The 288,358-nt window shown below is 36.5% G+C and overlaps 3 protein-coding genes across 4 annotated transcripts; 2 read left to right on the top strand and 1 right to left on the bottom strand.

Moving 5' to 3' along the window:
- Positions 1-73,744: 73,744 nt before the first annotated feature.
- Positions 73,745-158,209, bottom strand: DTWD2 (DTW motif tRNA-uridine aminocarboxypropyltransferase 2). Its single transcript, XM_026673552.2, has 6 exons — positions 157,818-158,209; positions 122,852-122,942; positions 116,537-116,631; positions 111,099-111,288; positions 80,803-80,931; positions 73,745-74,691 (listed from the first exon to the last, which is right to left on the bottom strand). The coding sequence occupies exons 1-6, from the start codon at positions 157,985-157,987 to the stop codon at positions 74,521-74,523; spliced, it is 846 nt and encodes a 281-aa protein (XP_026529337.1). The 5' UTR covers positions 157,988-158,209; the 3' UTR covers positions 73,745-74,520.
- A 2,620-nt stretch (positions 158,210-160,829) lies between these two features.
- On the top strand, positions 160,830-244,462 carry DMXL1 (Dmx like 1). Its single transcript, XM_026673533.2, has 44 exons — positions 160,830-161,159; positions 169,325-169,450; positions 170,809-170,886; positions 172,458-172,536; positions 173,301-173,427; positions 175,423-175,489; positions 176,083-176,258; positions 178,443-178,629; positions 178,846-179,011; positions 179,853-180,065; positions 181,467-181,720; positions 181,823-182,477; positions 182,719-182,840; positions 184,635-184,724; positions 184,938-185,040; positions 185,915-186,031; positions 186,634-186,855; positions 187,166-188,815; positions 189,647-189,757; positions 190,248-190,417; positions 192,263-192,360; positions 193,384-193,549; positions 194,512-194,764; positions 195,318-196,387; positions 196,996-197,187; positions 197,423-197,499; positions 202,229-202,356; positions 203,957-204,205; positions 211,412-211,587; positions 211,997-212,136; positions 212,879-212,964; positions 214,019-214,220; positions 216,686-216,803; positions 217,603-217,665; positions 218,950-219,036; positions 221,261-221,382; positions 221,934-222,075; positions 224,164-224,224; positions 224,643-224,770; positions 226,280-226,372; positions 227,327-227,418; positions 228,067-228,119; positions 240,880-241,097; positions 241,690-244,462. The coding sequence occupies exons 1-44, from the start codon at positions 161,073-161,075 to the stop codon at positions 241,912-241,914; spliced, it is 9,039 nt and encodes a 3,012-aa protein (XP_026529318.1). The 5' UTR covers positions 160,830-161,072; the 3' UTR covers positions 241,915-244,462.
- A 9,364-nt stretch (positions 244,463-253,826) lies between these two features.
- Positions 253,827-281,665, top strand: TNFAIP8 (TNF alpha induced protein 8). Of its 2 annotated transcripts, none has more exons than XM_026673571.2 (2): positions 253,827-253,944; positions 279,346-281,665. In XM_026673571.2, coding segments are annotated over exons 1-2 (567 nt in total). In that variant the 5' UTR covers positions 253,827-253,943; the 3' UTR covers positions 279,912-281,665. The 2 variants fall into 2 exon arrangements, with proteins under 2 accessions (XP_026529356.1, XP_026529347.1); XM_026673562.2 differs by lacking the exon at positions 253,827-253,944 and adding an exon at positions 267,486-267,604.
- The last annotated feature ends 6,693 nt before the right edge of the window (positions 281,666-288,358 follow it).

Genomic DNA, 288,358 nt, shown 5'->3' with positions numbered 1-288,358 from the left:
TTTCACAAAGATCTGTGGGTTCTTGATCTTGTTGTCTGCCCCTTCTAAGAATTGGATGCTCTATTTTGAGAAAACTACTCTCTATTCCTTGGTTTGGGTCTGAGGGACCAAGTCTGAAGATAAAAGGATAAGATGATCTTCCTCTCTCCAAGAGACATTTTCAAAATTTCTCTTTAAATAGTCTTTTCACTAATCCTAACCCAAACCTGGGACATTTCTGAAAAATGGTCCTCTCAAATGTCCCTTGCCTTCTTCAAATTCATTTATCTCTAACTCATAATTTGTAGATATGTAGATTTATGTGCTGAGATATGAGCTTTCATTATTCAGATTGCGTCAACCTCTCTGCCTTATTGCTTTGCGCCCAGTTATGAATGTCAGCAAACAGAATGCTAAACAATTTTCTAGCAAAACTAATTTGGCCAGTTGCTCTGATATAAAAATTTATACATCAGAGAACTACCTTCTGCTTGACTGTCACTTTCAATATGCCACACCATTCTCCTTCTCTTGATTCCTCTGTAATATTTAGTATACTTAAAATTGCTATATTTTATCTTCTGGTATTGACTAGCCTCTTGGAATGATAATAACTGCTTCCTAGACAAGACAAGCCAAACATAAGGTTAATATCAGGGCTTTTTTGACAATTTCCAGCCAGCTGCCAATTCCACTCTTTCAAAGTTATTAATAAAAAGCTTCAGGGTCATCTTCAGGTTTCATCTTATAGATCCAGCCAGCCAGTTTCCCCCTCCTTCTAAGCCATATGTTGAACACAAGAGGATCCATTTGCTTTCTCTAATCACATTGAGACTCTTGTTAATTACTGCAGAATTTTCTGTCTTGTCTGCTAATCATCCAGCTGTTGGACTGCAACTGCTGTATTTGTTGTTTTTGCCATTCCATAACGATGCTAACTATTAGGAGGAACAGACATTCCAGCTTCACATACTATTTAATAAAATATTATTGGAAAGGAAAGCAGAAGAACTCCTAACTCTCCTGTGCATTAGCTTGGTTGCTCCTGTGGTACATTTTTCCTTTCTTTAACTTTCCCAGCACAAGGCTTATTTTCCTAACTGATTGTTGCTACCTGACACAATGTTATTTTTGCCTCCCATATTATCCTTTAATCATGATCCAAATTGCACCTCTTGGATCATCCAAGCACAATCATCATGAATTCCTAGTCATCAATCTAGCAGCAAGTTCTATTTTCAGTGCTGCTGTCTTTCTCTTTCTCTCTCACAGAAGGCTTATCAGTTAATTGTCTGGATGTCATTTTGAAGAAGTCATGCTAAGAAAGTCCAGATAGTATTTTGTCTCCCTTCATGTTATCTTCTCACAACAGTCCTGTGAATTGGGCTGAGACTTCCTTTGTATTACCTAGTGATTCCATGTAGAGTGAAGACATGGACTTGTTAGTCCCATGCCAAACAGAGTTAGACCTCTTCTTCAGTCATGAATGCAAGATTCATTCTACTCGTATTGAAAATTCACAAAGCAAGTACAGGGTCATTTTGTGTAACATCTAGATAGAATAATAAGAGACATTATGTGGAAAAATGTTCTAGTATTGTTAAGGCAGTTTTAGGGGAATCAGAAATCCACATTAGCACAAAGTTTACAAACATACAGTTATACAGATATTTGGACACATAATCTATACCTGTCACTTGGACAGTACATCACTGAATTACATTTACCTGCTGGCCATTAGATATGTCACCAATTCAAACCTAAGAAATTAAGAGTCAGAGTAATTGTTGTGAGAAAAGCTAATGTATCATAGCTCTGGACAATGATTAAAACTTCCCCAAATATAACGGGCAGCCTCGTGTCAGGCAGAAGGAATAAAAATCACCTTAACTAATTATCAAGAGACAAATTTGTTGGTGATATAGTTGCCTGGGATGGAATACCATTGCAAACAGTGCTTTATAGATCTTCCAATGTCTTTGAAAGCCATATTTTGTGATGGGTTTGCCATCAATGTTTGCATAGATAAGAGAATGAATGAAGTATTGCTTTTTAATACTTAGTAACTTGAATAGAGGGGTTCGGTGATCTACAACTCATCAGCTGTCTCCGGGAAATTTACTCTAAAGTGTTAACTAGTTCTATAGTTATCAAAGAGGAATCAGGAGACAGAGAAAGTTATTTTCAACTGGTAATACATTAATATAGTTTACATAGTATTTGCTGCATGGGAATAAGAGCTTGTTTATTTGTATGGAGCTTTATAGAATATGACTTTAGACTAGAGTATCAATGGTAATTCTAGGGATATCTAAAGGGAAAATTAAAAAGATCAAGATGGTAGTTGTAGTTGCATGACTGAAACCTGCTCCTTTTTTATATGAGCCAATGTCACATGTGTGTATTAATAAATGAGACTTCAACTACTTGTGTCATGCTCCTGGTGGAGACTGATTCTGAGGAAGAAGAGGAACAGCCAACAGGGAATGCGAGTATGGCTCCAGAGGTGGTGGAGAAGGCTGGGGAAGGGCAGATAACAATAACGCCAAGTTTTGCTGTCAGTTTCAAGCCATGTTTGAGGACCCTGTTCGAAGCCAAACAGCAAACAGACGTTTGAGAGAGTTGAAGCAGGGGCGTGGCTCACTCATGGATTATATTGCTAGTTTTCGGGTGGTTGCTCAGGATGTCGAATGGAATGAGGCAGCACTATTAGACCAGTTCCAGGAGGGTTTGTCATCGGAGCTCCTGGATGAGTTGGTGCACACTAAATGCCCTCACACCCTTCAGGAGCTCATGCATCTGTGTCTTTGTATCATGCTAGACTTCAGCAGTGATGGGTGCGATGACGGACAGAGACCGTATCTGTTTCCAGCAAGACGGCGCCCTTGGTGGAAATGCCTTTGGGTTCTGGGTTATTTTGAGAGACTACGGGTCATCACAACTTGGTTGCAGACACATCTTGACTTTTTACCTTCTCCACCACCACCTGAGCCCCCCAAGGGATTATTGTGCATCTCTAAGAAAGGTTGTGAAATAACTAGAGACAAATTACAGTAATGACATGGCACAGAACTGGTCTACTTTTTAAATTTATGCTGGAACATAGGGGGCACTACCTGAGAATTTAGTCCCCCGCCAAGACCCAAGAATCTTTTAAGTATAACTTTTATCCTGAAAGGAGGCAGAAATATGGAATACATGAGGAATATTTATAGAAACTATAGTTAATTAATGTTAAGTCAATTTAAATTTCAAGCCAATTCGGCTAATTTGTTATTCAGCCCTGGCCCAAACAATCCACAATATCTTTGAACTGCTTTATTCAAAGCCATCATAGGAAACATGATCCAATGTTGACATATATTCATTCCCCTTAATGTAGGTTGGCATATTTGAGGGTTTTTTTCTGTGGTGTCCCTTGTGGCTTTAAACTTCCAATTAACTGCCTTGCAGAAAAATAGAGTTTGTAGTATTAAATAAGCTAATCTAATTGAGAAGCCCAGAAACCAAATACAGTTCTCTTGTTGGTGGGTTTTCAGTCTGATACCTCATGCTTTGGAATCCTGCCACTCTGCATGTTTTTTCGTGGCAAGAGTCATCATGGACCAGGCATCTGTTATGTGGTGTCCCAGATCTGCCTGCAGTTTCCTATCTTCTAAGACAATTATAACCTTTCATCAAAAGACAGTGAATCATGTGTAACAAAAATAACCATAATATCTTATAGAGCATGGAATGTTTAGAGCTTTAGAGAATTCACAACCTGGCTTCTTAGACCTTCTTCATTTATTTGTGAAGAGAACGGCCTTCTTACCAATGTATGCCAAGGCGATTAGTGAAAAACTGAAAACATATCTGCCTTAACTAGTTGAGGAATAGCTAATTAATAAATAAGGTTTTAAAATAAAAGCATTTCAGATGCTGAGAGGTTGATTACCTTATCCTGTTTTCCTTCAGTAAATCTTGGTAAATGAAACTTTGGGAAAACTAGCTTTGAAAGCAGGCTGCTAAGCACTTCACAGATACTTTTACAATTTCCATTTATTATTGGATTTATTTACTGCTTTAGTCCATTAGCACTCTAAGTGGTGTATCAAATTCAGATAGCCTAGCTTCTTCAGGTAGAGCCATTCCATCTGGTGTACCCATCCCTAATCTCGAAGGTTGGAGTGGTAAAAGGGGTCATGATTCATGCTTTTTTGTTTATTCTTCAACCCTTGACAAAGCAGTAAAAACTATGTTATTTTGTAGGGCATGGGTGTCAAACTTGAGGCATCATGTTGCCATCACGTGATGTATCATGATGTTTTTCCCCTTTGCAGACTGGGGTGGGCGTGGCCTGCATGTGATGCATCCAGTCCATGGGCCACCAGTTTGACACCCCTGTTGTAGGGCTTTAAGGACCTAAGGTCACTCATTTTTATAGTAGTTACAGTTGATGTGATTGGATAGGATACTGTTTATACTAAATTACTTCTATTTATGGATTGTTACATTTTATCTGTTTGATTTTACCAGGCAGTGATGGTATTTTATTACTGTAAATTTCCAGGAGGCATATGATTTGACAGTCAGGCATTTAAAAAATAAATAATAAAGCAATAAAATATTTCAGCATTTAGAGGTAGATACTAACCCATTCAAGATTTGTGGGAAAGTAAAGATGTTTTAAGATAGGACTGAAGTTTGTGACCCATTTCATCTGATCAATTTATACCCTATACTTTTGTCCTTTGTATCTATCTTTTAAGTCCACCCATTGCTGCTTTCAAGTCCTGCCCATTTCTCTGTGGTCACTCAGTCAGTGTTATAGTAGAAAAATTTCCTCTCATAAGGTGTTTATTTACACCTGGAGACCAGGGTACACTAACCCAGAAGCACATATTGATTTATTGACAATTATAATTAATCAGAGAAAGGAAAAACTAATAAGAGAGATGGAGTTCTAAGAACTCTTATTGGCATATGCAAATTAAGCTTTTCATTGAATTGGTTACTTAGTTACATTGGATCAGCAAATAAATTGATGTATTCCCTTTAGCAATTACACTGCTCAAAAAAATAAAGGGAACACTTAAACAACACAATGTAACTCCAAGTCAATCACACTTCTGTGAAATCAAACTGTCCACTTAGGTAGCAACACTGATTGACAATCAATTTCACATGCTGTTGTGCAAATGGAATAGACAACAGGTGGAAAGCATAGGCAGGTAGCAAGACATCCCCAATAAAAGAGTGGTTCTGCAGGTGGTGACCACAGATGACTTCTCAGTTCCTATGCTTTCTGGCTGATGGTTTGGTCACTTTTGAATGCTGGTGGTGCTTTCTCTCTAGTGGTAGCATGAGACGGAGTCTACAACTCACACAAGTGGCTCAGGTAGTGCAGCTCATCCAGGATGGCACATCAATGTGAGCTGTGGCAAGAAGGTTTGCTGTGTCTGTCAGCGTAGTGTCCAGAGCATGGAGGTGCTACCAGGAGACAGGCCAGTACATCAGGAGATGTGGAGGAGGCTGTAGGAGGGCAACAACCCAGCATCAGGACCGCTACCTCCACCTTTGTGCAAGGAGTGACAGGAGGAGCACTGCCAGAGCCCTGCAAAATGACCTCCAGCAGGCCACAAATGTGCATGTGGCTGCTCAAACGGTCAGAAACAGACTCCATGAGGGTGGTATGAGGGCCCGACGTCCACAGGTGGGGGTTGTGCTTACAGCCCAACACCATGCAGGACGTTTGGCATTTGCCAGAGAACACCAAGATTGGCAAATTCGCCACTGGCGCCCTGTGCTCTTCACAGATGAAAGCGGGTTCACACTGAGCACATGTGACAGACGTGACAGGGTCTGGAGACGCCATGGAGAATGTTCTGCTGTCTGCAACATCCTCCAGCATGACCGGTTTGGCAGTGGGTCAGTAATGGTGTTGGGTGGCATTTCTTTAGGGGGCTGCACAGCCCTCCATGTGCTTGCCAGAGGTAGCCTGACTGCCATAGATCTGAGATGAGATCCTCAGACCCCTTGTGAGACCATATGCTGGTGCGATTGGCCCTGGGTTCTTCCTAATGCAAGACAATGCTAAACCTCATGTGGCTGGAGTGTGTCAGCAGTTCCTGCAAGATGAAGGCATTGATGCTATGGACTGGCCCGCCCGTTCCCCAGACCTGAATCCAATTGAGCACATCTGGGACATCATGTCTCGCTCCATCCACCAACGCCACGTTGCACCACAGACTGTCCAGGGAGTTGGGGGATGCTTTAGTCCAGGTGTGGGAGGAGATCCCTCAAGAGACCATCCGCCACCTCATCAGGAGCATGCCCAGGCATTGTAGGGAGGTCATACAGGCACGTGGAAGCCAAACACACTACTGAGCCTCATTTTGACCTGTTTTAAGGACATTACCTCAAAGTTGGATCAGCCTGTAGTGTTTTTTTCCACTTTAATTTTGAGCGTAACTCCAAATCCAGACCTCCATGGGTTGCTAAATTTGATTTCCATTGATAATTTTTGTGTGATTTTGTTGTCAGCATATTCAACTATGTAATGAACAAAGTATTTAATAAGAATATTTCATTCTTTCAGATCTAGGATGTCTTATTTTTGTGTTCCCTTTATTTTTTTGAGCAGTGTACTATCACTGATGAGTTCTGATTGTATATATTGACATATTGTGTAAAATACAAGTTACAAATAGTTACTGTTATTAAATAACAAGGCTTTTCTTTCAGAATAATGATCCTCTAACCACATTCCTAAATTGTTTTTATTTCTTTGACTGTTTTCCTAAAATATCTTCATTCCCAGAGTTAGCCACTAAAATTCTCAGCCCAGAAATAAACTCCCTCTGCCTGTTTTGCATTCTTGCAGTTAACACCTTCTCTGATTTTGTTAGCACCTCCTTACTTTGAGCAGGATAAGAGTTCAAATGTCTCCTGGCTTTGCTGACTGTACAATAAGGCTTGCCAAATCCTCTCTGAATTATGGCAGCAAGATTACTATTGTGATAGTGGTTCTATCAAACATCCTTTTTTAAATTCTTTCTTCAGTCCAGTAGTAAATCTAATTGGATTCCTATTAGCCATTAAATCTTCCCCCACTTGCCTTTTGAAGCACCTAAGAAATTATTTCAGTTCAGCAGAGTTACTGTGTCTTTCCAATCTATTCCTCAAAAAAAAAAAAAACACCACAGTTTAAATATGTAATTCCTAATGCACATTAAGATCTCATTTACCCATAAGGAAATTACAAATAGGCCTTCATCTAGCCTTTTGTTAATGGGCCAGCTGTTTGGGGATTTCTGCTGAGCATCCTTGCTAATCTGTAAAATGGATTTGGAGTCAGTTAAGTGGTTCCTACTACTAACACAATTCACCAACCAATGTGCAGGGTAGATAAGCAGATTAGGACAGGATTCAGCCATTTTGCTTCAGGCTGCCACTTTCTTCTTTTCCCCCTCAGGTCTCCTTTGCACTCAGCACTTAAAACAAATGCTCACAAAAATAAATAAAATTCAGGATTTGCAAATACGAAAACAAACTCTTGACTTAACAAGAATATTTAGTGGAATATTCCTTGCAATCACCACTGGTTTGAACTGGATTCATAGATTGTGACTTTATTCTTTATTATTCCTGAATCATTTGTCTCCCATCAGCAATCTGACAGGAAACCCAGCAAAAAGTGAATCAAAGAAAACAAGCAGTTGGGGAACACCATCTAGGATTGCCTTTGCTGTTTGCGTCCCTCCAGTTCTTCTTGTCTCAAATGTTTTAAACATATTTATAAGAAATTATGTTTTTATAAGCCTTGAAAGAAAATATTTCTAAAAGAAACAGCTGATGTTATATCAGACATTTTCTTTGTGTTTATTAAATTGTCTCCTAATGTTAATACAAGCTGATTTAGATATTGAAATATTGATATTGAAAACTATACATTTGGACAACTCAAAAGAAACTTGACAAACTTTGCAATTTTATTTTTGATAGGTGTATAACTTATCTGGATTTCCATGCTGTTCTGAAAAGGGGACTAACGGAGAAAGAAATTCAGTCATGAATGGGAAGCTATATTCAACATGTTGAACAGAGCTTACGTTTAGGAAAATGTATACTGTATAAAACTGTAGTCTTCATTCCTCTCCATCCATTCTGCCCTGACTAAATGAAAAATATTTTGCTAAATTGTTCTCATAGACAGGAACTGATTACTCAACAGGGAACCAAAGGAAAGAGATAGGATTTTTCCCATCTATTTGCATAGTGTTCTACATGCAATTGTCTTCTTTGATCAAAGTCAAAATAGCATAGCAAATAATTGTGTAAAAAATTGGTTGAACTAATCTTTGGGACATTTGTACACACTGATATAGTTATTAATCTAATTTGTAAACCTATACACTGCTTCCATTCCAATCTATCATTTCCTCACCAAAGTAAAATTGCTAAAATAGATACAATGAAGAACTGCAGCTTGCAGGTGGGCCTTCCACGAGATAGTACCCATGCTGTGGATTGTTCTGCCTCTTGAAATTCAGAGGTATCTAATTTAAACTCTATAGACAGAAGTGTGCAAGGAGAAGATGCCATGGCTCTGTACTCTTGATAGTACTGCAGTCAAAGGCAAGATCAGGTGGAATTTATTCATGCAAACAATGACTTCCTGAAACTCTAGATTTTACTCTGACTTTAAAAAGAAAGAAGTCCAAACTTGTATAGCACATCTTATTAGAATGAGCATCTTGCTGCCTGACTCTGCATATAATGACGCTATGTGGGATTCTACATTATTGATCCTGTAAAAACACCAAATGTTTCATCCTTGGCATAATCCTTTTTAGTGCAAGCCACCAAAGAAACATATTAAATAATCATGCATCATAGTTACACATAGATCATTAAGCATTTTTCTTCTTTAATTTACTGCCATTTATCTTTTCATTATCCTTTTAAAAAGTACTTCTCAACCTTGGCCACTTTAAGATGAATGGACTTCAATTTGCTGGCTGGGAAATTCTGGGAGTTGAAGTCCACACATTTAAAGTTGCCAAGGTTGAAAAACACAGCTTAAAACAACAGAAATGCAATATCTGAATTTTATTTTATGCATTCATTACAGCTTATATCTAATACTTATAGTTGTAATATCTATACTCCAACTAAATATGGAAGTAAAAGACCAAAACTCAACTTTACATTTAATTTAATGCTCTTTCCTTTGGCATTCCCCCATCTTTCCATTAATTTCTCCTTCTGGTTTTGTAAGCAAGGAAGGGAAATCTTTTGAAAGTGAGGCCAAGTGTGTGTGAGTAGATGTCTACCTTAACATAGTAAGAAACAATATAATCTGAGAACCAAAATTGAATCGAGCTCTTCTCCATTTCTACGCCAGTGCTAGCTTTTTAGCCTTAGAAAGAAACTTGAGGTTTCTAAATGGCAGCCCTTTTATAGGAGTGTCCCACAGCATGCTTTCCAAAAGTGCCTGCTGACTGAAGGTTTAGGATTCCAAGCCTAAACAATACTCTCTGTGACTCAGAGAATACTACCAATCTTTATGGGAGTTACTTATTTGTCTAATATATATGCCATAAAATATTGGCAAGGAGGCAGAAGGCAGTTATCAGATTAAGAATTCAACAATTCCATTTTTAAATCATAATGATTCTTACAGTCTGATGCTTACAAAGCTTTGGATGAATGGCAAGATTGTTGAAAAAGGGGTAGATATTATACTTCACTGTCACCAAGTCTCCCTTTTGTTTGGAAGTTAATAGTCTGTTTGCCTCAATGACTCTGTTTTGCCAACTGAGATTATATGGCAAGAGTTGATAAGAGGAATTTGACCTTCTCAATTTGACCTACTCAGTAATTAAAAGAGTTTCTGTAATTAAAAGTAAAAAAGGGAGAGAAAATGTTTTTCTCTTTCGGTTCCTCTCTGTACTTTTAGATAGAAGTGACACTTTGTGTTTTCATGTATTTTTTACATGAAATATAAATTTCTCCGAATGATATCTATATCATATCTCAGTTCCAAAAGTCCAGATGAACAGTAGGTAGCAAAGAAATAAATCTGTAAATACCATCATGTTCTGACAAATAAAATAAATAAAAAGGATATGTAGTGGCATTGTTAGGCCTTTTGCTTTTCTTGTACATAATGAAGGGAGGACAGGGTTCAGTTTTACCTTTATCATGTTACATAACGGACTGACTTTTAAATAGTACAGCTTAAGTTGGAGATATTTTTGCAACTGAGGGCCTGCACAAGAGGGGGTATTCTATGTTGTACCCCATGCTAGTAAAGATAAGTTATGGTTTGGATTAATAAATCCAAATTATTAATAAATAAATCTTAGTACCACAACAGGGATATCCAGAAATGCCAAAACCTGAAAAATGGTATCTAGAAAGATATTTGTTGTAACTTCATGAAGAAGCTGTTCCCTTATATTAAGATGCTGACTTTTTAGTTAGCAAACAAAAGTTAGTGTAAAGGTTAAGTTATCTTTGTACGTAATGAATTTGTTCCACAGAGAAAGTAGAGAGGGGAATTGTGTATGGATAGTAATGTTGTTACTTCATACATCCAAATCAGCACATGTTGTCACTTTGGATACAGTATAGGACCTATATTTTTTTTATGTCTCCAGAAATAAATTGAAAATACCACTTGTTTGAATGGGAGATTTTTATGAACAAAGCACTAGCTTAGTTTATCCACATTGGGACAACATGTAGGCAGAAAATTCCAGGTGTGTTTTATATAACACACCAAAGAACACTAGCTTTTTAATTTTTATAGGGGCTATTACATTTAAAGTACCTTCACAATATGCTTAAAATATTTCACACTTTTCAATATTTCTTTATTTGGGTATTTTTATATGTATGTGCTGCCTAACTTCCATGTAAGCATGTTTTCACGAGAAAACAATTGCTAGAACTGTTTTACAGAATAGCTAACTGGCCATTTATATGTATATGTGTATATGTGTGTGTGTCTGTGTCTGTGTCTGTGTGTGTGTGTGTGTGTGTGTGTATGTATATATATATATATATATATATATATATATATATATATATATATATATATATATATATATATATATATATTCTCCAAAATATCATAATCTGACATATTTATTTCTCAGTATTAGGAGAATCTCTTTACTAGTGTCATTAAAATAACTTGTTAATTTTCTAAAAAGTTAATACAGCTCAAGAAATTATTTTTGAACGTATTTTAACTTTTTTTCTCGCAATGTAATTTTTCAGTGCAATACAAAGTGCAACGAAGTATCATATGACCCACAGCAGAGTGTACACAACCTGTGTTCTCAGTACACAGAAATAGACACTCAAGGACAACTTGAAGGTAGAGGCCAAAAATGCACATAGAACCAGATGTCATCATTTTGTTACATAGAATGAAATGCAGACATGTTGTTTGGCTACAACTGGAAAGGGGACGGGAGACTTCTAGAAATTATATTCTGCAGCCTGTGAAATTTTGGTGAAATTTTGAAAAGAACTTGAATAAAGAATTTTTGGTCTTCCCATCCAGTTAACATAAAGGATCAAAAACATAAAGGATCAAAATTGGCAAAGGGAGAGAAACTGGAAAAAGAAAGGTTTACTTTGAAACAAGTCAGCTGTGGAAGTTTCTATTAGGGCCAGGGTTATATAAAGCAACTTTATATAACCTTTCTTTTTCTGGGATTATTCTGGCAAATGTACACATTTCAGTGAATACTGAATAATTCAGGTGAACTAGAAGAAATAGAATGTCTATAGTTCTATACATGCATTCAGCTTTAGAGAATATCAGTGCCTTGTATATATACCTTTATGGAGAAAATTATGGCAATTTCTGTTGTACCCTTGAAAATTTCAATAAACCTTTGAATTTCTATAAAACCTTGAAAGTTTTCATTGGCATGTGTGAAAACATCATCATTTCATCTGGTTTTCCACATTGAAGGGCAGTTATACATATTGCATTCTCATCATTTCATTAAGCAAATCATTTGAAATTTAATCTACTCCATACCTGTGCATAAAAACTAATGCATGGAGCCACTTCTGAGTCTTGTCAATCTTTGTGGAGTGATTCAAAGCAAGTCAGAGAGCAAAACAATTATGCAGCACTTCTGACCTAAAACTTGGATCAATAAACATCCCAGCTCTGTAATAGATGCAAGGGTGATTTTTTTTTCTGGTCACATTACTTTTATTTACTGCTGAGACTATTAAATCTAAAAGTGCCCCTAGGCACCAGCCTTCTGTGAGCTGTTTAATTGCTCTCATAAAGAGAAGAAAAAGTCCTTCTGTATTAGTAATGTAGCACTATATAACTCATGGATGGATGGATGCATGGATGGATGGATAGGTAGGTAGGTATGTAGGTGGGTAGATAGATAGATAGATAGATAGATAGATAGATAGATAGATAGATAGATAGATAGATAGATGAAACCTAGAGCATCCTCTTTGCAGAACACTTTTGCAGAGAGTTTCTTGGATCAGAAGCGAAACATCTTCAAGGAAAAACCAGAACGTCCAGTTGCCTCTTGAAAAAAATACCTTTGGGACAACCATGACCTGGATGACTGAGAATGTCCATAGACTTTTGTAGAAAAAACTTCTTTCAAGCACTCTTATTTGGCAACACAGTTGCTGCTCCATAGCATAGAATCCTTTGCAAGTTTTTACATGAACTTTTTTTTTTACCAAGCAAGCCTCTGCATGCAATTTCTAGTCTACATTTGCAATCAGGGTGAGATGTACTAAATCTGTCAGTGTCTATCTCTGATTTAGCTATAACAGCTGTCAACCAACAAATGTTGACATCCCTATGCTTATACCTCAATGGAAGTACAGTAGGCACTTGTCTGTTCCAGCCAGTTCAGATTTCATGCATTTATGAGATATCTAACAGATTATCCAAGAATAATAACAATTACTGCATTGCTAGTGCAGAAATTTCAGCTCCACACAACTGTTCTATAGGAAAAGAAAATTGTTTTTGGCCCATAAATAAAATTCCTTACCCATTTCCAACAAATATTGAGGTGACTACAAAGAATCACATATCTTTTTACAAAGAATGAAAACAAAGACAAAGGAACCCATTTTGAAATAATTTTGCTGTGACTTGTATCTTCCTTTTAAAAAAATAGTCAATTAAAATAGGTCACCAATAATTTATATTGTGATTGTTGCTAGATGTATACCTCTTTCCAAATATCAAATATGATTTTTTTTCCTGTTCTTTTTGAAGTTATTTGTGTTGTTGAGAAAAAGTAATAGTTTATTTCACAGGTGTCAAACTCGATTGCATCATAGGACATATCACAATGTATCGTGATGTATCATGATGTTTTTTGCCTTTGAGGAGTTGGGGTGGGCATGTGCTGCGCATGACACATCGGTCCGTGGGTTGCTAGTTTGACATCCCTGGTTTATTTGAAGCTACCAAAGCTTATTCACAGTACTTCATTGTCCTTCATAGATTTTGTGCTCAATCAGTAATGTTAGATAATGTTAAAAATTAGAAAGGGAAGGCATAAAAACAGAAGATTGCCTTTTATTTTTGGTAGCTCCAGATATCTTCCTCCCCAGGAGTTTCACATCTTAATTCAGTAGCTTTCATAAGAAGTTAGTATTTCCAAGACAGCTACCATGTTTTCCCAAAAATACGACCTGCCCTGAAAGTAAATCCTAGCTTGATTTTTACACCCAATATAAGCCTTACCTCCAAAATAAGCCCTAATTAAGACCCTGTCCACTCCAGGTGGATGGGTAAAAATTAAGCTAAGGTGGGGATGGTGGGATGGAGCTTCCTTACTACTTATCTTCAGACAGTTGCAGCCAGGCCTCGCAGACCCTGACACTTACCTTGCCAATTCTTCTGCAGCCAGGATTTCCTGAAGGCCTCTGCAGCCGATAACAGAGCTCTGGATCAATCCAGAGCTCTGTTATCAGCTTCAGAGGCCTTCAGGAAAGTCTTGCTGGCTTTGCCCACCACAGAAGAAGTTCCTGAAGACCTCTGACAGTGAATAAGAGGCCAGAAGTGACACACACAAGTGAGGTGAGTCAGTGAAGAACACCCCCGCCCAAAAAAAAAACCTGGTACCTTTTTGGTGGAAAAAAATATAGGACAGGGTCTTATTATTGGGAAAACATGACATACTTTAAGATAAGAATATAATTCACATAAGAAACATTTTCATAGTTTTGTTTCCTAGAATACCTAATTTCTGAAAATAGAGGATAATGTAATAATGAAACATGTTATTAAAACAAATGAGAGGAGGTAACTGGAGCAGCTGAGCACTGTTGATTTTTGGTTCCAAAGAATTGTTGCCAGATCAATTTTAATGAGAAATGAGGAAAGACCTCATTTACCAAATGTAATAGAAATTGATATCTCATCTAGATCAGTTTAAACTTGACTGTTACCACCAGTATCTTGAATTTTCGTAATGATCTATTCAGCAATTTTTAGATAGCAGTTGTCAGAGTTGTGAGATGATATCAAAGATGGCAAGATGGCAGCAACACACAAAACTGAACTGTTTTGAATCTCCCACTGTTTGTGTCTGTTTCACTTGAGAGTTGCTATATTATCTATTCCTTTCAAAAAAGAATTTCAAGGTAAATTGTTCTAGGAACCTTGACTTTTAACTGAGTTGGAAAGAAATATTTTTCATTACTTCCTAATTAAGCATTCAGGAAGTTGCACAGACTTAAAGTCACAGCTTGTCAGTCTAATTAATACCTCATTGGATCATATATCCCAAAGGAAAACCCTCACTCATCTCTGAGATTGACATATTTATGACCTAAAGTGTGAAGCGACTTAATTACAAAATACTTATATTCAACTGTAGAAGTACACTATGGTCCTAAGAGGGATGAGGAAAGTATTATTCTTTCCTTCAGTATCATCATTCTCAATAAGCACTATTTCATTTGCACATATTTCATGAAAGTGAAATCAGCAGATGCACTTCTGCAGGAGCAATTCTTGAGCTTCACCTTATTTTCCTGTTAGCCCAATGGCTGATTCACAATAATGTAAGATTCAAATAACCAAGGACAGCACTTTGACTCTATTACAATTTGGAATACAAACAGGATATGATCAATATACTATACCAAGCACAATCTGGGGATTCTCTTGGACTCACAACTCCTGTTCAATGAGCAGGTGGCAGTATGGTTAGGAGCCTTTTCACAACTTTGTGTTGTATGCTAGTTTCGCCCTTTTCTGTATTGGAAGTCCCTGCACTCAGTCACTCAAGCCCTGTTCATGTCATGCTTGGACCACTGTAATGTGCTCTACATTGCCTACCCTTGAAGATTATACTGAAGCTTCACCTGGCACAGAACACAGCTGTATAGGCAGTTCCTAAGGCCCTAGGTCCATGTTACACTGCTGTTCTGCAAGCCCCATTAGTTGCCAGTTTGCTTCAGGGTTCAATTCAAGATGTTGGTTATCACTTTAAAGCCTTTCATTACATGGTTCAGGCTACCTAAGGAACTAGCTCACCACAATGGGACTAGCCTACCACACCTGTGCCAATTGAAGGAACATGCTTCAGATCCCATCAATCAAGAAATTTCAGCTGGTGCAGTCCAGAAAAAGAGCCTTTTTTGCCATGGTTCCCACCCTCTGGAATGAGATCTGCACCCACCCTTTTAGCTTTCCAAAAGGGCTTGAAGTGATACCTCTGCCAACTTCCCTAGGATATAAATAGGGTGGCATAACACCCCGCCTCCTTCCTCCTTTTTAACCCTGGTCAAATTTATTTTAACTAAATTTTAATGTCCATGTTTATTGTTTTGTATTGCATTTTACTCTGGTAAGATGGGTAGAATATATTTTTAATAATTAATTAATTAGTCTCAATTGTGCTTTTGAAATCATGTCAGATTCTATGTTTACAATATATAGCCAATACTTTCCACATATTCTTTTTCTAGTGTCCAAGTGTAGTGAGAAACTTTCTTTTCAATGAGTGGTATCATTTCTTCTACCTATTCCCTTTTTGATTTTTGTTCAATATGACATGAATTTTTAGTGTATCCAAAAGCAGAATGTCTGTTGGGATGGATAAAAGCATTTGGGATGGATAAAAGAAATTGTCTCACAAGGAGGAAGTTTAATTTAGAGCGCCTAATGTGGTGTCTGTTGAATCAGATTCCTCAGAGCTATGTGTTCCATTTCATATGCTCTCCAAAACTGTCTCCCCAGTTGAAGAATATATTGCCACTTCAAAACTCACCTAATACTTGAAATTAAACACTGAACACAGCTGGACTAAAACAGAGCAGGAACAAGTGAATAAAAAATAAATGGCTTTGTGTCTGGCTACTTCACACAAAATTTAATATATTATACTACCTTAAGTCAGTGATAAGTCCAGAGCTTCAAGGACAGTTTCATGAATGTATAATCACTGAATGCAAGTGGGATCCATGAGTACTTCTAGAGTAACTTTCCACGTTTTATTTTTTCCCAAGAAAACAACTCTAATTCTTTATTTAGCAAATGTGGAACATAAACGCCCAAACTGGCAAAAACATTGTTCACCTGATTTGATATGTTAGTATAATATGTTGACTGATTCCAAAACCTGATGCTAAAACACAGCAGATTAGGAATATAAAATAGGAAGATTCCTGGAAAAACTACCTTAAGATGTTGCCATATTATTTCCAGTGTTATATATTGATACAGTATAGGGTTGAGTGCTACATGTATAAGTACAGGCACACACAAGTAAATCCAAAGGTCAATTGAATCAAAATGTGTTATTTGTGTCCCTTTAAATCATTTATTGTATGTCATTACACAATTTATATTATTTGTGTCATTACACAATTTATATTAATGGCCTAATAGAACATGCCTATCCAGTGAAATCTTGGAGGGAAGGTTTGTTTGTTATGCCATGGAATTGTTATCATCAGGAACCCAAGGACAGCCTTTCTCGGTGGTAGCTGCTGTGAAATAGTCTACTCTCCAAGAATGGAAAATCTCTGTCCCTGGTGCTGATCTGGAAAGCTGTGGAGATTTCAAAAGACTATGGAGATGGAATGCTTGTTGTTTCTAAGATAGATTGTTTCTAAGGAAACGTGGGTAAACATAAATAAGTGACTTGATTTGGTTTATACTTGTTATTAAAAGTCTAATACTGTACAGATAAATCTATGCTATTCCAAGTAATTTTGACTGGAGTGACATAGAACTCTCATTAGAAATATAAATAAAATAAACAAAAACACTAATTCTGAAAGAACAAAAAAGGAATGAGGAATGAAAAGAAAAACTCTTTATTTTCTCCTTCTCAGTGTTTACTCATATTTACTAGTTTTCCAAGAGATCCTTAGAAACACATACATAAAATCACACTGCAGAATGAAGACACTTTCCCCAGAATGTTCAGAAAATACTATGAATATTATTGAATTAACCAATGCTATATCAATGTCTGGGACACTTTTTTGGATCTGCAAAGTACCAGTTTGTCAGTTCATAAGCATATCGTGATATTATTAAGTCCTCTTGATTGTGCTCCTTGAGTTCCTTGAATCCTCAAGCTTTGGGAAACTTGAAATATGGCAAGCTCCTTCCTAGAAGCTGGGAAGATTCCATGAGATTTGCAGAACACACATTACTAATGAAATTTAACTCCTAGTAACTCAAAATAAGCCATTATTCCTTAGTGGTATTAGTATTAGTAGGATGAAATGATTCAACTACAGCAGTACATAAATATTAGCCCTCCTTTTAACTATATAAGAACTTTTCAATTGCAATAATATTTTACATAGAATTAATTCAAAATAGCCCATCAGCCTTGTCTTTAATAACGTGGGCTGAAATGCTACCTTCTCGTCTTAGTAAAATTCTTTCATCCTTTCATTATTTGTGTCAACTGGATATTGTTTGTATTCATTTATTTAACTGGAATACATCTGTATTATTTTTGGGTGTCAAAAGACTTAGAACTTTTGTATTTATCCCCTCCTGTTGCCTTATGCTGATAGCATACTGGAGTACAATAAGTACGTCCAGATATATTCTCATTCATATAGATGCTTTCTATCCCATTTCCACAAAATATTAAATGCATCGCATTCCTTCTTGTTTTTGTGTAAGTCAGAAGACTCTCTTGTTTTCTTTTCAAAAATAGGATAGAAATAATAATTCCTGCAAAATGCAACTGATCATTGTTTTGTTATCAGTCATAATTTATCTCTAACTGATTGTTACTGAGAATCCACTTGGCTTTGCTACAGTGCCACAATATTTGGAGTGTTTTAGCTAGAAACAAAAGTGAAAAAAAGTTGTCAGAATGGGAGGAGGTAGAAACACCAAGTCTGCAAGTATCAAATCCTGAAGAACCAAATGTTTTTTTACCTCTCAAGTGGGTTTTTAAAAGGGGGGAGGGGCTCAGTTCCATTTTGGTTTTGGCCTTTTTTCCTTTAGAGTTCTTTGCTAGAATTGGTTCAAGCCCAATTAGAAAAGAATCCTGTGAAACTCTGAGTTAGAGATCAGAAATTATGCAGGATACAAGGAACAGCAGAGCCAGATGCACTGTAAATGTTGTTTTATTTTATGGATTGTGATCTGAGCTGTGTGTGAGAGAGAGATAGCAGTTCTATGCAGAGATCAGTCTCTTCAGAAACAATTGTTTGTGTCTTTCCTTTTTTCATTTTTCCTTCTTGCCTTTTAAATTGTTTTTGTTTTTAGTGTTTTGACTGTGATATATAATAAAGAGTTACATTTTCATGATGGTTGTTCTTGGGACACATTTTGTCAAGATTATGAAGGAGGAAGGATCATCAGTTGCCTCTTTTGGAATAAGTTAAGATAGAGAAGAATTTGGTAACAGAATTATCAAGTCGATGCTTCCTAGCACCTTTAGGAAATGTGCAGTAGGATTGTATATGGAGAATTTAATGAACCCTTCCCAGCTTCCAGGCCCAATCCATGCATATATGTCCTATTACAGAAGCATTTGGAAATTTTATAAACTTCTGAGGTAACCCTGGGTACTTTCTGCTGGGATAATAACTGACTCTCAACATTTCTTGAGTAAGGCACAAATGACATCTTTCTCTCACTCACAGACTGTTGAAGATACTGCCCATATCTGTGTTTTCCAACATCAATTCAGAACTGCTGTTTTCCAATACAAATCATTTTAATCCTGGAAAAGTGAATGACCTGCAGCTCTTTTGCTGTTCTAGTAATTGTCCCAGCATTAATTGGGGGCATAACCCCTCGTCTCTATGCCAATCATGACTGCCATGGGCAGACATTTAATGCTGGGCTCTGGGCTGCTATGTTCACCTCTGTTTTGGCAGTTGCTATTTATTTATAATCTTGTGGTTGATCCATTAAGCTCATTAAGTCAGAAGACTATCTTCAACCCTAAAAGCTCATGCTCTACTGAACACTGACAATTCCAGTGGGTACCCTTGGGCTTCTCTCAAGGCTGAGTAAAGAATCCTTTCCCATCCCTGACCCACTATACAGGTAGGTTCTCGACTTACAACCATTCATTTAGCGACTGTTCAAAATTACAATGGCAATGAAAAAAGTGACTTACAACTGCTCTTCATGGCATCCCCAGAGTCTTTGCATTCTAGGCTATGCTCATTGACTACAAGTGTACTCCAGAGTTCTCCGTTTGCAGCTACAGTCTTTGCATCCTTCTATTGAAGGTTGATGTTTTTCAGATCTTCCTGAAATGTTTAGTGCAAGGTTTTCCCCAGCCTTCCTTTTTTACTCCAACCATCTGGTGGTATCCAGTTGATTGTGATCTGTGCTGGATGTCGCCCCAAACTCACTTAATCAAAAATTGAGTGCTTGGCAAATGGCAAGTAATTATAACAACTTCTAGAGTCACATGATTGTCTCGGAAACATTTCCAGCCAGATTCAAACAAGCAATGAGGGGGAACCAGATTTGCTTAATGACTGCAATGATTCACTTAACCACCATGGCAAAAGAAATTATAAAATTGGACCTGACTTACTTAAGCAATTGGCTTGCTTAGTAATGGAAATTCTGTTTCCAACTGTGGTTATAAGACAAGGACTACCTTTACAGCAAAGGTTTCCAACCTCTTCTTTCCTCTTCTGTATTCTACTCTATTCTATTCTACTCTACTCTACTCATTGTTGCCTCATTTTTCTGAAGCTAAATTAACAGCTATGAAGTTTTTGTATAGAGGAATATATAGAGAAATATGTAAGCAAATGAACAACTGATTCCATGTTGTTTTTATTATTATTAGCATCATTACAACATGGAACCATAAGAGAGAGAAAAAAAAGAACTTATGTGTTAGTGACAAATAAAAGAATTTGAGAGGGTGTGGGTATGTGAAAATATCCATGTGTGCAAATATCTGAGAAGGGAAATGGAAGGCACAGAGACTAGTGAGAAGGAAACAATTACTGAAACAAAAGGACAGCCCTACAATGAACAGAAAAAGACAGTAGGTTACTGGCCACAGAATCAGTACACAGAAGCTAATCAGTTAATCTTGCTTCTTTGCACAGATAAAAGGACAAGGCAGCAGAATGACCAATTAGGTCTTTCAGTGGTTATAATCTTGACTGAGTACCAGTCTAGCCCCAGTACCAACCCATCACAATCTGCATTGTAATTTCTGAAGGCGGTTTAGGAAACAGCTAGTAGGAAAGATGCAGCTTAAACTGTAGTGGAGAATTGTCCTGAGAGGGTAGACATATCCTTTATGATATACATGTGCGATTTAAGGGCAGATCGTACCCATATAGCCTTCTAGCAATAAAGCTCATGTGAAGGCATTTTTTAGCTTAGTGTTTCATAACCTCATGCCTGGGAATTCTTGGAATTGTAGTCAACTGGTCTAGTGGGGAAACCCCATTTTGAAAAAGCAGAGATTTTCAAGTGGCTGATCAATGGTTTATGATTGATTATATGCCATCAAGTTGAAAAGACAGATGGGATACTAAGCAGGAAATACCATTATATAGAAATAGCAGTTCACTTGTAATTCATATATGTGACTTGCTGCATTTTTGTTTGATACTATTTCAACCACACGGGTCTTTTTATTACATATACATTAGATACTTCATTTTCTATTGCAAAGTGACCTCTGGAATCTGAAAAGTGGTTTGAGTCAATTTAAATCCTTGATAAATTACTCTTCTTAGAAACTCGTATACCTTTTAGATTTTAAGGCTAAGCATAGTTACTACTCTGACAAAGATAAATTGAATTGGAGGGCCTGCTTAGTGTCTCTACATCCTGTCTACAGTCACAGATGTGACCTGAAATCTCAAGGGCATGAGATTTAAGTTGTGTTTACTTTGGAAACAATTATACTTATCATGTAATGTCCAGATTGTATAAACTATTGTCATCTTGCTTATTTATGTCCCAGCTAATTTAAAAGCCATTATGACAAACAAGCAAAAAAGTGTATGTATGTATAGTATGTATGTAAGCGCCTGTTTGTATGTGAAGGAAAGTATTTATGCAAAATAATTTTACAAAACATTATTTTAAAAAAACTGATAGTCCTGCATTATTCATACATATTGTACAGATAAATCCACAAGGTTATATCAAGCAGATGATTTAATTATACATTATCTTTCTGGCAGCTGTTTCTCTGTGTTTGAATACCTAGAACAGTGGTGGGGCTCCCGTGCCGATAATTGTGTGCACGCTTGTCTGCTCATGCTCGTATGCCATCACCCAGAAGGCAGTGCACGCGGGGGGGCATGCCTCCTGCGCATGCATGTACAACCCATGCTGCACACTTCTGTGCATGCACGTGCAACCCATGCTGCACACTTCTGCACATGTGCATGCAACCTGCACAGCCCACACTGTGTGCTTCTGCGCATGCACGCGTGACCCCTGGTGCATGCCACATGCTTTTGTGCATGCGCGAATGTTTCCTGTGCACTACCGCACTGCCGCGCATGCACACCAAATACCTGACAATCAGCTGTTGGACAGGTGGCGTACACGCACATGCAGTAGACCTTTTCTAGCTGAGGGCTCACGTGCCAGCAGTAATGGCTCTGCGTGCCACTGCATGCCATAGGTTCACTACCACAGACCTAGAATATATGTAATGAGGACCAGTGTGGTCTTGTGCTTAATACAGTTCAGATCCATGCTCTTTTGCCTCTATTTGGTCAAATACTTCCATCTCTCCCTCCACCCTCTTTTGTCTTTAAGTCAGTTTTGAGCCTGGTGCTTCATGGAGAAGCCCATTTTCTTGGCAACATTTTGGAAGCGAATTGTCATTTTCTCCTGAGATATTTTTTTAATTTCACAGTCTAGGCCGCAGAGAGAATGACTGACTCAAAGTCACCCAAATGGTTTTAAGACCTAAGGGGAAGACTAGAACTAGGGTTCTCCCTGCTCCTGGTACATCATTTTAATCATTACCACAGGACACTTGTCTTGAAGGAGTGCTATTGTGGGATAGCTTTGAAAACAATACAATCATTCCAAGAAGATTTATGAGTGAAGTAAAAAAAAGGGATGATATTAGTTCCAAATAAAAAGTGTTAAATTACCCCATATATGTTCTGTTCTGAAATACATATATCTCTTTAACTAGGTCAGTGGTGTCAAACTTGTGGTGTCATGGCAGCATCATATGACGTATTGGGATTTTTTCCCCCTTTGCTAAACTGGGCAGGACAGGGCCAGCACATGACACATCTGGCCCGTGGGCCACAGGTTTGACATCCCTGATCTAGGTCTATGACATGTCTACTTAGAAGAAAGTCTAAATTAAATTCAATGCAATATATCATTATAACTGTATATCAGATTAAACCATTAATGTAGTGAATAATAAAATCCATCTTAATTTTAAGAAAAGTGGGCATTAATTTAATATAGACAGTCCTCATTTAGCAACCATAATTGGGAATCACATTTTGGTTGTTAAGCAAAGTGTGAGTTGTTAAGCTAAGTGAAAATGAAACTGCGCTTATGGTCTTATTTGGTCTTTTCTTGTTTGCACACCTGAAAAAGTGGTAAATATGAGGATTAGTCATAAGGTTACCTTTTCATCACCATCATAACTCAAACAATTACTAAAAAAGACAGCAAATGAAGACTACCTGTATAACATTCCAGAAAAGTTGCAATACAATTAAAGAAGCTGAAAGCAATTTAATGTGTTTCAGACCTTCTTGTTAATGTTCCATAAATTAATATTAAAATTAACAAATGTATGGAGAATAACTATGAATATACATGAAATATGAACTTAAAAGAAAATATTATTCATTTTTATGAGACTTATACATTACAGAACCTACATCTATTTTAGATATCAGTTAAAGAATCGTGTTTTTATAAAGGTGGAAGTCCCATACTGTGATCTTTTATGTCTACCAAGAGTTTTTTGGTGGAACTCCAAGTTGTATTTATTAATGAGACAAAACAAAGTTCTATTATATGAAAGAAGAACCTTTGTCAAAAAGAACTGCAAATCTGTTGGCACACTCACTATTTCTTGAAGCTGGTGTCACTTGTTGTTTTTCTTCTTGAAACTAGTTGAACTTCACCTGTCCCAGTTTTAAAATAGCATGAAATTGTCCTTCTTTTTCAGATAGAGGCCCATCTGGTAGCAACTGTTCCTAAAGTCAGCCGAAAGTCTTAGAAGCCTTCAGTGTCATTCATGGTTGAACAGATGTCCTGCTATTGCTGATCAAAAAAACCCCAGAGATTTCTACATGAACTAAGAGTTGCTTGTTTTGTTTCTTCTGCTTAATTAGCATTCCTAAGATGGTTCCTATCTTTAAGTAGCATTTCACTTCTATCATCATCAAGATCATCATCATCAAGATCATCATCATCATCATCATCAAGGATAACACTTTTCACTTAAAAACATACTAATAGAAGAATGCCTTGATATCTCAGATGCTAACAAAGTATATTATAAACATCTATTAAGCTAAAAAACAAAGGCATGGTTTTACTGGAGGCAGAGAAATATAATAACAGAATAATACTTTTTTTCTCATTCCAGTAATTAGTGATTAAATTGATTTGGGAGTTTTCTAAGCTGTTTCTGACTGTCCCAATTTGCCTGGCAGCATTACTAAATTTCATTTTAAAGAAAATGAACTTATTTTTTTAATAAGGCAAAATATGACTTCTAAAATTTTAGGCTACATTCATTTATACTTATAGTCCCAGACCATTAACATACAAATACAGAATTTAAAATAGAGACACATCAGTAAAATTCAAATATAAAATTTAAAATACATGGGGGGGGGGCGCTAAACCCGAGGTGATAATAATAAGATGCAACCCAGCTTTTGCAGGCTGTAGGTAGTAAAAGAAATGTGGCAATCTTTATAGTGGTTGTTGAAGTTAGGACTTGCAAAAAAAGGAAGGTTGTCATTTCTTGATAATAAAGACAACTAATTTTCTGATAATAGCTTAAGATAAGTATAGCAATATATGGATGATTGATTCTCCTTCTGTATCTGTGCAGAAACATATGATTGTTATTCAGGAGATGTTTGTCCATAATATCCATAAAAGTTAATGCACCAATCTGGGCCAAAATAAAATATCTCCTGTGTGAAATATTCAGGGAGGTATAGAAGTAGCTAGAAAACATTCATGAAAATCTGCAACTGCACCATAATAAAGATTGATTATTTTCATTCTGCAATTTTGTGAAATTAAATCCCTAATCCTTGTTTTGAGTCAATTAAGGCTTTGTCTGGCCTAAAAGACAATATTGCTTCAAGTGAGATGTCATGAGATGCTTGATTAAAATCTATTTGCTTCCTCAATGATGAGGTCAACCTATCCAGTATGATTTCTTTCAGCCAAAGTTTGAGACAGCTGTAGGCTAAAATTACTATAGTTTTGGTTTGAACACAATCCTTATCAGGGTTTAGAGAGCTTTTTAGAATGATAATGGGTTGGAGATGAATTAGCCTTTAAAAGTTCTGAATTATATCATTATTATTTTTTTTTAAAAAAGGGCAAGTATTGAATGTCACTGGTTGTACCAATAATTTGTCTCAAAATAGTTGTCCTGTGAAGTTTCAAGAAATTGGATTGCAGCAGCTAACATTTTGCACACTGGCCAAAGGTATCTATCAGATAAAGATCAACTTTAATCTGGGGAGGTGGATTTCACTCTGTAGGGTTGAATTAAAAGGAACCTAATGGTAAATTAATCCAGTCAAAGTAGAAATTAACACTGTTTTAAGAATTTTAGGGAACTTTTCGTTTATAGGTTTTTCTTGAAAAAGCAACTGAGATCTTTAAAATACACTTAGCAACAATAGATGTGAGACAAACAGTCTTACATGATGGACGAGGGTCAAACCCATATTTTGCCTTCCTCATTAAACAATGACTCTAGTCACAACCTAGCACCATTGTGAGTTTGGTTTGGTTTGGTTTTACTTGAAGCAATCTTAAACTGCCTTCTAGGATTTATGTCAGTTCATGAAAAACTGTAGAAACTTAGTTTACTTTTTGTTTCATTCACACAAATATATACTGTAATGTAAATATCAATGACCCAGGGCAGTAAAGTTAAATGAAGATGCTCTGAAGCTTCATGTGCCACATGCTGCAATTAGCCAGCTAAAGAAAGTTGAGACTAGATTTCACCCCATTTTTGTACCATAGCAATGATGCCCACCAGGAATTCTGTCCAGACATTGGGTCCTATTGTTAGAGTATCCTGGTTATGCTCTCTCTCTCTCTCACACCAGTGCTGAGAAGGCAAATACCAATTGCTTTCATACACAAGGATGGGTGATTTTTCCCAGATGTATGCAAAATCTTTTAAAACTAATTTTCTCTGTCCTCCCTGCATTCCTGCCACCCAAGGAAAGAACCTTGAAATACAGTTTCCTTTAAGAGCAACAAGCCAACCTCCTCCAAATTCTTCTGAGAAATTATAACTCAGCTTTCATGTATGTATGTGTTTACATAAAACAAAAGTGCAATAACTTTTTGATACTAAATCTTACAACTTTTCAACCAGAAAAACAGTTTAAACATGATTACCATACTCCTAGATACTTAGATAAAGAGAAGTTACTTTCTTACCAACTTTCATAGAGGTTGCTCTCCATAATCTTACATACAAAATAAATCTTGAGCAGTCTGCAGCAAGAATATGCTGAAGTTCATTATTACAGAAATTTATGTTTTGACATGCCCTGGTTCTATGTCTACAATGGGCTTCTTTTCTAATCTGTGAAAGAAAAACCCTGCTATATCACACTAAAGTCCTACCTTCAATCCAATATATCTGGAAAGCTCAACAGACCAAGATGAGAACATTAGCCTGCTTCGATAGTTGCTTCCATTCGCCTTTGACTTCATTTATTTTGTGGCCCACATTGGTTGACAATTAAATTAAATTAATCACATTAAAAGAAAATGGAGCCAATGGCCAGATGTTGTTGGCAAGATCACTGATAAAGCACAGTCTGCATAATGAGTTCCATGCCCAGCTCACTGGGAAATAATTATTATAACATTAGCTTTACACTGTTTAAACAACCATTTCATTACATTTCTTTCCTATGCTGATCACATTTTCTCAGAGTTTATAATGCATCATTACATCTCTTTTATGAATGGATACTGCACAACATAACTATTTATTAAAAATGTTCAGTTCTCGTTCTCTGTTTTAATCATCATAATTATTTATTAAAAATGTTCAGTTCTCATTCTCTGTTTTAATCATTCTAATTTGATTAAAATTGCATAATATCTTCAAATGCACACATGGGTCTTTTTATTAGTCTGAGTCCCTCCTAAGACAAAAACTCTTATTTATCTTTGCCTCCTTGGGAATGTAGGCATGTGCTGCAGATAATTAAGTGCAAATATTTGCCATAAGCCATTGTGTGCAAAATCCTCACATTCCACTCCAGCAGGAAGACTTGGCAAGAACTAAAACCATCTGGTTTCCAATTGTTAGGTTAACCTGCATAGCTCAAGGAAAGGGGAAGGTACCTTGGGTCCAATTAGCATGATTAGATATCATCAAGCACATGTTGGATATTTAGAAAATATGTTCTAAATGGTTGGACAGTGCTTAAAGATCAGAGGCTTGTGTGCAATTTTTTCTCAGACTACCGTACAAATATATTGGCTAAAGAATGAGACAAATAAAAGGTAGCAGAGTAAAAAGCATCAAATTGTGCTCCAGTGGGAATGTCTATGAAGATTCTCAATCACCCAGGTCTTGGTTGTCCCAAAGGTGCTTTATCCAAAAGGCACCTGAGTTTTCTTGAGGGTTTTTTCTTTTTCTTTTTGGATCTCTGAGGATGTCTCGGAACAGTCAGGTGAAACATTTTAAGAAAGGCCAAAGAAGCTTTGACACTACAAAGAGTCCACCAATACTATGAAAATGTGCTATTTCTTAAATGTGAAACAAAGGGATTCTTTAGCCTCTTCAAACATTTTTAAAATACATCTGCGCCACTCCCCAGCTTTGATTTTTTTTATTTTTAAAATTGATTGGTATTTAAAAATTGACTAGAGGAGAAAACTGGTCCCCAAAGTTGACATTTCTTTGGAACTGATTTTCCTTCATTTGTTAATCCTTATTCCTAATATCTGTTCTCTAAATTGCATCATCAGAATGTCCATTTCTAGAATATTGAGTAGGATATTTGTGAGAGGATCCAGATAAGAGCCAAGCCAGCAGAGGCAACTGGGAAAGTTTTTGGAGGTCATTGAAATTCTACATACATTGCTTTTCCATGAAGCCACTTTCTCAAGATGGTAGTCCACATCTCCAGAAAAATGAAAAGGAGCTACAGGTAATGCTTGACTTTCAACAGTTCGCTTAGTAGCCATTTGAAGTTACAATGGCACTGAAAAGTGACTTTTGACCATTTTTCACACTTATGATCATTGCAGCATCCACATGATCACGTGATTTACATTTGGATGCTTGACAACTGGTTCATATTTATGATGGTTGCGGTATCCTGGGGTCATGAGATCACCTTTTACGATCTTTTATCAAGCAGTCAATGAGGAATCCAGATTCAGTTAACAACTGTGTTGCTAACTCAACAACTGCAGTGATTCACTTAACAAATGTGGCAAGAAAAATCATAAAATGGGTCAAAGCTCACTTAACAAATTTCTCATAGCAACCAAAAATTTGGGGCTCAATTGTGGTCATGGGTTGAGGACTACTTGTACTTGAATTTATTGTTGCTTGCCTCTATTCTCTAGTTAACCTTTGCCTTTTTCTTTACTGCCTGCCCATCTCCACAATATGGAAAGATAGATACATTTCCTTTTTGACCTGGCTTAGCCAAGGTATTTTTCAGCAAATTTAGAAAGTGGGTCTGTCTGCCTTACTCTCTCCTGACGTCTTTCATATGAAATATATAAATTACAGAAAAACAAAATCTAGGGCAGGCAAAGCTGCGCTTGCTTGCAGCAAGGATATTCATTTCTTTCTGAAGAATAAGTGTAATCTTTCAAGATCTCCTCACAACAGCAAATGTGTCATCCCCGTACTTTCTTGTATTTAAGTGGAAAGGATCAGAGGGAGATTTGTAGGAGCCTACAAGCTAGCAGTGACTTCTCTATTTTAGTTTTCATGTGAATAATAATAAAAGAAAAAGTTTAACAAGCTTTAGAGACAAAAAGAGAACGAAAGAAAGAAAGAAAATAGATCAGTCTGCAGTTTAAAAAAAAGAACCTTGAAACTTGGCAAGAAATGTTCAGAGTGCTAAGGCATAGATGCACCCTTTGTGCAGAAGTACTGAAGAAGGCAGGGTTAGGGAAAGATATATTATGAGCCGTGATGGTGCAGGATTTAGAATGCAGTATTGCAGGTTAATTCTGCTGATTGCCAGAAGTTTGATTTTCACTGGCTCAAGATTAACGTAACCTTCCATCCTTCAGAGGTTGGTAAAATGACGATCCAGATTGTTTTATAATTAATAAAATAAAATATTTTGGATTAGCTTCAGCATATATTTGGATACAATTCTAATGATCTGACATACACAGTATCATGGCTATTTTTTCCTGAACATCAGAAAATGCATATGAACAGATTTAACCATAGTTTTAATTGGGAAACTGTGACCATCCTAGACCAAGCCAAGTCCAAAAATGCTAGGGAATTTCTAGAAGACTGGAACTCTAGCAAATGCCCATTAATACAGGGATCCCCAACCTTTTCACGCCGCGGCCGGTTCCGGCGTCAGCTGGCGCCGCGCCCGGTTCCGGCGTCAGCTGGGCGCCGCCATTTTTTTACGAAAAATCACTTCCGGTGATGTCACGGGCGATTTTCGTCAAAAATAGGCGCCAGCGCTCGGTGAGCTTTTTGGGTAGAAATGGCTTTCTACCGGAAAAGCTCACAGCGCTAAGCCGCCATCTTTTTGATGAAAAATTGCTTTTTACCAAAAAGATGGCGGCACCCAGCAAACAGCGGCCCGGTAAGGCTTGTTCCGCGGCCCGGTACCGGTCCGCGGACCGGCGGTTGGGGACCCCTGCATTAATAGACACATAGACATAAACAATATCTGAAGACTATGCAAAAGAGACAAACAACAAGACAAAGGGGGAACAAAAAGACCAAAGCTCCTCTTGACCAGCAATCAGCACCTAGATGAGCACATATTCACTCCAAGACTAACATCAGACCAATAATCAAGTAAACAATACCACAATAAAAAAAGACCCATTACAACATGCAGATGTCTGTGCTGGCAAGTGTATTCAAAAATATTTAGAAAATTATTTCCCTGCATAAGATTCTGAGCCATCTTTGACAAGTAAATCTGTTCTGGTGGCTTCTGTGGAACACTAGCTGTTATGACTTTCAGCTTCATTGTTCCAAGGCAAGAACATACACCAGGTTGGAATTAATCTATTCCTGAAGTTTCAGAGAGAAATGTTCGCATTTATTTTCTGGTAAATGATGTTCTGTGGCTGTCTAGATCAGAAGTCTCCAAACTTGGCAACTTTAAGACTTGTGGACTTAACTCCCTGGGAGTTGAAGTCCACAAGTCTTAAAGTTGCCAGGTTTGGGGACGCCTGGTCTGGATCAACATTGGTGAAAAATGTTCAGCTGTTTTGATAATCTGTAGTTTTAACTGCAGTTTTTTTTTTTTAAATATTACGCAAGTAGAATCTCAGAATCATGACTTGTTCAGTGAAGAAACTCAAATACAAGCATCCTAATAGATCTTTTTTCTAGCCTCTGCTTGAACACATCCAATGGAACATGATCTATCAGGATTACTGGTTTTATTGTTGAAATTCTGTAGGAAGGTCATTAGAAATATCCATGATATGGTCTCAAAACTCTAAATGTGCTTGCCTGACCACTAATCCACTTCCTATGCCTCACATTACTGCTTCCTGCCCCTCATTGTAGTGGCTAAATCTCTCAAATGGTGATTCTTTACTCACTCCTTGCTTGATAATCCCTATGTACTTTACCTAACTTTAGACATTTTCACTAATACTGTAACTGTGAAACTATTCTCAGTCTGGAGACTTATAATGAGGGCATAATTGGATGAGGTATTAATACAGGTTTTTCTAATACTTCAAAATGAAAAACAGGATTCTGCTCTGAGGTAGAAAAAGAAGGCATGACAATAGTACTGGTGAGAAGGGTCTAGGTTTCCTGGTAGGTTATGTGTTAAGTCTGTCCCAGCATCATGAGTTTCAGCTGATCCTGATTCAAAATAGTTTCCCTAGTAAAACATTGAGGGCATAAATGGACAGAGTTTCTGGCAAGCACTCTAAAATAAAACCTCCTTTGGGTTGCAAACACTCAAAAATGGGAATGCCTTTGCTCCACGAAGAGCAATTTATACCTCCTCTTTCTGCCCATCACTCAGCACTTTCCCTGAAGTCTTCTGAAGTGGCTTCTTTCTCAGACCCCTTGTTGGAGTTGAAGCTGGCCTTGATACAAAGAAAGTGAAGGTGGAAGCTAAATACCATGAAGAAGTTAAAAGATTATTCCTGACTTGAAGACATTCCAATACTTGAAAGGCTGTCACATCTGTGAATTTATTCTCCTTAATGCCAAAAGTAGGAGAAAAACCAGTGGAAGGTGAACCAGTGGAAGATTTGAAACTTGAAATGAGGAAGAAATTCTGACCATGCTACTAAGCAGTGGAACTATCTCCTTAAGTCATAAATGCCCCCATCACTGGAAGTTTTCAAGAAAAGATTGGACATCCATTTGTCTGGAGTGGTCTGAGGATTCCTGCATTGGGCAGGGGGGGTGAACTAGATGACCTTCAAGTTACCTTCCACAACTCTATGAGTCTGTTTCTAAAACTGTGGTCCTAAGAGACAATGTGATAAAAAGAATCAAATATATTTGCTATTGTGAAATCACCTAATATCTGAGTTAAACAGAGGCGGGGATCCCTTTTCCTTGGATTACTATTAATATGGTTCATCACACAGTCAGCCACATATTTGGACACTTTTTTATCCACCTATCATCCTTCCAGAGATCTGGCATAGGCAGAAGTTGTTTGATGGTGTTAAAAAGTATCTTTGCAGGATGCAAGCTGATCCAAGTAAAGCTGCCTTTTGTAATGTAGTGATGGTGATTATTATGGTGTTTTGCACAATAAACCAGATGTTTGGACTGGATTTCACATTTTTGTCACCTATCCAGTCCTTCCCAAGGATTTAGGCTTTGAGGCTGTTGATTTTGCTTTATGGTGTTAAATAAACTGTTCCTGCAGCATGTAAGCTGTTCCAAGTAAAGCTGTTGGTTTTTTTTTGCAATTGCTAATGGTGACTTTTTCAAGTCGATAGCATTCAAATAGTGCTTCAGATGTTTATTATTATTATTATTATTATTATTATTATTATTATTATTATTATTATTATTATTATTATTACCACTACTATTTATATTCATCTGGATTCTTGATCAATAGTTGGATGTACAGAACACTTCAGTCTACAGCCTTAGAACGTTTATTTGGACATAGTGGGAAGAACTAAAACTGGTAGGGCAGCATGACCTTACAAGATGCCATGTTTACTTATTGTTCTTTACATTATTATAATCAGTCTTTTATGTACATCTTGTTTCTGGAAACAACCTCCGCAATAGTATTAGATTTATCAATTGTTGAATTGATCCAAAATGACTTTATGTTGGTGAGAGGAAAGAGTTTAATCAATGAATAAAAGAGTGACCATCCACCCAGCAAATTCCATTTAGATCCATGTTAATAGTAAACATATCTAGAAAAAGAAAATGATGGGATTTTAGCTTATTTTGAGGAATAAAGAGAATGAAATATTTTCTTTGGCAGCAATTGAGAAATGTAAGGGTTGTGTGGAACTGCAACCAGAATTCTAAAAGAATTGGCTCACAGATCAAAAGGCACTTACTTTAAACAGGAAGCAACCCAGGAAGCAAAGCTTGCTTTATTAACTTCCTTTTGTGGCTTTCCCACTCAGTCACACAGATCATTAAAGGATAAGCAAAATCAGAGCAGTACAGGAAAGTCATGATAAACGGCCCTTGTAGGGCAGGGGGCAAAGCGGCAACTTCTACAGAAATAGAATCTCCAGTGATAAATCTCCAAAAACAAATAGAATTAATCTTGTATAAATGGTTACAACACAGTGTCCAAATGATGGAAGAGCATCGCTCATGGGAGGGAGAGACTCTTCTATCACAGCCTGGAGGAGTTTGGCAGCAAAGGAGGTTAACCTGGTGCATAGGGAGGGTTTGTTTTATGTGAGGTAGTTTGACATTGAATTATATTTGGATGATAAATTGGTCTGAAATTATGCAAATCAGAATAATTGGCCAACCTAAAACTGGCACACAAGAGCGTATCAGTTACTCCAGGACCAAACATTTTCAGAATTTTATAATGAAGGTCATAGGTATATTTAAAGAAAGATAAAACAAACAAATGCACAATAGGAAGGAAAAACATAGCTCTAAGGCCTTGTCGGCTACCAGATAGTGGTGTAATCTAGTGCCAAGCCTGGACCTAAGGCTTAGCTATAAGCTAAAATGTGTTTATTTCTGTGTGTGTCTATGAGGTGGGGAGGGAAGAGAGATTTCTGTTCATCGGCTGCAGGAATTTTAGAAGTGGAAAACTACAATCTAAGATGTATACTATTTCTCTCTCTCTCCCCTCCCCCACTGTCTCTGTAAAAGCTGCTAGAACTGCACATAAGAAGTCATAAATCACATTTAAACATTGGTTGGACAGTGAATTGCTAGTGCTTCCATTACCTTAACGGGTGCTTAGTGGAAAAACAAGTGAATCATTTTAACTAATTAAAAAGAGAGACAGGACAACCTTGAAGAATGATGGGGGGTGGGGGAAACCTGTCTGTAGGCAGTCCAATTCCTCTACATTTTTTTAAATAAATACATGTTGTGTTTTGAATGACAGTAAGCCTAGGGGCTTATGTACACTGTCCTGTCACCAGAACAGTAGACTACAACTGGATAATTTTCCCTCTATTAATCCCTACAAGCAAACCAAGGACTGCTTTCTCTGCTCGTGCTGCTTTCTCTGTTATGTCATGTCCAGTGGCCCAGCCCATTTTGGAAACAGCACTTTAATAGGTTTCAGACTGACCTCAGCAATTTACTGGCTACTTCAACTGAGTCAGTGCTTGTTGTGCATCACTAAACTGCAGATCTTTTCTCCCTGAGGTAACTGGAAAAATTGAGAAATGGTGCACTCCTAGGATGTTTCTTTAACAATAAAACACAGGAAGAAAACTAGTTCCTTGAAGAAAAATGTAATAATAATTTAAAAGAGCACACTTTTTTGCTGGTTGTAAGCTAAGAAGTATTGAGCTGTGCTAAAAGTCCAATATATTTTGCACATGTTTTGTGACATTAAATCAATGATGTAGCTCAATGAATACATGGATGTTCCTTACCAGACTAGATGTTATCTCAGTTGTTGTCTGCTCTGCTAATGTATGATCCTGGGAATATTTTGAATGTTCTTAACATAAAGCACTGTCAGACAACATACCTGTGTATTTCATTACAAGACACCCCATGTTACAGTTATGGAGATGGATTTGTGTAATCAAATAGCAAACAATTTTTATAATTTTTTTTTCTGTTATTTTCACCTTTCTCTTTCCTGGGCTATGACAATCCAACAATCAGGAATGTTTCCCAATGAAAATGGATGAAACAGGAGATTAAAACATAGTCAAAAAATGGCATGTTGTATTTTCAACTTACACCTTTTTCCTTAATAAAAAGGCATATTCAGGAAATATATTCTGGATGGATTCTTCCTTTTGATCCATGATAGTGGGGAAGGTCCATACCAAAATTATGGGTACCAAAAAAACCAGCTCTGCATTTGAATGTCTATGCAGATTCTCAGCCATCCAGGTCATGGCTGTCCCAAGAGTGCTTTTTCAAGAGGCAACTGAAGCTTTTTAAAGAAGCTTCTTAGATGAGAAGTGAAATGTCTTCAAAGGAAAAACCAGAAAGTCCAGTTGCCTCTTGAAAAAACATCTTTGGGACTCTGCATTTAAGCTGAAATGTTTTCTCCACAAAGAAAGATAAGACAGGCCAAAACAAAAACAAAAAACCCCCACTCTAAATGGTACTCCATTTAAAGGTATATTATTTAGGAAACATTTGGTTCTCCTTTCAGGAACATCCACTGTGTGGTTATTTAGTATCAGTGAGAAAAATGGAAACTGCATTGATATCATTTTAAAAAAAACAGCCCATAAAGAAAAACTGCAGCCAGTAACCTCAACAGAAATAATATTGCTCTCAAAAGACAAACCTGAATGTTTGGGTTTAATAAATAAACTGCCTAGTTAAAACAAAATGAAACAAAAAAAGACAGATGTGGCCGCAGGTAAGCTTTTCCACAAGATATTGCAATTGTTAATCTTTAAAGGCTTAAAAGAAAGCCACTATAAAGCAGGCACCACATTTCAAACAAGGAAAACTAGCTTACCTTTAAATTAATTATGAATAGTATAACCGCATTATGGAGCCAGTGCTTCTGGTTTGTTCTGTATTCTGTACAGTGGTTGATTTGCAAGCTGTCCAGATGCAGATAGATAAACTCAACAAGACGTCCATAACAAAGTACATTTATTGGTTCATCAGGTATCCTCATAACTCACATTTGTGATGAAGTTCTTCTTTAATGACCAATCCTCTGTATATCTGTCTTGTCAAATATCTATCAAAGATTATTTATCTTCTATCCTTTTTCCCTCATGTTGTAGTAATAGAAGTAAAACAGTTACCACGAGTCCATGAGTTCAGCCAAGAGTGAGGAAAACCTCCCCCAACCCCTCGAGGGTCAATTTAGTGACCAGGATTGCAGATGTGGTCACGTGACAGGATACCTTAACTACATTTACCATGATGCATTCCCTTAAGGGGACAGCTCACAATTGCTACCTAACTATCCAATTCCCATACACTGGCTGGACAGCACATGGTTGCTTGAGTAAAAGTGTGAATCCATTAAGTCATATACACTCAACCAACTAATGAGACATTACATTTTCACTTCTGTAACAAAAATCAGAAATGAGAAAAAGAGATAGCAAAGGTAATACTGTAGTTTCAAGTTTTTATGAAGCTCTGGAATTTGTTTTAATCACATGTTTAATGCACATGTGAAGATCTACCTAAATCTAATTTGCAATAGTTTTACAGGTTTCACATATTATTCCACTCGGAATTATTGGTGTTGAGGTTAAAAAAACTACACAATTTGGATTAATCAGAAAATCAAGCCAAATTACACAGCAGGCTTCTAATTATTATAAAACATTTCTATGTTTCAAATTAAGATATGTAGCAGGGCTACAACATTTAGAAAAAATAGAGTGAAATGCAGATTTATGAGATTGGATTGAGATGTATCCTTCCTTTGCTACACTCTGCAATGAGCCCTTCCCCAAACTGTCTCCTTTGGGTCAAGACAAGGGTAATACTCATTATTAATTTCACATAATCTCCTCTTTCAGCTGAAAACAGTAGGATGATTGGTCTACTTAACTTCCTTATTAAATAGTATTACATAATATAGAAAATGTACCATGGAGTTTTGGTACATTAGTGCAACTTTTCAAATATAATTCTAAACTCAGTTTGAATTGAAAGTTCCCTATCTAGCTAACTTCAGCCATTGTTTTAAATTCTTTTAGGTACTTGTGCTGGGCCCTCACTATTATAACAGGCAACCAAGAATTGCTTTGTCATTTTAGACTTGCATTAGATAAAGCTTGCAGATATGGATTGTAGTCTTGACAAAGAAAGGTGGAAAGTTCGGGAATAAGAAGTAACAACCCAGTTGGAATGTTATATATGGATAACTATTTGCTTAAATATCTTTCCTGATTCCATCTTTCAATTAACACTTTGGGGCATTAATCTCCCACCACTGGAAGAACTCAATTTCAAGCAGTATCAAGGTTTGAAAGGATGTCTTCACAAATGCAGTTCCCAAACTTAAACACTTATCTGACTAAAACTCACTGTTCATCAAAATGCACAGGAGAAAAAATTTAAGCATAGAAACTTCCATTTTGTTATTTTTGCCCACTAAGGTCAAATAGAAGATGAATTATAAGTAATATAATTAAATAGTATTCCACTGGAATTGATGTATGAAGGGCAAAACTGGTTCTGTTCATTAATTCCATATAGCATCTTAGAACCAATAAAAAGTTGGGATTAGGAAGATTTTTCCCCTCTAAGTTTATTTTAAGAATAATACTTTATTAATCTTTATGTTCTTTATTTCTCCTTTCTCATTAGATAACACAAAGTATAGCATTAAACCTTTATTTTCATTAAAATCTGTAAACCACCTAGTCACTTGGACACTGAGATAGGCAATGTCTAAATAGATAGATAGATAGATAGATAGATAGATAGATAGATAGATAGATAGATAACATGCATTCTGAATAAAGAAGTACATGAGTTGTTAATTAAGTAAGCTGATGATGAGCATTAAAAGATAAAAATATAGAGTCCTTCTGCTCTTTGAGCTTGCAGATGTTTCACTACCCAACTAGTTAACATCATCAGTGCTACTGAGTGTGGGGTGTGCTTACTGCATATATAGAATAGCTTGTCCTGTCTGTATTGGTGGGGATGTGGTTTTCTCCTTGATAATCCCTTGATTATGGTTCTGTTTTCTGTTTGATGCTTTGTTTGGTGTTAATCCCTGCTTATTGGGTGTAGGCTGCTGGAAAGCATATATTCCAGTCTTTTTGTTTTTTTCTTAGTTTTTTTATTGTACCTTTTGAATGGTATGTAAATGTGGTTTATCTCTATATGTTTACTGATGGCTAATTCCAGATGGTCAACCTTCCAGAAATTCCCTAGCATTTTTGGAGTTAGCTTGTTCTAAGATGTTCACAATTTCCCAGTTGAAACTATGGTTAAGCTTCATTTCAAACCAAAAGAAAACAAAATATATTAAACTCTATACTGTGCTGTCTGAACCTTAGTGCCACTAGTTTAAAAGATTCAGGGATCTTTTAAAGACTTAAGCAGCAAAGTATAAATTTGAATGTACTATACTTTTGGTTTAGAATATGTGATTCCAGATTACCTGGTTGATAATTTAGCATGGGCCACGATCTAATAAAGCTTGTTGTGGAAGAGAACTTTCTTAAAAACATGACTTCCTATCCCATTCTGCTCCTTTGACTTCTCTTCCATTGTCTTCTGCTAGAATATTCCAAAATTTGAGAATATTAGAATATACCAAATAACAGTGAGAATAATTACTAAATTTACACTTATCAATGAAACAACCTTATAGCCAACTTAAACCAAATATAAAGGATACAATAAGTGCTTGAATAAAATGATATACTGGGCTCCACATTCAAGTAAATCACACTGTTTTAAAATGGGAAATTTCAACAATAAAATGATATAAATGCTGACATTGAGCATTTTAGTAGTTTTCAGCATATCCCATTAAATAGCTTACCATTTGATCACTTACCTCATCTTAAACCAAGTATAAGAATTGATGAGAATATTGTCCACTCTGGCTTTTTCTATGCATCATGGTAGAAACAAGATTTGACTTAGTTCAAGCAAAGTGAACTGTTAGTAGCTAAAATAATTAAAGTCCCTTAACTTTTCATAACAAAGAACATTCTCAGCTTGATTGCTTTAATAAAAACTAGATTAATTATATGATCTTCTATGGTACATCAATGTTTTAAAAACCTCTTGCAGACCAGGTTTTTTTTTCTTTTGAGTGGTGTTGTTTCAGCAAACGGATGAATTCTGTAACTGGCATCTCCAAAACCCTTAGGAGAATTGAAAAGTTGTACAATGTTGTGAAACATATTTTAAATGAACCAGTGGCAGGAATCCTGATATTCTCCAGATGTTGTATCCTCCCCAGTCCAGCCAATTTAGGAAATGATTTCTCATACATGAGTCCAATAGGGGAAGAAACTATGTTCAAGGTATAGGGGTGTCAATAACACAGGCAATGTATCATTCATGGTACTTAGATGATACGAAGAGGAAATGTGTTGAACCAGTTCCCAGTCTGCACAGGAAAAGTGGTTATCAGAAATCCATCTTTGATTAAGATTGTCATGAGAACAGTGGGATGTAGCTGTCAAAGGTGTGATAATGTCACTTTTAAAACTTTAAAATAGCATTTAAAATATTAAATTGCCAGATTTCCCTGTATTAATTCAGAAGCAGTAAACAAACATTGTTCAAGCTCACTTTATATTTGCTGAACAGAAAATTTAAATGGTATGTTTGTGTTTAGGTAACCAAACTTAAAAAAATGGCATTTATTATAACAGAAAACCACTAAAAAAAGATGTTGCCTGAGGAAGATCTTATTTTCCTACTCTGAAGTTTTGTTATTTGATGAAAGCAAAACAGGGAAATGCAAAAAAATTTCCCCTTTCCTGAAATCAGCATAGCACACAAAATAATTTCTGCTGGAACATTATCCCTTTAATCCACTTAATAAGAGTCAGCAGCTTTGGATGATACAAGAAAAAGTCAGAGGTGCTTGCTCCTTCCATCATTTCACGGCTTTACATCTTCAGCCTTTTAGCTCTTGGCTTTTCTCCCACAAGGGCCTTCATTTCCAAGTGACAGAACAAATATCATTAACTACAAATCCTATGACTCTAGGGGTGAGTGAGCACAGTGTTAGTTCCTTGACGTCTTTGGTTAACACACTAATACCAAAACCAGAAAAGATATTTAAGATTATACAACATTATTTTCTACCTGGAACTATTTCCATAAAGGCATGTTAGCTTATATAAGCCCAATTAAAATAATAATAGGAGAAAGGCAAACATACATCTCCCTATCATCTCCTGTTATCTTGCCTCAGGTTGTTTGTTCTTATTTACAGGACATAAAAATAAGACTTTTTGCTCCTCGGCTAGGATTATCTTGCCTGGCAGTGTAATATGGATGCAGGAAGTCCTAGAAAATGATCTTGATCCAAGCCATTTACATTATGGTTAGGAAATCAATGAGTCCCAAGAAGTTGTGGGGCACTGATCATTTTGCAAAAATACAGGTTCTCTATATCCAGTCTATGTCGGCCAAATGATCAACTAGAATGTAGTAGTTTCATGAGAATAATTCAAATATCTTACAAAAGAAAAGAAAAAAGAAAAGAAAGACACACATTTTTTTCACCTCTTATATCCTGATGCATCTTCAAGCAGAATCTTAGCTTGCTGGGTTAACAGACAACAGATAATCAGAGTTGGAAGGGACCTTTTAGGTCATCTAATCCAACCCCCCCCCCCAAGCGGGAGACCCTACACCATTTCTGACAGATGGCAGTCCAATCTCTTCTTGAAAGTCTCAAGTGATGGTGCTCCCACAACTTCTTTTTTTTTTTTAACAAATTTTATTCAGTTTTTCACATTAAAAACAAAAATCTCTTTTTAGTGGACAACATATTTCCGGGTCATCACCTTTACATACAAATATGACAGCAATTATACATTCATATATGCATACTTAATTCTATTATTACCTTTTCCATTCCAAATTTTCAGTAAGGAGAGAAACAAACACATTAATTCTAGCCTCTTTCATTAATCTCAGTCGAAACATCTTTTTGTTTCATTTCAATTATTTCAAATATAATCCTTTAATCTTTATTTTAAAAATAAAGATAAACAATATGTGTTTGCCTAATAATAATAAAGATAATAATAATAAAAAGTTACCAATGTCTCTCCTTGGTTTTAATAGTCTTTATTAACTTATTAATTTAGTTGGTTCTTTAGTCTGTCATATTCCCTTTCCATTACACATTCTTTTTATAAATTCTAGATTAATACAAATTTTAACACTAAAAAAACAACAACAAGTATAGGTTTCCCCCTTTTACTGTTTTGAGTGTGACACCTCAATGATTAAAATATACCTTTATTCCCTCATCTTGATTCCCAATAAACCATTATTTTTAAGAAGTTACAATAATAATCATTACATCTTTTCATTTGGATTCCGTAGCGTATTTTCCCCTCTTGATTTTTAATAAGAGTTATTAGTATCCATATTACCCTATTTTCTAAATATTTTTAATTGCAGAAATATTCTTATTACCCCTTGTCACCCTGCAGAATCCCCTTTTTAATTCATCAACCATTATCTCTGAAAAAAAAATTTTTTTCAACATTTTACTATTTCCGTATTTCTTTATTTCATGCACCTGTTTCTTACTGCTTCTCCTCCCCCTCTTTTCCCCATATCTTTTCTCATTCCAGTTTATATCCCTCTCTTTCTTAATATCTTCCTTTCCCCTTTTCTGCTGGGTCTTTCTGCCTTTCCTGACTTCACAGGTATTCCCCCTTTTGATTGCCTTCTTAAATTTCAACTTTTTAACCTTCCTTCTTTCCCCACTTCTTTGTGGTGTTCTTTGTGTTAATTGTCTATTTAAAATGTCTTCTTGAATTGACTCCTCCTCCTCTGAAGCTCTTTCTTCTTGTTCTTCAATCACCATTTCCATTTTTTCTAACACAGAGCAAAGTGATTCGCCTCTTTCCTGTAGTAATTCTCTCATATTTTTAAGTTCCATTTTTACTTCCCAAAGAGATATCATCATTACATACTCTTATATTTTATGATTGTTAAAGTCCACACACAAAAAAAAAACACTTTTACTTTCCTTCTTTCTTCTTTCAATTTTCTAAAGTTCTCAGTTTTTCCAGCTGAGGGTCTATACCAAAAACATCAATCAATCCCACAGTCAGTCTTTCCTTGCTTTTTTCTTTATTCTGGTTCTGCTTTCACTTTCTAAGATTCTTACTTTGTTTCAATATTTCTTTAGTGTTATATCCACACAAGTTCATTCAGAAACAAGATGCTTTCCCTTTTGTTTGAGCTCAAGTTTTTGTCAAAAGGTGGCACTCTCCATTATACAAAGTCTTCACCTTTTCCCCCTATTTTTTTATTTAGGGTTTTTCGAACCTCAATATTCCAGCACAGTCCAGTCTCCAATTTGTAAACTTTATTATTATTATTTTTTGACAATCTTAAATCCAGCTTTATTTTATGCCTGTTTATTCCCAAAATATTTTAGTCCGATTTAGTTAAATCTTTAGTTCCAGCTTCTTCCTTTCCCGGTTCAAAGCCCCGCTTAGCTGTCAAAAATATTTCCTTTAGTTAGATAGAATGTACCAAGCAAAATCAGATTGGGTATTGGATATTATTTTAAAGATTAATTTGACTAACTTAGGGGGGAGATAGAAAGGCATCATACTCTGATTAATGATTTCAGGAGAAACTTATTTTCTTCTTTTTTATAAGGAATGAGACAAAGGGATGATAAAAAATGGACAAAAGATACAAATATAATGATTCAAAGTAAGATGATTAATTAAGATAGAATTAAGAAGGGTGAAATATGTGGAGAAGTTAATATAGAAGGCTTAGAATGGTAAATAAAATAAGTAATGATATGTAAGATGAGCATGAATATAATTGAAGTCCATGAAGAGAGAGACACCTGGGTCCAAGTTACTTTCCAAAAAGATTTTTTTATGTTTTGTGTGTTGTGTGTATATGTTTTTTTGGGGGGGAGAATTAGTAAAAACTTGTAGAAATATAGAATGAGAATAATGGTAACTAAGTCAGAAAGAAATAGATGAAATAATAATAATGATATTGAATAAGAGTAAAGAGAAGTAAAGAGAAATTGAATAAGAGGTTTTGGTATGTTATATGGAAATGGTTTAAAACAGAATCATAATTTATCTGACTTGTTAAATTTACAATGAAAAAAGGTTTAAACATGTAATGAATAATGATAATTTGTGTGTTTTAAAAATTAATAAAACTTGTTTAAAAAAATATATATATATTTCCTTTTTTCCCCCTGTCCCTTTGTAATTTTGCCGCTCACTTTTCTTTTCTTAAAAATTCCATGTTACCTTAATCCCGGGGTACTTTTGTTTAGTTGTATTGCCCAGTTGTCCTGGTTCAGATGTAATCCACCTCTTCCTTCCCTTCTGCACAAATCTTAATCCAGCTGAGTCTTCCTCTTTGGAGTGGCCATTTTAAACCACCGCTGTAGTCGTCTTCGGGGGGGGGAGACCAAGCACAGGGGGGGAGATGCAGCTCCCCTCAACCTGGCTTGCGGCTTCCCCTTACTCCACCGCCCCTCCAAGGCAGCTTTAGCCCCTAATCGTAATGATCGGGGCTCTCCAATGAAAGAGCACGGACCATAGCCACAGAGAGTCACGATCTACGGTCCATCAGCGAGGAGGCTCTGCCTTCTTCAAGCGCTCCCACAACTTCTGAGGGCAAGCTGTTCCATTGGTTGATTGTTCTCACTGTCAGAAAGTTTCTCCTTATTTCCAGGTTAAATCTCTCCTTGTTCAGTTTCCATCCATTATTCCTTGTCTGGCCTACAGGCGCTTTAGAAAATAGCTTGATTCCTTCCTCTCTGTGGCAGCCCCTCAAATATTGGAAGACTGCTATCATGTCTCCCCTGGTCCTTCCCTTTACTAGACTAGCCAAGCCCAGTTCCTGTAACCGTTCTTCATCTGTTTTAGTCTCCAGTCCCCTAATCATCCTGGTTGCTCTTCTCTGTACTTTTTCTAGTCTCAACATCTTTTTTGTAATGTGGTGAACAGAACTGGCTGCAGTACTCTAGGTGTGGTCTTACTAAGGCTTAATAGAGTGGTATTAGAGTGGTATTAATTATTGATCTTGATTGTATCCCTCTGTTAATGCAACTTAGGATTGCATTAGCTTTTTTGGCTGCTGCTGCACACTGCTGGCTCATATTTAGCTGGTTGTCCACTAGACTCCAAGATCCCTCTCACAGTTACTGCTATTGAGCCTGGTTTCACCCAATCTATATGTGTACTTTTGATTTTTCTTGCCTAAGTGTAGGACTTTACTTTTCTCTACATTGAATTTCATTTTGTTAGATATGGCCCAGTGTTCTGGTCTGTCAAGATCCATCTGGATCTTGAGCCTATCTTCTTGGGTGTTAACTATTCCTGCCAGCTTAGTATCATCTGGAAATTTGATAAGTTCCCCTTCTATTCCCTCATCTAAGTCATTAATGAAGATATTGAACAGTACTGGGCCTAAGACAGAACCTTGTGGCACCCCACTGCTTACTTCCCTCCATGTAGATTTAGACCCATTAAGGACTACTTGTTGAGTACGGTTTGTCAGCCAATTGCGAGTCCATCTAGTGGTGGTGCTATCTATTCCACTTTTTTATAGCCTCCTAAGAAGTAGGCTGTGGTCTACTTTGTTGAATGCTTTGCTGAAATCTAAATATATTATGTCCACAGTATTTTGCTGGTCTACTAATTTAGTCACTATGTTAAAGAATGAAGTAAGATTGGTTTGGCATGATCTGTTCTTAACAAACCCGTGCTGACTGCTAGTTATTACTTTACTTGCTTCTAGATGTTGGCAGATCTGTTTTTTTATTATCTTTTCCAGTATCTTCCCGGATATTGATGTTAGGCTGATTGGTCTAATTTTTTTTTTCAAATCAGAACTGTTCACCAGAATTTATAAATAAAGCTTATTGTGGGTTTAAACTCCAAATGATGTCTTTCTGGATTGAAAAAAATCTAATAAATTTAAAAGTCACACACGAAGAGGAGTAAAAGAAAGACATGGTTCTTCAGGAAGACATTTGGAAGTGAATCCAGAAAAACAGTGATGAATCAAGTAGATTAGATTTATAATTAGCAGTTTTATTTTTAAATCTTTCTTACTGATAGTTCATAAGCTTCTTAGAGTCTTTCAAAATTCAGCAGTGTGAAAGTTGAAAAGTTGAGTTTTCATCTTGTTAATAAAGCTCTTTTGGTCTTAGTCATCCTGAAAACAGAGCCCTTAGTATTAATGCAATGAAATGCTTCAAGACAGCATTTTCTTATTGTTCAGCATTTCTCTATTATTTATGTAGGGATTTTATTTTATTTTATTTTAAATGTGATTGGTCTGGAGGTTTAAGAAGCCAATAGAGGATTGGCAACCAAGACTATTAGAAATCTATTCATTTGAGCTACATTTCTAAACAGCCTGAAAACAAAAATGTATTAGTATATTATGAAAAGCAATTTTCTGGAACAAGGAAACCATTAAATCAACTGCAGCTAATTCGTTCTATGGGACACTTTTGCAACTCAGCACTTTTGGCCAAAATACTAGTACCTGTTATAGTTTTTCTAAAATGATGATGTTTCTTGGCTAGAAATGATGTTAGTTATAGAAGTTTTGAAAACAAGAACAATGTCTTTGACTTTCTTCTGATTTTGTAATTTGAGTAGGCTCTTGTTTTTAATACTCAGAAAAAAAGTTCATCAAGAATTGTTTCTGCATAAATTCAGTTGTTAAACGTGCCCATTTTCTACACATTTTCCAGCCAGGCTAGTGAAAATTACAGACAGTAAAAGTTATGACATGTTTCACACCAGCCTGATATGTGACTTTCATCTTTGTTCCCGCTATAGATATTAAGTCCATGTATCAAAAATGGTAACATGCAATTATGGCTTTAATAACTAATTCTATGTTCACTATTTAATTTAGCAAATGACAGGCAGATACAGTTCTCCTTTGACCTTGGTAGCATGGACATTTAACTAAAAACATAATCCAAGGTAAGAAATAACAGACAGTACAATAAATTAATGAGGGTCAATAGAACAGATGACAGCAGTTAATCAATTACAAGAATTCAACTAAACTTCTGCTAAAGTAACTAGTCCTGTTTTTTCTCAGTGTAATCAACTGAGTCTAGTAGCCTGATAAAATTGATTGGATTTCCATAACCTTGAGGTGTCTCTGAATTTAAAACTTAATATCTTCTCTCCAAAAGACAGGCATCTAATTAGCCTGTCTCCAAACCTAATGGATATTCAGGAAAGTGAAATTCCATCCAGTTATTACATACCTTTTTGCTTTGAAGAAGGCATTTACAAGGTTTTGCAGCAACTCTGCTGGGTGTGAGAAAGTCATGGAAGAGTTTTCCATTTGTGAGTAGGAAGAACTAAATTACAATATAATCCCAGAAGAGTTCATTATTTATGACTCTCTTTCTTCTCCCCTCCCATAAAAAATAAACTCCTGGCAATTTTACTTTTCATCCTGTAGCAAGATAAACTGTCTTGGTTATTCTCTTTTTTTAAAAAAAATAGAACAGAAAAATGCTGCCCATTAGTCTTTAAAAGACAGTATGAAGTAGGTAATTGGAGACCAAAAGCATTATTCTCTTTAATATTCTCCAAGGCTATTTGATAGGATGAGAAGAATGTGGAAGGGAATGATATGCTCTATAAAATTATGATAAACTTTTGAAAAGGGATCATCTTAAATGAGAAAGAGACATTCAATATCCCATTCTTTTAACAGGTTATACCGTAAGCCATGTTCTTGTGTGTGATTAAAGTTTAGAATCTACAGATATCATTATTAAATATAATAATTCAAGCTGTAATGAAAAATCATATTAGTTAATTATTGTTTTAAAAAAATTAACCAAACTAATCTTAAAATAAAAAAGAAAGAAAAGGAGAGACACAACAGAACACAGGATCTGGCTTGTACCTCAATGGTGAGCTGCCAAGAAATGAGTCTGAAGACAACTCAGTCAACTCTGACCTCAACTAAGAACCTTATCTTGAAAATGTGTATGTCTATGTTCCACTAACTATAATTGGAAATCAATAAAATATTTTTATTGTTTAAACAAAGCATGTACCATTTTTAGAAACAGCTATGTCTAGAGGGGAATAGAATGTATGAAATATGAAAAAAAAATATGAACAGAGGGTTGTTGTTTTTTGCTAGGTCTCTTTATATTTAGGATTTAAACAAAAGAAAAGAAATTGTAGATGTTTTATTTAGACAGAATTCTGAAATTATCAAGCCTAGCTGGTTTCATACGAATGGATGCAGTGTTTTTTAAGGCAAGACCTGCTCTATAGAGCATTCATTTATTTTTTTCTTGTATAGTTAAAATACTTGTTTCTTACATTTTGAGAAACCATTGTTATGACAATAGTTGTACACAGAGGTAGGGCTAATTAAAAAGAAGGTAGACTAAAGCATTTGGTCAAGTCTTAAGCTGCAGTCTTAAATTCACAAACTTGGAAATAAGTCTGAATATGAGCTTTTCTTTGGATTCATTCTTATTCACCTTTAGAACTTCAGAGAGAGAGATTTGTTACCAAATTGTTGTTGTTTTTTTCTTCTTTGAAGGAATTCAATCATGCATCAGGATGATGGAGGAAAAATAAATATCTTCCAATGCATATGCTAACTTTATGTTAAAAATGGAAATGAGTCTGAGCTAAAAATGGAACACAGATCAATAACCATCACTTGTACTTTTCCTGAGAGCTCCAGCTAGCTATGGAGCAGTGGTGGGATTCAAAAACTTTTACTACCGGTTCTGTGGGTGTGGCTTGGTGGGCATGGTCATGTGACTGGGTGGGCATGGCTTTTTTGCAGCCCCCACCCGTTTTTGTGAGCTTCCTAGCCCCAGAGGAGCCTCTGGGAGGGTCATTTTTGCTCCCCTAAAGCTCCTCTGGGGCTCTGGAAGAAAAGGAACAGAGCATGGAAGGGGCAAGCAGCACCCCTCCAAGCTCTGTTTTGGGAGCTTCCTAGCCTCAGAGAAGCCTCTGGTGAGGCACTTTTGCTCCCCTAAGGCTCCTCTGGGGCTCTGGAAGGCAAAAAATGGAGCGAGAGGCTGAGCTCCTCCCTCCATTTTTTGCCTTCCTGGGCCTTAGCAAGGGAAATCCTGGCATAGCTGATCTTATCTACAGCTGATTGTCGGGAAGGGAAAAAAAAGAAATAGGCAAATGTCAGGCAGGCAGATGGGGTGAGCGAGCATTGGGTGGGAGGGCAACAGGGTGGGGTGCATGGCCAGCCAGAACTTACTACCAGTTCAGCGACCCACACCAAATTCTTGTTACCGGTTTGCCCAATCCGGTGCGAACTGGCTGAATACCGCCACTGCTATGGAGAGAAATAAAAAGCTGAAGTAGATGATCTGCTCCAGCAGGGTATTATTTCTTTGTAGGCTCAAAATTTGGAAAGAAAAGAAGTCCTCCATCCCTCATAGCAGTTTAGCATCAACTTTCCCTGAAGGTAGTGTGTTGTTAAATTGAGGAACCCATTAATACCGAAGGCCCAGAAAAGGAAGAGAAAGTGAATGACACAAGAAACAATCAACTCCTCCAAAAGGAAAACAAAATGAATTAAGTAGTTAAACTTCTGCCTACTTTCCTGAACTCTACATCATTGCATATAAATGGGTAAAAAAAATGTAAGCTATTCCTGCAGTTGTTGAACTAAATATATTAACATCAACAAATATCACTGATTCTTCTGTCTCAAGTTTCTCTTCAATAATTTTGAAAGAGATAAGCCATGAGACCATAGCTTGGATTCCAGAACTTTTTTAAAAAAGATACTTAGATCCAAAGGGCTGGCAGCACTATTAATATAAATATTTTCCAATGCCATTTATCATGCAACAGTTGTAAATTATACTGGGTCTTATTTTCAATATTTATGGAACCAAACGCCAATAAAATACAGAGTATTTCTTTCTGAAATGGAGGTTAAACCCAGAGAAATTGAACAATGCAAATCAATCCATTAAGTGGACTCCTTCTATATCTATGATAATTATTGCTATTTTTAATCTGATCTTAAATTAAAGCTTTAATATGAGCTTAATATGCAGGCATATAATGCAGAAGACTGTGTATTATTAGCTGATTTCATAAGTTTTCCTTTTTTAAAAAGATATGTACATTTAGGATTTCATTATGTAAGGGTCTTTTAATCAGGGAATTACTCTGGGTTCGGGGAAAAAACTAGCTCATTCAGAAATCTTCCCATCAAGATCCTTCTAGCTTCTACCCAAGCCATTCAAGAAAAAAATAAATGCAGCTAAATCTTCAAGCAGTATTTACCTGTCAGGTGGAATTCCCCCCCTTCCTCCTGGAGCATCCAATTAAAAAAAAATCTGGTCTCTAGTTTTCAAAAGGCAAAAACATTTTTATTACTTGTATTAGAAAAACAGCAGACATGCAAATATACAGAAAGTATCATACACAAGAAAACATTAAACAACAGTAAACTATTGGCTGGCTTGGGATGACTATTCTTACATCTTGAAGAGAAATTTTGTGCACAACAGATTTAGCTATCTCCTTAAGGTACTATATATTTCAAAAGCAAAGTACTTATTTAATACAAACCATTGCCTCTCCCACCATTTCTCTTACACTGTGCAACAGCTGTTTCAGTAAAAGTTGCATGGAAAGTTTACTTTGCTCTTCTCCTGGCTGCTCAATTTCTTTTTATAGACTGGACATCCTCCATTCTGGCAAGTCTGAATCCAGTTCTCTCTTGATACTTAGAGTTTTGATATTCTCCCAGGCATCTCACTTTTTCAGGGATGAAACTTGTCTGTCTGTCTGTCTGTCTGTCTGTCTGTCTGTCTGTCTGTCTGTCTGTCTGTCCTTTGCTGAGCTATCATTCATACTCTGGCTACCTCCAACCCTCTCATCCTAACTAGTTGATGGTGGAAAACTAACTGGGCAAAATGGTGCAAGGAGAAAATACTTTCTTCCTTCTGTCCTTCTCTTACTTAAAAGTGGTCTTTCTGCCTTTCTTTAGACTTTGTTTCTAGCACTGTAAACTGAAAATGATTAATCCAAATGAACAGTGATTTCATTACAGTACACCCAGATCATAAAAGTATAAGACCAGATCATAAAAGTAAAAAACTACAACAACAATCAATTACAGTATAGTTAATCCAAAGGCTAGGAATTTCAGGAAGTATTCAACAAATGAGAAACATATATAGGCAAATTAAAGTGGCAAGATTCTTGTACTTTTATGTGTGCTTTTTCAGTGCAAAAGTGAAGCTGCTAATCTCCTCCTCTGTGCCTAATGATTGTTTTGGAAATGATTACAGGCAGTCCTTACTTACAGTCTTGTTTAATGACCATTTGAAGTTACAATGGTGGAATAAAATCATAAGACATAATCATTGATGTTTTGTTTCATGTTCAAAAACTGTGCTTTCCGGAGGGCGGAGCTGGCGTCGCGATGATACGGCATGCGATCTTGGAGGTCTGAGATAGCTGCCGATATCTTTGCTCCTGGACGGTCCAATCGGATCTAAACCATCCCGAAGAGACAGTGAAAGTGAAGAGCACATCCTGTCGATCCCAGGGATACCGCAAAGTCCCTGGTAGATCCAGGAGAAGCTCTTCTTGCCGGCGGCAAAGAGGCAGCCATTAAAGCTGCTGAAGTTGGGACAGCTCCGAAACGAAAGAGAACGAAAGAGAAAGTGTGCCGGTTTGGTGAGAACTTTTTCTTTATTCTAAGATCTGAAAGGACATCTTAAGGAAAAGAAAGAATCTGTAAAAGTTTTTGACAGAAGTGATTAAACGGCGATTTTAAACAGGAATGTCGAAGTAATGTTTTTTTCTCATTGCTGGATTTTCTATACATGATCTTATATTTTGAAACTGGACTGGTTTTTTCTTTTCCATCTATTTTTTTCTCCTTTTTGATTTTGTAACATTTTAGGCTAGAGACTCCCTTTTAGTTATTTCTTTTTTAAAAAATAACTTTTTCTTTCTTTTTTAATTAATTCTTATTATATTTTGCTTGGAAAAGGAGGGGGAAAGTGAAAGCAAAGAAACTTTGTAACACTGCCAACTAGAGGCTTGGAAATATTCTATTTCTCTTGTGACCAGACAAAGCTGAGAAAGAAAGAACTGAGACTTTTTTTCAAGGACATTGCTATTTGATAAGATAGAGGGAAGAGCATGGGAGAGTATTATTGCAGGTGCTCTTCTGGGTTTCTATCAACAGCTGGAGTCTGGTGTTAAAGTTTATAGGAAAAGAAAAGGTGATAAGTTTCTGGAGAAGAGTGTTATAACAAGAGCCTTGGATAACTAAACAAAGTGCAGTGTGTTCTCTTGATTTTTCCTAAGCTGTGCTACCCCTCCTCAACAGTTTACTTTTTGAAATAGCTATTTGGATTTTTAGTTCTTTGGAACTTGTCTTTGCTTTTTTTTTTTTGTCTTTGGAAGTTAAATTTTTACGTTTGCTTTTTATCATGGTCCAGAATAGATATGATATGGATGTCAACAGAATTGTTAACTAATATTCAAGAAATAAATATTGAAACAAGTACTTGGGCAGATCACAATCCAATGACAATTAAATGGAAAGTACCTACAGAATGCTAAGTTACCCCAGATACCTAAAGAGATTGAAACAATGTTAGAAAGCAATATAACGATGATGGAGTTAACTGAAGCACTCAAGAAGCAAAATAATGGAAAGGCACCAGGCCCAGATGGACTTCCAGCAGAATTTTACAAAACATTACAAGACTCGTGGAATCTTCCATTGCTAGAAGTCATGAATGAAGTTATGTTAAAGAAGAAGATACCCAAATCATGGTCAGAAGCTTATATGTCCCAAAAGAGGAGGCCGGTCCATTACAAATCAAGAACTATAGACCTATTTCCCTACTAAACACAGATTATAAAATTTTTGCTTCAATATTGGCAGAAAGACTTAAAAAATACTTAAATAATTTTATCCATCCTGATCAAAATGGATTTCTGCCAAAGAGACAAATTAAAGACAATATGAGAGTAATCTTGGACACTTTGGAATACTACGAGGCACATCCTGAAAAACAAATGGCTTTGATAATTCTAGATGCACAAAAGGCATTTGATAATGTGAATTGGCTATTCATGTTATTACTGCTGGAACAGATGGGCTTTGCTAGAAAATTTATTCAAGCAATAGAAGCTATATGTTATAAGCAAACGGCAAAGGTAATGATAGAGGGAGAACTGACAGACTCTATTGATATAAGAAAAGGAACAAGACAAGGGTGCCCACTATCACCTCTGTTGTTTGTGTTAACTTTGGAAGTGCTAAATACAAATATTAGAGATGAAAAGAATATAAAAGGGATGAAAATTAAAAAGGAAGAATTTAAGTTGCAAGCATTTGCAGATGATCTGGTTTTTATCTTAGAAGACCCACTAGAAACAGCATCAAAATTGATAGAAAAGATAGAGACATATGGAAAGGTGGCTGGTTTGAAAATAAATAAAGATAAGACAAAGATATTGACAAAGAATATGCTATCAAGACAAAAGGAAGAACTGGCAGACCTATTGAAAATTCAGGTCACAAATAAGATCAAGTACTTGGGGATATACTTGACAGCAAGATGTAGTACACTAAAAGAGAATAGTTATATCAAACTTAAACAGCAGATAGCGCTGGATCTGGCGAAATGGGAAAATTTACAACTGTCATTAATAGGGAGAATATCAACAATCAAGATGAATATATTACCCAGAATTTTATATTTGTTTCAAACAATTCCAATTAGGCTTGGAAAAGACTATTTTGAAGATTTAAATAAAATTGTGTTGAAATATATATGGCAAGGTAAGAAAGCGAGAATAAAGTTAAAACTTTTGCAAGATGCTAGAATTAGAGGAGGATTTGGTTTGCCTAATTGGGAGTTGTAATACCAAGCTACAAATCTGATGTGGGTTAAGGAATGGATAACATTAAGAAATACTAGATTGTTGACATTAGAAGGACATGACCTGTTGTTGGGGTGGCATGCTTTTTTATGGTATAAAGGAACTAAAGCACAGGGGTACTTTAGAAGACATTATATACGGGAGTCTCTGTGGTTAAATTGGGAGAAGATTAAAAGACAATGTTATTTGAAAATTCCAGTCTGGCTATCGACTATTGAAGCATTTTCTTATCCTATAATATACAAAAAGGAACAAACAGTTAGATATGGTGAAATATTGAATGAAAAGGGTGAATTTAAATCTATACAAAAATTAGAGGAACAAGGTATAAAGATGAATTGGTTTTCATATGCGCAAATACATTCAAGGTATGATAAAGATTCTAAAAAAGAAGGTTTCTATGATAAACTGACTGGTTTAGATAAGATTTTGACAGGTACTGATGAAAAGGTGATTAAAAAATTGTATGGATATTTATTAGAAATTAAACTAGAAGAAGAACAAGTTAAAGAAACTATGATTGCTTGGGGGTAGAATTTTGGATATGGGATTGATCTAGAGAAATGACAAAAATTGTGGTCTCAAAATTATAAAATGACAATGTCAACAGCATATAAAGAAAATTTGTATAAGATGTTTTACAGGTGGCATTTTCCCCCGACAAGAATAGCAAGAATGTTCAAGAATAAATCCGAAAATTTTTTGAAATGTCATCAGACACCTGGCTCATATTACCATATGTGGTGGACTTGTGCAGATGCTAAAAAATATTGGACTAAAATCCACACATGGTTGGAAAAAATGACAAAAAACATATAGATTTGAAACCAGAGATATTTTTATTGGGAATTTTACCTGAAATATATAGTAAAGACTTGAAATACCTGATTGTAAATGTATTAACAGCGGCTAGGATTGTATCTGCTAAAAACTGGAAAATTGAGAAAACACCATCACAGGAAGAAATCATTAAGAAAATATTGGAATGTGCTGAAATGAGCAGATTGACATTTGAAATTAGAGAACAGGATGATAAACAATTTTATAAAGTTTGGGATCTATTCTATCAATGGTTAGACAATAAAGTATAGTAACGAAATATGTAGACTTTTAGAAAATACTAAATATATAAAGATGTATTATTTCCTTATTATATCTACAAAATGATTTTAGGATAGATTTGGGATGATAATATGAATTGTCACAAACCAATTAAGTAAAATATGATTATTTCCTAAAGCATGAATGAATAAAAGTATAGTCAAATGATTGATTAATAATGATACCAATGTATTTAATATTGGATTGAAAATACGAGATCATATACAATGTAATTTTAATTGAAGACTACGAAATGGAAGCACAAAACAATTTGTAAACCAACCGGCACACTGTATGTACATATATGGAAGATGGCCTGATGTTTTTATGTTTTGTTTGTTTATGTTTGTTTTAAAAACCAATAACAATTAAAAATAAATAAATAAATCAGAAATAAAAAAGAATAAAAAAACAAAAACAAAAACTGTGCTTTCCCTCAGTGATTCCAAGCTAACAAGAATCTTTTTATTACTTCATTTAATCTCTTTCTCTAATTAACTTAGCATTTCTAAAGACCTTATTTCCTTTGCTGCGGAGTTCTTATATCATAGATCTGTGCAACCAGAACCTTAGCATGCTAGTTAACTATCCTATTTTTCCATGGCAAACTCCTGTCAGTCTGTACTAACTTCAATATCTACTTATTTCTTAGCTAATTGGATTACATTTGTAATGTTTCTTCTGGACAAAGCAATTGTGGTTAATTACTGAAGACATATTCTGGAATTGAAGGGATTAATAATGCATCTGAGAACTATACATTGGAAATCATAACTATTAAAGACAGGTTTCAATATCATCATGAATTTTAGAAAGGTTTGCAGTCCCTATTTTTGTCAACAGAAAGCTAGATAGGATTATAGTTATAACTGATAGACTTGATGCTATGTTGTGTACAGTGGTGGGATTCAAATAATTTAACAACTGGTTCTCTGCCCTAATGATTTCTTCCAACAACCAGTTCACCAAACTGTACAGAAAGTTAACAACCGGTTTTCCTGAAGTGGTACGAACTGGCTGAATTCTACCACTGATTGTGTATATGTAATAAAAGAGCAATGGAAAGGATAAGTAGTATGACTGTGATTACACTGCAATTGCAGACCTTGGTGTCTACTGAGTCCGAATGGATCCATTTTGAATGTCACATAATTCAGCATCAGATTACTCTGAGCTTTATGAGGAAAGAAGAATACCATTGTCTGTACATCACATCTGATTTTATATATTTCAGTAATGTTATCTAAAAAGATAAAGGTTTTCCTATCCAGTCTTGTCTGACTCTAGGGCACAGTGCTTATCTCCATTTCTTGGCTAGTGTTGTCTGAAGACATTTTCCATGGTCATGTGACCAGCATGGCTATACACCAAAGATGCATGGAATGCTGTTACCTTCTCACCAATACCTTCTCTCTTAGTGAGAAGGTATTACTAATTGAGAAGGTATTATTAATCTACTCACATTTGCATGAACATTCCAAACTTTAGGTGGGCAAGAGCTGGGGCAAGGAACGGGAGCTCACCCTGTTGAGTAGTGCTCGAGTCTCAAACCCAGGCTGTCAGCTTTCCAGCTGACAAGCTCAGCATCTTAAAATGCTGAGCCATTACACCCCTTGTTATCTACTCCTTATTAAAGTCAAATTATGGCTTTTCTTTTGAAGGAGTTGCTTTGAACCCTGAAAAACTATGGATACTTTGTTGTGCACTTTTGAAAGTCCAATATCTCCTGTCCTAGAACGATCCCCCCCCCCCCAAAAAAAAGATGGTCAAGATAATTTATTTCTATTTATGTCTACTCTTTTTACTCTTCTTTTCTACTTTTCCTAACCCTAGTCCTAATATAACTAATCTGTAACTATTCTTCACTATTATTTCATTGCCGGAAAAAAAATATCTATGGCCCTTCAGACTTCTGGTCAAGATGGAATTATAAAAGGGATTGAAGCATTTCTTTCAATATTGCTACCTGTTGCTATAACTAAAACATGAAAAAGTTGACTAACTTGCCTTTGGCTTTTAGAAAGGGCTTGTTTTTAACTGTTTGGATGGTAGCTAAGAAAAAAGTCTATATTATCTCAACATTACCAAAAGAACCAGTGCAGCAGAAACTACGCAATTTTTGTTCCTGTGGAGATGAGGTGGATATGAAAACCATCAAAACTATTGTGTCAGATTTCTTGCAGCTGAGAAGAAAATATCTCACTTGAAGGTTTCTATTGATACATCTATAATTATTAAATGCTAGTAATATCCATCAGGGTCTGGGGAGAATCTTCTCAACAATCCAATTTACATGACATTGAAAGTTCAGAACAAATGGAAATAATCATTCTGCTCTCTTTGTGGAAAGAAATGCATGAAATACTCTCTTTGACAAAACATCAAGCAGATATCGAGAAAGCTCATTGTATTACAGCCTCTCTTTTTGTATAGCTTATATGCCTCTGCCATTTATTGTGAGGTGTCTCAGACTTACAGCGAGAAGTTCTTTACTGGAGAAAGTATGCTGTTCCCTTCACTGAACAATGGGAATGAAAAGTCTCACATTATGTTGCTTTGGTTTAAACCACAGAAGTCCAACATTTAAGGAAGTGTCTTCAGTGGCAGGAAATATGGCCTATGAGAAAAAAATTCAATATTTTATTGACTCCTTGTCTGCAAATTGGCAGACCATGGATAGGCTTCCTTGTATATCTATCAAAGTTGAGTTTGTTTTATTCCTTCATCTTTTAGCTAAAACTTGACTGGCACTTAGAGTTTTAGCTAAAGATAACTAAAAAGTTCCAAGTTTTATTTGTAGTTCCTAATTACATATTTACTCAATCTGTTTAGTAAAATAATTAGAACTAGATTATAAAAATATAATGACATAGGTTATTTTTAAATATTATACTTTTTTCTCTTCCTTTTTTCTTTTTAAATTTAAGATAAATGTATTTAAATTAGTCAATCACATTAAAAAAAAACTTACTTTATAATAGATAATCAGAGTTGGAAGGGACTTTGTAGGTCATCTAGTCCAACCCCCCGCCCAAGCGGGAGACCCTACACAATTTCTGACAAATGGCAGTCCAATATCTTCTTGAAAGTCTCAAGTGATGGCACTCCCACAACTTCTGAGGGCAAGTTGTTCCATTGGTTGATTGTTCTCACTGTCAGAAAGTTTCTCCTTATTTCCAGGTTAAATCTCTCCTTGTTCAGTTTCCATCCATTATTCCTTGTCTGGCCTACAGGTGCTTTAGAAAATAGCTTGAACCCTTGCTCTCTGTGGCAGTCCCCAGATATTGGAAGACTGCTATCATGTCTCCCCTGGTCCTTCTCTTTACTAGACTAGCCAAGCCCAGTTCTTGTAACCGTTCATCTGTTTTAGTCTCCAGTCCCCTAATCATCCTGGTTGCTCTTCTCTGTACTTTTTCTAGTCTCAACATCTTTTTTTTAATGTGGTGAACAGAACTGGATGCAGTACTGTAGGTGTGGTCTTACTAAGGCTTAATAGAGTGGTATTAGGACCTCCCTTGATCTTTTTTTTTTATTTAAGTTTTTATTGGTTTTTAAAAACAAACATAAACAAACAAAACATAAAAACATCAAGCCATCTTCCATATGTATACATACAGTGTGCCGGTCAGTCTTTCCTTGCTTTTTTCTTTATTCTGGTTCTGCTTTCACTTTCTAAGATTCTTACTTTGTTTCAATATTTCTTTAGTGTTATATCCACACAAGTTCATTCAGAAACAGGATGCTTTCCCTTTTGTTTGAGCTCAACTTTTTGTCAAAAGGTGGTACTCTCCATTATACTTCACCTTTTCCCCCTATTTTTTTATTTAAGGTTTTTCGAACCTCAATATTCCAGCATAGTCCAGTCTCCAATTTGTAAACTTTATTATTATTATTTTTTGACAATCTTAAATCCAGCTTTATTTTATGCCTGTTTATTCCCAAAATATTTTAGTCCAATTTGGTTAAATCTTTAGTTCCAGCTTCTTCCTTTCCCGGTTCAAAGCCCCGCTTAGCTGTCAAAAATATTTTCTTTTTTTTCCCCCTGTCCCTTTGTAATTTCGCCGCTCACTTTTCTTTTCTTAAAAATTCCATGTTACCTTAATCCCGGGGTACTTTCGTTTAGTTGTTATTGCCCAGTTGTCCCGGTTCAGATGTTATCCACCACTTTCTTCCCTCCTGCACAAATCTTAATCCAGCTGAGTCTTCCTCTTCGGGGTGGCCATTTTAAACCACCACTGCAGTCATCTTCGGGGGGAAAAAGACCAAGCCCAGGGGGGGAGATGAGGCTCTCCTCAACCTGGCTTGCGGTTTCCTCTTACTCTGTCACCCCTCCATGGCAGCTTCAGCCCCTAATCGTAATAATTGGGGCTCTCCAACGAAAGAGCACGGATCATAGCCACAGAGAGTCGTGATCTACGGTCCGTCAGCGAGGAGGCTCCGCCTTCTTCTGCAGATAGATAGATTTCTGAATGAATATGTGTTTCTGTGAGCAACTCAATCTGCCTGCCTGCTTTGCCTGATTTTGGATAAAAGTTGCTCTTTTTTATAAAAAAAATCAATATTTATATAAATATTTATAATATTTACATACAAGCCATGCCCAGCCAGTCATATGACTACCAAGTAACACCCACAAATTAGGCCACTCCCACAAAACCGGTTAGTGGTCCCTGGGATCTAAAATTATGAATTTGATGGTCTCTGAGGTCCAAAAGGTTGGCAACCCCTGTTCTAGTCTGTCAAGATCCATCTGGATTTTGAGCTTATCTTCTTGGGTGTTAACTATTCCTGCCAGTTTAGTATCATCTGCAAATTTGGTAAGTTCCCCTTCTATTCCCTCATCTAAGTCGTTAATGAAGATATTGAAGAGTACTGGGCATGTCGGAACCTTGTGGCACCCCAGTGCTTACTTCCCTCCATGTAGACTTAGACCCATTAAGGACTACTCATTGAGTACGGTTTGTCAGCCAGTTGCGAGTCCATCTAGTGGTGGTGTTATCTATCCCACTTTTTTCTAGCTTCCTAAGAAGTAGGTTGTGCTCTAGTTTGTCGAATGCCTTGCTGAAATCTAAATATATTATGTCCACAGTATTTTGCTGGCCTACTAATTTAGTCACTGTGTTGACGAATGAAATAAGATTGGTTTGGCATGATCTGTTCTTAACAAACCTGTGCTGACTGCTAGTTATTACTTTACTTGTTTCTAGATGTTGGCAGATCTGTTTTTTATTATCTTTTCCAGTATCTTCCTGGGTATTGATGTTAGGCTGATTGGTCTGTAGTTTCCTGAGTCTGTTTTGTTTCCTTTTTTGAAGATGGAAACCACATCAGCTCTTTTCCAGTCTTCCGGTAGTTCTCCAGTACTCCAGGGTTTTTGAAAGATATGGTGCAGTGGTTCTGAGATGACCTCTGCCAGCTCCTTTAAAACTCAGGGATGTAATCCATCAGGCCCTCGTGATTTGTGTTCATCAAGATCAGACAGGTGTTCTCTTACTATTTTTTTTGCTTATTTTAACTTTTATTTCTGGTCTGTCTTTTACAGTTATGCTTTTGGTAAGTTGAGCTATAGTTTCTTTTTGCGTGAAGACTGATGCAAAGAAAGAGTTAAGCAGTTCTGCTTTCTCTCTGTTGCCTTTTACTTCCTTGCCGTCTTCTCTCTTTAGTGGACTGACTGTTTCCTTGATTTTTTTCTTGTTATTTATATGTTGGAAGAAACTTTTTTTTATTATCTTTGACTTTTGTTGCAAGTCTTTGTTCGTTCTGAGCCTTTGCTCTCCTGACTTCGTCTTTGCAGATTCTGGCTATGTGTTGATATTCTGCCTTAGCTGTATGTCCTTCTTTCCATTTTTTGTACTTGTCCTTTTTTTCTTTCAATTTGCCGAAGAGATCTTTGTGTAGCCATGCTGGTTTCTTCTTGGATTTCTTGTTTTTCTTTTTCATTGGTATTGTGCTGGTCTGGGCTTCTATGATCATACTTTTCAGAGTTTCCCAAGATTCTTGAGTTGTTTTCCCCTTTAGGATTTTCATCCATGGAATCTTTCCCAAGTTCTCTCTGAGTTTATTAAAACCAGCTCTTTTAAAATCCAAGACTCTGGTGTCATTATATTCTATTGCTTGTGTTTGTGCTATGTTGAATTATAGTATGACATGGTCACTCTCACCCAAGGTTCCTGCAGTTTCAATTCCCTCTATCACTTCTTCTCTGTTTGTAAGAAACCTGACTTTCAGTCAGGAATTGGAATGTTGATCCATATGGCTTTACTTGTCTTATTATTGCTACATGATTATTAAAATAAAAACACTTATTGCTGGATAACAGTAATGTAATGACCCAGGGCATGACACAAAAATAACACAGTCATACAAGTAGAATAAATTCCCTTTAATGCCTCCAACTTGGACCCCAATGTCCAATTAACCTCGACTTGATATCAAACTCTTCTAAAAACAGTCTACGAAGAGAGTAAATGCAGTCCGAACCAAAAATAAAGATAATTAGAAATTAAAAAACTCAACACAAACCACACTGGAGTCATTAGCACGGCAGGCCAGGATGATAAATTGCAGACTTCCACAAGATAACACAGCAACCACATGTCAAAACCCAGACAAGCCTCAACCAAGATAAAGTATGCTTTGCTTCCAGCAAAGAGCTATTTAAAATGTCCCACTTATCCTGTTCTCTCAGCTGCAACTAATGAAAGGGGTCAGGGCCTTTTCCTCTCCCGTAAGCCACATTACTCCCTTCTCCATTCCTCCCTGCATGTCCTAGTGTAGAGTTGTAATTGCAGGAATGTTCCAATTTCGGATGGCAAACCTCAGATGAAGAATGTTTCCAAGCAAATACAACTCAGGTAAACAAAGTCACTAATCTAAAGGAGGATTAGAGAGAGGAAGTAAACATATGCTAGACTTTAACTAGAGATAATTAATTGTATGGATTACTGTGCTAAACAGTAACAAAAGTTAAGCAGTAACCAAAGTTAACCAGTGATGGAGGATAACTAAAAATGTGTATAAATGCAAGACTAGACTCCAATAAAGATCATCATGATTCAGTTGTTCATGATCAAACAACTCGACTGCCTCGTCATTACAACACCCTAGGATGAAGAGGGGGCGGGCCTGGGTCTTCCTCTGAATGCCCAGCCGGACTGTGCTCTTCCCCCATTTCTTCCGCAGCCATTGGAGCCACACTCCCACTCCCTGTCAGCTTCTTAATCGTCTCAATCGTCAGATTCCAATAAGGGAATGACAGGTACATATATATATTTGTTTGGTATTTTGAACTTACTAAGATTTGTGGAAGTTATGCATATGGGCAAAATAATTATTATAAGACAATGAAATGATAAATCAATACCTGATTTGCTGTAGTAGTTTACTGTTGTATGTTCAGCAAAAAAACCCAACCAACCAATGTCAAATTAGAGCAATTTATTCAAATATATTGTGATATTTACAAGGCTTTTTAAAAACATCATGACCATTGTGACAAAACACATTGTGTGTCTATGTGTGTCATTCATCTTTGTTCATACATCTATGTGTGTCATTCATAAAGATGTGGTTGATGGTTGTAATAATAAGCTGAATTATTATTATTAGGTACCTGATAGGCCTAAAATCAAATACTTTAGAGGTTTCTTTAAGATATACATGATGTGACATGGGATCAAAGCAATCTAAGATTTTATTAAAGATAAAACTTAAAAGACATGCCCAACTGTATGGAAACATTTTAATGATTGCTACATTTTAATTATCAGCTTGAGGTTAGAGTCCTTATTTAACTGGTATGTAGCTTGCAAATTGATTATGTGCCATCAAGCTGGTATTGACTATTAGTGACCACATAGATGGATTTTCTTCCATGGTTGCAAACTGATGGGGCTATAAATTATTGTAAAAGGCTAAAAAAAGTTACTATTTGTCTAAGAGACTTGGTCTCTTCAGACTCAGCCTGATTTCTTTTCATTTTTCTCCACAGTTTTTTAAGTAAAATTTTGCTTGCTTCAAACACAAAAATAGTTATAATGTGCCTCGTTTCTGCTCTTGGACAGCTTGTGAATCAAACCATTGTTTCATTAACAGTGATTCCATTATTATAGCTTATAGTACAAATACATAGGAAATAATTTGCAAAGTATTTAAATATTTTAACAGAATAACAGATTTGCAAGAGACCTTGGAGATATTCTAGTCCACATTTTGTTATATTGCTACAATATAGTAGTGCATTTTAACTTCCCCAAACATTTTCTCAGGTACTGCCACACCCTTGCAACCCTAAGAAGCCAAAAGAAGAAAGAAGATTTCCTTGACAGCAAAAAGATAAATGGTCCCCGGCTTATGGCTTAGTAATGTGTGTAATACCATGCTATGAATCCAGCTCTGAGTGTGGCTTTTTTTTTTTTTAAGCAGTTACTCTTTGCCACAAAACTTCACTTGCTTCAATATCTCAGGTGTTTAAATGTATCTGCCAAATCTTAAAGTAGGCAGGAAGTCTGTCTATATTTTGTCCTCTCCCTCACTGAAAGGAACAGCAGTTTTCCTAAACCTTTAAGTAGTATTCCTCAGTAGTTAAATGTGGAGAGAGAGAGAGAGTAGACCTTCACTTCTCAGTTATGCCTTCAATTTTACAAACACTCCGGACTGCTTTGATGTATTTGCCATGTTGGAAAAGTGATTGCTCCTTTGTAAATATCAGCATTCCCTGCTAAGGTCAATAGATGAAGCCAGTATTGAATGGGTGGAGAAAAATATCTAAAGGAAGCAAAAGCAAAAAAATAATAATCTGATCTTAAATTCTTCGCTTTTAAAAAATTTCTCCTATCCTCTATTGGTCTTATTATTACAGATGATGGTTAACAGAATTCTTTGGCAAGAAGAGCCAAACAATGTGTCAGCAATGCTGAAATTTAATACTGGTGTGGAGAGTTTAAAGCTGGATTCATAAGGCAAATTGTTACATCACATCCTTGATTTTAGCTTAGAATGTTGCTTGAAGGTGTTACAGTTTGCAACTCATATTTTATGAAAGGACTTTTCAGGGATGACACCATATTTGAGGGAAATTCCAAGGCGTAAAACTAACAAAGTAGATGGGCTAGAACAGGGGTGTCAAACTGGCAGTCAGCAGGCCAAGCCCACCCCATCTACACATAGGGAAAAAATGTCATAAAAGGGAAAATGCTGTCATGTGAAAGCAACATAATGTGAGTTTGACACCCATGGGCTAGAAGAAGTAGGAAAAAAAGGAGTCCTTATATTTGAATGAAATGTTAATATTTAGATTTTAGGTTTTTTTCCCCTGCCTTTATTATTTTTATAAATAGCTCAAGGTGGCAAACATATTTATAACCTTTCTTCTATTTTCCTTAGAACTTCCCTGTGAAATGGGCTGAGAGAGTGACTGGCCTAAAGTCACCCAGTCAGCTTTCATGCCTAAAGTGGGACTAGAACTCACAGGCTCCTGGTTTCTAGCTTGGTGCTTTAACCACTATTTGTTTAACAATTATTCAAAGTTACAACAGCTTCAGAAAAAGTGACTTATGAGCATACTCAAAGTTACGACCACCACCCCACCCCTGCGGATTGAAATTCTGAAACTTGACAACCGGTTTGCATTTACAATACTTGCAGCATCATGCCGTCACCTGATTGTGATTTGTGATCTACCCAGATGGCTTCCACAGGCAAAGTCAATTAGGGAAGGTGGTGTCACTTAACAATCCCAATTTACTTAATACTTGTGGTGATTAGCTTAATAATCACAGTGAAAATTGTGGTAAAATTGGATCTGGTCATATGACTTGCATAATGACATTGCTTAGCAACCAAAATTCTGATCCCAATTGTGGTCATAAGCAGTGGTGGTATTCTACCAGTTCAGTCGAACTGGTAACTTCAAGGATCATCTGTGAGTGAACCGGTTCGCTCTGACGATCAGTTCCTGGGCCCTCCCACCTGCCCCAGCTCTATACTGACCTTTATTTCCTCCTTTTCAACCTCAGCTGCTTCGCGCAGAACAGCCAATTGCTGTGCGTCAGCTGTTTTACACACAGGGCTTGCAGCAGATTAGTTGCAAATGCTGTGCACGTGCAAAGTGTGTGTGCACATGCAAAGCGCACGCTCACACCAAACCGATAGGAAATTTTATTGAAACCCACCACTGGTCATAAGTCGAGGACTACCTATAGAGCAAACTGATATTGTTCCTCCTCAGAAAACAGTAAATCTTCTCTTTGTTTCCTGAAAAATAAATTTGGTAGCAAAATTTTGAGGTGCTGTTTGCTGCTTCCAAAGCCTTGGATTGGGCACATCTGGTTTATGACTTAATGTAGTATGCATGGTAAGGTTTTCATGGTTCAACCATCAAGCCTAAACTAGCCATTGTGTGAATGTTCTCTTCTCTTAGACAGCTTAAGATTCAGATACTTATTTTGAGGGGTCCTTGGTGCTCTCTCAGCTTATTTTCTTGCAGATGTTTCATTATCCTGACTAGGTAACATCACCTGTGCTAATTACCTGGTTAGGATAACCAAACAAGCAAGCTCAGAGAGCACGAAGGATCACTCATTGCAACCCTGACTTACAAATATTTTTCTTTATAAATACTTATTTTTGCCTCCCTATCTTCAAACCATTATTTTATGCCTATTGCAGGATTGCCGATTACATTTGTGTCCGAATAGTAAAGAATATAAACACAGGGGAAAAAATTGGACTGCTGACTTCTTGCTAATAAAGAAAACTATCTTTTTATCCAAATGCTTATTGCTAAACCTGAATTATTCATTTACCAAACTTGTGTATCCTGCAATGCTCAGTAGCTCTTGTACATGCCTTTTTCTGATATGTCAAATATGCCTTTTCACTGATTATTTCATCTGGTAACTCATAACACAGAGTCTTTCTTTTAAATAGTGGATATTTAAAAAAAGAAATGTGATATTTGTCAAAATGATATAGTTTGAAATATATGAAACAGTTATAATCTGTATACAAAGGATATCATGTAAAATTATCTAAAATTTTATTAACATTTTCAGGAAATATGCAGGTGCTTTTAGTGTCTAATTTATTCATATGGGGCAAGACTTGTAAACATTTTAGTGGCAGATAAGGAACAATGTAAGACAAATAGTCTCTAAATTTTGGATTGAGGAAAGCTGGAATTTCTAATGACCCTAATTAAACTTTCAGCTTTGTGCTGGTACAGGTGAGATGTTTTAATGAACGAAAAAGATAAGTTTCTTTGACCTGAACTCCGATTTAATTCTTTAATGCCAACTTTTGACGGGCATTATATAATAGCCAGTGGACAGAGTCTCTTCTTAAATACTCCCAAGACCAAGCCGTCACTAATGGGGAAAAAAATCAGCAAACATTAGAAGCCAAGCCATTGAGGTTGCAGCAATGCTAAGGATTCCGCATTCAGACATATATTCTCAGCAGACACAGTGATCAATGATAATGTCAGGATTGTTTCAATTGCAGACAGAATTTCTTGATATTAAGGTTTAGATTCAAGAGACGTATAATTTCTATTTTTAAAAAGGCAATTTCATCTACAGTATTATAAAAACTGATGAAACATATTTCCCTTTGGTATAGATTTTATTACATTTTACAATAGCTGAATATTTTCATTTATTTTTTTAAAACAACTTTAAAATATTAATGTTTATTGGATACATGATATCTAAAGGTGGTTTGCAATCCCCAAAAGTTATAAACAACTTTTTTTTCAGTTTACTATTATTTTTACATAGAATTGTATATTTTTAAAATGTTTTTCCATGTTTATGTAAGCTTTTATAAACCATTTGTATGTGCATCTGTATGTGTCTACATAAAAAGACGTGATTAAATAGAATGTTGGAATTCAAAATATGTGTAACACTCAATTAAACACATTAAAATATGTGTTTCTCAAAACAGAAACTATCAAGTTGTCTTTGTTAGATGGATTTTTAAAAGACCATTAAAACAAAAAACAAGCAGAAAACTTTTTCTTGGCTAAGTGCAACTTTATTCTTTTCCAAACAGGGCATGTGGCAGTGTTGGTATCAGATACAGCATGACTGACATTTTCATTCTATTCTTATATTCCAGATTTCTGAATGTTTAGAAAGGTTGATTCTCAGTGATAGATATCAATTCCCAACCCTACTTGGGATATACCAGAAATTGGACTGGTAATCTTTCTTAAGTAAAATTTCTTTTCTGCTTGATTGTTTCCCATAGCAGAATCATCCAATCCCTGTTCTTTAGAAAAATAAAGAAGCAATTGGATAGTCCAAGCATGAGGTAAAGAGGTTTTTCTTAAACACCACCACTGATTGCCAAATGTGGAAATCACCCTTAACTATATAAAGATTTGCTTTCTTCCTCTCTATTCATGTCAAGTTACCACTTCTACCACTACATGTTAAGTAAGTGCACTCCCCTGAATTCCTTTTTAGAGCAAGTTACTTAAAATAGCTCTAATAGGTAGCATGCCAAAGTGCTTTTCAAGAATGTACGCCAACTGTGCCTCCGCTTTTCTTTTGAGACCAAACCAATTAAAATTTAAAATTGAGCATTAGTTCTTATCATGCATTTTATATAGTTTTGATTCCAACATAAATTTACTTGGAATTCCTGGGTCATTCAGCATTTGCTCCTGCCTTTTCTGAATAATGCATTAGATATTTTTCAGGTAGAAATCAGTAATGTTAACAAGAGCTATCCTGCATAAAAAAAATTGCAAACATATCTTGTGCCCTAAACTCTTTAATTAAGCATTCTTGTTCGAGGAAATGACAATAACTTTCTTCTGTTTCAGCCACCCATATCACGCAAGAGGCATTTATTTATATCTATTATTTGCTACAAATTAGAAGTTGTTTTTTTCAAATGTTCCTGACAGAACAGTTCTGCTAGAATAAGAGGCTAATATGGTTTTTATTAGATGAGGTTCAATTTTAACTTAATGTTTAATATTTTGAACTCTAATTCTTGTTGTTATATGAACTGGGCAGTGCTGCAGCAGGGATTTAATAAAACAGACTGGCACACAAGACCAATTTTATTACAGGAAAAGTGCAGAAGATTCTTCTGATCCCTTGTACATAAACTTCTTCATCAAATTCCTAAAAACATATAACCATTCCTTAAAATATACATAATCACACACACACACACACACACATAAATCTTGAATGGAATTTAATGACATACACTATGATTTATCAAGATGGAGATAATATTAGTAACTTTTCCAAAAACTATTTGGGGCTCTAAAGGTTTAAAAACAAAGTGTAATAATATGCAACCTGGAAATCACAAAATCAATGCAAATTGTATAATTTTACCTATATTAACTTCAATTCTGAATTTGCTTTAATGGCAGCTCAATATAGAAAGTATCACAGCCTGTCTTCCATGTATTAATAGTATGCTAAACATACTATTAAAAAATTATTTTAAAAATCCAATATCTTCAACACGATCAGCTGGTCTAACTATTTTTCTGCTTAATATTCTTCTGTATAAACCAAAACTTTCAGACAGAATGCATGCAAATCTATTCACTGATTTTTGAAATATTAAAAAGTATGATCAATTTCATTGATCAGTCCCTACAGTATTAGGGTTTCTAATATTTTGAAAGCAGTAAATACATTTCAACTTCTGAAAACATTCTGTGATTTTTCTTAAAAATGGTTTGTTATAAAACATAACTAGCAGACAGCAATCTGATGAGGCCATTCCATGCCATGCTTACTTTTTCCAACAGATTATTTCCATTACTCAGCATGCCTCTCTCCCACCCACCAGGATAGATAAGCAAACTTGCAAGCACTGGATTGCAGCTACCACAAATGTTTAATTTCATGCAATGCCTTATCATTTATTGGAACCAGCAATATTATTGGAAATAAATTTGAAGCTAAAAATTGGTATTTTGAAGCAGCCCATATTTGCATTTAAGTCAAAAAAGTATAAATCAAAATCAGTTAAAATTAAGACTTTACAGGTGCCAATGGAGGCATCTGTGAGGATGGGGTGACCTGGTGACCTAGAGTTTCAACTGCAGAAACTGCGGAAATATTTAATATAACATAAATATTTACTTCAATTATAACCTTGTGGATAGACTGCTGGGAGTTTTATTAGTGGTGCCAATCATTCATCTACTGTGAGAGAGCTTGCGGTTACATTTTACAAGCCTGAAGAAAAATGTTGACAGGCTAAATCTTACAAAGCTCTGATGTTCCAAGATGCTTATTAGTTGGCTCACTTCTAAAGTAAAAAAAAATTCTTTACTTTTAAGAAACTTAGATATTCTTACAAAAAAAGTAGTCTTCATGATAATGAAGACAAATGTCAGGATAAAATAATGCATGTGGTATTGAGTCTGAAATAAAGCAAAAGAAAGGGGCGTTGGTAGACTTATCAGTGAACGCCCTTTCTAGACACGCTGCGATAGAGTCCAGAATTGGGTATAACTCCACCCTCTTATGACTTGAGCTGAGTCTGCCACTATAAAAGGTTCGCCTCTGCTGAGAGCCCCAGCTTTTCTGGTGAAGTATCTTGACAGACTAGGATTGTCTCTGGAATATAAACAAATAGAATAAGCATACAACCGCCCCCTACCCGAGAATACTAGACCAGACGGCCACAGGGTGGGGCTGGACTCTATCGCATGTCTAGAAAGGACGTTCACTGGTAAGTCTACCAATCCCCCTTCTCCATCACGCTGCTCTAGAGTCCAGCATTGGGACATACCAAAGCCTTCATGCCCAAGGGAGGGACTCGGCTGGTCCTCTTAATCTGACCCAGGAAACACCCGCTGGAGTACCCTTTATCTAAATGCAGCTTGTGCAGATGCAAAGGACTCCAGCCAGTAATGTGGGACGAACAGGGAAGGCGAGGTCCATGTAGCAGCTCTACAAATTTCTTCGATCGGAGCCTATGTGGCCCAAGCTGCTGAAGTCGCTGCGCTCCAAGTAGAGTGTGTAGTCAGTTTCTTGGGAGCTGGCAAGCCAAGAGTTTCATATGCAATAGAAATGCATGCTTTAATCCACCTACTCAACATGGAAGATGAGGCCTTAGACCCCAAGGAGACAGGCTGAAAAGACCCAAACATTGACTCAGTTTTGCAAAAAGGTGCAGTTCGTTTGATATAAATCCTGAGTGCCCTTTTCATGTCCAATGTGTGCCACTGACGTTCCAATACATGTTGGGGTTTGGAACAAAAGTCAGGGAGAACAATGTCTTGAGCTCTGTGAAACCAAGAGTTAATTTTTGGTACAAATGAAGGGTTCAGGCGCAAAACCACCTGCTTGTCATGAAACATACACAAATCTGGCTTTACCAAAAGGGCAGCTAATTCAGACACCTGCCTGGCTGACGTAATAGCCACCAAGAAGGGTACCTTCAGAGTTAAACTACGGAGGCCTACCATTCGTAAAGGCTCAAAAGGAGGGCCCAAGAGAGCTTGGAGAACCTTAGGCAAGTCCCAAGTGGGATACCTATGCACAATGGGTGGTCGCAGATTTGAGGCTCCCCTCAGAAATCTGCAGATTGAAGGGTGGTGGGAGAGGGGTGTGTACCTGTCCCATGAAATTACCGAAGCTAAGGCCGCCACCTGCCTGCGGAGGGTGTTAGGCGCAAGGCCCTTGTCCAGCCCGTCCTGGAGAAACTGAAGGATCTCTGGAACAGATGCTGAAGAGGTGTTCTGGGCTCTCTCTGAGCACCAGTCACTGAATTTCCTCCAGGTGGCATCATAAAGTCGGGTTATAGACTTTTTACGTGAAGCATGTATTGTGTTAATTGCACTATCTGAAAGGTTGGCCTCCTTCAACAACTTCCACTCAACCACCAAGCGGCCAACTTGAACCATTGGGGTTCCGGATGCAGAAGGGTGCCTTGACTAAGAGAGATCCGAGAGGCCGGGATTTTCCAAGGCCTCTGAACAGACAGGTTCACCAGGTCCGCAAACCAGGGTCTCCTGGGCCAATATGGGTCCAGCAGAATCAGCTCTGCCTTTTCCTCCAACATCTTCCAGATGATTGTCGGGATGATTGGAAGGGGGGAAAGGCGTAGAGGAGACCTGGGGGGCATCTGCTCCAAAGTGCATTGGTCCCCTCCACTCCCTGGGTTGGGAACCTGGAAAAAAACCTGTGAGTTCTGGGGAGTGGTGAAGAGATCCACCTCTGGAGTACAAAAAATGTGGGACAATTCTATGAACAGGGGAGGATGGAGTCTCCATTCTGAGTGGTCGACTTGAGATCGACTCAACCAGTCTGCCTGGGAGTTGTCGATCCCCGAAATATGGTCTGCCCTGAGAGACAGGAGGTTCCTCTCCGCCCATCTCCCCAAACGTTCTGCCTCCCGCATCAAACCCCTGGATCTGGTCCCTCCTTGCCTGTTGACATGAGCCCTGGCTGTTATATATCTGACATCCATATCTGTCATGACTAGCACATGGGACCCTGACACTAGGTTCCGGAAACTTCTCAAGGCGAGAAAAATAGCCCTGAGCTCCAGGAGATTGATGGGAAGGGACCTGTCTGAAGACGGCCAGTGTGCTTGAGCCATCTGTTCCTGGGGATGTGTTCCCCAGCCGAGAAGGCTGGCATCCGTGATCACTACAATTCTGTCTCTCACCATAAAGGGATGACCCTTTGTGATGGCCTGGGACTGCCACCATCGAAAGGACCAAAGCACCTGTGGAGAAAGCAGCACCCTGGAGGCAGAATGACTGATCCCCTCTCTTTGGAAGGGGAGGAGGAACCACTGCAAGGTGCATGCACGTAGGCGTGCCCATGGCACAACTTTGATGCAGATCATCTTTCCAAGCAACTGGGACAGGAGGGAGAGTGGAATGGAGTGACTTAGTTGAATTCTGTTGATCAACTCTTTGATGCTGTCCTGTCGGTCCTGTGAAAGGAAGACTTCGCAGCTGACTGTGTCGATGATGACCCCGAGGTGCAACAGTCAGGGCATTGGAGAAAGATGGCTCTTGATCAGGTTGATGGAGAAACCATGTTCCTGCAACACCTGCATCGTGATTTGAAGATCTCGTTTGACAGAGGTAGGTTGAATCAGAATATCATCCAGGTAGCATTGGACCCTCACAGGTAAGGCTCGGAGGAGGGCTGCCAATGCTGCCTGGACCTTAGTAAAAACCCTTGGTGCCGATGAAAGGCCAAATGGTAGGGCCCGGTATTGGTAGTGCTCATTGCAATACGAAGAACGGAGGAACTAGCGATGGGGAGGCCAAATTGGGATATGGAGGTAAGCCTCCGTGAGGTCTATGAAAGAGAGGAGATCGCCCTCTCGGACGCTCTGAAGAATGGAATGTAGGGTCTGCATCTTAAAATGCCTGTATGGGATGAATTTGTTCAGGAGCTTAAGATCAAGGATTGCTCTCCACCTCCCCAAGGCCTTCGGGATAACAAAGAGGCGGGAGTAGAAGTCCGACCTCCGCTGATCCCATGGAACTCTTTCTATGGCTCTGATGTCCATCAGGTGATGGATAGCTGAGTCCATCAGGGCCCGTTTAGATGTGTCACGAGAAGTAGGACAGCTGACAAAAAACAATGGAGGGGGGGAAAGAAATTCGAGTCAAAGGCCCAATGATATTGAACTGATGACCCAGGCGTCGTTAGTTGATTCCTCCCATCTGGATTTAAAAAAGGTCAAACGACCTCCGATGGGAGTGGATGCAGTTACTTAGAGCGCCTGAATGAACGACCTCCCCCTCGAAAGGGCCACTTACCCAAGAATTGTTGTTTGGGTTGGCGGTCCTGCTATTCTCGATGAGGGGGATATATTGTCTGGTTGCAACTGAAGCAAGGGGTGTTGACTGGCCTGAAGGTTTGCGTTCTGGGGTACATGGTGAGTCAAAAATCTGACCCCTTGGAGGAAGTAGACAGCACCTTTCTCTTGTCTCACTTCCTCAGGTACCCCTACGGAACCCCTACCACCACGTATGGCTCTAAGTCTGCTCCAAAGAGGTTTTCTCCTGGGCAAGGGGCTACTGTCAACTTCCACTTACGCTTGGAGTCGGTCTGCCAGTTGTGCATCCACAGCAGGCGCCTGGCAGACACGGAAGAGGCCATTGCCTTTGTGGCGAATTTGGTGGAGCTTAAAGTGGCATCGATGGTGAACTCGGCTGCTGCTATTATTTTGTTGGGGTCCTGGTGGGACCTAACATCAGAAATGGGAACTCTGTCCTGAAGTTGACGCAACCAGCAAATAGACGACCTGGTAAAAAATGAGGCTGCGGTGGAAGCTTTCAAGGCCCAAGCTGCGGCCTGGTGTGTGCGCTTCAGAGTTTGTTCCGACTTTTTGTCCTCCGGTCATAAAACATCCTCCAGTTCCATAGGGGTACCTGAGGAAGCGAAGATGGCTACCACCGGGGAATCTACTGCGGGGAGAGCTAATGCATTAGCCAAGGCGGGACCTACATTAAAAAACCTCTTGTCCTGGGAAGAAAGGCAAGGCCCTGACAGGATGTTCTCACATGGGTCCTTTACTACATTCAAGAACAAGGGAGATGGGAGAACCTCATTTCGGACCACTGGTTTGGAGAATAGTGTATCTCCCTGGCTTAAGGGGCCAGCCTGTGGTACCGGGGCCACCTCTTCTGGGCTTAACTGGGCTGTAACCAGAGCCTTCTGTAGTAAGGGCCGAAACAAGGAGGGCTTAAAGACAGCAGTTGTGGACGGTTGTTCTGGTTTGGTTTCCTCTTTGTCGGAGAGGAAGGGGTCTTTAATTTCCCCCTCTTCCTCCTCTGAGGAACTACCCTGTTCAGAGTGGTAAGAGGATCCCGTCATCCTGTCCCTTCCAGCTATAAAAATGATGAGGGGTATACATGGGTTCCGAAGTGGGAACCTCCCATCGTGGGGGAGGGTTACCCTGACAGAAGGGATACCCGAGCCTCTGCCCGGGGCGTGGAGGTGTTTGTGACCTTCAGCAATGCCCTGTCTGACTGCCACTGAAACTACTTCCTGGATGTCTTGGTGCCTGTTCTCCTGGGGAAGAACTATCATCTGGGGCCCAGTCACAGAAGGGATAAGGTTAGCTTGCTCCCTAAACCTGTAAACCCCTAGGGGCAAAGCCTGCTGAGGGTTAGGTGTAGCTGTGTTCCAAGTAGGTGGCCTGTAAGAAGGGCCTGACAAACTCAGGTCCTGGGGGAGGGCCTCATCCTGCCTTTCAGGTGACCAGTTCCGTAGATGGCAAGCCGGATTTTCATCTGCCCTCTCTGTGCCTGCAGCTTGTTCTTGTAATTGTTTAGCATTTTTTGTGAATTGTTTCTCTAAAGCCTCATGTCTTCTCTTTTCTGCCCTAAGTTCAGACTTGGAGGCCTTTTTGGGGGCTAGGGCCCTGGCCTTGATCTTTGCTGCGGCCTCCCTGTTGGCTGAACGGCCTCGTGGTCATTTTCTTTTCATAACCCTTTTGGGGGCTTGAAGGGTCTGAATGCTCTGTATGCCTGATGGTCCTGGCTGGGCCCAATTTATTTCCATTGCTCAAGGAAGAAACACCGGAGGTGCTGTCAGCTCCTCCTGATGATGTTTTCTTAGCTAAATGGCCAAGAGAGAGATAGGATCACTGCCTTGGGGCCCACTAAAAAATGGCGCCCGGAGGAACTCGATCACAAAATAGTCACCAGCCACGAGGTGAAGGGCCTTGAGGCCTTCGATGATCCCTGTTGCACCTTTGAATCCCTGGGGCTTCGTGCTGTGGCCATTGTTTGGCAATTTATAATGGCTGGATAAATATCTTCACAGAAGAAAGATTGCCCCTCCAATCGATGCAGCAGTAGAAGGGAGGTTGGTTGGGATCGGGCCTAACGCTACAGAGACCACGAGGGCAGCTATTGTAAAACTTTGATAGTTTATGGCCTAATAAATCTTCTGGAAGACTTGTGCAGCCTTGGGAGGTTTTTACAAGCCGTGCGGCCCAAGGAAAAGCTGCATGGGAGGCTGTTGTGATGTTAACTAGCCTCTGGCAAGTCTGAGGGAGGTTCTGCGGCATTTTGGCCGATTGCACTTACTGTCTGCGTGTCAGTACCTTGCTGAGGTAGCTGCAACTGGAGGAGAGTGGATCCCCGCTCTCCTCGTGAGTGAAGCTCTACCAGAGCCCTGAGAACGCCTCTCGATCTTGATTATTCTTTTTTTCTTTTTTTTCAATGCTTTTGTTTTGAGGAATGCTAATTAACTCAGATCCGGAGACAATAGCTCATATGTACAAGAGCTGAGTCAAAAAGCTGGGGCTCTCAGCAGAGGTGAACCTTTTATAGTGGCAGACTCAGCTCACGTCATAAGAGGGCGGAGTTATACCCAATGCTGGAATCTAGAGCAGCGTGATGGAGAATGGTACCATTCTCATCAATACAAACAATGCCTAATTTCTAGTAATTTTCCAGTTATTGGTGTTTTGTCTATACAACGGCAATGTTCTTTGTCCAAATTAGCAGTTTTTAGTTGCAATTTATAATTTCAGAAATATTGATTTTATTTTTGACTAGACTCTAGACAAACTGCATGGATAGATACATAATATTGACTCAAGGTATTATTTTACATCTTCTTAATCATTAATTTATGTTACAATAGTTCTTAAATTGGATAAAAATGCACTATTCATATAAAAATATAATCTTTTGACATAAACGCAACAATACCACTAAGAAAAATAGAATGTAATCACCATAATAAAATTTGTGCTTTCATGCCATGGTCTGTTTGCAACGTCATAGAAAAAAGAGAATGACTCATACTCTTTGTTTGCTGGTTGTTTTAAGATTGGAATGTCTACTTTTTTTGCCAGGCTTTAATGATATAGGAAAATCTAGGCCCCAATATACATTTATTTCAAAACAGGTTTGTTAACTAATTCTGGATTCTTATGTCTACTAGGATTTCCATCATTTACAGTACCAATATCCACCTGACATATCAATATTTATATTACATGTCCACTTTAGTAAGAAATTAAGAGAAAAATATTCAAATTATGGTTTAATTTAAGTCAAAATGAAACACATATGAAAAAGTATATTCCTTCTTGCTTCATCTTCATCATTATCATGAAAAATTCAGGCAGAAATTTGAAAAGCTTCAGGCATTTTTGCTTTTGTATCACTCTTAAATTCTGGGCAGGGAGCCACGTAAATCTGTTTCATCTTATGGATTTGGATCAAATCCATACTCAACTCCACTTCATTAGCTAAAAGGAATAAAAATCTTTAATAATAAATCTATATGATACCCCTAAATTTTAACATTATTCACTAAAAGTTCCATTCTCCTGAGCTTGCGTTTATTTTTTGGCATTGGTTTGTCATATAAACCATTTTTAAGAAGATGCTCCTTGCTGTGATGGACTTGGGCACCATGCTGGATCTGGAAAGCACAAAGAGCTTGAAGAGGACGAAGTACAGTCTGTTTAGAAAAAAAGAAGACAAAAGACAACTTAAAGCTAGACATAAATTACCTAGGCCTGTAGTTGTATGAAGTTAAATAAATATCTTGCTTCTGAGCATATTTACTTGGAAGTGATATTAATCTATGAATTAATTTTCTTGAAGATGTGGAATATATTCCTGTTTTTTAAAAAAAAAGCCAGTCAAACAATTTCAAGCATGATTTTAAAAGCAGTTACAATCTCAGTTTCACACTTTTCTCTGTTGGGTTACACGCCGAACTGCTTAGTACTATGTTACTACTAAGAATGAGTTTAGCTTCCTCTACTAATTCTTGCTAAATAAATTAGAAATAGTAAATTAAGGGAAATATTTAATTTAGAAGTTTTTGGGCAAAGAATCTATTGTATACAAAATATTTTCCACTACAATTCCATAATGCTAATTACAAGAAGGACATCATTTCTGATGACACAGTTATAAATCCTGAAAGTACAAAATTGTCTCTGTAAAAAGTACAAGTAGAGATAATACAATGGACTCCCCTGAGCAACATGCTGACACATTGTTACATCATGTAGTTTCCCTGGCAATAATATTGAGGTTTTTTGCCACTGCGCTTTGTTTTGTTTTTTTGACCAACCACAATAATTTTGTGTTCCTCTCTGGTGTCATTTCCCAGTTGTGTGCCAGTTACCTTTAATTTCCCGCTTCTTTACACACACAAAAACACTGACCAGTATCAATATTGAACAAGGATTATAAAATATTTAGCATTATTTTAGTCAAAAGGATGAAAACAATTCTGAAGGACTTTATGCATGACAACCAATGTGGTTTCTTATCTAAAAGACAGTTGACAGATGACATCAGAAATTGACACCATAATGAAAAATAAGTTGTTATTGATATGGGGAAAATATTTGACAATTTGAAATAAATTTTTCTATTTAATTTTGGAAAATATGAAATTTGGAGAAAGCGTTATTAAATGGGTGAGATCGATATATACAACAAATCTAGCACAAATTACAGTCAATGGCAAATTGATTAATCCTGTAGCACACAAAAAGGTACAAGACAAGGCTCTCCACTTCTGCCTGTTGTTCATTTTAGTTCTTGAAGTTCTTAACAGATAGCAATAACAATTGTACTTAGATTTATATACCACTTCACAGTGCTTTACAGCCAACTCTAAGCAGTTTACAGAGTCAGCCTATTGTCCCAAACAATCCGGGCCATCATTTTTCTGAAAAAATATCTTTTTTGAAAAATGATACAATTTTAATTAATGGAAAAAGGATATGTCCAAATTTGTATGGCAAGGAAAAAAATAAAGGGCTAAATATAATATGCAGAAGAAAAAAGCATTAGGATTGCCTGATTTTAGATTATGTTTTGCAACCTGCTGCTTGGTTTGGATGAAAGAGTGACTGTTGCTGAAAAATAAAATAATGTAAGAATTTGAAGAATATAACCTGATATTTGGTTGGCATTAGTTTTTATGGCTTTTCAAACTTAAAATTAATGTAGATATAAAAGAAAACATTATGTAGAAAGTACCATATTAAGAATATGGAATAAATACAAGTAAGGGCTATGCTCGAAAATACCTCATTTCTTTCAGTACAGAAAGCTTTTTATAGAAAAGAAACAGTGGAAAAAGGAGTACTGCTTAACATTATCAAGATTTATCAGTACAGGAAAATGGAGAAATTAAGATAATGCCATGAGAACAACTGAATTAATTTTCAAAGGTTTTCATCTGCACGTTTAAAAGAAAGATTTAATATAGATAAAATATACTGGAATTTAGCAATATAAAATGAAATTTAAACTGAATTATATAGAAATGATGAACGTGTGATTGTAAAATGTATAAAGCTTCATTAAGATTTGAATGGAAGAGGAACAGGCTAAAGATTGATAAAATGGGCACTTAATTTTCATTATAATATGCAGACAGCCAAATGGGACAAAATGTGGATGAATGGAATGAAATTTGTATTATGCTATAGTTTAAGAAATAATTTTTATAAAAGGATGTACCTTTTTATGTACATAATTTTTATGTACCTGCGGACCCCATGATATGATGGGAATAACATAAAGATGTACCTTTACATAAGACTTAGAAAAAAATATCAAAGACATATAAAGCTACTTCAAATCAATGTTGGAAATGTGAAAAACAGGCAGTGGACTTGTGAAAAAGCCAAAAAATACAAATACATACATCTGGATACAAATCATTTTAAAGATTATGACGGGGAAAAAACCAGAACTTTTGGACATATGGATAGTGAATTAGAAAAGATTTATGGAAAATTGATTTTCTATATAGTGACTGCAACAAGTTTATTATTTGCAAAATGATGTAGAAATACTGACACACCCATCATAGAGGAATGGAGTGTGAAAATGACAGAAATGATCCCTTTGGTCAGGGGCAAAAATAAGTACTTCTATAAAAGACTAGAAAACCTTTATGAATTTTTTTGCTGAAAATGGAGAAAAGTGAAATGAAAATTTCTGGATTTGATTATTGAAAAAGGATTGAATAAAGGGTTTGAAGGAATTTTTGAGAGAAGTAGAACAATTACATTATTTACAACTGTTGGAAAGAGATTGCTTTCTTTGTTTGATTCCTGTTTCTTTACATAATCAGTTTTTATTACTGTTTCGCTCTTGACACTGTTTCTCTTTTTTAATTTTTTCTTAATCCTTTTTTCTTTACTGTATATTTTTATTTATCTTTTATGTACAAAAATAATTTAGATTAAACATTACTTAAAAAGACAATTACCCGTTTCCATTTTTATTACTTTTTTTAAAAAAAACATAATAACCTCTGCCAACTTCATTGTCGAAATTGTTTTCATTGTAAAATATTTGTTTTTAAGCAGAAAAGTGATGTTGAAGATTGCATACTACTTCAGTGATAAGTACTAATTGAGAGACTGAGTATCACACTGTGTACAGATATTGGACTCAGAAAAGGTAGGGCCAGGTTTTGGTGCATACTCAGCTTCAGAATTTCACTGGGTGACTCTGGGCAAGGGACAAAGATAGCAGGATGGAACATTTGCCATGACAGCCTTGACCGCCTCAATGAAAAGCAGAATATCAATTTAATGAATAATTAAAAATAAAAAGATGTTATGTGGTGATAAGACAAAGGACTTGATTGATTTCTATTTCTGTGAACTCTCCAAAGTTTTATAATTTTTACAGTTTCATTATGACATGACACATACCTCTTTCAAAAATTCAGATGAGGTTTTTTTTTTTTTGCTACATGATAAACCTATGTTTTACAGAATATTGCCTATATTCTAATGTATTTAAAGAGTTTTATAAAAGCCCTTTCAAATTATTTAATTTAAAGATTTGCAATAAGGAATAAGCTCTAGGTTAAAAAATCATTTTGGGGAGGATATCTGGAAAAGCTGACAGCCATTTCAAGTGACATGTCCAAAAGGCAAAGTGCAGGGAAAGCATTTTAGTCTTTTGACAGAGTCTTCCATCATAAAGCAGTGGGATCGCTTTTTAAAACAAAGGTTAATGTCTTATTGTTCTTCTTTGATCTAGTAAAATAAGCTTAATCTCTAGGGCTGTCATGAGCCAAATTCTTCTAATGGCATTTGGCAATTATAAGCTGTTAGGTAGATTGAAATAGCTCCTATGGCAAAAGTTTTGAGATAATGTATACTTTTTATCTCATATAAATATCTACATATTTATGAGTAGCCTTACAGATACATTTTAATCTTCATGTTGATTACCAAGTTTGCTTAGGTCATTTTGAAAAATAACTTGTGAAGCAATTATTTTCATGCAGGACTATTAATCACTTGACTAAAATAAGATTATAAGCATTCTACAACAATGATAGCAAGTGCAAATCTGGTTAACAGGACAGACTGAAAAATAGATGAAGGGGTAGCAGGAGGTAAATCTAGAACTGTCAATAATTCCAAATTATACACACAACCAAATCCTCACATTTTATATTCTCTAACGTATTTCATGTTTCATATATTATTTTTCATAATTATGTGTGGTATGTGGATTTTCATCACAATATTTTTGAGATCAATTTGAAGGTACAGCAACAAGATCTGTCCAGTATCAGTTGCCTCAGCAATAATGAGACAATCAATTTAATCTTTACAGAGAGTGCAGGTTTATCAGGGAGATAAAATAAAATGGGATTTGAGATCCATGTTTTAACTTAGGAAAGGTTAATCAGCTGCTATGGGAAAGGTGGTTGGAGGAGACAAAATTATTCAGCGCTTTTCTATCCCAGCCAATACCTACTCGTTCTATCTTTTTTCCCTTCTTGATCACAAACATGATCTATTGTAGGGGTGTCAAACTCACGGCCTGTGGGCTGGATGTGTCACATTCTGGCCCCGCCCCTGCCCAGTTTAGCAAAGGGGAAAAAAGTCCCGATACATCACATGATGCCGTGACATGAATCTGACATCCCTCAGCTATTGTTTCTAAAAGGTTTGCCATAGTCTTGTACTTTAGTCTTATACCAAATGTCTTCCTCATATCAAGAATCCTCTACTCTTCTTTGAAAAAAAAAATAGACATTCAGGATAGTCAATGTTGCTTTTACTCAAAACTTAGCATGGCTGTGTGAAGGAACAAATATCCCAAGCTACATGTGGTATATAAATTGTAACTCCATCAAATATTCAAAAATATTCTTTTACAAAGCTCACATATTTATTTTCCTTTCTCATGGTAAAGGAAGACTAAATGTTTTCCTTTTTTTCCTTTTTTAATTTATCTTTACAAACTCCCTTTGCACATATATGATGAGAGGACTAGTTTCTAAGTCTTATCATAATTGTTGGTTAAACAGCAGTTACACAAGGAACTGCAGTCAGATCTTTGAGTTAGGAGAGGGATTAATGACACTAAAATAACAGAGAGAAGAAAAAATATGAAAGAAAAAAGTGGTTAAAAAGCAAAGGAGACACAGAAGGACAGTGCAATTTCAAATACAATTTTTGGAAGCCTCGGTAAGTGAGAGAGACATATTTCTGAATAAAGAAACAAGATTAGGTTGCTGTTACATGGTTGCAAATCTTATACCTGCTTTCTTTCTCTCCTTCCTCTTATATCTGCTCAACTGGAGATTCATTCAGCTAAAGAAATCTGCCAACCTTAAACTAATGCTGTAGGCTACATGGAGAAAAAAAATGCACTTTTGCTAAACTGATCTCAGTAATGCATAACAGATGCATCAGTAAACAGATATATAATCAAATGACAGCTAAGCAATGTATTTAATGAAGCAATAGTTTACTTTTAACATATATTTCTATATTTATTCAAACCCACACATCCACATTATATGGATTGAAAGGTGAAAATTCAAGGTTTCTCAAGTTATAATAGCAACTGGGATGGAAATTTCCATTGCTAAGCAATGCAGTTGTAAAGAATTCCCAAGTGCCCAGATCGTGATCATGTGACTGGAGGGGGGCTGCAATGTTTGGTTATTCAGGAACTGGTCATAGTCCATGTGTCACCATAACTTGGATCATAGTCCAGTGCCATCATAACAATAATTGTTTTAAAAAATGCAAACAAAGTTATGCAACAAAAGCAACAAATCAGTGTTCTATTAATCTCATATGCTTGGTATAAAGACACATTATTGACTCTTTCTTTGAATTATTTCCAAATTCTCCTTTACTTCATTACACACACACACCCCTTTTATTTAGCTAACCAAATGACAGTGAAAGCCAAGAAAATTGATTTTACATGCTTTGTGCCATAGTGGACCAACAGTACACAATGTTGAAAAAGAAGCTTTCTAGGTCTATCAAAGAAGTGGGATGATGCATATGAACAGGAGTGGCAAGATTAATGTAAGAATAGGTGGGGTAAAAAATAACCTTAAGAGAATGGTATTCCTTTCTGCCAGGTTTTCTAAACTAAATGTACTACAGCTCTTAATTAGGAAGATTTAAAAAAAGATGGAGTGTAAAATTTGAACCGTGGCCAGTAAAACAGCCTGTGTTTTTTTTTTTTTTTTAAAAAAACATAAGTATAGCTTGCATTTGGTTATTCCATTAGTAGAGTACATGACTTTAAAATTACCTACCTCTTTAATTGCATCATTTTTTTCCACAATGGCTAGGGCAATAGCTGCACATTCAAGTGTGGACAGGCATGCATTTGTAGGCTGAGTACGAATTATGTACTGACTTGAAAAACTGGTTTTTAGTTGTACCTGAAAATAGTAATTTCAGATTAAAGAAATACATCATTAAAATGCAGTGTGCTCTCTGTTTCTAAAAAATTTCTTTTAATTATATAAGATTTTGGTTTTTAGTAATAATCATTGGCATTGGATGTAATGACACATGTAGTATTTAATACAAGGATTTGCAATATATTAACAATATTTTTATATTTATTAAAAATAAGGAAAACCACTCTAATGTTTTTACCATCAACACAAAAACAAATCTAAAATAGCACTGCATTAGCATAATAATGTCTGCACTAATACACATATAAAGAGACTATAGTTGAAACTGCTACATGAAACACCAGTGGGATGAAACTGAACAAATTGGAGGGCGGTGAAAGTAAGATGTTTAGGCTTATTGCTTTCCTATCAAGAAACATTTATATATAAAAATATTTTGACGAACTGTGAAATGCTACAAAATGTAGCACCAGCATTACAGTGGAAAGAATTCTTACTTAATCATCAATTTCACTTATAGTTACATAACACATTTTTACAAATGGACCAGCAGAATATACAATGAATGTTTAGCTTGCTCATGCTACAATTTTACAGCTGGGTAGTAAGATATATAAAAGTAACAGATTATCCTGAGAGTAAAGTACTTTATTTTTGTGAAATAGAACCGAGTGTCAATCTTCATATTAAATTTATCTTACAAAGGAGCTTGTTGCCTAATGAGTCATTAAACATTACATTTGCTATTATATTATGCTCAACTGTTCATTGTAGAGTATCCAATATGTCTACTCAATGACATCTATGTGTGAAAGACATTTTTACCAGTTAATTACTTTTCTGGAAAGAGATGTAGTCCCCTCCTTAATCATGTTATATTGTAATTTGAAATGCAGTCATCAAGAGTTTAAATTCCAAAATTGAATAGGCCTTCTTTGCAAAGTTTTCACTAAGATCAAAGAAACATCACACAGCTAAAATGCAATATACACTTGAATACAAATGACAGCATATACTCCTTAACTATTATTAATAAACATATTTCCATGTTAATTAAAATTATAACACAAGATTAATGTTTCATAGTACTGGAAGAATTGTCCATCTGGGTTAAGTTCCAAGTGGGAAGAAAGACACTGGAAATATGGAGACTGCTTGGAAGGATGGTTTAATGGTGGACAGGACCACATGGTCCTGGGCAAAAAATGAGCACATGGGTGAGAGAGGGAGAGATTTATATCCTCTGTTGGACTTTGAACTTGCTTCCTGTTTCTGTGGCCATGCAGGGGTAACTTTGTAGGTTGTGTTTTTATATTGTATGCTTTTTGTTTTGTTTTGAATTGTTGAAAATTCCCCAAAGTCATGTATTTAAAATGGGAGACTATATGAATTAAAATCATAAATAAATTACTCCATAAAGAATTATACTCAGTAAATATATAAATAACTGCTAATGCATTCTGTCTTATCTTTACATTTTATTTTCTTTATGGGCCTCTAATTTCATTTTTTCATCACAACAGAGTTATACAATATGTTAAAATTTTAATAGACTAAAAAAAACCAATAAAATAAGGTAAATAAAATGAACAGCATGTTAGTAATATTAAAATGGGGTGCAAAAACAGAGAAATAAAAGGAATCCCAGATTGTACAGAAAAGAGTTTTTCAGTTTTCCTGAGCTGGTATGAAATAATAAATAGTATCCCTAACCTATATGTACTCCAAATCATTAAAAAAAAAGCTATGCATAGCAAAAATATCCACTTCTGCTGAATAAAGTCCCATCAGTTACTTCCTTGATGGAAAAAGAAACGCACAGCTAAACTGTCAGTTCACTTTTGAAAATTACATCAAGAATATAAATAAATTAGTCAATTGAAACATATTGGCTTTAATTTAAAGTGACATTTTAAGAGCTTCATGTTTTTATATTCTACAGGGAGTAGCTGCCATGCAACTATAAGGAACAGATAAGTCAGAAAAAGTAAATTGATGTCAGAAAACTTTTGTTCTTTATATTCTTATGCATCCATATGCCTATGTAATCTTGCTACCATTGTACGATATATTTACAGAAATGTTAAGAGTGCATTTCAATGACCACAAAGAAAGCTTTTATTAAATTACTATTTTAACTCTGGTCATAAATACATTTTCCCATACTTTATGGTTATTGTTCTCAAAGTAAATAAGCTAATTTTTCTTATCTTATTAAATGTATGGCTAGATGCTGGCAGGTAGAGAAATTGCTGGATTAGAGTTTGGTACACTCCATAAAAAGATCAAGGAAAATCATTCTTCTCCAAAATTATGTTACTGGATTTCTCTGGAAAACAGGTTATCCACAAATTATGAATGTGGCACACATGTATACATATATGCATATGCATAGTTTTGTAATGGTTTGCAGACCAAGGCAGAATAGCAATAGCAATAAGATTTATATACCACTTTACAGTGCTTTACAACCCTTTCTAAATGGTTTTACAGAGTCAGCATATTGCATATGGGTCTTTATTTTATCGACCTTGTAAGGACAGAAGGCTAAAGTAAGTGTTTAAGTGTACATGAAGCACTTATTTATAATTCATTTTAAATATAATTTTTATGTTTATTATTTCATTAAGAAATTTAATTGCAATAGTAAAAACTAGTACAAACGTAAACAAGAGAACAGAAACAAATAATAAATAATACAGGAAAAAATAAGTAATATAAAAAAGTGACTTTCTACCTTCATCACAATTATAAACAAATGTAATAATTCTTCATTACCTATAAGGTTAAACAGAAATCTCTTCATCCCATATCCTATCCTCTATCTATTAGCAAAAACATATTTTCAGATTCTGCAAAATCTGCAAAATAGATTGCCAGAACATTAAGGAAAAAATGTCTTATTTTATCTCTGATCAAATAAACCAATGTTATATTCTTTCCTTTTACTTCTAATAGTTTAGTCTTTAGTTCAAATATTGTTGTCATACTTGATTTCTCTTCAATTATTCTTTATCTCATTGCACTGCACAGTTCTAGTTATTGCCAGACACCATTTTTTAAAAATGTCAGAATTTGCCCCATAAAATACACAAACACACACACAAACAAGTACCAAATAATTAAAATTACTTATATCTCTGTATATGCCATATGCTATATAAATAAACACATTTTATAACATTTTCCAAATTTAAATTCCATGAGAGTCATGAGTCCTGGATTTGGGGTGCATTCTATAAGTGCCCATTTGACATACTCAAATGGGCACTAATATAATGTTGCCTTATGATATAGCATTTCACTCTGCTAAAGGTTATGGGAATGAGAATTTTTAATAGCAAAGAAATGTTATAGCATATGTCAAGAATGGTCTCTGTCTTTTTTTCTTTGGCCATACACTTCTTGCCAATGCTATAAGAAATTACAAAACCATTAATGTTGTTATAAATAGTGAGAGCTACATAAGATATTGCTTTATGTATCATATATTTTTAATAAAGCTGAGACTGGGAATTGAAAAAAAAAGCATAACAGAAAACAATAACTTGGCAAACAGCATCTATGATGTTGCCAAAAAAAGAAGCATGTTAAATCTCTGTAGCCACCAAGAACTGAGTTTGACTCAAGGGATTTATTTTAAAGATTAGATTATTGTGCTGTATGACTTTCCCTCTAGGGCTTGCTGCACTTTCTAGAATAGGCTATTTAAGTCTTGCAGTTGAAATAGCTATATAAAATAAGTGAGATAAAGAATAGCACTTTCACAATTTCCATGTGGGAAACTAGACTCTCACTATTCTCTCAATAATTTAGTCAGCATATTTCTGGGATACCAACTGCCATTCAAACTGTCTCATTTTAAGACATTTCCAAATTTTAACTTGTAAAATGCTAATTTTAATAAAAAATATTGCTATTAGAAAAGAATTAAGCTAAATAGCTGTTGTACCTGAGAATGTTAAAATACCAAGATAGTAAAATAAATATTTTAAGTCTCTGTTTATATACTACAAAAACGGAGGAGAGAAAGCTCTTGAAAAGACTTGTATTACCTTTTTGCTCTGTGTATAGTTCTGAAATGAATGTCAGGCAACCAATCAATATTTTATGCAGTGCTATTCTTTTAATAATTAATGGAAAAGAAAAGTGCTGCAAGAAAATGTAGGCACTGAGCAGAATAAGGATCTCAAGACTGTGTCACGAAGTAAAGAAAGAAATATTATTAGCTACATTGCAAATACCATTTAACTTAAATTAACTGTAAATATCAGAAACACTCTTAAGACAAAAGCAATTTATCTTTCACTGAGGTGTTTGGAAGGCTACTAATTCCCTACATTTTCATTTCTTTTATTTATTTGTTAATGGTACTGGATACCTTCAGAATTATGAATGAAAAAAGATCATGCATAAACATATATGCACACCCTGTAAGACCAATCAATAACGATCTGGAAAGCTCAGAGTACCAACTACATATATTAATTGAAATAAAGCAATTGGAAAAGAAAAAATATTTAACAAAGATTGTTTTAAGAAAATTTATAATAATATATTTTGAGCCTGAAAGAACCAACTTAATGAGAGCAAAGGTGAAATCCACATGAAAACCCCAATTTATAAGCTAGAACAGGAGTGTCAAAATCAAGGCCCAGGGGGCGGATCCAGCCCGCAGGGTGCTTAGATGTGCCTTATGGGGCCACCCTGGAAACAGTGAAGGACTGGCTTGCAGTGCCTCTGCCAGCAAAAATGGAGCTTGGGAAGGCAATGTGAGGCCCAGCCGAGCTCCATTTTTGCTGGCAGAGGTTGCAGCCGAAACAGAGCTCGGGAGCCCATTTTGCTGGCAGATCACCTGGCCCACCATAGACGCTCCCGCCATGAGTGACCACACCCAACCCAGCCTCCCAAGGTCAAACACAATCCTGATGCGGCCCTCAATGAAATGGGCTAGAAGTAGATAAAAAGGGGAGGATTGCTCCATGATCTGCTGTTGTAAACCATATGATAAGGCTGGCAGGATTTTAGGTTAGTTTAAGCTAACTATGCTGCAAGGAAGTCTTTGCTTATTGCCTTCAGAAACAGTTGCTGGACCTGCAATAGAAAAATTATAGTGTAGACCTTCCTTCTAAAATAAATAGTTCTGTTCAGAATTTCAATTTTTCCCTAACTTTACCATTTTCTATTTAAATTTCACCCAATTTTCTACCATTTTCTATTTAAACTTCACCTAATTCAGTTGCTAAAGAATATTCTCAATCTTTACAGAATTATTTTTTCCCATAGGGTAATTACATTTCAAGTTTATAAAATATAAAATATGAAATGGTATCAGCTGTAATTTTCACAGTTCTGCAAAGACTCAAAATAAAACGTTCAAATTTATTGAATATAATTAATTAATTTGGACTCATATTTAGTCGACATAATATTCAATAAAAATCACTATTATGCAATTTACCACAAACCCAACAGGGAATTATGTGACAAACTGCAAAAAGTTCAAAATGAAATATTAAGAAAGACTATAATAGTACCTGCAGTGATGAAAATGGAAATGTTGGATAAACCTGGAATAAAATATTTGGAATGGCTGTAATCCACATAAAATGTAAGTTCAAGACATATATACACTAAATCACATGTTATCCTTTGAATCTAGATGTCTGCATAGCAGACTTTGCAGATGCCCTTATTTTATGGACATCAATATGAAAAAGAATAATGCGAAATAGAAAATAAAACGCAGTCTAGTAACTCACGAGACTTTCAAGAATACAATAGAACAGGCCATTGGTGTTAAATAGTTCCACAAAATAATGAAAGTGGTTGTACCAGCAGTATAATATAAATATGAAATAAGATATAAGGAATACTTTTAATATATTTAAATTCTGAGAAAATAAACTTGAAGAGTTTTAAAAAGTGATAAGATGCTGTGAAAACAAGTGCAAAAAAATATTCACAGGTAATTATTAATTTAATGATATTTATAAGATGATGGCCCTATACTGATGCACAACATCTTAATCAATACAGGATTCACAAAACACACACACACACACAAATAAAAATAATACAATCCTTGCATTAATGATTCCCAGATTTTTTTCAAAAAAAAAAAAAAAATCTTATGGAAGAATTCTATGTGGATCACCCAGGAGAGGGTTCTATACAAATGTTAAAAAGAAAGTATTTCACAAAGAGGTGCAAAACTGAAAAACAATGTCATCTCTTTTTATTTCATTTGGAACAAGAGGAAAAGATTGTGGCTTCCAATCAAAGGTATCATGATAAGCAGGAAAAGAGTGGATGAAAGCCTTGAGCAACAAGAAGGATGCATGATAACTGAATACATACTTTCAGTATAAAGGAAGGATCAGGAAAAAAGTCTCAATAGACAGAGGAAAACAAGTGCTTTTGAAATAGGATGAAAGAAATTACAAGATAACTTAGAGCCAATGAAGGAATTTTAAGGAGTAATCATAGAATAGATCTGATAGAAGCAAAGTAAAGAATACACATACACACACTCACTCACTGAATCCTTTGAATGACAAATGTTTGTTGAAACAGAATAGATGTAGGAACCTCTTCCCCAAGAATGTTGGGTACAATAGGAAATAAATAATCCTTGATACAGGAAAAACAGCAGGCACAAATGACATTCAGGTTGAACTACAAAAACTTCAGAAGAAATAGTTAAAGTTTAAAAACTCTTATGTCAAAATTATAGAATAAAATTGTCTCGCCTGGAAGTTAGAAAAAATCGTGTATCTATCAAATTTGGAGAACAGAAATAAAAGAGAATGCATAAATTAACAGTTGCACTATTCCTATTACTTGCCAATTAGAGCTGTGCTAAATGAACAGGAAGATTTCAAAGGAGACTGCTTAATATGAGATTTATATAGATAATACAAAATAGATAAAAGAAAGAGCAAGAAGTAGGGGGTGGGTTGCCTTTGCATTATTGAATATAGGAAAGCCTCTCGTTACAAGATTTTGCCAGTATTGAGAATATTTTAAAGCAAATAGGCTGCCCTAAATACCCACTTATTCAATCCAGAATCTTTACAGTGAACAAAAAGCTAACACAAGAACAGGATTTGGAGAAAAAAGAGTGATTTGGAGTATGGAAGGTCACAAGAATGTATATTGTCTATACATCTGTTTAATTTATATAGCAAATATATTATTAGAATGGTAGTGATAGAAGAAATGGCACCAGAAAACAATACGGGAGGTTGAAAACAAACAAAGGCATTCAGAAGACTAAACTACAGGTCAATGCTAAGTATTATGACAAACATGGCAATGTCATCCTGCATGATCAGGTTACATTACTGTTGACTGAGAAGAAGTTCCTTGGACTGAAGAAGAGATGAAGGTGGAGCTGAAAATAAAGATGAAATTAGTCCTACAGATGACTAATGATATACAAAGGTGTGAAAATGAGGACATTTCATTCACAATAATCAGAATTGTTAAAGTATGGTAATGTATGGTTGTGAAATCTAGACTCTCAAATAAAAAGTGAGAGAAAAAAGATTGGTTCCTTTGAATTATGGATCTGGAGGCCATTACTAAGAATAACCTAGACTGCAAGAAGAATCAATCAATGAGGACAAATAAAATCTGATTACCTCATTGAATAGCAAATAGATAGAAGTAGAAAATAATTATCAAGCTTGACAAGATTAATGGAAATACAAGAAGCCAATACATAAAAGGACAGAATCTTCCTACATAGGTTTACTTCTTATATAGGACTAAACAGGTTTGTTACTTCAAATATCAGGTATTTTCCAAGGTTTGATTTGGGCTATGTGGAATGATAATGAGATTTGATATTGGAGAATGACAATAACACAATATGTTTTCTGTATGCATTTATGGTGCTCTTACATTAAGTTTACTCTGTAAGTTCAATCCTAGCTAAAAGCTGACTTAGGGATATTGTATCTGGGCTGCATAAATCCATATAACCACTAGATAGGAACAAAAGCACTATGCTGCCATTCAGTAATCAGCTTTTCTTTTTTGCAATTCAGATATAGGAGCCCTAGGTGAACAACTACTATAATGGTAAGATTACTCAGTTGGTTGTATGATAAATCTATGATTTCATTTATTTTTAAGGCTAACTTATATATTAAAGAAGTGTTTAATATGTCAGCTTGATTAATAAATGAGATACAAAATATATAGTTTTAATAAACTATTTACTAATTGGCTGGTTAGAGTAATTTAACTGGCTGCCTAAAAAGCTAGCTAATTGAAGATTGCTGCTGGAACTCACAATTTTCAACTTCTGAGAGTGATATAGACTATGAGGATTGGGAGATAAGATATTTGCAAAGCAGGTGATAAGATGGAGGATCCCAAAAGAGAAATGTGATGCAATTGTGTCCTATAAAAAGAATGAAGAAAAAAAAATAATGGTAGGTGATTCCTTAACATGAAAAATTAAAATTTATATGAAATATGGTCTGCCGAAAGAAGGATCAAGGATCATGACAGAACAATTTCCAATGTTTAAATTTTAATGTCTAATAATTGGAAGACAGAGACAATTTGGTTTACTGGTTAAGGCAACAGGCCTGAAAGCAGGAGATTATAAGGTGTAGTCTCACTTTAGGCACAAGGTCAGCTTTGTGACCAGTCATTCTATCTCACCCTAGGAACTAGGCAATGGCAAAGAAATTTGCCATTTTACCTCAGAAAATCTTGTCAAGAAAACTGTAGGGACTTGTCCAGGCAGTTGCCAGAGTCAGTACTGACTTGAAGGCATAACAAACAAAAGCAATTTGGGATTTAATTGAGATTTGTGGTTGCGTTTTAAGCCTTGCTTAACGATCCCACTTCCTGCTCTCCCTTATACAGTAGTTAACTAATACATGGGTCAGTAAGCAGAGAATACCTCCAGTGTGGGGGAGAGCCTGGGAGTCTTAGCGCAGGCCCAGGCCCATCTACCCCAGGCCTCCCCAACCCACTGAGATAACCCATGCTCTGCTTCCTGCCCCACTGGTCACTGTAGGCCTTTTTCCCCGACCGAGCCCCCGCAGGGCTTGGGCCTCCTTCCTATAATCTGTCACCTATCATGCATCTACATTCTGAAGATCTCCAGAGCTCCCAAGCTTTTCTGCACTACTGTGCAGACTGCATTTGTTAAGCAAAAAGAACCAGTTTACCCTGGTCCATGCAGCAGCCTTATGGAAGCAGCCATTATTTTGGCATGACCAGAAAGAATTGTGGGCATGCTGAACATAGTGTTCACTTCTAGAAAGCAACCATGCATCCCAGGGATCTGTAGCCTGCCCTTCTTCCCCAACATGAAGACTGGAGATCTTCAAAAGGTAAATGTGTGATGGATGATGAGCATGTGGGGAATAGGCCCAAGATCTGCCGGGAACTGGGGGGGTGGAGGAGAGAGGCAGGGGGGTGTTATAGTGTCCTGCAGTTGGTCCTATGGGTGAATGACCATGGGGGAGCTGTAGCACCCACAACTTCAAAATGGCTTGTAAATAACACGTCTGTTGTATGATAAGTGAATGACCATTAAGCAAGGACTACCTGTAATAGAGGTACTGTGCCCTCTAGAAAGTACCTCAGTTGCTGGAATGTCTATGAAAATATCATAGCTCCATTTAGTTGGTAGAAGCAACATGGAATAAAATGCACACAGCCCTATTCTCTCTCTTCTGGGAGAACAATTTATATACCATGGTCTGATGTATCTGTTTTCACTATAAATTGGCAGGAATAAGTGTTTGAATAGCAGCTGTGAAAGGGACTTTCAATTCCTGGAATGCTGCTTGCTTTTAAGTCCTTACTTTAAACCAGTGGTTCCCAAAGTGGGCGGTACTGCCCCCTGGGGGGATGCCTTAGGGGGGCGCTAAGAGGCAAGGGGGGCAGCAGGGGGGTGCTAAGAGGTGCCAGGGGGACGCTGGAGGTGGCCCCCTTGCAGGGCGCAATCCAGGGGTGGGATTCTACCGGTTCATTATCGTTCCGGTAATTGGAGAACTGGTAAAAGAGCCCCTGCCTGGCCCTGCTCCTCTCCGCCCGTTCCTCCGTTCTCTGGCCAGTCAGTCCTTATTGCACATATGCGACATCATGACCGTGCACAACAATTGCTGACGGCCACAGCAGCACGTTGAAGAAGCAGAGCAAGCAAAGTCGGAGGTTGGTAATTTTTGCTCCAAAAAGCATCCAGATGCTATGTGTTTTTTCAGTGTGACTGGAGTCCAGCTGCGCCGGAAAAAAACACGCGGCTGGAGGTTTTTTGCAGGCACATGGACTCAGTGCAGCGCTGCAGGTGGGATTCACCCTTCCCATCCCGGAAGCGCTGCCCGCACTGAGCTGCAACAGGTCCCCATCTGGGCCGGCTCAAGCCGGCTGCAAGGAAATCTCCCGGTGGCTGACGGGATGGACCCGCGGTGGGGCAGTTCTCCTAGCCTGCCGCTGCCTCCAGCTCACCCAGAAAGCTAAATAAGTGACGCCCAGAGCCATGGAACGAGAGAGATGGAAAGCCGGACTTCTTCCCCGGCGCCACCCGGAGCCCTCTGGCAGTGGCCAGAGACAAAGCTTCCTCCACAGGCGGGTGAAGGGGGTTCTCTCAGGGGGCAGTTGTGGGGTGCGAGGAAGGCAAGATGTATGCGCCCCTCCTCAATACGCCAAGATTTCCAGCAAAAAGGCAGCCAGGTTTTGAAAAGCAAAGGAAAACCTCTGGCTTTCACACTAAATCATGGTTAGCTGAAGCACAGCGTAAGTTAACCTAATTATCTGGGTTAGGTAACCTATTAACCATCCTGATGGTTTAGGTTTGCATCTTACAAAATTACAAATACACCAAATTTTAAGTCATTAACCACACCTTCAGCATCTCCAGTTTACACCGGGCTAGATTTCAAGATGCATGGTAGAGTGGCATTGAGAGCTGGGCAGCATTCAAAGTTCATAAATTATTATTGATCATAGAAAGAAAAGGGTATATAAGGAATATCTTCTAAGGATGATGACATTTGTACTGTACAGTATAGTATTTTCATGTACTTCTTCCATCTTTGTTTGATCTCCTTTGAACTGGTTACTCTGTCCATTAGCATCCTTTACTACCCAATTTGTGGCTGTGACCTCCTTCTGAGTTCAGAGAACTTTTGGATAACTTTCCTTGGTTTTCTATGTCTGTTTCTTCAGTGTCTCTACAGATATTGTTCTAATACTGCTTGTCTCTGCTAACAGCTCTCTGAAATTCTGTGGTCTTTGTTCTTAATTTTGACTTAGAAACTGGGAAACCATGAATTGCTCAATTGGGGATTAAATCTGCCTGGGTCACTTTCTCTTAGGCCAACTTACCTAACAAAGTTGTTGTGGGGAAGAAAGGAGAGAGAACACAGCTTTCAGTAATATACAGTTAAGGTATGCTATAAATATAGGAAATAAATAAAACTGATTTCATTCCACAGTGTCTCTGGTTTTCTATCAATGAGGTTCAGCAATTGAACCAGTGTAAATACCCTTTCCTATTTGCTACAGCAAATAATAGCACAGATAGTCTTCAATTTACGGCCACAATTGCCCCCAGAATTCTGTTGCTAAACAAGATGATTAAGTGAGTCATGCCTAATTTATGAAGTCCAGCTGCACCGAAAAAAACGTGGCCGCTGCAGGCATTCAAGAGAAGGATGACATGAGCTGGTGGGGAGCCCAGCAACAACAATGGCTCAGCCCTGGATTGCCTTCTCTAGCAACCAGCCACGGGAGGAAGGTAAAGTCATGGCCATAGGATGACGAAAGAGGCAGTTGTGGGTGAGGAAACAGGGAGATTAAGGGCCGGGACCTCTGAAAGGGGAAATCGGGTGATGCAGGATTAGCCCAGGCCTGCCTGGGCAGAAAATAGGTAGATAGGTTAAGGAAGGGATAGAGAGAGAGGGAAAGAGAGAGAGGGAACAAGAGAAAGAGAGAGAAAGAGAGATAAGAGAGACCTGATGCATCAGATTGAAATGAGGCCTAGTTTAGAGGCCCTTTTCCACATTGAAACATCTTTGCCAGCATCTTTGCCAGCACATTGAAACATCTTTGGCTTCTAATTAAAGGTTTTGTGGAGAAAACATGGTCAAGACTATCAGGAAGCTCTCACATTTTGTTGAGGCTTTAAACTGGATCCACTGGACCAGACCTTCACCCTAAAAAACTACTTTTCCCTAATGTATTACAGTGCCAATTTTGAAGAAGGCAAAACCAAAATGTACTGGTAAATTACAAGGAGAACACACACAGACACACACACACACACACACACACCCTTCTAACCCTGCTGGAACAGGTGACTGGACTAGAATAGATATTATCCTTCTCCTCCCTCCTTCTTTATTTCTTTTCCTTTCTGTCCCTTCCTTCCATCCCCCCCTCTTTCTTTGTCTGTCCCATTTTTTTCTGTACCTTTTTTCTTTCTTTTCTTCCTTCTCTCTTTCTCTCTCTCTTTCTTTTCTCTCTCTCTCTTTCTTTTCTCTCTTTCTCTTTCCCTCTCTCAGGCTCACCCCATTGACTTGGTGCACTGCTCTGCTTGGACTTGTTGGGCAGGTCCCTCCAGTGAAGAGGGCTCAATGGGGTGGACCTGTGGGGCCGGCACCTAGAACGCGGCAGTGGTGGAGCATTTGAAAAGTAGAGCAAAGCCAGAGGTCAGTAATTTTTGCTGCAAAGAATCACAAAAGTTTCTGGGCTGTGCACAAGAAGGGACACACATGTCAATGCAATTCAGCAACACAAAATAAAGAAACACAAATAAAACAAATCAACAAGAATTGGCAAAGCATCTCTGATTAGATTCTATTCACTACTAGAATCTAATCAGAGGTGCTTTGCCGATTCTAGTCCAATGACCTGGTCCAGCAGTTAGAAGGGAGAGAGTGTGTGTGTGTGTGTGTGTGGGCATGGCTGTCAAAACTCCAAAAAGAGGTCAAGTAGCTCTGGGGAGGCAAGTCATAATTTAGAATACTTGCTAAGCAACCGGCCATTAAGTGAGGACCACTTGTATTTGGTTTGCCGATCATCTGGCCACAACTACTCAGTCACGTGACCACCAAACCACACCTACTTGGTCACGTGACCACCAAGCCATGCCCAGCCAGCAAGCCATGCCAGGCAGTCACGTGACCAGCAAGCCATGCCCACTGAGTCACGTGACCAGCAAGCCACACTCACCCAGTCACGTGACCAGCAAGCTACACCCTCAAATTAGGCCATGCCCACAGAAATTTGAATCCCAACCCTGGGTGGGGGGCACCAAGGATGAGTTTGTAGCACCAAGGATCCAGTTTCTGCATTTTGCAGCTAATCCAAAAGCATGAACTTCAGTAGCACAATATAGCGCTAGAGGGGTTGACAACAGAAATTCAAACCCAACCATTTCCATGTTGGATAAAAGAAACTCTTTATTGTTTCAAGAGAGGCTATAAAACCTTCTTCCCTTGCCATTCTTCCTTCCTTGAACTCTTCCAATGGCCATGCATTAGTTCAGCTTGTCTAAAAATTCTCTGGGTTACTTTGTCTCACCAACTCATGTTTCATTTTTTAAAAATAGGTCAGATACAAATAATTCTACCTATCTCCCTGGCAAATAATTGTAAATAAAATTTAAATGCATGAAATCTAGAACGTGCCCGTTTTAGCTTGTGAACTAGATTGTCCATTTTTTTTTGGGATAGATCATGAAATGCACTTCAAAATCTTTGCATTAAATCCTAGCAATTCTCTAGTATCGAATCATTGCCTTAATTGATGATAATGCTTTTTCAAGGAATTTTGGAAACAAACAATGCAAATTACAATGTATACTGTACCCTCATTTCAGAAGACTATGGTAATGGTGGAGGAATCAATGGTATGCCCCATTTCGATCTGTGCTTTCATGAATAAAACAGACTCTCTTCTGTATTCCTGAACACACTATGGTTTATTAAAGTCTTCGATTTCTACAGCAGGCCTCTGGGCTTTTTCTTCATCCTTCTCCCTGCCAGCTTTTCCTTTTACTTAGCTACTTTATTATTTCCTGATACAGCCCAGCTCAAGAGTGTTATCTGTTTCTTTTAGCAGTGTTTTGTCAGCTTCAAGGTGAGCCACAATAGGAGAATGTTTGATATACGAGCTACTGTTGTTTAATATAAACCTTCAGTAGGTGATAAGCATAAATGATAAATATTCTTAACTAGAAATATGAATAATTGCAATAGTATAGTTGGAAGCCTTTTCTAGGATGAACTTCAGCATAGACTTGATTCCTGGGGGAAAAATGCACGTTATCAGCGAATGTATATCATATTCACTGTCACCTTTGGCAAGAAGATGCTCCTGACAGCTAAAAGAAAGAACAAGCAATTCTGTTCGGTATGCATGTTTTTCAGTTGAATGTTGACATTTCTTGTATTGTTGCTTTATGTATTGTCTGTCTGTCTGTCTGTCTGTCTGTCTGTCTATCTATCTATCTATCTATCTATCTATCTATCTATCTATCTATCTATCTATCTATCTATCTATCTATCTATCTATCTTTGTAGTTAAATGCAGTCATTCTTCTGTTTTGCTTTATTCAATCAATCATTACACTATTTTCTCCATTTGTGTGTTCACACTTTTAAATTAATGGCGCTACTGCTATAGCAAAATACTTTCTAAAAGGCACAAAGAATTATCCTGAGGCTTGTTTAGAGTTAAATTCTTTCAAGTATCATTCCTAACAATATATTCAGGGTGTACTACTCCAAAATTGATTACCACAATAGATAACATGTTTTTTAAAAAATACTGGAAAGACAATAATCAGAAAAATAATAATTTCACACCTAGTAGCAATGTAGAGAATCCCAACAATTCTGGAAGATGATTTATTATAGAATGAAACAAATTTTAAAGTTTGACTTTTCCTTTTTTGCTAGCTTTTTTTCCTGTTAAGTATCACTAAACCTTATATTCCCATAAAGCTCATCAAGTTGGCTTTATAAATGAGAAAGAAGCCCTGGTGGTGCAGTGGTTAGAATGCAGCACTGCAAGCAAATTCTGCCCAGAGCCTGGAGTTTGATCCTGACAGGGCTCAAGGTTGAGTCAGTCTTCCATCCTCTTCCAATATCGAATGAGAACACAGATAGTTGAGGCAATATGCTGACACTGTAAACCATCCAGAGAGTGTGGAACAGCATACAAGTCTAAATACTAGACTTTTCTATAGATGATATGGCAAATATTTATATAAATATTTGAGTATCACCATTAAAAATGTAAATGGTATGTTATTTAAAAACAATTATGTTATAATATGGCCATGCTAAGGTAGGAGAAATTATAATTGTCACCGGTAGAGAAAATTTTTAAAGATAAAAAGGAATTTTTTCCTAGAATGATGTTTCTTTTTCAGATAATACCTGTTTTGACAATTGATGTACCATTTAAACAATAACTAAGTTTATATGCCGAGGGAAAAAACCCAAAAGTTAAAAGTGTTGCAAGATGCAAAGAAAAGAGGAGAATTAGGTCTACCTGCTCTGAAATTGTATTTTGCAGCTTATTCTTTGGGTTTGCAGGAAAGAATGAGTATTGCTGATTAAAAGTGTTTTATTAAGAATTTGAAGAACACAAACTGAGATTTGGATGGCATGGATGCTTGTGACATAATAAGGTCAAAGTTAATGTAAATTTCAAAAATCATTATGGTAGATGTGCCATACTGAGAAAATTGAGTAGATGTATAAAGGTTCTTTAAATTTACATTGGAAATGCAAGCCAGGAGGATCATTTGTTGCACTTGGTATGCAGGTAAAAAAAATGGAAAAGTTTGGGCTCATAAATGCAATGATTCAGAGGATTTAAAATATTAATATTCAGTTAAAACCCTACTTTTTTTCTTTTGGAACTGATGAATAATTTTTTTTAAAAGTTGTGGAACACTGTTTTTATATATGATAACTGGAACAAGATTAATGCGTACACACAGATGGAAAGATTTGGCAATATTGTACCTACAATGGAGGAATGGCATATCTATATTTACTGATGACTGAGAATCTCTTATGGATTTTCTGCATTAAAAAGAAAGAAATAAACTTTATGGTTTGGTAATTAGACAGGACAAAACATAGAAAGAAAAGAATTGTGATGTAACGAGAGAGAGAGAGAGATTAAAATATAATGATGATGATGGCAGTTCATATTTATGCACAAATATTAAAAATCCAAAAGGTCACAACTTTAACATCTCTTTAATAACCACAAGTACACAGAGCAAAATATGACTTGATGAATCTAAGCACAAGTGATCAGATGAGCAGGAAGTAAATATTCTCGTTGTTGTACAGTTTGCTTCACATTAGCTGGGATCAAGATTTTGTTTATTAACAGAATGGAGGATATTTTAATAAAAATAATACTGACCTTTCATACATGTTCAGCTTTAGAGTACATCTAATTAAATATTTTAAGAATAGGAGTTTCTTTGCATTTACTAAATTTGAAAAAGTTTATGCCTATAAAATGAATGGATATGAAATGTCTGTAAAGGTCACCAAATATTTTCTATGGGAACACTTCTTTTCCTGTCTCTTTTGATTAGAGAAAATGTCAAGAGGTTAGTTGTAACCTACCTTTTCTCATAAAACAGCAATTATTTCCAAACATAGCTCCAATAAAGTGAACGTATCTTCTTATATTCTTTTTTGTCTATATTGTTCTGCTTCTGATGTAATAATATCCTCATGGCTTATACCAATCTCTTTTGTGCATAATCTCCCACATGTCTGGTCAGAATTAAACCCTTTGGTGAATGAATAAAACCACTGAATGCTCCTATAAAGGCACCCCAATATCAATTAAAAAAACAAAATAAAATACGGTGTTTATCTTTAAAAAAAATTCAATTCTGTAATCAAGACAGAATGCACCATGCCAGCATCTTTATACTTATCCAAATAGAAACAATAATTATTCAGAAAGAGATGAATTATAACCACATCATGAATGACAAAATATTTGCTTAATCCATAAATCTTAATTTTAAACAACAAGTGGCTCTGGTGACAAATGAACCCTACATATGTAGATGACAGCAATGGAGGTGGTTACTGATTAATCTAAATACTACCATTTACTAGGTAATTGCAATTTGGTAGAATGAATGCAAATGCTAAAGTTGTGATCTGCAAAATCTAAAGTATATCAATAAATACAATATGGACACACACATTTGATACAATTTCAAATATTTTGAATAAAATAAGGGTAATTAGTCTACAACATTAAAACACAGATAAATTCTTAAATACCAGTGGTGGCTAACCTTTTTGGGCTCCCATGCCGAAAATTGTGCGCGTACTTGCCTGCTCATGCTCCAACACCCAGAAGGCAATGCACGCGGCCCCCTTCATGCCTCCTGCGCATGCATGTGCAACCCACACAATATGCTTCTGCGCATGTGCACACACCTCCCATGCACGTCACGTGCTTCTGTGTATGCACAAGTGTCTCCTGCATGCTGCCGCACCCCAACACATGCATGCCAGATTCTCGACAATCAGTTGTCAGGCGGGCAGCACATGCACAGTAGACTTTTCCTGGGCTTGCTTGCCAACAATAATGGCTCTGCGTGCCACTTCCAGTATGCATGCCATAAGTTCGCCACCATGGTACTATACTTTACTTTCTAAAAAATAGGTCAAATGATTGTATACTACCAGCAAGATATGAGAGATCCAAACCAAAATCTAGAACTCACACATATTGCAATTAGATAATTACAGATAATTCTTGACTTATAATCAGTTGCTTAATTGTTCAAAGTTATTACCAAAAAAGTCTGTCCTCCATCTTTACTTAAGACCTGCCCTCAAAATTATGACTGCTGCATTTCCCCCTTGTTTACATGATCACATTTCATAGGCTTGGCAATCAGTTTGCATTTACAAAAATGGGGTCATGTGATCACACTTTGCAACATTTGTTGCTGTTTTCTGGCAAAACATGCCCAAAGGAAAGATGAATTGTACTTATAACCATGTGATTTGCTTAATAACCTTATGATCTGAATGATTGTTGTAAAAATGGTCATAAAATTGAGTCCAGTCATTGTCAAGAATGTATAAATATATTTCAAATAAATGTTGGAAATGCAAATGTAAAGAACTGACCTTTTATCATTAATGGTGGACATGTGACAAAGCAAAAAAATATTGGAGTAGTATTCACATCTTAATACAGAAGATTCTTAAAGTGAATATAAAGATAAAACCAGAAATTTTTCTTTTGGGTTTAATGGAAAAAGACTTGAGGGGAAAAATGAAACTTTGATGTTATATACTGTATATTGAGGGCACCAAGATTACTGGAAGTACACTTCAATTCCCACAATGGACAAATTGCTGCAAAAGTTAATGAAGTTAGCAGAGATAGCTAAACTGACTGCTTTGATTGAAGAAAAAAACACAAAAACTTTTGTTCTACTTGGAAACCGCTTCTGGACTTTGTACTTGAGGTGGGAAAAAAATGAAACTTTGATTTTGGGTTTTACCAATTAGATAGATTTGTTGTTGTAGAAATGCTATATTTTATACTTTTATGTAAAAGTAAAAAGTTGAGGTTTGATGTTATCTGTGAGATTCTCAGTCATCCAGGTCATGGTTGTCTCAAAGGTGATTTTCAAGAAGCAACTGGACTTTCTGGAAAGCCCAGTAGACTCTTGAAAAAGCACCTTTGGGAGGTTTGGTGTTATTATCTTATTCTACTGCACCACAGGGAATCAGAAGCCAATGACTTTTCTTTCTTTTTTGCCTTTTTTTCAACACATTTCATTTCCCTTTTCCCTCCCCTATTTTTCCTATTTTCTTTTGTATTTTATATTATAAACTAATAAAAAATAAAATAAAATTGAATCAAGTCACGTGGTGACTTCACTTACAATTGCAATGCCTTACAACCAAAATTGTAGAATCAATTATGGTCATAAGTCAAGGACTACTTGTAAAGTAAGTAAATAAATAAATACGGTTGTTTCAAAAGTAACTTTCACCCAGGGCATAAAATAAATCCCTCTCTACAAACCAAACAGCACTCAGAAACAAACAATGGAATAATAAAAAACCAGGCTCAAATGGAAATTATTACTTATATACTACAGATACAAAAATGATCTATGGTAGAATCAAATAGTAAAATCTACAATTTATAATAGCTCCAGCATTTAAATCTTAGGTCTTTCTCCTGCCCTTAGATGGCCATGGATTTTTTTGCTGCTTGTTTCTCAGCCTTGGATATGGAGGTCAGCACTACGCTTTGATGAAAGTCTTGTCTCATCTCAAGCTCTTTGCTCCTGCCTTGATAGCTTTGGCCATGAACATAGAAAACAAAATACAAATCATCTGTGAACTCACTTTCTTTGCTTAGCCGAAATATACATTTAAGTTTTGCTTTTAAAAGTATGCTTACTAGAAATAGATGATTGCAAGTCATTTTTTAAAAAAAAGTCTATTTCACAAAAATATTTTTGAAAATTAGAAATCGGATCATCTTCATTAACTTTATTCAAATCTTTAAGATCAAATATGAGGGGGAGGAAAAATGCACAAATGCTGAACTTCTAAATATATTTTTCTAGAAATAAATTCCACTGAATTCAGTGACATTAAATTCAGTGCAAATGCATTTGGGATTTGACTTAATGATAGTTAAAGGCAGTTCGCATCTCAGCAAAAGTAATCTAATGCCCTGTTCATAATGTTATGATATAATTTAAGGTTTGAGAAATGCTTACTTTCATTCTTTTTATATAACGATACTGAATATATTTCTGAAATAATTTTAGATCATGATTATGTACTTACTGCAAACATTTTTATACTGTTTAGGAAGAGAAATAGTAAAAAGGGGCCATTAAAAGCAAAACAAAAAATCAGCATGAGTTATTGGTTAGGAAAAGAGCAAATGTAAAAAGATGCCGAAAGCATATCAGTATTGAGGCATTAGGCACGAGAGTGGAAGTAATCCCAGACTATAAGTACTACTGTGGAGATGACCCAACTCTGTTTCATTGATAACAGCAATTCACAAACTTCAAAGAGAGCCAGAGCATCTCCTCAGATCTTGGTTGTAGGTATTTGGATAGAACATGATGATATAAGAACTTTTTTTAATGCCAGAAAGCAGCATTTTATAAACAAGGGACAACAATAATCAGTTTCAAGTCTTTTTAAAAAAATTAGACAAAATTACATTAATTCAGAAAATCAGTAAAAATGAAGCCCATAATTTGAATCTTAGAAATGGAGATATAAGGGGTATCCACAGATAACTTCTTTGTACCTATGGATTCCTATTTTTCTATAATAAAGCTAGTCCATCTGCCCTGTATGATTGAATCTAATCCTGAGTGGTATTTTAATATCATCTGGACATTACTAATAGTAAACATCTGCCAAAAGTGTAATTTTTTAATTTGTCTCATAAAAAAGGTTTCAAAGATCAAATCAAAAGCAACTATTGGTTAGCCTTTGAATTTGTGTTCCATATTCATTTGCCTGCTAAATGCAGCAGAACAGGTCCTCATTTCCTAAAGCCAGCCAACCCAGACCATCGAGCATAAATACCTTGGGATATAATTTGATGATTCTATTTAGAAGGCTTCTAAATCTATAGCTAGTCCTTTGTCAATTTCCAGCAAAAAATACCAATTGTGAAAGCTGGATTCATTTAACTGCAACATTCACTTAATAATCACATAATTTCCTTAATGATCCTGTAAACTTTGTTGTAAAATTGAGTCTGACTTGACTTATGACTGCAATGACTTATGATATAAATTCTGGTCCCAATTGTGGTTATGAGTTGAGGATTGCTTTTATTATAATTTTATCAGTTGATTTCTGCCTCCTTTAGAAAATAAATCAGGCTTTCTAAAAGTGTGTTTCTAGGCCCCTTGGACTTCCCACAGTACCCCCTCTGTGGTCTGCAAAATCAAAATTATTTGCAGTCAATGTTGAAAAATAATACAATACTAAACTCCATCAAACAATCATGAATTGGAGTAGTAGCAACAGCTACCTTCATTTTCAGAGTTTCTTATTTGCCAAATATGTAGACTTCGTTGATGGTAAAGATAGAAGTACAGACTCTGTCCTTTATCCAGCTGATTTTGTGTCTGTATTATTTATTAATTTTTGGAGCTTAGATTTCTGCATAATCCCATTGCCAAATATAGAGCTGGCCTACCTAGAATTATTTATCAAAGATAACTGGATTCTTAGCTTCTGCTGTGTAGAGGACTTTTATGATAGATGTTTTGTATTTTAACTTGGCTTTTGGTTTACATTTACACAAACTAATGCTAATTAAATATCAACAATAATTTATAAAAAGCCTAGAAAAGAGGAAAGGGAAGTGAACATAGGTGGAGAAATGGTATAAGAATCCAGGTGAGACAAAAAAACTGTGATATGCACAACATAAAGAGCTGTTTCATAAGCAAAGGATAGATAGCAGAAAGTTTTAAGGCTTCTAATAAGAGAAGTCAAAAGTCTATAAAGAAAGTGGGATAAAAATACCCAGGACTTGGACACTGGGGCTAAGAAGACAGAAAGACAGAGAGAAAGCCTGAGCACATAGTTATGGGATTTATTTATGGAATTATGATGATCTCATAAATTAAATGAAACTGTGCACTCAACATCTTGTTTAGACCTGTAGCAATAATAGCATTTGCATTACCATGAAGACAAGAAGACTTATCTAACTCAAAGTGTTTCTGCAAGTTTATTACTCCAGGGCTCTGTGATTTTGAAAACATTTTTTCAGAGCAGAAGCATTAATAGATTATTGGATGATTTCAGTGATTAAATGGAGGCAGCAAAGTACATCTTTTAGTTTTATTTACATTGTAAGTAGAAGTACTCAGGTTTATTTATTTATATTGACACAAGGTCAATCAGCAATCAGCTTCCTGGATATTGAGTTGAGTGGTCTATAACTATCTCTCTTCGTTCTACTTCTAAAAATCTGTTCTGCGCTATATGTAATATCATAACTAACTTCATTTCGTCTATGTAAAGATACAAAATAGTTTTTGTATCAGAGTTTTTAAAACAATAACATTAATGGCAATTATGTTTATTAACATAGTAATTGGTTTACTCGGTCTTTAAATTTATTTCTGGCCTCTCTTCCATTTCATAACAAATAACAGATAAAACACTATATTAAAACAAATACATAAAATGCAAAGCACAATAGAAATAGAAATATTTATTATGAAAAGGATGTGGTCATTGCTACTTTTAGTAATGACTATTAATTAGATTAAACATATTTTGACATATGCTTGCAGCTCAAACATCCTGTTCATTTCAGCGTTCTTATCATTGGTGAGATTTGTGGCAATGATCCTAGATTTTATATAACATTGTTTATAGACACAAATGATTTGAGAAAAAGAGAACTTGCTTCAGTTACTTCACATTTATAGTATATGCATGATGGCAGAAAATGAAAATTTATTTTGTAAACAGGTAATTCCTTAGAGAAAACAAGAATTACCAATTGTAAGGCATCTTATTATTATAAGACTCTAGTCAAGGACATATTCAGTATGTGCATATATGTAGATGTGCATACATACACATTCACACACAAAATAGTATAATGATATGAATAATTGTAATTGTTGAGGTAATTTCCCACTAGGAGAATGAGCGCACACAGGCAGACGAAGTGAGAGTGGTGAAGAATAACACACACACAGCACACAGCTACACTGTATAGTAAAATGTAGGTTTTTACTTCCAGTAAAACGGTTGAGCAAAGTTCAACACAGTCCAAGTCATTCACGTTTAAGCGGTCAGTTTTCAGTCTAGGGATAATCCAAATAACCAAGTCCAGTATCAAAAACAGTTCAGTAACAGACTTACATCAAATCCAAGAATAAGTCAATACAGGGAGGGCAACACTCTCCAGAAAACACCAGAACAGGAACTAAACAACCCAGGTTTCTGGCTCCATCTTATGGCCATTTGAGGAACCACAGTTTTAGCATTCTCTTAAAGAGACAGTAGGAAAATGTCTATCCTGGTTTATATATTTTCCAACCCAAATAACTGTTAGGTGACTTACATTCCCAACATTCTCCCCCCCTTTGGGTAGGACAATATATATAACCTTACATTCTAAGTCCATAATCCTCACAACAAGCCTTATGCTTTACAGAGCCTTGGGCCTTTGTAAAATGATCTGCGATGTTATTTTCTGACATACAGTATTCCAGCTTAATCATCTTACTTTGCACACATTGTCTCACATTTAAATATCTTAAATCTGTGTGTTTTGATCTTGTTTTAACATCAACATTTGAAGGCAACTGTATTGCTGATTGGTTGTCTTCATAAACAACAATAGAATCTGTTACATCAATTCCCATATCAATTAATAGTTGTTTATAATAAACTAAATCTGTACATAATAAAGACAAACATGAGAATTCAGCCTCCATTGTTGACAAACTTAAATGTTTGTCAAATAGACCTCCATCCAATCAACAGCTTTCCCAATAATACTACAGTACCTGATGTAGATTTACGTGTATTTGTCTGTAGCAAAACTTGCATCGGCATATGCAGTTAAACTAAGTTCATCTTTAGGCTCCAAATACAATGCATAATGCATTGTTTGTTTCAGATATCTTAACACATGTTAAGCAGCTTGCCAATGCCTTTCAGTCAGCTGAGCGTTAAATCTAGCTAATTGATTAACACTGTATGATGGCCTTGACCAATTACTGAGATAAGATAAACTACCAATCAAGGACTGATAAATGTTCTTATCAAAAATAGGACTTTGAACATCACTATGGATAAACTCCTGGCTCATCGGTGTTTTAGCCGGTTTACAAAGTTCCATTTTAAAACTTTTTAGTAATTGGTTAATTTTATCTGCCTGTGAGATTTTGTATCCTCCTCTAGTTCTATCTATCTTTAAACCAAGATATTGTTTAATTTCTCCTAACTGTTTTATCTTAAATTTCTTCTCTAACAGTGAAATTATTTTAGTAGCTTCTTGTTCAGTTTTGGTGATTAATGCTATGTCATCAGTAAACAATAACATCAATGACACTACACCATTACTTTCCTTTTTAAACAAACATCGATCAACCATGCCAGCTACAAAACCTATCTTAGTTAATTCCTTAACTATACACTGGTTCCTCTCATATCCTGATTGCTTCAAGCCATAAAGACTCTTTTTCAATCTCCAGCAATCAGTTGTATTATCAGCTTTTATACCTAAAGGTTTCTTTAAATATATAGTGTGTTGCAACGGTGCATGCAGATATGCCGTCTCTACATCTAAATGATTTATAATGTATTTCTCCTTAGCTGCCCACACTAATGCTGCCCTTAATGTAGTGCAAACACCTCATCATAGTCATTTGCTGCCTGATTGAACCCTTGTGCTACCAACCTGGCTTTATGGGTAACAGTCCCATCCACACCTGTCTTAAGCTTATAAATCCATTTACATCCTATGGCATGTTTACCTGATGGTAACTTAACATTTTCGTATACCTCCAGCTTTTTTAATTATTCCAGTTCCTTATCCATTGCTTTCTGCCAAGCAGCCTGATCCTTAGCAGGATACAGTTTTAGTTCATTATAGTTACTTGGAACTGTATTCACTTGGCATACAACACTAGCCTGATATCTATCAGGTGGTCGTGTTACTCGGGTTGAATGTCTTGGTAATACAGGGCTTACTGGTGGACTCACCTGTTCCACCTGCTCTTGTTCTTCTACCTCCTCCTGTGTCTGTTCTTCCACTTCCTCCTGTGCCTGTTCTTCTTTAATGGCTATTCGTAGTTTACTTAATTCATCTTTAGGGACTATTTGGGTGTCAATAATAATATCATTGCTGGATTCCTGTTCCAGTTTATCCCACTCAACGTGATCAAGAAATTTTGCACTAGCACAATAAACATGAGCTGTGCCTTGATCCCAGAATCTAAACGATCTATGGTTGGCCTCATAACCTACGAAAAATAACTTCCTAGCTCTATGTTGCCCTTTCAGTCTTACTTGTGAGGGAATATGCACCCATGCTGGAGCTCCAAATGTGTGTAGGTAACTTAAATTTGGTGTTTTGCCATGCCAATGAGTGAATGGCAATTCACCAGTTGTTGTACTCACAACATTGTTTAACACATGATTGCTACATATTATGGCCTCACCCCACAGTGTTTTATGCAAACCTGAATCAGATAACATAGTGCGAGCCATGTTTGCCCTCTTCGTTCTACAAACGAGTTATGTTGTGGTCTGTAAGGTGCAGAACGTTTATGCTCGACATCAGCCAATTTTGACATTGTTTCAAATCTATTGTTAACAAACTCAGTCCCATTATCAGTAACTAAAGTAATTACTTTACTCCTCATTTTTCTCTCTGCAAACCTTAGCCAATTAAAGAAATGTTGGAATGTTTCTGTTTTGTTTTTCATGAGATAGCAGAAACCGTATCGTGAGTAATGGTCCATTATACTCAAAATATAGCAGGCACCTCCCAAACTAGGTTTCTTAGGACCGATTATGTCAGCAAAAACAACCTCTAAAGGTTCTTTGGTCTTAAACCCATTTAGTCTGTTTGCTGGAGTAACCTTGCTTTTCTCTTGGCTATAAGCATTACAGTTTAAGTACTTACTACAGGGTTTTAATTTTACTCCCTCTGACAATTCAACAGTTTGTTTGAGCATTTTGAAATTAATGTGCCCTAGACATCTATGCGGTAAATGTATATATTCATCATGTGGTTTAACATTGTTATAAACTGAGTTAGCCATCTTCAACTGGTCATCATGTATCACATACAAATCATTCTCTAAAGTAGCAGTAACACTTTTACCCTCTTTCTCTATTATACATTTATCTCCCCTAACGGTTACTACATAACCAATATTAACTAAAGCCCTTACTGATAGCAAATTAAATTTCAGTTTAGGTACATATAACATAGTTAAATGCTCATTTATACAAGAACAATATGCAGTACCTTCACCAGAAGCTTTCATCTTCCATCCATTTGCCAATGATACATGTTGCTTACTTGTAGACATCTTTACAAACTTCTCTCTATTTTTAGTAATGCACTGCAATGCTCCACTATCAACAACCCACAAATCATGGTTTACAGTTGAATTGCTAGACATAGCTAAACTAACATTCTTCTTGGTCTTTTGGTGATTACCAGTATTCTGTTGTTTTCCTTTCTTACAGAATCTAGCTATATGTCCCCTAGCCCCACAAGAAAAACATTTCCAAACAGTATAGGCAGTTGAACACAAATCCTCTTCTTGTGGTTGTTCCTTCCTCAGTTGGTCCCTATCCAGCCGTCTTCTTTCCTCTTCTAACAACCTTCTGGTTATGTCAGTCAATGTCAGTTTATCTCTGGGCAGAACTTCCAGTGAAGATACGTAATCATCATAACTTTCATCCAATGAGGAAAGAATGATGTAAACTTGATGCAGCTCTGAAAATATCAGTTCCTTTTCATGTAGCTCTTGAAAAGTTCTTTTCATGAAGTTCAAATAAGCTAACGTATCTCGACCTTTCAGAAGATGTGCTCTAAACAGTTTACGTGTAAAATGTATGTGTGCACCTACACTGTCACGAACATAAATCCTCTTCAAATTCTCCCAACCCCTAGCAGCAGACTCTTCTCCACGAATATGGACTAGCTGCTGGTCACTCATTGTTAGTCCAATTATACAAAGAGCTCGTTCATTGTTCTGTTTAAAGTCAGCAAGCTTCTTGGCATTGTCCTCATTTTCTGGATCCCAAGCATTTACATCTGATGGAATCTGAACTACATTCCATAACACTTCTCTACGCAGAAGTAGACTGCACTTCATAGACCATGAAACACAGTTTGTTCCATCCAACCAGGTTATCAATGATAGACTTGTTGAAGGGTCTTGTGCCATCTTTACCAGGATAGTAACCCACAATTAAACAGTAAACAGCTGACTGTATACAGTACTGTGCATTCACACCAGCTCTCAGTTATCTGAGCCTGGTATGGCCTGGACCCATAACCAGTGTTTAGGTAATTCCCCGTTAGGAGAATGAGCGCACACAGGGAAACGTAGTGAGAGTGGTGAAGAATAGCACACACACAGCACACAGCTATACTGTATAATAAAATGTAGGTTTTTACTTCCTGTAAAACAGTTAAGCCAAGTTCAACACAGTCCAAGTCATTCACAGTTAAAGCAGTCAGTTTTCAATCCAGGGATAATCCGAATAACAAAGTCCAGTATTAAAAACAGTTCAGTAACAGACTTACATCAAATCCAAGATGAACTATGATCAATAACAGTCAATAGGAATGGCAATAGTCTCCAGAAAAAGGACAGGACAGGAACGGACTAAACAACCCAGGTTTCTGGCTCCATCTTATGGCCATTTGAGGAACCACACCCAATTACAGTTTTAGCATTCTCTTAAAGAGACAGTATTAAAATGTCTATCCTGGTTTATATATTTTCCAACCCAAATAACTGTTAGGTGACTTACATTCCTAACAGTAGTGCTAAAATATATATATATATATATATATATATATATATATATATATATATATATATATATATATATATATATATATATATATATATATATTTGTTTTCTTAAGTTTTCTAATGGTACTTACATGTATGGTGTTCGGCTTGGTTGGGTATTTTCCCACGTCATTGTAGTTCTTTTAAAGTTGTAGCAGCGTTTCAGCAGAATCTCATGATGATGCCTGATGATGGCAGATGAGATTCTGCTGAAACGTTGCTACAACTTTAAAAGAACTACAATGACGGGAAAATACCTCGAACCAAGTTTAACACCATATATATATATATATATATATTTTGTGTTAAAAGAAATAATAGATGGAAGATGCTTTTTAACTGCATTGGCCATTCTGACTAAAAAAAACACCAATAACTTTTACTGACAACAGCAAATAGTTCCTTTTCATATATAAATTGTATTTTAAAAATATAATTATTGGGAACTTTTCAAATGATTTGTAGTTCTTTGTTTTCATTATTTAATGTAATTTCTTATATTTCAGTTTCAAAGAATATATAGTGATTAAAGAAATTTATAGACAACGAAAGATTATCTATATTTGACAGTAATGTTTTGCTATCAATTTAAATGGCTAAATTGGTACTATTTCAGGTTAGGAGATGTTGAAGTAATCATGAAAGAGCTTCCTTATCAATGAGCCAGTGGCACAACCTTTCTGGGCAATTCAAATCCTTTCTGTGCAGTTGTTTTTTGTAGTATTTAAAATTCAGATTTGAGCAAGAAGTGCAATAAAGCAATTTGCTATTTTCCTGCATATCAATCTTTTCAATGATTACTACAATCCTAACAAAACAGTTTAGTTGTATTAGTGGTTTACTGAACGAAAACTCAAATAAGAATGTCCCAACAGCACTGTTGAAACTACTGTTCCTTAATATTTCTCTCATTTGTTCATTTTACAGTCTTTCTGTCAGGCATTTAAGGCAGCAAGGATCCATCACACTCTTTATCTAAACTTCTCCATAACAACTCTGCAGAATAATTTGGGCTGAAAGACAGTGACTAGGCCAAATCATCCAATGGACCTTTTGCTGAGGATGGAAATTAAAGATGAGTCAGTCATCTAAGCTTGACTGAAAAACTTGATATATAGTGATTCTCCTGTGGCCAGCAACAAGGAATGTTATTCAATAACTTATTACATATCACAACTGTACTTTTCTGAAATACTCTGGCATAGATGGAAAATTGCACCAGTATTTCTAACATTTAAAAAGCCTCCATGCTCATTTTGGAAAGAAAGAGGAATTAATGTTTTTTTTTTAAAGACACCATGTAAGCCATTTTAAAAAGAACCTTACTATAATTTCTAAGACTAATCCATTATATTCCCTTTAGAGCATTCCTAATAGAAGATAGGAATACAGGGAAAATATCTGTCCTGATCTAGAAGGATTATTTGTTACTTGGATAATGATCTGATTTTCTTACGACTATATGAATTAGAATTCTTGAAAGAATCAAAATATAACTTAAATGAAGTTAGTTCATGATCCTTAAAGTAATGACAATCTTCCTCTTATGACACTCATTAATTTGAAGAACATAATGAAAATCTAAAATTGTCACATGTATCAGCCAAAATGCAATACCACAAAAATATACAATCTGGTACAACATTATTAAAACAAGTCAAAATTAATCCTGTCATGCAATATCATTCCAATAAAGGCTCTATGCTGAAGACATTAAATTGTTATTACGATATCACGTGGGACTACTGTCTTCATATCAATCATGAAACACATTAACGAAAGGGCAAATTATGCTCTTTTCTAAAAGAGCAATTCAAATAGCAAAAGTGCTAGCAGCTTCCATATGCCATCAAATATAAAATGTGCACATCTAAACTTATAATGATCAAGACCATGGCCTTCCTTTGCCATGTAAATAAATTAGCTGGTTATCTTTTTCTTCAGTTAACTGTCACCACTATTTATATGTTGTTTCCATTGTTAGAGATAGGCTAATAAGAAAACATAAAGAACAAAACATCAATAAAACTTATCCTAATTCACATAAGCCAATTCAGACAATGCTTTATTGCTGTCCCAAAGTGAAAAGTGCCTGACCAAGCCTATGATCACATATTTATGCCTACAGTATCTAAATATCATACACACTGCAAGCTTATCATGGATACAGAAGCTGGTCTATAAACAGAACCAGTCCTTATTCAATAAAGAAAGATCTTTGGATAACTAAGATAAAGACAGCTCATCTACCTGAGATGTACCATCTCAGATGTACCAAAAGATATATATTTAAACAAACAACTATATCCCATTTTTTAAAAAAAATTGGAGGCAAAGCTTAGTAAAATGCTATGAACTTATAATTTGAGGATTTGATTTAGATCAAACATTTTTAAAGGGTAAGATACAAAGACTCCACACGTATATATGGAAGAGGGAGGCATGCTAAATTTAAGAAAAAGTATGCATGAATACAGAATTACAAATATTTTAAATAATGCAAAGAACTGCTCCAACATGGAACTATAACTGTAATCATAAGAATTATAAATCTTACCTGCTTGGGCATTTGAAAAAGGGGGTTCTTTAAAAATATATCTTTTGCTTGACTCCATGTTCCATCAATGATTATGATTGCATAGGAATTAGTGGAACTCAAATCCATTTCTTCCAAATTTGTTGCTCCAGCTCCAGGATACAGTATTAAGGTATTTGAACTTTTGCATATGGATGCTAATTCAGGGTACCTATAAACATTTTTTTTTAAAAAAAAAATAGTTTTAATAATTTTAAGGCAAGTAAAAATAATTAACCTATCTTTTCTAAAATAGCTGTTCCACTAACCAAAATATCTACCTTCTAAACATGGAACATTATGCCAGTTAGAAATGTTTTTAAAATTAAAAATAAAGATATCCACAATTTAAACTTGACTTCTGGTGATTACCTGAATATATCCATGCAGTTTTCTTGATAATCATTTGGATATAATTTGCCACTATTTTCTTTCTGGTGTATATACAATATACCCTTCATTTCATTGTAAAGGGTAACAATGTAATGGAAAGCATAGAAAATGACTAAGAAATACTAAATAACAAGTAAAGGCACGAGGAAAGAAAAAAATAGTTAAAATTAGTTCCTAGAAACTCATTTGATATATTTCTTCATATCATTTTCTTATTCTAGTTTCATTTGTTTCCTTTTCTTTCATATCCATTTTTTTCTCAAGATCTATTCAAAGTACTACCCAAACAAAAATCTCTTCCACATTCAAAATCAGTCATCCCCTCTGAGACCATGAAATCAGTCATGTGTGTTAAGATACTTCTTTGTTCATATGAATCAATTTATGGTTAAACCCATTTATTCAAGATAGATCTTTTTCTAATGTATTCACCAAAAAGTCCACATTCTCATTCATTCCTGAATTTCTGAGAGACCTAATACTTTCTCCATACTCTCATCTTGTTCCCCCCAATCTGTTCATCAAAGTATATAGCAGGTCTGACCCTGCTTACAAGCTGACCCTCCTTACCAACTGAGACTGATATTTGCTTATGAACCCCCAAAAAATCACTTGTATTCTTCATTCAGTTGAATGGAATTATTTACTTATAAATTTATATTAACTTCCAAAAGAATGTTTATCAAGTAGTACATCTGAAGAACTGATTGGAGCTTCGCTATTATGGATTACACTGAGCAACTAGACCATAAGACCAAAGTAATGTGACCTTTTTTTTGGGAAAATGGGGAGTTGCTGTAAACCTCAGCCACATAAATGTTAAATGTAAGAACAGTGGACTTCACTGAAATTATTACAGATCTATGCAAAGTTGAATTGTCAAGTGTTGCCAGTATGTTTGTATTATATTTAATAAAAGATTGTGAGTGGTTTTTGTATTTATTCAACACTCATTTAACTTTCAATGTAATTATCACAATTTGTACTTTCAACACTTTTATTTTTCTTGTATTTCATGTTTACTTTTTGTTTTTCTCTCCATTCATGTTTGAATACAATTGTCAACTGAGAATTCCAGCATCGTATGAAGCTGACCGGTTTGTGTTCACAAAATTTTTACTATAAGGAATATGTTACTGTTTCAAGAGTCTACAAGACTCATTGTAGTTTTTAGTTTTTGCTGCCATAGATTTACATGGCTATTTCTCTGTTCAAGTAGAAATTAGTATAGTTAAAAAAAGCAATTATAACTACAAATTTAAAAAGGAAGTTAAATTAGGATTGAAGACATATCCTATACGGAGAGAACTGACCAATAATACACAGACTCTTTTAGATCAATTTCTTGGAAAGCCATTTCTGAAAGAAACTTAACTGGATACTAAGATAGTAAAACATATAGCAGATGTGCCAACTGCCATTTACCTAGTGACCTATTGTTACTAATTGCTTTTAAGAATCCAGCAGATGGTACTTTTCTTATTAATTTCTTCACTGAGCATGAGAGACTCTACAACAAGCCTTCTGTTTCTCAGACTTGGCACCTACTGCTTGCTTCTGCTTGGCCATATCCCCCCATAAGAGTCAATTACTACATGCAAGCACCACACACTTTATTAAAAAGGAGGAATAATAAATAAATTAGTATTTATGCTAATTTACATATATGCACGTACACACACACACACACACACACACTAATTTATACTAATACAGCCCACACCAAGTCTTTAAAAAAAACAACTTATATCCAGGGAGTGAATAAGAAAATCATATAAACAAAAGAAAGTGCCAACAAAGAAACAAAGGCATAGCACCCAAAACACAGAAGTGTGAGCAGTGTTTTGTTCTAATACAAAAGTGTATTAGTTTTAATGGACCGGGTATTAATTATTCCCAAAAGAGCATTAAATACAAATGCATGGCATAGCAGCAACATATACCATTTGATGGTGGTGGTGGTGGTATCATTTCCCCCAAAATATGACCTATTCCAAAAGTAAGCCCTAGCATGTTTTTTCAAGTGCATCTAATATAAGCCCTACCCCAAAATGACTCCTGCTTAAGATCCTGTTCAGCCAGCTGCCTGCCCATTCTGTCTGGTTGCTCATGGTGCCATGGACAGGAGGGAGGGGAGCTGCCCCATGCGCCACACATCAGCTTACTTCAAGGCCCCTGCACCCAGGCCATCCACGGCACTTTCCTTGGCGGCAGCACTGGCAGCCATGTGCAGCAGGAGCCCATGTGGCCTCCAGCTCACTTCTTCTGCTTGCTTGTGATGAGTTGGTGCTACGGCCGGGAGGCAAGGCAGGTGTTGGGGCATTGGTGGCCTAGCTACAAGGACCCTGAGATAAGCAGGTGTGGGACAGCTCGATCCCCCCCCCCACCGCACGGCCGTCTGCCCCACTGCAAGCAAGCAGAAGTGGGCCTCCTGTACATGGGGGGGGATAAGACACCCCCAAAACAAGTTCTAGTGAATATTTGGGGGCCCAAAAGAAAATAAGACCCAGTCTTATTTTTGGGAAAACACAGATAATAATAATGTGGTAAATTAATACATGTATCTATATACGTCTGTTTGTCTATCTATCTACCTGCACAACTACCCAGGCCATTTGTATAACTACTCCAAACTAGAAGTTATATAAATGACAATTCAGTCCATTGTATCTTAAATAAGACTCTATTAAATCAAAGTTTCCATTGTTTGTTTTTTTCCTTCTGCACCTTCTATTCCTGATGTGACTGGACTTTGTAAAACATGCGTGTCAAACTCGATTGCATCACGTGACATATCATGATCATGTTTTTTCCTCTGCAGAGCCTGGATGGGCGTGGCCTGCACAAGATGCATCTGGCCTGAGGAGCACCAGCTTGACACCCCTATAATGTAAAAGATGTAAACTCTATCATTGCTCATTCTCTTTACAACACTTGTTCTAACAGAGTGATGATTTTTTATGATGTGAGTTTCTTATCTCTGCATAAGAGTAGAATTTTTAGTATTGAGATATTGAGATTGATATTTGTTAAAATGTTTGGAAAATAGAAGCTCAGTCTTGACTAAGAAAAAATAGGAAAGTCCTTTTTTAAAGTGGGCAACATTTTTATACTAAGCACAACAGTATTTTTGTCTGAATGATTCCAATTTAACATTTAGTTATGCCATATAAAAGAATTTATGTTGCATTCACTATTTTTATGTGGAAATGATTCTACTTCTAAATAAAATACCATTAAGTTCTAAAACAATGCAGTAGTACTTGCCATTTCAATCAGGCTGTAACTTTTTAATTCTCAAAATTCAAGGTATCAAGACCCTTTTTTTAAAAAAAAAATTCAAAACATAAACTCAACAAAAAAGATTGCTTTACCAAAAAGAAAATCATTTTAGAATCTCCATAAAGATAGTTACTCCCTAATAAAATGACTCTTTTTAAAATTTGTTGATAGTATTTATTTTAGAATAAATATTACATTATCTTTTCCTCAAATGAAACAATAATTATGATGAAAGATTGGGTTGCAAAATTAATTATAGGTCTAAAAGTAAATAAATTCCCAAATAGGAGTTTTCATTATTTGAAACAATGTTCAAAATAAATAATAGAACACGCATTTACTTATTGGTTATTAAACAAAGTCATAATTTGTTTATTTATGGCACACATTAAATTAAATATGACAGTACAAAGATAATATAGAAAGGAACACAGCAGTTTTTGAATCTAGTAATGTTTACTTGAATAGATTTCTGCCAAGATATATTCAGCAAAAGCATACAAGTTATTGAGCAAAAAATAATAATCTGATTTCTGGGTATATTTTATGTTGCTGAACTACCAGTTAGGGTTGAGGTACTTTTTAATTTCATTTTCCTGGTACTTCTAAAAATACCTAATCTTATTTTTCTAGTAGCATCACATTGATTATCTCCATTTCATGCACAAACATGTCATAATTCAAGAAGATGAAAAACCAAAAATGGCAATTCTCTCTTTAGTTACTGACTAGGAAGTATGAGTAATTGAATAAAAGTAGGATAAAGCTAGAATATAACTGTGATTATAATGTCTAGAAATGAAATAAAATTTTAAAAAATGAAAAGACCACATTACCATGAACACAGCTTTCATGACCTGGTTGATTATCAAAAAGCCAGAAATGAGTGTATGCTGACTAATAGTTAGAAAATTACATATCCTGAGCTACATTTTTTCCACTGGGGAAAAAAACAAACAGAAAACAACAGAAAAATAGCTAATCAGAATAACTGATAGATTCTTGTGAAGTGAGCCAATTAAGGTAAATCCTGCTTGATCAGGATACATTCCAATCTGGTCTTGAAGTTAATGCATTCAATAGCTAACCTGAGATTCAGAAAAGTTCAAATAGGACATGATACAATACTATCTTCAAACTTAGATTGCAGCAACAGATGTAGAAAGGCATACTGCCTGTTATAAGAAGAAAAAGTAACGAGCACATGAGACACTGTCAGTTAAGAGAGTATGAGATACACTGGAGATGACTGATGCCAATTACTATTTATTTATTCTCAACTATGTGCACCAAACTTCTAGAAAGAAAAAGACAAATTTCTTCAGTCCTTCATAGAAGAGTTTGTAGGATAATACAGTGCAGAATAAAGTATGATATAAAATGTAAAGATTAGAGTGTTACGAATGGCACGATTAATAGGAAACCAGCGTTAATACGGTTGCTAAATTCAATATAATAGAAATATTGAAGAGAAATCATATGAGACTAACTTGAATTTATTGGAAATGAACTAAATGAAAACCAGTCTAAAATAATTCGTAATGTAAAGCTAAGAACGGTACATTTTGAAGATACAGAAACTATAATTTATAATTTTTATTGTTGTTTAAGCATTTTGAGATGTTTTAAGGTTCATTCTGATATTTGCACTAAAAAACACTGAATTACAAATCTAAAATAATATTGCTGTACTATTTTTCTCAAAGAAAAGGTTAAAAAATACTTATTTTAACAGTGATATTCACCTGTCTTCACAGAAGCGTCGCCCAATCAAGACTTTACATTTGTCTTCAGGAAGACAAGCAGTTAGAAGTGGTACTGTTCGTAGCACTCTACTTTCCTGCAGTTAAAATTGAATATAATAACATATGATTTAATATTGTAATTGTTTTCTATTTAGAAACGTAAGAGAATGCCTAGATAAAACATGCACATAAACAAAGCACTGGTTGTGAATGAATAATATAATCATATACTGAATTAAAAGTGCCTTTTGATACCATCAACCATTTTGGGCTCACTTAGGCAGTTGTGGTGGTGGTGTAGCACAGTTCTATGCGGTTCAACTCCTTCTTCTGAGGTTGGTCCCAATCTATGTTGATAGGGAGTGAGAAGTTCAGCTCTCGGCCCCTGCTTTGCCAAGGCTTGGTGTTTTCTCCATTTCTTTTTAACATCTACATAAATCACTGAGCAAGATTATCTCTCACCATGGGATGTGTTATCACTAGGATGTTGATGACACCCAGTTATACATTTCCATCCTGGATAATGTTAGTGGGTGGGTGTTATTTTGCAGTGCCTGGTGGCTGTGGAGGCCTGGATTCAACTGAGCTTCAATTGAACCATGGTAAAGGAGAGGCTGTGGGCTGTCCTTTACCAGGCTATCATATTTGGTCTTGAAAAGGGTTCTCCTCCGCCATCTCCAAAAGACCTGTTGAATAATCTGGGTCCTCCTAGAATCACGAAGGGCATGTGACAGACCTGGCTAGAAGGGCCTTTTCTCAATTTGTGTTGTGCACCAGTTATACATTTCCTAGATAGGGAGGGTCTCTACTCGGTCATCTGCTGTCTGGACTACTACAATGTGCTCTACCAGGGCCTACCTTTTAAAAGTATCCAAAAACTTCAGCTGGTAAAAAATGTGGCAGCATGGGCAATCTTGGGTGCCCAAAGAATGGTGCATGCTACACCTGTGCTACGCGAGGTGTATTGGGGCCAGTCTGCTTCCAGGTCCAATTCCAGGTGTTGATTCTGACCTTTAAAGACTACATGGCACAGGGCCAAGTTACCTATAGAACTATCTTCACCCCATTACATCATTGTGTCTTATCGGGTCAGTAACAGGAGGTATGTACTACACCCTATCAGCCAAAGAATTTCAACTACAGGGTCCAGCAAGAGAGCTATCTCTGCCATTGTCCCCACCCTACGGAAAAACTTCCTCTGGAGGTGAGGCGGGCCTCTTTGGCCTTCTGTAAATACATAAAAACATGGCTCTGCACCCTTGCTTGGGGGTGCACAGCTGAAAATGCAGTAAAGGGGCTGAAAGCCCTCCCTGCTTTTAATCGAGTTTTAACATCTCTTGCCTATTTTAAACTTAATACAGTTTAAAATGCTTTTAATCTTTTATTGTACAGCATCCAGAATCCTGCTATGAGAGAGATGAGTGGTTCTTAAATATGACAAATAAATGAATAGACAAACATATTAGTAGCATGGTAGGGTACACCATTGGGAGATCTGAAGGATCAGGTTGGGTATAGATCCTCCTGCAGAAAATTCAACTATACAGTAGTAAAAATTGACAGTAACCTGATGGTACATAATGATAATCAAATAGCATCCAGTATTTGGGAAAGCTGCATATAAAATTGGAAGTTTGATATGTACATAAATGCATTTTCTCTTGTACTTTTTTAATTTATGAAATAATGCAGAATTTTGATGGAATATATCTTGTAGCATGACAGACCAGATGTACAGTGTTCCTTAAGTCCAGTTTTCAAAATGAGGCAAAGTAGGCCAATTCTGTCTTTGATATAAAATTGTTTTTAGTATAACAGCCTCTAGTGCATGTGTACCTATGGTGCATGTGCATGTGTATCTATGGTGCTTAAAAGCAAAACCTGAATGCTGGCTCCGGTCCTGGTTTTTTAATTGTTATAATAGAGGAACAACCATTCTAAGAAATTTTGATAATATGAACACCTGTGCCATTAAAAGGAAAGTATAGCTATTTAAAACTGCTAAAATAAACCAGAATTATCAAAAACAACCTCACATTTGGGGCTCTTCCAGGAAAAGAGCTTTTTACATTTCAACTACCAGCTAATTAGCACTTGTCATTTCCAACTAATAAAGACAGAACTGTCAATCCATCAGTATTCCATCAATAATTCATACTCTTAGTTCTATGGTTGGATACACACCCCTTCTTATTCATATACCGTACATTTGTTAGCATCTCCCCCCCCTTCCACCATCACGTTTCTGTGCTCATTGAAGTGGCAAATGCCTGCTACCTTCCACAAGCCCAATGTTATGTGTTGGCAATGCTGCATTTGGCTTTCTTTTTCTAATTATGCCAGTTTGCTGCTAGGAGCTGGAAGCTGGGCAAGCCAAAAATCCTTTCCAGTAAGAGATCAGATTGTCCTTTCATGCACAGGCAGCTAGCTATATGTCACTATTTCTGAAGCATCTTGCAGTGCTTTGAAAGCCTTTCCTTGTCCTTGGATACAAAGCGAGTGGCACAAGAATACAATGGAACTGTTTGCAGTTAGGATGTCATTTGATCAATGATGGCTGTTCTCATCCGATTACTAGGACAATATCTTTGGCTCAAAGTCCCAACAGCTGCTTCAGTAAGTTAGAAAAGATTTGCTTACAAATCTTAGCACACTAATTTAGCTTGTTTAGGTTACCAGGGTCACAACAGACATCCATCTGAGATATACATGACTAAGATAGACATTTTCTAATAATTCTAGTATTAATAAATTATTCTATTTATTCTAAGTATAATGTTTATACATTTTATTATGTAAATAATTTTTGGGAGAAATGAATTATTATTAGTAGCAAGCAAGCAAGGTCCATCATTCTTAATTTTCATCTACTTACTCCATTTTTTGACACATTCATTTCAGAATTCTTCAGGGTGTTTTTCCAAATTAGCTTGTGTCCATTACAAAGAACTTATTATTCTTATTATTTTAAATCTATTGGCGATTTTGCTCCAATGGATTCCGAATGAATAAGCGGCATCTGCGAGCAGATTGCTGCAAATTTGAGTATGTTTAATTATTAATACTAAAACAGTCAACATATACATACTATACGCACACGCTTTAAAATTAGGTTTGCCATGTTTATTTCTTAGCTTTCCTTTGAAATTGCCTTTATTATAAAAAGCATACATGAAAGCAAATTAATCAAATACAGAAAGTCAGTGTATAGTTTAATTTTGATGGATCCGTCAGACAAAACTCTAGATTAATTAGATAAAATAAATAACAATCTCTTTTAGTCAAACCCATATATATGAGTGAAATACTGTATTTTAAGACAGAAAGAAGAAAATATACAAAATACTCCAACTACCATGAAAATTAAGGGGTGTGATAGTTTGGCAGTTAACCCGGGCTGCAAATTTGACAGCCCGGGTTTGAGACTTGAATGTCACGCAATGGGGTAAGCTCCCGTTACTTGCCCTAGCTCCTGTCCATCTAGAAGTTTGAAAGCATACAAATGTGAGTAGATAAATAGGTAATGTTTCAATAGGAAGGTTGCTGCATTCTGTGCCCCTCGGCATATAGTTATGCTGGCCACATGACCACAAAAGGGTCTTTGGACAATTTTGGCGTCCTCGGCTAAGAAATGGAGTTGAGCACCAGTACCCTAGAGTTGGACACAACTGGACTGGGGAAATCTTTATCTTCATGGTATCATGAAAAGTACCATGGGCAAGTAGTGCTATGGCTTCAGCCTTGCAGCTCTTCAACATCAGTAACCAAAATGAAAATAGAGCTGAACTGATGGGACAACAATTCTGCCAATGGTCAGCTCCCAATTTGCAGTGACTCTGCTCCATCAGAATTTATACTTAACAGGTAAAGAAAGCAAAATGAAGCATTTCAAGGAATGTAGACTACACCATCAAGGGCTATATAGTTTCTATTACATACAAACAAAAGTGGTAGAATTTTACACCAGGTTAACATCCAAAACAACTAATTCCTTTTCCGTCAAACCCAAAGAAAGGGGACAAAATAAAAATATTGTTGCTACATAATTTCTCATTATCTGCAGTTAAAGAATTTGAGATGCAAAGCAATTTAATATTAAAAGAGCATTCATGTAGGATATTGTAGTCTGCTTTTCACAGTAACCAACTAGATGCTTCTAACTTTTTGAAACCAGATGAATACACATAGTTCTCCCGTTATTCCTCTTCAATGAGATTGGAAGCAACTTCTCCTAAACATGGGAAAGAGATTGAGCATCCAATAATCTTACAGCTCATCTCAAACAGTATATAAACTCCATGCAGGCAAAATATAAGTCAAGGTGAGCAAACAGGCAAATAGGCTATATCTCTCTAGCCTCGTGTAATAAATATGCCTAGTGTTCATCTGGAGCTTGCCAGTGAATTGGGCAGGGAGCAGGGGGCTGCAGGTTTATAGGAAATAATGCCATTTGTGTTGTAGTTCTCATCAATTTTGTAGGACTGGGAAAACAAAAACAGTATACCATTACACACAATGCTCAAAGACTATATTCTTGCTGACTAAATAAAATACATTTTTATTGCAAAATCCAGTCCTTTGGATGTGGAACATAAAACAATTTGCCACTTCTGCATAGAAGTGTACCACATGTGTCTCGGCAGTATTATATATTAATAAATTTCCCTCTAATTCGTGTCTTCTGCATCGTAACAACTTCATTTGTGTTGGAGAACGACTACATGTCACAAGATTGATAATCAGATAAAAGAGTTGGAAGGGACCTTAGAGGTCTTATAGTCCAATCCCCTGCTCAAGCAGGAAATCATATACCATTTCAAACAAATGGTTGTCCAATCTCTTTGTTAAAATCTCCAGTATTAGAGCACCCACAATTTCTGAAGGCAAGCGTTCCATTGGTTAATTGTTTTAACTGTCAGAAAATCTCTCCTTAGTACCAAATTGGTTCTCTCCTTGATTAGTTTCCATCTTCCATCCTCCAATCCTCTTTAGACATATTTTCATCGTATATGAGAAGATTATATAGCTGCCTATGCTGATGTATTATATGAAAATGTCAGTGGGGTATGTCAAAGAAAATAGAAAAGTAATAATAAGCTGGATGAATGCCATAACAATAAGATACTAAAAAAAGAGTTTGGAATAAAACAGAAAGAGATAGGTGTTGAATGTAGTCTGAACATAAAAGTGAGTTGAAATATGATAGTATACTGTAGAGCAGGGGTGGGCAAACTTTTTGGCTCGGGGGCCTCATTGACTTTTAAAATTTGACAGACGGGCCGGGTCATTTTTTGGGAATCGCCCCACCCTTTCCCCCCTTCTTCTCCTCCTTCCCCTCCCCTCGGAGGCCCCTGAGTCAGGAGTTGCTACCGCCGGCGCAGCTCCACGGGGCTCCAGTCCCGCATTGCCTCGGGAAGGGAAAGGCAAAAAGGAAGAGCCGCGGCTGCGCTTTGCAATGGCAGCAGCAGCCCGGAGGCTCAGGCTCAGCAGTTCCTGGTTTTGCCTTTCCCTTCCCAAGGCAACGTGGGACTGGAGCCGCGTGGAGCTGTGCCGGCGGTGCAACTCCTGACAGCCCCAGCTGGACACCTGAGCGGAGCCTGGGCGGAACTGCCTGTTGCTGCTGCGGGCGCTGCTGCAGGCGTCTGGCTGCCCAAGAACCTCACCAGCTCGATTTTTTGTGCGCGTGGCGGTCTCTTTTGGCCAGCCCGATTTTTTTTCAGAGGGATTTTTTTTTCCAGAGGTGGGCCGTATTAAAAAGACCAACGGGCCGGATGTGGCCCATGGGCCGTAGTTTGCCCACCCCTGCTGTAGAGTGAATGAGAATCAGAAGAAAATAAAGTTTCTAGGAACTGACAAAATTATTAGAGGGAAAGGAGAGGTTTAAAGCATCAAAGCAATATATAAAGCTACCCATTTATGGACATGAAGGCACCAAGGATGATTTGTAAGGCAGAACGATATAGACTAGAGAATAAATGATACTGATATAGTTTTAGCTATGTTAAGTATTTTCCTCTGTTTTATTTATTGTTTCTTTATTCTTTATTACACAGTCCATGTGTCAGGATTCCGGCACCATGTTTTGCACATTATTACTCATTTCCATTACATGCATTTTCAATTGATTATATGCCTTCAAGTCTGTATTGAGTATATATACCATAAATTAGAGGGTTACAGGAAACAAAAAAAAATTAAAGGAAACAAGTTAGTTTTACTGATAAAATTTGTCATGGTTCAGTTTTCATTTGTATTATCCTTTTGCTGATTAACAAATGGCTAGTTGAACTTGTTGCTTCCATTAACATTACTTACCTCTGCTGGATGCTGGATAATGTATAAACAAGTGGAGACTTTCAAAGGATGAACTGGCAAGCATGGGCACAAGCACACCTTTTGAGGACGACTATATTTAAGAAATAAATAAAAACAGAACAGTTAAGAAACTAGTAGGCAAGTTTATTATTTTATTATATCATAATAATTCACATTTTCCCCCGAATCAGAGAATATTTATTTAGGAAATGAGTAAGAAAATATTCAAAAAGATTAAATAACAAAATTGGAAATATGGGAATTAAATTATACAGGCAGTTCTTAAGTTGCAATCACAATTGAGTCCAAAATTTCTGTTGCTAAGTGAAACATCTGTTAAGTGAGTTTTGCCCCATTTTACAACCTGTCTTGCCATGGTTGTTAAGTGAATCACTGAAGTTGTTAAGTTAGTAACATGGTTGTTTAGTGAATCTGGCTTCCCCATTGGCTTTGCTTGTCTGAAGGTCACAAACGGTATATGTGATTCACTTTGAAAAATGTAAAAAACAGGCGCTTTTTTCAGTGCTGTTATAACTTCAAATGGTCACTAAATGAACTGTTGTAAGTCAAGGACTACTGCACTGTGCTATTATATAGTCCGTGTAACACAAAATCAGTTCCAAAGGTATAATCATGGATATTTAATTGCCTAAAATAGCATACTTGAAATATATGTATTGGTAGTCCTCTCTTGTTCAGAAGCTATGAAGGTGCTGGACAAATGGTATTTATAATGGGTCCTCAAATTTCTGATTGTTGAAGTACCCCTACAGTTACGTGATCATGATCTGATTGCTTGGCCATCAGGTTACCCTCACAATGGTTGCAACATCCTAAGATTGTGGTTTTTATCTGCTAAGATGAAGAGGAAAGCTACTTGTTTTTATTTTTTCCTTTCTTTTTATTTTTCACACCTCCCTCCCCCTCCTCTCCTTTTTGTATTTCCTTATATATTCTTTTGTGGTTTGTATTGGCCTTTATCCTTTATATTTTTTGCAGTTGGTATTATTGGTTTTACATAATTCTTAATAATAATGTTTGAGAAAGGACAGTTTGGCTAATGGTGGCTCTTCAGTAGATCCTATGTCAGTTAGTCATTAAGACTAAGAATGCCCCTGCCAGGCAAGGAGACCTGTAGAGCATCAGTGCTCACTGTAACACATGGTATGCCCGTGGATTAACCAGATGCCCCAGCTCTTGTTCCTTATCCCCTGACTGTGAATGCAGCTGCTCCTGATTATTTCTGGCTCGATCAGCCTCGAGAGCCTGAATGCCTATGACTTCCTCCGGCTGAAGTCCATCCTGCACTCCCAGGAGAGGTTCCCTCATGCCAGAATCCTCTGAGGCAGAGCATTAGACACTTTACCTTCTGGGTAATAAAATCACTGTTGGGTTCTTGGTGCTCTCTGAGCTTGGTTGTTTTTTATAGATAGCTAGGAAACATCATCAGTGCAAAGGAGATTGAAGATTATTGGCTGTTTATATACAGTAGCTCACCCTGCTGGTACGGCTGTGGCTTTCATGGTTCCATGATTAGGGTACTATTTCATCTTGATTTTTCTCTAATGCTGATTCTTGCTTATCTGGATATTGGCTATTGGAAGAAGTGCATTCTGTTTCCTTCTTAGGCTTCCTCTAGCAGCCAGCACCAGATAAGCAGGAGTTTGATCATAAAGGAGGCAATGTGCATCTCTCTCTCTCTCTCTCTCTCTCTCTCTCTCTCTCTCTCTCTCTCTCTCTCACACACACACACACACACACACACACACACACACACACAAATAGGAGAGAAAAAAGACACTTTGCCTCACACCCACTCTAAAAAATAAAAATTCATGGGCATAATTGGCATCAAGGAAGCACAATAGCACTTAGAGCCTTCTGCCTCAGCTTGGCTTTGCATTCCAAATCAGCCCCTCACTCAGGCACTCAGGCATCGGTATACTGATCTTCTATTCCTCTGACGGGAGATTACCAGATCATCTGAATTAATGTAATTGGAATAAAATGGTTCAGTATGATAAAAATTCCAACTTCCAGGGATCTGTACAAACCCTTAATGGCGGTATTTATGAAACTGTTTTATTGTTTCTTCAGAAAAAGCACAGAAATAATAAAAATTAAAGAAAAATAAATAACAATTAACTTCCAACTTTATACTGTTGCACAAGTTCAAGAGAGTGACTGATGATTGGTTTTATCTCCAAGAGACGATACTGGATGGGAGGGGGGAATAGATTGACCTCACCCCTTTCCTAAGGGACTGTATGCTAAAATAATTAGTGTAGGTGAAGAAAATATTTGCTTGATAGGGGACTTTAATGCCATTGTTGATGTTAAAAAAGACTATATTAGTATGGAAGAGACTAGGAAGACAAAAAAGAGAATTTTACCAAAAAATGTTTTTGATTTAACACGAGACCAATTTGGAAGATATATGGAGGAAGAGGAATCCAAATGAGAAGAAATATACGTTTTATTCTAGTCCACAAAAATCATGGTCCAGAATCGATATAGTATGGGTTAATGGGGCAATCGAGAAAGACATTAGTGAAGTAGAGATAATGCCTCATATATGGGCTGACCATAGCCCGGTTAAAATTACATGGAAAGGACATAGTAAAAGGAAAAGGAGATGGATATTAAATTCACAAATAACAAAGGAAAAAGAATATATCTCAAGAATGAAAAATGAGTTAGAAACATTCTTTAAGGTTAATCTAAAGCAAAATACTAGTTTACAAAATTTATGGGACACTACAAGGCCTTCGTGAGAGGCATATCAATAGCCTATATAGCTAAGAAAAATAAAGAAAAATGGAAGAAACAGAACAAATTACAAGAAAGGATTAAAAAATTGAATATGAGCTCCAAAAAGACCCAAAGAATATGGAAGTTAAGAAAGAAATAGGGATGATAAGACATGAACTAAATTTGATAGATACTGAGGAAAATGCACGTAACTTAAAAACTCTTAAGCATAATTTCTTTGAATCAGCAAATAAACCAGGAAGGTGGTTGTCCCATAAATTAAAAATAGAGAAAGAAAAAAGACTAATTCAGCAACTCAAGGATGAGGAAGGGACAGTGTATTATCAGATGGAGGAGAAAAAGAGAATTGAGCAAAGGTATTTTGGCGAGCTTTAGAAGCAAGAAGATGTTATGGAAGAAAACATTAGATACTACTTGGAGGGAAATGGTCTGAGCCCAATCTCAGAAGTACTTAATAAAGAAATAACATGAACAGAGTTACAAAAGGCGATACAAAAACAAAAAAATAATAAAACACCAGGCCCGGATGGTCTACCAGGCGAACTATATAAAAATTTATCTGAAATATTTGAACCAATACTACTGGAACTATATAAAGAATCATTAACGCAAGCTAGACGTCCGAGGCATACATCTCCTTAATTGCAAAAGATGGCACTGATCAACAATTAATTGCGAACTATAGGCCAATCTCGTTACTAAATACGGATTATAAGATATTTATGACAATATTAGCAGAAAGAATGAAACCAATTTTGAGTGAATTTATACACACAGACCAGAATGGTTTCCTGCCAAATAGACAAATTAAAAACAATATTAGGACAGTACTAAATTCGATTGAATACTATGAAGCTCATCCAGAAAAACAGGCAGCTTTAATTTTTTTAGATGTACAAAAAGCATTCGACAATCTTAATTGGAAATTCATGCTATATCAAATTAAAAAGCTGGTTTTTGGCACTAATATAGACACTACAAACACTACAAGAAATATACTCAAATCAAAAAGCAAGTGCATTATTAAATGGAGACCGTACTGAAGATTGTGAAATTGCAAAAGGAATGAGACAAGGGTGTCCATTATTGCCTCTGTTATTTATCTTGTCTTTAGAAGTGTTGCTAGCTGCAACCAGACAAAACCCAGAGATTTATGGAAATTAAGATTAGAAATGAGGAAGATAAAGTTCAGGCATTTGCTGATGATTTGGTATTTATAGTGGAAGATCCAATGAATTCAGGACCAATATTGTTGCAACATATAGAAAAATTTGGGGAAGTAGCAGGATTTAAAATAAATAAAAATAAAACTAAGATGATAGTCAAAAACTGTACAACAAAGCAGAAAGTAGAATTAGAAAATACAATAGGACTGCAAATAGTAAAAAAGGTGAAATACCTGGGAATTTGGATATCACTCAGATGTTCATCATTAAAAGAGGACAATTATGTCAAACTGATTAAGCAAATCAGAAAAGAATTGGAATTATGGGCCAAATTGAAACTGTCTATTTTAGGAAGAATAGCAATGTTGAAAATGAATACCTTACCAAAATTAATATATATATTCCAAATGATTCCAATTAAATTAGGGAAATCTTTTTTTATAGAACTAAATAAAATGACTGGTTGGGCAAGCGGCCACGTATTAAAATGAAACTATTACAAGATAATAGGAGCAGAGGCGGTCTAGGACTACCAGAATGGGAGCTTTATCATCAGGCAGTGGTGTTGAGTTGGATTAAGGATTGGATTAAATTAAGAGACAAGAGAATCTTAACTTTAGAAGGACATGACCTCTTGATAGGTTGGCATGCATTTTTGTGGGAAAATAAAAGTAATATACATATCTATTTCAATCAACACCTAATAAGAGATTCATTGATTACAATTTGGGAAAAAATCAAAGGTAAACACTATACAGAAATCCCACGATGGCTGTCAACCATGGAAGCCATAATACCTCCAAATAGATTAGACCTACGAAAAATGGTAAGCTATGAAGAACTATTAGATAGCCAAGGGAAATTAAAATCAAACCAGGAACGGAAAGAAAATGGAATTATAATCGATTGGTGGCCATATTTGCAAATTCAAAATAAATATAAAAAAGACTCAAAAGATTTTGGATTTCACAACGGGCAGAACCAACTAGATAAAATATTAATGGGACTGGAACAAAAACTTATAACTAAAATATATATTTATTAGATTTTAAAATGGAAGAGGAAATAGTCAAAAGTACAATGATTGCATGGGCACAGAATTTTGGATACACTATAGAATTAGAGGAATGGGGAAAAATATGGAATATAAATTATAAATTAACGGTATCTTCCGCATACAAAGAAAACATATATAAAATGTTTTATAGATGGTATTTAGCCCTAACAAGATTGGCAAAAATCTACTCCAATATGAGTCCTAAATGTTGGAAGTGCAAAAAAGTTGATGGTACATTTTATCACATGTGGTGGATGTGCCCCGAGGCCAGGACATACTGGATCCAAATTAAAAATTGGTTAAAAGAGATTACTGGCTATCAGATTGAGCTCAGACCGGAATCCTTCCTATTAGGAATTATTAAAGAAAGACTACTGAAAGAAGTAAAATACCTAGAAGTAAAATACCTTATAACAGCCGCCAGAATAGCCTTTGCGCAGGTATGGAAAACACCAAATACCCCTAATGAAGAACTAATAATACACAAAGTAACAGAAAGTGCTGAGATGAATATGCTAACAATGAAATTGAAAGAAAAAGATGACTCTGAATTCTTTACAATTTGGAACAATTGGTATAAATGGCTAAAAAACAGAGCCAAGAAGGGAGACAAAAATGTTAATTGAAACAACCCTTAAGAAAGTAAAATAAAATTTTGTAAACTATATAAAGATATAAGAATAGTAATTATAGCTAAAGATATTATTTAATAGTAGATAAGCGCAATATAATGTATTATGATATTTAAATCAAAATCTTGTATAGATACCAAGAACATTGTTGATACCATGAAGTTTTACGATGTAAAAAAAAAGAAAATTAATAAAAATTATTTAATTTAAAAAAAAAATATAAGTGACATTCAGCAAGGCTTCTTGGTTAGCCAGAAAGATTGACATTCAAACGTGAGTTTACATACCCTTTTTCGGTTTTGGTCTAAAACTGGTGACCATTCAAAGTTACAATGGCACTGAAAAAAGTGACTTATGACCATTTTTCACAATTATGACCGTTGCAGCATCCTCACTGTCATGAGAAACCAGGCGAGGAGAAGCGCCCCTTGATGTGAGTGACGTCGAGTTGGCCATGCCCACCCAGTCACATGACCAGCAAGCCATGCCCACCAACTAAGCCATGCCCACAGAACCGGTTGTTAAAAAAACTGAATCCCACCCTTGCTGTTAGGTAAGTTTGCCCATTTTACAACCATTCTTGCCACAGTTGTTACGTGAATCACTGGAGTTGTTAAGTTAGTAACATGGTTGTTAAGTGAATCTGGCTTCCCACTGCCTCCACTTGTTAGAAGATCACAAAAGGAGATTACCTGACCCCAGGACACTGCAAATAGCATAAATACATGCCAGTTGCCAAGCATTTGAAGTTTGATCAAGTTACCATGCAGATGCTGCCACGGTTGTAAGTGTGAAAAATGATCATAAGTCACTTTGTTCAGTGCCGTTGCAACTTCAAATGGTCACTGAAGAAATGCTTGTAAGTCAAGGACTGCCTTTAATTATGTGACTTAATACTACAGACTTTCTGTGATTCTAAGGCTGAAGGAGACAATTTAGCACAGGGGTGACAAAGTTGCAAAGACACGTCATCATGTGACGTATGACAATTTTCCCCCTTCACTAAACCGAGGGTGGGCGTGGCCAGCACGTGACGCATCTGGCCCGCGGGCCATTAGTTTGACACCCCTGATCTAGCACAGGGGTCTCTAACCTTGGCAACTTTAAGACTTGTGGACTTCAACTCCCAGAATTCCTCAGCCAGCAAATTCTGGGAGTTGAAGTCCACAAATCTTAAAGTTGCCAAGTTGGAGATCCTTGATTCTAGCAGATTCCAAGTCTATATTCAAAAAACCTATCAGCCACTTGTAATTAATGTGTCTGGCTCCATGGCCACTGAGTTTGACAGTAAAATGTCAGGGCCTATTCTTGGAAGAGTGCCAAGCACTAAATTATACTACCATGAAAAGCTATTGGCACAGCTCCTCAAGAAAATGAAGTATTCATTCATCTATTAAGCAAAGCCAAGAATTCAGATTACGTAGCAGTTTGCCCTGTTTCTACCGTCCAAACTGGAAATAATTCTGTTGCTTCCTGATCTGTGCTCTTATGATAGCCTACTTTGAATTCCCCAGGTTTTTTGCCATGTAATTGGACCTGCAGTTTGCACTGCCTTCTGTCAAATTCTTTGGTGCTTGACCCAAGGATGATCTTGGACTTCCCTCAGCATTCCTGCCTCCAAACTTCTCAAGGCTAACAGCTTGCAGCACTGGCATTATTTATGAGGGCAAGCAACCTCTCTCTGAACAGTCTTTGCTACTTTGTCTAAATTGCTGCCCTTTAGCTCTGACTCAATTATTGGTAGAAGATTTACAGCATGCTAAAAAAAGTTCTCAGACTTATAATTCCCTTGCTTTATGTTTGTAGCAATCTAGACTTTTGTAGGACATGTGAGTACTAGTTAGAAATGTTATGAATAGAGCACATATCCTTGAAATAGTGACAAAACCACTAAAAACAGCCCTTGGGACTAATTCCGGGAACCTCATTCTGATTATTCACCCAGTTCTATCACTGTAGCGTAACCATTAATATTAACATAATTAGAGAGGCATAGAAATGGAAGTTAAATCTATTCTATACTTATTCTGGGACACACATGCGCACACACACATACACACACTCATACAAACTCATGAATATTAAACATTTCCAAAATAAGTATTTATGTTGTTAGCAAATACTTGAATCAATTACATATTTTTGCTTCAAATCAGAAATATAGAGTAACAGTATTATCTGTTAACTGTGTGTGTGCGTGCACACACATGTGTGTATGTGGGCTTTGAAGTTTTCAAGAGGTATCCTTTTATTTAAAATGGTTTTAATTTTAAATAAAATTTGATTAATTTTAAAATATTTATTTTAATTAAAACAATACATTACATAGCCTCTTTGAGAACATGATGAATTAAAACACACACACACACACACACACATACACACACAATTCATTTTGAATCACAACGAAAGGAAGATGGGTCTTCTGAACTGAAATAATCAAATTTCACTTTGAAAGTTGAGCTACAGATCGGAAAAAAGTTTCCTGGCTTAAAATTGCTACAGATAGACTGCCATTGTGAACTGGAAGTTGCCTCAGATTGACTCTGGTCTGCAATTGAATTCTCTCAGCTTAGCTGTGAATCTATGCTGGCTAGGAATTCTGATATTTCATGAATTACAGCTTAGTTTGCTTGGTTAAAGTCTTGGTAAGTCCTACATAAGATTTTAAGGAAAAAATTAAGACATACTAGATGCCAATTCTATTAAACTTATCAGTTACCAAGCCAGTTCTTCCATGCCAAGAAGCTCCCTTTGTTTTCTAAAGATTTGATTTTTTAAAAATCTTCTTTCTACCCCTGGAGATCCAGTAAATTAAGCTACAAGAAAATCAGGATTCATTTTGAATATAGTTTTTATCTTTGGAAGGGGACCTTTTTCTCTTTCCCGTTTGCTGCCAAATCCCAGAAAAAGTGTGAAGAGAATCATAATCAGCTGTTTATAATTCCTGCCAATACTATCTTAAGGGAAATCCCTGGAAACAGCTCTGCATACATATAATCCTATTCATATTTACTTAGAGTTTGTCCAAATGGAAATTATTCCCAAATCAACATAATTAGAACTGCAAAGTCAGTGAGTTTTCTTAAAAAGCAATAATTAATTTGTTCAAAAATATTAATTTTACAAACAATTCTCTTTTATACTTGCATTGTTAGTATGTAAAATTAAACAAATTCCTGTGCTACCACCATGATTTTTTGTGTTCAATGAAATAGGCATTGGCTTACCTGAATGCAGTTTCTCAGCATGCATTGGGATAATCCACACATATAGGTTGAATCTGCCTTTCTGCCCAGAGACTGAGTCATCAATCTTTGCCACACCTCTTCCTGTTGGGGCAGGAAGCCCCCTAGCCCCAGTTACAACGAAGGTGCGGCCATTTGATTATCTTCTTGTGGCGTTGGCTCTGCCTCCCACCTGGACACTGGACCAGACGGTTGCCAGGGTTGGAGTGGATTATCCCAAGGCATGCTGAGAAACTGCGTTCAGGTAAAGGCCGCCTCAGCTGAGGTGTATGTGTCCACTCTGTAGTGCTTTACAAATGGACACGGGGAGGACCATGTAACTGCCCCAAGATGTCCTCAAGTGAGGCCTACATCATTCAGGCAGCTGTGGTAGCTGCACTTCTGGTCGAGTGAGCTGTTACGCGTCTGGGTGTTGGAAGAGCCTGGGTCTCGTAGGCCTTGGCTATACAAGCCCTGAGCCCTATAGTTGAAGAGAAGACTTTAGTGCCCATTGAAGATGGTTGAAACGAGATGAACAGGGCCTCAGTTTTACAATATGTTGATGTACATTTGATGTACCTGCAAAGAGCCCTCCGAACATCCAATTAGCCACAACAGACGATGAGAAGTGATGTTGGAGGCCAGTGCCCTGGAGGATAATCAGGCTGCATGCAGGGAGGAGTTGGCAAATTCAACGGCTGCCACCAGTTTGTTGACATCCTGATGCATTCTGATTTCCTTAGAGGGAATCCTAGCCTGTAACTGGCGAAGCCAGAGAAGGGATGTCCTAGTGAAAAATGAGGTGGCCACAGCTGCTTTAACTGCCCAGGCATTGGCCTGGTGTGTTCTACGGAAATTTTGTTCTGCCTTTTTGTCCTTTCTCTTAAGGGCCCCTGTTAATGTCACCTGATATTGCAGAGGGAGAGACCAAGGATTCCAAAGGTTCGTCCAGAGGGGGAAGTTGAAGGGACTCGGAGAGGAGAGGAGCCATATTGAAAAAAAAAATTATCATTGGCCCCCCGGAGTGGGGAAGGATCCAGGCTGTGCCCATTGTCTCTGAACTACATCCAAAAATAACTTGGGACAAGGAATCTCTGTTAGAGAATTGTAGGTTCATAAAAAACTCTGCTGTTGGGTCCCTGAGTATCAGGTGAAGCAGTTGGTATAGTGGGTGGAGGATCAATTTGGGCAGTGGTCCTAGCCTTGTGGAGGAGGGATTTAAACAGTCCCAGGCTAAACAGACCTGTGAACAGGGGTGGATCAGGTGACATGTCCTCATCTGATGAGAACCCTTCGTCCCCCTGAATTTCCTCCTCCCACCCAGATACCCTGCTTCTGATGGAGTGGGCTGGAGAAGCATCTTTCTGGAGACTGGAACAACCCATGGAGGCCTGGTATTCTACTGGCTGCAATGGCTGAGGATCAGCTCTTGGGAAGAAGATTGGCTCCACCACCTCAGGGAGGAGGCTACCCCATGAGAAATGGCCTGAGCAATAAGGACCTTAAGATCCTCTGATAGTTCAGGGGCCACCTTATCTCTGAGTGCATCCCCACTGCAGTTGGAGTAAAAGTAGCTTCAGGTGTTCCAATACTGTCTCTGATCTGCAAATCTGCAGGACAAGGAAGCATGCAATCAAAAGGAAATCTGAGTTTGGATTTCCTCAGCAGGAGGGATAAATTCCTACTCCCTGTCTCTCTCTGGTGACCAAGCCCTGAGAACTGCAGGCAATTCCTGTGCTAAAGGGGAAGGCGCTAACAGGCCCTGGCTGGGGGGAAGGGTTATACCTCTCATGGTCTGCTTGCTTCTGGAGAACTACTTTTCCAATGTTCTTTGTCTTCTTTCTTCTCCTCTTGTGGGCTTTCTGGAATAAAAAGCCTTTGCCTTTATCTTACTTGCAGATCTGGCCTTCCTGGGACTCTGCTTAGATCATTTTGCACTTGTGGGCTCCATGCTGCCTTGGTCAGCCATGCTGCTAATGCCCAGATTGAAAGGAGAAGAGCTCTCTCAATCCTCTAATCCTGCTGCTCCAAGGGGAATTCCAGGCCTGGAAGCCTTCCCTGGGCTGTGGCAGTGGTGGCCCTACCAGTCTCCTGGCAGCCTGTACAACTCGCCATGCAGCCAAAATGGCTGCCGCCTGCCCCGAAAATCAGCTGGAGATCTTGAAAACAAAAGTGGCTGCTCTGGAGCTACCCAGTTAAGTCTGGGAGCTCCATGACATGCTGGGGGAAATCGCAGCTTCAGCACCCCACCCCACCCCCAGGGGTGGGGGATCATTTTGGGGCTCCCTCTTGACTACCTAGGCTGTTAGGCCTTCAATTGGTAGTTCAGGGAGGCTGCAAAAAACGGAGCAGGCAGAAGTTCCAATTGCTGCCTATTTGTGATGGTTACTTTGAGTGAGTTTTTGGAAACCTTTGGAAGAATCCAAACTTTAAACTGCTGCTTTCTGCTGAAATTGTTGGACCCAACTTTTGCCATGTCTCTATAGGGCCAGGACTGAGTCATGACTGGGGCTAGGGGGCTTCTTGACCCAACAGGAAGAGGTGTGGCAAAGATTGATGACTCAGTCTCTGGGCAGAAAGGCAGATTCAACCCATATGTGTGGATTATTCCAAAAGCATGCTGGAGAATAAACAGTTCTCCCATTTTATCTTTTAGAGATTTATTTATTTTTACTTTTTAACACTGCAGTTTCACTTTTGTTTCTAAAATGAATTTTATTTCTTCCAAAATTACAATTATCTTGTTTTATTTATGTTTATGTAAGTGGACTGGTTGGTTTGAGAATAAGGAGGTAGGGTATTTTAGATGCACCTCTACTGTTTATAGGAGAAAGACACAGGGATACAGGTACTCTGTTTTGTTTGAGGGAAATTATATTCAAGGTCTATTGGTGGAAGCTCCTCTCAGTGGAATGTCTATTTTCAATTATTTATAGTTAGAACTCAGTTGAGAATATGACAAAGTAAATTCCAGAGTTGCTTTGAAGGAGACCTTGGATCCATTTACAAGAAAAATCACTGTGTCAGCTTGGAAGAGGAATAATTCCTTCTTTCTCATGGGGATAGAATAGGATAGAAAAGTGGATTGATTATACAACTTGGGACAAGGGTAAATGGACATATTTTAAAAAACAAGGTTATGTCAACTTGACTCTGTCTTTCCACACTCAAGGGTAGCCTGCCCATAGGTAACATAATTCTGTATGTGGCAATAGTTGGCTGATTGGATATGAGTGGCTTGATTTGGTAGACTAAATCTGATACATTGGTAGTCAGAAGTTACATGGCTAGAGAAAGTCATTACATAAACATGATAGTCTCTGGATGGGCAACAGAAGAGGTGGTTTCCTTCTTTGAAATGGGTCCATGTGAATTTCAAGTATGGAATCAATCACTCACTCAGGGCCAGGGAAATGAAATGGTTATTGTAACATGGAAGATTTTGGTGGCAACTAGAGATGCTGTTCCATAGATAGCCAAGCATGAGTCTTAGTCATGAAATTGGGTGTTAAGGACAAGTGTAGACTTTTATTGTTACACTATCCCCTTGAGGTATAGCAGTATCTTCAAGCACATCAACTGTATAACTACGGTAGTGGAAGTTACCCAATCTTCTATGTCAGTCCAATGGGATAAAATACTAGATGCTAATATAGACTAACAGGAGAGAACCAGGATTGATACACTATCCATAACTTAGTTAAACAGGTCAATTCAAACTGTAATAAAACACAGCCCTAAAACCTGGCTTGAAACCTAGTTGAAAAGTGTGTAGAACAGTGTTTTTCAAGCTTGCCAATTTTAAGATGTGTGAACTTCCTATCAGCATGTTGGAAGATGGAGCTGAATTGCAAATGAAAAAACTGCAAGCTGAAATACTTCTCTGAAAAAGGATATTTCATATAGACTTATTTTGAAAGATTTACTGCTCCTTATACAGAGCAGCCCTGGGAAAATGAGGGGTATGGTGAGAAATGGGGAAGAATTGTAGGACATATGGGGTTAAGACATTAATAACTTGAGGCTGAGGAGAAATGGAATGGAGGTAAGGAAAGCTCCTAGGAAAAACTGAAGCAGTGACCTACGGATATGTGATGCTAGGAGCTATTGAGAAAGGCAGGCAGACTGGGATAAGCCATGTTAGCCTTGCTTTTTTTACCTTATAAACTCACTTCAGAATACTTTCAGTTTTTGTTGTGGCTGAATCCCTAAAACATTCCTCATTTTCTTTCTGCCAAATTGTTCTCATTCTGAAACAGCTTATGTTAGCCCACTAGGTAGACCAGACCAGAATTCAACTCTATGAGAAGGATAAAATTATTTTTATTGAGATTAGCTATAACATCATAACCTTGCAAAACTGGTTGTAATGTACCTCCTTTCCTCTATCTATAAATTCACTAAGTTCAGTGAATTTAGTGAATTTACTTCAGTGTTTATCAGAGCAAATTCTGAATATTTTATGTATTTATTAAATTTATAAGCCATCCATCTCACTGTCTAAGAAACTCTGGGAGGCTGAACATTATTCTGCTGTTCTAGACTTGAAATGTCTTCCAGCCCCTTTTGCCTAGCTAATGGTTCCTGCATATTTCCATCAACACCATGTTCCTTATTCTCCATAGTTTAGCAGAAATTACAATGCATGATGGTTTATTTTTGACACATTTCATGTGTCAGATTCAACACTTATTTTGTGCACAATCCTGCACAGACTCATTTGAAAATATTCTGATATTTTTTTAAAAAAAAGTATATAAAGGTCTATGTTTGGCTTTTACTGTTTCTGATGCAATATTATCCATTGCTTTACACAACACAGAATATATAAATTGCAGACCTAACGAGTTTGACTAAATTAGTTGTGACAACTATAAAATAAATTAAAAAGCATCAAGAATTTTTATGAAATGTGCAAATGAAAGGAAACAGAATCCCCCAAATTTCAAAGCACAAAAATACATTACAGAAATGCATCACTGCCCTCTGCAGTTCAATCTAAAACTCTGCTCAATTTTCATATAAGTTACTATCTTTGAAAGACTTTGAAAGAAAGGTTTTCATAAAAACGTAAGAATTTAAAGCACTGTACAAAACAATAATTCAAACTAAAATTCATAAATTTTGTGATCCTCACATGTGCAGCAAACCAGAGAGAGACAGATGGACTAGGGGAATGAAATGACACAGCTCTTTTACATTGTCAATGAAAACTTGCAATATCCCAATTGAAATAAATTCTAGGGATTTATTATTTAGAGCTTCAAAATCTAAACCGTCACTACTTTTTGCTCCTATCAAATGCTAATGTGGGTATTTGAAGCAACATTTACACACACAGAGAGAAAGAGAGAGAAAGAGAGAGAGATGACTGATAAGAGAGTAGAAATGATTAAAAACATAGAATAACAGAGTTGGAAGGACCTTGGAGGTCACCTAGTCCAACCCCCTGTTCTAGCAGGAGACTCTATTCCAAATACTAGCCTCCACCTAGGATAGAACTCACAGCCTCCTGATTGTGAGGCAAGAGCTCAACCTCTAGGCCACCTTACCTACCTAAACATCATTACTTTTTTCTGTCCTGAGTAGTCCTTTTTTTTTCTTCCTGAAAATGTCTAATTCTAGCCCAGATAGGTTTGCTGATATTGAATATGTCCATGTTCAGCCAATTCATTTTTCCTTTCACCATGTTCAATTTTTGCACATTCACACTTGTGACATTCCATGTTCTGACTGTAATTCTGTCTTGGCAACTTTCAAATTTTTCCCCTGAAAAATCACACAGGAAAGGTTTTTAATTTATGTTATACAATGCTGTTAATACTCTGAAAGTTCCTCAGCTCATACCCACAGCCCTGACTCAGTGAAAAAATGGTTTATCATACTTACTCCACCCTGATGCCACTGCCCATCTAGAGCTGAACAAGGTGTACTTTACAATACTCTCCCAGACAATTCCAACTGCAGAGCTCTGTAATGTGAGTTTAGCCTTCATTGTATTTGTACATAGCACATTTGGTATATCCTTTGATTTGGGTATGTCTAAATGTTAATGAAGCTACAGCTGCTTGTCTTCTTGGCATAGCCCAGCCTTGTATTTCCTGTTCATGTATCCCACTGTTGCTTATCATGCCAACTGCATTTGCAATTGCCAACAGCAGACACAACAGAACTTCCTGGTGTCGTTGCAACAGCAACTCTCACTGTGGCAAGTTTCTCTGAGTGTGACAGGATTAGATCAGCCTGACTCAACCCACCAGCATCTGGGTTGGGAATAAACCTGGGGATGGGCAGGCCCTATCTAGTGAATGGGCGTTGGCTCTTACCTGACACGCCATTTCTCTTCGAGCTGCGAGGAGCATCCAGAGAGTGGGTGGTGCTTCAGTCTTCTGCTTTTGTAGGCTGAGCTAATTCTTGAGGAACGCTCCTCCTTCCGTCACGTGACTCCATTGGAGCGTTCCCCCCAGTTTATGCGAAGACGAGAGGAAACAGGAATTCTTGCTCTCATCTGACTAGACTTAAAGGTTCATTGGCCGAAACAGACGGTGAAAGAAAAAAGGGAGGGGCTGGATGCTCCTCGCAGTTCGAAGAGAAATGGCACGTGTCAGGTAAGAACCAACGCCCATTCTCCTTAGAGCTGCTCGGAGCATCCAGAGAGTGGGACATACCAAAGCTGGGCCTGTCCTACGGGAGGGTCGCCGTCTGGTCTGCAGTCCCTTCGGGTTCCGGGAGGACCTTCTGAAGAACCCTCCTACCGAAGGAAGCCTCAGCTGAGGCATATCTGTCAATTCTGTAGTGCCTAATAAAGGCTGACGGGGAGGCCCACGTCGCAGCCCGGCAAATGTCGATTATTGGAGCCTGGGTAGCCCAGGCAGCTGACGTAGCCACGCTCCTGTAGAGTGAGCCGTGATACCCCGGGGCACCTGGAGAGCCTGAGCCTGATATGCTTTGGCGATGGCCGCCCTTATCCAACGACCTATGGTGGTTGGAGGAGCCTTGAGCCCTTGTGACTTTGGTTGGAAAGATACAAACAGGACCTCAGACTTGCGGAAGGTCTCAGTACGTTTAATGTAAATCCGCAAGGCACATCTGACGTCCAGAGTGTGCCAGAGTCTCTCCCTTTCGTGAGTAGGCCTAGGACAAAAGTTGGGGAGTATGAGTTCTTGGGCCCTATGGAAGACCGAATTAATCTTGGGCAAAAAGGAAGGGTCAAGCCGGAGGACTACCCGGTCGGGGTGGAAGACGCAAAGGTCTTTCCTAACAGACAGAGCAGCGATCTCTGATATTCTGCGGGCTGAAGTGATCGCTACCAGGAAAACTACTTTATAGGATAGGAACTGAAGCGAAACCTCTCTTAAGGTTTCGAAAGGTGGCTTTGTGAGGGAAGTAAGGACCCTGTTGAGGTCCCAGGTCGGGTACCAGTGAATGGTCAGAGGACGCAAATTTGTGGCCCCCTTCAGAAAGGCTCGAATACGGGGATGGTGAGAAAGGGAACTGCCGATGACTGTAGACAAGGCAGCTACCTGCCGTCTTAGCGTGTTGGGGGACAGCCCTTTACTGAGACCCTCCTGAAGAAAGTCAAGCACTTGGGCAATGGAGGGGTTAGTTGGGTCAATAAGAAGCTTGACACACCATTTACGAAAAAAGGTCCAGGTGGCGTCGTAAATCCTTGTAGTTGAGGGTCGCCTGGCTGCCAAAATTGTATCGATGACCTTGTTAGAGAGGTTTTCCCTCTTCAAACATTCCCGCTCAACCTCCAGACGGCTAGTTGAAGCCACTGGGGGTTCGGGTGGAGGAGGGGACCCTGGGACAGGGAGATTCTGTCTGCTGGGATCCTCCGGGGGGGGCGCTACTGATAGGCTGCGGAGGTCCGCGAACCAAGGACGACGGGGCCAATAAGGTTCTACCAGAATCAGTTCCGCCCTCTCTTGTAGGATCTTCTGAAGGACTATGGGCACCAGCGCCAGAGGAGGGAAGGCATACAGGAGGCCCGGGGGCCATGGACACCGAAGAGCATTGTGGTCCTCCGCTCCTGGGGATGGGAATCTTGAAATGAACCTTGGGAGGTGGGTATTGAGGGGGGAGGCAAACAGGTCTACCACTGGTGGGCCGAAGATGGATGTCGCCTCCCTGAATAGAGCTGGGTGGAGGCGCCACTCCGACTGGTCTATGGTGGCCCTGCTCAACCAGTCTGCTCGGGTGTTGGAGGAACGCGAGATGTGGTCCGCCCTGAGAGAAAGTAGGTGAGACTCCGCCCACCGACAGAGGCGCTCGGCCTCCTTCATTAGGCGGAATGATTGAGTGCCTCCCTGCTTGTTGATGTGGGCTTTGGCCGTGATGTTGTCGGTGAGGATGAGAACGTGGCGGCCGCCTACCTGGGGGAGGAAACTGCGGAGGGCCAGATGGACGGCGCGAAGCTCCAACCAGTTTATGTTGCATAGTTTCTCCGACGCTGACCATCTGCCCTGTGCTGAAAGGGACTGGAGATGAGCTCCCCAACCGGACAGACTGGTGTCTGTGGTGACGGTGACTCTTGGGGGCTCCTTGACGGGGCAGCCCTTGTTGATAGACGCCTTGCTCCACCAAAGGAGGGAGGTGAGCACCTTTGGTGAAACCCTGACCTTGCGCTTTGAGTTGCTTGGTCCGGATCTTTGGAACGGGAGCAGGAACTACTGGAGGCATCTGGAGTGGAAACGGGCCCAGGGAATAATGGAGAGACAAGATATCATTTTACCCAGTAACTGGGATAGTTCCAGAAGGGAGACCCTTTTAAGGCGTCTGATACTTGTTACAGATTTTTGGATACTGAGAATTCTCTCCTCAGATAGAAACACCTTTCCCCTCACTGTGTCGATTACCGTCCCCAGGTGAGTTATCCTGGTGGAGGGGGATAATTGGCTTTTCTTCCAATTGATGAGGAACCTGTGATCCTGGAGGGAGGATAGGGTAGTCTGGGTATCCCTCATTGTCTGTTCCCTGGAGGTGGAAAGGATGAGAATATCATCCAAGTAGCAGTGGAGGCGCACCGGGAGGGTTCTGAGATGTGCAGCTAAAGCGGCCAGGACCTTGGTGAAAGTTCTGGGTGCTGAGGCCAACCCGAATGGGAGAGCCACGTATTGGAAGTGGAGGTTATTGTAGCAGAAACGGAGAAACTTGTAATGAGAAGGATGGATTGGGATGTGTAGATATGCCTCGGAGAGGTCAATAGATGACAACCAGTCTCCCTGCCTAACACTCAGAAGGACGGATTGCAACGTATTCATCTTGAATTTGCGGTATCTGAGATGGCGGTTAAGCCGCTTCAAATACAAAATTGCTCGCCATCCCCCCGAGTGTTTGGGTACCACAAATAGGTGGGAATAAAATCCCTGTCCTCTTTGAGATGGAGGAACGGGTTGAATGGCCTGTATATCAATAAGGTGCTGAATTGCTGAGTCCATGAGGCTGCGCTTAGAGTAATCCCTGGATAGGGGACATGGTATGAAAAAATCGGGGAGGGGGGAGATTGAAATTCAAAAGCAAGGCCAAACCTGATGGTGTCCCTAACCCAGGCGTCGGATGTTGAGGAGTCCCACTGGTTGGCGAAGGTCTTGAAACGCCCGCCAATGGGAATCAAATCTGGTGGCTTATCTGGAGCGCCTGAACGGCCTCTTGCCCGTGCCCCGAAAGGGCCTTTGGAAGCCACCGCCCCTTCTGTGCCTGTCCGAGGAGTCGGTCCTGTCCTGAGGCTGACCCGAGCCAAAGGGAGGGGGCCTGTGGTACCTGGGAGGAAAGGGGGTTTGGAAGTAGGGGCGAAAGGGCGCTCTCCGAAAGGGCTGCAGAGATCTTGGTTCTGACTTGCGGGTGAGGGATGGAAGGAATTTTTTCTTGTTCCTTCCTTCTACTAAAAGGGGGTCCAGAAATGGTCCAAACAATTTGGTTCCCACAAGGGGAGCGGAAGCCAATTTAACTTTGTTCTTGAGGTCTGCCTGCCAGTGTTTTAGCCAGAGCAGACGGCGAGCAGAGACATGGGAGGAAATGGCACGGGTGGAGAATTTGACCGAGTGGTAGGTAGCGTCAGCCGAGAACTCGGCTGCGGCCGTAATCTTGGCTATGTCCTGGTGGGCTCGGACATTGGAGGCTGGGACATGTTGCTTAAGCTGGCAAAGCCAGCGAATGGATGACCTGATGAAGAATGAGGAGGCCGTAGCCGATCTGATTGCCCAAGCGTCTGACTGGTGGGCACGGCATAAGGCCAGCTCCGATCGTTTCTCCTCCGGTCTCAGGGCCTCTAGGGGGTCGCTGAGGGAGGAGGAAGAGGCCAGGTCCACTATGGGCTCATCAACCTCCGGAGTGCGCAATAGGTTGGAAAGCTCTGGGTCTGAGTTGAAGAATCTTTTATCATGAGCCGAGGGGGCAGGAGGGGCCGCCGAGGAGGCAAGTTGTTTGGACACCAGGTCAAGGAAGATGGGAGGGGTTGGTATGACCTCGGCTTCCACGACAGGCTGTTGGAAAATGGAATCCTCTGGACCTTCCAGGGTAGGAGGAGGGGGTTCAGAGGGGGTCTGAGTCTTTAGGCCCGAAATGTTTCTGGCCTTGAACAGGAGGGACCTGAATAGTTGGGGCTTAAAAAGTCCCACAAAGGCGGGTTGGTTGGGAGCGAGACCCTCATCCTCTGACATATCTGCCTCTGATGGTTCTAAGTCGTAAGGGGGTTTGTTATATTGTAGGAACCCCAAATCAAAGTCCTCCTCCTCCTCCTCACTGTAAGGATCTAGTTCCCCTACCGCCTCCTCCTCCTCCTCCCTTACTGAGGGGGAACCTTCCCCCTGATGGGGTACCTGATCCTGTGGCAGTTCCGGTCCGAGTGGGAGCGATCTTACTGAATGAGACTCGGATTCGGTGGCCAGCGGTGGTAGACCAGGCCTGCCCACCTGTTGGAGCCCTTCCGCAATCCCTTGGCGGATAGCCTGCTCCATCCAGGATCTCAGTTGCTCCGGAGCCACCTGGATGAGAGGTTCTTCCTGGCGTAGGCCGGCAGCCGTGGGCGTGAAGGTGGCCTCTGGAGTTCGTCTGGCCGATGTTCCAGGAGTCTGGTGACCCTGAGAGGGCGAGCTGCGCCTGGATAGGGAGGAATGAACTACAGGAGGAGGGGGTTGAGAAGAGGTAGAAGGAAGTAGTATGGGAGGCACTGAGCCTGCCTGCCTGGTGCGTTTATCGATCTCTTTTTCCAGCGCCTTATGGCGTCTTAAGGCGTCCCTCTGGGAAGCTTTAGAGGGCTCCTTAGGCTGCCTGCGCAGATAGTGGGTCTTTGATTTGGCCTTCAAGGAAGAGCCTGTGGAAGGATTGCCTTCTGCCATTTTTTTGTTAATTGAGTGAGAAAAAAGGACCAATAAGTGGCGGTTGGCGTGCCTAGGGGTCGACCTACAAGGCCGGGTGCCCTTGAAAATCTTAAGCGCCCCCCCTTATCTATATGTATCTCCATTTATTTATATAAGTATCTGATATATATATGAGATCTTCCTCTGTCTTTTAATTTCCTCTAGTCTTATTTTTGATATAAATGATTTATTTAGAAAAAGTCTCTGCCCAAAGGTGAGTAGAGGAAGAAGAGGAAGCTGGTCCAGACAACCAGGGAACGCCACGGGCCCTAAAGCAAAATCTGGGCCTAACCAGACTACCTTCCCAGGCAGAACTGGGCGGGAGTGGTGTGAGTCAAGCTGCACCCGCTAAGGCAGCCAACAAAGGGAGGCAGAGAAACTGGCCTCCAACGAAGAACCAGGCAAATTGACAATTAGGCGAAATCTGAGCAGGCCAGCTGGTCCTGCTGCCTGATTCCGAGCGCGCTGCAGCGATCAGAAAGATAAGAGGAATTCAAAATGGCGCCCGGCCACGAGGCGGCGCTTAAAATGGCATCCGCCTATTAAGTGGGCTTAAGGGCTCCAGCAGCGGCAAGAAAAAAGCTTTCCTGGGCCAAGTAAAGGTCCCCAGGGGAAAGGCAATCAAGGAGAGTCAGCAACCTTCGAACAGAGAAGAAAAACGGTGTTCGAAAGTGGGGGGAAACGGAGCGAAACGATGCGAGCGATAGAAAAAAACCGGCAGAAGGCAATGAGTAAAGGATGGGGGGGCAAGCCTGGAAACTGGCTAGCCTTCCCCCCTGGGGCTAAAGGCTCCCAGGGGAATTTAGGATCCCAGAAAACTACTGCGGAGGGCTAAGGAGTTGAAATAAAATTAAGTACAACCTGAGAGGAGAAAACAATCCAAATACTGCAGTCTTGAAACGGCCAAGAGATATGAAAAAACACTGCCTACTCTGCGGAGTCTGAGCATAAACTGGGGGGAACGCTCCAATGGAGTCACGTGACGGAAGGAGGAGCGTTCCTCAAGAATTTGCTCAGCCTACAAAAGCAGAAGACTGAAGCACCACCCACTCTCTGGATGCTCCGAGCAGCTCTAAGGAGAACTGCCAGGCTGTGATTGGGAGCTGTGAAGTATAAGGTATAAGGAGAAGTGGTCCAGAAATCCCAGTGTGTCTACTACTCATACCAGCTCAAGCTTGACTCAGCCTTTCATCTTTCTAAAGTTGGTAAAGTGAGGACCCAGATTGTTGGGTCTATATGTTGACTCTGTAAACCGCTTCAAGAAGACTGTAAAGAAAGCACTGTGAATCAGCATATAAGTCTAAGTTATTGCTATTACTAGTCAATAGTAATGTTGATTGTTATCTCACTTGAGGTACATTCCATTTATTTCTATTAAATAATTTCAGGATTTTTAAGAATTTCAACACAAACATATGGTTGCAATGATGCTAATCACAGCATAGTGACCAATTACTAATTGCATTAATTATCCAGCAGGCAGTTGATCTTTTGTTGTTTCCTTACTCTCAGGTAAATATGTAGCTCTCAATTTAAATAAGAACCACTATGAGAAGGGAAGAATGAAGTCAGCAATTCATTTTCTATTTTCACCTATAGTAGAAACAACACGGAATCTGAAATTAGACCTTTCAGACCTCAAGCCTTCTTTCACATCTCACATCTTCTTTTAGAACTCAATCTAAAGATATAATGAGGGAGGGTTAATAGAAGTTCCATAATATCTCTTCCTGCATACAAGAAGAAAACATTTAAAAATATATTATTTTGATATAAATGTAAAATGATGAGAAAATAGTGATTATTGCATACCAGTCTATATTTAGACTTTATGACTTATCAGAATAATCTAAAATAATAATGGATCTGTAAGTTGATGAAAAACCTTTCTGTAATTTATTTCTGCATTTATTATTTCAAAGTGCAAATCTGAGAACAAATTACTATGTTCAAATTTAATTAAATAATATACTTATTTTATATATTTTTTCAAGGACCAGTTTGGTAAGTCACTGGTAAGACACCAGGCTAGAAACTACAAAACAGTTTGTTCTAGTCCTGCCAACTGGGTGTCCTTGGGCCAGGCATTCTTTCTCAGTCCTAGAAAAGAAGCAATGGTAAACTACTTCTGAAATCTTGTCAAGAAAACTGCAGGGACTTGTCCAGGCAGTTGCCAGGAATCAGGACTGACTCAATTTTAGAGAGCCAGTTTAGTCTAGTGGTTAAGGCTCCTGGCCAGAAACCAGGAGACACTGCACTCCAGTCCCGGTTTAGGCATGAAAGCCAGCTGGTTGACTCTGGGCCAGTCATTCTTCCTCAGCCCAACCATGTCAGAATGCAGCAATAACTGGTTGGCCAATTCCTGTCACAACCAATGGATCAACACTCAGATCCATTGAGGACTCTGAACTTGCAGGAAAACACTAAGAAGAATATATATAAATATTCATAAATGTATATTATTTAAGTGCACTTATATATTTTTTCAATAACTGAAAAGCTGGCATTTATTATATTGCATATATTGAAAAGCAAAATGTTAATGGTTCATTTTTCTAAACTAGGTCATCCTTCAAATTAAAATTTTCTATTGTTAATATGGATTCTGACATTATTCTACAATATCAGCCTATACTGAAATACACCCCTTTTCTCAATTGCACATAAGATACATGCCTTGAGACAAGATTGTAGTTAAGATAATTAGAGAAGACAAAGTTGATCTGAAGGGTAGTAACATTAATTAAGAAGATGTGTCAGTAATGTGGTCAAAGGCTTTTGTTTTTATCAGCCAACATATTTGGTTTTCCATTAATTTTGTAAATGTCAAAAGAGGCAGCTACTCTTTGAGGCATAGTGTGAATTGTCCTGAAAAGATCACAACACATCATGTAATAACTAACGTCTGATAATGTCTTCAAAGTAGGACGACACGCTATTTCACTAAAAATTAGGTGTAAAATGCTAGCGAAGATGCCCACATCACAATGAAGCTACTACAAATAATGGCATGAGTGCTAAGTTCTTCATAAAGCTAACTGAGGTAACAGAAGGTAACAAGAAATGTTCTAGTTTTTTAATAATGAAACAAACCTTCATAAATTGGCTAATTACTTAGAATGCTGAAAAATCCATGGATATCTAAAACCTACTTTTATTAACATTTATTTGCCAAGCTTCTTCTCAATATTTCCTTCAAGTTGCATTACAAAGTTGCAATTTTAAACACAGTATCAAGGAAACAGTTCCAGTGAAGAAAGGGGAACTTATTCCTGAATAAAATGTACATAGGATTGTAGTATATGAAATAGGCCTAGGATAGGACAGTGACATCACTGGAATAGGTAAGAACTTTATGTCATACTTAAGTAGTATATAATAACTTGTACTGCCACTCACACTACTAAAAATAAAAGAACTACACCCTGAGATTCAGTGAAAGCAAAACTATTTGTCCAATCATAACCCGAACTATGGACTGAAAATGTAAAATTTAAAAAACCTTCTAAACAACATACACTTTCTCTAGTATGCAAACTTCTTTATATATATACCATACTGTTCATCTTAATGTTAGACATTTTCCTTGCATATAATATTAATAATCACATATGTAAAGAAAGGATAGAAAAATCAAAACTGAAAATATGTGTGTTAAATTTTGTTGAACTGCCAGCATGTCTACGTTTTTCGGCCTTGAGTTTGGCCTGGGACGTCTTTTTGGGAGCCAGTGCCTTTGCTGTAATTTTAGCTGCCACTTCCCTTTGGGTGGATTGAGTGCGCTGTCTGTGTCTCTTTCTTCTGGGTAGTTGGAGGCTTTGGGCTTCTGGGCCAGAAAGTTCTGCCTGGGTCCTGTCTAGGTCCATGGTGAAAAACAGGTCAAGCACAAGAGATGCTAGAAGCAACCCTCAATATGTGCTGCCTATTAGAGGGGCTTTGCTTCTGAAATATGAAGGATGGCTTCTCTAGGTCTGATGGTTAGATCGTGAGGCCACCTAAAATGGCCATTTGCCACGTGGGATAGGGAATTGCTGTCCCAAGATGGCCGGTCGCACCTGCTGTGGTGTCTGATTAATATAGCCTCTCCATAGGCTGCTGTAGGTCCCAAGCGGCTGAAAGATTGCTGCCCCCTGTAGTTGAAAAAGCCTCTCTTTAGGCTGCTGTGAGCCCTGAGCGGCAGTTGTGGCTAAAAAAAAGGTCAGCCTGAGTCAGGCGATCAGCTGGCTGGCGTTTTATCTCTGACCCGATCTTTACTATCGTGGCCAGCTGAATCCATCGTGGAGAGGCCGTGGGGAAGGCTGGATGACACCTTGCTACTTACAGCCCTCCCAGCGATATTTTTGCCTCTCCCTTGCTGGCAACGTCCAATCCTCGGCGTTACAGAAGGCACCGCTGCACGGAGCCCCGGGAGCAGTGCCTGAAGCTCGATTGGCTTCCTACTGTTGTTTTAAATTTAGGAGTAAATGCGATTAACACACTGCTTTCAGAGACACTAGCTTACAGACGCAAGAAGCTGAGTCAATGCTGGGGTCACTCTCACAGGCTGTCCTTTTATACTAGACAGACTCAGCTTAATGACATCATCAAGAGGAGTCGAATCCATCCTGGGCTCTCGCAGCAGCATCGAGGAGAATGTGTGTGTTAAGGTTAGAAAACCTGACAGGCAGAGTTCATTGGAATTAGTGACACGCCTCAAATGCATTCATATTTTATGCTAAGCCATGCTAGTTTGCTCAATTAATGGTATAAACTTCTGTGCAAGCTACTGTGGTTTGTCAATTATCATCACTGGATTAATATATTGAATGAATCCATCAAATTGTATTTTCTTCATTAACTCATAATCGAACAAATCATTAACACAATAGGTAAACTAAGTCCTTGGATCACATGGAAATTATTAAAAAATCAACATATCTGTCCCATTCTGTAACTCGTTATGAAATTATGAAATGAAAAATGCAGTCCTTTCAATTAATGGAAAATTTCCTAATAATTTGAGTATCTAAAACACATACTGCCAAAATACTAATTTCTTTTTTCTTGTACTTTCTACTCCTTTCTATTCTCTTTTCTTTAAATTTTGTTTTAGATTCTAATCTTATAAACAACAACACATACACACACACAAACACACACACACACACACACTTTTGATCAGATCTAATGCTGTTTTCTCCACCAAGGTCAAATGATAAGACAGTGCTAATAAAAGAGTATCTCTGAGTGACATAAAAAAGAATAGCTTGTTTGTGCCCTCCAAGGACTGATCAAATAAAAGATCTGCTAAAGAAGTTACAAACCTTCTGCTTTAAAACAATTTGTCTAAAAGCATAGACTTTTGTTCATAAAGATGATGACTGCAACTTAATTGCTGCCATACTCCCACGATAAGCTAATACATGTTGTATGTAGCTACTGAGTGAATTTAGTGGTTCTTTCAGCTATTCATTTTGATTATCCACTTCAATCTGTTTTCATAGAACTTTCAGTGAAAATACATGACTTTGTAGTTTACAATCTAGCTCCTCCTGTCCCTGGTTGTAATGTCCTTTCAGAGGTAGTGACATCTCCACAGATAATTGCCTAACCTGCTTGACTGATATTCTCTGTGTTTACAGAACATCTCCTTTATCTTGTGGAATGCTGCTAGAAGATTGACTCATCATATACAATTTTTATTGTATCAAGCATTTTTGAAGCGGGGGACGACGACTGAATATTGTAGTTTGAACAAGTCTGAATAATGCTTTCCCTGGAAGATGTGAGCAGCACAATACTCTAGGACTGTTGATTTCTACTGAATTTCAAGAAGAGATTATTAATATGCTCTTTCATGCTCTTTGAGTATTGGTAGAATTTTGACGCTACTGATTTATTTATATCTATCCCCACAATGCCTGATTTTACAGATTAAAGAATTAATGGTGTGAATTTAAGTTATATATTGCCAGCTAGATATAATTATATTTATTTGCATATGGAATTATAAGGATGATACAGTTCTACAGAGGAATTATTGAGTGTATGTCTGGTTTGGTTCTGCAACCCAACAGGACAGACACAGACTTCAGAGAATAATTAGGACTGCAGAAAAAACAATTACTACCCACCTGCCTTCAATTGAGGACCTGTATACTACACGAGTCAAAAAGAGGGCTGTGAAAATATTTACAGACCCCTCACATTACAAAGAGTGCATTACTATTACTGTTAATCTTCTCACCATTCCTTATCCCCCATTCCCTCCCACTTGACTGTTTCCTAGTATGATTTCATTGTTGACTGTACCCTATGACTATCATTAAGTGTTGTACGTTATGATTCTTGATTCTTAATGAATGTACCTTTTCTTTATGTATACTGAGAGTATTTACACCAAGACAAATTATTTGTGGGTCCAATCACACTTGGCCAATAAAGTATTCTATTCTATTCTATGATTTAAATTCAAGAATGGAGATGTGTCCAGATAGTAAGGACACTGCAATATGGTAATGTAATATATGTATAGTAATATATAGCAATGTATTCCTTTAGATACTGGCCAGTTACCATCTGACAATGCTGTCAAATTGGCAATTTTCTAAATGATGCTGTGGTATGGATCTAAATGCTTGATCTTCCACTATATATTGATTCCTTATATACTGGTTAGCAATCAATCAGTAGTCTTTATTATGTAACTGACAGAATTTTATTCAGTTTCATGACAAAAATTACAAGGCACAAGGTAAACATTTATTTAAGTACTAAAATAAATTCTACAAATTAAAAAAAACCTTAATACTATAGCTGCAGGTAATAAAATCCTTATACAAATATATTTACTTATAATTAAATATACTGAAATATTTAAAATCTAAATTAATCAATTGTTTAAGTCAGGGGTGGGCAAACTACGCCCGCTGGCCACATCCGGCCCGTTGGTCTGTCCAATGCGGCCCGCCCTGAAAAAAAAATAGCTGGGCGTGGCGTATTGCCCTGTGCCGCGTGGCCCCCAAAGCTGCAAAACAGTGCGGAGCGATCTAGGGGTAGGAAAGAAAAGAAATTTGCAAAGGCCTCGGCTGGGAGTTCGAAATCACCTTCGAGTGCGACCTCTCCGAAGGTGAGTCCCCGCCGATCCCCTTTTTTTCCGGGGCTTCAGGCTTAAACTTTGCAAAGGCAAAGCTTGCAGGCTGGAGCGTCTTCCCGCCGAGGAACGGAAGGGTTCCGCCGGCGGGCGGGCGGGCTGGTTAAACTTTCCTCAGGCGGCACTTTAAAAGCCTGCTCCCAGCACCCGAGCAGCTTCCCAGCAACTTTCGGCTTCCTTTAACTCGCGGGCGCTCGCGCTGGCCCGAGCCGTGCGGCAGAGGGGAAGCCCGGCGGGCGGGCAGGCTGCTTGGAGGAGGTGACCCGGCGGTGCTCCGGCAGCAGCAACAGGCAGTTTCGCCCGGGCTCCACTCAGGTGTCCGGCTGGGGCTGTCAGGCAAAACCAGGAGCCACTGAGCCTGAGCCTCCGGTGCCGCTGCTCCCGTTGCAAAGCACCGCCGCGGCTCTTCCTTTTGCCTTTCCCTTCCCGAGGCAACGCGGGACTGGAGCGCTGAGCCGCGCCGGCGGTAGCAACTCCTGACTCAGGGGCCTCCGAGGGAGGGGAAGGAGGAGAAGAGGGGGGCGATTCCCAAAAAATCTTGTGCTGACCCGGCCCGTCTGTCAAATTTTAAAAGTCAATGCGGCCCCCGAGCCGAAAAGTTTGCCCACCCCTGGTTTAAGTCATTAAAATACTAAGATAGTAAAACACTAAGCAACTAAAACAAAACTTCTGAAACATATAAACACTAAAATATCACAATCAATCTAATGCTACAATCACAGATTGAAGATTAAAATTTCATGTGATTAAAAAAAAATCTTCAACTTTATTGATTTTTTTTCTACCTAAATTTTCACCTCCCCTTTTGCATCAATAAAGTATCGGCCAGGCTTCCTAATATTATTCCCATATTTGCCATAAAATTTTAGAATAGTTTATGTAAACATCTGAAACCTATGATTTTTTTTTTACATTAGGGAAACTATAATGAATTTCAGGTATCAGTACAAAAGAGGCAGGTACAAAAATTATGGGCAAGTATTATTAATATATTGTACTCATGGGCAGAGTCTTTCAAGGAGTGGATTACATATCTTGTTCTTAAGAACTGCTACAGGACGGATGTAAAATGGTCAGTTAACTTACTCTTTCAAAGCATGACAGCATCCATATTTGCTTCAAAGTGTTATGATTAGTTATGAAGTTGACTTAAAAACAGTTGTAATAATGCAGTGTTCACTGAATGGCTATCATCCAAGTTAAGCTATATTGTGATGGTTCCAAATATTTTCAAATTCCATATAATAGGCTAATAGTATTAATATTATTAACATAGTTAACCCATATGCTTCATTGCTGAGCTTTATTCTGATATAAACTATTTTTAACTTTTTCAATTTCTCAAAGACTATCCATAGGAGAGTTACTTTACTATTATTATAACAATTTCAATAAGAGGCTATAGAAATCTATTATCAGAAGTAATGACATAGGAGAGGGAGGGAGGGAGGGAGAGAGAGAGACTAATATTTGGAATAGACTCTCCTGCTCGAGTAGGGGGTTGGGCTAGATGACCTCCAAGGTCCTTTCCAACTCTGTTATTTTATGAGTTCTATGAGAGAGAGAGAGAGAGAGAGAGAGAGAGAGAGAGAGAGAGAGAGATCCAGATAACTCTTCAAATGCCATTCACCTGTTGACAGATATAGGGAAGGGGCAGGGTGGGTATCAATCCCTCCTGAAGGACACAAAGAAGGCTACTGACCAAAACATATTAGACAGTTTCTTCAGTAAAGTGAAGGGAAACAGCCAGGTTTGAATTAATCCAATCAGGTCAGCTTACCTCAGGCACATCTTTAATGGCTTGCTATTTTAAACTCATGTCAGTCATAACCATCAGTACCAACATAATTTATTAAATTTAACTTTTGAGATTGTTAGAGAGAGAAAAGAAAAGTATTTGAAATAACTTATTAATAATTCATAAAGTAAATCTGCCTTGGCTTTGATTAAGGACAAATTAATGCCCTGTATGTTAAGAGACATATTTTGAACCAAGCTTACACAGCATGATGCCCTTATCTGATACTGCATCTTTCAGAATTCCCTGCTAGATTATGATAGAAATTATCAAGTTTGAAAGATGTAGGTTAGCCCTCAAGGTTTATTTCTCATAGAATAAAGGTCTTTTTCTATCAGTTTTAGCTTACCCACTGTAGAATTATAGACATCTATATTTGATAAACATTATGGCTATGCAGTGTTCTGATTCAAATGCAAAAATGTTTTAGAGTACATAGGCAGGGGTATAAATCTAAAACTAGTTAGCAACTCCTTAAAGAAACACTTTCTTTCTTAGAGATTGAAAAACTAAGGAGAAGATGCATTTTGTTTTAGGAGTTGCTGACAACTATTATATTCATGCCACCTGCACTCTTTTATCTTTGGACACAAATCACTACATTGTTCAATCAGTGTACATTAGATCTTGGTTACTACGAAGAGCTTTTTCAACATAATATTTTTGTAATTCCTTCCTTGATATATCATATTGTCCTCCTGGTGAATAATTTCCATATTTGTTTAGTTACATTATCCTACTTATGCACATATTTCCATGCCTGATATCAATTCCATAAATAATCCATATGCTTAAAACCAAAGTGCATATTACCTGAAAAGTTTACCCAGCCGAATTGGATTCCGCAACTTAATATTCTTATTAATTGCTGAGCCCTGGGCTTATATATTATTTAAAACTTCCTGCCAATCCTCCACAAAGTTCCAAGTGCTTCATAATAGTTATATGTGTGTGTGTGTGTGTGTGTGTGTGTGTGTGTATGTATGTATGTATGTTATTCAGCTTTGTTCGGGTATTTTCCCACGTCATTATAATTGTGCTTTTAAAGTTGTAGCAACGTTTTGGCAGAATCTCATCTGCCATCATCAGGCTTCTGTATTGTGTTCATCTGTATATATTCATATATATTCATATATATTCATATATATTCATTCATATATATATATGAATATACATGTGAGTATACATGTGAGTACCCGCGAAAACTTAAGAAAACAAATATATATATATATATATATATATATATATATATATATATATATATATATATATATATATATATATATATGAATGTCAAGAATAAAACAGCAGGAAGAGAAACAGCAACATGTAACATCTTTTAACGGGAAGGAGTTCCCTTGAAAGGAATTCTAGTTTTTGGCTCAGTTTCCAGAAATTCTGTCTAGTCCCATCAAAAAGTATATCAGAGGTTATAATTATATATGGGAAAGTCTCTGGTAATTTCAATATATGGGTAGCTTTGTATGAGAAAAAGGAATCTCTAAAATATTGCAATCTTTAATAATTCAAAGCTTTAAAATTCTTTACAGTGCTCTAAATTATGCAGTAAAATGAATGGCTGTTCAGTTGTTTCAGTATACTATGTTTCCTAAATGCAGGCTGTGAACAAATACAAAACTGTGGTTTCCAAATACTGAATGATTTAAAGGTTGTTAGTCTTCTGTTGATAAAATGTACCTAATACAATGGATACAATTCAAAGACATGATTATGATATATAAAACCTTACATGATTTAGGACTAAGTGATTTGAAATATTATTGTCCCCAGTAAGAGTTTGCCCTATTTTACTGAGATTATACTTTTATGCTTTCTTCAGTTGAGTATTATTGTAGTTGCAATTACTGTACTATAACCTAGTTTCAGTAACACTTTTTAAAAAATTAAACATATATCCTATAAAAAAACAGCAATTCAACTAAGGAATAAAAATGGGGCCAGAAACAAGCTGAAATGACCAATATGTGCAAAGAAACTCAGACATTTGCAAAAATATAAAGCAGAGATGGAATGCTGAGCATTGAGGTAAGGGAACATCAATTCCTGGCTGGGTGGCATCTTGAATGCCAGTACTACAGCATTTTAAAATGAAACATGGTTGCCTTGTGCACTTCCTAAAGAAGGTGAATAACTGCCTCTTTCCTCCATTTTTAATGATAACCTTATTTTCAGAAACAGACTTACAGATCCTTAACAAACAAGTGTTGACAAGCACATTTTCCCAGGCTTTCTGTAAGTACCTTAGAGACAAGTGCTATTTTGATTTGATATGCACTTGCATTCATTAGTTTGCACCACATGCAAATTTTAATTTGTTTAGAGTACTGAAAAGGGTATATTAAAATATCTCTCAGTATTTAAATGAATTTAGCAAACACCCTTGAATTATGATATTCCAAACATTCACTTACTAATTTTAGTAATCTGTACAATATACACAAAAGAAAAAAAAGTTACAATAATACAAAATTTTGTTAATGTATGGAACTGTTCACTAGATGGCAGTACAGGATCATCAAGACATATCACATACCATAGCTATTTCATGTCTTTCAGTATAATATTGACTCCAGTTAAATGCACCCTTGTCTTATCTGAAAATGTAACCAGCAAAAGGACTTTTGTCAAGCTAAGTAAGATTATCACATTTGTTCCAAATAAGAACCGAACTGTTGTTACAATATTAGAAGTTATTTGAATCTGTGCAATTAACATTATAAAATATACAAGTGCAATCTCTTTTAGCACCAGAGACAAATATAGTGTAGATTACAAGTAGTCCTCGACTTACAAGAGTTCATTTAGTGACTGTTTGAAGTTACAACAGCATTGAAAAAATCTTAGGACCATTGTTCACACTTACAACCGTTGTAGAATCCCTGTGTTCACGTGATCAAAATTCAGATGCTTGGCAACTGAAGTGTCCCGGAATCATGTGAACCCCTTTTGCGACCTTCTGACAAGCAGTCAGTGGGGAAACAAGATTCACTTAAAAACTGTGTTACTAATTTAAGAACTGCAGTGATTCACTTAACAAATGTGACAAGAAAAGTCGTAATATGGGGCAAAACTCACTTAACGAATTTGTCACTTAGCAACATAAATTTTGGGCTCAGTGATGGTTGTATATTGAGAACTACCTGTATAATAAAACAAGTGGAGAGAAATAATTCCATAATGCATGCTTTTTCCACTTTGATTAAACTAAAGTGAAGTGTGAAGTTTATGTGTAAAGTGTCACATTTGATGATTCCACATATATGTATCATTTTGCACATATTCATACTCAGAAGTCATGTAATCTACCAGTCCAGTTTCCTTTAAGCAGAGAGGTGAAACTCACGTCATCACGGCGGTGTCACATGACATATCGGGACTTTTTGCCCCCTTTGCTAAACCAGGCGGGGTGGGGCCATCATGTGACTAATCTGGCCCATGGGCCACGAGTTTGACACCCCTACTTTAAGAGCACATAAACACTGTTACATATTGTAAATGCCCTTCTGTTCATAGTTTTTTACATGACTTCATATACTATCTCATGTGCCACAACTCATCTATCTACCTATCACTAACATTATGATTCCTGTAACCTTTAACTGAGTGAAACAGTGCAGTATATGGCACGAAGTTTTCAATGGATGTTACCTCAAATGACCCAACTCACAGAATGTGTCCAAAATCCAGAATCCATGACTTGAATTGAAATTTTGCAGAATTTATAAAACAATTTATAATATAAAATTATCATAAAGCATTTTATGAAATACAAAATGTCATAAAAAAGTTTGCTCTGATGTTTGTCTATGCTATACAGTTCAACATGAGCTGTTTTTCAAGGCAGATATATCTCTGAATGTATCCAAACTTTTCCAGTGAAAGCAATACATTAGAAATTCTGTCATTTTTGAGAAAGCTGATAAGGAAATACCTCTGAAAAGATGTAAAGCTCGAGTGCTTGGACCTCACAAAATAACATCTGATAAGTCCTGAACAGGACAAAACCAGTCCCAAAATGCCAGACTTTGGGACACCAATGTATCTGAAGTCATGTTAATTTAAATGTGACTAAATTAATTCAGTTGCCTGAATATACATAACATGTTGAGCCATAAATGAGCCAAAGCGGTTAACATTTAAATTATATTGCTATAGTAACCCTATGCATATTTCTAGATAGTTATGATACCTTAACTTGAGATATGCATGTTTATCTTCATGAAACAAAAGTTCTTTCTTCAAAAACAAATGGCTTGATTAAATCTTTAATCAAACATATGAATTGTAAAAAATTTTACAAGGTATTTCCTTCATGGAAACTTATTTTTATGCAAATTGGATTCTATAAAATTCCTACTTGAATTATTCATTCTACAATGAACATTTATGTGGTAATACCAAAAAAGCAGCTGGAAATATCTGTGTCTTTATTCTCAATCTCCAGGTAGGCTATAAAGAAGACTGGGCTTTTTAGACCCATTTCCCAACAGTGTGTCAGCCTGAGAAAGTTTGACTGCACAAATAAACAAGTAAGTGAATAGCTGAAGTAGCATCTTCTTGTTACATGTAACTACTGCTCACATTCTCATAATCTCACCTTCCCATCTAGGTACTTTTCAAGAAAGTTAACTATAAAGTCACTCAGTTTCAAACAAATGTAGAGATAGCAGGTTGCAGAAAAGCAAATTTTGCTTTTAAAGCCATGCTTAAAATCACATGGCTTAGGGATGAGAAAATATTTTCACATTATGCTACACCACATGATTTTAAGCATGACTGTGTTTGCCTCCTAAAACAATCGGTGGCTTACAATGCATAATGGATGAGTTTATACTAGACCATATCACATTGCAGTCTACTTAGAATGATGTACAGTATAGCTTTAGGCAATTATTGTGGGGGATAAATTTTTATGAAGTCTAAATAGTGCTACAAATTACTCAATATTCCTTCACACACACACACACACACACAGATGGACTAAATAAGGAAATAAATTATCTGATTTCTCCCTTTCTCAGCAATCAAATGTTTCCACAGATAAAGCTAGCTGTATTTACATGACAAAACGAACAGATGAGGTAACTTATAAAACCTCCTTCAAATTGAGCTTATCCTCTGGTAACTTCACCTACGCATTTCAAATAGTTTGTCGAGAATATTTTTTTTTATTTTTAACATAACAATGTAGCCCACAAATATGGGATTTCTTGGTAGTCTCCCATCCACGCATATACATTACCCGACCCTTCCTTAGATTTTCAATATCAACCAGGTGTCATCTGGCTGACAAACCACAATCTAATCATCTAATTTTAGCCTAAACGGAGCCTTTAGAGTTTAGTGCCTCCTGTAAACTTATTTCGAAAAGCTCTTCCGAAAGGAAGAATCCAAGCAAATAAGAGGCTGACATTCCTTGGTCCGTTCAAACAACGGGAGGTGTCCAACAGTCAAAGTCCTCCTGGGAGGGCGCTAAGACAAGGAGGCTGTATTTTGGAATTACGACCAGAACCCGTGTGATTAAGTACTGTTCGGAGTGGAGTTTGGCCAATATGTTACGTGGAGGACTGTGGTTAGTTTGGCCATGGATACACCTGAAGTGTGAGAACAAAGCCCAGAGAAATAGCCTTGTTTTGCAAAGGAAGTAAAAAAACAAAACAAAAAACAAGCAGAGACCGGGCGGAACAAGTGCATTGCGACCTCTTAGCCAGCAGAGGGCGGGAAAAACCAAAGGGGGGGGGGAAAGAAACTCAGCGACACGTGACCGTTCATGGAACAGGCGGCTTTGCTAGTCCACTCACCCGCAGCGGTCGCATTCGGGTCTTCGCGTGCTAAGCTCCACGGGCAGCTCCCAGAGACCTTCGCAGCACTCCTCGCCTTCCTTAGTTGCATTATCAGGTGTATGACTTGTAAACTGCCGCTGCTCCTCTGCGTTCCCCGCCGCGTCAACCGACCACGGCCCCTTTTCCATGGCTGCCACAAGGAGTAACTCCAGAACTCAACCGCTTTATGTGCAAAACGGGCCAGCTGTAATCCCTGGCGTCTGCAAACAGCTGAGGAAGACTGCCTTGAAACTCTTAAGCAGCCAAAAAGGGCAGCCTGGTTCGCCTCTGTTTCCTGATGTGTCTCTAAGATCACGTGAAGAAAGACCGGCTCTGAAACTGAAGAAGCCCGAAAAGCAAAGCTTGGACACGTGGTTAGAATGTCCGCCTCCCCCTTTCCTGGCATCCACAACAGGTTCAAAAAAGCGGTTTTTCATTGGCCGCAAGAGGGCTCCGTTGGAAAGTCTCCTTCGTTTCGTGTGATGTGGAGCAGTGCGGGTGCGGTTGGGTATTGTTTAGTATCAAGTTTATTTGCCAATACTTCACGTAGTTAGAAGGGTTTAATTCCAGGAAAGCGTGTTTACAGATAAAAGTCTTGTAATCTGTACCAACAGAGCAGCCCCTTTAAAACTGATCTTCCCAATTTACTTTCAAATCTTTGATTCTACTCAGAATGGTTTACTCAAATCAGTTGATTTAATTTAAATAACTATAAGGTGATCATGGAATGTTCAGTTACACAGTATGTGAAACTGCTGAATGGTTTGTGGTGCCTTGTTTTTTTGCAGACATAACATCTAGGACTTACTACTCCCCAAACTCTCAGTCACTGGGTAGGTCCCAACAAGTTTACCGTGTGCCAGGCTTGGAAAAACTATTAACACTTTGTGAATGAAGTTTGAATCTTATGCATGTTTATGGGACAATCAAAATGATTTGCCAAGTAGCATAAGATTAAACTAAAAAAAAAATCACATATAAGCCCTGTTCCTACTGTAGTGAATATTCCATAAATCCTCAAGATTGGTTGTGCAACACCTAAGATGCAGATGCAAAAGTGTATTTTTGATATATGAAGCGTACAGCACCTATATACATCTTAAAGCAGGTATGCTTTTTTAAAGTATCAGTTCCACAACTACAGCATAATTTTGAGAAAAGTTGCATCTATCTGAAGGTATGGCAGGTAGATACCAAAGTCATTCCTCCACATTTTCCAAAGCACTTTTTGTAGAGGAACTCTAAAGCGTTGAACTCAAATTTCTCTTAATATCTAAAATCCACAATTTTGTAGAAGTCCTGAAATCTAACACAATACTGTTCTGGGGATTGAAAAACATAGTTTAATTTTATTTATCCATAAATTCCTTTTTCTGAAGCTCCCTAAATAGAACTGTTCAATATGCACAGTACAACATTTCTAGATTTATATCATTAAATAAAATAAAATAAATTTGGAGTTGCATACCTCACTTAAACAAAGATGTGGTTTCCTTTTTATGTCTTAGTAAGATATGGTGACCCAAACTTTGGCTTTTTAATCCAGGTTTATGACTTATGACTGTTATGAACCAAGCCAACTGGCTATATACATTAAGGTTAAAACCATGGATTACATTGCTGTGTAAACATAGCCTTGTAGTAAATTGTGTAAAAGTGGAGAAAGTTTACTATCTGGAATTGTAACCATAATTGTAATCTTTTAGTTGCTTACTATTTATATGTGAATCCCACCATGAACTATATGTGAATCACATTTAGGATGCACAGATACTTGTAGCTTAAAAGTTCAGACACTATAGATATTCCTTACCACATCTACCTGTTTCATCACTATATAGACCAGCTTTTATCAATTTAATAGTCTCTGAATATATCAAACATCAGCTCATGCAATTATTAAAGTGGTTGGTTAGCTTGAAAAAATGCACAGTCCACACGTATAACATGGTTCTAAATAAAATGAGAAAGTATTTCAATTTTATTTTAGCATTTGAAGTATAATTTATTTTTATCCCACATTTGTTTATAAACTAACTCAAGATGATGAATATATTTAATACTCCTTCCTCATGTTTTCCCCACAACAACCCTGAGATGGGTTGGGTTGAGAGTCCAAAGTCAATACCTAAACAGAAACTTAGAACAGCACTGGGAATCCGACTAGTTCTCACCTACTTAGTTTTTCAGTAATGTTGTAATGTAGAAGACTTTATATCAGGGGTCTCCAACCTTGGCAACTTTATGACTGGTGGACTTCAACTCCCAGAATTCCTCAGCAAGCTTCGTTATACTTCAATTCTATGCCTGCTTATTCTCTTGTAATCCTTTCCTCTGCAATCTCTCCACTCTAGGGAGGAGAAAAAAAACAACCAACAGGCATAGTTGAATGGGGAATTCTGGGAGTTGAAGTCCACAAGTCTTAAAAGTTGCCAAGGTTGGAGACCCCTGCTTTATTTAACCTACTTGCCAGCCCCAACTAACTGAACACCCTATATACCTGCAAAAATAAGCTCCACTGAATTCAGTGGGGCTTATTTCTAAGTAAATACCTATAGGACTGAATATAGGAGGAAGAGAGTCCCATTTGTTCTCACATGTCTTCCTGGGTCCTTTGATCTGAACATTCTAACTTTATCGAAATTTAATAGTTCTCACGCTGCACGGAACTAAACTAGCACTGATATTGTCACATACATTTTATCCGCTTCACACGCCTTAAGGTGACGTTCGTTCATCCTAAAAGTACAAACGTTTCAACGCAGATGCAACATAAAGCTTTCTTGCCACCTTTACCGAGAGCTGTCGTAAAATATCGCCGCAATTCCACCCGTTTTTTAAAAGAGCGCATGCGTGTGTCCAACACCAACCTAGTGCTGTTATGTTAGAGAAAGGGAAAACAAAAAATGATTGTCGGTTGAGGGAGAGACGTCATTGCTTAATTGATCTCGCGATGTTTTCCTGCATGATGCGCATTCTCGGACTGAGGCCGCCGGAGGAAGGCGTCTTGAGGCGGAAGGGGAGTTCGCGTGCGTGGTTAGCCCGAGAGAAGCTCTTGGTCTGCCCATGGCGGGGAGGTGCCTCTGAGGTGGTCCGCCCCACACTATGTGTGTCCGTCGCCTCCTCCTCCTGAGAGTCTGATCTGCGGCCGAACAGCTCACAGAGCCTCGGCGGTGGGCTCAGGCAGCTGCGTGGCCGGCCGGCCGGCCTGGAGCTGGAAAGGACGGTTCCGCTATGAACCTGCACCAGGTGTTGACGGGGGCTGTCAACCCCGGGGACAACTGCTTCTCCGTGGGGAACAACGACGGCCACCCTTTCACGGTGAGTCTCTGCCTCACTGCAGGGGCCGGTAACGGATTCCTCCTGCGTCCTCGCCTCGGCTCCTGGCAGGGTTTGGCCTCAGCCTTAGCAGGGAGTCGGTTGGCAAGCAGCTGGCGTCAGGATGGCGTTGGCGGAGATGGCAAGGACGGTTCAGCAGGTGCCTTATTAACCTGCGCGCGACCTGTCCGTGAGTCGTCGTTGTCGCCCATGTTAGTTTTAACAACGGGGGTGGGGGGGGTGGGGGGAACGAATCACCGTCCTTTCTGAGCTAGGAAATGAGGCTAGTTTGGGAAGGCTTTATTAATCCTTTGGTTTCCTCCTTTGGTTTCCTCCTCCGTCTTCCTTTCTCATTGTCAGTATTTTTGTTCCTATTCATCCTGAATTCGCCTTTACCAAAAACATAATCTAAAAGCTGAATAGTATTCCTCCCCCGGCGATTAATTTAAATATATGAAACATGAATATCAGAGTGAAGAGGAGGAGGAAGTACTAGAATTCAAGCTTTCATTTCTAGTTTCCTTATACCCAGAAAGGGGAACGCTTATTTGCTTGGACTTCATTTTCACATGACACCCTTTTGAATTATAAACTAACAACAGACAGTCTTTCAACAAATACTAGCTAGTTTGTGATTCACTAGCTACATTCACACTATGCTTAAGCCCCAAGCCTGGGTTAATGAACAGTAGCTTTTACATAGTATGCTACGTCCAACCCAGTAAATCATATTAGGGCTTAACATATACTGATCCGTTTCATACAGCATGTTAAGCAATGGGTAGGTTTCCCACAGCATTCTCTAAACAATCCAATTCTGTTGTAATCTAGCACTCTGTGTATTGAGTATGATAATAGCTGCATCTTGTGAATACAATTTCTCTCTGGCTGTTGACCCCAATTATTTTATTTAGGTCTGACTGTGTCCAAAGACTGGCTTCTGGTTCTTCATTAAGTTTGTAATTTATATTTATTTATAACTCATTCTAAGGCCCCTGAAACTCCTTGAGATGATTCTAAGTGTTAAACAGAATTAAAAACAAACAATACCAAATATGAAATAGAACAAATGTTCTTTAAAAGCTTTTACAGATGGAACCCACATCTGTCAGTATTGTGAGGTAGTCCAGACAAGAAGCACAACCAAAAGTACTACAGTAGTTCTGCTATATTGTAAGAATACATTAACAGATTGCCACCAATCTGAAAGTAACATTTATCCCCTGTTACTTTTAAGCCCAAGAAACTATGAAAAAATATTTGAGATGTTTGCCAAAGCCATGTTCTTTCTTCTAGCTAAGCCACTTATCTGACCATTGGCCCTGGATATGGGTCTTCCCCTGCCTTCCAGAGTTTTTCCCATGCGCCATTACAAAATTCTACTTTAGCTCAAAGCTTGGAAAAAGGCACAGTTTCAAGATACGTTTAGGGGAAAATGTACATTAAATCTGGGGGATGTTGATTCAAAGGCAGGTGCCATGATGCAACCAACTTCTCCCATCTTCCATAAAATGATATTGCTTCTTGGATGAGACTCAATGCTGAGTCTGATTTTTAGAATGGTCAGAAATAATGGGAGAATAATGTTCCCTCAGATAACTAGGCCTTATGTTAAGGGACTTTGTATATAAGAAGCAACCATTTGAATAGCACCCATAAGCCTACTGGTGGCCACTGCACCTTTTGCAGAGGAGGTGTTACAAAAATGTGCCATTTATTCTGGAAAGTGGTCTTAAAGAACAGCACAAAATCATGTATTATCTGTACAGTATGTTCTGTATATACTAATATCACTGAAAAATTGCAGAATTGCAATTAATTAGGGAGTTACTTATTTGTTCAATGATGAATAGACATACTGTTGGCTACTAGAACTATATTTTCAGCATTTACATAAGATTTCATTTAAGTCAGGGTTCCCAACCTTTGACGCCCCGCCCGTCGCATAGACACGGCACGTTGGCTCTACGAACTATATTTTCGGGATGGCTTTTACCGATAAGCGACGCCGCCACTTTTCATTGAAGCGCCCCGGGTTACCGAGCCACGAGCGCCACAAAGGCCCGCACCAGCGACCCGGTCGGACCTGATTTAAGTCTTAATTTGCTTCTTTGTGAAATTATATCTGGTAGTGAAATAATCCATTAGCAATGAAAGAAAATTGCTTGTATAGGATATACAATTATTTTTGTATGTTACCTTAAATATTGGCTATGTAGAAAGAATAACTGCTGTAGTTATTCCTCTTAAATTAGATGGTATTAGCCAGTATATGCTAATTCCCATTTATCTCTAAGTTTTATATATATTATTATATATAGGAATTGAAAGTGGGATGTGCTTTGGAGAATGTCAAGAATCCTCTATCAGGTTTTTATTATGGCATTATCTTGCATTTTTCAAGCAGAGAAGAACCTGACAGACCTTGAAGAACCAGAATTTTATAAACTCAGCATATGTATTGTTTACCAAATAATCCAGTATTGTTTAATGTCAACAATGATAGTTGATGGAAATACAAGGAAGCTTTTACCTCTGAAATCACATTGTTGCTTCAGGATCCTTGGATGGCATTCTTTATTTTAGGTGGAGGTTCTATTGTGTCTTTCTATTTGCTTCATTCTGATAATTTCTAACAGTACACACAAAAAAGTAAATACTGCAAGGGAAGATAATAGATTTAACTTCAGTAAGAATTAAATCAAGGAAGATAAGGAAACTATTGTCAGCTATCACCTCAGCTGAGAATTACTACATGAATTACTGTAGCTTTAATATAGAACTGGTCTAAATTGGGTTATTATGCTCAAGGCTCAATATTTTAGAAATGTAATAGTTTAAAGGAACTAAATATACTGGTGATGTTCATATGTCAGCACTGCAGCAGTGACCTTGGCAGCAGCCTCGATTGGCATACAGGGGAGGCCCTGGACTGGATTGCACCTATGCATCCTTCCTCTATGTGCTGATCTTGGGGTACTCTAGTTTTCTGGAGTTCCAAGAGATGAAACACCAGAAACAATGTCTGGAGCAATATTACGGAAAGACAAAGAGTGAATCTGACCAAGCACAAGTGATAGTTCATATTAAGACCTATATCATGGCAATAAGGATGGCAAAACATTACTATTTTTCCACTCTTATTGCATCTCTCTATAGCTGCTCAGCAGCCCTGTTCAGGAAGAACCACTCTAGGGGGCCATAGGAATATTTCCAGGACTGTGCTGATGAATATTGCTATCCAGAAGAGTTCCTCATATTTTCTCAAAGGTTGGAATCTGATTGATAAGTCCTGTTGAGTTGCCAAGGAATAGTGATATTAACTGGACTGAGTATGATTGTGTTATGTCCAAGGAAATGGAAAAGATCCTTTGTCATTCCAGCTACCTGTTTATTAGATTTGGCCACACCTCGGTTATTAAAACAGGCAGAAAGTAACCATGGAATGGATTCATTCCGTCCTTTTGTCCCTGAGACAAGTGATGATCCCACCAGACTTGAAGGAGGTGGAGGTATGCCCCCTCCTCAATAGGTCATGACTGGATCTCTTCCTGTTGGAGCATTATTAGTCAGTTTCCAATCTTTCTGGTGAACGTTGTGGAAAAGGTGGTTGAATAATAGTTATAGAGCAGGGCTGTCAAGCCGGATGCATGACACCCACACCCGGTTTAGCGAAGGGGGAAAAAGTCGCTATATATCATGTGATGATGCCATGAGTTTGTCACTGCTATTATAGAGGATCTTGGAGAAAACAAATAATATACATCTGTTTCAGTCTGGCTTCAGTACAGAGACAGCATTGGTTAGAGACCTTTTTCAAAACAAGGATGGGGGTGGTGCATCCATCTTAATGTTCCTTGAACTTCCGCTTTTGATACTCTTGACCACAGTAGCCTTCTGAACTGGCTGTGGGAGTCAGAAATTGAAAGCACTATCCTTCAGGAATTCACCTTTTCCCTTAGAAGTCAGTTCCAGTCGGAGGAGAAAGGTTATGTCTGTAACTCCTCACTAGTGGAGTGTCTTGCTTAGCTATTCTTATTGTCACAATGTAATACTTAAATGGGGGTTTTACGCTTCTGGGTGGTTTTGTTCTTCATCATCTTCCAGTGATGATCCAGACATCTCTTTTGTAGTTTCATTTCCTAAGCCTTTCAGAAATCCAGAGAGCTCCATGGGATTGATGAACACGGTAATGCCATATGAGCACAATCTGATTCAAGACACCATTCCAGGTGAAGTTTAAAGTTTCTGGTAGAACTGCCCACCAGCTACCCAGGAAAAATCCCTAAATGCCCTTGAAGCCCATCAAAGGCCATTAATCACCTTGAATGGACTGAACAGGAGTATACCAGCCTTTGGGCTGATGACTGTGGGATCCCACGTCAAACTGTAGATCACATGACCACTGTAAGCTGAGGGCATTTACCAGTCCAGTATCTGTTTTTTTGTTTTTTTAAAATATAAACAATACTGCACTTCAGTTGTTAGATATTGATACCTAGACATTGATATTTGAATATACATCTTTTTGACACTTATATTTTTGGGGTTTTACCAATTCTGGGGTGAGTTTCTATTGGTTCTGTCCACCTCTGTAGAACCAGTAGCTCTGAAGACAGCAGACATAAAACCGGTTCTATGTCTGCTAATGTTTTTGCCCACCCACCTGCTTGGGCTCTTACCTGACCTTTATTTCCTGCTTTTTCAACTTCAGCTGCCGAGCGAGGCACAGCTGCATTTAAAAAAGCAGGAAAAAAGTACTTTTTCAAATGCTGCTTCTTGGCGTGCAGTGCTGCTCAGCTGTCCAGGCACTAGGCTGATGACGATTTACAGGTGTGCGCACAGCGTGCAGGGAAGCACATCGTAAATCACCGAACCTTGTAAATCATTGAACTGGTAGTTAACCCTGTCAGATCCCAGTGGGTTTTACTAATATATTTGAAATGTTAATTTGTATTGCTAGTCCATGTGTAATATGCAATCCACTAAATAAATAAATAAACTGAACAGGAAGTCCTACTTCCCTGCCATGCCTGAGTTGATCAGCTTATGATAAACAATTACATGGCTATAGAAGTGATAATTATTTATTAAATCTTTGAGATTGTACATGATTCTTCTAGTGGCTTGATTTTAGTTAGCTATTATAGTATTAGGCCCATATTTTAATTCAGGTTAATATTAAGACAGAGATGAAATCATCTATAATTTTGAAGATAGCTTGATTCAGTTTACTATAGCTCTGCTAGCCTCAGCATGAACCCTGACTTCTAGCTATGTTAGACTAGGACTGGTGTCAGCAATCTGCAATTCCAGAGCTGCATGCGGTTCTTTGACCCTTCTCCTGTGTCTCCCTGCCGACCCGGTTGTGCGACCTCTCTCCGCCCTGAGACTCTGGCTCATCACGTGACCTCTTTTTCCTGAGAAGGCACAAGTCTGTCCACAGAGTTGCGTGGCTGAAGCTCCACAAGCCTTTTCTCCACGCTGCCTGCGACCGGCTACTTTTTGTGATTCTGTGTCCTTCACGGACAGCTCAAAGCCAGCTGCGGTCCCCTTTGTGTCATCTCAGGAAGGAGGAGAATGAGGACGGTCAGCCACCGCTGCAGGACGCAGGGACGGAAGAGCTCGAGCTCTCCTGTGTAGTACGGCCCGCTGCTCATCTGGCAGCAGTGGGAGGAGGAGTCACCATCATTACCACTGCTGTGATTCTGGACCAGGAGGATATCCTGCTTGTGTGTGCGAGCATGAGAGATGAGAGTGAGAAAAGGAGAGAGAGAGAAAAGGAGAGAGAGAAAAATGAGAAAATGAGGGAGAGAATGAGAGACAGGAAAGAGAGAAACAAATGAGAGAGAGAGAGAAGGGAAAGGGAGAGAGAAATGAGAGAGTTGGAGGGAGAGAATGAGAGAGGGAAAAGGGAAATAAATGAGAGAAGGGGAGAGAAGAGAGGGAGGGAAAGGAAAAAGAAAAACAAATGAGAGAAAGAAATGAAAAATGATGGAGAAAGCGAATGAGAGAAAAAAGAGAAACAATTGAGAGAGAAAAGGGGAAGAAAGAGAGAAATGAGAGAGAGCTGGAGGGAGAGAATGAGAGGGAAAAGAGGGAAACAAATGATAGAGAAGGGGGAGAGAAAGAAAGAAAGAAAAAGAAAGAACTATGACGAAAGTAATGGCAAGCTAGATCTCTTGCCAAGAAAACTGCAGTTTGCCTGAAGGCACAAATTGGAAACAAGTCTGATTTTTTTTAGAGGAAATAACAGAGATGGCAAAAATGCATCTGAAAATAGATTATTTATAATTTTAGGTAATGTATTATATTGTCAAACTCAAAAATCTAAATATATGTGCTATCGCTGTTAGTACAATCTTGCCAGTTTCTATCAACTTAGAAAGTTCACTATAAAAAGATTACGGAGAAGCAGTTTCCCACAATTAATAATTTTATTTTGGATTTGCTATCATATTCAATGAGAAAGAGGGAAAGGGAAGGAAAGAAAGGAAAAAGAAAGAAGGGAGAGGGAGAGAAAAAAGAGAGAAAAACAGAAATGGGAGGGAGGGAGAGAGAGAGAGAGAGAAAGACCCATTTCACACAGAAAACTCTGGGAGCCTGGGTAAGCGTGGCTTGTGGGGAGTCATGTGACTGGGTGGGAGTGACGTTGAATGGGCCACACCCATCCAGGTTTTGTGGCTCCTGGTGTTTTCTGTGGGAAACATGTCCAAATAGCTCTTTGAGTGTTTAAGGTTGCAGACTCCTGGACTAAGACAAGAAAACAGGAGTGTAAGTTTTTCTAAATCATTGTTTATCAAATCTGTATATAGTCTTTCCTGAGACACACATTTGTTGCAATAGTAGGAATATAAATATGTCAATTTATCTAATTCAAGTATTTATATTAAGCCCAAATCTATTTTAAAGGATTTTGAATTGTAGTTTTTGTAAAAAAAAAACCACATTGTATTTCTTTGATCATAAGATGAATAAAGTAACCTTACATGTACTCAATTGATATAATGTTGTTGAAGTGTAGAATACAGTGTTTTTTAAATGTAGTAGAAAATAGTTTGATGTTTCTTTCTCTCTTTCTTGTTAAGTGGTTGGATCCAATGGCCTCTTCGACTAGCAAATAGGAATATTTGGGAAAATGTAGAACGTATTATATGACATCTCTGTCATGAAATTTATTTGGAATGTCTTTACACTTATTTATATATGTGTGTACATTATTTGTATAAATATATGTGTGTAGGTGTATGCAATGTATATCTTCCTATATACTAATAAAATTGTTGGGTCTGTAACCTTTAACTGGACTAGAGTAAATGATAGGGCAAAACGTTTTGAACCAAAGTATCTCAAATGGGCTAACTTACAAAATCCGGGACCCATGACTCCTGTGGAATTCAAATTTGGCAAATTTTATAAAGCATTTTATGACATAAAATTATCATAGAACCATTTATGATGTAATAGAAAATGTCATAAATCTTTTCTTGTGGTCAATTTTTGATGTTTGATTGTGCTATATACTTTAACATGGGCTACTTTCAAGGTAGATCGTCTCTAAATATCTTCCCTGAATTTTTAAGAACTTTTCAAGTATATTATAAGCATTGCCATTATTGAAGGCACTTAGGAATCTTTTTAGGAATGTATCTCTGAAATGATGATCTGTCATGGGTTATGTAGTTTCGTTTATAAGGACAAAACTAATCATTCACTGCCTCCTGATGATCAAGTGATCTGTAAAAGCCACAAGAATATATGCTCAAATAGTTCCTCCCTCCCTGATGGAATAAAATTCCCAATGTGAAGACATTTCTTATAAAACAGTTCTACCTCAAGTTTGAGAACTTCATATAAGGAAAGTTTATACGGTTCATAGATTGTACATTTGTCCTTTGTAATTATATCTTAATGAAAGTCATAAAAATTAAAGGTATTCTGGGAGGAAACATATCTTATAAAGTGGCTATCCACATAGCATCTGAAAAACCTTTTTTATTTATGTTAGTGGTGGATTATTAAGGTAATATTCATTTGCATTATAGACATAATTAAAAATACATGTGTAGACTGAGTTATGGACGCTAGATATTGTTCCTTTCTTTGGGCTTTTAACAAAAAATAAAGGACAATTATTTAGTCAATTTTCCTTTCCCCTCCCCCCGTAGGCTTATGCATCAGGATGTGACATAGTGATATTGGGGACAGATTTTGAAAGGTTACAAATAATTCCTGGAGCAAAATATGGAAATATACAAGTGGGGTGTGTAGATTGTTCCATGCAGCAAGGGAAGGTAAGTAATAATGGTATTTTGGTTATATTCTAATTTCCTATACAATATGATTATAATAATGACATATCAAATTCGGTAGGTACTTGCTATTGGGAGTCTTTCACATGGATCTATACTTAAATAGATAAAAATGGCATAAATATATACTTAATTAGACCTAAAGGGATGAATATGCTTAATAGATAACAATTTCTTAATATGCATATTAAGCAAAGTAAGGAAAAAAATGCTTCACCATCTTAGTTTTCAAATTACACTGAGTCAAAGATTTTTGAGTAAGCCAAAATGGCTGAGTGCATACAACATAAGCCAAAACCAAACATTGATATTTAGATTATTTGGTATTAATTCAGCTTTTTTTTTAAACATTTTAGTGCTTTAATTTTTTCAAGCAGTATCAATAGTAATACTTCAAAAACAGGATATTTAATTTTACTAATCAATTTTATTTTTTATTTAATTTTATCCCCATAAATGGAAGTTTAAGATTTGTGGTTTCTTTCCCCTATAGGTTGAATGTAATTTAGTTATCACTGGTTTCATTTCAGATTTCTCAAAAGTTGTTTTCCTACTTGATAGTATGATGTTTACAGTTTTTCCTTTCACTATATGGTACTTTTGTGCTTATTGTATTTACTTTAGATTCTGTGTTATTTGGATAGAAATTTTAGGTCATGTTGTATATCGATAGTTTAGAATCACATTTTCCTTGTATTTCATTTTTAGGATATATCTTACTATATTTTTCCAGTCATTCTGCAAAAAAATATGAAGTTTTTTTTTTTTAATCAAACCTGCCTGTGAAATAAATTACAAGCAAAAGCAGAAGCGAATTCAAGCATCAGCATGAATCTTTGGCCATATTAGATTGTTGTGTACAATGTGAAATGGAAGGACTTTTGTTTCTCCATTTATGCATTGAAGTCTGCTGAAGAAATTCATGCTGATGATTTTATTATTTAAATTAATATATTAAAATATTTTTCAATTTCCTAAAAATGTTTCTGTAATGTTAAATCTGCTTGTTAAACTATTTTTACTTTTTTTCTCATATATGATAAATTTCAGATAAAATATGTTGTATCTGTATATAAAGAAATATATTTATATTGATTTTACACCTGTTCTAGATAAGTTAGGAATATAGATATAGATGTAGATTGTTTGTCTTTATGTTGTATGCCACTCACAATCATACTGTTTGGGTTAGACTGCCTGACAAATATAATAAATAAATAATTATTTTATTGGTTGATATTCTTTCAGCCAACAGGACATAGTTGAATAAACTTCTGTGCCTTGTAGTTCTATGAAATAGAGATTACAAAAACTGCTGATTAAATTGCAATTTGTTTTAGATTGCAGCTGCTTATGGAAATATAATTTGCATCTTTGAGCCAGTCAAACATCTAAAGCAGAAGAAGAATCATAATTCTGTAAGTGATTCATCTTTTCTGTCATATTAATTAATTATATACATAATTTGCTTTGATTATTTCTGAAATCTAATAAACTTTGAGTGGGTTATTAACAGTTACACAAATTTTCCTGACATTGTAATAGAGAGAATTATACTTAAGACATGAAAAAAAGCTATATTGTTGACTTTAGTTTAAGTTAATTTTTACATGGAGTTTTGGTCAATTTATTTGATTGGTTTTATGTAGCATTTGCACTGTTATTTAATAGCAACTGATGGCCTTCAGTCCTGAGGCTAGTTTTAGCTCCCATGATTTAAATTTTTATGAACTATTAGGCAAAACAAAAAGTATTATAGAAACTGTTGAAATAGCACCAGACTTTTGTAAAGTGCCTGAAAGAAGTCAGCTTTCTTAAAGTACTTTATTAGAAAAGGAAAAGGTGTAGCAGTTGCTTGTTGTGTAAATTAAGTTTTTATTCAGACTTAAAGGCAAGCCTATATCGAAAGCAACTAATTTTGTAATTTTCACATGGACAATTTTCATAACTACCGTATGATATACATTGCTGATTTTGACATTTTTTTCCTTCTCTGCTTACAATCCTGGAATTTCCAGATAGTTTTTCATCAAAGGATTAAGATGGCAGATTACAAGTAGCACTCTAGGCAGTGGAAAGTTTAAGTCACATTTGGTTTGAGTGCTTTATTTTTATATTAAGGTGACTGAATTTTTTAGCCATTTATTTATTTATTTATTCATTCCATCCAGTATCTCAGGTATCCTGAAAGTACAAATGATCTTGGATTACAAAGCACTGGAAATTTGACTTATGTAACTATAATGTCTTTCATTGTGCAACACTGATTACTGATTTTCAATTACATTTCAAAATTAATTGTCCACATCATGAGTTTCAATGAATTTGCCTGGAAGACACTAAAACAAAATTAGAATACTTCAGAGGGGAAAAAAAGAAATCAAAGTCACATGCACTGAAAAGTAACTTCTAAGAGCTAAAGATGAATCTTTCCCATGTTTACTTATTGAAGCTAGATAATTGGAGGGACTGGACAAGCTAGTACTTATTTCCTGAAATGCTTTATGCAAGCTTCTTTTTTAAGCATTTCAATAAGTGCAGCTGAAATGAATAAATGACACATTGTGAAGCAGAAGGAACATTGCAGCACAACCTTTTATGCTTCATGATGTAATAAAGTTTATTTAATTCAATATGACCTAGGATCAATATATATTGAATTATAATGATCAAACTTTTCTCTTAATAAGATTTGTTTCATGGAATAGATTTATTTTTTTGTGTGATAACTGTTACGTGAATGGTCTACTTTGTCCTGTTAAACTTAGTATTTTTCATTCTATAATAATAGCTAAACATATATAATTTTATTTCCATTTATGCTAAATGTTTGTTTTAAAAATGTACAAATGTACAAAATTATTTGCCATATCAATATCTGGTTTGATAAAACTACTTCTGTTAGATTTATTACAAATGTTTATAGTTTCAATTGATTACATGCTGCCATAGATTTATGGATTTCACATTGTGTTTTGTGTGATTTTAGGGATTATGTTATCAATGGCAGAATTCAGATCAGATTTGCTTGGAACATGTTGTGCACAATTTAACCTGGGATCCCACAGGTAAGGAAGGATACTTCTTTTCTTAGTTTTCACTCTGATCTAGTTCTATTTTAAACACTTTTCAGCACATTTTCAGATGCCCTAAATCAGGGGTGTCAAACTCAAAGCCTGTGGGCCAAATCTGGCCCACAGGGTGCTTAAATCTGGCCTACAGGGCCAGCCTGGAAATATCAAAGGACTGGCTCGCAGTGCCTCTGCTGGCCAAAACGGGCCACGGAGAGGCCGCATGTGACTCCACACAGCCCATTTTTGGCGTCCCCGGCCTTCTGCAACACTCTGCCTGGCAAAAAGGCCTGTTTTCAGCCAGGATAGTGCTGCTGGAGGCCGGGGAGGACAAAAGTAGGCTATGCAGAGGCCTTGTGGGGCCTCCACAGACCCTGTTGGCTGACAAAGTGATGCAGGAGACATCTGTCCCGTCTCCCCCCCCCCGCTGCTCCCCACCAGCCCACGGAGGAGACTATAATGCTGTACTTTCTTCCAAATTGTAACCAATATAAGTAGATATTCACATTCCCATTTCATGTAATTGATTACAGTCTACAATTCAAATATTGTCATCGGACAAAAGGAATAATTTATAAAGTGATGTTCATTTGCTAGGTTTTTTTAAATGTCTGTTTATCTAACCTCCATCTACAGTATGGTATTCTCCATAGTTTTATAAAACATAGTTCAAAGTTTTCATCTAAATATCTTTAATTCCATAGTGGCTTCTGGTCTATTAAAACTAAACAAATATGTGCTTTTTAATTTGAAAAATCTAGGTTCTCGTCTGTTGACTAGTTCCAGTTGTTTGCAGCTTTGGTCTAATGTCAGTTTTGAAAATCTAGCAGAAGATGAAAATTGTGAAAAAACTGATCCTCAGAAATGGAGAATCATCTGGCAGAACAAGTAAGTAATATATTAATATTGCCTTAATCATGTTTTTAAACTTGATTTGTAGTTTAGTGTATCATGGGTATCAAACTCTATTTCATTGAGGGCCGCTAGGGTTGTGTTTGACCTCAGAAGGCTGGGGGTGGGCGTGGGACGTGGCCGTAGTGGGCTTGATGGGCATTTGACACAGGCTCAAGATACATTTTTTTCCTTTCCATTCAAAACTGCTATTCCAAACAAAGGAAGATTTACTTTCTAGCATAAATAGTCTCAATCCCATAATGTAGAGATTAAAGACATATAGTGTCCCCAGCTGCTATGGGGCTTGATTCTTCTGCAGAGCATAAATAAACCGACAATTTCTCCAAATGTCTCTAAAAACTGTCTGTCCAACAGTCTATCAATCTTTGTTACTACCGCTGACACAGCCCTAGAGAAGGAATATTAGTAATAATTTACAAAATTGATATACCACCCAATTCTCAATGACCCTGGGTGGCTCACAACAATAAAAAATTCACAAATCAATCACAGATAAAAGATTTTAGATAAAATATGACAAACTCAGTGATACTAGGGGGCTCACTGTCTCTCATCAAAGACCTAGGTGAAGAGCCAGGTATTTTTGGCTCTTCTGAACAACAGCCATCCAGAACTTGGAGAGTACCTAGTTCTAGTTGGCAGATGCTGCTAAAGACAAGGTGAAGAAGGTGCTGCCTCCTGCAGCACTCTGCCAGCCAAAACGAGTTGCGAAAATTGATGTATCTTCTAATGAGCTTCTATTTAGAAAATGATTTGAAAGATGATATAGACACCTTGCTGTATTGGGGCTTAGTCAGTTTTGACACAATTGACACATAATGACTATGTAATTATTCTGCTGCCAAATGATTTAGATGCCATCTTGGAAGAAAAAAAAGAACAAATGTTAAATGAATCAAACGTGAAAAATTAGATCAGCCTCATGAAGCAGAATCTCAAGGTTTAGATACAAAACTTATCTCAGTAGTTCAAAGATTAGAATCTGGTACTCCTTATTGGGATTTAGAAGCTATGCAGAGTTAAAGCTGGTTAATATTTGGGTGGAAATATGGGAGGGCGGGAAGTAACCCAATCTTGGAGAGTATCTAGTTCTGGTTGGCAGATGCCGTTAAGAGAAGGTAAAGGAAATGCTGGCTCTTGCAGCACTCTGCCAGCCAAAACGGGTCGCGGGGAGTTAGGAAATAATCTGTATCTTCCAAGAACATTTGCCAATGTATATATACTGTTCTTAAGAACTTTTTCTTTAAAAACTGTTCTTTTGTTACTGAGAGATAATTGCAGTAACTGTTTAAAGAGAGACCATTTTCAGCATTGTACAGGTAATTGCCTCCCTTATAGTAGCAGCAGTGCCTCATCACAAAAATATTTTCATCCCTCTCTGACTCCACTTAATTCAGGTGATGTTCATTTAGCAATTGCCTTGTTTAGGTACCATTCACAGTAAAGATAGTGATGAAAAAGTAACTTTACAATCAATCCTTCCATTTATGATCCTCACAAATCTATAAAGCATAAGAAAGCTGAAGTAAGATCATAAACATAGTCACAGTTTCACTTAACAACTACTTTATTTAACAACTAAACTGTCTGTCCCAATTGTTGCTAAATGAGGGCTACCTGTAAACTGTCTTTGGTTTGCTAAAATAAGCCAATATGCACTCAAGATATATGGATGGATGAAATTTATTATAGATTGATCTGTGATGTTCTCATGATGAGTCAAAAGGCCATGTGGTAAGCTAGAACACTAGTTAACTCTAGTTTTGTTGTCCACTATTCAGACATCAAAGAAATTCCTTTAAAGTAGATCAGTTTCATTTGAAATTTAAGTATGCCTCAATCAGAAGCAGTATTTATGTTGATTGGAAAAGTTATTATATACAAAAAGTGTCTAACAAATTTGTCACAACAAATTATTAAGCTTTTGAAATCTCAGTTAGTTACCATGCTTTCCCTTTCTTTTTATAGAACTGCTTCTCAAGTTCATCTAATGATGTTTTCACCAGATGGAGAATTTTTTGCTACTGCAGGGAAGGTATGATAGACTTTATTTTTCATTTCAGTTTGTATCAATTATTTGTATAAAATATCAATGTTTTGTAATAGCAATAATAATGGTAAAATTATTTTAGTATTAATATATTTAAACATTAGTTAGGAATAAAGTAGCAGAAAAAAACCAATTAACAACCATATCAGATTGTGTGTGTGTGTGTGTGTGTGTGTGTGTGTGTGTAAAGGCATAACATACATATATATGCAGTATATACCCATGTACATTCACTTTGGTTGTGGGAAGTTCAAGAAACTTCTTAACAATCCACAGTCCTCACTTAAGAGCAAGGGGGATTAAGGGATGTGGTTACATGATGTTGTGCTTACAGTTGCATTGCTTAGCAATGGAAATTCCAGTCTTAATTACTATCTTTAAACGTGGATTACTTATATAAGTAATTTCTTGTCATTTTCCTTTCATAAGTAGGAATGTTACTGAATTGGATGTAGGCTAGTACATGCTATTAAAAATAATAGGTGGAAAAGTGAATTTATGACTGTTAGAATTGAAAAAACTCTCCTACAGAAGTTACATAAATTAAAAACATTTATGGTTTATTCATTATTATACAGGATGATTGTCTTGTAAAGGTGTGGTATAACACTGATTGCTGGAAATCAGTGATTGCATCACAACAAACAACACCAGAAACCACAATGCAGGAACTCAATTTTTCGTTTATTTATCTGGTTCATCCTCGGTCCGTTGATGGTTTTTCATGGCGGAAGACAAGCAACTACATGCCACGGTAGGAATAGCTACAAAATAAATAACATTCAATAAATAAAAGTTATGATTTCTTTACATCTTCGTGTATATGGTTTGTATATTGTAATTTATATTCTTTCTGACAACTCCAAGTAAAGCTGCTTTCTTCAATTGACTGATGGCAAATTTGTCAATGCCTATGGTGTCCAAGTGGTGTTCCAGTATTTTGGGAGTACACCCAAGGCGCCTATTATTATTAGTATTCATTGCAAAGTCAGCCAGATGTTCAGACTGGGTTTGGCATTTTTGTCTACCTACCGAGTCCTTACCAAGGAACTGAGATAGGCAAATCTGGATATTTGATGGTGTTTCAGATATCGCCGCAGCATGGAAGCTGTTCCAAGTAAAGCTGCCTTCTGCAATTGACTGATGGCAAATTTGTCAATGCCTATGGTGTTCAAGTGGTGCTCCAGTGGTTTTGGGAGTGCACCCAAGGTGCTTATTATTATTATTATTATTATTATTATTATTATTATTATTATTATTATTATTATTATTATTATTACTACTACTACTATTACTATTAAACTCATGGCTCATGATGAGTCCTCCACAAGCTTGCTGCTTCAATTTATTGTATTTTTGGGACTAAGATGCACTCCCCCCTCCCAAATGGGTGGAAATGTCTGTGCATCTTATAAGCGAATACAGGCCCATTTTTGGCCTCCCAAAGCCTCCGCCTGTCAGGGTTCCGATGATTGCCCTAATTAAATCCCATTTTTGTCTATGGGCTGGGTGTCCCAGAGACCTCAGCAGATGCCATTTTGCCCTTCCCGGCGTCCAGAAGCACTTTGCAGGCCAAAAATATGCCCATTTTTGGCTTCCAGGGTGCTTCTGGATGCTAGGAAGGAAATGTGACCCGCAGAGGCCTCCGGAGGCCAAATCCGGGTACGTTTTTGGCCTGCAGTGCTTCTGGATGCCGGGGAGGACAAAAATGGGATGTGTGGAAGCAACAACATTTTTTTTTTCTTGTTTTCTTCCTCTAAATCTAGGTGTGTCTTATGGTCCGGTGAATCTTATAGTCCGAAAAATACAGTAACTATCAGCAAAATTGCTTGGTTGACACCAAGCAATTTTGCTGATAGTTACTGTATTTGTATTTGTATACTGTATACTGTACAGACTGAGTAGAAACTCCTGGGCAGAAGCTCCTCAGTGCAGACTGAGTGGAAGCTCCAGTCCTTTTCCTTTGGAGGACCAGCTAGAGACATGCCAGAGCTTCCTACATATGAAGAAGTGCTTTCCTCTAAAAAAGGTTTAATTAATTTCCATTTTCCATCCAACAAAGGTTTAATCAACTTCTGTAGAGTTTCAGGCCACACAAGGTCCATAATAGCTGTTACCTTTGTAACTCTTGTAAGTTGAGGACTACCTGTATAATTTTAATAGACAAGGTTGGAATTAGTGTCTTCACTGGTATTGGAAATATACTCTGCAAATATAGAAGATAACATTGGCTATAGAAAACATACAATTCACTTTGTGTTCTCTTACAATGAAGGATTTTTGTTTTATTTACCTAACAGGTTCTACTCTCTCAAAAGATAGTTAGTAAGGAATATAATAGAGGGTTCCAATAGAAGACAATATATATAGTTCAGGGTTGAACTGTGGAGTGCTTGCTCTTCAAACTTGGTTGTTTGCTTGCAGATGTTTCATTTATATGACTGGATTATATCAGAAATGCCTGTGAGTGTGAGATTTGCTCCCTGCCTATATTTAGTAGCTTGCTCTGCCAGTGATGGCAGGGGTATGGTTCTTTCCTCAGTAGTTCCTTGATTAGGATATTGTTTTCTTCCTAATCATTTATTTTGTGTCAATCCTTGTTCATCTGGTCGTTTTTCTTTTCTTCTTAGCTTTTTATTGGCACTATTGAATGGTGTGCAAATCATTTTATATATCCATATGGGTAGGTTAACTCATAATAAAACAACAACAACAACAGCAACAACAATAATAATTAAAATTGAAATTAAATATAATAATAATACTGCAATCCTGCATTAAAAATCAATAGTTTCCATGAGATTTTTAAGCATCTGTTGCCAAAAACAATGTATGAAATCAAAGTATGTGGTATTGCAATAACGCTGAATAGGATTCAAAAATCCTCTTTCTGAAATTTATATTATTTTTTTTTGCTTAACCTGGCTTTCTTTCCTAGTGGTGCTGTGTGCAATGTACTGCTGACCTGCTGCAAAGACAATATATGCCGCCTCTGGGCAGAAACTCTGTTGCCTAATGATAGCCTCTTATATGAAGGTGGATATAACTATTGGCCTGAGCCAGTGAAATTAAATAATTTTAAGAGGAATGCTTCTAGCAAAGAAAGCATGAAAAATACTTTAGAGGTACGAAGTGACATCTACCAGATATTAATAATTGATAAGGTCTGATTTGAATATTTAGTTTGAAAATGAGTTTTTATCTGTATTTTTAAGAAAGGTAACTATCCAACCCTATTTAAATGTAATCAGAGCGTTCTGTTCAGAATTATACAGATGTGTAGAAAATATTTTTCTGCATTTCATTATGTCATATGAACAATATATTTTTGGCTTCAACAGTTAAATCTAAGACCTTTCCGACGTGGAAGAAGAAGATCAATAGCACTTGCACATACTGGATACTTGCCCCATCAGCAAGATCCTCATGTAGTTCATCGAAACAGCCCATTGCAGTCAAATGCACTTTGCCATTTCCACATTGCTGCCAGCATCAATCCAGCCACAGGTGATCAAGAATAAGCAAACTTAATTCTAGGATAAGTGGATTCAATTTAGATTTATCTCTATAAAGCACATTATACTATAAAGTTTACAGATGCTAAAATTGTGCTGAAAAGAGAATATAATTTTAAAGTTGTAAAACAATTCAAAATGTTGCTTTGAAAATTCTTTCTACTGCATCAGTAGTTCTTAAACGTATTTATGATAGCATTTATTTTGCATTTTTTAATTGCAATTTTATGGATGTTTTTAGTTTCATGGGTTGCAAGCTGCCCGAAGAGGAATTAATAAATACAAATGTGATTTGTAGCAATGATACCATAACATTCAGTAATTTTTGTTATAAGTCTTCATGCAGCTTCATATGAAAAATGCTGACAATTTGTTTTTAAGGTAATTAGTGTTAATTAGTCATTATAGCAAATGTCTGTTAAAAATCAGTAACCGCACTCAAAATGAGTTAGATGTAAATGCATCAGCATGTTGTTTCTTTGCTAAATACTAAATGAAATTGTACATTTTTACGTTACATTGTTTGGCTTAATTCTAAAAGCCCTGTAGAACTTTGCACCAACAAATATCTGTAACATCATTAGTCCTAATTAATTTTTAAAAATAAATTATGTTTTATATATGCTACTTGTTTATAAAAAAATGAGGCAACTTAGTTCTGCTAAGCAGATTGTCCTGGTAAATTACTGATTAGTTTCTTTGTATCTGCTGCTGGAAAAGAAAATTATCTGTCCTATAATCTCTGTATATGTCCCTTTCTAAAGTAGTCTGCCTAAAATGTAAAAATAATTTAAATGTATGTTTCTGAATATAATGTATATTTTTGTTTGTAGACATTCCCTTGCTCCCTTCTATTATGTCTCTGAGTCTTAATGAAAGTGAAGAAAAAAGTGGTCCTTTTGTAGTGCACTGGCTAAATAATAAAGAATTGCATTTTACCCTATCAATGGAAGTTTTTTTACAACAGTTTAGAAGAAATTTTGAGCATATTTCTTCAGAAGTCAGCACTGAAGAACCTAATCAGATGACTTTCAAATCTGATGAAGGTAAAATTCATATTGTTATCTTCTCTCACTCTTTTCAGGCTGCATGGAATAATGAATTGATTCACGTACACTGGCTATTTTAGAATATGGAAATGTTTCCTGTGTTTTACATAGTCTTGTGACCTAGGCAGTATAAACATTTATGAATTATTTATAGAACTTTAGGTATGGTTATATAATGATCCTAGGCATCTCACAAAAACTAATATAAACAAAAGAATTCTTCCCATCAGGTGCCAGATCAAATGCCCTCCAAGCTCGAGCTGGGGAGGGGGGGGGAGGAGGAAGAAGAGAGCTAGATCTTCATAGCCTTCCAGAAAGTTAAAGGTTAGGAATCCTTTGCATATCAGGTAGAAAGCTATTTTAAAGGACTGGGGTGGCTACTTTGGATGTATGCCTCCAGGATCCCATCAAGTGACAGCATTTAATGGTAGAGATCTGGAGCATACCCACAAATAAGCTGTCTCTGTGTCATATAGAGCTTTAAAGATAAAAACAAAATTATTGTAAATAAATACATAATCTAGCGTAGTAGTTTTTCTAAGATCATTGATCAGCATTAGTAAAAGGTTGCAAAGGTGCCTAAATAAAATAAAAACAATTTTTCTGGAAGGTTAATAAATAAAATAGTTCAGACTATTTAACAAATAGATAAAATACTAAAGAATACAATACTTAAAAAGAATTGACTAAATCGGGGTATCCAAGGTTGGCAGATTTGTGAACTTCAACTCCCAGAATTCCTCAGCTGTCCATGCTGGTTAGAGAATTCTGGGAGTTGGTCTACAAGTCTTGAAGTTGCCAACTTTGGAGGTCCTTGGACTAAATTATAGAAGTATTTCATGCATAAAATACTAACATACTGATTTACTAAAGTACTGTGTGAGTGTCAATGAAACTTTATGATCAGTAACAAGTGAGATGTAATAGAAAGATAAAAATATAAATAGAATAAGAAAGTTGGTATATTTTTGAGGTCTAAAAATTAGAATTTTTTTGCTGTGTTTAGTAAAGATGGCCAAAATAAAATTTTTGGCTCTCCTGAAAAATGTTATGATGCTGGTCATATAGTAAAAGCAAATGAGACCGTTCTTAGAAGAAGTGGAATTTTTTAACGAGTGTAGTTATGAATAAATAGTCAATAGAAGGCAAATTCCTAAATAGCATGGCTGGCTCTTTGGTCAAATAGATCTAGCCTATCAAAGGATTTTATAAAATGTAACATTTAAAATTATACAGTTATTTTAGGAAGAATGTCTTAATCCTGTACTATGTGTAACTATGGAGATGCCTTTTACTAGGATTGATTCAGAGGAGTTCCAAAAAAATATATCTTTTATATCAAAATTTAAGTATATTTTTAATATATAGATCTCTTCACTTTTTATATAATTCTACTAGAAACTGATGATAGTAAAGAAGAACAGAGAAAAAATCAAGAACAGAAAGAATTTCCTGGTGAAAAACCTGTTTCAAATTCAAGCTCCATTCTCTTGTCTTCAGCTATTATTGATCATGAGATTGAAATACAACTAGCTGAATGGAATAAAAATGCAGACATGCTATTTAGTATTCATCCTATGGATGGATCATTGCTCGTATGGCATGTTGATTGGCTAGATGAATACCAACCAGGCATGTTTCGTCAAGTACAGGTACTACAAATTTCCAGGTACAATGTAATTTTTAAATGTAATTGTTTTGGAAGCTTGACTTGATTCTGAACTTTTTCTCTCTTTTTAAAAAAATATTTTTAGGTGTCGTTTGTTTCAAGGATTCCTGTTGCCTTTCCTACTGGTGATGCAAATTCACTTTGCAGAAGTATAGTGATGTATGCTTGTACAAAAAATGTTGACCTTGCTCTTCAGCAAGGCAAACAAAAACCATCTAGCCTTGGTCGTTCCTGCTCTATGTTAATTTCTTCAGGTCATAGTAAATCACCCAACAATGTAAAACTAAGCATCTTCACCCCAAATGTTATGATGATTTCCAAGCATGCAGATGGATCTCTAAATCAGTGGCTAGTCAGCTTTGCAGAGGAATCTGCTTTTTCAAATGTTCTCAGTATTTGCCACAAATCACGATACTGTGGACATCGTTTCCATCTTAATGACTTGGCTTGCCATTCAGTACTTCCATTGCTACTCACAACCTCTCATCACAATGCAGTCAGGATTCCAGTTCTTGATAGCATAGAAGAAGCATCTCCAGAACATCAGAATAAAAGTTCTGCCTGCACATCTCAGGATCTTACTGCTGTTTACAGTGAACTTATCCTCTGGAGAGTTGATCCAGTTGGTCCACTATCTTTTTCTGGTGGAGTTTCTGAGCTTGCAAGAATAAATTCTCTTCACGTATCTGCTTTTTCAAATGTGGCATGGTTACCTTGCCTCATACCTAGTTACTGCTTAGGTATGTTTTCTTCCTTGTAAGTAAAATTGGTATATATTATCAAAAATGTGCTATGATTGTACAACATTTACAGGAGATTCTTACATAATACCTGTCAGCAATTACTTGAAACTGCCTTTCTGAAGCATGTTCAGATATGTACAACCACATAGCTTTTATTAAGCTCTTCATATCTAAAAACATAGGATGAAGATATTGGAATTCTTTTTATTAAGAATTGTATTTTTCTACTTGTCTTTAGGTGCATACTGTAATTCACCAAGTGCTTGCTTTGTTGCGAGTGATGGTCAACATTTGAGACTCTATCAAGCCATAATAGATGCCAAAAAGCTACTCTGTGAACTATCAAATCCAGGAATTTCTGTAAGTAAAGTTCAACTAGAGTTGTAATATCACCAGATAAATTTAGTTTAACTACCTGTTCATTTAACCAGAAGATTAATTTTGATTTATGAGAAATATTTTCTAATCTCAGGATCATAGAACCTCTGAAGAAGCTACCATATCTTTTTCTTGAGTAGGGTTGGTTTAAATCAAGGGTCTTCAAACTTGGCAAGTTTAAGACTTGTGGACTTCAACTCCCAGAATTCTGAGCTAAGATGACTGGAGGGGGAATTCTGGGAGTTGAAGTCCACAAGTCTTAAAGCTGTCAAGTCTGAAGACCCCTGGTTTAAATAAATGGAGATTTTGGCGATGTTGCATGAGTATACCGTACTATTTTAAGCATCTTAGCCATACTGTATTACTGCTGAACTATATAATCTATAAACCACCAGTCTTTGAAGTATGTTCATTATGATCATTTCTAGACTAAGAATATCTGAAATAAACTTATTAAAAAGTATTAAGTACTAGGAGTATAAATTGCCTATGATCTTAAATTTTTATTTCTCAATTCCAGTATTTCACTATTAGCAGAATTAATCTCAGTGTTCTATTTTTATGCATTAAGCATAGACACTCTTAATAAAATTGATTTTTGATTTTTTTTCAAAAAGACAATTGGTAGCCTTACAATTGCTTAAACTATGAACTAAAAACTATCATATGTAAATTTATATGTATTTTTTGGTCTATAAGACACTCCGGGCCATAAGACACACATTACCTTTAGAGGAGGAAAACAAGAGAAAAAATCTACCTCTGCCTCCCAGCATCCATCTGGTATTCATCTGGCTAGCATCCTTTCAGCAAACGGCCTGGTCAGCTTCAGCATGTTTTCGCAGCCCCAGCACGTGGTTCATCAGGGCTCCGCTCCATTGCACCCACTACCAGTCAACTGAGCTGAGTTGCTGCTGCCGCCAAGAAACACTGAAGCCTTCACTGCTGATCAACGCCTATTGCCGCCCATTTGCCACTGCCCAATTGCTGCCCACCCGTTTGCTGCTGCCTGTTCGCCATTGCCCAATCACCACTGCCCAATCGCCGCCAATGGGCACCAGTGGACTTGATGCAGCAAATGGGCCATGGTGAATGTGCGGCGATAGGCGGAGGTAGCAGTGGTAATTCCCGCCACATAGAACAACTGATCGGCAGTATTCCGGGAGGCCGATCCACCAATCAACTGCTCAGCAGCGAAGACTCCAGTGTTCCCCAATCCCCCTCACCCCATCACAATATTCACTCTTAAGACGCATAGACATTTCCACCCACTTTTGGGGGGGGGAAAGTACATCTTATAGTGCGAATAATATAGTAAGTAAAAAGTAACGTGAAAACAAAATACAATAGAGAAGATTGAAATATCCAGCCCAATGACTATTAGAATCCTTTGGAGTTGGGTGACTATAAATTTAAATAAATAAATAGATTTTATAGCCTTCTGATTATATTCAAGAAAACAAAAGAAAACAGGTAAATATGGTTTGTCCTTGTTTTTATAAGGTAAAGTGCAATTTAATTAGTTGATTAAATATTCCATGATATGCAAAATATTTTATCCATTTGGTTCACTTAAGCATTGCCTACATACAACAAAACAAGAAGCAAATGCACCATTAAAGTTAGTTTTTTTGCTATAAGCAATTACTAGGTTGTTGGTACAAAAATACTTTCTATTACTATGGCTAATTGTCAGTAGATCAAAATGAAGAAATTAATGAAATTAATACTATAATTACATGACAATTAATTACTGGCTTTTGTTACTAATTTCAGAGATATGTTGGCAATTTTTTTAATATCATAAGTCAGCAATCTACAGCTAGACCGGGTTGCATTGTAGAACTGAATTCTATTACAGAGCTGGTAAGATTTACTATTATTTTATCTCATGCTTTATTTTAACTTCTTCAGTAAAATATTGATGAATAAAAGACAACAAAAAACAATGTTAGCCAAGTATTTATTGTTAGCCAAGTATTTAATATTTATATCATAAACTAATTAACTTATTTTTATAGTATTTAGATTGTTGCCACTCTGTTTATTATATTTAAAGTGTATCTGTTTTTAATTTAGCATGGTGAGAAAATGCAGCTACTTCATGTTTTTCAAGAAGATTTCATTATGAATAATCTTGAGAATAGATTCTCAGAAAAAGAGTCAATACTACTTGATCTTGGTAAAGTATATACACTTTAAATCTTAAGTAAAATTTATTGTGTAATAAGCACTTTTGCTTGTGGCATTATGTTTGTTGCAGACAGTATTGTACGACTTCTGATTAAAAATTAAATATGTCATTGTTAAAAAAAATCCTTGAGTTTAAAAGAAAAGAATTTCCATGGGAGGACAAAGTTGTCCTTCTAGGGCAAATATCCATTTTTAGTTGGTGCCTTGCTATATTAATTTTATGTTTATGAAGAATTTATTATGAGAGAAATTTCAGAAGTTGCATTTAGTCTATAATCTGAAATGGTATAATCGTTTTATCACCTCCTCCATCTTATATGTGCTGTATATTAGTCAAAGCTAAGAAATATAAATAGGAACAAACAATTGATTTTCCTCTAAATGTAAATATAGTCATAACCTGTGCTGCAGGTTGCCACTGATAGTGTTTTTAAAATTGGTTCAGCAGCTACAGAATTCCTTTCTCAAAATCGCATGGACTTCTGGACTAAATTAAACATAACATTTCAAAACCCTTAAAGTAGACCATGCATAAAAAATACCATAATAATATGAACATCTGTGAGGAGTTCATAGCGTAACTTTAACAAAGTCAATTTTCACTAGGTAGGGTTCTGTTTAATAAAATTAATATAACAAATTTAATCTAATCTGATAAAAAACATTAAGTCCCATTGTCACCTGTAGACTATTGTAGTTGCACCATTAGTTCCAAGAAGACTTTTGAATTATAAACTGCAGAAAACTGTAGCTCCTTTAAAAATCAATTTGCAAGACCTAGCTAAAACATACAAAGGAACAATAATAAATAGCTGGACATCTTATTTGCTGTTTTGTACTGAATTTTCTTTTTCTTTTTTCAGGATATCAAAAAAATGGATTTTCTGAAAAATTCTATTTAATTGTAATTGAATATACTCAAAACTGCTCACTGTTACACATGTGGAAATTACACTTGAAATCCCTACCAGTCGCAGTGGGTATGTTTAAATATTTGGCAATATATATAAGAATTTATACATTATGCTTGATATTACAAGCACGTAGAATCCAAAAGTGCCAATGAAACTTCCATATAGAAAAAGATAGTAATGATATAGTAATTTCACTTTGTCATTGCAGTCAGAATTATTCTGCTTGAATTTGAATATTAACGAAAGACATGAACTAAATGCTAAGCTAAGCTTAATGGGCTAGGTTCACTGTCAACATATTTAATGTTTATAGTTGTAATTCAAGAGCTGTTGAAAGAGTTCTATAGAGACACTAGATCCAGTCTGTAATGCCTACGCTATGCAATATTGTGCTGGATACAAAATAATTCATGCTAAAAGAAGTGTCATGGTCCAGGTAAAGATCAATATGTCCTTTAAAATATTTTGAAAGGCAGGGCATATAAATATGAAATATTGTCTTTAGCAACTGACCCAGCCTCTGATGTTATGGAATTCTAGTGACTTATAGAAAAATATGTTGATATAAACATAGAATTTAGCTATTGTAATTTCAGAATATCTTGAAATTTCATAGAGCAGATTGTATTTTAAATAAACGTTAAGTAAAATATCCCATTTTTTTGTAGATGAAAAGATACCTCCTAAGGCATCTGAAACAGCATCTCAAGAACAATTGCATTCTTCTCCGGACCAAGAAAAGCTTCACAGTTCCATTGCAAAGAAATACCAGATTTGCAGAGATAATCTTCAAAGTACCAGCCAATTAGTTCTTTCTTCAGAAATTGTCTATAGTTGTGAACTAAATTTACCAGAAGGAGTGGAGATAATAAGCATTAAACCATCAGCAGGTTTGTAAATTAAAAAAACAAATAGGGGAGGAGGAAATTGTGTATTAATTGACTTTCATCTAACTTTTCTTCAGAGTTTTCATTAAATCTTAATGGTAACTTGAAAGCTTAATATTTAAATAAAATTAATATATAAAAACAACTATTAAACTGCCATAAAAGTTACACCATGTTACAAAAGTAAACTTGGATTTATAAACTGGAGCACTAAATTTTTCTCTTAAGTTCTGGAAAAAATGCTTGAAAATTTCATATTCAACTAATTTTTTTTCTGGTCAGTATTCTAAGGATTTTTTATTTTTAATCTTAGGTCATTTAAGTTCTTCTTCAATTTATCCAGTCCGCCAAGCTCCTTATCTTCTTGCAACGCTTTGCTCAGATGGGAAAGTTAGGTTTTGGAGGTGTAGAATGTCACAGGAAACAGATCTATTATCCAAACCAGAGAATACTAAGAACAGTGGTACGTATGTATGGGAAGAATGGCCATTGCTTATTGAAGATGGACATCTTAGTAGCAGTGCCCTTGAAGTGTCTGGTTTACCTCTTGAAATTAGCTGTGCTCATACAAATCGTTTAGCTGTGGCATACAGGCGAACACCACCCCAAAACAGTAATACTCAAGATTTTTTTGTGAATGTCGGCATTTTTGAATGTGAATCTACAGGAGGCTCTTGTTGGAACTTGGAACAAACCCTTCATTTAGATGAACTAAACCTATCATTGGATTCTCTGACTGTCAATAGTAGTTCAATGGCAGTAGGAAATAAGAACTTAACATTCAGAACAAAGCATTTGGTTCATTTAGATTGGATGTCTAGGGAAGATGGCTCTCATATATTAACAGTAGGCATTGGTTCAAAGCTTTATATGTTTGGTCAGTTGGCTGGGAAAATACAGGAACAAAGTACTAAGGAAATGCTTGTACTGCCAGTATGGGAAAATGCTAAAACCTCTTGTACATCTAGATTTATACTGTTACGATGTGTGGATTTGGTCTCATCAGTAGAAGGGTCACCTCCTTTACCAGTTTCTTTGTCTTGGGTTCGTGATGGCATCCTTGTGATTGGGATGGATTGTGAAATGCATGTTTATTCTCAATGGCAGCCATTTTCAAAACAAGATCCCATTACCACAGACTCTTACAGTAGTAGTACACCATCTATAACAAGTTTAGTTAAACAAAGCCAGTTGTCTAGTGTTCCCCCGCTAAAGCGAACATTAACCCGATCCATGGCTAGCCTTGCTCAAAAACTTGGTGGGAAACGAACTGTATTTGATCTGTCACTGGAGATGGAAGATTCTGGTCTTTTTGAAGCAGCTCATTCATTATGTCCTACTTTACCTCAGTATCATCCTGTGCAACTTTTGGAACTCATGGATCTAGGGAAAGTACGTAGAGCAAAGGCCATTTTATCTCATCTAGTCAAATGCATTGCTGGAGAAGTTATTGCCATAAGTGACCCCTTCCATGAGAAAAGGTACCGCTCTCTCTCAATCTGTGCTAGTGGGAGTAGTACAAGAGACCCTATGACATTTAACAGATGTGTAATAACAGACTATACAGAAATAGATTCTGTTCCACCTCTTCCTTTGTATGCATTGCTTGCTGCTGATGAAGAATGTTCCTATGCTTGTACTGAAAAGTCAAATACTCCAAAGAAGCTTAACAAACATGTGACTGACGAAAATTATGAGGATCTATTTCAGAATTCCAGCCTATGTACAGATGAACTGACTACATTTGAAGTAGATGAAGATGACAAAAAGCCAAAAGTTATTGATCTTTCTCAGTATAATCCGACTTACTTTGGACAAGAGCATGCCCAAGTTCTTTCTCGTCACTTGCTTCATTCTAGCTTACCAGGACTTACCAGGATGGAACAGATGCTATTGATGGCATTAGCTGATACAATTGCCATTACCAGTACTGATATAGGAGAAAGCAGAGACAGAAGCAAAGGTAAGCTTAATAATGACTAATCCAGATTTTCTTTTTAACAGTACCATCTATGCTTGCTTACTTACTTAATTAATCAATCAATCAATTGCAAACATTTCTAAATATTATTAGATGTCATACAGAATACATCAATTAATTATTAAGGCTACTGGCCTATATGAAATATAATGATACACGATAGACTAAATTTGGTAATTAGAACTGTAAGCCACCCAAAGTCACTGGTTGAGATGGGCGGGTATAGAAATTCCATAAGTGAGTTGGGAAGTACCCAAGGAAAATTAATACTATACTTTATTTAAAATACACTAATATGATTATCTAAATTCTTTTTCTATCTGTGTTATTTTTTAAAGTTATTTTTTAGCATTAAGTTTACTACTTCTTAGGAAAGTATACAAATAGAAATAGTGTACAAATAGAAATATTTTGCTTAAAGGCTTGAAGTTCGAAAGTTAGAAGAACTACCTCTTTTTCTATATGGACTGGCAAATTTCCATATACTGCAATGGTTATGGGGAAACCTTTAGCTTCACAGCGACATTTTCTTCTGAATTTAGTAATATTAATCTCAAATAAAAAATTAAATATTGTAGGGCTCTATTTGTCTGCTATAATTATGCTACTTAATAATATATTAATTATTGATTGCTTTAAAATCCATTGTAGTACATAAATTTGTTACCTGTTCCCTATATTTTGAAACTATGCCTAACAAGATACACACATACATACGCACACACACACACACACAACCATGAAAATATGGCAAATAATCATACAGTTTTGTTTAAGGAGTTTCATTTTGTAGACTAAATCTTCATTCCATAGGAGGAGAAACACTTGATGAATGTGGTTTGAAGTTTCTTTTGGCAGTTCGTCTTCACACTTTTATGACAACTTCTCTGCCACCTGCTCACAGAGTTCAGCTATTACATCAAGGTAAATACGTTGTTCACTCTTTGCAAGACACTTAATGCAAAACAGAACAATATTTTAGATATAACTAGGATTGTTGCTGAAGAAACATGAGCTGTAGAGATGGAGGAACTTTGGCATAGTGCTGAAGAGATGCATTGAACAATTGAATAATACAGGTTTTTCAAACTGTTAACTCTTTTGGCTCTAGGACAGTATCAAGTCTCTGTGAGTATAGATGTATCTTTAAACAGTTAAGTACGGGGATCTAAGTTTTTGTTTTATTTGTGGCATACAGACTTAATAAATACTTTGTGTTTTACAACTTTTTAAGTGTAGCTATTTGCAAGTCCTTAATTACTCACAAATTATGACATGATTTTTTGTATGTTACTTCATGTTACTAACTTTTTAAAAAAAGGATCAGAAAAAGAATCACTAAATATTTTTAAGGTAATAATCAATTATAAAGTAAATTAAATAATTATAAAATAATTATTTGTCATTATTTCAGGTTTGTCTTCGAGTCATTTTGCTTGGGCATTTCACTCTATTGCAGAAGAAGAACTTCTAAACATGCTTCCTGCAGTACAGAAAGGTGATCCAACATGGTCAGAGCTTAGAGCTATGGGAATAGGATGGTGGGTTCGAAATACTCATAATTTGCGCAGATGCATTGAGAAGGTAAAAGCAGTTTATAACAAACTAGCTTGTATCTTGCTATGAGTTTCATTTAGATAATAGAGGGCATGATATATTTTTCAGATTTTTTTTAAAGCAGAATGGTTTTTTTGAATATGGATTAGAAAGAAGATAGGAAAGGAATGCTGTAATGAAAAAGCTTCCATGGGTATTTTTTCTACCTTTGATACTGTTGGCTTGTATATAGTTCATCTTCTGTGTCACATATTATAATTGTCATATAATCATACAGTATTGTTTCAGATAACAGTAAGCAATAAGCTATTTTTGTTTTCCTGTTTTACATCTGCTGATTAATATTGAAACAATGTGACAAATACTTTGCCTTAAATAAAACTGAAGTTTGCACTTGAACTATTGACATAACTGTATCTGGCTTTATTTTTATAAAGGAATAGAGTAACTAGAAACACAAATTTTAATTATTTTAAATAGATATACTTTTAAGAAATGGCTTTGAATAGCCAGATGAACTAAAGAGGACTTACTATTTTTACTTTTAAAGTGAAAGGCTCTTCTATATTTATTTAACTACTGATTCACCCAATGAATAATTTTGTAAAGTCTTCTTTTTGTTCGCTTGATTCCTGATAACTACATGGACACAGCCATATCATTTGCTTCACATCAGTACAGAAAAATATATACTATTTCCAAACTTCCAATCTACAACCCCAAATATTTTCCTTTACAAATAAAACAAAGATTTTTAATCAAACCCAACCAGGATAGACAAAGTAGTGCGACCGGTTGAGATTTCTTACTAGAATATCTCACCTAGATAGTTTAAGGAAAGACATACATCTTATGAACTAGCCCATTCATTATTTGTTTTAACTTACATGGATATTGTATCTGCAGTGTTTACTTTGCTTTATTTGTTTTAAGCAGCAGAAATGTTAATTGGATTTATTTTAGCAAGTTGTTCAACTATTCAAAGATTCATTCCTTCAGGTCAGTTAGTGCTCCCAGTGACCAGATATGGGATCCTCAGCAATTTAAATACAAGATGAAAATTATCATAACTCTGTGATCTGATGATAGGTTTCAAAATTACAAGGCATGAATGCACTCAAAGCAAGCTTTTGCTTTTCTCATATTTATATCAGCTTTTTATTTAAGCATTAGCAGGATAGTTATGAGCTATCAGAAACTGCATTCACATGAGTTTATGACAGTGATCCCCAACCTTTTTTACGCCACGGCCCGGTACCGGCATCAGCTGGGCGCCGCGGCCCGGTACCGGCATCAGCTGGGCGCCGCCATCTTTTTGATGAAAAAGTGCTTCCGGTGACCTCACGGAAGCATTTTTCATCAAAGATGGGCTCAGCGCTCGTGAGCTTTTCCGGTAGAAATGGCTTTCTACCTGGAAAAGCTCACCGAAGCGCTATGGCGCCGCCATCTTTTTGATGAAAACGTGCTTCCGGTGAGCTTTCTACCGGAAAAGCTCACCGGAGCGCTGGCGCCGCCATCTTTTTGATGAAAGCGTGCTTCCGGTGAGCTTTCTACCTGGAAAAGCTCACCGGAAGCACTTTTCATCAAAAAGATGGCGCCAGCAAGCCAGCGGCCTGGTAGGACTTGTTCCGCGGACCGGTACCGGTCCACGGACCGGTGGTTGGGGACCCCTGGTTTATGAGATTTCATGCAGGCAATTGATCAAGGGAGAGAAAGTGTTTTCTAATTCTACACTAAGCTTGAAATGCAAGAGGTTTGCTAGAAAGTAAATCACTTTCAACATAAAATTTACCTTTTATCAATTTTTCTGAGCAAAATAACTATGACAAAATACTACATTTGTAACCATAAAATTTACTATTATCCTTTCAGGTCGCTAAAGCAGCCTTTCAAAGAAACAATGACCCTCTGGATGCAGCCATTTTCTATCTTGCAATGAAAAAGAAGACTGTGATTTGGGGACTATATAGGTACAATTTTATAGCAAAATTTAATTCAATATATATTGCAACTAGTTTTCTTGCATTCCTACTACTTGGTAGAAGTAGTAGACATTCTACTACTAAAGGACATTAAGGAGCAATATAGAGCGAGATAATCTAAAGGACATTAAGGAGCAATATAGAGCGAGAGATAGAGAGATTGCTCCTTTATGTACTATTGAAGTACCTTCAAAATTTTCCAAGCTTCTAAATTTCTCAATTCTTGAACTCAAGTTAGCTTTTAGATCTACAGCATAATTTGTATCAACACAACTGGGCCCCTTTCAGGGATAATATAATATAACATAACTTCTACATTTTTACCTGAGGCTGTACTTTTGTGGGCATCTGATAGAAATATAGAATAATAAAAAGAAACAACTAGGATATAGAGCAGCACAGGCTATCTGTTATCTATCCAGATATGAATCACCAGATACAAAACAGAAACAATAACCTTCAGTGATATGAAAGTGATTTCTGTTGAGGAACTCAGTTGTTGTTTTTTTACATAATATGGGGTGCATGAAACAATTCAAGTGATAAATAAATACTTAAATTTTGATTAAATTTTTGGATTCAAAGTTTGGTTTAAAACAATATAAATGAAGGGAATGGAAAGACATAATTGAATGTGAATTCCCATGCTCTTAAAGACCAGAATATAGGAGCTTTGTTTAACTAGGCAATCCTCCCAGCTTCAGAATCTTTTATCAAGCAGTTTATCACTACTGAAAGTTTGAGAAATATTATTTTATGTGCTTTATTTCAATATCTTCTGATGGCTTATTTTTTCCATGGCATTTCATCTGGGTGTTTTTATTCTATCATAAGCATAGTACCCAAGTTAAATATTGGCCATTTCTAATTGCACACGAAGAATTTTAGCAGCAACTTGATTTTTAAAATATGCCATTTAGAATCTGAGAGCATGGTGTTTTTTTTTTGATAAACATAAATTATTCAGTTTTTTTCTGTACATTGTGACTTAATAAATGATTACATTGGCAGGTCCCTAAAAGATACTAAAATGACACAGTTCTTTGGAAACAATTTTAGTGAGGACAGATGGCGTAAAGCAGCACTGAAGAATGCTTTTTCATTGCTAGGCAAGCAACGTTTTGAACATTCTACAGCATTTTTTTTATTGGCTGGTCACTTAAAAGACGCCATTGAGGTAACTAATATGTTTTCTTCAGATTATTGAAAGAGATCACAGTGCATCTAATAATGTATTTACACAACCAGTGTTTTAATAGTACAAGCAGATTTGAATGTTACATTGAAGTCCAGCTATATGATTAATAGTATCCTCGAAATATGGGTTGGTCAGATATGAATATAAATATGGTGGTAGACTTAAACTGATTTAAAATAGGAATAGCTGTGTCCAATGTCTATACAAAACAAAAGGAGGAGTATAGAACACTAAAATATGTTTTAATACAGAATATAGAAATGGAGAAGTTTTCAGTCTAAGGAAGCCTTGTGGCTCATTGGTTAAAATGCAGTATTGCAGGCTAATTCTGCCCATAGCCTGAAGTTTGATCGAGGTTAACTTGGTCTTCCATTCCTCCAAAGTTGGTAACAGGAGGATCCAGGTTGTTGGGGCCAGTATGCTGACATTGACTCAGAGAGTGCAGTATATACTTTAAGACTAAGTGCTATTGCACTTAGTATAATCATGCTGCCATCAAGTCAAACATGAGCCATCCTTAAGTAAATCCCATATATTCTGTTAACTGCTATATATATGAAAAAGCTGAAAAACATGCATAAGAAGGTAACCAAAATGAACATTTTCTTGAACATTTTCCTATGAGAAAAGGCAAGAATATATGGGACTCTAGTCTGGGGAAAAGGGAGGAGGAGAAATTCATAAAGGAAAGATTTATCAAAGGCTATTGGCCTTGAAGATGCAATGTTATTTCTAGTTTGTAAGCTGCATGCCCCAAAAACCAGTTGTAAAGGAACAACAGCAAAAGAAGGTTAAGCCTCCATATTATCTGTGTAAATATGCCAAAGGTATCTGGATGGCTGCATACATAATCCTGGGGTAAAATAGGCCAGTGTGTTTCTTATTTCTGTTTGAATCTTTTTTAAAAAAAAAATAATCACTGTTTTGTTTATTTTAATTAGGTCTGCCTAGAGAAATTAAATGACATTCAGTTAGCTCTTGTAATTGCACGACTATATGAATCAGAATTTGAAACATCTGGTACTTACAAATCAATTCTTCAGAAGAGAATTCTGGGAAGTAAGCCTCATTCCATGGAAAGTCCATCAAAACCACATTTTGACCCTTTTCTCCGAAGTATGGCTTACTGGATTTTGGAAGAGTATGGACATGCTCTTGATACTCTTTTAAGCCATCCCACTTTGAATGATGAAGGTAAGCTGAAACAATTTAGATCTACCTTTGGAATGTGTGCATGTTATTAAATATTAAACAAACTCTTTTGGTAAGTATGTAATATTCTACATATAGTCCTGGGTGGTTCTCATGAATGGTGAAGAACTGTGGCCAGTGATTTTGAAATGATCAAGTGTTATCTAAATGAAGCATACTACTAGACGTACAAAACACTGTAGGTGTTGATTCATTTTTACTGTGTCACAATGATATCCCAAAACATCATCTTGAAGCTTTCTATGATTATTACAACAATGAATGGAACCATACTGTGATGGAATAAAATATATGCATTAGAGAAAAGGCTTAAACATTTTGTGTGGTGCCATGTTAAGAAGCAGAGTAGACATACTGAACAAGATGATCAACGATTAGACTTTTTTGTGTGTTCCTAAAATACAAAGTATATCTTTGTTTCCTTAGGGGTATAAATGTTGTGTCACAATATTGACAGCGAGATAATATTTGAATTTATTTTAGAAAATTTTAGAAAATAAATTCTTCATTATTTTTTCATGTGATATCTTTCTAGATGAAGGAAGCTTCTCAAACTGTAGCCCTTCGGTATTTAATTTTTATAATTATCTAAGGACGCATCCTCTCTTGCTGAGACGCCATTTTGGGTCTTCTGATTTATCTTCCACAAGGATATGTGTAACAGGAGAAAATGGGCTTGCAGATGAAATCAATTTAGAGGAAAGAAAATTATTCTTTACTGCAGCATATACACATTTGAAGTCAGGCTGTCCTATGTTGGCTTTAGAAGTATTATCGAAGATGCCTAAAGTGGTCAAAAAGTCAAAGTGTTTAAGAAGAACATTTAGCTTAAGAAACACTAGTAAAGAATGTTCACCCTCTTCTCCAATGCCAGTAGAATCGAAAGGTGACCAGTTTTTCAGGACTGACAGGTCAGAACCAGTGCTAAATGGTTTAGGACCATTATCAGATGCTTCATCATACAAACATTCAGATCCTGATGCTTTGTTTGATTGGAGTCAGCAAGCTACAGTCTTCCAAGATGACTCATTGGAATTAAAATGGGACAGTGACAAAGATGAAGAATGTGAGGATTCTTGCCTTGTAATGAAACCTTTGCAGAAGATAGCAGATGAAAAAACAAATGAAGTTAGTTCTAGCTGCACTGAAACCTACAGTTCGGGAGGTAAAAATGATGTCTTAGCGTCATCAGAAGACATCATTTGTGTACAGCTGAAATTTAGGGCATGCCTGAAGATTCTTACAGAGGAACTTCGAACATTATCCACTGGCTATGAAGTAGATGGTGGAAAATTAAGATATCAGCTGTATAATTGGCTTGAAAGGGAGGTGGTAGCCCTTCAGAAGACATGTGAATATAATATTGAAGCAGATGATTCTCAAAAAGAAATTATTCCAGTAATGGGTGAAAATTCCTTGAATGAAAGAACTGAAGACCTGTCAGACATACAACTAAAGGAAAATATTCAAAGAAGACACTGGCTTATAAAATACCAATCACTTCTGCGAATGTTTCTTAGTTATTGCATCCTCCATGGGTCTCATGGTGGAGGCTTGGCATCTGTACGAATGGAACTGATTTTGCTTCTGCAAGAATCTCAACAGGTAAATAGAGGTGGGGGGTTTGATTGATTGAGCTTGGACTTAAATAATACATAATAATTTAAATTAATTACTAGCAAGCTATTTTTAGCTTATGTGCTTATAGCAATTTGATCAAATATTTATGGCCCTACATCTAGAATGCTAGATTGTTTTGAGCTATATATTTATAATTTTGTTTTCAGAGAAAAACCAGTAAATTCCAGGTAACTTTTTCTTAATAAAAATTTTCTAAAAGTTTATGCTTCCAGTATTTGAACTTTAAGTTTCCTGAAAATGAAAATTGAACTGGAAGTTTGGAAGAAAAAAAAGAAGCTTTGTAGAGCAGATATAGATTGAAACCTTAGCCTAGAAAACAGTTATCTTCCTATTAGTCACTGGGCCAGTATTATTGTTCCTAGACTTTATTGCAGTCTAAATAAACTTTTTTCCACAAAAAAATCTGGATTCCTTGTTTTCTTCCACCTTTAGTGAATTTTTGCATGAAAAAGGAGAGTAATTATTCCAATTAACATTATGTCAATATGTCTGTGTAGGTATAGAAAAAATTCATCTTTGTAGGAAATTTGAAAGTCAAATTATACTCTTTATTTTTCATCCTATTTATAAAGGAATTTTCGGAGCAATCATATAGTAATAGTGTATCTGAGCAGAGCACAATACCTCTTCTTTTTGCCTGTACTGCAAGTGCCAAAACAGTGGTGGCCAATCCATTATTGCATCTTAGTAACCTGACACATGATATACTACATGCTATTCTTTCTCTTGACTCTCCACCCCACCCAGATGTACAGAATAATAAGGCAAGTATCTATAATTTGACAATTTTTACATATTTTACCGATCTTTTTAAAAAGATTTGTAATTACATTAATTGCTGTAATTATACAGCCATATTAATATTTTTATGTATATTGAAAGTCGTTTATTTTAGGTTTAAATAAATAGTTACGTAATACCTTGCTTGAACAAGTAAAATGAAAACAAAGGATTCAAGATCATATGCATAATTTTGTCTGAAATATGTGTTTCTTCCAGATACACGTAATGCACACATTAGCAGCATCTTTATCAGCTTGCATTTACCAGTCTCTCTGTGGGGGTCATAACTGCAGGTAATTTTTTTTTTTACAAAAATGAGTATTTTTGCACAATGATAACATTTTTATTTTTCCCTTTTGTGAGGTAGAATCAAAATTTGGTATAATCCAACAAGATTATATATTTGCTTGTACAGGTAGTACTTTAGAATAAAATAGAATTCTTTATTGGCCAAGTGTGATTGGACCCACAAGGAATTTGTCTTTGGTGCATATGCTCTCAGTGTATATAAAGATACATTTCTCAAAAATGATAAGGTACAACACTTAATGATAGTCATAGGGTACAAACAAGCAATCAAATCATACTAGGCAACAATCAATATAAATCGTAAGGATACAAGCAACAAAGTTACAGTCATTCAGTCATAAGTGGGAGGAGATGGGTGATAGGAACGATGAGAAGATTAATAGTAATAGTAATGCGGACTTAGTAAATAGTTGGACAGTGTTGAGGGAATTATTTGTTTAGCAGAGTGATGGCGTTCGGGGGAAAAACTGTTCTTATGTCTAGTTGTTCTGGTGTGCGGTGCTCTATAGCGTTGTTTTGAGGGTAGGAGTTGAAACAATTTATGTCCAGGATGTGAGGGGTCTGTAAATATTTTCACAGCCCTCTTTTTGACTCATGCAGTATACAGATCCTCAGTGGAAAGCAGGTTGGTAGTAATTGATTTACAATAGTTCATTTAGTGACCATTCAAAGTTACAATGGCACTGAGAAAAGTGGCTTATGATCATTTTTCATACTTATGACCATTGCAGCATCCCCATGTTCATGTGATCACAATTAGGATGCTTGACAACTGGTTCATATTTATCACCGTTAATTTGTCTCAGGGTCATGTGATCACCTTTTGCAACCTTCTGACAAGCAAAGTCAATGGGGAAGCCAGATTCACTTAACAATTGGGTGTCTAAGTTAAGAATCTCAGTGATTCATTTAACAACTGTGGCAAGAAAAGTTGTAAAGTGGGATAAAACTAATTTAAATGTCTCATTTAGCAACATAAATTTTGGACTCAGTTATGGTCGTAAGTAGAGGACTACTTTTATTCTTCAAAAACGGGGTTAATTATTCTCTGATAATCTAAAGTACTAGGACCTCAATATAAGAAAAGCTATAATTCATCAGTACCAAGGTTAATTGACTTCTGGTTGCACTTCCATCGTGTTGGAGCAGAATCTGCGATTGTGTGCAGTTTCACTCTGAGCTCTCTCATTGGAGGGTCTCAATTGGGACCAGAACCACCTTGTAGGGGTGGTGAAGAAAGGGGGACCGTCTGGCAGGTCGAGGAGAGCGCATCTCCCCTCCCTGGTAAGGAAAAACCCCTCCATGAAAACAGGAGGCAGTCTGGAAAACTAAAACTCTGCTGGAGCAGAGAAGCAGTGAATGGTGTGGATTGGGTGATATACATCAAACTTTAAGGTAACCCTGATAAAACAAACAGAAAAGGATTCTCATTAAGAACTGTACTAGCTGCGACTGGGAAGTGAGAGAAAAACTGGGAGACACAAGGAAGTTACTTTTTGTGGAAAAGAAAAATTAAAATGGAAAGTAAACAATTCAGAGAAAAAATTTTAATTAAAAAAAGAACAACAAATTAGAACTGTTGATTGGGCGGGATTTGGCATGAAAAAGGCATTATTTAAAATGCTGAAATTGTTCGAAAAAGAAAATAACAGCTAATTTGGAAAAATGGTTAAGTTTATAAAAGCATAAAGAAAGGGGGAGGGGAAGTGTGGAAAGTGAAAACTGGATTAAGAACGCCATCTGTTGACAAAAGAAAAATCCTGCAGATCCCTTCAAACTAACGATCTAAAAGGAATTATATACTAATATGACCCCAGAAAGTTGAAATATTAAAACTAAAAAGCGAAAAAATATATGAAGACATTATCCCTGAAACTATTGGTTATTTTTTGTGTGGAATTTTTTGAAAAGGAATAGACTGATTAAAATTGGAGAATAAAGAGGACTTTGACTTTTAAAATTAAAGAAAGATGCTGGTTTAAATAAAAACAAGACAATTGAATATTTGGATACAACAAGCAAAATAAAGATGAGTGAAATGTGTAAAGAAATAAGGTTGGAACTTCAAGCTGCGAATGACAGAATGGGACAGAATTTTGGACTTATTTACTAAAATACAGAGTACAGAGGAAAATCCAGAAATGGTGACAAAAACAACAGAAGAAAGAAGACAGAAGGGGAGGAGTCAGATAAAAGAGAAACCAGCAAAACACAGCAAAGAGAACAACGAATAGCATAAAAAAACAAAAAGGAAATTAAATCTGAGGTGTTAATGATTGATGTAATAAATAAAGGAGAGATCACTTTGAAGGTTAAACAAAAGGAAAGGAAGCTACAGAAAGAAGAACAGGAGAGGGTGGGGATAAAATTTGATAACGGGGGGAAAAAAACAGCAGAAAATTATGAGAAAATAGGAACGGTTAAGAGAAAGGGCCAAAAAATGACCGAGAATGGAAACCAAGCTAAGAAGATATGAACTAATATAGCAAAGAGAGTTAGAGATGATGGCTAATAATGGGAACGATGGGGATTCCGCATGAAGGGGTATTTTAGTAGTTTAAATATATATAGTTAGATTGTGAGGAATTTGGAATTAATAACATTATAGAAATATTAAAGATATATAAAATAACAATTAGAATAACAATAAGGATCAACAATCTAATTGGAACAGATATGAAAATAAAATCTTAAGATAGGATTATTAATCAAGATATATAAGTATGGAAGATATAATAATATGTAATATGGGGAAGAAAATATGTGGAATCTGATAGAGAATATATATATGTTTATAGTAAATGATAATACTCTTAATGGATTATATAATTTGTTACTTATTTGTATAAGGTAATGAGGGATATGAATATCGCAAAAATGATTATATTATATGCTTATATAATTGGCTATATGAAAATAAGATGGAAAATATAATTTGTGTAAATGTGATGAAGTTAGAGGGAAGGGTATGCATAGATATACATGACAGTGGCTAAAGCAATACTATAAAGGAGATAAAATGGTGAACAATTTTTAAATTAAGATGGTAAATGAATATAGAGAATGATTAAGAATAAAGAGAATGATACAAAGTAATGTATGAAAATATAAAAAGGGAAATTGGTAATGATGTGAAATTAGAAAAGAAAGCTGTATCTGTGATTATGGTCATGTTTGATTTAAAATGTAAAAAGCTTGGAACCACACTGTTCATCTAAAGAGGTATTTAAAGAAATAAAAATAAAAAAACTATTTGCAAAAAAAAGTACCAAGGTTAATTTACAGTATGGCATTCATTAAAAATTATTACCATTGTTATTGCCTATGTTTTCATCTCCAGATTATATTTCTATAGTTTGGGAATCCATACTTTTTGACATTAATTTGTATTTAACTAACTATAATACTGACAAATACAATTATTTTACATTGTTAGCTTAATCAGAGTCTACTCGGCTAATGTTAAATTGGCTAACTTAGTAAAACTAGAAATATAAGAAAGGCTACAAATTCTTAGATCAGACATAACAAGCAACTGATTAAAACAAACTATAGCTTTTTAATGAGGTAGATCTGGCTTGCAGATATCTAAAACTGGTTTTTTTCCTCATTATACTTTGCTGTTTCCTGATCATCTCTGCTAACATCACATTACTTGTATTAGAAAACATTAGGTATCTGAGAATTGGCAAACATGTAGATGGATCTTTATTACATTCCTAGTTTCTCATGAATTATATTACCAGTAAAGGGTTAGGTATACTCTTTCAAACATAGTTTTATTTATTATTTGCTGTAGCACAATATGGTTTAGAATTCATACATTTCAAGCAAACATATGAGCAGGGGGGGAAATTTCTTTTTGTGACATGTTTCACAAAGCATGGATCATCTTATTAAATATTTCCTTTAAATCTGCTTTTTTCAGTATGAACACTCATAGAAAGAGTTAAGATTCTGCGTCATAACTATGAATAACCTGAGCAAATATTAAGACAATTCTGGATTCTTTTATGTCTAGTATTTTGACACTTTCACAAGAGATTTCATGAGATTTAATATTTTGAAGGTCATTTAGGCTGCAATGTGAGAGCACATTTGATGCAGTGGTTAAGTCATAAGGTTAAAAACAAGGAGACCATGATTTCTCATCCTGCCTTTGGCACAAAGCTAGGCGGGTAACGGGTCACTTTCTCTCACCCCTAGGAAGGAGACAATAGCAAACCACCTTGTCATATAAACTGCAGGGATTTTTCCAAGAACAATTGAACAGGAAAAAAACAGATGCCATATAACTATGAAACTATTTGTCACTATTTTAGGGTTCATGCAAAATAAATGTGTGTACTATAGAACCATCCATAGTCTTTATTTCTAGCGCTATGTAATTATCTTTCTCCATAAAGGTTAGGAAGAAACAAGGAAGTCCATAAATTAAGTCATGTACTTTCTGTTTCTGAATGTTAAGTTTACCTGATTTTAGTAATAGTATTATAGCACTAATGTATTCAGTAATCAATTTTAGTTTGAAGCTGACTTTAAATATAACATAATAACATATCACAATGCAAATTTTTTGTAGCTTTTCAGCAGCTAATGTTATTAACACTCTTGATTAGAATGAAGGAAATAGTTAAGCTAAGTAAATCATGATTGACCATTATATTCAAATAATACCATAATTAATACTGATTTTTTACAATTTTTTAATAGTTTATTGCAAACAAACCAATTCACTGGGATGATTTATCAGACGTTGTTGCTCTCTCATCGGCATTCTGTAAGAACAGCAAGCTCAGATGAAACAGTAACACCAAATACTGCACCAGCTCAATGGCCAGGTAATCAAGATTTAATTTTCTTAATGGAGTTTTGAACTGTCTGGCTTCTTTGAAGTACAGTATATTGTTCTTTGTTACAACATCAAGTTTAAAATAGTTTCTATCCTGTTTCTTCTTCTGATATGACCCTCTGGCTATTAGTTGTTTTTTCTTCCACTTTAAATTAAATACAGTATTAGATAACCTCACGGTGATTAATTGTCTTTAAAAATTAAGGCATAATTCATAGATAAATATAAGGCATAATGTGATTGTTTTTAACTGGCTTGTTTGGTTATTTTGGACTCTATAGTTACATTTAATTTCCTTCAGATTAATATACCTAAACCAGGCCTGTTCCCATTTAGTTTAACAGATTCACCAAGTCAACCAGACTCTGCCTTGATTGATTAATTAATTAATTAATTATGGGAAAAATATCCTTTTGACTTTAGTACAGAGTTCCCAACCTTTCTGGTTGGTGACCTAGACAGAGGGAGGGGCAGGCACCTTTACACGCACTTATGCATGCATGAATGGGGCCGCATGCGTGTGCATGGGGCCATGACCGTACTCACAGTGACACTAGCATTCGCGCAACACTTGTGGCAACCCTAGCGCAAGCATGAGATGTGTGTACGCATATGCACACACTGGCCAGCCACTCATACAGCCTGATGGCCAAGAGGCCATGGCCCAATAGTGGGCCACAGGTTGGGAACCTCTGGTTTAATATTCATGATGAATGCAACCCATGACCATACTGTGTTCTTCAAAACCAGAAACATGGTAAAAATGAATTCTGGTGGAAAGCTTTTAATATGAACCTCAAAATTTTCTTGGTTAAGCAACAGTACTTATAAATTTTTGTATTATCCAAATCCATGAAAGATGAGTTATTTCATCCACTTCTTTTGACATTGCTGCAATGAATACATCAGGTTGACTTTTTCATCGTAAATACACTAAAAACGTCAATTAGTAATAAGGCAAATAACTAAAAAAAAGAAAACATGATAAAGAATTTTGTAGTTCAAAAATAAAGCATAAGGCAGTACAGTAAAATAATTAATAAATGAAAATAGCCAAATCATAATAGGATAAATCAGAAACAAAAACGCCAGTTGTTGCGAAAGGCATATAAATTTAAATCAAATAATAATCTGTTCTCTGCATAAAAAAATCAATAACAAAGGAAATTCAGAACATAGCATGGGATGCTTCTCTATTTGGGAAAGAGTATAAAAATGTGTAGAGTTTATAGTAATAAGAAACCAGGAAACATATCTTGTAACCTCCAGGAAACCCATTTTTCCCACCCAGCCAGTGATTCTTCAATCTTGCTAAGTTCCAGATTTGTGGATTTTGACTTCCAGAATTTTCTATAATGGTCATACTGTTTGGGAGTTCTGGAGGTTGGTTCGGATTTCTGCAGTTGCCAAGACTGAGAAATGGTCCAAACAATATTTTTATAAATGTGTTTATTTCAGTAAAAATTTTACACTAATATTATCAGTGCCCCCTTATAGTATTTTAGTGTTTCTGGAGATAATTGCAAATGGCTTCTCTTGTCTTTCTTTGTATATGATTTATAACTAAATGGCACTTCCTATCTATTCAGGGATAATGGATTTAATACGATTACTGAATCAAGCTGGGGAAGAAGCTCAGTCTGGGATCACAGTTTTGCTCTGTGAAATTCTTACGGCAATCTACCTTAGTCTCTTTATTCATGGTTTAGCAACACATTCCAGCAATGAATTATTCAGGATTGTGGCCCATCCTCTTAATGAGAAAATGTGGTTTGCTGTCTTTGGTGGTGGTGCAAAGATTCCCAAGAAAGGACCAATTCAAGAAACAACCAAAATGGGTTAGTACATTATTTTTTTCTGTACGCAAATATTTACTGACCTCAGTTTCTTTCTAGTTTTTATACTGTGTATGTTACCAGGGTGGTGTAGTGGCTCAGCAATTAAGACGCTGGGCTTGCTGGCTGGAAAGTAGGCAGCCCAGGTTCTAGATCTGAGCTCCACGTGATGGGGTGAGCTCCATCCTCAGCCCAGTTTCTGCTAGCCTAGTAGTTCAAAAGCATGCAAATGCCAGTAGATAAAGTAACAGCGCTCTGTGAGATCATTCTGGCCACATGACTGTGGAAATGTCTTTGGACAGCGCTATCTCAATGGCCTTGAAATGGAGATAAGCCCTACCCCCTATGTTTGGCAATGACTAGCGAGATAAAATCCACTGGGACACATTTTTTAATGTTATCATACAGTGACAGAGTTCCTATATAATACTAAACCTTAATTATCATTACATACATGAGCAGAAATATCAAAACATAAAAATAGTATTTTGTGTAGCCATCTCTTCCTTCCAATTTAAGGAAAGAATAAAGTAGAATTTGGTTTCACTTTATTCAAGTGTTGATTTATTCCTTTTGAACAAGAAAATAAATAAAGTAAGAGTGAAAAATCAGGTTCCAATAATCAGGAGGATTTCTATTAGTGCACATGGTTTAATATTGTGTATAATATTCCTGTTGTCAAAAAATAATGTAAATCTTCACTTTGTATGCATGCCTACTTATGGGAATACGGTTCTATTCAAGGAAGCTAGTGCCGCAGTAAATAAACTATTCATAATTTTAAGCATAAGTAAAATTGTTGCCTTATGAATGTATAATGTATACATAAAGAGTCCTAAATAAATTTGAAAAAGGTTCTGTTTGGAAAATTAAATCATTTTCCATTTGTAACCTTTTAATGTTGACAACATACTGGTTGAACATTTTTAAAAATGTTGAAAAGTTTGTTTTCTATTATGTATGACAGCAATATTCTATCTAAGCGTAGTCTTATGTTTTCTCTCTTTGGCAGGTAGGCACTTCCCTATGCCTAGCCCACACCAGGTAGTAGTATTTTCTATGGAATGCGTGGGGTTTACCAAATCTCTAACAACCATCAGTACTCATAGTCCTATCAAACTTGCAGGCAAGATGCTAGCTTCAGTTCTAGGCATTTGAATCTAGTATTGATATGTGATGTGACCTTGCATAAAAAAATAATCAAGCAAAAACAGTCTCTTTGTAAGTCATGATCTCTGATCTGTGGTTTATTGTCAGAAAAATTAACCAAAATTTCAACTATTTCAAATCATATACTTGGTTATTTTCATACTAAATTAGTTTTAATAATGAAGGAAGACCATGACTTGCAATTATCAGAACTATTCCAATATATTTGTGTCCATCAAGCTGCTTGTTTGTGTCACATGACTGTATGCATGTGGCTATGAATTTTTGTTAGTTTAGCCTAATTTTTTTTTAATGAAAAGTAATTTATTAATTGAAGATTAGTGTAGATTAGCAAATAATAAAAATGTATAATGGTGTTTACAAATGATAGGAGTATACAACTGATTTTATTTTGATTATAGTTAGATATGTAATTAGCATGTCTGACACCAAAAGATCTTTGGAGAGATGGATCCTGACAGACTACAACATTGGGCCGTATCTAACAAAATGAAATTCAATGTAGAGAAAAGTAAAGTCCTACACTTAGGCAAGAAAACCCAAAAGTACACATACAGACTGGATGAAACCAGGCTCAATAGCAGTAACTGTGAGAGGGATCTTGGAGTCTTAGTGGACAACCAGCTAAATATGAGCCAGCAGTGTGAAGCAGCAGCCAAAAAAGCTAATGCAATCCTAAATTGCATTAATAGAGGGATACAATCAAGATCAAGTGAGGTACTAATACCACTCCATAAAGCCTTAATAAGACCACACCTAGAATACTGCATCCAGTTTTGGTCACCACATTATAAAAAAGATGTTGAGACTCTAGAAAAAATACAGAGAAGAGCAACCAGAATGATAGGGGACTGGAGACTAAAACATATGAAGAATGGTTACAGGAACTGGGCATGGCTAGTCTAGTGAAGAGAAGGACCAGTGGAGACATGATAGCAGTCTTCCAATATTTGAGGGGCTGCCACAGAGAGGAGGGAGTCAAGCTATTTTCTAAAAATCCTGTAGGCTAGATAAGGAATTATTGGATGGAAACTGAACAAGTAGAGATTTAATCTGAAAATAAGGAGAAACTTTCTGACATTGAGAACAATCAACCAATGGAATAGCTTGCCCTCGGAAGTTGTGGGAGCATTATCACTTGAGACCTTCAAGAAGAGATTGGACTGCCATTTGTCAGAAATGGTGTGGGGTTTCCCGCTTGGGCAGGGGGTTGGACTAGATGACCTACAAGGTCCCTTCCAACTATGATTATCTGTTAATCTGTTAAAATAATGGGTAGAACTCAGTTCAGCCAGAAAACACCATCTTTGACACAGGACTAAGATTTCAAAAAGATCTCTAATCTATGATCTTGTATTGAATATTTTTACTACTGATGTCAGCTTTCTTTATGAAGTACATAAAATTGATTTCAGTGAAATTCAGATAAAAGAAATTAATCTGTTAATAGATTTTCTTTGCATTGTTTCAGAGGAGGAGGCATAATTGATTTATTCATTTAACTCGGATTTGAATTTTTGGTAGAATGTTTTTCAGGGTTTGTGTTTGGATAGAGACAAATAGAAAATTATATAACTTTTCAGAGTAGACTGATACTACTTAAATGTATATTGATAGTACTCAACCTATGACTACTATTGAGCCCAAAATTACTGTTGCTAAATGACACAATTGTTAAATGAGTTTTGCCCTATTTTACAACCTTTCCTGCCACTGTTGTTAAATGAATCACAGCAGTTGTCAAATTAATAATACAGTTAAGTGAATCTGGCTTCCCCATTGATTTTGCTTGTTTTGCAAAAGGTGGTTCCATAATTCTGGGACATGCAACCTTTATAAATAAGAATTAGTTGCCAAGCATCCAAATTTGAATCACATGATCATGAGAATACTGCAACAGTTGTAAGTGTGAAAACTATTGTAAGTCACTTTTTTCAGTGCCATTGTAACTTCAAAAAATCACGAAACAAATGGTTACTAGTCAGACACTACCTATATGTAGTTTCATGCACTGGTTTGTTTAATGATTTAAACATTCTAAAAATGTGAATAAAAATTATTCCTTTTAAGGGTAGTTTACGTTATTCAGGGTTGCAAAAGTGGTTAAGATGCATAGATATAAGGACTGCGAATTCTAGGCTTGCTTTAGTCATGAAAGCCATCTGGATAATTTTTAAGTCAGTCAGTCTCTCTTAGCCCAACCCCACCTCATAAGATTGTGTAGAAAATAGGTGACAGAAATATTAAGTATGTTTGCCATCTTGATGTTGTGTTTATGTGTGTTTGATGTGTGTATGGATGGATGGATAGAAAGAAAAAATATTTCTATTGGTTACTTAAATTATTTATAGCTGGCTATTATGTTTATGAAATATTTATATATTTCATAATATAAATATAATATTTATATTTAAAATATAAGTAACTGGGTATGGTTGGAATAAAAAGATATACTTTTTAAAGATGTCAAGACATAAGTGTTGACTTTTAGTGTGCTAAAGAGAAGAAATCACTAAATTAAAATGTACTATCTCCTCCAAAATTCCAGTTTTGGAGAAAGCTGATATTACTATAGACTTTATTTGATAGGAAACATAATCCCAATTATTTCGGAATATCATCTGGATTGTTAGTGGATTAGCATTCTGGTTATATACAATGACGTAAACATGCTTAAGTGGATTTGATCAATACATGTGAAATAAAATAAAATTCTTAAAATAAAAAGCTAAGATATATCTCAGAAAATTTAAATTGCCATTATCTTGATTTGTGGAAGCATGTGAAAATAGGAATTCATAGGTTGGTGACAGTTGACTATTATATTGCTGTGAATAATACTAATTAAAGATCTCAGGATCAAAGTTATAATAGGGTAATTGAAGAAATGTTAATAAAATAAAGTTATAAAGAGTTTTTTTAATGGAGTGTGCCTGTTGTCCATTGTATAAAAGGAAAGGTAGCAAGAATGAATGCAATTTTTTTTTTTGAAGAATTAGTTTGTCAAGTGTCCCTGGAAGGTGTTTGACAGAATTTTCGTTAAAAATACAGATGGTGACCATGAGCACTATTTGGGGATTGAAATGAAGCTTTATATTGTGGAGGGGCTGCATAGACCAGGTTTATCTCCTTCAGCAGTAATTAAAAAAAATATGATGTTATTTGATTCAAAAAAGTACATGAATAACCTTGAACAATGTAAAGATTTGTGAGAATATGGACCTGAAGATTGCTTGTTCAACTTGATAAAAATAACATGTGAAAGAAGTAAAGCATACATAAGAATCATAGGAATGCTGAGCGCATGGTTCTGTATTGTGGGAGGAAAAAAACAAGAATATGTTATGTCTCCCTGGTTGTGTAATGCAGTTATGGATGAATAAATACAGAAAGTAGAAGCTTGTGGTGATATCAGAAGTGTGTTGGGTGGAGTACGAATGTGTTTGTATTTCAGGTATGTAAAAACCCAAATAATTTGCAATACATGTTAGAATATACAGTGCAAAGGGGAACATGGATCTGAAAATGAATGTGTCAAAGAGCAAAATAGCTATGATTGAAATGAAAATGGAATAAACAGTTGAAACAGTTATAAATTGAATAAAAGAAAATCTGGACAAAGAAAATTAGTTGTGTAACCTACAAAAATATTTTTTTCTCCTTATTGAGGCCATTTCCCTACTATAAGTATTTTCGTACCACCTCTTTGTGTTGCCGAAGTCATCTACTGTATCTTATTTCATTAAAACAATTATTGGGTGATTCTATGTAGATACTGTAGGGAAGTAGTGGAGAAACAGAATCAATATTCAGAATTCATTCAGACACTCTATATGATGAATAAATATTATAGTTAATTTTAATGATTTATTATAAAATGTATATTCATTAGGGATCAATAGCTGTTCTCTGAATAGTTTAGATATTATATGAATTCTTCAGTTTACTTAATTGAAGTGCTAAAAAACCAACCTCTTTTGTGCCCAGAAAACCTGATGTTTAAGTGCTAAAAGCATTAAACAATTCAAAGTTTCAGGTCAGCTTTGAAATTTAAAAGCATATAAAAATAGGCCATTGAATAGTTTAAATGTAAAAATAACACCTTTAAATGATAGCATACTCTCTGAAAAACTATATAAAATAATTTCCTGAGAATTAAATTGTAGTAAGAATGAAAATATGGCAAAATCTTTTTATTTGTTTTATGTAAATAAAAATTTTAAATACATTATTAGCAAATAAATTAGCATGAATTCTGTGTAAGTTGCATACCTTACTATTTGGTGAAATAAATAGGACATTTGTAAAATGATGATACAGATTACAGAAGGATGCTGTATATTCAGAGTTACATGTTATATTGAAAGCAAATATTTCAATAATTTTGAATGCTGGATTTTTAACTGCAAATATATATCCATTTAAAATATTGCATAAATGGGGTAATCTACCATTCTTTCAAGTAAAAACATTTTACAGAATAAATTTGTAGTTTACTTCTTTTTAAAAAATCCACATTTTAATTTAATTATATTATTTCCCAGTATATTTTAAAAAGGCATGCCATGCCAAAATAATTCTGTGATATCATTCAATTAAAATTAGATCAAACTGTTTGGAATTTCAAATGGCTAATGGAATGCAAATTGTGATGAGTGTTGCAACTTTCCATTGCAAGCTGTGGAATGTTCAAAATGTTGCTGCTTGTGCAAAACATGATACAGTTTATGGGTTTTGATACTAAGGCAGTGTCATTTCAGAATGCTTTTTAATTTATTTTTATTTTAGTATTTGGAGTAGTATTTGACTGAATTGGCTTGAGCAACTTCTGTAGGCTTGGGGCCATAATTCTTTCATTCTCTGTTATGTCATTCTTTTAGAAAGACAAAACATCTTTACTTCTCACATCCGTAATTCTTCCTCTCTCAAAATGACAGTCAAAGATCATATCAAGTAAATATAGTGCCTATCTGCAAGTCCTTAAACAAGTGTGTTATTTCAGATGGTCATATGATTATTATGGAAAGCAGTTACAAAATTCTTGGAAAGAAACATTTGCTTTAAGAACTTGTAGATAGGTGTTACATTTGTATCCCGCACATTTTAAAGAACATTTTTGTCTTTGACAAAAATAAATTGTTCACACCTTTATACCGCAAGAGTTCTTATAACTTCAAAAAAATGGTAAACCATGTTTAAAGTGTATTTCTTTAAAAAAAAATGGTAATTTCATTTTTTATAACATGTTTAAAGTGGCTTGATAATTTTATAATTAATGGGTTAATAATATTGCCCACTGAAATAGCAAATTTATTTTACAGTAGGGAAGATTGAATGGGAATTAGAAATAAGCATATTTTTCAGCCTCTGTATCATGTAACATTTTGTTCAGCTTATTATTTTGTGCCTCCATTTCAATATAAGAGTAAGCTTTATTTTATTTAGTTGGAAAACTAATGTTCCATAGTAAGCAATGCATGTGCATGCTTGTTCTGGCTAAAACACTTTGAACTGTAATATGTAATATTTGATATATCTTTAGCATTAAGGTAAGTGAGATTTTCATCTTTATATATTAAATAGTTTAATGACAATTATTTTGAAGTAACATTTATTTTCAGTAAAAATATTTATACATAGACTTAATAGAGAACAATGAAAAAGGAAAAAAACGTGTATACCCGTGATATGTTTATATTTTCTATTATAATGCATCTCTAAGAGTTTATAAAATTAAACATATATTAACATATAAGCATTGAATATTACTGTTCTCAAATGTATACAAAAAGAATGATTATGAATCATTTGTTTAAAATGCATTTCAAATTTTCGTGGAAACGTAAGCAAAAATTTATAAACAGGAATAAAAGCTAGTCATGTTATTGTTTGATTGCAATAATTAAACATAACAGGCATTGATTTATAGTTCTTGCTATAATTAAGCATGTAGGTTATAGTTGATTTGAAAATGAAGATATCATTTATTTATTTGATAAATTTCATTGTCCTAAAAAGATGAATGTGGTTTTTTTATAGCCTCTTCTCCTATAGATGATGGTGAGAAGCAAAATAAGCGGTTTAGACTGACATCAAAGTCATCATCAAAAGAAAATTCACCTAGTATTTTACCTGGAAAAGAACAAGACACTTCAATTTACAAAGAGAAATTTATTCCTCCTGAACTTAGTATTTGGGACTACTTTATAGCAAAGGTATTTTTTACATTGTTGGAAGTAAAACTTGTCCTGCTGTTTCTTGTCAAATAAAAAATCTATCTCTATCAATTCCTTCTTCAAACTTGTGCATCTACAAATGATAATATTTTCAAATAATATCTTAATCTCTGCTAAGAAATATAAGAATTAAGCTTGCATTCTTACATATATATATCCTATAAATGTAATAAATAAATAAAATAATAACACCCTAGAAATACATAAAATGCCAATTCAATATAAAGGCAAGAGAAAGGCTAGTATTTTTCTTACCCTGACAAGCAAAATAGTAACACTTCAACAATATATGTCATATTTAAATCATATTTAAATTTAAACACTAAATATTATTTATTATTTAAATAAATACATGTAGTGTTTTTTTAAACTTGTTTTCTTCTTTTAGCCATATCTTGCATCATCCCAAACTAGATTTGAATATGATTCAGAAGAAAGTCAGGACAGCAGTGATGAAGATGAAGATGAAGAAGGAGCGTTCTTATCAGATTCAAAACTTCAGGAACACTCTAACTCAAATTCATTTAGGTATAAATTATTACTGAATTACTGAATACAGTTTTTTCTTTACACAATTCAACAATTTTTCAGGCATGTTTTCATTCATCATCTTACATTAGGTCATATATTGTATGATGCTAATTTAGAGTTTTCCCTGTCTTTTGGTTGGGTCAGCAGACTAGTCGGAAGAAATCCTCTAAAGCGTTTGATATTTCAGCAATGCATTGTATATTTTCCTTGAATCCTGCAAATTAAACACACCACAGTGTTCTCTAAAGCAAACTAAGGTACAAAACTCTGGTTCTAGTTTAGCACAGGCAGAAGAAATTATATAATTCTTTACCAAAGCTAAGGCTTTTCAAAATTTGTATTGCCATGGTTTCTTAAAATTATTAATCTATTGGCATGACTTCCATCCCCTATTCCAGTGATGGCTAACCTTTCAAATCTTATCTCAAGAGTGGCCTTGCCTAATTACAATGTTTTATCCAAAGAGAGTTTGAACAGCTACTTTATAGGGTTGAAGTGTATGTGGGGAAGAAGATTGCAAAAGCATTATAATTAGGGTTAAATTTAAAATAAAATATTAATTATTTGTGTCCTTATTTGCTCTTATAATAAATTTAGAATAATGTATGCTACCTTGTAATAGATATGTTTACAGTACTAAGAGAAAAAGGGTTAGCTAAATAGTTAAATACACAATATTTTTGGTTTTCAGCAACATGGATATTGCTGGAAAAACAATAACATATTTTTTGTTCTTTAGTTGGTCATTAATGCGCTTGGCTATGGTTCAGCTAGTTCTCCGTAACTTGAAAAGTTTCTACCCATTGGCTGGACATGATCTTACAGGTAATTAATATATTTTTGATCATTGGTGGACATCATTGTTTTTATGTATGCATATGACTGCATTAATTTAAACTAGAAGTAAGTAAACAGGAAGTCTTTTTATAGTTGTCATTTGAAATGACTCATTTTTGATTTGAAATATAGTACCAAGCTTGTAATGTATGTATGGGGATCTTTCAAAATGATGACAGCCAAAATAGAACTTTGTCAGTAAAATTCAGAACATCTGATATATGTATATGATAATAGATTGTAAGAATATATTAACTAGGCTACCTATTTATTCTCTATAATTTCAGCAGACTGTTTTCAGACTCAACTGCTAATTCACAAACCATTTTACAATTCACGCAGTGTGGGATAAGGTGGGTGAGATAAGGTGAGAAAGAAGAATTTCTCTTTCTCTCAGAAATATTGCTGCAGATGGCAATGTTTCTAGTTCAAGAGCTGCTAGGAATAGGGAAAATTTATTTTTCTTCAGGACATTCTATTAATAGCTAATGCAGACAACCTATGCATACTTAATGAGAAACTAGGTCCTGTTTTAACTCAGTAAAATGGTTCTGTTTAATCTGAAGAGTTCTTACATTGTTTTTCATTCAGCGGTATGTTTGCTAACTTCAATTTTTATATACATAGCTACTGCTGAAGTTCTGAAGTTCACCTTAATGAGAAAACATGTCTGGAAGGTTTTTAGTGTTATTAATATTCTGACAACAGCAACAGTTGTGGAAAGTATATAGTATAAAACATTCAGGGAATATAATATCATCATATTTGAACGACCCCATAATCCCTTGCGGGGTGGAGCAATTGAATGGAGCTAGCATTTAATGGCCAGCTGCCCTTCCTATCGCCAATGCGGAGCTTTGTTCAGCAGATATATTCTCATTGTGCCCAGACAGGGAAATATCTGCCTCTACCTAGGACTGAACTCACAGCCACCTGATTGTGAGGCGAGAGCTCCACCTCTAGACCACCGCACCACTTTATTCAGAGAATATAATATACTTTAAAGAAAATACTGTACTGAATAAAAAATATCTGTCCTTAGAACTTCCAGTTTGTTCACCACTATGCCACGCAGTTCTAAAGGCTCTTCAGCGCTGGGAACAAGTTCTTCTCAGACGACTTGAAATGCATGGAGGTCCACCGGAAAACTTTATTTCTATTCACATTTTACAAGATGCCTCATCTTCAGGCCCTGCACTACTTCGCCACAAAACTTTGCTAGAACCAACAAACACTCCTTTCAAGTAAGTTTATACCTAGAACAGATTAAATTTCATTATATTTCTTACCTACTATTTAGTGAAGTATATGGAAACTCTTGGGAGTGCTTATTTTTCATTCACAAATTCACAATTTAGCTCTGCCATTTCTACATCTTTTAACTTTTCATTGCCACGAATAATAGAAATTGTTAAGTTTGGATTAAGTAACTAAAAGAAACCATAAGAGATATATAAAACTAGGGCCTTGAAAATGATAAGGAAGGAGTTCTTTGACTGAAAACAAGTTTTGCAACAAGAACAACAATGGGTACAGTCAAGAGAGACAGAAAATGCCTTTGAGTTTCCATGACAAAACATCCAAAAGAAGGTTAATATGCTTGAGTGATTCCCACAAGAAAAAAAAGTAGATATTTTGGGGCAAATACTTCGGCATACCAATATGCTGCTGTGAGAGAGAGAGAGCGAGGGAGGGAGAACATACAAACGTATATGAGATATCAATAGGGTGTGCAATTAGAATGTAGTCTCTGCTGATCATCTTGGCTATTGGTTGCTTTATTTCCCATGCTTGCTTGACTGTATTTGTTTCTAGGTGATATTTCTTAATTGGGTATTTGTTTGTCGTCTTGTTTTTCACCATTTTTTCTTCCCTCTAGTTTACTTGTTTCTGTTACTTGTTTCCCTCCTTAGTTTATTTGTTTCTGATCTTAGCATGCTAAAGTTATTTTCTAACAAGAACTTCCATTTTGATGATGCCCCCTGGTTTGCCTGTATAGTTTGAGCTATTTCTGACAGGGCTTCAGTCTCTTATCCCTGGGTAGACCTTTGCAATTCTTTCAGTTCTGCTTTTAAATATTTCATCTTTGTGTCAAATATAAATAACATTGTAAATAACAAACAATGAAATGCGTGTGTGTGTGTGTGTTGGCCTCTTTTCAGTTGTCTAGCTATCCCCCCCAATAAAATAGAATTCATCATATTTTGTAAGCCTTATAAAAGTTCATCCTCAAACAATTTGTAATAAGTGGGTAAACTATCCAGGCATCTTTCTGATTTTAATTTTTGTTATAATTCCAACAATTTCCCTTATTATCAGGTCTGTTCAAAAGCTTTCTTTTTTTCTGTAATCTTTGATAAATGTTATTTTGTTAACCATTTTCTCCAGGGAAATTTATTGTCCTTTATATAAATTAGAATAATTTATAAATTATTATTTTTCATTTATGTTCACCTTATCTATTATTACTGTGATTTCTCTCATAATTTTAATATCATTTTATTTCCCTTTTCCTTTCATAATTTTATTCTAGCATTTTCTTGGTTTCTTGCAAACTCAAAAATGTTTGCTAGTCTCATTCATTTTTATTTCCCTTTCTCTTGACAACATAGAAATTTTTTTCTGTAAAAGCTTATATTTGTTGGATAATATCTTGTGTTCTCTAGAAGCTTCTTTAATTCTTGGAAGCTTCTTTAATTCTTGTGAATCTTTTTAAATTATGTATAGCAAAATGGATTAGATCATACTTTAGGTAACATTTATGTAGAAATATCAAGGAAAGAAATATAAATCAGTGGCAGCCATGTAAAGGAGGATGAGTTAAGAGCTAAAGAGATTAATTCAGAATATCTCAGTGAGCTTTCAGCCATGGTGGCACAGTACCTAGAATGCAGTGTTGCAGAAGTAGTTCGATTCTCACCCATTCAAGATTGACTCAGCCTTCCATCTTTCTGAGGTCGGTAAAATGAGAATGCAGATTGTTGAGGGCAATCTGCTGACTCTGTAAACTAGTTAGAGAGGGCTATAAAGCACTGTGAAGTGGTACATAAGTCTAAGTGCTATTGCTATTTCAAGGATTAAATGTCAGTTTTGTGGTCCTTACCCATTCCTTAATCATACTAATATTCTAAATATGCTAATTTGAAACATGAGTCATACTTTCAACTTCAGCCATTAATCAATAGGTATCAGTAAAAAGCAGCTGCTGGGAAAACAAAGTTGTCATTATTTCTTCCCGAGGATTCTGTGACCACTTACTTCTAAAACAGTTCAATAATTGCTATTAATGCAAATTAAACAGAAAAGATGTTGGCTTATAAAATATATTATTTGAGTAACTTCCTTCAGTCTCGCAACCATCCCATCTTCCAAGTTATAAATTAATCATATCACATATCCAGATATTTTTGCAGTTCCTCAGTAAAATGATTCAGTATGATCAGCAGACTAGCTATGTTCTACTTATTGCAACTATAGAAATTATTTTTGACAAGAATAAAATAGATGATGTACTGGATAATATCAAATATATTATGTTTTACTTGTGCCATTTTCTTTCTATGCCTGAGAAATATTTGCAATAGGGAATCAGTTTTCTGCATTCATTTGTCAATATACATACTAATGTATATAAAATTACTTGTATTTGTTTGAAATTATACCACATGTTAAAAATGTTACACATGTTAAAAATGATTCTCATTTTTAGATCCAAAAGTCATTATGCATTATCCGTAAAAAGACTTTGGCAGTACCTCGTTAAACAAGAAATGGTCCAAGAAACCTTCATCAGAAACATATTTGCAAAAAAAAAGTGTTTAAATGAGGTTAGTGTTATATGTTTATGCAGAAATTAAAATCAATTAATTACAATTTAATTAATTTCTTTTTGAATTTAAAATTTTACTACTATTCTATAGAAATAAATTCCAAAATATTTCCTCTAGGAATATAGTAATAGAAAAGGTGAAGGTATATTGCACATAACTATTTGCAATCCGCTGTGGTTTATTGAATCATTGGATTGTATTACTGACTATTAAGAAGAAGAAATATTCATCAAGTTAGCTATCTCCAGAATATAATACAAAATAATATATGGTTGACTACTTTGTCTGCTATTCTCATGCATTATCTTCTAGGCTTATTCCAAGTAAACAAATTAACCTTCAGAACACACCCGTAATAACTTTGTCAGCTATGCCTTTTTCCTTTTTTCATAACTACTGTACATCCCAAACTATGATGAATAATTCTTGACTCTTTAGCTGTAATATCTGAGCTTTTGCCTCTTTAATTTAGTATTCAGCACAGATGTAATTATGTGTCTGGTTTTGGGGAAAGGAGGACAGAATTCTATTTTTCTTTTAAAAAATTTTGGAGCATCATACATGTAAAATTCAAGCTGAATTAGATCTGTATAACCTCTGAAAAAGCTACTACATATATTATCTACATGTAAAGCAAGTTTTTAAACTATTTTTTTTAAAGTAGAGGAAATTATACTGACTTCAGGTAATTTCAAAAATGTGTTCTATATATGGTCATCTTGCGTATTGTTTCATATTATTAATATATTAATTTTTCATGTAGTTCTTTCTGTTGTTCTTTTCCTTTTGGATTTAGTCATTAGAAGACCAGGCTGAACTTACCAAAACTACTTCAGGAGAAGAATCAGGAATCAGTAAGGTATGTATCATAATAATAAGAGATGTATGCTAATTATCCTAAAAGGTTTTCTAGAAAACCTTTTAGTACCTCATATGTAAGATACTAACCAAACCAAATTTGCTAAAATCTACAAATTTGATTAAAATCTTTTTAATCTAAGCAGCATACTAGTAGTGTACAGGCATTCCTTGATGCACCATTCGTTTAGTGACCTTTCAAAGTTACAATGGTACTTAAAATAAGCAACTTATGGTATAATATTATGTGTATTTAAAAGAGATTTGATACAGACAGTACGGTGTTGTTGCAGAAATGGAAACATGATGTATAATAAAAGAAAATGTATAATAAAAAGTAATAATAAAGTGTCTTTTGACACTTTATCACATTTATGACCATTGCAACATTCCCATAATCATATGATGAAAATTCATGCGCTTGGCAACTAGCATGTATTTTGACAGTTGCACTGCCTTAGGGTCATGTGATCACCATTTGTAACCTTCCCAGCTGGCTTCCTTCAAGCAAAGTCAATGGAGAAAGACACATTTGCTTAACAATCATGTGATTCAGTGATTCACTTTACAGCTATGTCAAAAAAAAGGTTGTAAAATGGGGTACAATTCATATAACTGTCTTGCTTAGCAATGGAAATTTTGGGCTTGATTCTTGTAAGTTGAAGAATACCTGTACAGAATTGTACAATATTCTGTAAGGCCATGAAGACCTAGTTATAAGGTTAGAATGTGTTTAGAGTCCCATATCTTGGCTTATCAACATGTGTGGCAATAGTTTTATTCATGATCACGTGCATTTATTCTGCTTTATATTGCTTTATATTTTTATGATATATGCCACCTAGAGTCAATTGTTGAGATGGGTGGCTATAGAAATTAGATAAATAAATATTGTACTTAACAATGTTCTGGTTTGAAGTTGCTGATTTGTTTTAAATGACATGCAATAAATATCAAATAATTTTCCAATTCCAAGCAATTACGTGATCAGTGCTTACTAATAAATGAGATATTTCTTAGGCTCAGCTTATCTTTTAGGAATTTTCACTACCATTTTTTAGTTTTTTAGATGAATGAACTGAATTTAATCTGAATGAATGATTATATAGATATAGGATCCCACCAAAATGTTTTATTAGGCTATCTTGAATTTATAATTATTTTTAATTAGGCTAGATATATTCCTGATTAATGTATGATCTACATTACCATGATCTAAAATATGAAAACCTTATTATTGTGTTGTATTGTGTATGCTTCCCTTTCTCTTTTCTTTTTAACCCAGATAGAGCATGATGCAGGATCTCCTGGAAGTAAAGCAAGAATTATCCATAAAGAGTCTGACATTATCACTGCCTTTGCTGTCAATAAGGTATAGACAAATGGAAAATATTCCTTAAATATTTTGAAATGTTGTAACTTACATCCATATAAAGGAACTTCTATTGTACTTCCAAGTAGAGGATCTATACTAAATTATTACTTTGTAATAAAGATTTTTGGTTCTACAGCACCAAGAGCACTGACATCTTCCTTGAAGTATAGTTTTTATTTTTATTGTTTACATTTAAAAACCACCCACCTCCCTCAGAGAGGGACCCTGGGTGATGTACAAATAGAATGTTAAAAACATATAAAATATTATAACAGAAACTAAATATAAAAATTTAACACATTACAAGAATATATTTACGAACTTAAAGAGTAGCAGCAGGACAAACAGATTAATGTAATCGAACAGGAAATTTTAAGTGGGAAGTATTTTATGTTAAAAAGATTATAAAACTGATCATTTATGTTATAACTGGCTATCATAAGTAAATGGAGATGCCATGGAAATCTTAGGAACCATTCTTAGGAACCATTTCATTAATTCTATCAGTCCTTCTACCGTGTTTCTGCAACAATACGGCCTCCACCAATAGGAAGACCCAGCATGTTTTCTAGGCATAAAATCAAATTAAGCCCCTCCCCCCAAATTTAGGCCTAGTTTAAAACATGCAAAATTGGGGGAAGGGTGGGGGGACTTGCCGTTAGGAGCGCCCCGCGGGCAGCAATTCCTCGCCACCAGCCGCTCCTAACGGGTGATCATGGCGAAGCGCAGAGAGCTCCCTACTCCCACCTTTGCTGCAGACCCAAGACCTTTGGCACCTGCCGCTGTTGCTTTACCTTCTGCCCATTCCACCGCCACGTTTGGAGCTGCCGCTTCCGTGTTTAGAGCTGCTGCCGCCGTTTGGAGCCGCCGCCGCCATTTGGAGCGCCGCTGCCACGTTTGGAGCTGCCGCTTCTGCGTTTGGAGCACTGCCGTTGTTTGGAGCACCACCGCCATTTGGAGTGCCGCCGCCACTCCAAACACGGCGGCAGCTCCAAACACGGAAGCGGCAGCTCCAAACACGGAAGCAGCAGCTCCAAACGTGGCAGCGGCTCCAAAAGTGGCTTCCGTGTTTGGAGCTGCCGCCGCCATTTGGAGTGCCGCCACCACGTTTGGAGCTGCCGCTTCTGTGTTTGGAGCTGCCGCCATGTTTGGAGTGGCGGCGGCGCTCCAAATGGTGCTGCTCGAAACAGCGGCAGTGCTCCAAACGCGGAAGCGGCAGCTCCAAACGTGGCAGCGGCAGCTCCAAATGGCTGCGGCACTCCAAACGGCGGCAGCAGCTCCAAACGGTGGCGGCAGCTCCAAACACGGAAGTGGCAGCTCCAAACGTGGCGGCGGCAGCTCCAAACTTGGGGGCAGCTCCAAACATGGAAGCGGCAGCTCCAAACGTGGTGGCGGAGTGGGCAGAAGGGAAAGCAACAGCGGCAGGTGCCAAAGGTCTTGGGTCTGCAGCAAAGGTTTTTGGTGGGAGTAGGGAGCTCTCTGCACTTCGCCATGATTACCCGTTAGGAGCGGCTGGTGGCGAGGCTACCCACGGGGCGCTCTAGATGAGGATGAAAGGGGGGGAAATTAAGTCACCCCCGAAAAGACGGCCTAGCCGTTTTTTCGGGGATCCCAAAAAAATAAGGCCCGGCCTTATTATGTGAGAAACACGGTAGTTACTTTAGATATGAGTCATATTCCCTCTGAAGAAGGTGTTTCATGATTTGCTGATGGGACAATCTCACCATTGCAGAATAATGTCAATTTAAAGTTGTTGCATAGTCTTATGTGTCTCTTCAAATTTCTGGTCATTATGTAAAAGCCCTACATGGTACAGGAATAAGCTATATCAGGAATTTTCTTGCTGAAATTTAATTTGCCATTCCTGCCGAGCCCATTCCCTCTTTAATTTAGGTGACAGGCCTTTTCAGCAGTAGAAACAAGACTGTGTTTTTCCAATGTATTTGGTTCCATCCTTTGTAACATTTCACAAGGCTGTTTAAAATGTTGTTCAAATGTGCCTTTAGTCCAATTTGACTATGTACCTATTGTAGTTTTGTATAATTCTGATTTGAATATACCTTAGTTGATTCTCTGGTCTTCAGATTATATAAATCTTTTGTCCTTTCACCTTAGCTAATTCTTGATTTTATTCTTGCCTTGTTCATTGCCTAGAGTCTGAATATACATATGGGGGCCCTAGACAGATAATGTGAAATAAATATGTATTTCTCCATTTTAGGCCAACAGGAATTGTATTGCAATAGCTTCAAGCCACGAAATTCAAGAACTGGATGTTTCTGGAATTTTAGCAACTCAGATCTACACTTGGGTTGATGATGATATTGAAGTAGAAGCTAAAGGGTATTTCTTTTTATTGTATTTTTGCCCATATCCTTAACATTGACATGTAGTCATCTTTAACAATGACTTAACATTGAACATTTAATGATATCCTATTGAAATACTGACTTATAAATAATGATCTATCTTCTGGTTTTTTGTAAAACTGATTAAGCCTCATGTCCCTTTCTTTAGTAAACTTCAGCTCATACATCTTTCTCTTTGTCTTACTGAATCTAACTTCCTAATAATTAGATTTGACTTACTGTGTTGTTAAAAACACTTCCTTTGATTGATAGATAGCATTTCTCTTCTCTTCAACCACTAACTGGCTTTGTCTTCTATCCACTGATCGGCTATGTATCGGCTAGGTATTACATCTCATAAGAAAGTCTTAAGTGCAAATGCATCTATCACCAATCAAATAAATTACTGCCAATAACTCGTGATATCAAGTGACAATTCATGGATATAAGTGGCTAAGCATCTTTTTAACTTTGAATTAGAATGAAATATGATATTTGTACGTAGTAATTCATGGCCAATATTCATTTAAACATTTTGTTTTATAGACCTGATGACTTCTTGGTTATACATGCTCGTGATGACTTGGGAAACATTCAAGGAACTACTCCTTATACACACAGCACTCCCGGAACACCAATCAATATGCCATGGCTTGGCAGCACTCAGACTGGCAGAGGTGCTGCTATGGTGAGTCACTTGTTATCGAATAATAATGACCTTAAACATTTATATTTCAATGGCTTTTATTTTATTTATAATATGTACTTCTAAATAATTTATTAAGATTACTTTGAATATTAATATTAATATAAATAAAGCTTTAACATGGTTTATTTGAACAATTTTGGTTGTGAGGTTACATGTTACAACTTCTCTTTAGAACTTATGTGTGTTTTCTGTGCACTGTAGCCTACATAGGTAAGTGAAACCTAGAAGAGGATTTTTCTATCTATTTTAGTATTTTCTTCTCAGGTAACATACACTAAGTGAAAAAAGGAAGCAAAACCAAATAAATTCTCATGCTTTCCTTGATACTTGATTTATAAGAAACTCATCTGGAATTGACCCTTTCTTTGCTTTCTTTCAATGCATATTTACTCTATTTTTCAGTGTCACTGTCACTGTCTTTTGGTTTGGATTACTTATTTATTTCTTCTGATTACATTTGTCAATGCTTCAAACTTTAAATAACAGTTATCTTTGGAATTGTTGATGTGGTTTAGATTGGCTTATGCTGGTATTTTATAATGAGATATTATTTCTGAGGCTTCTGAGGCATTTTTAGATAATATTGATTTATGAAATGCAATATAGAATATTTTTTAAATTAGAACATAAAGCTCTCTTACATTTGTATTATTTACATTTTTGTCATGCACCAGTGACAAAGTTTTCCTCATCCTAAGTTAAATATAATGCATGAGTTTTAATAGAAACAATTAAGTTGTAACATGTGTCCATAGTCACAATTTTATTTATTAAGTCTCTGCCAATCATTATGCTTTTAGCTTGCTCTGCATTTCACAGCTTAATCATCCCAGTTTATACTCAAAACTACTGTTGTATATTTCATTGCTTAACAGTTTTTATGTAATATAGTTTTTCTTATTTCTTTTAGTAAGACAATATAATCAGCGTTTACATACTGCTGTATAGAATGTTCAAAGTACATCACAACTATTATAACTGTAATTCTCATTGTAACCTGGCATAATAAATAGATGTTATACTCATTTTGGAGAAAGATGGAAAGTATCTGACAAAGTGTACCAGAGAACAGCCAACTTCTTATTTCACTCTTCTTGCTTTTCATTTAGATTCCCAATATTTCCTCAATTAAGTGATTCTACCAACAAACTTCTCTCCCTCCTGAGCTCTATTTTGTTTGTAATTATACCATGTTCATTTTCTTCCCAGGAACTTCTGTGAATTTCTCATTTAGGTCTAAAACTTTCTTACATAGGTATTCCTGAAAACCTTTGCTTGTTTTCAGTATTCACCACTTAAAATCTGAGGCATGACAGCTCATTCACTAAAACTTAGCTTCAGTGTCATCTTAATCTGTTATAGGTCTGTAACATCAAAGAAAAAAGACAGACATAATTAAATTGCTGACAAACATTTAACACTTTCTGTCACTTTTATCAGATAAACCTTACTTTATTCAGATGGGCTGCTATTTATTTATATTTACGTCTTTCACACATCATTTTAGAAAAAATCTTACAGTACAGACTGATTAAAAAACCAGATTATGAATTATAGCTATATTATATCTTAGTGTTTGCTACAATTTGTGCTTTGTCATCTAGGATTCATTACATAAAACTTTTTTTCCAACCAATGTTCCAACCTACATCTTCTGTGGATGATTAAATGCAAAAAGCATAGTTTTTTCACTCCTGCTTATTTTTTGTAAAAAGTTTGTTTAACTCTTTCTTACATGCCTCTGCTTCTACCTTTGTCTTACTTACCTTACAATATACAGGAATATTCCAATAAATTTAATGGAATCAGAAAGGAATTGGCAAGAAAAGAGGTAAGATTGAAATCTAGTGTGTTTAGCAAACCTTAGTTTTATGAACCAAAAACTTCAAGAACTTGGATTTAGATTCTGTTGATATGAACTTTGGTTGATTGCCATCCATTTCTCAAACGCCAAATCATGAAGGGAAGCAAACATAGTAGTGTCTGCATTTTACCCTACTAATAACTTTAAAAGAACATATTTTTGAATAATTCTAAATGGATCTTTTAATCTTTGATATTTAATAGATGATCAAGAAGAATCTCAATAATGTCAGAAGAATGGCTTCTCACCCAACACTACCATATTGTAAGTTTTTTATTTCTAATTTGTAACTTCATTGTTATTTATAAGAGAAAAATACTAGATGAAATCTAAAAAAGTCTAAATATCTTTGAATTATAAATAATTTGCAGTTATATTTTTTGCAATAGTATTTGATGTGGCTGGACTTGAATGAGTTAAAAACTTTTTATATAGTATGCTAAGTTCCCTAATGTAATATAGATCAAAGTATGCCCTCAACAATAAAAAGCCAATAATTATTATTTCTAAAATTACAAGCAAAAGAATAATTGAAGAACTTTTATTTTAATAATTTAGTAGTGTATTTCTAAATGATTATAATTGCTAATCTGTGTTCAGTTCAGTTCTTTTTTGAATTTGTTGTAGATTCTTTTTTCTTCTTCCTTTGTTAATGTCAAAGTTATATATTTTTCTATTGCAGATTTGACAGGTGCCCAGGATGGCAGTGTGAGAATGTTTGAATGGGGTCATTCTCAACAACTTGCATGCTTTCGATCTGGTGGTAACTCCAGAATTACACGAATGAGATTTAATTATCAAGGCAATAAGGTACTATGCTTTTATCTCTTATAAGACAAAAAAAAATCTATTTAAATGTCACTTATAGTTCTATATTCCTTTAATTAAGGCTCACAACAATATGTACAGATTTTAAATAAGTGTATAAATTTACAAATTGCTTATAAATTTGCTGTTGTTTCTTTCCAAAATTTATATGGTTTTTAATAATTAAAAATAATACAACTATTACAAACATCACAAATGAATATTTATATTTCTTTTTAAAAACATAAAAAATTATATGTTAGCTGTTGCCCAGCAGTAATCCAATAGCTAGTATCTCTGTTTTTACTCAGTATATAACATCCCCTAAATTCCAACAGCTTTGTGAGTCTAGCAAAGAAGATTGAACTGAAATGTTAATGCTATCCCAATGTCCTTTCTTTAGTTTTTTTAATCACTGATTATAAAAATAATGGTGATTGATCCTTCATTTTCAGTTATTATTTAATCATTCAAATAATGAATTGAGAAACATGGTTCCACTTCCACTTTGAGACAACCTAACCCAATGTATTAAGCTATTAAGAAACTTTTCTTCTAGAGTTAGACTTTTAACTTATGCCTAAGGCTTTCATACCTAAGGCAGGACTAGAACTCATATATTTTAGTCTGGTGCCTTAATAACTAGACAAAAGTGCTTCTCAATACAGGCATACAATATTATATGTAATTAAATTTAAAGAGTAAAGTAAGCTTAATTAGTATTAATAGGGTTTGATTTATAATCAAACTTGCTGTTAACATAGTGTTGATTATTATATAGCTATAGAGGGATTATAGAATAAGAGACATCTAGTTTTCTTTTTCTTCTTTTTAAATGACAAAGATTGTCTACTTATAAAGCTATGGCATTATTTGCATAAGGTCCCCAATTATTCCATATTGCAAGCTATCTTTTGCACTACATGATAGTATTTTTAATCTTTCAAATTGCACCCACACATTACCATATCAGTGTTTCTACCTTTACTAATTACTTATTGATTTTTGTTTTATATGGGATTAAAAAAGACATAGTTTTTTTATATTTTGGAAAATTATAAGACGAGGGAAAAATATCTCCCATAGAAAAATGTCTCCTGTTTCATTTTTTAAGTTCTTTTCTCTGTTCATTAGCAAATGCAATTTCATGAATAAAATTACACAAAGAATCTTTCCAGTTGTGAAATTATAGCTCAGTGAGATCTATGAAATATTTTTTTGGGTCATACTTCAATAGAGTCCAATGTCTTATTTATAGATAAACATTTTGTATTAAACTAGTTGGATCCTATTGTTCTGTAAAATTATGTTACACAAAAAGATATTTTGAATGAATAAATGAAGAGGCTCTTATTCATATGAATTCCATTCAGTTCTTTCAGATATACTAGGAATTGCTAATTACTTAATACACATTCATATCCACCCACATCTGGAAAAGCTTAACTATGAAGGAATCAAGTAATTAAGTATTAATATAATGTAAAACATGTATGTATCTACTTTCTTTAGTTTGGGATCGTTGATGGTGACGGACACATAAGTTTGTATCAAACAAACTGTAAAGGTTGCCTACATAATGGAAGCACACCTAAACCATACCTGGTAAGTCAGAATATTTCCTAGTTTTTTTTAAATTTAGATTTTTATTTATTTTTTTATAACCACAACAACTAAGTCCTTACTTTAATTTGTTACATAGCTATCTTACTTGTATATAGTTTCTTTTTACACAGTGGACAAATATTCTTGGTTGAAAATTGCATGTATACCAAAATCTTCATTATATTTTTTATTTGGGGAAGAAAGAATAGAATTTCCAAGCAAAAATAGACTTTCATACTTCAAACATTTTTCCTCATAGATTTGATACTCTTGAAAAATCATTTGAAATCTGTAAACTAACTGTGACTTAAGATTGCAGTATTTTATGCTGTCCAGGAAGTTACAGGTAGTCCTTGAGTTACAATCACAATTGAACCCAAAATTATGTTGCTAAGCGAAACATTTGTTAAGTTTATCCCATTTTACATTTTTTCTTTCCACATTTGTTAAGTGAATTACTGCAGTTGTTAAATTAGTAACATGATTGTTAAGTGAGTCTGGTTTCCCCATTGACTTTGCTTGTCAGAAGGTCACAAAAGGTGATCACATGATCCCAGAACACTGCAACCATTGTAAATGTGAGTCAGTTGCCAAGCATCCGAATGTAACTTGTGTGACCATGGGGATGCTGTAATGGTCATAAGTGTGAAAAATGGTCATAAGTCACTTTTTCAGTGCCATTGTAAGTTCAAATGGTCACTAAGTGAACTGTTGTAAATCAAGGACTACCTGTATTGAGCTAATCCATAAACTGGAGATTAACTTCAGTTACTAACAGAATTGAAGGTTCTGCTATTCTATGAAAAAAAAAAAAAAAAGCAGGGGAAAAATCCTGCTAAGTATACTGTTGCAAGCTTAACCTGAAATTAATATATCATATTTCTAAGTAAATAAGCTGTAAATTAACCATATTTTAGTTGCTTTATTATACATATTGTTCCTTGATATTTTCAGACATGGCAATGCCACAATAAAACGGCTAGTGATTTTGTTTTCATCAGTTCTTCGTCTTTGATAGCTACTGCTGGGTTATCTACTGACAACAGGTATTTAAAAAATTTCAAGATCAAGATCATATTTATGTTCACATTTTTATAAAGTAACAAAAGCATGATAAAAATCAAATAAATAATAAAAAACAGCCATGATGATTCCAGAGATTATTTGCACATTGTACTATACTAAAAAATCTTGGATGGCATTTAGAAAATCTGCACATTGACAAAATTTTCATCTGTCATTTACAAATGGCTGCACTGTTTAGAATCTGCACATATACAGATGGTCATTGAATTACGACCACAATTGAGCCCAGAATTCATGTTAAGTGAAACATTTGTTAACTCACTTAACAACAAAAATTTGGAGCTCAATTATGATCGTAAGTCAAGGACTACCTATATTTCAAAGCACTGTACCATCCAATCATTATCTTTTCTTTTTATAATTTTCATCCCTCAGGGTTCCTATTAAACTGTAATTTCTATAAAAATATTTGAATAGAAATTGTTAAATAAATAGTTTAAAAAATCATATTGATATTCTTCTTTCCAATAAAATAAAAATAAAATGTTTCAGATAATTTCAAATGAATTGTTGCTCTTATTTGATGCTTTTTAAATTCTAATTACTAATTCAGCTGTTCTTGTGATATCATTAGATACATTACTATTGCTGTGTTTGTTTCCTTTTAGAAATATTTGTCTGTGGGATACTTTGGTTGGCCCTTCTTGTAGCTTGGTTCATGGTAAGCTTAACTAGCATATATACAAACATAAAACTATAAGTTTTAAGACTTAAAATCTTAAATTACACTTCAGCTCCCAATTGAGAAATAAGATTTTGGTTAGAATTAGCCATTTTACTAATATAACATTATGCAATTGTACATGCAGTCAAGATAACTCTATTTGATAAAAGATTTATCCATTTTTCTGTACATATATGGTAATGCTAAATAATAAATTGAAACATTTGGAGTTCAAAACAGTGGTTTTGAATTTAAATCACATGAAAAAAAAAATCAATCATGTATAAGTTTTAAATTTGGAACAGCTCTCTCAAAATGGTCCAGGTTTTGAAACATGGTAAGCCATGACAATATATCTCAGCCAAGAATAAACTTACATAATTTATATAAGCTATATAAATTGGTTGAACAATTAAAAAACAGATAACTAACTTACTGCTACAATTTATGGCTTATGACTTCTCACATCAGATGTGTTTTGGTTTAGACAAAATACTGAATGTTACCATAGTATACCTTTAACATGTTTTGCGAACTAGGCCAAAAAGTTATGCTAGAGTTTATAGAAATAAACATCTTGCTTTGGGACTTTTTCTGATTTGGAAGGGACCTTGGAAGTCTTCTAATCCAACCCCCGCTTAGCCAGGAACCCCTATACCACTTCAAATAATTGTCCAATCTCTTCTTAAAAACTTCCAGTGTTGGAGCATTCCCAATTTCTGAAAGCCGGTTGTTCCATTGATTCATTGTTCTAACTGTAACTAAATTTCTCCTTAGTTCTAAGTTGCTTCTCTCCTTTATTAGTTTCCTCCATTACTTCTTGTTCTGCCTTCAGGTGCTTTGGAGAATAGGTTGAGTCCCTCTTCTTTGTGGAAACCCTTTGGATCCATGATGGCGAACCTATGGCACTGATGCCAGAAGTGGCACACAGAGCTATCTTGGCACACCAGCTGTTGCCCATTGCTCCTCTAGGTTCCAGAGCGCACAGCTGGTCTTCGCACACGCAGGAGTGTCGAAAACCGGAAGAGCAGCTCCCTGGCGCACATGTGCGCGAGAAACCGGAAAATTAGATTGCCGGTGCACATGCTTATGCCAGAAACAGTTTCCTAGTGTGCACATGCGCACTGGGGAGTGGGTGTTGGTAAATTTACCTGTGAACGCCCTTTCTATCTATGCTGCGAGAGAGCTCAGGATGGATAGACTCCTTATGATGTCATTAACCTGGCTCTGTACTTGTATATATAAAAAGCCAGCCCCCGGGAGAATCCCCAGCTTTGGGAAGATACTTGACAGACTGAAGAAGTGTCTCTGAAAGCAAACAATCCAATACATTAACATGCCTTACCATCTCCGGATGAACCAAGGGAGGGGCTGGGCTCTCTCGCAGCATAGATAGAAAGGGCATTCACAGGTAAATTTACCAACGCCCATTCTCCTCCATGCTGCAACGAGAGCCCAGGATGGGATATACCAAAGCTTGCATGCCCATGGCGTCCTCGTCCTGCCAATCACTCCAACAGTGAAACCACTCGCTGAAGAACCCATCTGCCAAAGGCCGCCATCGCCGAGGCAAAGGAATCCAGACGGTAGTGTCTGATGAAGGGAGACGGGGATGTCCACGTGGCTGCTCTGCAACTCTCTTCCAAGGATGCCTGGGTGGCCCAAGGGGCTGAAGTGGCCGCACTTCTGGTAGAGTGTGCCATTAGACCACGGGGTACCGGAAGAGCCACCGCTTTGTAGGCTTGTGCGATGCATGTCCTGATCCACCTGCTAATAGGGTAAGAAGCCTTGCTCCCCAAGTGAGAAGGTGAAAAGGAGACAATCATGGCTTCTGTCTTTATAAAAGGGGAAGTGCGCTTGATGTAAATTCTAAGAGCCCTTCTGACATCTAGAGCAGGGGTGTCCAACCTTTCACCTTCCCTGGGCCACATTAGAAGATGAAAATTTGGTTTGGGCTGCACATATAATAAATTATTATAAAATAATTATATTATAAAATTATATAATAAATTATAAATTATTTTTATTATTTATTATTAATTATTAAAAAATTTTATTTTTTATTAATTTTCCGGCCAAATTTTGCGGGGTTGGGGGGGGCGGCGGCGGGGGCAGAAGCAGCAAAGGCGGCACCCTCCTTTTCTTTTTTTTTTTTTTAAAAACAAGTTTTATTAATTTTTAAAACACACAAATTGTCATTATTCATTACATGTTTAAACCTTTTTTCATTGTCAATTTAACAAGTCAGATAAATTATAATTCTGTTTTAAACCATTTCCATACAACATACCAAAACCTCTTATTCAATTTCTCTTTACTTCTCTTTACCCTTATTCAATATCATTATTATTATTTCATCTGTTTCTTTCTGACTTAGTTACCATTATTCTCAATCTATATTTCTACAATTTTTAACTAATTCTCCCCCCAAAAAGACATATACACACAACACACAAAACATAAAAAAAAATCTTTTTGGAAAGTAACTTGGACCCAGGTGTCTCTCTCTTCATGGACTTCAATTATATTCATGCTCATCTTACATATCATTACTTATTTTATTTACCATTCTAAGCCTTCTATATTAACTTCCCCACATATTTCACACTTCTTACTTCTATCTTAATTAATCATCTTAATTTGAATCATTATATTTATATCTTTTGTCCATTTTTTATCATCCCTTTGTCTCATTCCTTATAAAAAAAAAAAGAAAATAAGTTTCTCCTGAAAACATTAATCAGAGTATGATGCCTTTCTATCTCCCCCCTAAGTTAATCAAATTAATCTTTAAAATAATATCTAATACCCAATCCGATTTTGCTTGGTACATTCTATCTAACTAATACATCCAACATAATTAAGTACATAATTAGACAATAAATCCAAATATTAAAAAAAGATACTATAATAAAAATTTTATAATAACATCAATACCATAGTCTTATTAAACTCTTTAATTAAAACAATATTCTAAACCTCCCCTATTATTAGGTTTTAAAGCCAATCATTTTTAAACATTTTAACATTTTAATCTCTTATCAACTCTTAAATCATTACAATACTACCATCTCATCTTATGTACCTTGCAAAATCTTTTTTTTAAAAAAAAAATTATACTTTATCCATTATCCAAAAAAAATTTCTTTTTTTCATTTAATTTCAAAACATTGTAGCTTTTCTCCACCTTTTCCCTTTCTTTCTTCTCCCAACAAACCTTTCTACCCCCCCCTTCTTCTAGCCTCTGCCTTGCCAGCTTCCCTTCTCTGTCGTATTCCTTTTCCCTTTTGTTTACTATCATCATATTGGTTTTGCACCTTATTTTTCCCTTTCTTAAATGTTTTTTTAGATCTTAAGTCCTTAAGTCCTTTAGTTTTCTTCTTTTCTCTTCTTTTCTTTTCTTTCTCTCTTCCTTCTTTCTGGATCAAGTTCTGAGATTCATTAAAAATGGCTCCTTTCTTTCTTTCTTGTTCCTCTGCTGTCTTCATCTGTTGTAATGTTTGTTGATAATTAATAAGCGCCATTTCTAAGAAAAGGAAAGCTTCTTCCACACCATCTTTACCATTTTTTTTTGCTTGTTCATATTCTTTTCTTAGTTCCTCAACAGAAAGAGCCATTATAAATCTTTTCTTTTCTTTTCCCCTTCTTTCTTCTTACAACAACCAGAATATTCAAAAGAAAATAAAAAAAATAAAACAGTCCCAAAGTTATCAGTCAGTCCAAACCAAGGCAGAGTTCTCACTTTCTCCTTCTGGGGTAATATCAATCCAAGAGAAAGAAAGTCCAAATCTGTTTAAAATCTTATTGCAATATATTCTAGTCTTCAAATCCTTAAGGCATCTGCTCCGACAAAGTCTTAGCATACAAATGTTTTCTTTTAATCCTCTCTCTTCCCACTCATCGCTTAAAACCAATTTTCACCTAAAAGAAATAGGTTTCTTAATATCCAGTTATTTATTCCGTAGGAAAAGAGGGAAAGCTATCCTTTCAGCACCTTCAAACAGCCGCTTTTTTCCTCTTCTGGCAGGTATTATTCAGAAAGTCATACTTTTCAGGAATTTTATTAGATATGTCTTAGAGTCCTAGGAGCCAAGAAAAACTTTCTCCTCTCAATCACTTTCTCCACTTCCTCCTGCGCATTCTTACCCGGCTGCCAGCTTCTTTGTGGCGGCCATTACAGACCGCCGCTGCACCGTCCTGGGAAAAGGGAGTTCTGCCGGCCAGGGAGGGAGTCTGCAGCACCCCAAACCCTTCTCCGGATCCCCCTACCTTCAGCTGCCCCTGCAGGGCAGCCTAGCTCCGTACCCGGCTGGGTCGGAGCCCCAAAAACGGCTAGCGCGGCAGGGATCGCGCAGCTTCGCAAATCCCTGCCGCTCGCGAAGCCGACAAACCGGAAGCTCCGGCACCCTCCTTTTCTGTTGCTGCGTGGCGCTCGTCTCGCCCCGCCTCGCGCCTGCCTCTCCTCCTCGCTGGCTCTTGCCAGAAGGTTGGGGTGGGCACTGGGCCGCATTACGAGGCGACCTGGGCCGCATGCGGGCCGCGGGTTGGACAAGCCTGATCTAGAGTATGCCACTTGCACTCTAAGTTATGTTGTGGAACGGGACAGAAGTCAGGTAACACAATGTCTTGGGACTGGTGGAACCAAGTGTTAACCTTTGGGATAAAGAAGGGGTCCAGACGGAGAACAACCCTGTCATTGTGAAAGATGCAAAGATCCTGCCTGATAGAAAGGGCGGCCAGTTCTGACACCCCTCTGGTCGAAGTGATAGAAACGAGGAAAATTACCTTTAGAGTTAGGAATTGGAGAGACACTGTTCTAAGGGGTTCAAAAGGGGGCTTCGTAAGGGCATTAAGAACCAAGTGAAGGTCCCATGAAGGATACCTGTGCAACACAGGAGGGTGTAGGTTGGAAGCCCCTTTCAAAAATCTCCTGACCGAGGGGTGATGGGACAAGGAAGGAAGTGAACCCCATGAAAGAACTGAGGAGAGAGCTGCTACCTGGCGATGTAAGATATTGTGGGCTAAACCTTCCTCCAAGCCATTCTGAAGGAATCTAAGAACCTCTACCAACTGGGCTGAGGAAGGAGAGAGCCCCTTCTTGAGGCACCATTGGGAGAAAACCCTCCAGGTGATATCATAGAGGCGCATCGTAGAAGGTTTGCAAGACGCCTGGATGATGAGGATAACCCCCTCTGGGAGATTAGCCTCCCTTAGCTGCTGCCGCTGAAGCGCCACACGGTCAGCTTCAGCCACTGGGGCTCCGGATGTATCAGGGCCCCTTGATGCAGGGAGATGAGATGGGCCGGGATCCTCCAAGGGGAAGCCACAGACAGGTTGACCAGGTCCACAAACCAGGGCCTCCTTGGCCAATAGGGTGCCAAGAGAATTAGTTCTGCTCTTTCCGCCAACAGTTTGGGTATGACCGCCGGAATGATGGGAAGAGGGGGAAAGGCATAGAGGAGATCCACGGGCCATTTGCAATGAAGAGCATTGGTCCCCTCCACTCCCTGGCAAGGAAACCTGGTGAAGAATCTGTTGACTTGGGCATTTTGAGGAGTTCCGAACCTGAGGGAAAGATCCCTGAATAGGGACGGAGTAATGGACCATTCTGCCTGGTTGGCTAAACTCCTGCTCAGTCAGTCAGCTTGGGATTTGTCGACTCCGAAAATGTGATCCGCTGAGATCGACAGCAGGTGTTTCTCTGCCCATAACCCCAAACGTTCTGCCTCCCTCATAAGTGCCTTGGATCTCGTTCCCCCCTGTCTTTTGACATGTGCCTTTGCAGCCATATGGTCCGTCAACACAAGAACATGGGAGCCGGTCACCAAGACTCTGAAATGCTTGAGAGCCAGAGAGATAGCTCTGAGCTCTAACCAATTTATGGGATGGGTGCTGTCTGATCTGGACCAAACCCCTTGAGCTATCTGACCTCCATATGGGAGCCCCAACCCAGAAGGCTGGCATCTGTGGTGGTTACTAGCCTGTCTGGTTCCTTGAATTGGAGTCCCTTCCAGAGGGACGGGGAGAGCCACCAATTGAGGGACCGCCGGGCCTGTTGAGAAAACAGGACCTTGATTGACGAGTGGCTGGTTTCTGCTCGTTGAAAGGGAAGCAGGAACCATTGGAGCGATCGGCAGTGAAGCCGTTCCCAACGGGACGATGCCAAATACAGGAGACCATCTTCCCCAGTAGTTTGGACAGCAGCAACAGTGGAACAGTTTGTTGTTGTTGAATCTGGCTGATGATCTCTGCAAGGCTTTTTCCATGATCTGGAGACAGGAAAACTTGGCACAAAGTCGTGTCGATGACTGCTCCCAAGTGTAGCAGTTTGGTCATGGGTGAAAGATGGTCTTCTTGGTGTTGATGGAAAACCCATGGCTTTGGAGGCAAGACAGGGTAATTTGTAAGTCCCGATGGGCCGAGGGGATGGAGGAGGACAGTATCAACATGTCGTCCAAGTAGCATTGGATCCCCACTGGAACAGAAGTCACCAATGCTGCTAGAACCTTTGTGAAGACCCTTGGAGCCAATGAGAGGCCGAAGGGAAGGGCTCGATACTGGAAGTGGGCATTCTGGTAACAGAAGCAGAGAAACTGGCAATGATGAGGCCAGATTGGGATGTGGAGGTAAGCCTCCGTGAGATCAATGGAAGAGAGGAGGTCGCCCTCCCGAACGCTTTCTAAGATAGAATGCAGTGTCTGCATTTTAAATCGCCTGTATTTGAAAAATTGATTGAGCAATTTTAGGTCAAGGATGGCTTCCCACCCCCCACCGAGGCTTTGGGAACAACAAAAAGACGAGAGTAAAATCCATGTCCCCGTTGTAAGGTGGGAACTGGTTGAATAGCCCTTATGTCGAGTAGGTATTGAATGGCCGAATTCATAAGGGCTCTCTTTGAAGTATCCCGTGAAACAGGACAAATCAAAAAAATTTCTGGGGGTGACGATAGAAATTCCAATTATAGCCCTGACCTAACAGTATTGAGCACCCAGGCATCCATCGTTGACTCCTCCCATTTTGAGGCAAAGAAGGCTAAGCGACCTCCGATGGGTACAGAGAACAAGGTATTACTTAGAGCGATGGAAGGCACTCCCCCCTCCCCCCTGAAAGGGCCATTTACCAGCAGAAGGTTGTCTGCCAGGTGGTTCTTGACGTTGGTCTTGGCGCTGAGAATACGCCCTCTGTGGCCGAGGAAAGTGGGAGGTGGACTCCACCCGAAAGGGAGGTGGCCGATAAGGAGCTGGGCGATAGTCAGCTTTTTTACCTGAGGAGGAAAGAATTTTACATTTATGTCTGATCTCGATGAGATACGGCTCTAGAGCCTCGCCAAAAAGCTTGTCTCCTGCACAGGGGGCAGAGGCCAGCTTCCATTTGCGGTGTGACTCCTGCCAATTTCGGAGCCACAGAAGCCTTCTTGCCGCCACCGAAGATGCCATGGCTCTTGATGCAAATTTGGTGGAATTGAAGGTGTCATCCACAGTGAATTCCGCCGCTGCTATAATTTGTTAAGGTCCTGAGACCTGAGGTCAGAGGCAGGCAATTGATCATGCAGTTGGTGCAGCCATCATAGAGATGCCCTTGTGAAAAACGATGCAGCAGTCGAAGTCCGAACAGCCTACGCAGCTGCTTGGTGGTTGCGCTTGAGGGTCTGTTCGGAACGCTTGTCCTCTGGTTTAAGGATATCCTCTGGCTCGGTGGGAGTGCCGGAAGAGGAGAATGATGCCACAACCAGAGTGTCTACTGAGGGCACTGCAAGGGCGTTGGCTAGGGATTTGCTAACATTGTAGAACCGCTTGTCCAAAGATTATGGACAAGGACCTGCCGAAGGGGAAGCGCACTGCTCCTTGACCATGTCGAGAAACAAAAGGGGAGAAGGCAAAACCTCTGTGTGTACTACCGGCTTGGAGAAGAGCAAGTCTCCTTGCCCGGAGGGTTCCCCTTGTGGTTCAGGTGCTGCTTCCTCAGGTGACAGCTTGGCAGTGACCAGGGCCTTGCTAAGTAGGGATTTAAAGAGAGCTGGTTTAAAGACTAATGCAGAGGAGGGCTGATCTGGATGAAAGTCTTCTTCCTCTGAAAGATTGTGATCACAGATTTCGCGCTCTGAACGAGAGGAGCAACTGTGTTCAGATAGGGAGACGCCCTCTTCTCCTTCATACTTCTCCCATTCTGCCTGTGAAGAATGGACTCTGAGGTCTTGGAGTCTGTGGAAATCTCATTGCAGGTGTAAGGAAGCCATAGACTGAGAAGGGAGAAGGGCCTGAACCTTTTCCAGAGGCCAAAGAATCTGTTGAAAACCTTCAGCCAATCCCTGTCTAATGGCTAAGGAAACAACATCTTGGATCGCCCTGGGCCTGTTATCAAAGGTAGTGGAGGGCCGAAGGCCAGCTGCAGTGGGCATGAAGGTGGCTTCCGGCCTGATCTGGGAGGCCTGAACTCTGGAGGGAAGAGGGGACATAGGGCCCAGAGGTTTGCTGGAAATATGGCCCAGACTGCTGAAACCCTGAGGTTGTTCCTCAAATGCCTCAGGGGTCCAGACGGGGGGGTCCAAAGGCTCCATGAACAACTTCCCCTCCCCTGGGGGGCTTCTCTGGAAACCCTGATATTCGGCTGGCTGGGAAACCTGTTGCAGTTGCCCTCTCATTTGTTGAATAGTCTTGTTAAATTGTCTCTCTAGAGCTGCATGTCTGCATTTCTTTGCCTTCAACTCAGCCTGAGTTGTCTTCTTAGGGGCTAGAGACTTAGCTCTGATTTTTGCAGCCACTTCCCTCTGAGCAGTACGTTGTCTGTGTCTTTTCCTTTTAGTGGGTTGGAGGGTCTGTTCCACTGGGGCGGAAAACTCTGCATGAGCACTGTCCTGATCCATTTTAAATAAGCAAGGCTTAAGCATTGAAAGAATGGCTCTCAAAAGTGCTTAAGGATGGCAGAGGGTGGAATTGGGTCTTTGGAGCCCTGAAAATGGCCGCCAGGCCACTTAAAATGGCCGCTCACCTCGTGTCTGAAGAGACTGCAGTCAAAGATGGCCACTGCTCGTTGATGGCTCCAAGAAGTGAATTTCGCTCCTTAAGCTATTGCAAGCCCCGAGCGATCAGATCAGCCAGAGAAGGAAAAGATGCCTCCCACGCGATCAGCTGGGTGGCTGTTTTCAGTTTGCCAATCAGTTTTATGATTGGACAAACTGCAGCTATGGGGAAGGTCTCAGACGCTTCCCTGCTTGCCTAGCAGCGCTTGGGAAAATGTTTATCCCAACATTGCAGGAGAACAGGGCCCCGCTCTCCTGAAGTTGCAGCTGCCCAGATCCAGATGCCCTGATTGAAGCAAGGGTAGCTTCTGTAGAACATCACTGAATAAAACACTAATGCTTTCAGAGACGCAGCTTGTGACTTAAAGAAGCTGAGTCAAAGCTGGGGATTCTCCAAGGGGCTGGCTTTTTATATATACAAGTACAGACCCAGCGTAATGACGTCATAAGGAGTCTACCCATCCTGGGGACTCGCTGCAGCATGGAGGAGAACCGCTCTTCCGGTTTCCACCGCACCTGTGCTCACATGCTGGGGAACTGCTCTTTCAGTTTCTGGTGCTCCTCCGCACACACTCCAATTTCGGCACAAGATGCCAAAAAGGTTCACCAACACTGCCTTAGATATTGAAACTGCTTACCCCTAGTCCTTCTTTTCATTAAAATAGGCATACCCAATTCCACCAACCATTCATGTTTTAGCCTCCAGTCCCCTAATCATCTTTGTTGCTCTTCTCTTAATATCCTTTTTACATTGTGATGACCAAAACTTGATGTAATATTCTAAGTGTGGTCTTATCAAGACATTATAAAGTGATATTAACACTTTACATGATCTTGATTCTACCCCTCTGTTAATGCACCTCAGGACTGTCTTGGCTTTTTTGGCAGCTGCAGCACACTGCTGGCTCATATTTAAGTGATTGTCCACTAGAATTCCAAGTTCTCACTCATAATTACTATAAAAATTTCCAGGTTCCATTTTTATATTATAACATATAATTATAATATAATATAGTATATATATTATACCTGCATATTTAGACATTCTTGCCTTACATTTTTTACCATTGCATTTCATTTTGTTAGATAAGGGCCAACGTTCAAGTTTGTCAAGATCCTTCTGTATCTTAAACCTATCTTCTGTAGTGTTTCATGAGTTCCCCATCTATCCCCTAATCTAAATCACTGATGAAAATATTGAAGAGTACTGGGCCTAAGACAGAGTCTTGGGACACTCCACTGCATATTTCCCTCCATGTAGATGCAGTTCCATTGGGGACTACATGTTGAGAGTGGTTGGTCAGCCAGTTATGAACCCTTCTAGTGATGATGTTGTCCAACCCACATTTTTCTTTCTTTAAAGTAGTAGGTTATGGTCTATTTTATTAAATGCCTTACTGAAGTCCAAGTAAATTATATCCACAGCATTTCTCTATTCCACTAATTTTGTCACTTTGTCAAAAAATGCAATAAGATTTGTCTGGCATGATCTCTAGTAGAAGTAGAATAGATTGACTTAGTTCACACACAACAATTAGTCATAATTTATTTCAGCCTACCATAATATAATTGCCTCCCAATGTTTTAACTCTATGATTCCTCAGCGAATTATAATTTTAAAAAAACTTGGATTAATTTTGAATACAAAAACAGATGCTAAATTCATTTGGCCTACTTTTTCTGTTGTGTAGAATTATTGTATGTATGACTGTTGTGTAATACAAACTATCTTGTATAGGAAAGGTAATTATTTCCACTATATACAGTGGTGCTTAAAAGTTTGCAAATTCTTTTGAACTTTTAGAATTTCTTCATAAATAGGACATATAATTTGATCTGTTCTCCATTCAAACCAAAGTTATTTTTTGGTCTCATATGTCCATTGAAAATTATTCAAATTAGTCTTCTGGCTTATCCATGTTCTTTCACAAACTGCAGATAATAGCATTTTTATTGGCTTTCTCTCTGCCAACCTATCATGCACGCTATTTTTATTTAGTCTTCTCCTGATGATAATCTCATGAACAGTGAACAGTGCAAGAGAGGTTTTTAATTCCTTAGGCATTACCCTGTTTTTTTTAAATCTCCCAGAAAATTACACACCTTGCTCATAGCGTGATCTTGGTTGATTACCCTTTCTTGGGGAGGGTAACAGTGGTACTGAATTGCCTTCATTTGAACAGATCTGCCTGATAGTGGACTAGGGCAGTCCCAAGTCTTTGTAGTTTTTTTAACCATTCCAGCATGGTGAGTATAAACAATTGTTTTTCAGAGGCTCTCAAAATTGTTAGCCTTGGGTGAATTGAGAAACAAATAAGCCAAGAATACTAGTTCTACCTATATTTTAATGTATTTTATTATTAAAGTAGTAATGTATTAATAATACCAGTATTAACAGAATCTTGCCTGTCCCTCACTTTTATTCTCCAAAAAAACTAGACACAAGGACAATTTTTCCCCGAACACCATCACTCTGCTAAACAATCCCCTCAACACTGTTCGACTATTTACAAAGTCTGCATTACTATTAGTATTGATCTTATCACTCCTTATCACCCATCCCCTCCCACTTGTGACTGTATGACTGTAACTTTGTCATTTGTATCCTTACGATTTATATTGACTGTTTCCTAGTATGATTCGATTGTATTGTACACTATGACTATTATTAAATGTTGTACCTTATGATTCTTGACGAATGTATCTTTTATGTACACTGAGAGCATATGCACCAAGACAAATTCCTTGTGTGTCCAATCACGCTTGGCCAATAAAGAATTATATTCTATTCATATGTGTTGTGAAGATTAGACAAGAAGAATATTCAGAATTCTGTTCTTAAGATAAGGCAGGACTTCCCACACTCAGGTCTATGACAGTTCACTGCAGCCAACTTGCCACAGCCAGTTTGCCAGAGCCAATTCACCACGGCCAACTTGCCACAGACAACTCACTGTGGGACAGCTCGCCATGACCAACTCGCCACAGGATAACTCGCTGCAGGACAAGAGTTATACCAATATCAAAAAAATATGGTATAATAGAATTATTAAAGAAAGGATGCAAAAGGAAGGACTGAATGAAATGTGAATGACAAAAATTAAAATATTTTTTTATTTATCTTAAATAATTAAATTGAATTGTTAAATTCAATTCAATTGCTGTGTCCTGCTGTAAGTTGTTCTGCAGCACATTGGCCATGGCTATTGGCTGTGGCAAGCTGTCTCATTCCACCCACACTCACCCTTGACTATCATCCCATTGACCACCTGGCTCTAATTTCTCCTTCAACTGAACTGATAATCCAAAAGGTTTGCTTACTTTTGCCATAAACAAGCAGCTTTGGATCATTTTCCTCAATAAATAAACGAATATTATCATGTTTTTTGACTCATTTGTTTAATTGGGTTTCCTTTATCTAGTTTTAAGACTTGCATTGAGACCAGATCACATTTTAGGTAATTATTATGCAGAAATATTGAAATTTAAATGGATTCACAAACTTATAGCTTATATGTATGGAATAAGAAGGTTTCAAAAGATCCATAAATAGTCAAGGTCAAAAAGAGTTTTTCCTACTTCTAACAAATGTTTTCCATTGATCTAATTCAAAATCAAGTTGATGCATCCAATAATTCAGTACTGATGCTTTATTTAACAGTATCATGTAATAAATATATTCAATAGTAATAGAATATTATTTACATTATAATTTCTTTTATTTTTTTTATATTTCAGCATTTACCTGTCATGATACTGGAGCAACTGTTTTGGCATATGCCCCCAAACACCAGCTATTAATATCTGGTGGAAGAAAAGGCTACACCTGCTTAATAGATCTTCGTCAAAAGCAACAGAGACAGTTTTTCCAAAGTCATGATTCTCCTGTTAAAGCAATTGCTGTAGATCCTACAGAAGAATATTTTGTTACAGGATCCGCAGAAGGAAATATCAAGGTCATAAATTACAAAATTCCATCTTGTTAATTTGTATAAGAGTAGTTTCTTATATATTCATTATAACATTCTTGAGAACTATTTCATTTAAATATTCATATAACTGTCCACCTTATAACAAACTTGGGCAACTTCCAATCAAAAGTTAAAATAACATAATATTCTTATTAAAACTATAAAAACAAATACATTAAAAATAACAACCTGGCTCCAAGTCAAGCATCTAATAAAGCACTCGTCATCCCAGTGCTGGGGGAGCAGGGTGGAACTCCCACAAAAATGGCATGCTTCCTAGCTCCCATAAGATGGCAATATTTAAGAGAAAGGACTAACATTGTGCCCACCCTATCTAACCTGGTAGGACAAGTATATGTCCTATTTAAAATGTGTACTAATTTGTTTTATTAGCCTTAACTTTTAAAAAATATTACTTATTTAAATATTCATCTTTAATTTCCATTCTTAATTGAGCTCATAAAAAGAACCATAACTAAAGCATCTGAGTGTTTATATAATTGAAGCATATTTATCAAACTTAGGGATATCAACTCAAAATCACAATCTGTTTTTTCTCTTTCTGTTTGCATTTTAGGTATGGTGTCTGTCTAATTTCAGTCTTCTCCATACTTTCCTCAATGAACATTCTAGACAATCTATTTTCAGAAATCTTGGGACAGGTGTCATGCAGATTGAGACAGGACCAGCAAATCACATATTCTCCTGTGGAGCTGATGGGACAGTGAAGATGAGAATTTTGCCTGATCGGTTTAATTCATTTGGTGAAGTGTTGAAAACTGATGTGAAATATGTGTTCTAAAGTGCTGTTAGCACTTGTAAAATATTATAGAATATTATCAAGTATAATTGTACAGGTAGCCCTATAGTAATATTTCCTGGTATTTATATTTATTTCTTGGAGATATAGTCCTTAATGCACTAATGCCTTAAAGGTTAGCAAGTTCATTCTTATTCTGCATAAGAATAGTTTTTGATGATTCAGTAAATATTTATTATGTATTTTGTTGAGTACTGTTTGTTCTTAATTAATAATAATGCCTCATTCCATGTTGTTGAGCGTGGTCTTTATCACTTAATTTCTAAAGACCATTCCATAAAGCAGCCTTATAATATCATCTCTTTTAGCCTGACAGAACAATCAGTTGCCAAATTCTTTATTCTAACTATATATGGGTTGTACTCGTGTAAAATAAACATACTTGACATAAGCAGATACCAATGCTATACTGAGATTTGCTATAGGAAGAAATGCTACTAGATGAGCCACCATTGGTAATATTTTCCTAAGATCTAGTTTGTTCACTTTTACAACTTGAACTCAGTCTTTAGCGTGAAGAATTAAAAGACAAAAGATTGTCTTGGAACTTTTCATGCTTGAATGACTGCTATCAGTTTGGCAGTCTTTTTGAATTTAAGTATATGTTGCATAGGATAATTGAATAATCTGGGTGGGGGTTATAAAATCATCTATGCTTAAATCATTGGTAAAACACAGGAAATTGACATATAATGTTATTTTCTCAGTAAATTTTGTTTTCATTTAATCCAAACATGCTTATTCTTCCGCTGGCACTTGAATCATAGCGTTTAGCTTTCATTTCTGAAATAAACAAATAAGAAAAAGTTGCAAAAGAAAACTATTCTAATGTATGATAAATAGTATAGATTTATATTTTTTAAAACAATCAAGAGTTTGAAATTTGTTTTTGTTAAAAATGTAATAACTGTACACTTAATTTTTTTGACCAAAATATAAAAATGTACAAAGCTCTCAAAATTTTCTATGTGCTAAAATAGGCCTTGTAGTGTAATTATTTTGAACTAGTCTTATTTTACTCGTGTGAAAGTCTCGAAAAATAATTGGATAGATTACTTAAATGCAAATTATAAACAGTTTACTAAAATATTTTTGTGGAAAAACTGTCAATACAATTTCATGTGAAACAGATTTTGACTGGGAATAGATGCTGTAAATAAAACAAAAGTGAAGGCCTTGTATAATTAATTTTGTACTATTCTCAGGACACTACTTTTAAAAGTAACATTTCTTACTTTTTATATAGCATTTTAAATGTAATTTTAGCATATTTCTATGCAAGCAGTAAACAAGGAAACAAGTGTTAACATAATCAAAAATACATTTGTGCAATAACCTATGCTATTCTTAGAAAGGAAAAATGCATAGCAGCATTTTAAAAGAGTTAGTGCAGTTATTTGATGCAGTGAATTAAAATTTTGAGTCAGTTTGCAGATAATTCTGTGGGAAGAATATAAATTGCAATATTAGATCACAACAATGACTCTGTGAAAATAGCTTTATACACTTTAGGTCCGTTCCACATATATTCATTTGCTTGCTTAGAAGGTATATGTTTAATAGCCCAATCCTGTAATTGTTTAGGATGTACATATAAGCTTGGGGTCCTGAGCCATCAACAGTAATGTTCTGCTATGTTTGTAGGAAAATTAAATTGACATAACAGCTAGTACCACTATTTAGGAAGATATGTTAAATGTTAGTGTTATAACCATTTATTTCATTTAAGAATATTAAAATTAATTCTGTTGCCCTTGATATTTTATTCAGAAGATTAGTATGGAAATAATCATTTTAATGCTTAGTATATAAAGCCTGATTTACTGAATTTTATATCTGAATTGCAAAATCCGAAATTATACCAAAGTCTTAAAGAGTTTAGCTTACTTGTAATTCAAGCTCCTTATATTAGATTTAACATGGGATTTTGAGAAAGACTATAATCTTTAGTAAACTTTTTGATAAGTTGCACTAAGTTTAAGACTCCAATATTGTGTAAAGCTCTGCATTTTTTATTAGAACAGCTAGTGTTTTCATTAAGAATTTGCTTAATCTGATATTTTTAAGACTGTCATGTATTTAGTACATATCTACACAAACAACCATGTACAACTTTTACGATGCCATAGTTGATCATCACTTTATTTGAAGGCTTAAAGATTTAAGTTATATTAAAATGTTATGTGCCTCTCTTATGTCCAATTAGTATCTAGAGAATGTTTTTTCCCATTAATGTACTTCTCCCTTCTCTTTTGTTAGTGTACCAATGAAGTAGCTGGAATTTTTCTATTTTTCTAAAAGCATATTAGAAGTTCAATTTATTTCTTCTATAATTAAAAAGAAGGCAAAATTATCAAATACTTAAGCATTCTACCACTAATAACTGCTCAAAAAATAATAGTAAGAGTGGTGCAATTGTCAATATTATAGTTGCCATTATTATGATTCTGTACATTTTTGTATGTACAAAACAAATTACAAAGCATATGCATAGGTTTAGAACCCCCAAATAAAATTTATCATTAGCTAATTAGTCTGTTCAATGTTTGCTTTTTAAATGGTACACAATTTCATAAAAATAAACTTCTTACACTTACTGTTTGTAATGTTCCACACAAGAAATGCTTCCCAAACCCTAGTCCATGGACTGGCACTGGGCTGTGGCATGCCAGAAGATGGGCCGTGCAAACAAGCAAAGCCCTCTCTGTGGGATGCAGGCAGCACATGAAACCACAACCCCCTCGGTCCGTGGAAAAACCTCTCTCTATGGAATGGGTTTCTGGTGCCCAAATGATTGGGGGTCGCTGCTCTTAACTTTGACTATATTAGAACCTTCTTGTGATTTACGCTAAAATCTAAGAATTTTTGTATTGTTTTGTACTTCATCAATATTGTGGGACCCACTATATCTCAGTTTTGTGTTGGACTGCTTTTGCCAATATTTACCTGTATACATCCTGACATCAAAACATATCTTTATTTTTCATTACTTTAATGGGGTCCATTATTTCTTAAAATCAGCTTAATACTGTTTAAAAGAAGTTATAGAATAAAACAGAATTCTCAGCAGAATTTATGGATAATTCATAACATGGAATACCAATACCATGCCATGAATGATCCATAAATTTCTGATATGCCATGGTTTATAGTATACTTTATACTTGTGCAATTAAAGAGAGTTGAACTCAATTATAATTTGAAGAATTTCCTAGCCCAAGTGCCCCTTTCATTCATATAAGGGGAAATTATTTTTGTCTGAATAATTCCTAGGTTGCTTAGAAAACAGGAAAATGGTAATTTCCTCTCCTTACAATAACTTGCAGATAATTTAATATTGAAAAATAGTATCCTGGATTGCTTCACCCTTCAGAATTTTTAAAAAGCAGCCATCACACATTGCTTCATACGATTGTAATGGCTCCTGCCATTTTTGTGTGCTTTCTCCTAGAAATGTAGTTTCTGCATTTTTATGCTACTTGAGTACACAAATAGTATAAAATAGTATAAACACTGATATAAAATGTATGTTTATTATGCTTGTCTCTATGCAGTCTCCAGACTAAAACTTGCCAGATCAGAAGCCTTTAGGAAGATATAGAATGTATTTATATACTTACATAGTTGATTGTTAGTCTTGATGTTAATCTATGCTCATCTGATTGTTCATCAATAAAAAGCAAATCAAGAAGTAAACACGCTAATCAAGGATCTGCCAAACAAGCTAACAGCAAACAGCCCAACAAATATTCTCCTTTATAGGTACATACACATACAGCCAAAGTTAAATACTTTGGGCACCTAATGAGAAGGAAGGACTCACTGGAGAAGAGCCTAATGCTGGAAACAATGGAGAGCAAAAGAGGGGGATGGCAGAGAATGAGGTGGCTGGATGAAATCACTGAAGTAGTATGAGCTTAAATAGACTCTTGGGGATGGTAAAGGACAGGAAGGCCTGGACGAACATTGTCAATGGGGTCACGATGGATCGGACATGACTTCGGACTAACAACAACAACACAGCCATTTCCTATGTGTTACATAGTATTATGTATCTCTTGAGCAAGCTTGCTACAGGGAGAAGGTTATGAATATTTGTTTCCATTGATGAATAATGTAAACTTGAGCTGCCAGTTTATGTACCCCTGTACATAAAACAGCTGCCTCAGTATTAAATCTTGGTACCAGTTTTTTCCAATTGGGAAGTCAAAGGAATAGCAGAAAAAAGTAATAGCAAACTATTTCTGTAATACTTTTGAGAAAACCACCAAATGTGCGTGAGATCTAGGGCAACACTTCTTAAGGTTATTTTTGCCTTTCTGCTGAGTTGTTCCAGCACTGATGTTAAATCTGGTGGCAACTAAAAATATCTCTATTAAGCATTAATATCCCAGCTTGAGTTCCTAAGCAAAAGTTGGAATATGTCAATCTTCAAATGTTTCTACGGTGGTCCCCATTAGAAAAAGGATCCCTTCTTTAGATTTTTCCAGTCTGCTACAATGGTCACTTTATAATATCACTCAAGTCTAATGAAATTTAAACAATGGAGAGACTTTTGGTGGTGAGGTCATGGCGGAGTGGAGCAGGAGAGTGATCTCTGCAACGCTTTATCTGAATTTTCGTGCTTGGAAGCTCTCAAGAGGCATCGTGAATCTTGGAGAGATACACGAATCAGAAGGGGAAACATAGGAGCAGCGTGGAGGAAAGCAACCTCCCGCTGTGACGAGGGGAAGCACTTTGAATCCGGAGCGTAAGAAACCCGGCATCTATGGCGGGTCCGAAGCCGTGACAGCCAGCTGCGATCAGGAAGCAAGAAAGTGGATCAACACAAGACATCAAAAGAAAAACGGCAGACCAGGACAGTTTCAGAGGTGAGACAAGAGAGTCCCGTGAAAGATTTTTGACAGAGGGAGTCTCCAGGGAAAGTGAACACAGCGGCGAATTGGCAGGGGATAGCGGAGCGAAAGGGAGAGGAAGAGACAATTGAACAGTTTGACAGTTGAGAGAGAGCGCAATGGAAGAAAAGATTGAAACCCTGCGAATAAAATTTCTATGATTTGGACTGATTACTAGCAGAGCAGAAAAGGGACATTAGAGATAACAATTGGAACTTTATTGGAGAACTAGCTGAACGGAGAGCAGAATCATTTTGATAGAGCAATGACTGTGCAATTTGAGAGTGAAAGTGACTAAGTAGTTAAAGGCAGCTGATGAAACAGGAAATGGGGAAAGTAATGATGCTGTGTAGAAGAATGGAAAAAGAAGGAAGAAAAGAAAAAAGCTGAATAATTTCTAAGTATTAAATTTGTTTTAAAAAAATAACAATATATATACATATATAGCTGATTGTAAGAAGAATTAACTTATGTATCCTATTTCATAGATTGCTACACTTTTCACACACTATACCTTATATACCCTTCATACCTTTTCATATTTTGATACCTTGGATATTAGTATGGGAACAAATTAATTATTTGATGTATAATTAATTAACTGATTCATACAGATTTAATTGAGCTATAAGATATTAATAAGATATAGTATATAAGAAAATAACAAATATTTCAAAAGAGGAATATTTATATTTCTTGAATTATATGTTTACTATATAAGCTATTATATTTAGGATTATAATTAACTAATTTATTTAAAGGATTAAGTAAGATTAGAAAATTAAGAGGGTTACAGATTATACAGTAGATTATAAACAATAATATTTATCTTTACATTGTTACATAAATACATATGTGTGTGTGTGTACATAAAACTAAGGATAGACATTATTAAGTATATTAGACCCTGCAGTGATAAATTGAAGTGATTAGAATGAGATAATAGGAAAGAGATAAACAGAGAAAACTCAGAAGGGAGTTGATATAACAGATGATAATATTGAAAGACTTTCTTAAGAAAATAGGTAGATTGGGAAGCCTGAGATGTCCACCACAACAACCATTGCTAAAACTGGGAAGAAAACAACAGCCAACCCAGCATCAACGATAGCATCACCAGTAGGACAATGTTCGATAGAGGGCATGCTGAATCCTGAGAAGACGAGTCAGGTATCAAATATGCAAACAATCCAAATGGTACTAGCGACAATACAAGAAATGATGGTGAGAAACCATGCAGACTTTAAAACTGAAATGGGGGAAATGAAAGGTGAAATACAGAAACTAGATGATAAGATAGGTACAATCCAACAAACAGTAGCAAAGATGTAAATAAGATGAAAGCAGTGGAGGCAGAGGTCAAACAGACAGACAAGAAAGTAGAATCGATAGAACAGAAATTAATGGGAGAGAGCAGGAAATTAGAGGAGGCAATTTCATATTTGGAGATAGAAAAGTGATTTTTTCCTCAGATTTCAGAATGTAACAGAAGAAAGAAGGGAGGATTTGCCCAAATTAATGGCAGATCTCATAGCAGAAGTGTTACAAAAAGAGGGCCAAGAGGTTCGAAGGGAAATTTCTGAGGTATATAGAATTTATACTTACACAAGATGTTTTAAACTTCCAAGAGAGGTTCACATACGATTCTCAAACAGCTGAGAGATGAGATATACAAAGTGACGAGAGACAAACCATTGATATTTAAGGGGACATAAATTGTAACGTTGAAACAAATTTGAAGAAGAATAAGGAAACAGAAAGAACTACAGATTCTTGGCCGCCCAACTGAATAAAAATAACATCCTGTTTAGATGGCTCATCTCAGAGGGAATGTTAATATCATGGCAGGACAAAAAATTTAAAATAGACTATAGAAAAAGCGAGGAAATTTTTTGAACTGTATGTTATATCAGGAGAAGACCAGATCAGCAAAGAGGAAGTGGAAAGTAGGAGTCAAGAAGAAGCTCAGGTGGAGAAAAGAGAAATAAAACAAGAGGAAAGAGCAAGAAGTGGAAAGAAGGTGTAAGAACAAGACACCAAAGGAAACAAAAGCAAATAAGCGTCAACAAGTAATAACTACAGAATAAGATGGCAGAAGAAATCAAATTGATCTTTAACATTAACGGTTTAAATTCACAAATTAAGAAGAAAAACAATAACTAAATTACAGAAATTGAACTTAGATATTATTTGCCTTCAAAAACATATCCAGAAACATCAAAGTAAACTCTTAGAAGCAACAAAGTTAGGAGATTTATATGTATCTCTAGCCCAACAAAAAAGGGGGGATAGCAATATATATTAAGAAACATTTACAAGCAAAACAGGTATATGCAGACGAGGAGGTTAGGATTCTGATGTTAGAAATTTATATAAACTATAAGAAAATGTTATTGACAGTGATATATGCACCGAACGAGAAACAAGAAAATTTTTACACTAAATTATACAGAAAACTAGTAGAACAGGAATATGAGAACGTATGCCTGCTAGGTGATTTCAATGTGATAGCAAATTTAGGAAAAGATTATAATAATGAAAGCCCAGGGGGGGAAAGGAAAAGGAAAACACTACCAAAAGTATTCTATCAAATGGCGGAAGAATTAGGATTAAAAGAGAGAGAGAAAGAAATCCAGACAGAAAAGCAATATACTTACTATTCAGCACCACATACATCATGGTCAAGATTGGATATGCTATGGACAAATGTGGAAATTGAATGGAATATAAAAAAAATAGAAATTGAAACTAACACATGGGTAAACCATAATCCTATTAAAATAATTTGGAAAGGATTGAAAAAGAATAGAAGACGGATGTTAAACAGGGAGATCCTAAAAGAAAAAGAATGTGTTAAGATGATGGAAAAAGAATTGGAGTTCTTTCTGAAAGAAAATAAAAAACAACAAACATCAATTCCAAACTTATGGGATACAACTAAAGCATACATTAGGGGCTTAGCAATTTCATATAATACATGTAGATACAAGGGGAAAAAAGGAGAACAATCAACTACTAGACACCCTTAAGGAGCTAGAAAAAAACACTAGAAAAAACACCACATAACAAGACAGCAAATACGGAAAGGATAATGATCAGGCATAAACTGAATATGTTAGCTCAAGATGGTTACAGGACATGAAAAAGATAAAACAGAATTACTTTGAACACACGAACAAGCCGGGAAGGTGGCTAGCCTGTAGACTTAAGAAAGAAAAGGAAAAAAGATCAATCCAACAATTGAAGGATACCGATGGTATGTTACAACATAAAATTGAAAAGAAAAAACAATGTTAAAAGTTTTTTTGAGGAATTATATAGTAGGGAAGATGTACCAGAGAAAAATATCTAACAATATTTAGAAGGGAAAGGACTACCCGCGATCCCAGAAGAAAATAAAGAAGAGATAAAGAGGGAAATAACACTAAAATAACAGCAAGAAGCAAACCTGGAGCAGAAAAGCAATAAGACATCAGGACTGGATGGTCTCCCAGGAGAACTGTATAAAATGTTCCAAGAAAAATTAGAAATGCAATTATTAGAACTTTACAATGAGGTGCTGACGACAGCGAAGTTACTCTAGTCATGGGGGGAGACATACATAATATTGATCCCAAAAGAAGATTCGGACCATCAACTAATCCAAAATTATAGGCCCATATCCCTTTTAAATGTTGACTGCAAAATATTTATGTTCATAATGGCAGAAAGACTGAAAAAAACTCTTAACCAGATCATACTTAGCGACCAAAATGGATTCCTACCGAATAGACAAATAAAAAATAATACAAGAATGGTAATGAATATAATAGAATACTATGAAGCAAACCCACGAAAGCATCAAGGCAATGGTCTTCCTTGATGCGCAAAAGGCATTTGACAATGTTAATTGGCAGTACATAATACAGCAATTAGAAAACATGCAATTTGGCAATAAATTTATCAAACTGATCTCGACAATTTATACGACACAGATGGCCAGTGTAATATTGAACAGTGATAAAATGGAAACATTTAAGATTAATAAGGGAATAAGGCAGGGATGCCCACTGTCACCCCTTTTCTTTATCCTTACTTTAGAAAATCTATTGGAAAATGTTAGGAAAAATGAAGAAATTAAACGAGCTTTAATTAAAAAGGAGCATTATAAAGTACAGGCATTTGCCGATATAGTATTTTTTCTGGCAGATCCAGAGGATACGGGAGTAAAATTAATAAAGGAAATAGAGGAATTCAGCAAGGTTGCAGGCCTTAAGATAAATAAAAATAAAACAAATGATTGACTAAAAATCTAAAGGATAAGCAAAAAAAAAAAAAAGAATTAGAAGGAAATTGGGAATGCAAAGTGTAAAAAAGGTAAAATATTTAGGCATTTGGTTAACAGCAAGATGCTCTTCAATTAAAAAAGATAATTATGACAAATTAATAATACAAATTAAAAAAGAATTGAAAATGTGAAAATTACAGCTATCATTACTGGGGGAAATTGCGGCAATTAAAATGTCTACACTATGAAAAATACTATATCTTTTTCAAACTGTACCAATAAGATTGGATAAAACTATTTTTAGAGAACTAGATCAAATAATAAGCAAATTTGTTTGGGACATGAAAAAAGCCAGGATAAAAATGAAATTACTGTAGGATAAAAGAGAAAGCGGTGACTTTGGACTCCCTGACTGGGAAATGTATTACCAGGCAGCTGATACGGTATGGATTAAGGATTGGATCAACCTGGAAAATAGAAGAGTATTGTCGATAGAGGGTCATAACTTGCAGAGAGGGTGGCATAGTTTTCTATGGGATGGGAAATATAAGCAGCATGCATACTTTCAGAGACACATGATTAGAGATTCATTAATTAGGATATGGAACAAGATTAAAATGAATCATTATACTAAAATACCAAACTGGTTGTCAATTATGGAAGCACAAATCTACCCAAAATACAATGGATCTGGGGAAAAAGAGGAATTACAAAGAATTACAAATTAGAAAGACCTATTAGACACCCAAGGAAGATTAAAAACGAGACAAGAATTACAGTAACAAAATATAAAGGTAGATTGGTGGCCATGCCTGCAAATCCAGGCAAGATATAAAAAGGACAAAGAACAATTTGTTTTCTATATGAAAAAGCATCAATTAGATAAAATCCTACAAGAAATGGAAAAGAAAATGATTTCAAAAATATATAACTTTCTACTAGATTTCAAAATGGAAGAGGAGGTGGTCAAAGAGATGATGGTGGTATGGGCGAAAAATGTTGGCCATAATATAGACCTGGAAAATTGGGAGAGAATGTGGGGATCAAATTACAAACTAATCACATCTACAGCATACAGGGAAAATCAATACAAAATAGATGGCACCTTCTGCCAAATAGGTTGCCAAAAATGTTCAATTCAAATCCAAATTGTTGGAAATGTGGAAAAGAAAAAGGCACTTATTTCCATACCTGGTAGACATGCCAGGAAGTGAAAAAATACTGGAATACAATTAGACAATGACTAGAAGAAATCACGAATCAGAAAACTGAATTTAATCCGGAAACTTTTTTATTATGTATAATAACACAAGAATGCAATAAAACAGATAGATATATCATACTACACACATTAACAGCTGCAAGGATTTCATATGCACAACTCTGGAAAGAAAAAAGGTACCACCAGAAGGCTTGGTTATAAAAAAAATAATACACTTTATAGAGATGGACAGACTAATCATGAAACTAAAAGACAGAGAAGATTCAATATACTACAGGGCCTGGGATGTCTGGTATGAGTAGTTTAGAAATAAAAAGAAAAGAAAATGACAATTAGGAAAAGAATGAGGGAATATGTAAATATGCCAGAGAAGATCCATGTGTAAGGATAAAAAATATTGATTTATAGCAAGAGTAAGATGTAATGGTAATGGAATAAGTAACTACATATGTTGAAAAATGTAAGGAGATGTAAAAGATGTCTTGATGTTGATAACAATGTATAAAGTTTTATGTTTTTAAGATTTGAAAACTTAATATTTATTTTTAAAAAAGAAATTTAAACCATGGTAAAGGTGTGAGTCTTTCACTGTATGCACTATGTATTCAGTTGTAAATTAGCCATCCAATTTAGCCTAGATATGCAAACCCTACCCTTGTTGGTTTCTAGTTGTGTCTTGCAATTTTCTAAAACCGAACTGAATAAACCATAGATATGCTTGTCATGAGAATAGCTTACATTTATTGATATTAATATGGAAAATGTGCTGTACAGAACAAGCTTTGGATGGGCAGAATCCTCTATTTTACTACTCAGTTCACCAGTACCATTTTTAAATAAATATGCACCCTGCAAATCAACCGTTTTTGTATACATAGTGATATACATGTAGCAGCTGACACATAAACAAGAATATGCAAACAGAAAAGACAGCACTGACTACAACGTTAATTTAAAAGGCCTACAAGAGCAAATAAGGAGCGCTCCCATTGTCAGATTGCTCAAAACGGGTAATCGTGACTCATTTCCAACTGATACGGAACTGATAAAAACAAGAATGGACTGAATGTCCATTTCTCTAAGCATTACACCCACGTTTTTAACTCCTTTTACAACAGAACTCGTTGAGAAATCCTTTTAGGATGGTTACCCAATCTAACATTGCTCATCGTGCTCTCTCCAGCAAAAGCGAAAAATAGCCTTGCAGAGCCTTAACGACGAACCCGTTCATCTGATCAAACCGCAATCTCAGGCTTTCGGGGGACGAAGTGGGGCTGTGCTCTGGGAAAGCTACAGCGCCGACCCCGATGATTCCTGCTCTTCTCATCCTAATAGGATGAACAGATGGTTGGCGCGGGATCGGGCGCGGCATCAAAAGCTGGCAGAACCAGTCCGGCACACCTGGCAAACCACCACGCGAACTCCTTCTCCTGCTGTCCCAGCTCACCGCTCCGCCTCTTTGATCCTTTCCCCCACAGCGATTGGCCCGAAGTCTCCAGCACCGCCTCCTTTTCTTCTGATGCCCCGCCTCCCTCCCCTTCCTTCGTCTCTCCAGAGCCTCGGAGAGTTGGAACTACCTTGAGTTGTTGGCATATGCGTTGGGATCTCCGCTGTCCACGGAGCACATAGTAAGCGGTTTTGATGCTAAGGCCGGTGGGGAGCGCTGGGGCCCCATAGTAGGACTTGGTGGAGCTGGGAAGGCGACAGAATTCCTTGGGTTTAGCAACGTTTCACGTTTGCACTAAAGGCGGAGATGAGTGGGTGGTCCTCGCCCAAAGCTTTGGCTGGCTGTGGGTGAGACTTTTCATAAGCAGTCAAGTCTCCGTTTTCAAGTTAAATTCTTCTTTGCTTTAAGTCTCTGGTTCTTAGCTTTGTGATTAATTGCAATTCGTTATACGTTATTAGCGTTCCCCACGTTGCATAGTGCATAGTGTGTATTTTTTTTTTTTTTTTTAACCAGAACTAGGAATAGGACTAAGAAAGCGAGGAAGGAGAAAGCTTCTATGTAGGAAGCACAATCCGAGCTAAATCTTCAAACCAAATGCTGCCAATATGGAGAGTCAGTTAGTGCTGTTTTAGAAACCTCGAGACTGAGTTCTAGTCCCGACTTTGAGCCAGTCACTTTCACCCAGACCAAGGCGGCGAGGGAGTTGGCGGCGGGGGGGAAAAAACAGCGCCGCCCGGCGACGAAACCAAAGCTCGAGCCGAGAGCGGACGGCCGCTGCCCTCCTCCCTTCCTCATTTGTCCTTGCCGACCCACGCTTCACCGACACGGAATCTTTGGGTTGCCCCCCCCCCCCCCCCCCCCCCATCCCTTCCCCCCCCCCCCCCCCCCCCAGCAGTTTCCCCAACCCACCACTGCCCAGACCAACTCACCTCATAGGGTTGTTGCAGAGAAAATAAGAGGAGGGATTATTATGTATGACCCCTTACTTGTAAAGCAATAAAAGCAGGATAAAAATTTAAGAAAATATCTGTTTTAAATGAAGATTCTGCTGTTAATAGAAATATCAACTGAGGCAGGAAGCATGCCTTTGTGTTTTCCAGAAGCTAGTAGGGTTCTCAGAAAAAGGGGAGAACAGCTCATTTTTAAATTTGACATCTGTATTGTCCAAAGCAACCTGTTAAATGTAGAACTTCCTAGGTTTGGTGATTTTCAGCCTCCGGAAGCTGCAAATACCACAATCAATGAGAAAGGCAGCTATTGATTGAAATTGTAGTTCCTCATAATTGGAGGGACACCTGGTTGTAGAAATCTAAATTGGCTTTTATCATTGTTGAGATGTGTTCCTGTGCATCATGGTGGTCAACTGTTCAAATGCTGAACTGTAGTTTTTAACTCCATTCAAAAAAAATTCCTTTAAAGAGATCAATAGGATCTAATTCTAAGTAGTATGACTGAATAGGATTGTGGACCAGGCATTTAACTGTTAGATACCAGTTTATTGTGTTGTAAATTGTGTTGTGATTAAAACTTTTATTTATTTGCCTAATTAATTTAGTGGCCCATCTTATATGGCAAGTAACTTGGTGGCGTACAAAACTAAAACATCAAAAATCATTACCTTTATTTAAAAACTATAAGAACTGAGATTAAAAATAATAGATGAAGGGAAGTTAACAGTGATCATTAGATCACCTGTACCCTTAGTTCCCAGGCTTGCTGACATAATCCAGTCTTGAGTGATTTTTGGAAGCTCACTGTCTTCAGGGGGAATAAAAGGAATGATGATGCCAATCTCACCTTGATGAGGTGATTCCACAATGCTGTGCCATGGCAGAAATGGCTCACTGCCACTTGCCAGATGTAGTTCCCTAGACAGAACCCATAACATACTCGCTCTGTTTGGATCTGGTTCTGATTTAAAACATCAGACAGGTTACTTTTGGCCGTATCTGTGTTTTTACAGGTAGTTGTAAAAGCACTAAAGTTTCAGTAAGGTACAATACAATAAGTTATATTCTACTCTATATTTGAAATACTATAATTTCTTGTTTTCCCTTTTTGAGATATCTGACAGATTTACAACTTCGTATATAAAAAGTTTTTAGAACTTTTAAAGTGTGGGAAAAGTATCCTTTTAATTTTGGAAAGAAAAAAATGCTAAGTTTATTAATGAATCTCTGAGTTGTAATTATTCAAACTAAAGCATTATTAAATAGTGAATGAATCATGTTTTTAGTGCTTAATGTGCCTAATGATATCTTAAAGGCCCAAGTATGTCATTTGACAGACTTTGGAAGTAGGAACATGTCTATAATCTGTGGTTTAATGGTGTTCTGCTGCAATAGAATCAGGAAGTCTCAGAAAAGATACAAGTGCACTGATTTTCTCTTTTTTCTAAAGTTTTGGGTGAGTTTGTGTAGGGATTATGTTTTGCTCTGGAGGCTATGATTTGTATAATCATTAAAGGAAGGATTTTCCCAGTATTCTTCCTCTCGTAATAGTAGGATAAAGGATTCTAATACTACAGAAGCCTGATGAGTTTCTGAGCTATTGCTGGGGTGGGGTGGGGGTAGAGGGACAAATGCTTGCAAAATTATTGGGTGGTGTAAACAATCCCTAAAATCCTAACTCAAAATAGATAAAATGAATTGCTTCGCTAGATAGAAAGTTAAACAACTTTGTCTCAGTTATGAGATCAGCATCCACTAAGATTGCTGATTGGAGATTTCCTTTCCTTTGAAGATCTGATTCTACTATTTTGTGTCCTAAAGTCCTCAAACTATTCAAGTCTGTTTCTTTTTCTATTTTACCAGGAATCTTTCAGAAATCTGGCTTATACATTGTTGATGGAAACAAGTATCATATACGTCCACATCAGGGCATACTTGGGGAGAGTCATTGCCATTACTTGAATAGAAATTAATTTAGCAACTTTTGTCTTCTCTGTAATGCCAAATGTTTATTTATTACCATAGAGCTTTATTCCTGTTATGTAACCATAACACCTAATGCCATGTAAAAGTACAACTTTTTATATTCATTTGTAAAATAGTTAAGTACATGAATATGAGGTTTTGGATCTCTGTTCTCAAATGAAATGAAAAGTTTCATAAGTGTACTTTTTATTGTGATGCCAAATTATATATTTAAGATGAGAGTAGAGAACAAAAATAGAGAATGTAACCGCAAGTTACATTAGAGAAGCTGGAACAATTGATTCTTTAAACAATTGATTCCATATTTTTAAAAACTCCATTACTATTCAAGGTAGCATTGTTGTACTTTGGAGATTAATAGTTTTGCTGCAGCAAAATCTTGCACTTCTACAATAAATTGATATATAACATAAAAGTTCAGAAGTAGCTGTCTTCAGATATTACCTTGAAACTGGGTAGAAAATGAGTCACATGAAATTCTACTTTTCTTGACTTTGATTTATTCAGTTGGACGATAAAATGAACACAAACACATGTAGTTTATGAAGAGCTGCTCTAGGGAATTGCCATCTTTCCTGCTCATTTTTACGGCTACATAAAAATAGGCTACAAAACAGCAGATGATTAGAAAACTTGGCAATATATTGTTAACGTTACCAATAAGCATCTTGCCTTAATTATTTTTTCCCTAGCATGCATAGCTGTTTTCGTAATTGGCTGAACGCTTCAGTGTATGTTATGAGGGGTAATTTGAAATATTTTTTTTATTTACTGTCAATTTAAACTAGGCAGCTGCTTTGGGATTCAGTCAAAGATATTTGAATATTTTAAATTATTTAAAGGGGGTAGCACACTATTATTTCCAGTGGCCACTCCTAAAGTTTAGGGTTTTTTAAAAAAATCCAACTAATTCTGTGCAATATTATCAAAAGTTTATATTTTTTCTAGTTGCTACCCAAGTGGTGAAGTGATGGATACTTTGCATTAGAATGGACAGGTTTCATGTGATATGTTTAGTTTTCATAAAGAGCTTGAAAAATGATGCATCCCAAAGGCATCAATTTCTCTGACACAAATGAAAAGGAAGATCATAGGTAAGCAAGTTCATTAGCTGAGTCAGTTAAAAAAAACATTTTAAAAGCTAAATATGAAACTTGGTATAACAAAAAATATTTTTTTCATATAATTCACTTGAATCATTAAATCATGTGTGAATGGGATGAACTAATAATCATCCCTAATATCAGAGGTGGTATTCAGCAGGTTCTGATCAGTTCTGGAGAACCGGTAATGGAAATTTTGAGTAGTTCGGGGAACCGGTAAATACCACGTCTGACTGGCCCGCCTCCATCTATTCTCTGCCTCCCGAGTCCCAGCTGATCGGCTGGATCTTTTGTTGCCCTGCTCAGGAGAACGGAGCTGGAAAGCAGGTTAGTGGGATGGGCAGGGAATGGGATTTTGCAGTTACCTTCCCCCAGGAGTGGGGAGAAATGGAGATTTTGCAGTATCCTTCTCCTGCTACGCACACCAGGCCACGCCACACCCACCAGCCATGCCCACAGAACTGGTAGTAAAAAAAATCTGAATCCCACCACTGCTTTATATGCTTCTATTTTGGTGTATTGAACTTCAGTGCTTATAAATGCCAACCAGCAGAGGAAATACTGAATTGTCTGTGTGAGGAAAAGAGTTCTATACTTCTTATACATAAAATTGCCTACAAAACTATTAAACTGAGAGCTACATAAAGATAAACTAAGGGCCGCTGTAACCCCAGTGTTGCATCCCACCATAAAAGGTTCTAGTCCCTTTATTTGTATTGAGAAAAAACTACCCTGCTGAATGAAATTACTCATTTACTCACACTCGTCTTTATTGTAATCTGTGTTGGGAATTGGCATTCTCAAACCATTACTCATTCGTATATGAGATTTGTATGAGATGGCTTTGCTAGCCAGTGTTTCAGTTTTTACAAACACAACAAGCAGAAGATGTGTGACATTCTCTTTTGCAGAACAATTGTCCTGCTGAGATTAGGTAGGCTCCCAGTGTGAGTCTCTGGGTTATGAAACATTTATAGACTGGCTTTGGCATTTCCTCTTTTTTAATGGTATCAGCATTAATAATGATTACTGTACAGTAAGATTTTAATTAAAATGAAAAGCAATATAAATCTGAAAAGAAAAATTATCCCAACAGGGGGAAAATGTTTTTCTAGGATTTGTCTATGTAGTCCTCATTTACTCTGCTGCTTTATTTCTTGTCTGTCCACTGTAAATAGAAATTTATTTACTTAGCTCCTAGGTTGAATTAATATAGCAGGTTTTGCAACTAGTTTCCTGATGATTGTGCAAGTAGATTAAATAATTCAATTAGTATGTCATAAAAATCATCAATGCACCATTTTTATTCTAAGTATGGAAGAAAAATCACACAAAAAAATGTCATGTGATAAATGAAAAAATAACTGATGGGGTGGTGACTCCTTTGAGAATGAGGAACGGTATTGCTAAGGTTGACTTTCCCACAAACAGCCACAGTTTTCAACTTTTGAAATTGATCAGAAACAATTTAAATATTTTTTTTAATTAAGAGCTCATATTAGAACATAAATCAACTCATTAGAAAAATAAAAGTGAATTAAACAAAACAATATGGTTTAAACCTTTTAAGGTAGCTTGATCAAATTATTTTAAATCAATATTTGTTTACTTGATTTAAAAGGATAGAGGACAAGATTCAAACATGTTTTGTGTCAAAGGACTCATTAGAGTTCCAATTCAGTTATGAGCCAAATTAAACTTTTGAATTTTTAGTCTCCACTTATAGACCTGTTGAGCGTCAACTGAAAACTAGTTCTCAAAAGTGAAGGGCCACTATTGGGAAGGTCTTCTTCCTAATACAAATTACTTTTGAAGCTTTCAAATATATATATATATCCAAATACGCTTCCAACTTTAAATATGGAAACAAAGGATTTAAGTAGTATAGCTGGCACTATTTTAAGTACCTCTTGATTCAGCTTTAAGTATGTGCATTGCAGTCTTGAGGTTTCCAATTAATCATTAAGGATAATTACTAAGAAGTTTTTCTCCTCCATGTTATCTTGCATTCAGTTGAAAAACCTCTTCCCCCTCAATGGCTTAAAAATTATCCCATTTCTTAATCAACCAGTGGAAAGGAGAAAAAAAAAAGATGGAATATCAAGCATAGCAACCTACAGGTAGGGACTGATGTGGAAGAGACCAGAGAGAAGCATTCTGAGACATGCTTACTTTTTCAGCAGTCCATCTGGCCATGTTCCAAGATTCAGTTAGTGTCAATGAGGCACAGTGTAGGTTTGGGGAAGCATTCATCATAACTTCCTCAAATGTCTGTGTTTGAATGACACACTAACATGTGATTTACTCAAGCCAGGTTTTTTTTTTCTGATTTGTAAGACATACAGTATTGAATCATAAATTATCCAGGAGGGTATACAGAGCTCATTCAATTGTAAAGACAGAGTTTGCATAATATGTAAAAAAAGATACACCTACAAATTTATACTATGATCAAGCATAGTAACTGCCGAAATCCTGACAGTATTATAACCAAAATTTTTAAGCCATTTAGCCATACAAGAACAAATGACATTTTTAAAAAGCCGCTAATTTACAGTGAGTTAGCAATAAAAAAGCTGGCAGCAAGACCTTCTAAAAAGTTAGAAATATTAAACAATTAAAACAAGTTAGTAGTGCACATTTATAATAAGATATAGAGTAGAAAACATCAGAGCACATATTTAACCCAATGAAAAGATGACCAGATATTGAGCTTTTGCAAGGCAGTAACTAAATGAAATGTGAATTCTACAGCTCAGGAACTGTATCAAGAAGGAACTTTCTAAGGTTGGAGGTAAAAAGTCACTGGCCAATGTAATGTCCTGAAAATTTTTAGTTTATTGGCTGATAGGCAAAGAAGCAAATATATCTTCAGTTATCCATCTAAATATGGCATTATAGGTTCCTTGAATGTAGCTCAATTGTAAACTGCTGGCAACACAGTCAACACATTGACTTTGGAACAGATGCAGAACCTTTGCAATGGTAGTTGCCTTAATCCTAGTGAAAATCAAAAGGAACAGTATAATTCTTGTTTCAAATATGAACAAATGAGTGTCTGGTATTATGCTGCTACTCAAGGCTTGACAACTCATGAGCTCATAATGCTGATTTTTTAAAAGCCCTGTTTCTCCAAGTTCCAGTAACTATAGAAACTTATAAATACAGAAAGTAGAACATCTGATACTTTCATTTCTGATTTAGGTGGTTTTATGATCACAGGGTTTGCAGAAACAATACTTACTAAAAGAAAACTCCACCACCACCCATTGCATTAGTTCCTTCTTTACTTAAATGCTAACATTAAAATTAGCAAATATTATCACTTTATTGTTTAATGTGCTATATTGTCATTTTCATCTTGTAAATCTACCCAGAGTCAATAGCAAAATAGGCGGCATATAAACTAAATAAACAAACAAATAAAATCAGCAGCAGCTATGATAGTCATGATAGCAGTCAGGATAGCCTGGAGAATTCTGACCTTTCTCCACAGCAACCTTGGCTATATTGAAGAAGTTCTGTGAAAGAGTAGGTGTTGATATCTACATGTAGATGTACGTGTATGTGTACAGGTGGCAATGGTCATAAAGACAGTGATGTGGTCATCAAGCAAACCCCATAGTTGTTAAGTGAATTCATTGTTTGCTATGGGTCACTTTGTATGAGAAACCAGAAGTAAATGCCAGTTTCTGGCAAAAACCTCAAAAGTCATGATCACATGACTGCAGGATTTTGCAAACACCTATAAATGTGAGACAGTTTCCAAGTGCTCAAAATATAGTCACATGAGTGTGGGAAGAGTAGCCATTGGAACTTGAAACCAGATTGTTAATGGGTTTTTTTTTGGGGGGGGGGGTCTGTTATAACTTCAAACAGTTCCTGAGTAAGCAATCATAAGTCTAGGACTCTTTGTATAAAACTCTTAGATTAGAAATTCTCCAATTCCAATTTAAGTAATAAATGTAATTATCTGTTTCTCCATTCTAATAATATTTTAATACATCAACCTTACATGGGGTTGCTGATTTATTAGCCCTTGAGTTCAACGTGATAAGATCAGAATATAAGTACAGGCTCAGACCCTGTGCTCAGTTGGGTAAACTACTAGAAGAGAGTGGGATTTGCTCTCTCTGGCTTGCTCTGTCAGACTTGCCCTGTCAGTGTCAACATTCCTTCCATGACCGACAGGGCAGCCCACCATAAACAGAGAACAAACTCCCACTTCTTTCTAACACTGAAAATGGTAATGAAACATCTGCAAGAAAACAACCAAGTTCAGAGAGCACTAACCTTACATGTGAAGGGCTTGTCAAACCTCTACAAATATTATAGAATTAAAAGTTGTGTGTGTATCAGGAAGTTTGGAGACAATTCCCAGGTAGAATTTTTTCCCCATTGCATCCCAAGTCTGCTAAGTAAGAGGGAGAAGGATGTCTGTTAAATCAAGGTTTTTATTGTACTTGTATGCTTATTCTAAAAATCAAGTGTTTTAATAAACCTTCACAAAATATTAACTGGAATAAATTCTTATAGTGATATATAATTGCAATGAGGTTACTAAGAAATGACCTTAATTTTGTACCAAGTATCTTTTTGCTTCCATGAAATGATTACTTATCAAATGGGGGGGGGGATATTCAATTTAAAGCTAGATAGTTTATGTGGCAGATAACATTGCCTTGCAGCATACAGTGAAAGAAATTGATTATGTGTCATCAGTTTGGTGTTGTCTCTTTCTCTTAGCACATTACACACAATATGCACACAGAACCGGGGTTCCCTTTTTTCTATGGCCAAACTCAGAAATCTTTTAAAATTCTAATTGGTCCTTCAGGTCTTCCAACAGTACAGTCATCACCATCATAACTAAGTCCATCTGATGCTAATGGTCTTCCTTTTCTTCTCTTTCTTTCTACCTTTCCCAGAATGTAGTCTCTTCTAGAGAACTAGGTCTTAGCATAATATGTCTAAAGGAGGATAATTTGGGATTGATCATTTGCTCAACTCATGATATCTTGTCTCCTACTATCCAAAGATGAGATTCGTGTTTGACTGACTGAATTAAAGCTCTACCTTCCTCACACTGTTATTTCAATCTCTCTCCTATTAGCTTATTGAATATCAGCCATTTATCTAAGTAGATATGCTCAAAGATCCAATTACAAGCAATGCTCCGCAATTAGAATCACTTAACTTTGCAATTAGAATCACTTAATCACATTTCCTTTACTTTCCATATCATAGTTTAAAGATGCCAGATGCATTTACAATTAGAATAATAAATATTAATATTTGTCAATTTCTAAAGGTAATTTTCAGGAAAAAGGCTAAAACCAGTAGTTTGTGTGTGTGTGTGTGTGTGTGTGTGTGTGTGTTTCTGCCTCTGTGTCAGGGTTTTGTTTTGTTTTACTTCTGGTGACTACCTGGATTAGTTCCTGCAGTTTTGTTGCCAAGGTTTTTCAGTAGTGGTTTGCCAATGTCTGTTTCCTAGGGGCTGAGAGAGAGACACTGGCTCAAGGAAATTCAGCTGGCTTTATGATTATGGTGTGATTAGAACTCACAATCTTCCAGTTTCTAGCCTGTTGGCTTAACTTGCTCTCTTTTGTGTCTGAGGCTATATGCTTTTAATATCCAAGTAAATGCAGGCTTTTAAATAGCCAAAATTAAGTGCCTGCCTTCATTGTTTATTTACCCAATTAAGTAAGCTGACTTATTTGCTGATATCACAGACACAATTTATTTCTCTGCCTTAGGAAGACGAGAACCAGTTAAGTTTATTTTAATGTAGTAAATTCTGGAAGACAAGTTATAAGATGGGAACATACATATTACTAAAACTCTCATGTCTGTTTGTAATCTTTAGTTGGGTGAATTTGGAAGGTATAGTCCAGGAGTGTCAAACTTGCATCATGAGGTGGCATCACATGACATATTGGGAATTTTCTCCCCTTCGCTAAACCAGGTATGAGTATGGCCAGCACATGACGCATCCGACCCATGGGCTGTGACTTTGACAGCTCTGGTATAGGCAATAATTTTGAATCAAGATAACTCAAACTGGCTAACTTACAGAATCCATGACTCCTATGGGAATGAAATTTGGGAAGGGTGTGGCCAATTCAGTGCTACTGCACTGTTGCTATTTTAGCACTACTTCTGGGCTGTCAAGATCAGCCACAGCCATATGAACCTCATTTCCAGTGTTTCCTGATAGCTTCCCAGAAATCAATTGGAAAGCCAGCAGAAATCGTAAAGTTGTTAGTGATTGCAGGGAGAAAGTCAGTGGAGAAGCCAGCAGGCAAGATTGCAAGTTCCTCAGGAAAGTCTATTCCACCTACACAATCTCCCCCAGTCTCACAGTGCTTACACTGCATTGGTCAGTCTCAACACACACTTATTCCCATCCTCATCCAATAGCAGCTGCTTACCTGCCGGTTGGCTTTGGACTTGCAATGTCCCCAGGGAAGCTGCAGGAATTCTAAACTTTTCTGGGTTTCTCAACACAACACTTTCAAAACAAGGCCTCAAAAGAGAAAGAACAAGGCAAACCAATTAACGAGTTTTTCAGGATTAGGAAGTAAATGCCCCTAGTAGGAAGAAGGCTGATTCTTCAGTAAGTATGAATAAATTGACATCAAACTAACTAAATCTCTGATAATTACACAGAATTCAACCATGGCATGTTGGTTAAAGTGATGAGTACTCATGCCAGGCTTAGTGTCATGAACAATAGTAACACAACTTTTCTTACAGCATCTTCCCACTAACTGAAGTAAAAGAACAGATGTTAAAGCAGATGCCAAAGTTTCAAATATACCTTATCAGCATTGCCATCTATTGGTGGCTTATAATATTGGAGACATTATTTCCCATTCAGTCCTCATATGACTCTCTTGAGCTTCTCGTCCAACCATGAGAAGTTGGAGTTACAGTTGGGTCTATGATTGTCCATCTCTTGCATTTCAGAAGTGCAAGTTGAAAAAAAAAAAAACAGGCTTGTAAAGCAAAAATGGTCTTAGGCAAAATTTAATAAAATGGATCCAGCAGCAAATAATTCTGTAAATTTATTTATTCACATTTCTGAACTGCCTAGCTCCTTCAAAGTGGAGCCTGGCTGGTGTACAATAAGATGTTAAAAATATAAAACAGTATATGAGAACTGAGATTGTTGGGGGCAATATGCTGACTCTGTAAACCGCTTAGAGAGGGCTGTAAAGCACTGTGAAGAGGTATATAAGTCTAAGTGCTATTGCTATATATAAAAGTTTAAAAACATTAGGAGGAGGCAAGAATGATTAAATTAAATTTTAAATTAACATATTTTAAAAAGCTGGCAAAACTTGAACTTTGAACAGCCTAAGCAGATTGTGGAGACTATGTATAATATGAATGACACTAGTCTTACAAACTGCTTCATAGTGAAGCATTAATATTCTACATTACCTGAAAGTTAGGTAACCCCATAAAGTGATTATTATAGTAATCTAGATGAATTACCAAGGTTATTTTTGTTCAAGAAGCTAGTGGATCATCTGGAACTATTTCTTAGAAAAATCTGAATCTCCGGTGGCAAAATTTGATTAGTGTATATCCTTTAGTTTTATACCTACTTTAAAGAAGGTAAAGGTTTTTCCTGTCCAGTCGTGTGTGACTCTAGGGGATGGTGCTCAGCTTTAAAAATATGGAAATGCCTTTGGATATGGAGCCATAATAGTCACTTGTTTGTCAAGGTGTATTGTTGCATAAAAAGTCATTAGTCTTAAGTTGCTGAGTTATTTGTCAGGTGTATCATGGCTACATAGAAGTTATTCCAGGCTCAATTTTAGCCTCAGATTCTCATTTCTAAGTCTTCACAAAAGCCTAGTAATACCTATTGAGAACTCATGAAGAAAATACATTAGACATGTCACTAGTAAAGCAATTGGTGGAGATTGTGCACAGAGAAACAGCCATGTGTCACATGACAGGACAAACACTCAGGTATGTATATGAAACAACTTGTTAAGCTAATTCAGGACTAAATATTGTAAATAATGTCACTCCAAACTTTTTAAAAGCATGATTTGTTGAAAAACTTACAATGACTATGTTGGCTTTGCATGTTGCATTAAGCCAACATAGTATTAAAGAAATACATATGTGAATAAGCAAATAAATCCGCAGCAACTTTAACATTTACCTTTTCCCAGGATCCTGCAATAGCTGTAGGATTTTTGGGAATGACACAGCTGTTTCCAGGAGTTGCAAACAGATCTTCCAAGAGTTTTCCAAGATCACATTTTCCACTTTGAATCTGAAAATGCTGCCCAGCCTTGTTGAATACAGTAGAAACACAATGGCAAACTGTAATCCGTAAACCTTTATAATTTTTGTAATACCTGAATTTACAAATTATGGTTTGCTATTGGGAATATTTGTGGATGCCACTGGCTACCTTGAAATACCTCTTATAGGGATACAGGCACAACCCAATCTGACTTGAAGGTTCTCTTATTCTAGCCAATTTTAATAAAAGTAGCTTTAGCCTTCATGTAGAGTTGATTTTCTGGTCTGGTTTACCTAGTGGGGTTCCCTCTCCTTATAATTTGGCCATCAGGAAGAAGGAAAGTAGTTGCCCTTTCCCATGGGATGTTGTCTCTGAATCTGCCAAAACAACAATCAATTGATTTGACCTCCTTAATTTTTTTTAGTTCCATTGACACCCAAAGCAGTAAAAGAGGAAGTAAAGAAGAAAAGAAATTGGCTTACAAATCATGCTGAATTGTAGCTCTTTGTTTATTGTAGGCTAAATAAGTTGCTTGAAGCATTAGTTAAATAAAATATAATTTGGAATAATGTGCGATTAGAATCGATAAACCTTGACATTTTAGCTTGTATAGGTTGGCATCATCCTGAAGATCTTTCTATGTGGTTTATTAAGCATTATCATTCACTTTGGGCATATGATCAAAGTGGGACTGTGGCTTCAGTCACAAATGTTATTGTAGTATGGTTAGTGGAGCTGGATTTGTCTGTTTAAAGAATGAAGATCTAATGTAGTCTTCAGATTAGGTGCATCCACGTAAGTAAGGTTTGTTGCAGTGTTTGACAAATCATAGTTAATGTATCACTCTGCCCCTTAGGCTGGTCCCCAGGAACTTGACAAATAAGTATGCTGATAGAGTGAACTGTGAAAACAAACAAATTTTCCCAATATGTTTTTGCAAACTGAATCTGTATGTGTTTAGGTAGACTGCTGATCACCAGTCATGGTTTAGTGTGATATCCTAGAAATGAACGCACAAAGCAATAATGTATGACAAGTAAGATTTTTTTTTTAAAAAAAAACCCTCTTTATTGTACTAAAATTCTAGCAAAAATTATGGGTTGATTTTTAAAAAAAAATGTGGACTGATTTTTACAACAAAGATGGAAGAAACAAGACAATTTATATGGTTTGTGTGATGTGGCTTCACATTGCTTGTCAGTCTATAAAACAATACTTAAAAACTGGGCATGCCTTTGCTGCTGCTTGCCTTGCAGTGGTTTCACACACACTGAGCTGAACAGGCAGCCATTTCTGGCAAATAAAAGGGGTGTCTGAAGGTGCTCTTTTTCAGACTGTTCTCCAAGAGGTGGGACTTTGGAGCACCGCTGAGCTCTCATTGGCTGCTTTCACAAAACTTTTCCTCTCTTAGTCCCAGCCCCCTTTTCTTCTTTTGAGAAGTTCATTTTGCTGCTTTTCAAACAGGCACGTCATCTGCATCTCCAAAGATTTAGATTGATATCATGGGTTCCGAAGTAGATGATTCCAAAGAAGGTATGCTTTTACTTTTTATTGCTTCCAAGGAGTTTTTTTTAAAGTGTTGTTTTCCAAAGCTGCTTCTTGGAGATGATGAATAGAGATTTGTATTTGCTGTAATGCTGAACTGTTTTAAGGGAGGGGAGAGAAAGCAAAGGAATCTGAAGACAACTATCTGCATTTCATTGAAAATGCAGCAACTAAGCCCTTGGCACCAAGGATATTTTGTTCTTTGCAAAACGACAAGCATACACAAGCTTTAGAAGCTTTGTATGCCTAAGACAACAATGGCTTGAAAAGGGAAACGATATACAGTATGTTAGTTTGAACACCGTCGGACTGTTGTAAAAGGAAGTTGTGTAATTCAGAGAACTGCAAGATCGTTATTTTAAGAAGGAGCTTTGGAGAAACAGTTTTACTGGTTGATGCATGTTGAATTGAATAACAGTATAACTGTGGCAAAGTTTGTCAAAAGGGAAATAGCGTTCCTTTCTTTCCATGGTATGATCAACATGTGGAAGATCTGGAAACGTTCCAAGAAAACTGAATATTTACCAGCGTAAATGTGGGTTGGGTTGGGATAGAACTGTCTGGTGAAAGAAGACAAAATTCCCCCTGAAAATTTAATGCAATAGCGTGCTTAAGTCCAAAGCGAGGGTAAATATCTCTGAAAACGTGGGCATATTTTAAACAGCTCATATTTCCTGATTTGCTAAAAAGCCAGATAAGCTGCTGGTATAAACCACACTAATCAGATCATCAGTTTGATAGTGAGTTAGGGAACTTCAAAATATTGCAGAGAGCTGCTTTCTTCTAATCTGACAATCCCTGCAATAGTAAGATTTTCCACATGTATGTAATGTGAGTTAAAAGTGTGTTTGTTTCTGATTCAAGCCATTTGGCTGAGCAAAAGTTACTAAATTTAGTGTAACTGGTGGAACAAATTTATTCAAATGCTCCCATATGGTAGTGCTTTCTGTTCAGGGAAGGGAATAACTGAATCTAAATCCAGACAACTATGCTAAACCCTTTTCCTGTAACTGCTTTAGAATCTAGCATTCCACCATACTCATTTCACTTCTTTTGTGTAGTAGATGAGTAAGCAGCATGCATGTCATGACAAGACAAGGAGTAGGAAGAAAACATAGTAATCTAACTTTACCTGCAAATTCAGTTGCCTAAATTAGCACAGCTATCTGTGTTCAGGAGAATTATAGTCATATCAATACCTTGAAGAAACAATTCATTGTTTCTTTTTTGAAAAAAAAACAGCTGAAACTAACACAGGGACAATGAAGAAAAACTAGTGGCTTTGACTCCAATGAAAATTAAATTTATATTTCTATTTTGCTTTTTTAAAAATATGAAACATTAGATTATGATATTTTAATAACGGTGGTGATTCTGAAATTCCGGTTCAGATCTAAATTAATTTCTAGGGTATTTTCCAGTTGAGTTGCTGTATGGTTTTACACCTAATGGAAAAAATCTATGTGGTCACTAAGACTAACTTGATGGGACATAATCATAATCACACTTTACACCACAAAAGTTTTGGATATATGTGTCTGATGGCAATATTCTGTATGTTTCTCATGGATATCTTTTGAATGATACTCCTTCCATTACAAAGCATGCAATGCATTTTATTTGTCTTCAAATTTCACTGGATTAAGGAAAATGTATTTCTAGATAAATCTCTATAGGATTACTGCCTTGAGTAAGTAGTAACAAATGGATGGTTGGTAAAGATATACTTCTAAGGGGACCATCAATCCCATTAGCCATTACTTAGTAACTTTTATTTATTTGCCTAAGCCAGTTGGGTTTAAATAGTGTTTAGTTAATGGCTCCTGCTCCTAATTCTATTTCAGCTGTTATGTTACGTGCATCTGTTTTTTATTTTAACTGTTTCATAAACTGCTGGATGAGGGCTTTAAATATATATATAATATACATATTATCTTCCAAAGTAATAAAGCTGTAAATATCATTAAGTTACATTTTATGCATTTTTGTACAATTTCCAGAAGAAGAAGAATCAGATATTAAACTTTTAATGAGTAAAAATAGCATCGAGTAACACACTGCTGATTCTACAATTAAGGAGCAATTATACTGGATCTTTATAATTGAACCACTGCCAGAGATGTGTTTTATCCTTATTTTCCATTGCATTTTAGTTTATGAAATATTAATAGAACTTTTGTATTGATCAAGCATACAGCCTAAGTGAAATATCATATAATGTACTATAACACAAATTCTTGTCTTTTAGAGATGGAAAATATCCTGATCAGTACATTTGTTTTCTAGCTCATTTTGAACAAATATTTTCCTCTCTTTGGTTGCACTTCTCCTTTGTGCAAAACACACTAGCCTTATGACATATTTGGGACTGGTCGAATGAAGACCTATAACTATGTCAGCTACTTCCTTCCATTTGGAATAGCTGAAATAGCCAACAGAATGCTTTCTAGCTTTTATATATCAGGAATTTGTAGCTTTCAGTTCTTGGGCCTAATCTGGCCTGCCAGGCCAGCCCTATTTTAGCTTATGACTCCAGAAGCATGAAATTCTTTAGTTATCCTACATTTTGTGATAAAGAAACAACAATTGTTGGTGGATGATCAGTTTGAAGGGTGATTATGCTTGAACTGCCCTCTACTATTCCTAGATAGTGGAAAGCATTGGTAAAAAGCTATCTTGCCAAACCATCAAGTGGGTTGTAAGTCTGAGAAACAAGCATTGAGTTATAGTATCAGTCTTTGGTATTATTCTGACTTGGTGATTTCATTTCTTTCTAAAACTATCCAATTGTCTGAGCTTACCTGGAATTGTATCTTCTTCATTTTTCTATTTCATTTTTAGAATTGGTATATTTAAAGCCTTTATGTTGATTCCTCTTCTTCTCCACCCCTTCCCCCCATCAACTGAAATTAGCTTCAGCATGGATATTTGGAGGCATTTTCTGGGCTTTAAGAATGACAATAGAAGCAATTTGTTTCCTGGAGACCACTTACTCTCAGTTCCATGCTAGAAACACACCTTGGCCCATCAGGAGATGTCCTTCCACATCTACCCAAAGATTAGGTACAGTTGTTGTTCCTGATCCCTCTCAATGCCCATCAAAATAAACCATTCTGTCAAGCCATCACATAACTGCCCAGCACAAGAGTGGACTTGAAATTTGGCTTGTAGTGAACCAACCTGACATTACAAAGAAATCTCTCGCCAGTCATTTTCTCAAACAGGTCTCAATGTTAGTAAACTTATTAATATATTTCAATTTTTTCTACCATTGTGGGCCAATAAGCCATCTTCAAATTAAAGATAAAGGTAAAGGTTCCGCTCGCATGCTAATCGATTCCGGCGCTAGGGGAAGTGCTCATCTCCATTACAAAACCGAAGAACCAGCGCTGTCTGAAGACGTCTCTGTGGTCATGTGGCCAGCATGACTAAATGCTGAAGGCGCACGGAACGCTGTTACCTTCCCACCAAAGTGGTCCTATTTTTCTTTTTGCATTTTTACATGCTTTAGAACTGCTAGGTTGGCAGAAGCTGGGACAAGTAACCGGAGCTGACTACATTATGTGGTATTAGGGATTTGAACCACCAAACTGCCAACCTTTCTGATCGACAAGCTCAGCATTTTAGTCACTGAGCCACCGCCTAGGTTGTTTTATTGTTGCTGCAAAAGGACTCTATGCCTGCTATTTTGTACAGCTTATGTTTTGATGAAAGTTACATCACATATTTCTAGTGTATAAAATACATACTACTTTTTAATCATGGCCTGATAAACATTGCTTACTTATTTTCAAGATAAGCTAAAACTACTTTAAGCACACCTGTACAGGTTAACTCTTAGGTAACATGATAAGGCTTGGTGATTATAGCAAATGCAATGTAAAAGCAAATATAAATATTGAAAGTGTGACTATGATATTGGCTTAATTAATTACTTAATCTTGTGCAAATGATATTCTCAATCTCAAATCAAAAGTATATTAAAATATATATAAAGTGTAAACCTAGACAGAGAATTCAATATGAAAATGGATTTACTCAATTGTTTGAAAGCTAAGAATGAAGTTAATTGTGAAGAATAACTGTGACTATAGCTGAAGAGTTGAAAGATGCATTAAGCAGTGGTTAATTTAAAATGGAAGCAAAATGTTCTGATTGCTTCCATGTAGCAATGCCAGAAAAGAAAAAGAATACTGAGAACAAATGATCTTGTAGATCAGGGGTGTCAAACTCAAATTCATCGGGGGCCGCATCAGCAGTTTGGTCCCCATCAAAGGGCCGGTTGTATCTGTAGGTCTATGTGTCCACTCTTTATTATCATAAATTAATGTCACTGCATTCAATTATTACTGTTTTTTGTAATAATGTAAGCTCTGAAAGCAGAAACATAGTCAGAATAATGACAAGTAGATATTCAAATGTACAATTATTGTACAATGTATTGAAAAATGTTTTTTGGTAACAAACATTAATTTTTTTTTAAACATACAAATATTGCCAAACACTGTTTATTAAACATATGGAAAACACAAGGCATTACCTTTTTTTTAACTTTACTGACTAGATGGCTGACATCGTTTTCCTAAGGTCAGTCAATCGATGTTTGGCGTTAGGTCTTGTGCTGTAGCAATCCAAAAACAGCATGGAGGTTATCATCAGTGATGCGTGATCTGAGCTTGGTCTTGTTCAGATTCATGACTGAAAACATCTGTTCACATAGATAAGTGCTCCCAAACATGGACAGAACACGTGCAGCTTGAAGTTGGAGCTGTGGCATCAAAGCAGGGGGGAGGAGACGGTAAAAGTCGTCGACTGTCGCATCCTGGAACTTCGCTTTCAGGCTGCTGTTGGACTGCCCCCTTTTATAGTGCCCAGCCATCTGCCCCTCCATTTACTTTACTTACCTTTTACTTCTTTCTTTCTTTTACTTCTTTCTTCTTGCTCCTCTCCGCGGCGTCCGCGCTCCTCTGATCCCTGGAGATGTCGGCCGGACGTCACGTGATGACGTCACGTCCGACACCCAGGGAGCAGTGCGGGGCAGGAAGAAGTCGGGCCAGGTCCCGGAAGGTAAGTAAATTTTTTTTTTTTTTTTTAACTTGAGCCATTTTTAAAATGAATTTACTCCGTGCAGGCACGGAGTAAATTCATTGAAAAAAAAAAGGGGGAGGCTGCAAGGCTGGCGGCGGCACCGCGGGCCATCAGACGAGGTCTGGCGGGCCGGATTTGGCCCGCGGGCCTTATGTTTGACACCCCTGTTGTAGATTGTCTGGAATCACAGCTGCATTTACCAACCAGAAATTAGTGTTTGTTCTCAGCATTAGCTGATGGTTTATGAATGTATGAACAAGTACCAATGCCATGTGCTCTTCTCATTACAGTATTTCCAGCCATAAACCTTTCGCTTAAATTTAGTTAATAATCCACAAAAATAAGTCATGTTTATAAGCTGCAAAAAACAGGGTAAGGCTTGGACTCACCAACTGAATAAAATATGATTTGAATTATCATCTTATATATCTTCTGAATTATCTTATATTGGGCCACTGTCTTCTAAATAAATGTTTACTAAAAGCATACATCCTCATAAAACACTATTCTGCAGGATACTTGAGTCCCAACTTTACAGTCTTAATAAAATATCTGTCACAAGTTATCATTTTTACGTTACAAGTTTATCTGATAATCCTTGAAGGCTGTATGTCATAAACCTAGTTTTTGGAAGGCTGCATGTTATAAAGAAGGATTTCAAGAGCAAAACTCTGCAGTAAACTACTCCTTGGTATAACTTGTTGCTTAGCTGTAAAAAAAGAAGATGAAGCTCTGATTCATAATTTTGGAAAACAAGGCTGAAAGTTGTTTTGTTCCAACATTCAGCTGGAGAAATAATATATAGGAAGTCCTTGTTTAGTGACCACAATTTAAAACCAATAACTTGGTCATTAAGCGAAGCAGTTTGTAAGTGTAAATGTGACTGTACTTACAATCTTACTTTAGCATTTCTTTGCTTTACAGACCTGCAAAAGTCGTAAATGTGAGGATTAATCATAAAATTACTTTTCCATCACTGTTGTAACTGGAAACAGTTGCTAAATGAGGCAGTCACTAAATGATGTCTACCGATATTATGAAATAAAATTTCATAACAACTCACATGCGGTTTTGGTGCCAAGAGAGAGAAATCAAAAGAGGAGAGGTATGTGAAAGATCTTGAAAGTATGAGGCTGGCAGTTAGAACATGGATTGACTACAACAATGAAATAATGGTTCAAATTCTTATGCCTCTTTATTCCTCTCGGACAATGTAATGCGCTAGAAGCTACTCTACTTTGAATGAAAGAAACATTTCCCCCCTGCCTCTTGTTTCAGTATTGGACTGATATCAAATTCATTGATTGTGATGTGTAAGAATTCTCCTCTTACTTGTCTAGCATGATATAGTTATGGTGGTCATGTTTAAAGAATTTGTGGCCCAATTCATTCATTGGAAACCACAAGCCTTTGGAAAGGTGTGTTAGAATATTTAATTATATACAGGGAAACTTAATAACAGTTAATAATAGATGCAATTCAGCTAAATAAGAACAGACAAAAGTGAAACCTTTAAAAAAAAACTGATTGTCTCCGCTAGTGTGAATGTACCAATGCTTCTTATAGCTATGGTAGCTCAAACCCTTACCTTTTCCTACTGTTCTTTTCATTAATATATCCTTAGTGCTTGGCCTTGAAGCTAAGTGATTACTATATCACAATTTTCTGTATTTGTCAACTCTGGCCTGAGAACCACTATGTCTACTTAACTTTAACACTTGGAAAGGACAGCAGAATATAACATAATGAGAACAATATGTTTAAAAAGATGAAAAGCCAGTTCTAAGGAAAGCCAGTTGATGTAGTAGTCAAAATATTGCATTGGAATTAGGGAGCCTTAAATTCAGGAGAGGCTGACAGATTTTGGAGTAGTTATTAGCTTATATTCTTTTCAAAAACATAATGGAAGAATGTGCCTGTTTTAATTTTATTCAGAATAAGTTTGCCTTGATAACAGAAATTTGAGAAAGTGCAGTTATTATTGAATGTAATTGGGACTTGCAAAATCAATTCTAATTACTAATTTAGTTTATTCAGATAATTACTTGATTTGAAAAATGACCTTTTCCTTATTTTTCTATTAGTTCTACCAACACATACACACATAGAGGCCAACCAATATATGTATGTCTCCTCCCTCTGAAAGATTAAAAATGTAGTTTTAGTATTTACAGATCATGTTTTAAAAGAACTTCTTTCAGGAAGGTAAAAAGAAAGGAAATAGTTTCACCACTGTTTTGAATAACTTATTGTTCAGATTCCTTGTACAGTAAGAATGAAAAGTGAACAGGTTCATGCTATTCTTTATTTATACTACACTTGTTTCAACTAGAATATACACACTGTATCTCCAAAGCAGATAAGAACCCCTCTATCTTGTACATGAGTGACACAGAGTCTGTCAGACATTAAAATTGCAAATAAATGATGATATACAGGTAGTCCTTGACTTACAACAATTTATTTAGTGATTGTTTGAAGTTACAATGACATTTTCACACTTACCACCATTGCAACATCCCCATGGTTGCGTGATCAAAATTCAGACACCTGGCAACTGATTCATATTTATGACAGTTGCAATGTCTGGGGGGAATGTCATCTTTTGCAACCTTCTGACAAGCAGAATCAGTGGGCAAGCCAATTTCATTTAACAACTGTTATTAACGTAAGATCTGCAGTGATTCACTTAACAACTGGGATTAGAAAGGTCATAAAATGGGGTAAAACTCACTTAACAAATGTCTTGCTTAGCAACACAAATTTTGGGCTCAATTGTGGCTGTAAGTCGAGGGCTACCTGTATATATGTTTTAAAAGATGAGGTATACACATAAATATGTAATTCTATTAACAGTGCCAGCCTTGCTACTAGACTGGAAACTAATCATAACTAATGTTTTCACTTTATTAATAGACCATGTCTCCCTTCTCTTAGCAGAATTAGTGTGTTTCAGAATAGCAAGAACATTTATAGCTACCGTCTTGTGATTTATTGTCAGCAGCAATAATTGTAATGTTGTAAAATCTTGCAAATAAACAGCCAAGTGGTAAAAATAAAATTCTGTACAAACTAGATATCCAGATATAATAATTTATTTCTCAGTAGGCCATAAATGTTCACCTTAATAATTCAGCTGACTTGTAACCATTAGGCCCAGGCTATATAATACTATTTTTTCTGGAACATCTTATGTCATATAAGAGGACAAGCTGTGTATCCTACAATTAAATAAATGCATTCAGAATTGCATTATTTGTTCATTTGTTTATGTTCAAAAAAGGTATTTGAGAAGTAAATTTACATAACATTTGCTGTAGCAGCTACGTATTTAAAAATATGATACATCTTTGACCCATTGGACTTTTGACAAGCAGGTGCAAAAATAACTTGAAGGTTTCTATACATGGTCAAAGAGCTATTTCAACATATTCTTTTTACCTTCCTTGTTTGTTTTTAATTTTCTCGGCACCCATGAATTGTTTTATGTGCCCTTAAGCATCATAATTTTCAAATAGTATTATTTGGTAATACATTGTGGGTTCCCCCAAAACTGTTGATACTTCTTTAGTTCATTGTGGATGCTGTTTGGCTTTTGGCTATACTCATAAAATTGTCTTTTAAAAAATGGGCAGTTTCTATAATAGAACTTCCTTCTTTAGTTCTTCTTCTCCAGTTAGTTTTACTCTATACTCTGTCACAATTTTCTTTCACAATCTCCTTTGGTTTTCAAGTGGAGAAATAAAGGCAAGACTTCAACAGAGTTGCCAGGAGAAAATAATCAAAAAGCAAGTCTTGATTTCTCTGTATTCCCCTTCCTGTTCTCACTCCTTTTCCTGAATAAAGATTTATTTCTTCTATAAAGTTCTGCCTATGTAGCATTCCCATTTTTTCCCATAAGTATTCTGAAGCAATATCTGTATTAAAGCTTGAGAAACAGTAAGTCATATGCAAAGTCTGAAGCTCCCACTCAATGTATCTGCTTGCAGCTGGATAAAACGTTTAGTTTAACCTTTTCAACAGTTGCTTGCTGAATTGCCTGTGGTAAATTATTGTCCATGGAAGTAGTTAGGTGAAATAAGAATGAATTCAGGGTACCAAGAAGTTGCAAATAACTACAAATGTTCTTATTCTTATGAAACTGAACATTTGTGGGATAAATGTTTGATTTGTGGGAAGGAGATTGATTTACAAGCAGCAGGCTTAATCCCCATGAATTATCTTGAGAGGTTGAAACTATTCAGATAAGTGAAGGGTCAAATACTTATTTTTATAATACAATCCTAAATTCACACTTCTTGCTTTGAATTATTTGTTTTTTTCTGTGAAGTAATTGGAGAGCTGCTGCCTGACCTGAAAGACATTTCAGGCTGTTCCAGTAAAAAAAGGAAAATCATTATTTCAGAGACAAAATTGATTGCTGTAATATGCTTTTCTTGGAATACTCCATCAAAAACATACAGTATTGAAAGAAGGAGTATAGATATATCCATAGTTTGAGGAGGTAGCAGAAAGGGAGAAACCTAAAACAGTGTAGCTATTGACAATGCAGTCACTCTGTGTGGAGTTAGGCAATTGTGGGTTGTGAATTGCATCTTTTACAGCTCTGAGATCATGCCAGTAAAATTGTGTAACAAAACAACTAAACTTTTGGTAACACTTTTTTAAAAACTCCTTATGGCATTTAAACTTTTTAAAATTATCTGTTGATTACTGCAATTCCAAAAAGCCTTTAAATGGCTTATAAATAACATAAAAATAAAATGAAAATGTAACTACATCTCAGAATTAAAAACAATAAATCCTACTGTGCATTAACATAAGCATGACAACAATCATTGCCTACTACAAGGATCTGCTGCATATTCAAACCCCTGAGGCTTTCCAGCAAAATTAAAGTGTTAAACTTGATGCACTGAATCTTTGGCTTTCGGTAATTACTATCAGTTTAATTTAATGCCTGATTCTGGTTTGCAGAGCTGTTGATATGAGTATTTGCACCAGACCTCTAAATATTTGCTATACATTGTATAATGCAGGAAGTTCAAACACAAAGCTTTGTGATAATTAATGGCTGTCCAGAAGAAAGAGCATGCTGATAGATTTGACTATTTAATTAGGCATTGTATTAACATTTTTAATATATTAGCTTGCACCTCTAACGTACCATTCATAAATACAAAATTACAATGAAATATATCCATTAAAACAAAAATGGAGGATTAAAAACAAATATGAAAACAGATTTTATTAATTAATTCAAGATCTTATAAAAAGAATAAGTTAAACCAGATGTATCAATGCCAAGCTGGTAAAGCAACGTTTTGTCTTTTTTCAACTGTTGCTTTATATTTCAGTACTTTATTCAGTAGAGATACTTCCTTTCGCTGTTTTCTTCAAGGAAGTGAAAATGTTATATCAACATGCTGCAGAGATTTAGAAAGACCAACTAAATTGTAATATTGAGCTTCGCTGAAATACTCAGACATAAAGTGTAAAGGAGAGTAATATGCAGTTGTTGCCACCCAAAGTGGATTTCCTAGTTGGTTCATCAACTAGAATGCCAATCATTTGAAGGCAATTTTATAAGAATTGTATTATAGTGGAAAAAATTTCAAAATGGTGAAAAGCACAGTAGTACCTTAAGTAAGTTATATATGGGTATGTAGAGTATGTGAAGAAAAAGAAATAATATGCGAGAATTGCTTTTTGAAAAACGTCAAATATTTTAGAATAACTAATTTTAAACATATGGATCAAACATTTGAATTAAATAGGAACATAAATGCCTGTTAATCTTCTGATTAATCATAACATTGATATTCTTTATAGGAACTAGCTATCTTTGAAAACCTGTTTGATTTAGGACAGTGGTCCCAAATATTTTTGAAACCAGGCACCACTTTTGTGGAAGACAATTTTTCCACAGACTGGGTGGTGGGAGGAGATGATGTGTGGAATCTAGATTCCGCACATGCACAGTTTGGCTCACCTGCCACTCACCTCCACCTGTAGAGCTCAGTCCCTAACAGGCCTCAAATCAATACCAGTCTGTGGCACAGTGGTCGGAGGTCCCTGGTTTAGGGCACATGAATATATTTCTATCTTATTAATTACTGTATATTTGTAATACATTGCAACACTTTCTCTGGTATATAAACTTGGAGAAATCATTTACCATTAAATAAATTGTTTACACTGTATGCAATAGCATAGTTTTATGATGAGTAATATTAGGACTTCTTAGACATATTCCAAGTTCCAGGATTTGATCTGTAGGAGTCTTTCAGATGGACCTTTAGATCATAGTGTTATGTCTAACACAACTCAATAAATATTTGTTTTACAAAACAAAAATATACAATTTTGTTAATTTATATTCATGTGATATTCTTTGTTTACATGTATATTAAATAAAGCAATACTCATAGTCCTATAGCTCCTTGTAATCAATTTATTTTTGCAGATGTATGGGGGTGGGGGGTTTTCATTTGTACAGGAAATATATGTACATTATAAAAAATACTTTAAAATAGTTACTGTACTTTTATTCTTTCTTGTAGAGTTCTTAAAGTGCTTCAACTGTAATTCACATGAAAATGACTGAAATTTCTGATTTGTATTTGTTTGCTTTCTTCTAGTGGCAACAGATGTCTTTAACTCCAAAAGTTTGGCCATTCAGGCCCAAAAGAAAATTCTGTGCAAAATGGCTTCCAAATCAATAGCAATTGTTTTGATAGATGACACCAGTAGTGATGTGTTGGATGAACTCTACCGAGTGACAAAGGAATACATACAAAACAAGAAGGAAGCTGAGAAGATAATTAAAAATCTCATTAAGACTGTTATCAAATTAGCAGTCCTCCACCGGAATAATCAGTTTAATCAGGAAGAGACTGTACTCATGGAGAAGTTCAAAAAGAAGGTTCACCAGTTGGCTAAAACTGTGGTGAGCTTCTATCAAGTGGATTATACCTTTGACAGGAATTTTTTATCAAAATTGTTAAATGATTGTAGAGATCTACTTCATCAAATAATTCATCGTCATCTGACTGCAAAATCTCATGGACGTGTCAACCATGTGTTTGATCATTTCTCAGACTGTGAATTTTTGGCTGCCTTATACAATCCATTTGGATCTTACAAGACTCACCTCCAGAGGCTTTGTGATGGCGTCAACAAAATGCTAGATGAAGACAATATTTAGTTATATCATTATCAGTTGCTTATATAATCAAAGGCTAAATATTGTTGATGTCTTAAGGAGCCAATGAAAGAATGAAGACATGCTAGACAAAGAAGAATTTAATGTCAACTGAAAATTCTTCAACAGATTATTTATTTGGAATTACATTTTTGCTGTTTCAATTTTTTTTGAGAATACTATGCTTTAAAATATGGATTTATAAAGCCATAAAACAGGACTACTCAAAATAAATAGGACTTCATAAAATAGCAGGGATAATAAAATGTCCTATTCTAAAAATATTTGCAGATTGTGTCTATGCATACTTACAGAGAGCTGTGTGCTACCTATGTTGAATGAAGTTTAGACTGAACAGATTTAACAAAACCTTTTAAAATTCATTTAAAACTGTCTGCACTATGCATAAATGTTTAAGTTACATTGTCATAATTATACTATTGAAACAATGTCATGGCTCTTTGAGGTCTAGAGCTTCATTTTTTAAAATGTTCAGGGCTTCCACTAGAAAATAATTTAAGAGGTGTGAATTTCTTTTTCCATCACTGTTCTATCCCATATTATAATAGAGTCTTTAAGTTGCTGTCCTCTAGCTATTCTTGCAATAAGAAAGGACAGCATTTCACATAATGTGCTTCTGAAAAACCCTGAACTAAACCTATATACTTCCAGGGCAATAAGACTGGGCTTCGTGAACCTTTCTTTAATCAGCTTTATGATTTATGATTTTAGCTTTATGATTTGATTTCTTCATCTGTTCTGGAATTATTTTGTATTATTTATCAATGTGTATGTATTTGACAATCACTGAAAATTTACAGACATCCTCTACATCCTAAACATGCTTAATAGGACTATGTCATATATAGTTAAAATATAATTGCGTCCGGTTATATTTTGTAGAAAAATGTCCTTTCAGATGTAATTGTTCAAGAAAAGATGAAACTGGAATAGGTGTGTCATCTACATGTACATGTAATCCTTAACTTGCAACCTCAGTTGGAATCACAATTTCCATCCAAAGCATGGCAGTTGTTGAGTGAGTCATACCCAGTTTTGTGAAGTTTTTTGCCACAGTTGTTAAGCAAATCTGGCTTCCTGCAGTGATTTGATTTTTTTTTGATGCTGGCTGGGAAAGTCACAAATGATAATCACATCACCCAGGACACTGCAACTATTGTAAATACATGCTGGTTGTCAAGGACTCAAATTTAAATCACCTGACCATAGGGATGCTGTGATGATTGTTAAGTGTGAGGACCTGTTGTAAGCCACTTTTTTTCTATTCTATTGTAATTCCCAACAATTGCTAAACAATGAATTCTAAATTAAGGATTACCTGTATGTACATTTTTAGGGCAAGTTTATCGAATGTAGTGATTCTTAGAAAAGATATGGGTAGTAATCTGGATGTAGAAACTACAAGTCTGTGAACCAAATTTGTAATATTTGTGTAATTTTGTTTTATTCAGAAACCAATGTATATATCATGTAGGTTGAATATATAGCAAATATTGGAAAATATATTGCAGCAGCTTGAATAATTTTGTTTAATCTTTGTACTGCTGAAAAAATGTTGAACATGTAATGCTTTACACTTCAAGCAAGTGGCTGAAAATTTTTACTTTTTCTTTTTCAGACGTTTTTTATATTTTCTGAGTAAACTGAAGAACATTTGCACTCTTTTAAGTTTTATGCATGATTTTCTCTATCATTGCAGACATGGGCAATTTAATAAAATCCAGACCAATTTTTAACTTAGCTTTATAATTTTCTGTCAATTACTGTAAATTATTATTCTTCTGATATGACATTTCCCCCTCCTCCTCCTTTCTCTTTCTGCAAGTTATGTGCTTTTAGCATTGTCAGATAACAATCTGTTACATTAGCTGAGATGGATAGAGTTCCAAGCAAAGAAATGCCCAAGTAAAGATAATCTAGAAATTCAGATGAAGTAAGTTGTAGCTGCTTTAACTTTTAGATGTCAGGATTCCAGCAGTTACCCCAAATTAAATCATGAGTCTTGAGACAAACTAAAAAGGATTTATTGGGAGTTAACATTTCAGCACAATCTGGGTGTAGCCGACTCTGTCACCCTTGACCCTGGTTTTCCCCCATCCCTCTGGGTGTATCATTATTCATATTCTCCAATGAAACACGTCCATAGCCAAGAGTCATCAATCATGTTCTCCAGTTAGATTTTTGCATGGCAGAAAGTGCAGTCACCTAGTTACAATCTCTGAAAAACTATGCATGGAATGCACTTTTGATTCCAAGCTGCCACACTGATCTTTCAAACCCTTTCCCCCATCCCTGTCTGTTGGCAACAATAAAACGCCCATAGAAATGTTTTATGAGTTGACATTAGGAGTACATGATACTTTAAGGCCTATATTTAATAAATAAAATTTTAGATGGGCCAAGGACTGAAGTGGATAGAGCAGCATTATGTGTGTCTAGGATAGGTAGTTCTCTTTTTTATTCCTTTCAAAGCAAGTTCTACATTTCTCTCACTTTTTAATAAAAAAAAGAACTGGGTGGTTTTAGGGTTTGTTGTTTTTTTGCCTTAAAATGGCAGGAGTCTATCTGTCAGGAGTCTATCTGGTTAGCTTTTTGCAGTTTGTACATTTTATCTCACAAGCATATTTGGGTATTTAAGCAAAATATAACCTGGTAATAATATAATAATGTGTATATGCTACTAAAACTTTAATGTTCCTAACCTGTATGAAACAGGGCATCGTGTCAATCATGTTATCTCAGATGGGCTAACTTAAAAAATGCCAGGACTTAATATACACCATCACTCTTCTACTGTTTTCTTTGTTTATATGAATTTGATATCACTTCCCTCTAATTCACTGTTTCTTATCCTCAGCAATTTTAAAAGGGGTGGACTTCCCCAGAATTCCCCAGCCAACTTCCAATTCTGGCAGCTGCAGTCCAACCGTTTTAAAATTGCTGAGGTTGAGAAACACTACTCTAATTCTTCATTTCATTTCCTTCCCCATCAACATACCATGGTTATCTTATTTATCAGGAGAACATTTCAGTGCAATATTATATAGTATATAAATGCTTCTACCACAATTAGATGCATGCAAAATGTTTTAAGATTAAAATATTTTGTGCACAAATTGTACATTTGAAATGTTTCATACACCATTCACAATAATGCCTTTGCTAATCTTCAAAATAGCACAAGACATTTTTATTTTACACTTTAACTACAGTAATTACATTTTATAGCATAAATTTAAAACCAGGATGTCTATGTCACTCTTTATTACCAGATGCTGTTGCCCTGAATAAACTCTAAATAGAGTGTATCCAAATTCGGTTAATCTTAGTATGATTGTCCTGTATAAAAATATTCATTCTAGCGTGATTTCTTCACTTTACCCACATTAAAGATATGACATTTCCACAGAAAATCTAAGGACCTTGTATTGAACCGGCGGCACACTCTCTTATTGAACACTCTTTCAATGTATTTTTTCAGTACAGATTAGGCGAAACCTGGGTCAATAACAATAACAATGTGAGAGGGACTTTGGAGTCCTAGTGGATGATCACTTAAACAAGAGCCAGCAGTGAGCGGCAGCAGCCAATAAAGCTAATACAATCCTTGGTTGTATAAACAGGCATGGAATCAAAACCATGTAAAGTATTAGAACGGCTTTATGAAGCCTTAATAAGACTGCGCCTGGAACACTGCCTCCAGTTTTGGTCACCACATTACAAAAAATATGCTGAGACTTTGGTAAAAGTACAGAGAAGAGCAACTAAGATGATGAAAGACCTGGAAATTAAAACATAGGAAGAACAGTTGCAGGCTTTGGGTTTGGCTAGTCTAGAGAAAAGAACTAGGGAGAACATGATAGCAGTGTTCCAGTATTTGAGAGGCTGCCACAAAGAGGAGGGGGTCAGTTTATTTTCCAAAGCACCAGAGGGCAGGACAAGAAACGATGGAAACTAATTGAGAGAAGCAACCTGGAATTAAGGATAGTAAGGACAATTAACCAGCTTGTGGAACAGCTTGCCTTCAGAAGTTCTGGGTGCTTTATCACTGGAGATTTTTAAGAAGACTGGACAGTCACTTGTCTGAAATGGTATAGGGTCTCCTGGTTGAGCAGGGGGCTGGACTAGAAGACCTTCAAGGTCCCTACCAGCTCTATTCTAATTCTGATTATTCAGGGATTGATTGATGGTATCTTGTCTTTAAAGTAGATTAATTTTTAATTTTTGGTTCTTGTTACTGCCTCCTCCAGTCATTAGAATAGTGCGTGAAGTTCAATTCTCTGCATTTGTTTTTGTTTTTTAAAAAATAATTTTAATTTTTTTTAAAAAAAGTAATACTTTTAGCCATGTCCCTTCATTTCACATCTTTGTTAGATATCTTCATCAGTTACATATTAAAGTACAGAAACTTCCTGCCCAACAGAGCAAGACAGTAGTTAACTCTTATCCCTGACAGGTTCCCCGTGTTAATCTGTTAATCACACTTTTTAATAGTCAAAAAGTTGCAACACTGCCTAACTTTAAGTACGTTACAGTGAAAAATATTTATATGTATGTTTCTGTTTCTGTTTCCCAAGAGACTTTAACATACGGCACAGTGACAATTCTACAGATTAATTCAAGAAAAGCCCATGGTATTAATACAAGCTGTTAATATTATGCATTCTTCCTTTTTTAAATTCTTTATAACTTAATTACAAGCAGTCAAGTTGGGGTGTGTATGTGTGTGTGTGTGTATGTGTGTTTGTGTATGTTCCCTAGGACCAGCCTAACAAGAGAAACCAGTATGTTAGGCTTATACCTTAGGCGCTAGTTATTTTAAAATTTCATTTATTATGCACTGAAAGTACAAAGCTCAGTATTTACAGAATGGATCATTCTTAAGAAAAAGGAAAGTGAAGTGCTTCTCAAAATGTTTGCATTTAACCAATTGTTTTGAACTATGTCATTGCACAATACTTCTTGCTTGCCATCACATCCAGGAAGAAGGTTTTTTTGTAACTTATGTTGATGACAGATGGTGAACTGCATAAGTCCCACAAATCTACAACTATTTTTGAAGCAAACAATAAGAAACTGCAAGTTATTCTAATGCATCTGTACTAAATTAGCAACTTGTCAGGAATTGCAGGAAGCATTATTGCCACAAAATTTCAAAAATATGTTCCAAACTGCTGAAAATTAACAAAAAATTATACTTTGAATCAGACTTCTCCATCTTGGTATTCCTCAGATGTATGATCCAGCTCTCCAGATTCTCAGGAAATATTGCATGCTAATTGCTAGAAATTCTGAGAGTGAAAGTATATATTTCTGAAAGCTTCCAAAATTGGGTAAGTGATTTTGCTTTTAAGAAAAGAAGGCACCTTAATGAAAGAATGATGTGTGGTCTAGGCTTTTACAAGCAACTAATTTCAGGCCAAATTCGTTTATTTTTCATAGGCCTTTCTACTGCAAAAAGCAATTAATAATAGTCTCTTGACTTAAGCTCAACTGCAGATATCTGTATGGATTAGTCCATCTAGATTTCTTTTGCAACAAGATGACAAGAGATTTACTACTGCTTTCTATCAGTACTTGTTCTTTTACGATTTAGTTGAGCCATTAACCATAGTCTTCCATATGATCATGCTTAGTTTTTTTTAAAAAAAATCAAAATTAGATAGGTGGTGTCACCTATTGTGATAAAAAAATGATTATTACTGAAATAAAACCCTATTTAGTTCAGTTTACTTTATCATCACTGCACCTCGTACAACGAAATCAAACACCATCTTCAGTGCACATCATGACCATGAAAATAAACATGCATGCTTCACACTCCACACATTGAATTGAAAAACCCTGACATTGCACCAACACTGCACTATACAATAGAATTCAACAAGCTTCTGCCCTGGAATAGAAGCTGTTTTTCAGCCTATTTGTCCTTGTTTTTATTATTCTGCACTGTCTGGCAGATGGTAATAGTTCAAAAAAAAAGGATGCCCAGGATGAGATGGATCTTTAAGAATGTTTTGAACTTTCTTAAGGCAGCAGGAGCTATAAAGCTCTTCCAAAGAGGGGACAAAGCAACCAATGATCTTTGGGCAATGACCTTAACCTTCTGGAGTGCTTTCTTATCTGCCACTGTGCAATTGGCAAACTATACAGAGGTGCAGTAAGTTAAGTTACTCTCTATGGTGCAGCAGTAAAAGGTCCCCAGCAGTTTTTTATTCAAGTTGTTGTTTTCTGAGAAGTCTCAGGTAGTATAATCTCTGCTGGGTCCTTTTGACCAGTGCTGCAATGTGAGCACCTCGGGTCAGGTCCTCTTTTATGGATATGAATATGTGCTGCTCAAAACTGAATATTGATAAAACTATTTTTTCAGAATTTAAATTAACAATTATGCTTGAAAACAGATTGATTGTATTGAAAAGAAAATGCCAAATAACATTCATAATTGGCTTAGGTCAATACAGTGTGTGTATTGACTTTCAGTTTGTAATGATTCCTCACAACTACATGGAATATTCCCTCAGCAAGATTTTGGAAAGTAGTTTGCATTTTCTCCTTCCTGGGGCCAATGAGTGATTGACAAAGTTGACTTTGTGTCAAAGGCAGAACTAGAACCCCTGATCTCCTGATTTCTAGCCTATCATAGCAGTCAAGGCAGAATACAGAATACAGAAAGAAAAGCAATTATGAAGAGTGATATACATGGGTCTTACAAATTTTTTAAAATCTTGAGTCTGGAAACATCAAAGATGGTTTTTCTTTAATAATATTCAATAGGTTTCTCTTACTGATGAATAACAACACCTGATGGAGGCATATGCCACTGTTGTACACTGATGGTATGGATGAGCTTGGTCCTCTTCTAAAAATGTTTTTCTGCTCCTTGGAATTGTCATATCCTTTTCTAAGCCTAATCTCTTATCTTTAACAGGTCACAGCAATGTGGCTAGTTGGGTTCTGGTCAAAACTCTGTGCTTTGTAAATTCTGGTTTATGGATTTACATGTGTGAACCTAAGCAAATTATGTTTTGCTCAATAAATGATGGTTAAACTATTATGCACACATATCTAGACATCAGATCAGAGGTGGTATTCAGAAGGTTTTGACCAGTTCTGCAGAACCGGTAGCGGAAATTTTGAGTAGTTTGGAATACTACCTCTGACTGGCCCTGCCTCCATCTATTCTCTGTCTCCTGAGTCCCAGCTGATCAGCTGGGTCTTCTTTTGTTGCCCTGCACATGAGAACAGAGCTGGAAAGTAGGCTGGGGAGGTGGGGAGAGATGGGGATTTTACAGTATTCTTCCCCTGGAGTGGAGTGGAGATTTTATAGTATCCTTCCCCTGCCACGCCCACCAAGCCATGCCATGCCACGCTGACCAAGCCACGCCCACAAAACCGATAGTAAAAAGTTTTGAATCCACTGCATCAAATAATGTGTGGAAGATAAACTTTGCCTGTGAAGACACAATGAGTTAAGGTCTGTTCAGGGAAACTTTCTCTTTTGCACTCAAAACATTGATCAAAGTACAGCTCACTGCTCCATGGTTTGATATAGTTTGATACCAGTAAGGCATCTCAGATATAGAAGAAAAAAGTATCAACCAAATTTATGTAATTATGATTCAGATCTTAAGGAAAGTAAAGGCAAAATCAGCAGTATCTAATTCAAATTCTGGCTACCTTTCAATGAAACAATATAGTTTTGTTCAAATTATTGTATTTCAACTCTATTTATACCAACTAAGGTTTTTAACTATATTTATATTAAGGTTTCATATTGTTTTCAAATCCGACCAAGTTTATTTTTCCACAGCAAATACATGTGCTGTAAGCACAGGTACCCATTCTAGTGTTCAGCACTGTCTTTTTCTATATAAAACCATTCATTGGAATTAATACTTTTCTCTAAAATCATCAGATTTATTCTGAAGCAATTATATACTAATACGTAAAGTTTAGGATTGCCTTCACTTTTTCAAGGGCTATTCACACATCCTGCATCAAATTTTATTTAGAGAAAATTACAAATTCCAAACAACACAAAACACAGAAATGATTTCACCATTATTTGGGTGTAAAAGGTATAATTTGGTTAAACATGTTTCCTGGTGACATATTTGTAATACTCCTCTCAAAATCTTGAGGATTTGTGCCTGTCATCTTTACCTCTGTGAATTTGCTTAAAATTGCTGAATAGTTATTTTCACCAGATGAGGAAGCAGTTTAAGTCTGCTATTGGTTGAGCTTTGCCCACTGAAAGCAAAATAATATATTTTTAATCATCCTGCTTCTTGCATTTTCTAAGATTTTAAACATAAGACTAGATTTCCAAAGTCATAAGCAGGCTCCCAAAATATCAAACGAAAGGAAATTGGATATAATGAAAGAAACGAAAGGAGATTGGATATAATGAAACTAAGGCAATACTCCCC

This window comes from Notechis scutatus, chromosome 2 (assembly GCF_049901735.1).
Source record: "Notechis scutatus isolate UNSWTSFEM ecotype Mainland chromosome 2, rNotScu1.2, whole genome shotgun sequence".
Lineage (NCBI taxonomy): Eukaryota > Metazoa > Chordata > Lepidosauria > Squamata > Elapidae > Notechis > Notechis scutatus.
The sequence above is the reverse complement of the archived record's forward strand: the minus strand, read 5'-3'. Positions and strand labels throughout refer to the sequence as shown.

What these genes read in the sequence shown, in the direction of transcription:
- DMXL1 (XM_026673533.2), top strand. Translation starts at nt 161,073, where the DNA reads ATGAACCTGCACCAGGTGTTGACGGGGGCTGTCAACCCCGGGGACAAC. An exon ending in GTTCCATGCAGCAAGGGAAG is followed by an intron (nt 169,451 to 170,808) that starts GTAAGTAATAAT and finishes AATTTGTTTTAG; the next exon opens with ATTGCAGCTGCTTATGGAAA. An exon ending in CAGCATCAATCCAGCCACAG is followed by an intron (nt 179,012 to 179,852) that starts GTGATCAAGAAT and finishes TTTTGTTTGTAG; the next exon opens with ACATTCCCTTGCTCCCTTCT.
- DTWD2 (XM_026673552.2), bottom strand. Translation starts at nt 157,987, where the DNA reads ATGGAAAAGGGGCCGTGGTCGGTTGACGCGGCGGGGAACGCAGAGGAG. An exon ending in TTATCCAGCATCCAGCAGAG is followed by an intron (nt 116,632 to 122,851) that starts GTAAGTAATGTT and finishes TTTTAACTGCAG; the next exon opens with GAAAGTAGAGTGCTACGAAC. An exon ending in CGACGCTTCTGTGAAGACAG is followed by an intron (nt 111,289 to 116,536) that starts GTGAATATCACT and finishes AAATGTTTATAG; the next exon opens with GTACCCTGAATTAGCATCCA.
- TNFAIP8 (XM_026673562.2), top strand. Translation starts at nt 267,574, where the DNA reads ATGGGTTCCGAAGTAGATGATTCCAAAGAAG. An exon ending in AGTAGATGATTCCAAAGAAG is followed by an intron (nt 267,605 to 279,345) that starts GTATGCTTTTAC and finishes GCTTTCTTCTAG; the next exon opens with TGGCAACAGATGTCTTTAAC.